The sequence below is a fragment of the Astyanax mexicanus genome, chromosome 8 (assembly GCF_023375975.1).
Source record: "Astyanax mexicanus isolate ESR-SI-001 chromosome 8, AstMex3_surface, whole genome shotgun sequence".
Classification (NCBI taxonomy): domain Eukaryota; kingdom Metazoa; phylum Chordata; class Actinopteri; order Characiformes; family Acestrorhamphidae; genus Astyanax; species Astyanax mexicanus.
Genome location: NC_064415.1, coordinates 14,766,272 through 15,016,745, shown reverse-complemented (window position 1 = coordinate 15,016,745; position 250,474 = coordinate 14,766,272). Strand labels below are relative to the sequence as shown.

The 250,474-nt window shown below is 39.6% G+C and overlaps 1 protein-coding gene and 1 long non-coding RNA gene across 2 annotated transcripts; both read left to right on the top strand.

Annotated features, from left to right (window-relative positions):
- The first annotated feature begins 10,917 nt into the window (after window positions 1-10,917).
- Window positions 10,918-221,219, top strand: dnah2 (dynein, axonemal, heavy chain 2). The gene is made up of 88 exons (XM_049482490.1): window positions 10,918-11,102; window positions 18,606-18,792; window positions 18,977-19,053; window positions 20,823-20,993; window positions 21,378-21,606; window positions 26,060-26,170; window positions 26,599-26,837; window positions 27,797-27,988; window positions 32,720-32,877; window positions 52,256-52,343; window positions 56,754-56,959; window positions 59,184-59,313; window positions 61,104-61,286; window positions 64,466-64,680; window positions 65,010-65,156; window positions 67,444-67,600; window positions 74,948-75,187; window positions 75,499-75,687; window positions 77,130-77,277; window positions 80,442-80,634; window positions 82,253-82,453; window positions 85,099-85,255; window positions 85,542-85,716; window positions 91,124-91,287; window positions 91,379-91,540; window positions 93,248-93,351; window positions 94,747-94,903; window positions 97,314-97,396; window positions 116,916-117,096; window positions 119,496-119,634; window positions 121,374-121,591; window positions 122,209-122,304; window positions 122,644-122,769; window positions 124,056-124,166; window positions 124,441-124,629; window positions 126,227-126,330; window positions 130,628-130,817; window positions 130,923-131,103; window positions 131,788-131,915; window positions 137,471-137,623; window positions 139,886-140,011; window positions 142,754-142,972; window positions 147,640-147,757; window positions 156,968-157,104; window positions 158,719-158,856; window positions 159,027-159,185; window positions 159,856-160,008; window positions 160,905-160,996; window positions 162,425-162,623; window positions 164,767-164,991; window positions 165,476-165,580; window positions 168,226-168,414; window positions 168,619-168,704; window positions 168,831-168,961; window positions 169,133-169,282; window positions 171,186-171,353; window positions 172,200-172,360; window positions 172,479-172,618; window positions 176,813-176,945; window positions 181,896-182,035; window positions 182,211-182,421; window positions 183,050-183,166; window positions 183,893-184,034; window positions 184,417-184,586; window positions 184,800-184,916; window positions 186,447-186,611; window positions 187,557-187,682; window positions 187,815-187,963; window positions 188,297-188,363; window positions 189,786-189,936; window positions 190,043-190,191; window positions 191,627-191,760; window positions 192,054-192,198; window positions 192,448-192,647; window positions 194,895-195,021; window positions 195,634-195,820; window positions 197,939-198,087; window positions 198,803-198,986; window positions 199,988-200,178; window positions 201,893-202,084; window positions 204,142-204,326; window positions 206,829-207,063; window positions 208,241-208,392; window positions 208,559-208,673; window positions 213,478-213,654; window positions 215,956-216,030; window positions 219,987-220,137; window positions 220,623-221,219. The coding sequence occupies exons 2-88, from the start codon at window positions 18,639-18,641 to the stop codon at window positions 220,775-220,777; spliced, it is 13,533 nt and encodes a 4,510-aa protein (XP_049338447.1). The 5' UTR covers window positions 10,918-11,102; window positions 18,606-18,638; the 3' UTR covers window positions 220,778-221,219.
- Window positions 221,220-230,369: 9,150 nt separating this feature from the next.
- LOC111194400 (uncharacterized) lies at window positions 230,370-231,195 on the top strand. Its single transcript, XR_007440120.1, has 2 exons — window positions 230,370-230,461; window positions 230,664-231,195. It is a non-coding gene; the product is annotated as an uncharacterized LOC111194400 (long non-coding RNA).
- The last annotated feature ends 19,279 nt before the right edge of the window (window positions 231,196-250,474 follow it).

The following is a 250,474-nucleotide window of genomic DNA, read 5'->3' as shown; positions in this document are numbered from 1 at the left end:
AACCTTACTCCAGCTGTCTACTCTGACATTGGAACAACATGCTCATTCTTACATTTTATGAAAAAAAAGAAAAGAAAACATATATTACTATATATAACAACGATACTATAAAACAACATACTTCATAAGGTAGAACCACAACATACTAATAAGGGTAGTTAAAATAACAGTTAAAATTACAATAATTGGGGTCCAGCTCCGAGGGGTCCAGCTCCGAGTGGTCCAGTGGTCTAAAGCACTGCCACTATGTTCGGGAGATTGCTCAGGAGTTTGAATCCCGGTCATGTAGCTGGCCATCAGTTGCCGGAGCTCCGAGAGAGCCTTATTGGCTTTGCTCTCTCTGGGTGGGTAGATGGCGCTCTCTCTCCCCACATCACTCCAGAGGGTGATATCGCTCAGCACAAGGCTGCGTCTGTGAGCTGATGTATTGGAACCGAGTTGCTGCGCTTTTGTCCGAGCGAGCTGTGATTAGCAATGCTGTATCAGCAGCAGCTCAAAAAGAGGTGGTGGCTGACTTCATATGTATTGGAGGAGGCATGTGCTAGTCTTCACCCTCCTGGTGTGTTTGGGCATCACTAGTGATAGGGGAAGTCCTAATGAGTGGGTTGGGTAGTTGGTCTTGTAATGGAAAAGTAAATAAATAAAAATAACAATACTTGATGCATACAAGATTTTCTTATTAAAAATATAAGAGGAAAAAGTGTGACAAACAGGGTGACTTATTTTTTATGCAGGGATTTTCAAGTATATTGTGCTTTTGGTTTGCTTCTGTTTTTTTTTTTTATAGCAACACGTGCTGCAATGAAATATTTTTTTAAGATTCACTTACCTTTTTTTCACTTGAAGAACAATTTTGAAAACCTCAGTTTTCAGTGACCAAAATTGCATTTTAATGTGGACAGGGTGCCAAAACAAAGAAGAAAATATCTCAACATGTGTTTAGGGGGTATTGGGGTTCTACATACAGTTGTTGTCTACAATTTACATAACATAACATACATAACATGACTCTTTATTGCAATTTTGGCATTGTCCTTTTCTAGGGAACGCCATTGTCCTGTTGGAACACCCAAATGTGATCCAGCTGTTGGTTTACGCTCTTTATGCTAAAGAATTATGTGGTGGCCCTCAGAATATATCTTCAGCATTTTATCCACTTTGTTTAATGTAAATCCACAGATGTCACATAATGCTACCACCACCATGCCTAATAGCTCAGCATAGATCAGCAGTCTTGGGGTCCCTTAGTCCCATCAGACCCTCATCAGGCATTTTCTATATGATTTAAATACCACATTCACACCTTTTCTTAATAGTATGTATAGATGATTAGTATTGATAGTATGTAGGATGTGCTTGAAGAAGCATACTGTGTGGTAATTTATCAAAATACTCATAGCATATCATACCATCCACCCACACCTACTGAACAATAGAACAATATACTTTTAATAGGGTATTACTCTTTTCCTTTCACTCGCCAAGTCATTATCCAAGACATCCAGAGCCAAATAGATCAGGAGCTGCAGGAGGTCAGGCTCTAAGCTGGCAAGCTGGTCCCCACCCTGGGAGCAGTCTCCTGGGGAGAGAGATCGCTCGGCTGGCCTGTTATTGATGGCACCAGCTTAATGCTAATGACGCTAATGACTCGGAACCGCTGTCAACAGCACAGACAGACGATAAACCTTTTAATCTTTTAATGCCTCCCCAGATCAATGGAAGCAGCGGACTCGTGACACCTTTGCCCATTTGGAGTTGTTAGAGATCACATTTTCAAACGGGTATTTTTTTTTGTTGTTGTTGTCGTTCATGTTATTAAGGGTTTTTTATTTATTTCTTTTTTGTTCTTTATATATTTATTTATTCCTTATTTCTACAAATGGTGACATTTAATCAATACTAAATGGACATGCCAAGTTTCATGGGACAATAATAGTATCTTTTCCCATGCCACATGCCTTAAAAAGCTAAAGAATGATGCACTTCCCTGCAGGATATACAGTGCCCCCCAAAAGTATTGGAACAGAGAGGCCAATACATTTATTTTTTATGTAGACTGCCAACATTTGGGATTGACATTAAAAGATGAATATAAAGCAAAATAGCAGCATTTCAGCCTTTATTTTCAGGTATTTACACCTGAATCTGACAAACAGTTCAAAAGATAGCACCTTCTGTCTGAACCCACCCATTTTTCTTATGAACAAAGTATTGGAACAGGTCAATGTAACGTAAATTAAAGTTAATAAGACTCTTCGCTTGCAGTAACTGCAACTAACCGTGTATGTGACTCACTGAAATCACTCTTTTGTGATGCTTTTTTCAGGCTGAAGTGGGTTTTAGGTCATTATCTTGCTGCATGATGAAGGATCTAACAGTCAGTTTGGTTTCACTTTTTTTTTTTAATTGTTAGACAAAATGTTTCTGTAGACGTCTGAGGTCATTGTACATCAATAAAAAAAATTTACAGAGCCCATCCCAGAACGAAGCCAATCCAAGCTCAAGCCATGACACTACCTCCACTGTGTTTTACAGATAAGCTTTATGTTTGGGATTATGAGCAGATCCTTATTTCCCCCAATTTTAGCCTTTCCATCACACTGGTAAAGGTTCATCTTTGTCTCATATTCCTTGGTCTGCTGGTTTGCCATCTGTTACTTAGTACACCAGTGATGACTTTTTTTTTTTTTTTTTAGGACATTCCATGCTGGCTGTGATTGATTTTTCATCTTCTCTCAGCTTCACAAATTCAATTTTTTACCCATAGACAGCTCTCTGGTTTTCATGTTGGTTACTCCTTTAACTATACATATTCAGTCTCCACAGGTAAAACCCAAATCTGAAACTGAGCGTATTCATTTATCGCTATTTATTTTTTATATTGTTTGAATAATTAATGTATCAGGACACCCCTGGGCAGCAAAACACACATAAAAGTCACATGTTCCAATACTTTTGCTCACAAGAAAATCTGGTGGGTTTAGAAAAAATGAAAAAATTCTTCTGAACTGTGTATCAGATACAGGTGTAACTACCTGGAAATAAAAGCTGAAATGTTGATATTTCGCCTCATATTCAACTTTTAATGTCAAAGAAATAAAGATATTAGCCTCTCTTTTCTAATACTTTTGGAGGCCACTGTATGTGTGGGTCCTCCTGCATTGAATGTGAATGTGATTACTGTCTCTTGTCTGTTTGCATGGATAGTTCTAGTCAAACACTGCCAGTCACAATTATTACCACCCATTCACTACATTGTTCACTCTGGGTGATGGTGATGGTGCCTTCCATGATGTATTATTGGTAGAGGTGTGACTCTCATCCATCTGGTGGCCACTATCAGGACTCTGTTAAGCTTGAAAATGTATCACGCTTTACCATGACATACTGGCCTGTGTTCAGCCTCACTCACAAGATACCTCATAACTTACACAGATGCTGTCTTCCCCAAACCGTCTGCTGTGGTCCCATTTCATGATTAATCCACATACTGCTTTCCCATGACTTTTGCCATCCCAGTGTATTGTTGTAAACAAACAAGATGTAAATGTGAGGGCTACAGGCACTGCAGTTCTTACAGTGAGTTATGGCCCTGTGCGGGATTTTAATTTGTGTGTGAATAAAGCTGCTTGCAAGATAAGATGCTTTTGATAGTGAAAGGATTACTCTTGCCAACTTCAAAAAGTACCATATTAATTTAGAGCACCCCGAATTTGGTGATATTAAACCACAGCACACTATCCTCAGCTGACCCTCCAGAACATTTATGGAGGCTATCAAGCTGGAGATGGCAGGTCGTAATGCTAAATCTGCAGGCATCCGAAAAAAATAGCACTAATTAAGGGCCGTTAGCAAGCAGCGGACACATTCCCTCTCAAAGCCTGTCCTTACCTACCCTTCACTCCCTCCGCAAAGGTCTGCTAGCCTTTGCCATACGTAAGCAGAACCTGTTAGTTTTCCCTCTCTTCAAATGAATTATTGAGAAATAAAAACGAACAAGTGAAAAAAAGACCTGCGCTCTGCCATTAATCTTAAAAAAAGTCGGTGTCCCTGAGCCACCATGTTTTATTAAAAGGTTTGAGGCTTTTTTTTTTATTATTTGATTTCTGTAGGACGGGCTTCAGTGCCTGTCTCGACACACAGATTCTTCACATGACATTATTATTCCTGCAGGCAAGCGATGTTTGTCACTAGATGAAAGAAAAAAAAACCCTGATAAACTCTCTTCCACGCAGGGAAGTGTAAATGCATCCTGTGTTTGCACGCTTGAAGAACATTCAGGACAAAGCCTGGAGACAAGTCTGTTCCCAGGTAATGCATAACGTCCCTCAGCAAGCTCCAACATCCCTGAGGTACCTCAGCAGCACCCTGCTGCAGTACTCCAAACCATCCCTACAGCAGCTTTCACTAATACACAGTATAAACCATGAGCACACTGTGTATTTGTTGAAGGCACATGTCTGTGTAATTTATTATTATGAAGGTAGATGCTACTCATTCAGTTTGTGAAAATCTAGTGGAGACATAAGGGATGGGTAGCATGCTACTAAGTATAGGTGTGTGTGTGTGTGCGTGAGTAAAGGAAGATGAGGCAAAGCACACATATAGGAGCTGAGCTGGAGAGCCTGGGGCTGTTCAGTGAGAGCGCATCAGTCCTGCTCATTTCTGCAGTAGCACCCCTGCTGACTCACCTTTCCATCCTATCCCACTCACACAGAGCTCTAAACCACCTCTCAGGCACACATGCACACACGCCACCCATCAGACCCGGCCACTTCCCCTACATCTGCACTGACTGCACATCGTTATCACGTTATTTATTCTCTTCTAACATTCTAATTCTAATGCCAGTTGTAGCGCCAAGCAAATCAACTCTCGGCTTTCCGGACCACCGCCAGTGGGGTGACTGAAAAACACTTTATTTTTTAAGGGCCCATGTCCTGTATATCTTTTCCTTTTCTCACATTTTATGGACTTGGATTGGACATTAAATTGATGTATTAACTCAGTATTAATAAACGTGACAAAACTAACATAAGTCCAATAAACAGGCATGCATGGTTACCATTGTTTCTAATTATATTATGTAAAATGCTTTTTTTATATACAGAATATGGACCCTGTGGTTTTATATTTACAGGTTTACAGTTAACATCATACTACCTTACAAGATACTACATGTTGTTACATACCATCTAAAGGTCTACATTAGGAATCCTAGGACATATGGGCCTGCATCTGTAGCTCATCTTTAGGTAACATCAACCATTAAAACAGAAGATATAAAGGGGATTTCTGTATTTTTGTGAGCGCCGCATGTAATTATATCAATGAAAGAGGTCAATAGAGAATGGCCAGACTGATTTAAGTTGAGAAAAATGCTACAGAAACTCAGATATTAAACCTCATTATACATCTCAGAATGCGCAATAGCACATCTAAATATGAAACAGCTGCAATAGAAAAAAGCCACATCAGACTCTGCTTCTGCCAGCTAACAGAAAGCTAAGTCTGCAGTGGGTATATGCTCACCAAAAAGTAAAAATAGAAGATGGGAAAAACATAACCTGGCCAGGTAAGTCCTGATCTAATTTTGACTAAGGCATGCTGGATTTGGTGCCAACAGATGATATTTTAGTGATTTTAGCTAATAACAATTACATATATTTAGAAATATATATTCTGTTATATTTAAAAAAAAAATACAAATACTTGCACGTTCTTCTTAAACAAGCTTCACTAAAAACAACACACACTGCCTGGCCACAAAAAAAAGGTCCCACACTCTATTTCTATTTCGTTGGACCACCTTTAGCTCTGTTTGCAGTATGCATTCGCTGTTGTATTGTTTCGATAGGCTTCTGCAATGTTACAAGATTTATTTCAATCCAGTGTTAAATACATTTCAAATACATGGTCAGACTCTACCTGGTAGAGTCTGACCACTGCATAAAGCCTTCTCCAGCACATCCCAAAGATTCTCAATGAGGTTAAGGTCTGGACTCTGTGGTCAACAATCCATGTGTGAAAATGATGATCTCATGCTCCCTTTATCACTCTTTCACAATTCCAGCTCCATGAATCCTGACATTGTCATCTTGGAATATATCCGTGCCATCAGGGAAGAAAAAATCTATTGATGGAATAACCTGGTCTATATTAAGTATATTTAGGTAGTGAGCTGACCTCATTCTTTCAGCACATACTGTTGCTGAACCTAGACCTGCAGACTAACTGCAGCATCAACCCCACATAGTTTACCTACTTAAATTAAAGTGGAGACTTTTTTTTTGGCCAGGCAGAGTATAAACCATGTTAATCTGTGCCCTGGTCTCCCTATTATATAAATTTCCATATTAAAATATAAGACTTCACATTTATTTTTCCCTTCTCACTCAGTTCACAACTCCCTGGGAAAGTCATTTTTCTAATTAGAACAAATTTGAATTCAAACGGCGTATAACATTACTGTTGATCTATTAAGTAAACTGTACAAAGAGAATGTTGTAAGAATGTTGTCGGCCTAACAAATGAGATTTGACTTGCAGAAATGTGAAAAGAGCCCCAGGGGTCCTCTTTCTATCCAAATATTCTGGGGGAGAGAGAGAAAGTGAGTGTGTGTGTGTGTGTGTGGCTTTAATTGAGAGGAATGCCTTATGGGGTGAAGGCTGACTGTCTGAGTGACATTATCAGAGCCTAGTGCACTCACTCCATCTACAGGGCTTAGGAGGTTTAATGTTTAATCTCCAATTTTTTAAATAAAAGATTGTAGAATCCGGCCATGAACTTCAACTCCCACCACGGCCTTTCGACAGAGTTCAGCTCCTCAGAAAAAGACACTGCAGATTGCACCTATAGACTTGTGTGTTGTTGCAATTGCTGTACTTGTACACTGAAGAAGCTCTCAAAAATTCTCAGGGGTCAACTGCCTGGAACAGTCCTACTGGTGCCTGGCCATTTGTAGTCCATTTCTTTTTAAAAGCTGAAGATGGAAAAGTGGTTAAAATGACAGACTGAAATGTTAGATCTGAAAATAGATATGCTTGGAACTTGAACTCCAGTGGACTCAGACAGAAATTATTCAAGAGATTCTAAGGCTGGCATTGATTCACCATCTATCCACCCATTCCTCTGATCACCCAGTCTTTTAATATTATCATTTTAACCCTGTAAAACATGTCATATTTGAGTTTTTGAAACATCATGGTTATATTCAAATTTTAACGCAAAATAATACCTAAATTATATATACACATATTACAACAATGATACAATAATAATACAACAGATATTTAAGTTAACGCATCTGGCTTTACATCGATTTTTTTTTTTTCAGAACGATCTCGATTACAAACAAATTTTCAATGCTGGAAAAAGTACACTGCTCAAAAAAATAAAGGGAACACTCAAATAACACATCCTAGATCTGAATGAATGAAATATTCTCATTGAATACTTTGTTCTGTAAAAAGTTGAATGTGCTGACAACAAAATCACACAAAAATCATCAATGGAAATCAAATTTATTAACCAATGGAGGCCTGGATTTGGAGCCACACACAAAATTAAAGTGAAAAAACACACTACAGGCTGATCCAACTTTAATGTAATGTCCTTAAAACAAGTCAAAATGAGGCTCAGTATTGTGTGTGGCCTACACGTGCCTGTATGACCTCCCTACAACGCCTGGGCATGCTCCTGATGAGGTGGCGGATGGTCTCCTGAGGGATCTCCTCCCAGACCTGGACTAAAGCATCCGCCAACTCCTGGACAGTCTGTGGTGCAACATGACGTTGGTGGATGGAGCGAGACATGATGTCCCAGATGTGCTCAATCGGATTCAGGTCTGTGAAAGCACCACCAACATTCAAAACTGACCAAAACATCAGCCAGACAGCATAGGTTCTGAGAAGTGGTCTGTGGTCCCCACCTGCAGAACCACTCCTTTATTGAGTGTGTCTTGCTAATTGCCAATAATTTCCACCTGTTGTCTATTCCATTTGCACAACAGCAGGTGAAATTGATTGTCAATCAGTGTTGCTTCCTAAGTGGACAGTTTAATTTCACAGAAGTTTGATTTACTTGGAGTTATATTGTGTTATTTGAGTGTTCCCTTTATTTTTTTGAGCAGTGTACATTAAAAGAGTAATTATCCTTTTTTGTGCCTTGTTCCATTTGAACTCGGATATCGGATTTTCGTCAGGATAGCCTGCAGTTCAACAGTCAGGGTTCATACACTTTTTGACCAATAAATTTCCGTGACATTTTTATGACTTTTCATGTCTTAAAGGCAAATTTTAATGAACATACGATCTTTAAAACATAAGTGCAGACATGGACAACAAAAAAACAAAAATCAATAAAAACTATAATGATAAAAAAATACATTTTATTAAGCAATGTTGACACAATCTTCGATAATAAATTTGTCAGACCCTGAGAGCTTCATTGTGTAGGGCTAGTAACATTACTGAACTAATTCTGAGCTAATGTACTTGTTGGCTCAAAATAGCTTTTTCAGTTGAGAAATGAAAACACATATTTGTAGATTGCAAATTTCTATGACTACCGAAGCATTCTGGGTATTTTTAATTTTACAAAACTTATTCATGCCTGCAAATTGCTATTTTTAAATTCCATGACCTTTTCAGGTTTGTCATGGCCATACGAACCCTGACAGTAGTAAAAGCAGTGGTATTATACAGTTTATCATCATATCTATCTATTAGTGTCTCATTAAATGAGTCGTACACACAGTACTGTCCAACTTCTTTCTGTGGAAATGTTTCTTTTTGGATGCATAAAATACCAAATAATGTGTTTTTATCAACTGATATAGCCAGCAGTACTAACCTTGGATAACACTTATAACAATTATAGCTGATATATGAATTTGATATTTGAACTGGACTGCAGTCAACCTAGGTGTGATATCAATTTCAGCTCTGAAGTAAATGGAATGCACCATGTCTTTGCGTATGCTAATTGTGATGGATAATGTATTAATATTGAAAAGGTCAAATTAAAACCTTTTAAAGCTTTAAAGCACATGATTTTCTGACAATCATTTGATGCCTAGGGCTCTAAGCACATTTGTTGAACAGCGTTCAAAGCAGAACTGGGTCTGATTAACAATATTCAGAAGAACAGAAAGCGAGAGAGAGCCATTCCTCACTAAGCTAGCTCTCATCAGCTGTACGCCTCAGTGCTTAGGATCATCAGCTGGGCATCTACAGTCAGTCATGCACAGCAAAAACAAGGACTTTGTCAAAAACAATATCCCTACAGATATGACGTGATTAGCATAGCATATGATTAATCAATAAACTCACCGTGTTTCTATTTCAGTGCAAAAACAGCCTCTAGTCAGTAAACAGGATTGGACTTACTCATACAATAATAACAATGATTTCTCTTAAATATAAAAATTCTGTGTTTAGGTTAAAATTGCATTGTGGAGAAAAAAATTTAAATTTCTAACTACTCAAAGGCTTTTGTTCTTATCTTTCCTTTTGTTGTCCAGTAACTTTAATACCTGGGTTATTATCAGAATACTATGACTTTTGGCCCATAACTAAAAAATAATTTAATTCATTTGACAGCTTAAAGAGCCACTAAACCCTAAACCATATTTTTACATTAGTAGCTGAAATGTGTTCCTTTGAACTAAATAAATATACCAGTGCTGTTTTTTTTTTTTTTTTTACATTTCCTAACTCTTCAATAATCAATAATACCACCCCTCTGCTGACATCCAACTGTCTGCGTCTCACTGCTGTCAGAGGCACACTGCTGCTGCAGCTTAGCCAATCAGCTTCTCTCCTGCCCCACCCCTAAACCATCACCCATCACCCAGTGCCCCTGCCAAACTACCCCTCCCATTTTTTAGCCTTTTTCAAATTTAAACTTAGAATAAAGTCAGCAAAAAAACAGGTAGTGTAGTACCCTTTTAAGCTTTACCTCAGATATGTATGGAGACAATATGATAAATATGAAGTGAAATTAATATAATTAATTGCTGAACATTTAGCAAGTGTCTTCAGTTATTTGAAAGAAACAGGGTGGACTGGGAATTTTTGGGCATGTTTAATAACTTGATATTTTATGGTAAATTAAAAATGGATTGCCTAAATATTAAACATTGCATATTTAAAACTTCAAATATATACATTTAAAATAGTTATTTAACCACTTTAAAATATTTAGTTTAACCTGACAGCACTTAAAAATGGCATGGCAAAAAACCCACCCCTCACATCAGAAAAAAATAATGTATAAAATGTACAAAAGGTACACGTGGAGGTTAAATACAACCTCTGCATATACAAGTTAAATATGTAGAGGTTAAACACAGAGGTTTAACATTTAGAGGTCATATGTAGAGGTTAACATGTCTTTATATGTGTAATAATGTGTTCACTCAGAGTAAATCTTGAAAAAAATTGTTATTACAGTGTTTGCATGGAATTTACACAGACAGATAAAGTTGCATAAAGATAACAGTGGCATAGTTATCCAAAAGCAGTGTGTAAAACTGGTGGAGGAGAACATGCCAAAATGCACGAAAACTGTGTTTATAAACCAGGATTATTCCACCAAATATTGATTTCTTAACTTTATGAATATGAACTTGTTTACTTTTTGGGAGAAATGTTGTGACAAGTTTATTTATGTTCGTTTTACTCAAACATATACCTATAATTAGCAAAATCAGAGCTGTAGATAGATAGATTATATGAAGTTGAAGTTATCAGATCTGTGTTTAGGTTAACATTTTATTACTAGGCGTGAAAGACAGCCAGTATTGTTCCTTTCTTTTCTTATTCAGACAGTAATTTTACCTCCATAACAAAGGAATGGGTGTCTAATGTCAACAGCTCCCCGGAGCCCGGGTGCTTTGTTTCTATAGCAACGCGTCCACTCGCACACAGACACAGAGGTTAGCGTTAGCCTCCAAACTAACTTAGGTTATATACGGGCTTAAAAGTGGCGTCACTTACAGCATTTTACACATTTATTCAGAACACAAGTCTTACTACAGTACATACATGTAGGCATAGATATTGGGACGCGAAAGGAGATACAGTTTACCAACTTTAAAGGTAAGACAATCCTCCACATTGCTAGTGAAAGAGTTTACTAGCTTAGCTGAGTAAAGCTAACGCTAGCTAGGTTAACTAGTTAACTAGCTAGCTACCCAGTTAATTCAACAACCTTAAATATCACTTAGCTAGACTAATAAACTGAGGCTAACTAGCTAACTATTTGTGGTGTTAAGGTTGTCTGGATTAAATAAATTATGTGGCTTAGTTAAGTCACTTGTAAAAATAAATATTTATAATTATTTTGCCTAGCTTTTTTCTACCTTGACATTTCTACAACGACAGGGTGGACACATTACTCTTTACCTCGGCTTGCGTTAAGTATGGAGGAAATATTCTGTGAAATAAATGTTATTAATTGCAAGTGTAGTGAGGTAAAATAAATAAATAAAATATTTGTCTTATTATAATATTATGCAGTTTATGCAAGCTCTATTTCCATGTAAGCTTAATCACAATTACCTGCAATTTTCTTGAAAGTGAGTGTGAATGTATTATTGTATTGGTTATTGTGATGAGAACCATAACTGATAATGATAAAAGGAATGTAGACCTAGACAATATGGCCAAAATTCATATGACAATGTGTACAGCTCTGGACTATATATATATTGTCATTTAGAGCATTTGTTTGCAGAAAATGAGAAATGGTTGAAATAACAAAAAGATGCAGATCTTTCAGACCTCAAATAATGCAAAGAAATCAAGTTAATATTTATAAAGTTTTAAGAGTTCAGAAATCAATATTTGGTGGAAAATTCAAGCAGTTCAGTTTGGTTTGATGGCTTGTGATCATCCATTGTCCTCTTGATTATATTCCAGAGGTTTTCAATGTGGTTAAATCAAAGAAACTCATCATTTAAAGTGTTTTTATTTTTTTCCCCAGAGCTCTATATAATTCTGAAATTGTTCTGAATAATATAAAGGCCGCAGAAAAACTGCCAACCTGGCCACAGCTGTCTGTACCTACACACGTCTTTAAAATTAATTTGTCAGTTAATGTAATGTAATTTGGGCTATTTGAGCTCTGTGGTTATGGTTTTAGCGCTCCTAGTCTTGTTAAAGACTGTAAGTGAGTGGCAAGCCGGTTCAATAAAGGAGCTGTTGAGCATTCAGCATGAGTCTCACGGGTCTTCCTTCCTCTTCCACGCCACATTTGGTGTCAGAAGTGACCCTGCTGGAAGATATTGAGCTGCTGGCAGGGGAAATCGAACGGCTGAGGAGGAAGACAGCGGACCAACGGACTAGAGGCAAGGCTCTCCAGCAGAGTGGACTCGGACCTGACGGCGCCAGCGGGCTGTTCGGAGGTCGTGGCCGTGGAGAGGACGACGCGAGCACGGCGGCGCTGGCTCCCAGAGCGGATGGCGCAACACATCGGCGCTGACTCCCAGAGCGGATGGCGCGAGGACGGCGGCGCTGGCTCACGGAGCGGATGGCGCAAGGACAGCGGCGCCGACTCGCGGAACGGACGGCGCGATGATGGCGGCGCAAGCCTCCGTGATGGCGGGCTTGACGGCTCAACCCCGCCTTACCCCCTACAACGGCAGCGCTGACTGGACAGCCTTCGAAGCTCAGCTTGAGATCGTGGCGGGCGGTGCAGGCTGGACGGACGCCGAGACGGCAGCCAACCTCTGCCTGGCGCTGCGGGGCGACACGCTGAGGGTACTGATCGAGCTCCCCGCCGAGTGCCGCTGCGAGCTGCCTGAACTGACGCGGGCGCTGAGAACACGTTTCAGCCGCCAACCGTCGGAGGCGGCTGCCAAAATGCTAGTGGCGGACAGACGCCGACAGCAGGGAGAGACACTGGGCGTGCTGGCATCGGAGATGGCCCTGCTAACCCGCCAAGCTTACCCAACGTTTCCGCGAGCGGCCCAGAGGAGGCTCGCATTGGATCACTTTCTGCGCGCCCTCGAGCCGAGCGAGCTGCGCAAACACGTGAGGCTGGCCGACCCGCAGACCCTGGAGTCCGCGGTGGAGGTGGCGGAGCGGTCCGAACTCATCCTCTCAAGCCACCCTGGACCGTGGGGGGCGTCGCCGGTTGCCCGTGATTCGCAGAGGTGGGGTCGGAGCCGGTCTGATGCCCAACTGGAGTGCTGGCGCTGCGGGGGGCGTGGCCACAAGCGAGCGCACTGCAGCCGGCCGGGAAACGGAGCCGGGACCACCCAGTGAGGGTTACGGTGGCCCCAGGAACACTATGCTTACCCTCGGGATCTGATTCCGGAACTGCCGGACTCAGCGGCTATTTCCTGAAATGCACATTGAATGGAGTGACGGTGAACGCGCTGGTGGACACAGGCTCGTCAGTCTCACTGATACGGCCCGAGCTAGCGACGGAGGTAGCGGCCGAGTTTGTGACTGACAACAACCAGCGCATCGCTCTTCAGTCACCGGGGATCCTATAGGTCTCATAGGATTAACGGAGTTGACGATTGATGTCGGCAAGAGGCCCTTTCAACAACAGTTCTGGGTAGGACGCATCAACGACCCGTGCATTCTGGGCAAGGACCTGCTCTCACGCGTCGGAGCTATCATTGACTGTGCACGGGGCTCGGTGCTGGTGACTGGACTCCCCGTAGAGATACGCGACGAGTTAGGGGTAAGTGAACTGGTGGGAGGGAATGTGTGTGATTCGGTGCGTGATACGGTAGAGGGTCCGCTGGATGCGGGGTTGGGTGTAGATCCGATAGAGGAGATGCTGGAACGCAGTTGTGTGGGTTTATCTGGTCCCCAACAACTCCGTTTGCGCAAACTGATCGGCCGTTTTCGCACGAGTTTCGCTGTGTCTGAGCGCGAGTGTACTAAAACTAGCCTTGCGGTTCATTCGATAAACACGGGTGACGCCCAGCCCATCAGGCTGAGGCTGCACCGTCTGGCGTTAGCAAAGCGCGTAGCACCAGAGCAGTTAGTCCGCGAGATGGTGAGTACGGGCATTATTGAGCCTTCGAGCAGCCCGTGGTCGGCCCCGGTGGTCCTTGCGAAAAAGAAGGATGGAAATTGGCGCTTTTGCGTGGATTATCGGCGACTTAACGCTGTCACGAAGCTTGACTCCTACCCGCTCCCCAGGATCGACGATACGCTGGACCAGCTGTCTGGCTCAGCATGGTTCAGCTCGTTAGACCTGAGGAGCGGATATTGGCAGGTGCCCCTCGCGGCGGGGGATAGGGAGAAAACCGCTTTCTCGCTATGGCATTTCACGGTGCTTCCATTCGGATTGTGTAACTCGCCGGCTACTTTTGAGCGTCTTATGGAGCGTGTTTTATGCGGGGTTCCGCGGTCGTGCTGCGTCGTTTATTTGGATGATGTCTTGGCGCACGGAACCGACTTCGACTCCGCACTGTCTTACCTTGAAATGGTGCCCGGCGCGATTCAGGCGGCTAACCTGAAGCTCAATCCGGCAAAGTGTAATCTGCTAAGGCAGCGCGTGAGCTTCCTGGGCCACGTAGTGAGCGGTGCTGGCGTGGAAACCGATCCCAAAAAGACAGAGGCGGTCCGTGAGTGGCCCACACCGCGAGACGCTAAAATAGTTTGCAGCTTCGTGGGGCTCGCCTCGTATTACAGGCGGTTTATTAGGGGGTTCGCGGACGTGGCAGCGCCGCTTCATGCTCTGACTAAGCCTAGTGTGAAATTCCGCTGGTCTGACGAGGCGGAGCGGGCATTCAAGGAGCTAAAAAGCCGCCTGTGCAATGCTCCGATTCTAGCGTATCCGAAGGTGTCTGAGAGTTTCATTGTGGATACTGATGTGAGCGACCACGGCCTCGGAGCAGTCCTGTCGCAGGTTCAGGACGGCTCCGAGCGCGTAATAGCGTACTATAGCCGCCGCCTGGACAAGGCGGAGCGCAACTATTGCGTAACGCGCCGGGAACTACTCGCAGTGGTCGAAAGCCTTAAACATTTCCGAGCGTACGTGTATGGGGTGCCCTTTCTGCTGCGCACCGACCACGCCTCGGTACAGTGGCTCATGCGTTTCCGCGAGCCCGAGGGCCAACTCGCGCGCTGGTTATCTAGACTCCAGGAGTTTCGTTTTGAGGTACTGCACCGCCCGGGCCGTGGCCACAGTAACGCGGATGCTTTGTCGCGCCGGCCGTGTGTGGCCGCCAACTGCAAACATTGTGCTCGTGCTGAGGAGAAATCTGCTGAGACTGCACGCTGCGCTGCAATCTCCGGGGATGTTACTGGCGCTGTTGGGGTGGCTCAGGTGTCCGTAGAGCAGCTCCGCGATGCGCAACGGGCGGATCGCGAATTATCGTGGGCAGTACACGCGCTCAGTGCGAACGTCACACCGTCGTGGGGGGTGCCGCTGGGCCCGATTGCTAAGGCGTTGCGCTCCAACTGGGCTAGTTTTAGTTTGTCCGACGGCGTGCTGTGCCATACCTGGGAGGATCCGGCGAACGGGCGGCGCGTTTTTCAGGTGGTGGTACCGCGGGCGCTTAGGGGATCGGTCCTACGGGGAGTTCATGGGTCACCTGGGGCTGGACACTTTGGTGTCACCAAGACTCTGAAGCGCCTGAGGCAACGCTTCTATTGGCCTGGGTGTAGAACCGACGTGGAACTCTTCGTGCACTGCTGTGACATGTGCGCTGCCAAGAAGGGCCCCTCGAGGGCGCCCCGCGCCCCACTTCACCCTTACCAGTGCGGCAGCCCGATGGAGCGGGTGGCCGTGGACGTGCTGGGCCCCTTTCCGGTGACGGACTCTGGAAATCGCTTTGTTCTGGTGGCGATGGACTATTTCACGAAGTGGCCAGAGGACTACGCGGTGCCGGACCAAGGGGCGGTCACTACTGCGGATATCCTGGTGCGGGAGTTCTTTTGAAGATTCGGGGTTCCGGAAGAACTGCACATCGACCAGGGGAGAAATTTCGAGTCGGAGGTCATGGCGGAGGTCTGCCGCATCCTGGGAATCCATAAGACCAGGACGACGCCCCTTCATCCGCAGAGTGACGGACTGGTGGAACGTTTTAACCGCACGCTGGCGGCGCAGTTGGCCATGGTGTCGGATAAGAACCAGCGTGACTGGGACAGGCACCTGCCGGTAGTGCTGCTGGCCTGTCGCTCCGCTGTGCAGGAAACGATGGGATTCACGCCGGCTCTGCTTATGTTCGGGCGCGAACTGAGGACACCGGTCTCCCTGGCTTTTGGGGCGCCTCCTGACGGGGGCGGGTACGCTTCGGACACGCCCACTTTTGTCTCGGACCTTATGTCTTCGCTGGAATTAGCACACCGTCTAGCGCGCTCCAACCAGTCTGCTGCCGGACAGAAGCAGAAGCGTGCGTACGACACGCGCTGCTTTGGGGACCCGTTGGCGGTGGGGGCGAAGCTCCAGTCGGCCTGGGTGGGTCCGTGCTTGGTGCTGTCCAGGCTGGGGGAGGTGGTGTATAACATCCGGTGGGGCAGACGCACTATGATTGTGCACCGTGATAGGCTGGCCCCCTATAGGCCGAGACTGTCGGACACTGTGGACGGTGGTGCGGAGCCTGCCGGCCTTGCACTCGTGCCTGACCTGAACTCTGGCTCTTCGGAGCCGCTGGCAGGCGGTGCCGTGCCCGGCCCCTCCAGGCTGCCATGGGCACGGAGGCCGCCCGCCCGCCTTAATGACTTTGTTTGCGACTGATTGTAAAAAAAAAAAAAAAAAAAAAGTTCTGTTGTACACGGGGTTTGTGTTGGGTTGGTGGGGTCGCCGGGACGGCTGACCCTTGTGAGGGGGGCTATGTGGCGGCTCTGGGTTGTGTCTGTGGCTGCCTGCAGGCATGTTTCTGTTCTCCTGTGTGCGAGGATGACAGGGGTGGGGCATCTCCAATGGGAGGGGTTATGCAGAGAGGGTGGGCACCACTCTGGATCTGCCATCTGGGAGACACACAGCTGGGTTGGTGGCCTTTGGGCTATTTGAGCTCTGTGGTTATGGTTTTAGCTCTCCTAGTATTGTTAAAGACTGTAAGTGAGTGGCAAGCTGGTTCAATAAAGGAGCATTCAGCATGAGTCTCACGGGTCTTCCTTCCTCTTCCATGCCACAATATGTTTTGATATAAAACACTATTACAATATGTATTAAAATTGAATCGTGTTCAACTCTATCTGAAGGGAAAAATACTAACTAACTACCTAACACACCACACAGTGTGCTTGAGACTGTTACTTTCCCACGAGAATATTACATTTGATTAAAATTTCACCAGCGAGCAGAAGTCATATACAAAAGGCTCTGCTGCCTCCTAGCTCACTGCATGGGTTTGTACTGCTCAGTAGCATTGATCAGTCAATTAAAGTAAAGCATAGAGACTCACATAAACTTACTGCAAGTGTTCACAAGCAATGCATTTCAAAGCTGTCATGGCTTATACTGGCAATACTTTGCCTACAATAATCCCCCACTGTCAGCCGTGTTGGTTTTGTCACTCCAGCACTCACTTCATCTCAGCCTGAGGCACTGAGCTTCACAGGCCCATATTAATGTTATTGATCAATGTCAACTTCTCCACCTCCCGATTCTGATCTAAAGGGAGTTTGAAGTTCCACAGCTTATAGTAAATGTTCTTTCATTACAGCCTTTCTCTCTCTCCCTGTCTCTTCCTATCTCTCTTTCTGCCTTTAGCTTTTCCGACAATAACTTCTCTGCTGCTTTATTACATTCAGTTTTCAGGTAACTGACAACTGGTGAACTGAATCAAAGCTTCAGTAATCTAACTGATGACACTAGTGTTGACAACTGAAAGTTGAAATGGAGGGAGTCGCATCAAATAAATTGTTTATGAACCAGATATTTTTGCTTTGCACTCTCTTCGCTAGTTTTATATACTTTACTTAACCACTTTTACTGATATGAGAGATGTAGACTAACCTCATGACTGACCCCAAGCATGCCCTGAGCATCTGGTCTTTGTTTTTTATGTGTTTCTGTCTGTTGTATTTTTTCTTGTATAAAATTTCTTCCATTCATTACCTGCAATACATTTATTTGCGGGGCTCTCACACTGATTAGATCTGATTGAAATAACAAAACATTGTTGATAAGTAAGTGTTGAGGTACAAACTGCAGTTAGCCAGGACTTTGTAATTAGAAGAACTGTTTAAACCAAATTAAGCCTGAAATGAAATCATTATAATCAGTTCAAATCAGGATGTGGAAAGCCCCTAGTGAGATTGTGATTAACTAACACTGACCCCACACTTAGAGATACATTCAGTTAAGGATTCTGCAATGTGAAACTGAGTATTGATTAGTTTTGTTCTTTCTGTTACTGGAAAGTTGGGAGGATTCATAATTTCATATTGTCATATTGTTGGTGCTTTCATTACTGAGACATTGCCTAAGCTGAATTCTCAATTTCCAAAAGTTTATATCGCTCCTAGATGTTGTGGAAACATTCAAGCCCACTGGAATTCTTAGCCATTTCTTAGCTGAAATGTGCAAAGATAAGAAATTAATTTGGACTGTACTAGTGTATATGTATATTGACAATTAACTTTCTTAACATACTTAACTAATCATTTATTTATTTTCCTTTGTAGCAGTTCTTCTTTCCACAGCATCATTATTTTGCCATGGCCGATCCAGAGACACCTCGTAGTGGACGGTCATCCTCAAGTAAGTCTAAGCGCTCCAGCTCAAGAAAAGAAAAGTCAAAAAACAAAAGTGCGGTGGCCTCCCCAGCACCCATTGAGTCCAATCTGGAGGTGGCAGAATCAGAGCCTGCAGGTAAGAGCATAAAGAAACATTTTTTGATGATAATTTGGTTTGTAAATATTGCATTAATTAAAATTGCTCATTCGTTAATTATGTCTACTCATGCAATTCTTTTTAATGACTCATTCATTAACATGCTGTGTGTGTGCTGTGTGTTGTATTGTGTTGTGTTGCACATGCATGAATGTGTGTTTAGTAGGAGATCTTCAAAAGGACACTGACCCGAATGCTTCAGCAGTGTCAAAGGAAATAGATTCACACACCACAGGCCTGGTAATTCACTCAGTTTTGCTAAATTAGAGGCTTTTAAACACAGTCACTGATGAATTACCTCACACTGATTGTGATTCTTATCTGATTGTAATCTGCAATTCATAATTTCTCTCGCCGAAGGTTTTTCGAGCCCGGAGTCTGGGCGCACTAATCAGTGCTTTTATATCTGTGTTATTGAGTTCTTCTGGTGATGTGAGAGAGTTGTTGATTCATTTTCCAGCACACACTGTAGCCTTTAAGGCTCTGCCTGGACTGTCTTCATTTTCTATGCCTCATTGATCACACAAATTCAACAAATGCCCACAGGTCGGCCAATGAAAATAACGCTTTGTGCCTCCCCCCCACCAGCTGCTCTTAGTCAGAGTCAGACTAAGTGTAGAATTGTGGTCTGCATCACATGCTCATGCATACACATTACCGAGTGTGGTCTTTTTTTTTTACTCACTGCTACTTAAATAGTAAAGATAACCTCTGCTTACAAATGATGTTATTCCTGAGGAAGCAGCAGCAGCAGGGAAGAAGAATATCAGGGAAAGCATAGGGCGATAGGGAGGAGCTGGGTCAGTGAACCTGCTGAAACTTTGTCCTTTGCATCAATGGAACTGATAGAATTAATTATAGCCCTCTGGCCGGAAAAAGAGCAATGGCATTTACATGCAGTGACCCTGCGGCCTCTGCTGGGAGTCCCTGTAGAAACGGCAGCTGGCGGGCAGAGACAACTGGATAAGATCATTCTGCCATCCATTAAAGCAGAGCATTCTCATAGACAAAGGTCAATACTGTTAGATGAAGTGTAATTACTGTGCTTGTAAAAAAAAAACATGAAAGAGTAGAACTGTTTTAAAGTTAAATCACTTTACTGATTAATAGGGTAAATGTCACTTTGTTATTTAAAAAGAAAAGAAAAAAAAAAGGAAAGGTGTGTATTGACATTTACCAAAGTACCAAAGTATTTCCTTGAATACAACCCCAAATCAGAAAACATTGGGCCAAAATTGAATTTTTCTATAGTTACTTTTATTTCATAAGGAGCAGAATATATTTCAATTTATTGTTTGTGGACCACTTAATTTCATTTGTTAATATACATCAATTTCTGCATTTTAGGCCTCATAATCACAATAAAGCATTTACCACTGTGTAATGGTCCATACCAGATGCCTCTAAGTTGAAACCGTTTCAAGACATGATTAACATATGGCTTTTGTTTTGTACATTAGCATTTTAATTAGCATTTGTGAGCAGAATTTCCTATTGTAGTGTCCATGTTGTTCTATCAGCTATTATTGAATGATGGTTAGTGGATGTTCAGCTTAGGCTTGTACCCTTACCCTTCATGCAGTGAAAATCTGATCAATGACTTGAATTGTTTAAAGATGTTAAGCACTGTATAGGGATAAATATGCAAATACCTTCTTTCTTTGAGAAACAATGTTTTTAAACAATTAAATATTTTTTATTTACCTGCCCATCTTTCATGACTACTGCTTTATAGCAAATCGTGATTTGAATCACCTGATGTCATCACATCTCGTCTGACTTTAGAATGTGTTTCAGGAGAAAATATTCAGCAATGTGTTTGTTAACAAAAGATCTTGTTTTTTTAAGATCTTGGGTTTATACTATCTGCAGTGAAATAAATGTCAAAGTAAATGTAAGAACCACTGTCTACAGATAAACATGTTTCCATTGCTATATTGGCCAAGAGCACACTAGTCATAATTGCTTAAAAATAATAATATCTATAACTTTTCTCCTCACTTTTGCAGAGGGATTGGTTTAAAAGGTGTGTGGCTTTAACGGATATCTCTGAGGCTTCCTGGTCAGAAGAAAACAACAGAGCCCTGGACAAGTTCATCACAGACAGCACAATCAAGATTCTCATTATCTACCTCGACCCTTTCACTGGCCTGCGTGTGCAGCACACCATGCCAAGTCAGGTACTGCCAGCTCTATTCTGGGAAGCAGTGACATTTGGTGTTGGATCATGGCAGCAGTCGTACATCATAAGTGACTGGTGATACTGCAAATTATTCATGAGCTGTAAATCAAAGTTTTGGTGTTATTTTTTGGAAAGTTTTTGAAAATGATTTTATATAATGATGGAATCTGAAGCAGTCAGTGATTAAAGGAGTTTTTTTTCCACTGTTCGGTTGCAGTGCAGCTGGCATTTTAGTTTTTTTTAGTTTTAAAACGCCCACAAAGCAATCAATCATTCCTGTTTCAAGACTTCTGGTGATCCATTAGTGCTCTGAAATCTGAAATATTATCTCTCTCTCTTTTTCTATCCCTCTTTTACAACCCTCTCTCTCTCTCCCTCACAGGTGGTGGAGCAGCTGGCCTACTTCATACGTGAGGAGGAGACTGTGATTATGGAGGAGAGTTTTGAGAGCTCTGTGCAGTTTGGCATAGTGAGAGGAGGGGATATGGAAAGCCTGCTGAGGCTAATGATGGGGATTCATGCGTCACAAGTCGCTCTCAGCACGGCCTGGCCAGAGAGCATCAAGAACAACTACTCTACACACATGAACCGCTTCCTCACCAACCTCACAGGTACAAGTCGCAGTGCTGTCTGGTATTTTGGAGATCATTGCTATTGCTCTGGGGCTATACAAACCAGGTAGCACAAGGTAGAGGTTAGATCGGGCTCAAAAAATCCGACCCGACCCAGCCCGATCCCGTGCACGTTCTACCCGAGCCCGACCAAACCCGAACCATAAACTGTCATTATGAGCCCGAGCCCGACCCGCCCCGCCCCGCCCCGCCCCATAAACTGTCTGTTTTCGGGTTGTGTGAATGAGCCAAATATGATCAGAATTATGTTAATTAACACTGTAACATAGAAGCATAGAACTATTATTTAATTAAAATGATTTTTATGAACAGCTACACACAGTGCTGCAAGTCAAACGCGGAGGAGTTCACGTGCGAGAGAGAGAGAGAGAGAGAGACACAGAGAGAGACAGAGAGAGAGAGAGAGAGATTTGCGTGTTCTTGTATGAGCTACTCACAGGACAGAATCGGCACAACACCCCCCGCTGTACAACTGTGGGAGTGAAAACAGCGCTTATAAATAAATTAGTTTAGTTTCACTTTCAGTTTTCGTTATTTGGTTCGTTTTCGTTAACAATAATAATTGGTTACTTGGTAACATTGTGATTATCACACCAGAGCTTTATTTAAAAATAAAAATATAATTAAAAAACAGATGCCTACATCTCAGACTATTTTCTGGAGCCCGACCCGACCCGGCCCGAGGAATGTGGTGGTAAATCTCGGCTCGAACGACCCGATTTCAGGTCAGGCAGAGAAAGGGAAAGTTTAGAAGCACACACAGGAGAACATTATTTTATTTTACAAAATAAAAATTAGACAATTATTATGAGATCATATAATTGGCTTCACTTTGTTTGAGTACATCAAATGCTCAATCACTCTTGGTGATGCTAGTCAACACTGGCATAGTATACAGGTGCCCTATGACAACAGTTTGAAATGATGTGGCTGATGGCTTTTAGAGTCTTGGAAGGAGCATTCTGGCCCATTTTAACCTTTGCTTCATAATACTGGTACCATTGTGTGACATGGGTGCACCTACCTAATGGGTGGGAATTGGCAAGAATTGTGAAAAATCCTCATAGAAATATTTCTTTATCAAACTTTTCAAAGACGATGTGTCTTAAATCTTTGCCTTGTTTAGTCCCAAAAACTTTCAATCATTATGTGTTAAAACAAGTAAATCTCATTCATAGCAATACAGAGTATGACATATGTGGAATTACATACAATTTTACCTTCATATAAAATGTTTTTATACAAAACGCAGCTGCTTGACACTAAAACTAAACACACACGTAATTGCACCATAAAACAATAGCTGCTACTGGGACTCATATACACCAAACAGTCATAACATTAATGCCTTTCTTTGTTTCTACACTCATCCATTTTAACAGATACACACATTATATAGGAGCATTAATTCTATAAATATTTTTCTTTGCATAGTTTGTTGTCGTCCTTTATCTTGCTCTTAATTTTTGTTATTTTTAAGTGTTATGTTTTTATTTTTGTTTTTATTTATTAGCAATGCTAACTGTTTTATGAACTGAATGAAATGCTTGTTTTGATAACATATGGATGGCACTGTGCTGGTTAGATTAGTAGGTTCTGTGGTTTAATATGATATGTGAATTATGGTCTTTAGATATTGAACTCAGAACACAGACAAACATACAAACTCAGCAGTAATGACTGGAGCGTGTTAGCTTGGATGTTAACTCTTTTCTGAGATTAATTCTTTACTGATTTATCTTGAGCTGCGCAGTTTTGTGATAATGCTTCCTCCATATGTAAGGATTTGGTCAAAGCAAAAACACTGTTGTTTTTAGTGTTTTCAGAAAGTTTGCTGGTGCATTCCCAGGCTTCTCACCAGTTCATATCTTGTAAGTTTACAATAATAGTCTTGGAGAGTCTTGACTGTAAGCATTTTGGTTTTCCCCTGCCTAAACACTCATGACCCAGGTCATTAAGGCTTAAATTATTAGCTGAATAACTTAATGGGCTGTGTTAGATAGGTAATCTCAGAAATTAGCAGAACATGGGGTCCTCAGCACTGGGAATTTCAGCCACTGTTATAGAGCAATCATACTAAAACTAGCGTCTGCCATACTAATTACCGCAAAGAAGTAATAATGCTATTGGGCATTATTGTTAAATAATAATACAGCTAAAAGGCAGTTGGCTGAGTTGCTCGGGTCAGCGTCATGGTAAAATGTGTTCATGCGGGGAGTAAAAAAGAAACGTCTGCCAACCATTTCACTTCTTGTTATTTCACTGGCCTCTCTTGGGAGTCCATATGCAGCACATTTCTGCACTGGAGTTTATTCACTGAAGAAAATGATCCATATGAAAAAACATCCTGCAGTTCAGGTTCTGCTGAGAACTTTTTTTCCAACAGCCTCTGAAGCGTAGGCAGCAAGACTGCAGTCCATTGATCTTTCTCTGAATTCACATTGACTTTACTGGACTTAGAATTGCTCTTTCACATTGCTGCCAGAGGGCTGGTCTTATCTCACTTGCCGGGGTAGATGGAGCAAGGCTCATATTCATATTTCATAAACACCTTGAGACGGCTGATCTGGAGTCAGATTCTCTGTGTGTGTGTGCCGATCTTAATCGCTGTGCGCTGAGAAAGCAAGTCTGATCCAGAGCCAGCGATCCCACTATGAAGAAGTTTATGAATGCAGGCCCAAGGCTCCCTGCGCCGCCAGCTATTCAAAGGTAATCACCCAGCACTTTGTTCCGCTGTGATGGTTCAATTATCAGACTAATCACGCCAATCAGCACACCCACGTCACCTTTTACTCACCCTGGGTAAACAGAAATCACAGCCCACCAATCAGACACCATTCTTACCTGGGCAAAAAGCACTGTAGCTCAGCTGCCTGCCTAATCAGAGAACCGTTTTAGTAATTTTTACAGTTCTCCTTAATCTCGTTTTTCTCCCTTTAATACGCCTTTCTGCAGCTCGTGTTCAATTCAATAAGCCCTCAGTCCAAGAAATACATTTCAAGGCTACAGAAAAGTTGTGTAGGGAAAAAAGGCAGTCAAATCAGCCCTGGAGGGTAAACAGTGTGGAGCAAGATTCTTTGATTTTTGTTTTAACTTACTAAAGCAATAACAATGAAGTCACAAAGTGGACTCCAATGGCCGCTGATGATGTATTCAAGTTGTTAAACAGAGTGAACTAAAATGATTTAGCTTTAAAGCGGATGATCAGTATATACCCAAAGGTATATTGATTACAGTCATCATATCCGAGCCCAAAAGTAACAGTATAGCCCTGTGCATTCTTACGCAGTGAGGTAACGGTCTCAATTCATGCACCAAATCTCTCCCATTCACTGAAACAGAGGAGGAATTTAGGGCAACATATACTGAGTAAATATAGACACTGTAAACCCACTCCTACACTAGCAAAAGCACAAAAGCACCATGCTCTACTATTACTCATAACCCTCACTCCTCCACACTATTAGATACACACGTGTGCGCACACTCTCCTACGTACGCAAGTCTTACTGTTGGTGCCTGCGAGCTGACTCATTTACTTGCCTCGCTGCTCTATGTTGTGTTGTCTCATTTTTTCTCTCTCTTGTATTTCCTCTTCACTTGCCTTTGTTCTCCCTGTATGGGCCAATCGAACGCTGTCATTGTGTTCCTCTGCTCTGCTCTTATTTATTTCTCTTGTTCATAACCACCCTCGCAGAATGAGCCAGCAGGCCTGGTCCTTGCACTGATACTCCAACCTTGTTTCCTTTAATCTTTTCTTCTCGAAGTATGCCTTGCACTTTCTTTGCCCCTTTTTTCTTCTCCATGCCTCTGAGTTCTGTGTTGTTGTTTTTTTTGGGTTTTGTTTTTTATCTACCTTTTTTTTTTTAATGTTCAAGTGGCACAGTAGGCAATGCAGAGATGTCCAGTAGAGAAACAGGAAGGAAGCAAGCACTGAAAGAAAATGGAATGAAAGGAAGGAAGCAGCTATGATAAGCTCTTTTTGGTGACAGAATGCTTGCCACAAGAAAAAAGGAGCAAAAATCAAAATAAGCTTTTATTGCTTCTCCCTTATTTTTTCATATCATTACATTTCCCTTGGCTGCAAACCTGTTGTAGTATCAAATCGATTTGCTCAGTAATGCGGTAAATGATGAGGTGTAATATGAACGGCGATGTGATAATGTGCTGCATTTATTAGGCTGTATTGTACTGTGTTAATGCGCAGAGCAGTGTGTGGTCTCTTGGAACACATTGCCCATACACTTTTCAATTATTGGGCTGTGACGCTCATTTGAGTTAATATTTTTGTGTTGTTGTAGTTGTTGTTGTTTTGACAGCCTGTACATTTCCTGCTGGGGTTTTTTTTTCAGTTTTTTTTGTAGTTATTGTTGATATGAGTTTACTTGGCTGTAATGCATTGTGCTGCCGTATTGTGTGCCATTCTCCACAGATACCAGGTATAAACTTGTGGGGAAAACTGTGCTCTACATCCCAGTGGAAGCCCTGCAGCATAGCCCAGAGGTGGCTGCCAGGGACAAAGAGCTGGTGAAGAGAATGGAGGGTAAGAGCCATTGAGGGACAATGGAGGATTGGGGGCTTTTTTTAAAGATCCAGCTTAGTGTCGCTAAGACCATTGGCGTTATTAGTGATATTTTGTAAATTAGTAAAATGATGATGTTTTTGGATTGCCCCACAAGGGCAGACTCCTGGGTTAAAGAGTTGCTTTGGGATTTTTGAGAAACGGTTAAAAGCTATTGAAACCAGTTTCAATTAAAGTGTAAGGTGAAAGGAGGTCAGGCTGAGAGAATTGCTTCAGGCTGTTTAATCCTTAAGAGGTCTGAAATGTATTCTTTATGTATCTCAGCAATCTTGTAAACCTATTAGTTATGCCAGGGAGTCTATAATGCACAGAGGATGGGTGTTTTGCACAGTGTACATTTAGACATTTTCACATTTCCCTGCTGATTTTTTGCTCTTTGTCTCTCTCAGTGGTGATGATCCATTGGACGCGTCAGATAAAAGAGGTATTGAATGCCCAGGAGACGGTGGAGATTGGGGACAGCTCCGGTCCTCTGGAGGAGATCGACTTCTGGAAGAGCAGGTGTTCTGACCTTTCTGGCATCAGTCAGCAGCTCCAAAAACCTGGAGTCCTCCACATTCAGGCCATCCTGCAGCTTGCCAAGTCCTCTTATGTACCTCCATTCTGCAGACTGGCCAAGCAGATCCAGGTACAGAACAGTGTGTGTGTGTGTGTGTGTATGTGAGAGAGAGAGACTACTTGTGTGAATATGTGTGTGTGTTAAGAGTATGAGAGAGAGAGAGGAAGCTGGGAGAGTGAACGGGTCTATGCACAGGGGTAATGGTCTGAACAAGAACATTCCCTTGCTGTTGATGATTTATAGGCGGCTCCTGAACAAGTTCTCCTCACCCCTCGGAAATGAGGCCATATCACATTCGAGCATTACTATGATGAGTTGGCAAGGCTGCTCATTTAAATGGGGAGGCGGACCATGTCCGGCGGCTCTGTCTGAACGAATAGTGTTAGACCTGATTTTGCCCTTTCTCCTGAGTAGTCTCCTGTATATTGTGGTTTATATTGTAGTGAATAAGGTTCGGTTTTGTCTGGGTTTGGGTTGGTCCTAGCTCATCGCTAAAGGGCAACTTCCAGACAGACCTTAAGCCCCAAGCTTAATGCAGCTCTGACCCTTAGAGCTAGAGCGGCTGAAGGCCTCTGTTTCATAAACTCTCTTAAGGCACTGGAAAATCAATATTGTCAGACTGAAATAATGAGACATTCAGAGCTGATTGACCCACCGTTCCACTTAATCGCTGCTCTTAATGTTAGAGCTGTAAGGGGAGAGTCAGCAGTATGCTGGATCACAGCCCTGTGACAGCAGAGCTAAGCTGGGGGTTTGTAAAATACTCTTGTGAATGGTGCAGCTCACATGCCGCTCAGTTTAAATTGACTATTGAACTGGGTTTAGTTGAGATAATGTAAGCCAAGAGACTAAGTGAAGTGAATTTAGGTGTAGTTAAGCCTTTCCTACTGAGCACTATTAACTACACCGCACTGAAGTGAATTGAATGTGACATTGAAAGGAATTTAATTAAGCCATGTTAAGCTGATTTCAGTTGAACAGATCGAACTCTACTAAAATTACTACTGAAGTTCTGTCTCTTCCTGCAGGATGGTACTCAGCAGGCCCAGTCTAACCTATCTTTCCTGTCCTTGCTGAGGGAGCCTTGTGAGGAGCTGGCCCTCCTCAAACCTCGCGAGGTAGAACCCAAGCTGGCACACATCATCAACGTGATCCGTGTCATCTGGGTCAACTCCGTCTACTACAACACCCGCGAGAGACTCACCACACTCTTCCGCAAGGTACAACTAGGCCCTCATTACAGGCAGGCCAGGCCCTGCCTCTCTGCCGTAGCAAACTTGATATTCACCTCAGGTCTCCTCAAATCAAATGCAATTCTCATAGTGCCTCTCAGCCGACCACCAGTCACTTCTGTTTTCTAAAAGGATTGCAAACACTCATCTTTTGGTGAAGGCTTTTCAGATCCACTCCCTCTTCTAAGCTTCTCTGCTCCCAATCAGCTCGGTTGCATCGTCTCCCTGGGAAACACACAAACCTGCACAGTCGACCAGCGGCTGGCTGCCTGGTTGACCCCCCTCTCTCTGTTCTCAGCACTTCAAAGCCTGCTGTGCTCCAGGGCTCTGCTGTACAGATAAGCCATCAGCCGAGGCTGTGTAGCTCATGTAGCACGTGTGCTTTAGATCAGGGGTTGAGCGCCCTGCGTCTGTGCGCTACAGGCTCCTAAACACCATTCGCTCGCAGCCTCGCTCGCTTTTCATTTCCATCTCCAGCTCCTCAAGAGTGGAGGGAAAAACGTTTAACCTCTCATAATTACGCTCTGACCCTTCCTCTGCTGGAATCACACACTTTCCTTGCTGTCGCATTTCACTCTCTCTCTTTTCTCCCTACTTTCATTTCTTTTCTCTCTTTCATTCTCTCCTCCTTTGATAATACATCAAGGCGAGTTGGTCTGCTACAAAAACATTTGGTCTAATTGTTTCCTGAGGGGCAATGGAAGGAACGCCAGCGTAAAGCCCACATTGAGCCCACAGACAGCCGCTGTTCAAAGAGCTTTATCATCCTGCCTGGCTCGGCAATAAGTCCAGAGCCCTGTCTTTAGCCTGTCTTTTCTGGTCACACTGCAGTTTGTTCTGTGAGTCGGCAAAGCTAACAGGTTGGAGAAGACAGAATCGTAACTGATTACGTAAGTGGATGCTGTATGTCCCCGTTGGGGGAAAAACACAGGAATCCTGCCCTGTGATAATAAATGTCATGCCTACTTTGACTGTAAACCATATCATAACCCTCCAGGGCTGAAATTATATCTCGGATTTTAGATGCCTGCAGAGAATTCTGGCCACTGATGTGTAAAGCTGTACAACACCAAACTGAAGATGGTTGGGATAATATTAAAAAGGCCATTTAAAAGAAAACACAGTTTGTTACATTTATTCAGTTTTTAATAATTTATTTAAGGCCAATTGTGCTTTCTTCCATGCGGGGCTTCTGATGGCAAGCAACATGATCCATGGGTGCCATAGCATGGCTGATCCTGTGATCTGACCCCAGTTCCCCAAGTTGGGAAATGTAAAGAAAAGTAAATAATTTTGTGCCCTTGGCATCAAGGTTAGAGAAGCAAGATTAGGATCATGACATTGCTGATTTGACCCCCTGCACTGGCAAGACAATAGTAAAAGTTCAGGAGATCAGTAGTATACTGTTTTTCTTTACTTGCCACATTCTAAACTGTGTATGTGTGCGGGAGGGCAGTAATCAATTGAAACATTGGTAAAGTCCACATAAATTTGAAATCAAACATGCAGTGTAATCACGTCATTATCGTCACAGCTTTTATGTTCGGTTCCAATTGCTCACTGGGTGCCAAGGTGGGCTCCCACTGCTCTGGGTGAATGTTTACTGCTACGGATGGTAGGATAAATGTGGAGTTTGAACTGGGTTGTACTGCTGTGCAGTGGCTGTAAACTGTGTCTTTAATTTTAATCTAGCTTCCTCCCTTTGTCTGCCTAATATTTCCATTTATTGCCTCATTTTCCAATCATGATATTATTAGCCCAGGTTGTAATGCACTGGCTGGAAATTGAGGCTAGCCTACACCTAACTAGAACCATGACAAAAATGTTCACAAAAAAAGGCTGACAGATTTTTCCATTTAGCTCATCAGACTCTCTCGGGCACTGTCTCACCATTGTTCATGTCCACAGCTCTCCTAGCTTTATTCTCTGTTTTTCTTTTTCACACTCTCGAATGCTCCACTTACCTGTTTTAAACATAGCGCTTTGTGCTGTTCATTTTCAAGCTGCTTATGTGTCGAGAATCTTCAGCTTTGTTCAAAATCATTCTGAATGGGTGTCAGGAGGTCAAGTGTATTTCTACTAGAAGCAGTCTTATTCTTGCGAGCCTCCGTTTCCATCAATTCCTTGCTGAAAAATTGAATTTCCATTAGGCGGAATGAAAGATTCCAAAGATTGATGTGATCTCTCTCTGTGGACTTTTATGCTGTTATTCTTATAAAAATTATAGCTAGTGTGATTTTTCTCACTGCTCGCCTACAGTGGCATTATGACGCTTGAGGCTTAGCGTTGTCTGCCAGGCTCCGTAGATGATCAGTGACCTGGATCTCTTTACCTGGTTCACAGACTTGGCTTACTTTCACAAAGTAAATTATCCTTATACTCTGATTTAGAGCTGGTTTCCGACACCCACGTTCCAGCTCTCAACCTTAACAGCGAGAGGAACAGCGAATCTGGTGTTAGATTGAGGTGGAGGGGTGATTTCCATCGACACCCATACACTTTGCTCCATGGTCTTAATGTTTTCACTGGCTGTGTGCAGTTGCATGTTAGCAGTGGCGTGTTTAATGGAAGTGAAATGGCCCCAGTTATTCCTGTGCCAGCCCAGTGAGGTTTTAACTGCACTCACATAAAGTAATGGAAGAAAACTGATGCTCCCTTAGGATTAAGTTGGGTTGTCCTGTGTGTGCTCAGCTATAAATAATAAAAGATGGAGAAAATGAATGATCGAGAGAGAACGATAATGTGAAGCAGAGTCTGCTTCAGCTTAGATGTATAGCTAATAATTTCTCATTAGAGGGCATTTTTAGAGGGTTTTTGCCTGTATGCCTATGCCTATGCCTCTGCGTGCCTATATGTGTATGAGTATGTCTACATATATCTACACATATCATGTCTCCTTGCTTCTCTATCTCCACCCCCATCAGCCCCTGAGGGCTTCAGCATTTCTTTATTTCTTTTTGGTTTGCTTTTCTATGTGTTTTTTTTTTGAGCTGCTGAAGCCAGTGTGGGGTTTAATATCATTTTCCAATCAGCCACTGCTAGAGGGCAAGGACTTTTGACTCTGTTGTGCTGTTCCGCTTAATGCACACTCAGAGGGGGAACGGAACAAAATGCAGCACAGATACATACAGCCTTTAGTAATCATTTGTAATAATTGTTACCAGTATTCATGGGACGATGTCCTCCTTGTTATTTTGTATGGGAGATGCAGGGCTGTACAAGCTGTCGCCTCCTCCCCGCGTCTCCGTCTCATCCCTGATATTCAACACCATCTGCCGACTTTCTTAAAGTGCTCAGCCTGTCTTCTGTATTCATCTTCTACATCCAACAAACCATGCACACATCCCACTGCCGTACCTCTCCTCCTAAAGGGAAAAAAACCCACAAAAGTAGAAAAAAGAAAGTGACAGGGTGGTGTGTTTTTTTCAGGTTCTGAAAGTGAATACTGAACTTCTTGATGCACAGATCTTCAGAGACTCAGGATAAGAGTCTGATTATTCAAGGACTTAGAAGGCTCTCGAGAGTAAAGCTCAGGGACATATGTTGTCTTCATTTTTAGCATCCCTTTCTTCATGTTTTAAAGAAGAAGAGGGAAAAATATTATTAACTGCTAAGCTGTTTAATGCTTTAGAACCGTCAACCCTTTGGAAAAATGAGAATTCCAAGTCATTTACATATCAATTAATTTTTTGTGGTTCTGAAATCAAGCTGTAGAACATATCATTTTCTTTCCCCAGCATGCGCTCGCACACACACTCTCCCTCTCCCTTTTAGCTGAGGCGCCTCGGTGCAGCCCTCGCTGTTTTCTCTCTGTCAGGATTAACCCACTGATCAGACAAATGAAAGTGAATCTGTCATTTCACATCCTCCACTTTATACATCATCTTTAATAACTATACTTTCTTCTTTCTTTCTTTTTCTTTCCTCTCTTTTACTTGTTTTCTCCCTCCTTTCCCTTTTTTCAAACCCACCTGCATCTTTGAATGTCAGGGACAGCTGAGTGACGTTAGGCATTTAAAGCTGAGGCTGTTATGAAAGAAAAAGCGAGGCCTGTTTGATTCATAGCATACACCTGTACCCTTAGTTAATCTACACCTCAATGTAGAGAGGGAATGTTTCCAAGGCCTGCATGGCACACATCTGGAACAACTCAGTTTCTGCACTCTTCAGGTGATTAAAATCTCATTCGTTTTCAGTATTTCTCTTCATATCTCTGTATAATATGCGCATTCCTAAAATCTGGGAGCTGTTAAGCTCGTTTGATGATTCAGATTTATTACAGATGCATACAAAAGCTGCATCTACTTATAAAATGGTGGAGCTTTGTATGTGCCCCAGTGCTCCAACCCAGCCGTACTGTCTAAAAGTGTTCTCTGGGTCTGTTGGGTTTGATGTATAGTTTGTGTTTTTGTTGTTTTTGTTATTGTGCTAGCCGCTTATTGAAGCAAAGAACCCAGAAAGCTAACATTGCAGATAGGAGGTTAGAAAACACAAATTCAAACCATGCCCTTTCCAAAAATCCACCTTAAATTATCTGTAGTTTTTTAAAGTAATTATTTATCATCAGACCAGACCATTGTTTTATATAATTTCTAATTAAGCCGTCGACCTGTGGCCAAATTTAATATTCCATTATATATTGAATTACTCCCTTGTCAAATGTAATTGTTGTGAGGTCCGAGATGCTGTGAGTGTGTCTTTGTCTGTGTTTGTTTGTAGATGAGTAATGAGATCATCCGGCTGTGCTGCAGAGAGATCTCGGTGGACAGGATCTTCCAGGGCTATGTGATTTCCAGTAAACAGACCCTCAATGACTGCATCCAGTGCTGTGTGTCCTGGAAGGAGCGCTACCTTCATGCTTCACAGCTACATCACAAGTAATATACACCACATTCAGCCATGAGTTTATATAATTTGCTTTTTTATGTTACATGGTTTTCCCAAAATCTTTAAAGCTGCCATATTTCCACAATGGCGAGCTACAAAATGATTCTATCCATGCCACATTTCACGTGTTTAAAATTGCTTGTCAGTCATTTTATTTTTGTCAGTAGCAGCTTGTATATCTTGTACAAAATAATTGAAATATTATTTCAATATAAGTGACAATGTGATCAACATTTTCGGCTACTAGATATTGCCACAGTGATTAAATAATTCAAATCATTTTGGTTTTAAATGTAGTATTTAAAGCTCCACTAGGTAGGATTGAGATTTTGTGCTCGTGGGCTCCCCCTACAGTTGCAGAGTGTAATAAATGTTTCAGGCTGATTTGTTTCTCTTTCTCGTTTTCTGGCTTTCACAGACATATTCAGTCTCTTCCAAATTCTGCCAGAGTGTCTGTATGTTAGTTTGTAAAGAATGAACCAGTAGTCCTTGTAGAACTGTTAGAACTAAAGGTTGGAAAGCAGGTCGCAGTTCTCGCGAGCGTTGGTTGCGGCCGCCTCGGAAAACTTACAGAATCTGGTTTGAGCACAGAGGAGCTCCGGCACAGACACGATAGCACCGCTATTCCTTCTACTACACCTCAATGCATAATATTTTTCATTATTTAAAAATAAGTGGAAATTATAGCAAATTATTAAATTGTTGCTGCCATGCCAAACCTTGTATTTTTTTCTGTTTGCCATTTTTTTTACATAGTATAGTTCTTTAGTTTTTAGTTTAGGTTTTAGTGTTGAAGCAACAACAAAATAAAGAACATAAATTAGACAATAACTGAAATATTGCATAACTAAACACTATGCTGTCTGTTTGCTGTCTGAGGGAGTTTTTTTTCCTTGCCTCCACACTCACTGGGGGTTCTGTATTTTTTATGCTTAATGTTTTGCCTGATTCTTTGTCCTGTGATCACATTTCTGTAAAGCTGCTTTATGACAACATCAGTTGTAAAAAGCACTATAAAAATAAGTTTGATTCGATAATCTCCTTTTGGACTTGAACAACAAAGCTACATAGAGAATACATTTATTCACATTCATACAGCATGTCACAGTTATTATGTAGTTATTTCTTAGCTATATTCACTTTAATGGAAACATTTTACAGTCTATTGAAATACAGAATCATACCAGAGTATTTTTAAACATATATTTTCACCAAGATTGCTTGGTGCGACTACTGCTCTCATATGCCACCCTGCTCTATTATACTCATGTCATTATACCATATTATGCTCTATTATACACCTTTCTACTGCTGCTAGCAATTTATGGCTGCAACCCCTGCTGTCACTAACGCTACCCTGGTGTGCTTTGTTCCATATGTTAATCTTTCTCCTGCCAGACTCCTCTTCAAGCCCATCGCACATCTCACTCATGTTCACTCAACCCTACTCAATATCCTCTTCTTATCTTCCTTAATCTACCATTATTTACTGCAGGCTGTGCTCTCACTTATTCTCAGCTTTATGGTCCTCTCTGTTCCCTTCATTTTCTACCTTGGTTAGGCCCACTTAACCTGCCCTCTGGCTTTAGCCACTCGGCACAATGCCCCACTCTCTAAGAATGGAACTGATACCTCCTCGCAGCGAAATCAGAGTGCCAAAGCCTGGCCGTGATTGCAGCCCACTGCCAAAAAGAACAGCACTTTGCAGTGCAATGACAGAGTATTTGCTTCAAAGTGATAGCGAGTGACTAGCGAATGACAGGGCCTTGCTGTCGCAGCATCCATTTGAGAGCAGCTCATAGTGCTGTCTTGTCGAGTTCTTTATTGCGTTTTGGTTTAGGCTGACATTTCTCTCCTTTGTGTGCTAAAGCTCTGCAATAATGTCTCGTCACTTTTGATACAGAATGTGCTGACAATGTCTGTGAGTGCATCAGTGGAAATTATGGCAGAGCTCTAGTCTCTGGCTTTGTGATGTTTATAGATGCTACTGAATGTTTGCTGTAGAAAATAAAGATAAATAACAATGCTGAAACATTCATTCATTCTGATATACTGGCATTGTGTTTTACTTCAGCTGTAGTGTACTACGTAACAGATTTGTCTTTTCACATATTGAATTTGACATTGTAAACAATTTGCAGCTGAGTAAATTAAAATATTTTTTTTGTTTTGTTGGCCAGTTGATTCTCTTTGTTAATTTATGGTGTGTTTTTCACCTGTTTCGTGTCCATTGCTGCTGTTAATGAAATCATCATTGAAAAGCAGCTACAGATTCATACCACCTTTTACACTGATGCATGATGAAAGAGTGAAACAGGAAAAAAAACCTATGGATGAGGTCATAGGTGGGTTGATGGAGTCAGAATGGTCTGTACAGACAGTAAAGAAAGTTAGAGGAAGCTACCCTAAGTACAAGGCAGATGTTCTGCTTCACCTTAAATGATGCTACAGTATGATCCTTGGTTACATAATATTGAGGAAAGCCCTCATTATTGCATCATTGCTTGGGCAAACATGGCAAAACAGATTTTTTAAACCATGTCTGAAATAGTGAAAGTTTAGTTAAAGTTTAGGCATAATTTGGTTTTTCTTATAATCTACAGCATTCTCTTAGCAACCACCATAGCAACCACCTAGCAACATCATAGCAATCATTTAGCAACACCATATCAATTGAGACGTTTTGTTGGACAAATGACTTGTTTAAACAACATGCACTACGTGAAGACATCACAGCGATCCCTATGTCTAAGCGATTCAGTTCTTTCATCTATCCATTAGGGGTGTCACGATTCTCTAAATCTTCGATTCAATTTTATTTCCGATTTAAGGGTCACGATTCGATTCGATTCTCGATTTTCGTTTTTTTTTTACAGCAGAGAGGCCTATGCCAGTTTTAGATTAGTCTATGGTCAGTCATTGGTTTGATTCATCAAATTTACAATATCTTATTTTAAAAGGTGGACTTGATATAAGTGATATAAGTAAATAATTTAATTAAGATATATATGTAATGCCATCTAGTGTTTTTTTGGTAGCAGCAGTGTGCACTATTAAAACAGCAATTGTGCAACATAAAATAAAAAAATAAAAAATACAGGAACAGTCATGTACAAAATAAAAGAACAATTAGAGCCTTAACAAACTGAACTCTATCCTACTAGAACAGTTAAACATGAAAAATAAGACTCGGTTCCTGAGAATGACAAGTTTTTTTCTTTAACAAAGAAATATTATTAACTTTATCTGAAAGAAAGATATGCGTGGCGTGTGCTGCGCCATTTGCGTAGCGCGCTGCACCATTGGGTAGCTTAGAGAGAGGGATCGTCGATCATCTTTTTGACTTTGATGCTCGAGACCATGATATAATTTTGATCGATTTAGAAGAAATATCGAAATCGTGACACACCTACTATCCATCCATCTTCTGATCAGGTCATTGTTGCTGTGCGTCCAGAGGATACCCTGAATCATCATGGGAAGAAAGAAAACCCCCCTGAGCAAGGCACTATTCACTCTCTGTTTCTGTCCAGTGCTAAAGTAAACATGTTTGGACAGCTAATGGGACAGCAATAGTTGGTCATTTCTTTTTTATTTGATTACCTATGCTTTTATAGAATGCTGCTGTTTAAACAAAGTATAGTGCTTCAGCAGCTATGGAGCTTTTCAGGGTCAAACAATCGAGTGTTTTTGACTGGCCAAGGTTGTCTGACCTGAACCCCACCGAGCATGCATTTCACTCACCAGATACAAGGCTGAAGGCTAAAGGCCCTGGAACAAGCTGAACACAGAACTGAAAATAGCCCCATTACAGGCCTGGCAGAGCATCCCCATGGATGATACTCAACATCTGGGAATGGCTGTACGTTAGCTGTTAGTAAATTTTAGCAACCAATTTCTAAACATGAGAATTTGACTATGGTATAATACAATAAAATCATGGTATAGAATATATATCCTTATTTTTCTTTTGCTTCTTTTTCTGCCAGATTTTCAATTCAGAGGAGTATCTCATCTGCATTTAGCAAAATATTGAAACCATTCCAACTTCAAATTATTCAGTCTTATTGTAGGATGCGAGAAAATGGAGTGCAAATGTTTTTTGGCCCTTCAAATGGAATTATGATACAAACACACCAACCACTTGGCAACACCTAAGCAACCACCTGAGACACCATAACAATTATCTGACATAACATAGCAACTGTCCAGCAAATACCCAGCAACATCCTACAACCATTAAACATCATGATGCTGCCTAAAATTCTGTTGAAATTACCTACACACACCATAGCATTCATCTAGCATCCACATATCAACATAGTACATATCAACATAGTAACAACATGGCAACACAATATTAACCATCTGAGATACCATAGTAGCTACTTAGTAACAGCATTTGAACCAACTGGGACTTCACAGTAACCACTTAGCAACATCTGTGAATCCATAGCAAACACCTAACAACACGATTGCAGCCATCTATGTATTAACCACTTAGCAACATTATAGCAACAACATAGCAAACAGCTAGAGCTTACCAAAGCAACCACGTTGCAACAGCATTGCAACCAGCTGGAAACCAACAACACTCTGGAAACCAATTAGAGTAATGTTTTCCTCAGGAAATGCACTTTTCTAGATAATAATTATGCTACTTTGCTTCATGAAATGAAATGAAATTAAAATAAATAAAAATTAGTTTTTAAGAGCCACAAACTCCTATTTAATTCATACAACATAGATGTAAAAACATTTTAATTAAAGCTGGCTTAACCTTAACAATTATTGTTCAGAAATTATTTAAAATATTCTGTAATTCATTCTACTTTCTATAAGTAATGTACAACCGTATGATCAATTCATCCACCAGACGTGCTCTGCACTACTGTTTCAATTCACTTTGAGCTTCATCAAGGTCAGGGTAAGCTAAACATCTCATTAAGCTCCAAATGAAGGAAAAAAACACAGTATGACATCATTTGCCATTTTTCAAAGCTGACCGTGAAACAATAGGGAAAGAAAGTATTTTTCTTGGCAAAGCCCCCTGAAAAGAAAATAGATTTTTAGTCTGTGTATGTACTGTACATTTACAGACTTGAAAGAATCATGGCTTTTAGAATACATGCCTTGGATAATTATTGCACTGTAAAAACAGAGTTCCTGCAGATCCTGCAGTATAGATTTAAAAATGAATGGCAGAAATTGTTTATAGGATTAAATTCTTAGATTCTGCCTGAAGATTTTAAAACAGACTGATTAAAAAATGTATGATGAGTTTGGTCTTGGTTTTTAATTGTAAATCATTGATGCTTTTATAGAGATTTCCCAGAGTCAAGAAAAGGTTTTAGTAGTTGTACTGGTAAGGTAACGCTACTCTGTTCATTACATACCACTGAATACTGTGTTTAATACCATATACAGTTGAATTTTAAAATGATGACAGTAACTCCAAATGAAGATTTTTGTACTTAATGCAACACAGAAGGTAGTCTGTTCTACAGGGAGAACGTAATTTCTCCTCCAGACCGTAAAGCAGACATTGAGCTCTGTCCTGCATATGCTGGGTGATGGATAGTAGGCATTAGGCATCCTGAATTCGCAGAATAATGGCTTGTCAGCGTGTTTCAGCCACAGGTTAAAGCCTGGGTCTCGATTCAGAAAGAAGTGGCATGTTCAGCCAAGCCACCACTTGTTTGTCAGTAGGTTTGCTGATCTGGGCTCTAAGCTGCTGTGAGGGAGGGTGCCTCCTGAGTGGTGTTTAATTATAGCAGGGTCGGTTTTTCGCATTTGAGCTTGGGCCTGCTTGCCCCTCTCAGCAGCACTCTGCAGGCCTACAGCTTCAATCCTACACAGGAGCAACCAACCCCATCCACCCAATTATATATATATATATATATATATATATATAGCCAGTGCTTAGTTCCAGTCCAAAAGCCTGGAAGGGGCATGAATAGGGCTGTGCTGATGTTCTGACAGGAGTCCCACTCTCCAAAATCTTCACCAGCTTCTACAATACCACAGTTTAAAAGTTTGAAATCATTGTTTATTGATTGTACATATACAATGGCATGCACAATTTAGACACCACAGTATGAAAATGTTTCTTTGTATATTTAATAAAGATTTACTGAACTCCAGAAAGAATAAAAATTTAAATAAAACTAAAAACCTAAAGTAATATGAGTGATTTGTATAAATTTAGAGGAGAGAAAGATTTGTGCTCTCAACTTTTACCAGGGTCTCACACCATAAGCAGATTGTTAGGGCCAATGTTCTGTCTATTTTTACTTTTAAACCAGACCAGTAGATTCAGATTTAAAGCTTAATAAGCATTGACTCTTCAAAGCAGCTGCCTAGCTCTTAATCAATTAAAATAATTGATGCTGTTACAGTCCCAACTCTAGTGTGCTCTAGAATCAATTGTGTGGTATTTGATCGTGTAGAGATTCATATTATTAAATATGAAATTTATCCAGACTAAAGCAATCATAATATAACAGTTTAAAACTCCCAAAACAAAAAAACTGGTAGCATTCCTTTTCCTTCAGTCACGTTTAGAGACATGTTTAGAGAGAGAACCAGACAAAGAAGCCATGTTCACATTACAAGCCTCATTAATCCATTCAGATATTTGATGGTTTATAAAGCTGTCAGTAATGCGAATAAATCTGTCTCTGCAACCACAAGCATGCACACATTTTATCAGTAATTAAACAGTGATTTAACATTTTTTTTAATTGTAAAAATTACCTTCAGTTTTGAGTATTGTGGTCTCTCCACATTCATTCCAATTTTAGCATGGTCTTGTGTGACTGGAAATATCTGCCCAGCAGCATTACTAAAATGGCTTTTGAATAAACAGACGTTCCTGTAAGAACTTCAACCTTGACCACCAACAGCACTAAGCACAAGCTTACAATAGAAAAAAAAATGCATGAAATATTGTCCACTTATCAGATGCATATCCAATCTGAGACCACAGACAAAAGTGTGATGTGAAAAAATTGGATTTGATCTGTCCAAACATCCCTAAAAGCAAAAGAGACATACACATGCAAAACTGGTGCCTTAGTTTGTGCTATAATTAAGAAATCAAGGTTGAGATGACGCCTAGAAATCCATGATAAATTTCAGATTTTTTTTGTAGTGTTACTGAAAGGGCTAATCAGAGTCCCTGTTTGACTGCAAAAGAGATTTAGAAAGATTTATTAGACACTAATGAGGTGCACTGTTCTACTGTGCAGCCACACTTGCACAAATATGACCTTTTGCATCCTCAGCTTAAAACTGAGGATCTCAATTTTTAAAGGAACACATGAAAACAAGCCGGGAGCATCTTGGATTAGGTTAAAATGTCATGTTTGGATTCAATAAGCATTGGTTTGTTTAAAAAAATCTGAATTCCATGAAAACCCTGAGATGTTTTCGATTGTAGCCAGTGGCACAAGGAACATTTTACTTGCAGAGTGAAAAATGTTAAGTAAATACCTGTAGATTCTAAAAGCAAGCCTCATATAGTGTATGTAAAAAAGCTGGAGCTGTAAAGAGAGGGGATCCTGCTGCAGGATAATGATTTTAAAACCCAAATCAAAATCAGCAATGGACTATTTCAAGAACCTGACAGTCCTCTGACATGAAAAACACTGCCTTTTTGTGAGGGCAAAATGCATGAAACAAGAATTGAAAGACTCTTAGCTGAAAAATAAGCATTATTTCTTGCCAAAGAGAGTGTTAATACTGTATATAAAATAGCAAATGTCTGGGCACATTATTTAGTATATGTAGCAAATATTACTACTTAAAGGGGACATGAAACATTTCAGTTTGTACAAGTTTTCTAAGGTATTAAATATAATGGAATTTATTTGGGGGGGATTTTTTTATATAAAATGTTTACACACTAAATTATAATATATTTATGTTTGTTACGTTTGAGCTAGGGCGCCGCCATGTTGCCCGTGCAGCACTGGTGACGTCACGAGGTTGGTTGGTTTAAGATCCCAGGCATATAGCTAGAGGAAAAGAGCGTATTGTTTGTCGAGATTATGGATGAAGATGAAGCTGAACTAGGCTAACATGGAGCATTTGCTCAGAGATCTTTCCTGTATAAACCTGAGCAGAACTTTTCAGATGCTTTTCTGAGAGCGAGACGTTTTGGGAGTGTTTATTCTCTCTCTACGTGGAGCCGTGCAGAACCCTGCAGCGCGTCCACAGCAGGTACTACCATCCAGTTAACCAGCTATTTTATATACATTTAGCTATTTAACATGCAAAGTCCAGAGTTCATTAAGACTGAATGAAACGTACATGATTTAAGTGGATATTGAAACATCCAGGCGCTGTTTGGTTGATAAACCGTTCAGTTTAGAAGTTAGAATGCTTACTGGGTACTTAGCTTCATCTAGTTAGTGTTAGCTAGTTAGCTAGCGTTGGCTAGCTAGAATAAGATAGCTAGCTAAGTAGCTAACGCTAGCTATGTTATCTTTAAATTGTCATTTTATCTAGATTTTCGGTAATGGTACCTCTCGCTGCTCTGCTGGGTGGGCGTGTTGTTTGGCTGGTGCGGCTCACAGCTGCTGCTCTCATAGTAACGTTACCATCAGTCGGACGGTCTGTACATTCCAGCTGATCAGAGGAAAAATAAAAAACGGAGGAAAAAAGCCTCGGACTTCAGCTTATTTATCCGGCGCTAATGCTCCTGACTCAAACCCCTCTCCTTTACATAGTCCTGGTCTAGAAAGTGCTCGCCACTACCACTAACCCCTAGCGTTGCAGCTAACTGGAGGATTCTCACGCTTCAGCGCTGCGAGCCCCGCTGAAGGTATGAAAGTGAAAGTAAATATTTCTCATTCCTCACCCTATTAAAATTCACTACTCCCAGTATTACTACACACAGGGGCAATACAAAAGTGCCCCCCGCTCTGCATTGAGTTTTGGTTTGGATTTTATTATTTATTGAGGAGCTAAATTACGGTATTCTCATAGATTATAGTAGTGAGGCGTGCGAGAACCAACCTCGTGACGTCACTTTCAGCGCTGGGACAAGATGGCGCTGCCCTTACTTAAAAAAATGACATTTAGATTGCTTATTATTTTAATTCCGCTTCACTGACAACTGTTAAACTTATAAAATTTGTTAGAGTGAAAATACATCATGTGAATTAAGCGAAATACTTGAAGTGTTTCATGTCCCCTTTAATGCTTGGCTAAATTGCTCTTTGCAGTGAATAACTTGCATACCATACACTCAGTGTAATAGCGAGTTTCAGATTTAAACACATAGCAGCCCTCTGAGGAGAGATTAGATTTTGTATGCTCTGCGATGTATTGGCTGTGAAAGTGAGTTGCCTGGGTAAAGGTGACAGCTTTATAAATTGATAAAGCTCAGTCTGAACAAGCCTAAGTACTAAGCAGAGAAAAACACCTTGTTCAGTTCTCTTGTAGATATGACAGAGAAACTGTCACCTCCAAAACACGCACAGTTCATACCTCAGTCTCGCAGAGTTCAGTGGTAGGGCACGGTCTGAGAGGGGTTGGGTGGAGAGATGGAGCATGCGAGACCCTCTTTTAGCTATTATGTGCTGGCTGCAGGGGAGTTTTGTGTGTGTGTGTGTGTTTGTCTGTGTGTGTGTTTGGTGTCTAGCTGTGTTTTTTTGCTTATTGTATGCTTGAATGTGGCTTTTGGCCCAATCCCATTTTACCACTTGGCACTACTACTTACCCCTACCACCCTGTTTTGCACATGCATGCCAAGGGGTAGGGTTGTCCCGATTCTTGATAGGCTGCAGGGGTAGGGGGAAGAGATTTTTCAGAGACACACTTCAAACCGAGGGGTATTAGAATCACAGGTAAGATGAGGAACAATCGACCAAGTATTTTCCTTGTTAAAAGTAATAATTAGCACCATATTACTATAATTTAATGTATAGTTTCATCATTTTATGGCCAAACTCTTCATGACAAGCATAACAAATATCGTTTATCTTAGTAGCTAGATAACTTGCCTGTTCCACCTTAAATTGTACAACAAATAACAGGGGCTGCAGCATTTAAGGCGGAATAGAAAAATGAAATAAAATAAAAGCTACTCAAAGCTAATTTCAGCTCCCAATCACAGAGAAATAATAATAAAAATAATATAATAATATAATATAATTCTATATATATATTATATATAATAATAATAATTTCTGCACCACCTCCCCCCTTTCTGAAGATATATGGCCTAAAATTAACTAGTTAACCAGGAGTTAGGTTTTTAAACTTTTCCCAATTCTTAAAGGGAGGGTTTTACCCCTTCTAACTCTGTTCCAAGGGGAAGGTTTACCCTCGAAAAGAAAGGGTAGGGGTAGGTGGTAGGGCCAAGGAGTGAAATGGGATTAATTGGGCCTTAGTGTGCATCTATTGCTTTTTAGCTGATTTCTATTAAGTCGCTAAAATAATTATTGTGAGAAGGCTATTCATATAAAAAACACTGCAACAATTTCCCACCATGCTTTAAACCACTTGACCTCTCAGCTGCAGGTTTAGATTTTTATCATCAAAAATCTTTCCCAGATCTTCACAGACCAAAAATCTAATTTAAAAAAACAGTAAACAGGTAAATAAGTGTGACAATCAATGTTCTATAGGCCCTCCTCAGGTCTTAATGACTCCCTCCCACAACTTTGTCACACTGTCTTAACATTTTAATGAAATGATGTAGATCTAAATGATCTGCTTCCCACACATTCTTCACTCCTCTCCACTGATTCCCTGTTGTGTTCTTCTTTACACATTTCCCAGCATTTCACAGCATTTCACAGTCTTCTTAAGTTCTGAGTGCTGCCGTAGAATCAATAGAACTTCATTATTCCTCAGCCTGCTCCATCAGCTAATGAGCTGTATGGAAAAAAGGGATATGTTCCTTTAAATACATCCAATATGGTTGAAAAACATCAGTATATAAACATCTTGATATTTTATAAAACATACCTTTGTGTGTGTGTGTGTGTGTGTTTGTGTGTTTGTGTGCTCTGAGAAGCATGTGCACACTGGGACCTGTTTAAGTGTCTCATGCTGTTAGCGTCAGTGCGCTATTACCGGCACAAGCACAAAGAACAGAAAAAACCCCAACAAATCAGCCACCACCTTCAGCTCTTACTGCAATATGGCAGGTGCTGTGCGCCTAAGTGCGGAATCCCCACCATAGAGCTCTGTGCAAAATGCATTAAGGCAGAATATCGATCAAAGCAGGGCCGTGGTTAGATCAGCAGGGATAACCATGAATCAAAAGGTGCATGTGTGTGTGTGTGTGTTTTCCTTCCTTAGTGTTTTACCGTGGTGGGACTTGTGGGCCTTGTGTGTAAGCAGAGATCAGTTTATTTGGTTTACTCAACCCCCAGCGGATCAGTCGATATGTGATGTGTGTGTTTGTGCGTCAGATTGTTTGAACATGTATATTTCTGTGAATATGTATGTGTGTGTGTGTGTGTGTGTGTACGTAAGTGTGTATTCTTGACCATGGCATTCTGACACATGATTAATGAGGTGTTATCTGCAGCCTGCCCTCTCTCCTCTGTCCTCTTGGTGGCCTCTCTATCGTTCCCTCCTTCACTCTGCCTTTCTCCCTTATTACTCTACAACCTTTGTCTCTCTCTCTCTGACCTCACTTTTGACTCTTCTCTCCTCTTTTTTAAGTCCATTTCAACCAATCTCAATTTCTTTGTTCTCGTTTGTCCTATCTTTACCTTTCTTTGCACCATGTGCTACAGCTGGGCAATTAATCAAAAACTGAAAATTCTGAATCTTTATCTAAATTAATCCAGTGTGTGTTCAGTACTGCATGTATAGTCACATGCTGTTTATTCTGCCTTATTGATAACTCATAAGCACTGAACCTGAACCTATTTATCAACTAAACGTTTTTGGGTTCAGCTAAAAAAGTGAAAAGACAGAATAATTCATACCGAACAGAGACTCACTAATTTGAAGTAATATTACAGTGTTTCCTCTAACATTAGGATTTGTTTCAGAAGTGGCTGTAGACCCACTCCTCCCTGCCATCATTGCATTTTAAATTCAGTCCAGGGAAGGAGAAAGGGAGCTGCCAGAAATCCAGCAAATGACACGTTTAAGTTCTTTTTTACGTTACACTTGCACAAATTAAACAGAATAAAGCATTCAGCATTAGTAGAATTAGCTGAGTTAGCTACCTTTGGCTTACCATTTCTTTGTTTACCAAAAAAAACCTGCTGCCTTTCTCTTTAAATTTAATTAGCATGTGACTTGAGTATCTCTGCTGAGATAGATTTATGATAAGAATAGCTCTACTGAGGTACATATGTGACTAGAGTAGCACTGCTGAAGTGAATTTTTAAATAGAATAGCACTAAAATTGTTTTGTAATTGTCTTTTCCTTGAAGCAAGACAAAAATAATTTTTTGGCTGTTTAATTTCTTTATTGTAATAAAAAGAGGCAAATTGAATGAAAATCTGTGAAAAAGACATGTTTGGTATTTGTTAATCAAATATTTTAATTAATTCCTTTGGAAAAAGAGATAAGGGGGAGTGCTCTCTTTTTACTTGCATATTTTGCTCTTTTATGCCCTGTTTTTCTCTTTGTCTTTTCTTACCTATTTTTAATGTCTTATCTCTCTTTTTCTTACTTTTTACCTTTGTCTATCTTTTTCTCCCCTTTCCTTTTTTATCCCCTCCTCCCCCCTCTCTCTCTCTTTCATACACACACACATTTTACCTATTTTTTAAGCCCCAGTTCACACCTATTTCTAATTATATTCTCTTCTTCTCTGCCCCCTCTCTCTCCATCTCTCTCTCTATTCTTGATCTTATTTAATTATAGAGTCAATCATGTTAGATTTCCCAGACAATGCCTTTAAAAGGTTGCTCAGTAAAGAGCATGGTCGGACTCGGTGGAAGACTTAATGAAGTTTAACCCTCTCGTCAGGCCCCCGGCTCTGCCTCAGCAAATGATGGACTGAAGCTGAATCTTCAGAGGATTTCTAATGACCTCATAAAATACCACTGATGGTTGTAATGATTGCCATGGTACCACCTGCTTCCCAGCTTACAAAGAGAGATATTTTAGTATGGTCATGCACAAAAGTATTGGGACACCTGCTCATCCAACGTTTCTCTCAAAATCAAGGGTATTAAAAGAGTTCATCCTGCTTTTGTTGAAGTAAATGACTCTACTATCTAGTACTACTTTGCTGTACAGAATTTTGTTGTATTCAGTGACAAAAGTGTTTAAGAGGTTAGGAGTATTTGAGTGATCACCACCCCACCTCACCCCCAACTCCACAACTCATCCCAGCAGTAATACAAGAATTACACTGCTCCACAGCTAAATTCTACATAAAAAAACACTATATACTTCTGTTTTTTCCCACCTCGTCATGAATTGTTGCTTGTTTTTTTTTTTACTGTTGCTGTTCAAACACAGCTGTTGTTCTTTTCAAACTCCCATGCCATTGTTAATTTTCTCAGCCCAGCAGTGAGTGTTTTCTAGAATACAGTTGTTTTAACTCTTTACCCTCATGTTCTAGTCATCATGATCACTGAGAAAATGCTTTGTTATGTTACTCTATATATTAAAGCAGAATTTAACCTCTGTCTTTATTGCTGTTAACCCATTTGTGCTGTGAACACAAAAACTGTTGACTGGTTTCTGAGTAAAATTCTGAGGACTTTATAAAAACGAACTCAGTAAAGTCGGGAGAAACTGAGCAGGAAAGGTAAGGATTCTGGCAAATGATTCCAAAGTAGAGGCGACCTCCTGACCTGCCTGACAGGCCAATATTTCATACCCTGTGACAGGTGCCATTGTAACAAGATAATTAATGCCATTCACTTCGCCTCACCTGTCAGTGGTTTTAATGTTATGGCTGATTGATATTGATTAAAAGATAATAGGTCTGCTGAACTTCAACTCAGTAGAGAACTTTACCATCACGTAATAATTCAAGTTTACACATATATAAGACTGGCTATTGATTTTATCATTTATTGTGATTTCAGGGTCCTATGAAATTATGTTTGCTTTATTTTTGTAATTTTTTTAGATTTCTTGGTCTTTTTTGTCTTCACATGAAGTGTTTATTTCTGCCTCAATTCCATAACTTATTTGTGTTTTCCACATCACAGAAATCCCACTATATCCCTCCTATCTGTCTCTGTCTCTTTTCCCAAGGTGAAGAAATATTTTGATGTCCTGCTGGTCAGAAAGGGATATGAGGTCTAAGATTTTTTTATGTGCATCGTTGTAATCAAGTTTTATCATAGCTTGTGCGATGCTGTAACTTGTTCAAAAGGACGCGACCTCAGAGCACGGGAGAGCTGAATAGAATAAACACAAACATGGCTTATCGCTCGTCTGTAATCGCCGGTACTGCCGAGACATGACATTCACCTACGTGTCCTCCCGTGTGTTTGGACAGCGCATTCATCACTGGAGAGCTACAGCGCTACTGCTGGCCTTATTGGATCATCTCTCTCTCGTTTTCTCTCTGTCTCTCACTCTGTCTCTCTCTCTCTCTCTCTCTCTCTCTCTCTCAGCTGTCTCTCCTTTACCCTCTCTTTCAACCTTGCTCAATGTTTTTCATTCTGCCCCTCTTGTTTTTCCTCAGTCTTCATTTTAGGAGTTCCCATTACCGTCATTATTCATTCTTGGAGCATCTCTCGCTCCCCCCTCTCTCTGTGGTTTCTCCACTGTGTGTGTGTTGTGTGGCAGACGTGCAGTGGTGCATTGTTGCTCCTCTTGCAGGCGACTCAATAAGCATGCCTTAATTAGCTTGCAAATTGGATGGATTTACACTTCCCCATGTGCCAAAGCATTTTTATTGGCCAGTTTATTGCCCAGGTTAAGGGTCCAGCCATCACACTGACCACTATTTACAGGAGAAATGAAGTCTACTGTACAGTCCTCCACTGCTCTGGCCCATTCAGTGATGCAGGCTGTGTCATGATTAGAGGAAAAAAGAATAAGGGTGAGATATAACACGCATCCTGTGAGCCCTGCATCACTAAATGATTCAGAAAGACTGATTACGGGTGCCTATCTAGCAGCAATCCGCTTTTGATGTGTTTTTGAAGCACATTCATTTATTTCTGTTTTTCAATTTCAGCCCTCACACTGGAATATTATCTCCGCATGGTAATCATATGCTGAAAATCTGAATTTTCTAGTAATCCCAGGCAACAATTTTCATTTAATAATACATATTACAATTTCTCCCATTTTTCCAAACACGGCTTGGCTGTGAAAGTAAAAAGAGAACTGTATTTTAAAGCACAAAGTAGCTCCCTCTCTGCATTTCCCCTGCCTTAGAACTAACCCGCATACATGTACCTATATTGTTCTCTGCTCACACTGTTCTCTAAGTAACACATGAAAGGAATAAGAGCAAATCGCTGGGAAACGCATCATTCAAAATGATGAATGTTGTGCTGCATCTCGACATCAGCTTCTAATCAGAGCGTGTGCTGAAATAAAGCTGTCTGAGCTTCAAAGAGCTGTGAGCAAGAGAAATGGCCAGTTAGGGCCTCTGGTTCCATGCAAAAACTCCTTCCTCGCTCTACCCATAATCCTCTAACCCTCTGCCCTCCATGAAGGCCCTGTTCCCCCCCAGAGACACATGAGTGAGAGTCACACTATTCGTCTACACTGCGACATGTCAGCCTCGCTGCCTCCCACAGACTAGCTTTTCTCTCTGTCTCTCGTTCACTCTCTCTCTTTATCTGTCCCTTTGTTTTTAGCTCTCTCTTTCTTTTATTTACTCTCTCTATCTCTTTGTCTTTATTTCTCCCTCTCTTTGTCAGTTTTCATCTGTGGTCCGGTTGCTTTATTGACATGACAAATGTACTTTTGTATTGTCAACGCGTTACAATCATACAGTATAGATATGAATCAAATAAAACGCATAAAATGTGATTAAGATAAACTAGCGGTTTGTTTGTAGTAGAAAGAATAGAAAAGGCCTAATGTTGTGCCAAAATTGCTGAAACTCCCCCTCCGCTTGAATACTCTTTAAAGTTGTGTCAGTGTTTGGCATTCCTCAATTCACAGTGTCACGTGTTTACAAGGAGTACACCATGTAGGGCATTACCATCCACAGTGGACAGCAGAGTGAATGGTAATGAATGTGATCAGTGGAATCTGGCTAGAATTGTCCCTATGAGACAAGAGGCTTTGGCAGGAATCACAGAAACCACATTCAATGCAGGTGGCCCCACATGCATATCCCACAGGTCAGTGCAGCATTCTTTAGCCTCCATGGGATTTGACAAATGTGACGAGACAAAATACCATTTTTTGTCCTAAGACTTATGGCATGTTGTTGTAAATAGGCTTGTTAAACGGAATCTGGCACATCAAAAACAATTTAACCCTCTTGTTATGTTACAGGTCAAACTGATCCGTTTTGAAGTTTGTTGATCTAGGAAAAATAGTTAAATGTATTTTTCAGTAAGAATGCCTTAATTAGTGTAATCAACATATAAAATGAAAATGGTTCATCTCACATATTTGCAACCACCTAAAAAACAAAAACAAAAACTAAAACACAATTACAATGTTATGTTTTTAATGTAAAGTAATAAAATAGTGAAACATTTTAAAATGTTCGAACATGTATTTTTTTTATGTTAGAGGCAAAAAAAAACCCCACCATTGCACTAAATAAGTCAGAGGTGACCAGGTAACAAGGGGGGCGGAGCTACAGATCACGTTGATCATGTTGCAGAACACAGGTGAGAACACTCAGAGACAGGGAAAACACAGAGCATGCGCATGAACACAAACACAAACACAGGAACACAAGCACAGGCGGGAAACACAGGGAAACAGGGCAAGGACGTGAAAAATATTGATAGAATAATTAGCAAAGGAGATGACACAGGAACACCATTGCTGTTCCTGACAAATGAATATAACAGCAGGGTTAAAATGCTCAATAAGTGCATTATATAGCATTTCAGAGTCTTATTGGGTTGCTCAGTGTGTTACTTTGTGTGCAAAGGTGTTCAGTTATGAATCTCTAACTCTTCATCTTCCTAGTTTATGAATGAGCGAATGTGCTTCTGCATATGTTATTTACGTTTAGCTTCACAGTGAATCTGCAGGGGTATCTAATGAATCTGGCCTGCAGTATTGCAGACTGTTAGGTATTTGATAAAGGGACATATTACCATTCTGCTGTGTCTTGCCGCAGCAATGCACATACATAAACATATAGTCACAGACTGCTCATAAAAATGCAATACATCGTTTAGGAGTAACATTCTTTGCAGCAGTTTCAGTGGGGGGGTCCCCTGCTGATGCAGCTCGCTATCTGGTAACTGATACGTTCAGAGGGGAATTTTAAAATGTTTTAAATCTGAACAGGTCTCTCTGATGTTCTGACATCCCTCGCTGTGAAGAAGAAAGTGCACTTTCAACTTCAGCTGCCTTACAGTGGCCATATATTCTTCTTTTTATGTAGCACCATAAACCTGATGTGTCTCTACTTTATGTGAGACAGCAGAAATGCTCTATATATCGTTTATGTTAAAGAAAAAATTGTGTCTCCAAAACTGCAACTTTATATAAGAAGGAAATATTTTAGTCAATATCACAGGATTTATTCCATGCAATTTTGGACTGTTTCCAGGGCCCTGCATAAGTTTAAAAAAAAAAAACAAACAAACAAAAACAATTCACACATACATGTTTAACATCAGGATTACATGTTTAATTGTAATGTAAGTATCTAAATTTGTCATGTTCAATACAGCTTTAAATTCAGAGGTTATCCCATTCTATCCCATTTGTTGCTCACTGATTACCTAAGTAAGTTATACATAAAAAGGGTTGAGGATGATAGTTTCCCTTTTAAATGGGTGATACTCTAAATTGGGTGTGCTTTACGTCCCTCAACATTTAAAGATTTTCAATGAATGGAAACCACAACATTCATTTTAAAGTCATCATCCCTGCTGGGTATCGAAATTCGATACCCAAAAAGGCACCGACTGAGTACTAAATGGTCCAAAAAAATCTGTTTTTTAATATTTTACATGTAATGCATGTAAACACGCCAAATGCAGAGATTGTGCGCTGTGTGTTAAAAACCAACCGCAATGTAATTTAATTTGCATGAAGCACTATGGGTAGGAAAAATATGTGTAGTTTAAGCACAAGCAATGATGATCATGCTCAATTTTTGTTTCAACAAGATCCAAACAGATGGAGTCTCTTATGGTGACAGTAAGAAAATGAGGTTTCCCATTTCAGCTGTAAATGATTCCATTATAATTTTTTTTTAATTTTTGGTTACAGTTTAGAACAATGTATCGAAAAAATATTGTTTGGGTATCGAATTTAAAGTATCGTATTGGTAAAATTTTTAAACGATACCCAGACCAAGTCTTCATCAGTCAGGAACGATGTGTCTTTGCATTATGATGTGAAACAACATAAAGTATTTTCTAGTGGTTGACAGCAAACACATTTGCACGTTCCTATTGGCCCTCATTACATTTTAAGGTAACATGTACTGTAATAAATGACTTTGTGCTGTTAAAATAGCCATGTTTGTCAATTTTAACTAAGTATATATTTTTTCTCAAAGGATATTATCCCGTCTCAGAGAATCAATCAAATACAAAATTCTGAAAAATTAGGGTTTATTTTTGTTCAAATTGGTCATTTTACTGCCTGCACTACCCGGCCAGAATTTCCAGAGGCATTGTTTTTTGGCCCAAACTAATTATAACATAATAAATGTTCCAGTGCACAGAGTGTGCTGTTCTGACACTGACCTTTCTTTTGGAACATCATAATCCTGGGTTTGGCCAAATTTTCTGGGTACATGTCTTTTTTGCATGTGCTCTCACCCTTCTGTCTGTGTGTGTGTGTGTGGCCCAAGCCTCCTATTGTTTTGTGAAACAGCCCTGCTAAATGCCCTGCTCTCTTTCTCCCTCACTCTTTCACTGTCTCACCCCCTCCTTCCCCAGCACAGCACAGCCCGGCTAAAGGTGTTTGTCTCCTCTATGGTGAGGATTACCTTTCCATCAGGAAAAGAATGAAGTGTGAAAAGCAATCTGAGAAACGCCAGCCTGACTGATATAGAACTTTGGCGGATGCAATTATGCCAATGACAGATCATTTCTGACCTTATCCTTCGCTGCTATGGATGGAGGTTTGCTGTTGCTGTTGTTTTGTTTTTCTACTTTGCACTGTTGAAGCCTGGCCTTGCAATGAGCAATGGCATGGCAAAAAGTTAACCACCTTTTTTCCTACAGTGAGAGCCAAGTATTTATTCCCCTTCTGCCCCCACTTTATCAGTCTCTATCTCTCTCTCTCTCTCTCCTTCTTTGGGTCAGGTGTTCCTCAGAAGGCTGGGTGCTTGACCAGATCAGCATCTTCGCTTTGGTGGACGCCTTTGTGCAGAGATGCAAAGATCTGCTGGAGGTGAGCGAATACGCCTTTCACAAAGACATGCTAAGCTCAGCTAAGGCCACATTCAGTAACAGGGCAGGACTTTGTATGCTTTATAAAAGGTCAATGATTAATGGCGTAATATGGTCCTTTCATATTTTATCTATAATCCTGCTTCAAATCTGTACGTGTTGTAAAATGCAGTATTAATCTATAAATGTCTAATGTACATGTAAGAGTAGTTAACGTTTAACAGCATTGACTTAATGTCAAATACTTCATGGACTGTAAAAAATGGATATGACTGCAGCAAAATTAGTTTCACTTTGCAGAAAGCAAAACTACAGGCAGTCAAAAACCATCTCTCGTATATTTGCTCAAAGATATCATTTATTGCATACAGCATTTTAACACAGCAACACAGTAAAGTCAACACAATTACCACCAAGCTTACATGCATTTATGTACACTATATAGACACAAGCATTGAGACACTTTTGTTTTTATTGTTTCTTTTGAAATCACTGTAATTATCTTGGAGTTTATCAGAAATATGGAAATTCTCAGAGCAATGGTCTAAATTTTATGTCCAGATCTTTGGGGACACCCCTCTAATAAATGCCTTCTGCTTTAACTATATGTTGCACCCATTGCTGACACAGATGTGCAAATGCACACACACACACACACACACAACTTGACCCTGTAGAGAAGTACACTATTGCCTATATATTAGAGCTTTCTGGAGCAGAAAAACATGAACCTATTGGCCTAACCTACATATCTAATGCCAGGCAATACCGAAGTGGTTTAAAAATAAATTAGCTTATACATGAACAAGGCCAATAATCATAAGAATTAACAGGAAAATAGACAGTAGCAATTCAGTAACATTACTGTTTAGCAGTCCACAGTGACAAATACTTTAAAAAACATGTTTAATTAATTTAATTGATGATTCAAGGAGATTTTATTGTCATTCGCATCACATGTGGTACATGAGGTGGAACGAAGTTGTAATCTCATGATCAAGTTTACACCCAGGAGCAATTGTTAAAATAGATAAATATAGATGAAATGAAATAAAATAAAGAACACAATAAAATAGAATAGAACAAAATAGACATCAAGATAAATACAGCAAAAAATAGGGAGAGTAGGCAGGTGGCAGAAACATGAAGTCCAGAGTGCAAGTTTGCTATAGCAGCATAATAGTGTGAGTTGAATAGGTTTCAGGAAAAGCTAACACTGATCATCTGCACAGTGCTAGATGCTAACATCAGAAAAAAAACATCTGTCAGCCAAGAACAGAAAGCTGCAGCTGCAGTGTGCACAGACTCACAAAATCCGGACAGTTAACAGTTAAATTACATAGCCTAGTCTTGATTTAAAGGGTAGCCTCAGAATTAATTACCCACAGTACAAATCCTTTAACCCAACTTGCCTTGTGTCATCAATCCAGTGGTGCTGAAGGTGCTTTAATGGTGTGGGGAATGTTTTCTTGTCCCACATTTGGCTGTTAATACCAGTCTCGTATCATCTGAATGCCACAGAATACTTGAGTATTATTGCTGACCATGTGCATCCCTTCATGGCTGCATCCAATGCATGTCTACTGTGTTATCGTACACAAAGTCACAAAACAAAAGTCATCTCAAAATGGTTTTATGAACATGACAATGGGTTCATTGTACTTTTCACAGTGGCTTTCTCAGTCATTAGATTTGAATCTAGTAGAACTGATAATCTGTAGAAACTTTGTGATGCAAATCTCATATGCTGTTTTCAGCATCTTGTGGAATCCATGCCCTAACGACTTTTATTGCATTATCTTGCATTAAGTTGTAGCTTCACGCATCCATGCTGCATGTGTAAACTGAAATGAATTGTGATGACTGAAAGACAGTGTTCTCGTCTGACCAGTGGGAACATGAATGCAAATGCATCAGCTCTGTCAGTTCATTAGGCTGCTGAATGACAGAAGCCACAAGTAATTACCAAGAAGTTAACACTGCAACGTTCTGTATTCTGCATGTGAAACGGCACATATCACTGTCACATTAACACACACAAACCCTCCCACACACACACACATACCCACCCACACCCTCTCACGTGCCCTGGGATATGTTCTCATCATACAGTTCATTAGAGGGTCATTGTTATCAGCATTCACTTCTCTCTTGTCTATCTAACCTAAACTAATGAGAATAGGCAGTGAATGTTATTAACCCTTTATTGCCAGAACCATTAAATAACTGCTCATTCTAGTTCTTTAAAATGTGAATTGAAAGTGTTTGCATGAGACTTTTCCCAATTATTTGAGAAAAATAAGTAAAAGTTTCTGTGCATAGCGAATCAACCGGAGTCAGGAAATAAACACATTTGTATTATATGTAAAAAATATGTATTTATATATATATATATATATATATATATATATAGTTAATATTAATTTGCTATTTTGTATTATATATATATATATATATATATATATATATATATATATATATATATATATATATATATATTATAGAAAATATTTAATTTATCTTACTGATATTGCAGATATTTTGAATACAGTTTATGGACACCCCATCTGACACAGATGTGCAAATGTTCACACAGCTTGTCTATCCCTTGTGTATGAGTATGGGGTAATGGATAGGGGCAGTGGTGGCTCAGCTTTCAGAGCACTAGTCCATCAATGACATTGATACCTGCGTTTGGAAAGCTTCCCGTGTTGGGCCCTTGAGCAGGACCCTTAACCCTCACTGCTTCCTGGTTGCCACAGCCATGGCTCCCCACTGCTTCAGGCACTTGTGCTCAGTAAGCGGTTGTTCAGTTCACAGCTGTGGTAAATGCAGAGGCCACATTCCATCTGTTTTCCCATCATCAGTGTGACGAATATGGTTGTATAGAATGGTTGTATAGAAAAGTTCATAGAATAGCATCTGACTCTCTGGAGCAGATACACATAAACTTACTGGCACCATGCCTAATAGCAGGCATGGGTTAGAGGTATAAAACCCCCAAGCACTGAATTGCAGAGCAGTGCAACTGTATTGTCTGGAATGATGGTGCTCCATCCAATTCATTTGGGATGATTTAGGGATGAGATGATGTAATGATCATCCAACACCATGAATTCACTTATGCTCTTGTCACTGAATGCAATCAGATCATATAATACCAATGCACTAAAATCTTGAAGAAAGTCTTCTACCCTGCATGGTCCAGTCAGTTACTCCAATAAAAGCAGGATAAAGTGGATAAACTCTTTTTTTAATACGCTTAATTTCAGATGATTAAATGAATGATCAGGTTGCTTTTAAGCCATATAAGATGTGGTCTGTTCATTAGGCAGCTTCCTAGGTAGTCATTTCTAATTAGATGTTTTGTAGAAATCCATGAGCAATGTAACCATAATATAATAAATTGTTTGTACAAGCCATTTAAAAGTACAATAAAATTCATACAATAGAAAATCTATACGCAGCCAGCTTATTTATTATGACATTTTATAAAACGCTGCCTCCAGCCGGTCCCGGTCCCCAGCCCAGTAATCGCACTCATTCCTGGGAACAAAATAATCTGAATTAGTAACAGCGTTTCATGAAGAACACCATCATAATTTTATAAACTATTTACACATTAAATCACTCAGTTACAGGTTAATCTAGAGTTATTCCATCTAACAGTTAAACCTCTTACACTAAATGACCACCTCAGGCAGGGTTAGCTTAGTTTGGTACTCCGAAATCTGGCTATTACGTTTAGCTTTACCGGAAATCTGCTAAAGCGCTAAGCCAATGATAGCTTCACCCGATGAGGTCTTACTTTAAGTTAAGTACATGCAAAAACAACACTAGTTTGATAAACACATGCAGCATTGAGTGAAAACACAGAAGAAAATTGCTTACATTTGTACAGAAACTACTCTCCATCCGCCATGTTTTTAAAACTCAGCAGTAAAACTTTGAGCTGGGAAATTGCATCATGGGATTGCCTTCACAGAGAAGGATACATGTTGAATCGGGGGAAAATATGGATCATATGCTGCCTACAGAATGGGACAGTCTTTTTCTGCCTAGTTGGGCATCTGCCTTCAGAATTGAACGCAGCTTTAATGAATGTGTCAAGTATAATTCACTTCATGGGTTTTTTGGGTTTTATGGCCTAAATGCATATAGCTTTAGCATAATAAATTATGTTATCTAGTGTTAAATAAACATAATTATTTACACAACCTCTATTTTTTTATAGTTTTTTTGCATATCATATTGTCATTACAACACATTGCTGGTTTTGTCTTTACATGAATTCCAGTCTTTTTGATCTCACTGAGCTAATATGTTAGACAGTCTCAGACATTAGCTCTTAAATATCTGGCATATATGTCTCTCCTTCTCTTTCTCGCTCTCTTTTTCCTTTTCATCTTAGGTGTGCGAGTGTCAGCAGCAGTTTGCCCGTCGCAAGGAAGGCGAGCAGATGCCGTTGCCATGCTTTGCAGGGCGCCAGGGGCCGGAGGTCACCAGGAACCTGCTGGAGATTGAGGCCACCTTCGACAAGAGTCTGCAAGTCCTGCGCTCGGTGCGCAAGGGCATACTAGATGTCAGAAACACCTCCTGGCATGATAGCTATAACAGGTAGGACGTGTGCATGTGAGTGTGTGTGTGTGTGTGCATGTGAGTGTGTGTGTGTTTGATGTAATGTATAAATCAGACCCTTTGCCTGTTTTTGTGGTAAATTACCTCAGTTAGCTGCATGTTAGAATATGTGTGGCTCCCCCTTTGGCCTGTGAATGGTAGTGTCCTTGTCTGGTTTGCCTTCTATCGTGTTTCCTTTTCCCCACTGCTTTAAAGGGGCATTAGTCAAGATTCCTTCCATTCCAGGCCATGAGCACAACAAACATCTCTAAAATCACTTTTTATAGATAGATTATTGTGTAATCATACTCCCCACATACTCTATAATGAAATGGTGTTGAAAAGCAGTATTACCGTAATGAAGAGATGTGGATGGAGTAATATAGTGTTGATGAGACAGGGTGGAGTAATGGGGCATTGAGAAGATGAGGATGGAAAATGGAGTGTTGAGATGGTAGTGAAATAATGCAGTGTTGAGGAGATGGAGGTTAAGTAATGAGGTGTTCAGGGTATTGGTGAAGTAATGGGATGTTAAGGATATTGAGGTGGGCTAATGGGTGTTGAGAAGATGGTAGAGATGAAGGAGATTAGGGGATGGAGGTGAAGTAATGGGGTGCTGAGAAATTAGGGGAATGAAGGTGAAGTAATGGGATGTTTAGAAGATGGAGGTGAAGTGATGGGGTGTTGATAAAAATGGAGGATGAAGGTGAAGTAATGGGATGTTAAGGAGATTGAGGTGGATTAATGGATGTTAAGAAGATGGTGGAGATGAAGGAAATTGGGTAATGGAGGTGTAATAATGGGATATTTAGGAGATTGGGGTTTTTAATGGGTGTTGAGAAGATGGTGGAGATGAAGGAGATTGGGTGATGGAGGTGAAGTAATGGGGCACTGAGGAGATAAACAAAGGGGAAAGTAAATAATGGCAGATAGTGATGGAATAAGGGTATGTTGAGAAGATGGGGTTGACTAATGAGTTGTTGATAAGTTAGGGTGGAGTAATGCACTCAGTGAGGAGATGTAAGTGGAGTAATAGGGCTTTGAGAAGATGGAGGTAGAGTTATGGATTGTTGAGAAAGTAGGGTGGAGTAATGTGGCTCTGGAGAGTCTGCCATTATGTCCTGACTGGATATAGTTGTAAATATAGAAAAGATCCAGGACGGGAGCTGTTTTTTAAACATATTTCCTCAGGCATCTAATGCACATTTGGCGATGCCATCACTCTAAAACTTTTTTTTATTATGTTTCTCGTATTTTACAGTTTGGAGGGAAATTCAACAAATACGTGTTTAAATTTGCATTGAGATTTGCATATATATTGTAAGGCTGCATATATCTGCCCATTAACAACGCATGTTCCATTTAAATGTGTGACCCATTGGCAGTAGATGTGGATAGTTAGTATGTATGTGTCTCTCTGACTGGTTTTGCTGTGCAGGGCAGAGCGGCGCTGCTCCCTGTGGGCCTGACTTGCCCTGTTTGTCATTCAGAACTGTTTGTGACAGCAGGCAATTTGGCTGCTCATCTGATTACGATCATGAGCAATGGATGGAGTGTGTAGACGCTGGTGCATATGTATGTAGGGGTTGGGTCTAGCTTGTGCGTGTGTGTGTGTGTTTCTGTGTGTGTGAGGGACTGGATCGTCCTTTGGCCTCCAGAGACCGCTGCCCCAGGCGCTGTTGGACCTCGGAAAAGCGGCCGGTGCATTCGTTTGCGTGTGATGGACAAGATGATGGATTGGGGTCGAGGGAGGTCGTAGGGTTGGGATGTTCTTGCCAAGACAAACAGCTGTGCTTGTGTCTGAGGCAGGTGTTTCAAAGCGCGGCAGCACATTGAGAGCAGCCAGATCAATAGCAGGCTGCGTTAGCGGCTGTGTATGTATACGCGTGTGTCCTGGTGTTTGAATCTGGGCTTTGTTTGATGCTTTTGATTAGCAGTTGGAGAGTTTGTTTGTAGCGAACGCTGTCAAGTTATGTCCGTCTCAGCTTCTTTCCTTTACACTGTCCTTGGTTTGTTGTCTGTGTGTGCTGTGACTTTGTTTTGCTTCTCACCATGGATGAATGACAGATTATTCCTCAGAAAAAGGACCACACACTTCATTGTCCTGTTTTCCTTCTTGTTGTTTGGTGTCCACCCCCCTCCTGTGCTGTATACTCCATGACCTCTTCATTTGTTTATGTGTATGTGTGTGTGTGTATGTGTGTCTGTGTGTCTGTGTTCAAAGATTTCGGGCAGAAGTAAAGGACCTTGAGGTGATGATGCAGAATTTGATCAACACGGCTTTCAAAACGGTCAATTCAGTGGAGGAAGGGGTCCAGCTGCTCGATGTCTTCCAGCACCTGTCGGCTCGAGAGGTCTATTTTTCTCTTTTTTCATACACCTGGCTTCTCTTTCTCTCTCTTTCACTTCTTGTCTCTCTTTCTCTCTGTCTCTTATATATGTTCAATAAATAAGTAAACAATATCTAATCAACATTTACGACTCAGCCTACACATCTTTAGTCTGAAGTTTGCTTCTTTATTTTCAAATGGGACCTGCTAACAAATGCTGGACAAAGACTATCACCAACTCCATATAAACAAGCCCTTAAACATTTCTTAACCTCATCAAAGCACATCCAGATCTACATGTGTATGCACAGACAAATCAGTGTGGTATAAAACATGGCATGACTTATTTATGTTTATGCAAAAAAAAACTTCTCTGCATAGATAAACAGTGGAACCAATGACTGGAAAAAACATGGACCGCTTCTGCTGGCTGGTTGCACTATGACATGTACCTGTGCACTTATGTTGTCCATATATTTTATTGACAACACATCCCATTTGCCATTCTGTGTTATTTACTAACATGTATTTCCATTTTCAGCATCTAATTCTAACATTGTCTGTAGTGGAAGTTACAGTATATGAGCTTCTCTTTTACTCTTTAACCATACATTTACTGAACAAACTGGGTAGTTTATGGGAAAATCAAATAGCCTCAGAAATCATCCAGTGTGTCTACTTTACTAGAGCCTTATAACCTCATGAGTTTTACCCACACTAAATGGTAAGAGCATGCATTAGGACATTCGATTGGATGTTTTACATTTAGCTCCTTCAACTGATGCAGCTCTTCTTTTTTTGAAGGTGGTGGATTTAAGTTCTGTTCTCAGGTCTCGCAAGGCATCAGCTTTTTGTGTTGTTTTGGAAGCTAGTTAGCTATGCTTTGAATTTTTCTAAATAACATTAAATAGCCTGTTGGAATGTTAAGTTAGCATAGTTAGCTAGGGTTGAACTCTTTTGAGGAACCATTCATTTTTAACTTAATTGTTTTTTAAAGCTTAGTGATGCAGCTTTTCATTAGATTTTTTCAGCAAATAATGCTGAGATGTGATCGGTCACAGCCTAAGCTCATCGTTTTAGCCACATTAACACTGCATCTTCTGTTGTAAAATAAGATGCATAGGTCCGATAACGTGCCTTAGCTGGTTGACTGGAAAGTCATGTAAATCAATTTTTTTGCCAAACTATTTAGTTACAGCAACAATTTTCAAACAAAGTGTAATTTGTCATTTGACCCACCACAAAATACATTGATTTCTGGACAAGCCGAGAGATACAGAACCATTAAACCCATTAAAAGTGAGAAAAGCATGTAGACTGTTGTGGCTGAGTAATATTTCATTTCTGATTTTAACTGTAAACACATTAGTCCTTTGACGGCACACCTATTTTCCACATCTCTTTTTTGGAATATAAAGGAAGCCTTAGTTTGAGATGTTTTGATGCAGTGCAGCATGGGACAATGTCCCTTTCCTTTAAGAGACCGTCTTACTCCAGCTCTTCTCTCCACTTATCTCTTATTCACCCAGACCCTTTCAGCTAGAGCAGAGCAGGTGTTACTACCCCATCCGCACAATCACACACACACACAACACCCTCGGTTAGAGCACTGAGCCCTTTGTTATCTTCAGCATATGTTGTTAGGATCAATTTACCTCAGCCTAAAGTAATTATCATGGTTTAACTTGCACTCCATTTTCTTGTTTTTTTCCTGTCCTTCTTGCATTATCTTTTTACCCCTCTGTGTATTTGTTTTTCTCCTTCTCTCTATCTCTGTCTCTCTCTCTCTCTCTCTCTCTCTCTCTTTTTCCCAGGCTATTAAGCGGACTCTAAGCAGAAAGACGGTGGATGTGTACGCTATGTTGAGTAAGGAGGTGTACCTGGTAAATAAGGAGCTGAGCCAGAAGACATTGAACAAGCCTCCGCACATGCCCCAGAATGCAGGCCAGGCGCACTGGGCCCGAGCAATGCAACGTCGCATACAGGGACAGATGCAGGTTTGTGTCCTTGTCTTCATCTTTGGGTCATTTGTGCTTTTGAATGCTAACTTGTGTTTAATAAATATGAACAGTGGGTTTGTTAAAGCAATAGCAGGTTAACAATATCATGCTTACACTGCTGATTCCTTAATTTAATGTAACTGTTGATTAATGTTTTAACAAAAATTAAGATTATCAAGGGGTAATCAGTTACGCTTAATCTGTTATGTGATGTTGCGTGATTTTTGGTGGGATTCAGTTGGGGCAGGGAGACAGAATTCAACACAAAACCTTAAAATAAATCTCAAAAACTTGTCATCATTCTACAAACCAATCAGCATCAAGTATAGTTAGATGCAGGCCACTGTAGGTGATGACAACAGGTAGCGCTTTTCCACCAAAAGAACTCTAGTTCCTGAACCAGTTTCGTTCGGGTTTATAAGAACAGTGGTGCTTTTCAGCGAATCAGTCCACGTTTCCTCCAGTTTTAGTGGAAACATCAAAACATCACATCATACGTCATTAACAGAGGACATGGCACGGTAGTGGTGAACAGAAGCGGTCATGGTTTGCACTGAAGAACCTAGTATTGTTTGGTTCGCACTGCGTTCGGTCAATAAACTGCAGTGTGCAACAAAAACTAATCAGACTAAATGTACACAATGTAACAAACACATCAACCCTGGTTTGGACCTTGGTCTGGACTTCAAGGTGTGAAAACACCCTTAGGTGGGCTTTTCTTTCACAGCATTAATACATACGTTAGTTTAAAAAAAGACAAGGTGTCAGACAGACAGGCTGTATTTGTGTTTGTGTGTGCACACATATGTGCAGGTGTCTGAAATCCTGTGTGGTGATCCTTTGCGGTCACAGGGTTGGTCAAGTACAACAAAGTGTAGTGTAAGTCTTGGAAGCATCTCGCTGTGAGTGATTTAGAAAGCAGGACTGGAAGCAGATGGATCAATCAGTCATAGACCCGTCCGACATCTGAAGAAGTGCTTTATGGCCGCTTATTTCAGTCTTAAATGTCAGCTCTTTGAAGCCGTGCATCAGAGAGTCCGAGTGAGGATGTCCCCTCGCAGTATAAGCCCCCGCTATAGGCAATAAGCAGACTACAGGAGCTTATTAGCAGGGCCGTCCCCAGCATGTACGCAGACTCCATCAGCCCGGCTCTGTAGGGCTTTAGGTACAAATGAATTCGATTACTGCCTATCCCCTCCACTGGTCTGAGACCGGCCAGTGTCACCATGCAGCTTAACTGCTCTGAAAAGCCCTGTGAGGTGTGAGCTGCCAGGCTCAGCGGGGTCCGGGGCCAGTCTGTAGGGGGAGAGGCAGAGGGCACCGAGAGCGACCCTAAAGCTGGAGCGCAGCCAGACACCTTTCAGTCTCACAGGCCCTAACGCTATTAAACCCAGCTGCTCCAATACACCTCCCCATCCACCACATGGAGCCCTCCTACCTCCTACTCCTCCCTCGCTTTCTCTCTGATTCTCTCTTGCTCTCTTGCTCTTTTTCCACTCATCTTTCTTTCTTTTTCTATCCCTGTCTGTTATTCCACTCTTTTCTTTTGCTTTCTTTATTCTCCCTAGTTACTTTATTTCTTTCTTACTCTCTCTTTCACTGTTGTTTTCCTTTTCTCATTTACTGTCATTCCCTTTTTATATTTTTTCTCTGTTTCACTCACATCTCTCTTTCTCTCTCAATTTTCTTTTGTTTCTTTTTACATTTCTTTCTTTTCTATTCTTTTCTTATACTATCTTATTTCCATTATTCTTTTTCCTAAACTTTTTTCAATCTTTCTCTCTTTCTTCTCTCATTCTCTCCCTCTTTGTCCCTCCTTGTGTCTTCTGCTATTTTTTCTTTCTCTTTCAATTTTTCTGTCTTTTTTCCCTCTACATTGTTCTGTTTTTTTAACACACTTTTTTATTGTCTATTCACATTCTTTTTCTTTTTTTCCTGGTTTCATTCATAATTGTCTTCCTTTTTATTCTCCTCTTACGCTCACCCTCTCTCTTTCTCTCTTTCTTTATTTTGCTCTATTTCTTGCCCTTTTTACAGATATTTATATTTCTTGATTTCCTTTACTCTAGTTGTATTTATTTAATTTAATTTTTATGTACTTTTTATCTTTTTTTTCTCTATTTGCTTTCTTTTGTTTTGTCATGTCTCTCTCTCTCTCTCTCTGTTTCCTCTGTTTTACATTATTTTCCATTTTCCTTTGCTCTTTCTTTTGCTCTCTCCCTCCCTCCCATTTCACTCACTCAGCATCTCTCTCTGTCCTTCCCTCAACCCCCCCTCCCTCCACTCTGCCTCTCCGCTGTGTTTAAATTCAGTTTTCCGCCTTCGTTAAGAACACAATTAAGACCAGGAGAGAGCCTTAATTGCACACAGATTTGATTTGCTTGCATTTTCTGCACATTACAGAGGCTGGTGAAAAAAAGCTTCCTCAGAAACAAACAGAAGGTACGAGCCAGGGCGTAATGCTGGCCGTATGAGGAGCTAAGCCCGGGGAGATTCTGAGTCTCGTGCAGTTTATAAGCTTACCTTATATGTTTGGGCAAGGTGAAGTGAAGTGTGTTTTTGTTGGGTGCGCTTATGTGTGTGGGTTAGACTCTGTATTGTGTTTGATTTCGCTACGTGATGGGGTGTTTTTTATTTTGTTGTTTGGGACCTTGGACATCTTTGTCTCACTAAGTTTCCTGTGCAAATGTTAAGTCATTTGTAAACCTACTCATTATGATTCAGTGCCGGATAAGCATTACTCACTCTTCTGTATACAGTATAATTATGAATTATACAGAAATGTATTGTAATATATATAATACATACAGACAGCCATGGCCTGAAGTTAAAGAAGGGGCTGAAAGAATCACCTAAGCTAACCCCCAACTGTTCCACTGGTGCTGTAGCTGGAGAAGCCCACTGCTCTGGGCATGTGTGTGTTAACTGTGCCCCTAATGATAGATAGATAGATTGAAAGATAGATGGACAGATGGATGGACATATTGCAGTATTCTTTACCTTCTGTAGGCCTTCTGTAGGATTTGGTAAAAGTAATGGGACATAATGCTAGTTTCTGTCCAATGACTTTTGAAATGTCAGTGTATTGATTGTGTGGTTCTTTTTCTTCTTTTTTCTATGTATTTGTTTGTACAGGTTTATAATATACATATGAATGTTTGTGCTCTCCACTTTAGGTCCTAGAGAATGCCCACTTTTTGCCTCAGATCGAAAATGACAAGAAAGTGCGTGAGGCATGTATGCAGTTGCTGCAGAAGCTGGACGAGCTGGTCAGGAGGATGTACAGTGAGTGGAGCCAGAGCCTAGACCGGGGGAGCCTGAAAAACCTCAACCAGCCTTTAATGATCCGCTGCAAGGAAAAAGCAGGCATGCTGGACATCAACTTCGACAAGTATGTCCCGAATCCACACATAAGTACACACGCCCTCAGACCCAGGCAGCCTCCATTATGTCTATATAGCTGGAAGCATTTAGAGCTTGCATATAAAAAAGCCAAATTCCTCTTAGGTTCAGTTGTTCTGCACAATGACAATGTTGTCTTGGGCCGTATGTGAGTTTAGGGTTTAATCAGGGGGTTATGGCTTCAGACATCATCAGCTGTGGTTCGTGTTACGTTCACTTATTCCTGCACAAACATTCACTCCCTAACCTAAACACAAACACACGTGTTGGGTCCAGGTTCATTTGTATGAGGCTGACAGGTTTGTGTTGCTTTTGTAGGAACCTGCTGAAGATGTTTAATGAGATGTATTACTGGGAGAGGCTGCAGTTCGAGATCCCGCACCATGTATCAGAGGCTTATCAGCGCAGGGAGGACCTGCGCACCATGAGGGAGAACGTACTGCTAGTGGTCCGAGACTACAACAGGTCTGTATAATTGCAGCGCACTTGCACACATGCAGAATTCTATCGTGCTCTAGTGGGGAAAAAAATATATATTAATTATAACACAGGTAAGTCCAACCCTGCAATGTGATTGGCTGAAAGGCGTTCTATGAGTGCCATTATCAGCTGGTAATGCACTAGCAATGATGCAGCGCTTACAAGCCAAACAGCCCAGCTACAAACAGAGCAGTAATGAAACTACTTTAACTCACGCAGTGTTTATAATTAAATAGATCATACTTTCTCGTCCTCTTTAACTCAAAATCTTTTAATAAACAGCGATAATGGAACTGTGGTGTAATCTCAATAATACACATGAGGTTCATGCTTTAACGTGTCATATTAACACTGCTGTGCTGTGCTGATCTACGGTCAATATTACACGTTATAGCATGAACCTTGAGTGTATTATTGCTTAATCATGGTATATTCTCCACAAATGCTTTAAATGAAACAATACCAAATTAACATTAAACACATAAATATAACAGCTAAATGTTGCTGTTGTTTAGAATGAAGATATATACAGTACTATTCGAAGGGGTTTAGGGACCTAAGCAAATTAATTTAGATTTAATTAGTGTATCTCTGCACTAAGAGTGTTTTTGCTTGTAAAAACAACAGATCGCATTAGAACAGATGGAGAATGGCGTCCCCAAAGTCATTGAGCTGCCACAACACCAAGGGAAGCTGCCTGACGACGTCCAGGACACGGGCACCTTGGAAACAGGAGACTGTGTCATTACCCTTTGAGCCTGATACTATTAAATGTCTAACAATAGAATCGCCAGTTATAAAAAGACCCTGAGTAGTGGTCCTCAGTGCTGGAGCAGGCAAAGGCTTTGAACCTTGAAAACCCATTTCAATTAAATTTAAACTGAGGCAAAATGGAAAACTGTTCTGTGGTCAGATAAATCAAAAATTGAGAGTTTAACTGAGCTTTAACCCAGAGAAGACGTGGCGTTTGGATGGCGTTAACATATGGCTTCTTTATTGCATGATGCAGCTTTAAGTTGCATTTTTGGACTGCACTTATTTCTGTAAGTGCTTCTGTTTCATATAATGATATTATGTACTGTAGATAGTAGGACATTTGAAATATTTGTCTTTGCTGTTGAACTTTCTTATGTTGTTCCACAATTTCTAGACTCTATAAAATGCTTTTTGTATACCCAGCAATTTGAATTACTTGCAAATTGTTTCCATTGCTGCATTTGTTGGTCTGTCCCAACTTGTTTGAAATGTGTTGCTGTCTTCACGATGAGTTAAGGTTTTTCATGAAATGGTAGAATGTCTTGGATGGAAACCTGGCTAGTGGTACAAGATTAAGCAAATTCCCAAATTACTGTGATATTGCATAGTCATTTCCTCTCAGGAAACAACACCAATAACACATTGCACAGCTAAAACCTGAAACCAGAGACAGACTGAATCTCTCAACTGCTCTCTCAAATTGTGGTTTTACCATGTGCCCCAGTCAGAGCACCTCAGCCAACTAATTAAAGTAAACTGCATCTTTCATTTAGCCTTCCACATTATCAGCCACACGGGGAATACTGCCATAACCTGTAGAATTATAATAATCAAACAAACACTCTGCATATCTTTATCCTTCAACAAGATGTCCGTTTGTAATCTGGATACATTACACCAAATAGGTAGACAGGGTTTTACTACAGGCACAATCGAGCTCTGCAAGTTTCATAAGCCTTACACAAACACTCGCTCTCGCATGAAATGAAATGGTCTTGCATACTCACAATCTCGTCCTCAGGGATAAAACAATTCACACTCGTGTTCCAGACCCACTCAGCACTGTATAATAACATCCTACCTTGCTCACATAAGCTTTTCACCACACACACACACTGCCGTACGCACACGCTTACATACACTCACACACAACAACGGCACTTCAGACTCAAGTACCCATTGTAGTGCTTGGAGAGACCCAGTGAATCATCAGCACCGGTATTGTCACCACATTTAATGCATTGTAGAGATGCCAGCTGGAAGTAAACACTTAAACCCAACAAAAGCCAAATAAGCATTTCCCCTTGGACTGCATTCTCTCAAAAAATACATTCAGCAGAACCTATTAACCAAACATTAAATCACTGTTGTCATAATGTGTATGAAATAGCATTGCATTTATTTAGTACTGCGCTAAAAGTGACCTCTCTGCTAATGCATGGAAACCACTAATTGCAAATAATCAGTACAGATATTCATTTACATTGACATGTACGCCATTTGCATAATCTCTCAGGATCATCTCAGCCCTTTCCGCAGATGAAGTGGGCCTGTTTCGAGAGCGGATTCGCTTCCTAGATAAGAAGCTCCAGCCGGGCCTGTCCAAATTGCTGTGGTCCTCTCATGGAGCTTCCAACTTCTTCATCAGCGAGTGCAGACTGCACGCCAGCAAGGTTAGCCTTCAGAAACCCACACACACACACAGACACCAAACTGTCTTCCATACACCTCAACATGTGGTACTGTTATCATTTGTGCTCCAAAGTTGAAGAGAGACAAGGACAACTGAATTCTGGACCTCCATTTGCGTTGACCATACTTCACCCACAAGTGTGTTTTTTTTATTGAGGTTGGAAAGAGTTTTTTGAACATTGCAAATCCTTTAAAAACTCATCCTCACTGAAATTGAAGCTTTTTAAATTAGAATTTTTCAAGGTGGAGATATTTTACAATTTCATTTTTTTCAGTATTGTGTTGTCTTTATGAAAATGCTGACATCATAAGCATACACCTCTCTCTACATAGTGAACTATGAAGGGCATGAAACTACAATGCCTGCACACAGATAGAACTTACACTAGAATTTGCATTTCCACAGATGCACAATGCAGATGTAAATACTGATGTATTACATATATTTAATACTCTGCTTAGATTTAGATTCTGTAGTTTTTTATTTTGATTTAGATTTAGTTTAGATTTAGATTCTGTAGTATTCCTAGTGGTGTGCTGATGTCTCCCTTTATGGGCTACTGTCACCTCATAAAGGGCTGCCATGCAATCTGCTTGAACAGAAACATTTAAAACTTTTAAAATATCTAGATATGTGTAGATGTACACAGTTCTAGAAAAAAATAAGAGACCGCTTAAAAAATATGAGTTCCTCTGATTTTACCAAATTGAAAACCTCTATAATATAATCAAGAGGAAGATGGATGATCATAAGCCATCAAACCAAGCTGAACTGCTTGAATTTTTGAATCAGGAGTGGCATAAAGTTATCCAAAAGCAGTGTGTAAGACTGGTGGAGGAGAACATGCCAAGTTGCATGAAAATGTGATTAAAAACCATGGTTATTCCACCAAATATTGATTTTTGAACTCTTTAAAACTTTATAAATTTGAACTGTTTTTTTTTTTTTTGCGTTATTTGAGATCTAAAAGCTCTGCATGTTTTCAGCCATTTTTCATTTTCTGCAAATAGATGCTCTAAATGAAAATATTTTTATTTAGAATTTGGGAGAAATGTTGTCTGTAGTTTATAGAATAAATCAACAATGTTCAGTTTACTCAAATATATACCTATAAAAAGCAAAATCAAAGAAACTGATTCCGAAACTGAAGTGGTCTCTTATTTTGTTCCAGAGCTGTTTATGTGGCAAATTAATAATTGGTCATTTAGATGCCTGTCTGTCTGGGAGAAGCTTTTATCTAGTAAAATCCTTGGTTCAATGGCAGCATCAGGTAAAGTGGTAGGAGTTGAACCAACAACCTTTTGTTTGTTGAAATAGCTAACTTACTATTAGACGTCCTTCCACCAATAGGGAAAATTAGAATGCTGTGTCAAGAAATTCTTATTCTATCGGTTTTGAATTCTTTGAGTTTTTTTTTTGTAACTTATATAAATTAGGTTAAATGTGATTTCCTAAAAAAACAGCTAAGTTCCACAGCTGTCTGTATATATCACACAGCTCCTGGGGTTGTGGGTTGGATCCTAACTCTGATTTCTGTTCAACACTAGCTTAAGTCTTTGGTGTGCCATGTTAGTTCCTCCACATAATACTCTAGATGCCCCCAAAAAGCACATAATGAGTAAAAGGCTATGTAAAATTGTGTTTAGGTGGTTAGGTGTTTTCAGCTGGCTGAAATGTAAATGTAACTGTGCATGGTTGTGTACCTATGTGCTACACGTTATTAGAGGCTTCCATTGGGCACAGACAAAAGGACTTGGACTGCTCTCTGACCAGCTATTCTGATGAGAATATATATTAGCTTTTCTTAGTTTGTTTTTGTGAACTGAATTCATTTCTGAGGATGTGCACAACCTAGACTCCAAACAAACTTAGGATACATGAGGCAGCTGCCATGCATACACGCACACTAAGCAACAGCAAGTATATCTCTAGCCTATGATAGACTGCACCCTGACAAGGGAGTATTCCTGCCTTGCACCCAATGATTCCATGTCGGCCCTGGGCCCGCTGTGGCCCTGACCCGGAAGAAGTGGAAAAGAAGATGAATGGATGGAAGGATTTTTGACAACATCTTGTAAATCTTGTCCCCACAACAGCTGCTGCAAACAACCACATCTTTGGGTATTTAGAAGTGCACAGTCACCAATCCGCAGGGTTGTGGACCTGGGTGGAGATGTGGTTTGAGCAGCATGCTGTTCAGCAGACTGTAGAAAGCTGCAGTGGAATTAGTGGTCATATAACTGCCTAGTGGCATTTTATTATATGAACCCCTCAAAGCCAGCTTTAAGTTTAATAGGTTGTAAAGCAGAGTCTTAAAGCGAGTCAAAGAGATCTCAGAATAGTATTAAACAGCAAACAGGAATATGCTAGAATGATGGTGTATTAAGATCACTGGTAAAACCCTAAGTCTTTTTAATAAAAGGATGCTCTGCAGAAAAGAATGCTCTGCATTCAAACCACTGTGTGGATCTGAAAGCCAGCACGAATCACCGCACAATGAAATGATGTCTGCAGTCTCAAGGCATTCATATGAAAGACTAGGAGCAGAGCATTTACCTCTCCTGAAGTTTGAAAATGTCAAGGTACGTCTGACAAATCGTCTGTGTAGGAGGCAGGTACGAAAACAAACTGATGGATGACAACTAGTTTATACGAGTGAGAATGTGCATTTAGTGGAAAGGGAGAGGAAAAGGAAAAGGGAAGAAGTTCAGTTAGAAAGGTAACCGAGGTGTTTTGCAGCCTGTGGCTTCCTTGCAGAACATTTTAAACAGTGTTGTTCTGAGGTTATATGCTAAAAAAATAATATTGTTTTCTACAAGTATGACGTTCTATCCACTTTATTTTTAATGGCTACAGGAGGGGCCGGCACTTTGGTTAACTTTCTGCAAGAACTTTGTGCTATGTGCCAGAGAAGCTATTTATCCTACTGAGACCTGGCAATCTCCAGCTTGTCTTGTGAGCCCTTGGTTGAGGAGTGTGGCTAACAGAGCACAGGAACTTACTGTTTAAAATACAGGCCAACACAATTTTTAATTTTAATGGCAACAAAGGGGCCAACAATTAATTGTAATACAAAAAAAATGGTTCCTAATAATGAAATTGTTTCTTTAAAGTAAAATAAACTTAACCTCGATTTTGTAAGATGTACAAGATGTACAGTATTTTTTCTTCTTTCATAGGGGGGGTATTCAGTGTCCTCTGTGTTGGACAACAGTTTCCATACTTTAACAATAAGAGGGATGAATGAGACAGAGGAAGTTGTATTCAGATTTGTGGAGTAGGTTTTTGGAAATATTTTAAAGCATGCAATATTTTAAACCACTTCAAGGAGCTAATCTCTAAATAAATATAAGTAACATTAAATAGCCTGTTAAAATGTTGGGTTAACATATCTAGCTATATTTTTGTCAGTGTCCACAGCAGTAGATTATTTCGAATTGTATTTACTATAAATGGGATTAGACCATTTTAATAACCTTTTAATTTACCGTAAAATGAGTGGACACTCTACCACAAATTCGTAAGACACAAACTCTTGAAAATGGGCGTGATGAAAAGAAGTTACTTCAGAACTTCAGGCAGTCGTTATTCTAATTCCACTATCCATCTTTACATATCATTAATGCGTCTGTAATATTTCTGAACTTCACGCCACAATGCGTACGCAGTGTCATTGGCCGTGCCATCAAAAAGAGCAGAAACATATTAAGAGGAGATGAATGCCTGTTCTGGCTGGCTGTCCATCACTCAGCCTCTATATGAGGGAGCAATATATTATAAACTGGCAGTGGCCTGCAGTGATGTGGTAAACACACACACACACACACGCACAGGCATAGATGCACAGAAGCAGAGCAGGAGAGCCCCATCCTCTGTAATAAATGCCACACAGGCACGGCTCAGCATAAACAACCTCAGCATTCACAATGAGAGCCAGCCAGCCAGCCTTGGTGCAGTGCCACCACTATGGCCTGGCTGCTCTCTCTTGCTCTCTCACTCTCTCACTCTGTCTCTGTGTCAGTAAGAGGGAGAGCAAAAGCTGGGGGGGAAGATCAGGTTCACGTCAAAGTCAATGTCAGACATCGGTGGAGCCCAAAGTCAAGAGCTGGCAGCAGCTTTAGTGGCAGAGAAGCGAGGATAGCAGGAGCGGAGTACTGTTTCAACATATTTGAGCTGACACGCTGGAGAAGACATTTGGAAACCGACATGGTCACACAGACACACTCAGACTTTCACACAGATTCTCACTCTTATTTGTATAAACACACTTGTGGACACTTGTTTTTATACGTTTTAGGATGTAAGGCCAAACAGACCTCCTGTAAATGCCTTCCTATTAGTGAATAGACGTTTTGCAAGGAATTTATATATTTTCCCCTCTAAATTTAAAGATACATTTATGTTCTTTCCTACACAGAACCACCATTAAAAGAACCTACATACCAACAACTGCCTTTGAACATTTACATTCAAGATTACTAAATCCCCATTGCAAGTTAGGTGAATTATCAACATTTACAAACTCTCTACCATTTGCAATAACCCAATCAAACAATAGTAATTAAAATACTTTGCATTAATAGCACAAATGTAACATGTGCTTTCTCCAAATTCAACACGAAAAAGGAATGACCCACACTCTTCTTTTAGGACTTCTTATGAAACCAAGCTTTGCTAGACTTTAAGGTGTGCTTGGGATAGGTAACTGTCCTGTTGGATGCCCAAGCTTTAGTTTTTTTAAAGGACGCTTGGCCTTTTCATTCAGAATATGAAAAAATGGCACCCTGTCTAAAGCATGCAAGTGGCTCAATAAAGCCCTGGAACTAAATTTGCTTCCTCTGGCACTGCAAGCCTGCAGTCTATGCAGGGAAATATGGATTTGGTCATGTATCTAGGAGAAAACCTTGTGTCTTGTGTGAAGAAGGCATTGAAGGACAATGATCCCAAGCAGAGTCCACCAAGGCTTGGTTTCAGAAGAAGTCCTGGAAGATCCTAGCTTGGACGTCACAGACCATTAAGAAGTTAGTTTTTGGATTTGAAAGCAGTTGCAGCAGGTAAATGCAAGCCCATGAGGTAAATGAGCTGAAATTCAGTGGGCATAAGCATCTACTAAGTACTGAAGAGGCTTGTAATTAAGCAATTCTTAGGCACATTGTTGTTTTGAGATATTTAAATTGGTTTTGTTTGATTCGATCGTTTATGTATTTATCATGTGCATGTAGCTAATAAAAATGAAATTTAAGGTGTGAATTCAGTGTTGATAACTGCAAAATATAAATATAAATAAATACAAATATAAATAAAATATTTGCGTATAGTTTTGCCGTACTGTACCCTGAGTGTACATTTGTATAATGATAAATATGAATAAATAACTAAATAAGTGTTTTAAACCTAAATTATAAATCATTATAAATCTTTTATAGGGCATTATCATAGATATTAAGCCGTGTACATGTAATCTGTTTTTTGGAAGAAAAAAAAACTTATGTGAGGGGGATTTTAGGGGCCTTTTTAATGAATTGGATAATTGGTTCCTATCACCACCGATATGAATAATGCTTAGTCAGTAAGTATCTCTAAAAAGCAGGATTTTACATCAAACAACTGTAAAAGACTGTGTTTACCTCATTAAGATTTAATTATGCAGATATAAAATTATGGGATTTCCCTTTAAGCAACTAAATTAGCAACTATTTTTGATGGTCCAGACACCCAATTTTACCCATAAAAAGCTGTTTTTCTTATAAATTCAGACATTTTTGTCCATATAACGTACAAAAACAAACACTTTTATACACATATACACACACTACACAACACACGTTCTGCTTCTCCCTTTGAGGCTTATTCTATGCGGCGTTCTTTATCCTATGAAAGCCATGAAATCCAGATATAGGAGCTTGTGAGTGAGCAGTGAGTGAGAGGGAGATTACTCTCTGTATGATATGGGCCCGGCATCAGGGAAAAAAACCCTCCAAAAACCTCTGAACGTCGTCTCAGTAACGCCAGTGCTCCACGCGCTGAATGGGTAGCTGCAGCATGGGGAAAGTCTGATGCTTTAGGGATAAGGCCTGTCTGCTTTGATTCCAGGCTCAGCATGTGTGTGAGTGGAGGAGCTGGAAATGATATGCTTCCTGTGTAATGTGCTCAGTTAAATAAAGGAGACACGCTCTGCAGATAAATCCTCTAGGAAAGCTCCTGTAGAGAATTTCAATGTGGAGTCTGTCTTTCCTTCCCCACTCGCTCACCTGTTACTTTACAACCTCTCTCCTGCTCATCTCTTCTTTTTCCTTTTATTTTTTCTCATTCATTTATTTTCTCATATTCTCTTCTCTTATATTAACTATCTTCTTTTCTAACCTCTTTTTTATATATTTTTCTCTTCTGTTCTCTTCTTAAGTTTAATTATCTCTTCTTGTCTTCTATTTAATACAGTATTCTCTTTTCTTCTTTTCTCAACTTGACTCAGGTTTTCTTTTTTTCTTTTTGGCTCTTTTCTCCACTTCTCTTCTATTGTCTCCTCTTTCTATCTCTTCTCTTCTCTTTTTGACTTTTACCTTTGCTTTTATTAACTCTTACTCTCTTCTCGTCTCAATTTTTCATTTTCTGATCTTATTACTCCTTGTTTTAACATTTTAAATGCATTGTCCTTTCCCTGTCTCTTTGCTTTCAACTCTTTTCTTTTGTTCTCTTCTTAACTTTTCTATTTTTCAATTTCATTGCTGTTCTCTACTCTCCTCTGCTCTTCCCTCCTTTCCAATAATAATTTTCTCTTCTCTTCTCTTCTCTTCTCTTCTCTTCTCTTCTCTTTCTTTTCTTCTCTTCTCTTCTCTTCTCTTCTCTTTCTTTACTATGTATCTAAACCTATGAATCTTGTTTTCACCAGATTTGCAAAAGACTTATATTATAGCACTTCTCATCTTCTCATCTCTTCTCATCTCTGTTTCTTTATCTTATTTTTTTAACTCTTTTAAGCTTGTGTCTTCTCCCTTCTTATTTTCTCGCTTCTCACTTCTCTTCTCACTTCCCTCTTCTCTTCTCTTCTCTTCTCTTCTTTTTTTTCTTTTCTTTTCTATATTTGCAAAAGACTTAGCTTTAGAAAATGCGGCATCTTATCTCATTTTAATGTCCACATATTTTAAAAAAAAGAATGGGTTTTATAATATACTGTATTTAATATACAGGCAATGTATTCTAAAATACATTTTTGTGTGTAAACTTGCAGTTTAAAGATAGTTAAAATACATGTCCATATATATATATACATATTTAGTCTATATTGGAATGATGAGGGTATGTTAACTTCTATATATCCACTCCACAGGTGCAGCTAATAGTGGATGAATATAAGGCTGCTAATCTAGCTATCTCTAAGCACTGTGGGGAGATTAGCGAGCTGCTGCTGGTGCGTTTGGATGGAAGGACGGTCTACAGAGATTTGGAGTTTGAGGAAGATCAGCAGGCCCATCGACTGAGCCAGCTGCTCCGGATCAAAACTTCATACCAACACATCGTCAACACCATGAGCAGAGTTTATGAAACCTTCCACAATGATGGGCCAGAGGTGTGTGTGTGTGTGTGTGTGTGTGTGTGTTAGCATTATTTTAGGGAAACAACTTTGATCATGTAAGCAACTTTGTGTGCGTCATGGTTGTAAGCAGGTGAGTGTATGTGCAATTATGTGTTTGTTTGCAGGTGGCTTTAAGTGCATACTAAGAGCAGGTGCTGGGCCAGTCCTAGCATGAGTGTCAGTATTTGTTTGTGTGTGTGTGTGTGTGTGTGTGTGTGTCAGCCATGGTTTAGCATGGTGCAGGTTTTTGCATTAAAAGCAGGTGCTTGACATTGTGTCTGTGTGTGTGTGTGTGTGTGTTTCAGGTGCAGCAGCACTGGGTGTCGTACACTGAGAAGATGGATCTTATGCTAGAAGAAGCTTTGCGTCTAAACGTTAAATGGTCCCTACTGGAGCTCTCTAAAGCAATCAGTGGAGACAGCAAAAGTCCCCCCGATCCTTTATTCAAAGTACAGGTGGTTCTAAGACAGTATGGGCCAGGGTCAACTGCTCAGGTACACATGCAACACTCAAATATGTACACGCTGTGTATAAATATATATATATATATATATATATATATATATATATATATATATATATATAATGCAAATTAATTACGCCACCATATCTCAATCCCACCCAGCTATTAACTATTATCAACTCTGATCCAGACCATAGAAACCAACTACAGGTGTGAAAACACGCTTTTATACTCACAAATCAAGTTCTAATTCTGAAATCCTTACAACCAAACTAAAATGTTTAGGAATAAGTAAAAAATAGTTTCCTCTATCCAATTTGTCATGCATTTTTAATTCCAGCACCCCACGTTGGTTTTATCTTCCCTTAAACTTACAAGTATATACTAGTATTTTAATTGAGACCACTAATATAAATATAATTGCATTTTAGATTTCTTACATAAATTTTTTTATTTACATTTAAATATCCTCTATAAAAACTTTTGTGTTAAGAAAAACAAGTGCGATTAATTGCAGTTAATTACAGAATATTGTTGGGATTAATCAAATTAATTTTTTTAATCGATTGACACCACTAATATATATATATATATATATATATATGTCATCTTTATTATAATGCTGTAAGGTGCTTTCACATGGTAATTCTGACTCAGTCAGCCGCACACAAACACACACATACACACACACACACATTTCATGGTATATCTGAGTGTATCGCTGGTTGCAGACATAAACACTCCTCCTCATTTTTCCATGCCATATTTCTCAGCCACACTTACACAGATAAGCAAGCTTTCCTGAAAAGGTGGCCAGTGCTATGTTTACTTGACCATAACCCTGGTATTTAAAGGTCTGAGATGCATGCAAAGCCTCCATGCCCCTGGGGGTCAAAAAGCTGCTTTACTTACAAAACACAGAGAGCAAATAATGTCCTTGTCTCATATGTACAGATCTGCTGGCCGTGTAGTTTACATACACAGTTCGGACATTGCTATACATCAGCAAGAGGGCACAGGGAACACACCAGTCCCAATAAATCACACTGCCAGACAAGGCTGCTGCTGTTCCGTGCTGCAACGGCCCACATCAGCACTAACTGCACCATGCACACATGAGTGGAAATGTCAAACTCCGTATACCTCTCCCTCTAGGCCTGGATGTGTGTATTTGGTCAGAAAATAACATAGAAGAAATGCTTAGTCAGCGAAAGGAAGGGGGGTCGCGGGGGGAAGGAGAGAAAGAGTGAGTTTTCATCTGACTTCCTGGTCATTATTGACGTTATTTTAGGGTCAGTGGTTTGTTTTGGGCAGGGTTGACATGGGAGTGCCTGAGGCAGAACGCTCACAGAGCCGCGGGGAAATACATTACTGCAAGACTGCGCTGCTGGCTCACATAAAAGAGTACTTTAAAAATTGCAGCCTGCTAAGTGTGTGTATATGTGTGTGTGTGTGTGTGTGTGTCGTCTCCAGGTGGAGTTTTCCCCCACTCTGCAAAAACTAGCACAGATAGTGAACAGCATCAACTCTCAGCTCATCAGCACTATCTCGGTGTTCCAGCGGCTGCCCGACCTGCTCACGCGCAAGCGCTCTCAGAGGAAACCTGTCCACAACATCATCGGTACCCACACACACACACACACACACACACTCTTCCTTCATTCATGTCCATACTTCCCCTCCTCCTTGCTTCCATCCTTCCCCTATTTCTCTAGTCATCTCTCCTTTTCTGTATCCATCTAAGGCTTCATGAATGTAAATGCTCTTTAGTATAATCATTTTCTATATACTCTACCTTCCCTCTCCAGCTCATGCTTTAACCCTTTCATTCGTTCAGTTTTTACATCCCATACTTATACAATCCTAACTCATCTCCATGCCTCTCCTCTCTTTAACTCCATTTAAAAGTCAAAGGTTTGAAGGTGTTGCCTTGAAGTATATCACAGCATAGAAGGAAAATGCCTACTATAGTGCCATTCCAGACTTCCTTTTTTCCTTCTTTTCCTTACTAGTACTTGTATTGAACTGTATTACAGAGTTGTACTTTACACTGACAAAATGCAGTCAGCCACATGAAAAAAGCAATATGTACATTGGTAATGAATCATTACTCTAATGGTCAGCTTGAGATAGCCCACACCTGTAATAGTTATGAGGTGTTTTCTTGTACATTTGAGTGAAGCCTGATATTGGGAGTCAGATGAATGGGACATTCTTTTTCTCTCAAGTTGTACACCTGGAATACATCTCAGAAGGCAATACCACCCGCAGTGGACAGTGCAGTGAGTGGTAATGATCATTAACAATATAGAATAGAATCTAGCTAGAATTTTCCATATGAACAGACAGGTGACTCTGGCAGAATTCACATCTGTTTGTTAAGAAGACTTAGCTAATCAGCCAATCGTGTGTCAGCAGAGAATGTCCAGACTGGTTGGATCTGACAGAAAGGCTACAGTAACTTAGATAACCACTCTCTTTGACTATGCTGAGCAGAAAAGCATCTCAAAATGCACAACACGTCCAACCCCGAGGTGGTTCAGCTAAAGTACGTGTCCACAAGACCATGCCAGGTTCCACTTCTCCCAGCCAAGAACAGAAAGCTGAAGTATTGATCCCACGAAGTGTTGTTAAAGAGTTTATCCACCCTCAGTATCAGCGAGTCTCCAGCTTACTCAGCATGTTAAAAATGATGTTAGGAAATTGTGTGATATTAAGTGAGTGTCAGCATTTAAATTCAGTGTGAATGCAGAGAAAAATTCAAAACATCCAGCATAGGAATAAGCTGTAGTGCATCTAACTGTGCAGATATAGATTCAGCACAAACGCAGAGCTATCTGCCCGAAAGCTACAGAAAGGGAAGTAAATGGATTGCTGCAATTCTCAGAAACAACTGAAATCCAGGCCTGACGCTTTATCTTCTGTTCAGCGAGCTTACACTGAGCATCTGTGATCAACAAATCCTCAAAGACCCCAGCACATTTGTCAAGAAGCTCATTAAACTAACATTCCCAGCTTCATATAGTTGTCCTAATAGTGCGGGATGGCCATCTTTCAGGACCATTGGGACAGAATCTTTAGAGTGTTTTGGAGTTCGAGAGAATATAGCAGCACTTACAGTTGTAGTTCTCTGGCTTTGTCTACCTACTTAAAACAGGCCTGTAATATTACTAAAGGGCAGATTTAGCTAGTTGCAGAGTAAGAATAGTTAACTTACATTTTTAATCATACAATTTTTAATTTCAACAAATTTCACCTTATGAGTGCAAGTATGAGTAGCAACAAGCAATAAAACTGCTTCTGTGTCTTCTGGCTTTGATTGGTATTTTGTCCCTGGCATCTTAATCAGTTGCATAGATGGATATAACCACCCTCAACACCACCCCCACCCCCCAACTTGAGAGGTGGTGTATTGGAACTGTGTGTATTTGGAATACTGTGATAAATTCTTTCATTTTTGTTTACGCAGTACTCTAAACTCCTCAAAACTGCCTTAATTTGGCTTACTAAAGGTACTGCTTCATTCTTCCATATAATGAAAATTGGTTGTCAAATTCATCATTGTTTTAGTGGGCAACATATCATGATAATTTTGTTTCGTAAGATTACCTGTTAAGGGTAATCTTAAGGTTGGTGTTCCATCTAGAACGTTTGGGATGAGAACATCTAGCACTTCCTCGTTGGTCCCATATGATTACAAATCATGTTTAACATTCCCTCCCCCTTATATCACTTCAGCTGTACTCATGCATTTGTTGACAAGCTGGGAGGTATAGAACCCGCGCTGTATGTGAAAGAAGTGTGGAGACTGATGCAATCGAGTAATATAACAGGATTTTATGCAAACATAACTTACAGCCCCACTCGGTCCTTGCAAGCAGTCTTATGAATTATCAACCAAAGTTGGTAGCTTTGATAGTGTAGTAGCCAGCATTCCGTGACAGTGATAAATATGCCATTCTCCCATGTTACAAGTCAGTGGAGCATCAACATGATAGAAAAACAAATTTAAAGCACTTAGGATTCCTTTCATAATAACTATTTTATCAGTTTATTGTTCAGTAAGGCCTTAGTCATTTTTGCTTACCTTATTATCATTAATTATTGTGTTTCTTATTCAGGAGAGCCCATTAATGTGAATGAGTCAGTGTGTTTACTTTGTTTAGAACATTATTTTTATGTCATTTATGTAGGATATTTATTTTTTGTTATATTTTAGATTCAATTTGTAAATATTTATACATATATTTATCATATCATAATTAAATAATTTGCATCAAATGGTCTTCAAATGACAATACAGTCGTTTATCACAATTATTTTGAGGGCAGTTTATCATTCAAACAAATACAGTTATCATTACAGGCCTAGCTGTTATTTTAAAGTACAGTTGCTACATAATGTTGCTTGAATGCATTGTAAGGTGTGCCGCGGTTAAAGTGTGTAGCGACATAACAGCTAATTGTCTGTATCATTTCAACCTTTCAACTCAGTTTCACAGTAGTCCCAAAATAAAGACAGTTAAGTCTTCGAATGAGTTAGAGAGGTTAAAACCTAAACTTGCACAGCCAAAGCTAACTTCCTTGCATGATTTAGCAAACAAGATTTTGCACAGAAAAAAGTCTGAAGCATATCTTATGTCATATAAGCAGTGAGTAAATCCAGCGTGAGTGAAAGCTAGTTTATATTTAGCGTGGGCCTTTTGTTTCCATGCTCTGGATTTCAGTTGAAGTCTGCTGAGTGAAGGTTTGTTCTCTTTGTTTCTGTGTGTGTCTTCTATTATAGAGCAGGATGAAGAGATCTGTAAGATCCAGGCTGCGATAGCTGCAGGTATGACTGCAAACGCAAGTCACCTGCAGGCCTACCTGAAGACCTGGGACAAGCACCGTGAGATATGGGAGATAAACAAAGACTCCTTCATCCGACGCTACCAGCACCTCAACCCTCCTGTGTCGTCGTTCGATTCTGACATAGCCAGGTCTCTCCTTTTTTTATTTTTCTCCCTATTCTTCCTGTTTCTTTTTCTAGTCCTTTTTCTTTTTTAATCTTTTCGTTTAACTTTTAGGATTCTAAAGTTGTCTAAAGCATAAAAAAGTCATGTTTAATTCCATTATTTATTTATATATATATATAAATATATATAAAATAACATTAAATACTACTGTGTGATTCCTGTATTTACTTCAAAGGGTTATCTAGTTAGTGAGGGATATTGCCCAGCGTGTTTACGGCATAGCAAAGTGAATTAATGAGTGTGGGTCGGCAGCATCCGGCCAAAATTGTCCATGCAAACCGACAAGCAGTTTTGGCAGAAATCACATCCACGTTTAATGCAGGTGCCACATGTATGGAATGCCACATTCTTTAGCTTACATGGCTCATTATTTAAATATCTCTTTTTCCATTTTAATATAGTTATAAAATATGTTTAAATATTGAGACAGCATGTTTGGTTGTTTTCCCTTCTTAGTAACTATGCTGCATTCAGTGCAGGCTGAATAAGAATATCAGAATTGCTACAAATTTCACACAATCCAGCTACTACAGTATTATTAAAAATAATAATAAACAAAGTGTAATTATTGCTTCAAAAATTAAGCTAGGAGGCTATAAAATAGAAAAAATCATCCTGCAACAATCCAGAAACCTTAGAAATAAGAATACGAATTATTTAAAGAATGTGGTCCTGTTTAGATTATCTGTTCAAATTATATGATAATAGATTATTACCTGGAATTATGCTTACATTTAATTTACATTCTCTATATACAGCTATGACAAGACGCTACTGTCAAGAAGTGAAATATGTCTTGTGCAAAATGTTTTTTTTTTTACTTTGTGCAAAGCAAAGCTAATAATAATGTCTTCTAATCATAATACAATACAATGTGGCTTCTAATTAAATATAAACATGGTAACAAGTCTAATATTCAGACGTTCAACTCAAATGATACCATGCTTTTATTATCACTAATAATATTGGCGACTTCCAAAGGTTAACCCGTTTCTCTCGCACCTCTGATCGACTACATGGTAATGCTATTCTTAACTGCGGACCTACAACCAAGGTCTAGATCATTTGCTGCCCTTTTGCCCTATTGATATGAGTTAATAACACTTACATGAGGTTAGGAGTAGGTGGATGCCCTATAGATTTTTATGCACACTTTACCATGTAAGCAGGGTTGGTGAATATATTAGCACACTAAGCACATCAAGGAAGGTATGGATATTTGTCTGCTGAAAAGTGCAGGCTTAATGAGCGTGCTCAGGCATTAATTACCTCACGCTGTATTGAATCCGTGTTGCCTGTGCTGATGTACTTCTTTACCCTTTAAAACTGATCGGTATGATGAAAGATTGAGTTTACTCATCCCTTACATTGATGCGTTCTGCCTCGTCACAGGCAAACAGGCTTCGTACACAAACGACTACATTTTCATAAAGAGTCTTTTTTTCTTCTGCGTGTTTTAATGCTGTTGTCACACATTTGCAGCTTAGACACATTCACACTTACAAATTGCCCATGAGTTTTCTTTTTTTTTTCCCTCAACCTTCTCTATCTGTTTCTCTCCCTTCCATATCTCTCTCTGCAGGTACTCTGAGGTGGCAAATAATGTGCAGAAGGAGGAGACGGTGCTGAGTGTGCAGTTTGTGTTGCTGGACTGCTCGCCTCTGAAATTCTCTCTGGTGCAGCACTGTAATGAGTGGCAGGGCAAGTTCACACAGCTGCTCAGCCTTATGGCCAGCACCAGACTCAAAGAGCTGCACTCCTTCCTGCAGGACAATGCACATAGGTGTGTGTGCGTGTGTGTTTGTGTGTTTTGTGCTTAGCATTCAAAGATCATTATAAATGATTCATCTATTGAACGTTTGATTAATTATGTAATTGTTCTGCTGTTTCTGTATGATGAATGATAGTTTTCTGTTTCTGTTGCTATACAATAGAAGCCTTAGCACCCCCTAATGCTTCCTTTAGTGTATTGAAATTTATCAAAATGACTGTGTTTATCACATAGACTGTGTATAGCTAGACCGAGCATTGTCTCTCAAAAGTGAAGCCACCACAATTTGGGCGCCCCCTGCTGTTCGGTTGCAGAAAGCTGTGTAACTCCACCCATCCCCATAGATTTTAATGGCAAAACAGACAACTTTCAATCACGTTTTTTTTTTTCCAAAATACTGTAATTATACCTCCATTATTTAAATGCAGCAGCTAGTGTAACCTCTGCTTATATTGTAACATTTTTATATCCCCACAGAATTCGTTTTTTAAAAAGTTATTCAGCTCTATTCAAAAAGGTGTGGTTATTGTAAAAAGGCTGGGTTACACCTAGCCGGGGTGGGACCAATGACTGTATGGGTGGGACCATAAACTGTATATAGCTGTATAGTTACTATGTGAGCTCTGTGGAGACAGTCCTCAGGGGCGGGGTTATTTAAATGAGTAGGCTGTCTCTCCACAGTCTTTCTTCCTCCTCTGGTCTCTACTGCGCAGACTCTGGTTTCAGGATCGCCAACATGGCGGAAGATTTTGGCTTCATTTTCATTGAATGAATAGGAACGGCGACACGGCGTCCATCTTTTTTACAGTCTATGGTTTATTACATGAATGTTATATTGTACAGAAATAGTGCTGCCTTAACTGATAACAGCTGACCAGAAGGTCACCAGTTCAATGCCCAGAACAGACAGGCACAAAGAGGTAGAGGTACACTAGAGAAAGACATTGAACCCCCAGATGCTTCCCAGACACTGTAGCTTAGGCCACCCACCAGTCTGAGCATTTACCGTAAGCAGTGCTCACTGTTTACCTAGTCTGGCTGTGTGTAATCATACATACACTGCAATGATGGGTTAAAGGTGGATATCCAAATTGTCTGTGTGCAGCACAAACTGTGGTTGAGTGGTTCTTCCTTCGTTTTCTCCCTTCTTTCTTCATAGGCACCCACACTAAAAAAAGTCTGAATGGTGATATTTGCACTTGGGACAGTCTGGGAATAAGGGTTTGATCCCCGCTCTGGTCCCTGTATGTGAGGAGTTTGGTGTATTCTTCCCATATTTATACATGTTTCCTCCAGGTGCCCTGGTTTCCTCTCACCTCTGAAATTACACGCAGCAGGTGTGAATTGACTATGCTAAATTGCCCCTAGATGCAAAGGTGTAAGTGAATGCCTGTCTGTGGTGCCCTGCGATTGACTGGCACTCTGCCCAGGGGGTATGCCTGCCTTGAGCCCAAAATAATTCTGGATGGACTCCTGTAGTGCTGGGTGCTGTGTGCTCGAATCAGTATCACAATTAAATGAAATGAACATTTTACCACAATTACTATTAATAAATGATTATTTTATATTTTGTATAGTAGTTGTGTAGTAGCTCTGTATATGGATTCTCCTGCACATTGTATTGCACATTGTATTGTATTTAGGTCCAGTGTCTTAACAATCCATGGCAGGAAGCAGGTTGACCTCAGGTCTCCCCACTGGGAATCAGAGCTTGGGGGGAAAGAGTGAATCTTTCAAAATTGACCTGCACACCTTTAAGTTTGTACAGATTAGCCACCAGTCTTTTAAATGATCTACAGAATTACAGGTTGTTACAGATTTTTTGTAGACAGGGGTTTGAATGGGCTTTGTCCAGGGTTCCATACAAGCTATCAATGCCACTGAGTTATTTTGTTAAAGGGGAAATATTATGCAAAACCTATCCATTAGTTTAAAATCATAAATCAGTTGATAGATTTTGGTTTTATGAATCATATTCTTTTGTGAGCTATGTGGATAGCTCCCCTATTCTGACGGAAAAATAAGGAAATTTACATAGAACCACCCAGCATAGCACCAACCCCCAGGAGAGCCACCCACCCATTAGATTAGTTGAAAATCCGCCAATTTTGTCTGCTTTTTTTTTACGAGCATCGTGCATAAGACGCAGAGCACTGTGGCTACAGTCAAAGGAGGAAAGTCACACATTACGTGGTTGGCGACAGCTTATTTGCATAAAAGTGTCAGAGCACTTAAATGGCATCGTGCATAAAACGCTGAGCGATGTGGCTACAGTCAAAGGAGGAAAGTCACACTTTATGTGGTTAGCAAAAGCTTATTTGCATAAAAATGTCAGAGCCCTTAAATGGCTCATCCTTATTTTTAAAGGGGACTAAAATTAGCAAGGATAGAGCTGGTGAGATCGTTATGTGAGAATGATGTTGTGTAATATAAACTTCATAAACAAGTTCTGTATAACCCATAGACCTATTCTAATTAATTAAAAAATTAGTATAACCTGTCCTCTTTAATAGACGAGCAATGCATTATGTATCTCCATTGTTGTCAATGACCTTTGAACATTGTAGTCTATAGCATCATTTTGAGTCTGCAGGTACTGTATGCCTCAGGTTACATTCCTTTCAGTATGACATTTTGTTGTGTGTATGTTTATCCAGGCTTTCGCAGCCTCCTCAGACTCTGGTAGAGCTTGTGGAGGGTCTGAAGCTCCTGGAGACTCTGCAGGGGGATCTGAATAAAATCGAGAGCCAGATTCCTCCCATCCATGAGCAGTTTGCCATCCTGGAGAAATATGAAGTCTCAGTGGAACGCGAAGTGAGTGTCGCAGAGGACATTAGCGATTCTAAACACGCGCACTCGCTCAGAAATACTGACACACACACTCATGTATTTCAAGCAAGTCTGTCACCGAAGCTGACTTTAGATTTTACTCCCGATTTTCCTCCCCTCTGTGCCTGCCTGCTTCATTACCTCTGTGTTTTCACTTTCACACTCTCTACTTTGCACCTTTTTGTCTCCGTCTCTCTCCCTCTGTGTCTTTTTCTCACTGTCTACCTCCCTCTCTCCTTCTCTCTCTCTCTCTCTCTCTCTCTCTCCCCAGGTTCAGGACTTGCTTGAGGCTCTAAATGGGGAGTGGCAGGGGTTCCAGCAGGTGGTGATTGACAGTGACATCATGCTCAAGAAACACAAGGACAAGTTCAAGAGTGGCCTTTTCTTCTCTGCTGAGGAGTTCAAGAAAAAGATGCAGACCACCATGCAAGACTTCAACAGCACTGGTAAAACACACACACATACACTATAAACCGCCCCAATTTAGAAAAAGTTGGGACTGTATAGAGAATGCATATTTAAAATGCTATTTCATTTCATTGCGGACTGTATATACCCAATATATTTTATGTTTTATCTGGTCAACTTCTGTTCATTTTTTTTAAATTGATAATCACATAACAAGAGATTACTTTAGCAAACATTGGTCAAGCACTAAAATACAGTTACATTCACAAATGACACTTAAAACTTTACATTGCAAAATAAAAGCTTTACGTTAACCATGTCCAGATACAGTGTTGAGTTCTCTGCAGTGTTGTGCGTGAACAAGTTTAAAATAACGCGTTCATTGAACACGCTCATTTTTTTGTGAATGTTGAACTGAACGCAACACATTTTTTAATAAAGAACTTGAACGTGAATTAGTTCACAGAATGTGGCATGAACGGCAGACATCACTGTAAATGAACGTTGGCTAGTTAATAACATACTGGCAACGGCGCGGAGAGTGAGGAGCGCGGAGCAACGATGCGGAGATTACGGAGCGCGAGGGCGAGATAGAAAGAGAGAGAGAGAGATACAGAGAGAGAGAGAGACCAATGACGAGAGAGAGAGAAAGCACTGCAATTAAAAAGCCTAGTGGAAGTGATGCACGGAGACAGATTCTCCTTATGAACATTTTCATCACCTGGTAAGAAACCCACAATTGCAGTGTCATGAGCAAATGTCTACAATGAGCAGTTTCAAAAAACGTATAGTGATTTCTAGCTTGCAGTGTGAAAAAAAAGGATTTATTGGAATATCTCACGAAAAAAGTAAAATGAACTGAACTTTGAACTAGTTCAGAATTTAAATTGTGAACTTTGAACGTGAACTGTTCACTTTCTCAACTAGTTCAGAAAAGCTGTGAAATGTCACAACACTGGTTCTCTGGGCTCTGAGGCACCTGGGATGAACCATCACATAATGCAAACATTGATTATAGTAAGATAAATCAGTATTCAGTCTTATTGAAATTGAACTAGATGCTGTGTGCTGCTTACCAAAAATAAAAAAAAGGATTATCCAGGCTGTTATCAGTGATTGACGTCCAAAAGCTGGGGTCTAGCATACTTTTGGATTGTGACGGGACACTTTAATAAAAAAAATAATGCAGAAAGGAACGTTAAGATCTTGATTTCAAAAAAAAAAAAAAACAGTCTTTTCCAGAGGTGTCCATGCATTTTTCTACAAGAGAATGTAAAACCACATGCTGCACATGATATTGCAGAAACTTTTGAGTATCATTGTTGCAAACATACCCTGAAATATCGTCATAATATTTGCAACTCTTTTGCTTTTTGAGTGAATTTGCACAATACTGTATGTTAATACATTTGCATATCCTGCTTTTTTTGTTGTTCCTGACTTGTGGATATTCATGTTTTTCCATGGCGATCCCTCAGAATTAGAACACTTTTGTCCTGAAAAGGTATGAAAAGAATTCTCAGATTATCACACACACATAAACACACACACAGAGACAGGCATATGTGGGCCTTGATCGTGATAGGGCCCTCTTGTGCTAATCCCTGTATCCAGCACACATGAAAACACACAGAGTGTGGGCAGATGAGAGACAGGAGTTTTTGCTGTGTGTGTGTGTGAGTGTGTGTGTGTTTGAGGAAGGATACTGAGGTTATCTGCGCTGAGCTGAGAGGCACATACAGCAGGTTGGTGGTCAGCGCTGGCTACACTCCCCCCGCTGTGAGCTCCATATCTCTGCAGGGTTTTTGCAGCTCTAGGTCAGCCCTCTACATCTCTACATGGGCCCCGCTGCAGGCTTTCCATCCCCGAAGTCCGCAGGGAGCCAAAACAGTGGAGGTGGAAAGAGAGAGAGAGAGAGAGAGAGAGAAAGAGAGAGAGACAGAGAGCCATTCACCCCCCACACAGCCAAAAGAGCACGCCACAGCCAATTAAGTGTGTTGTAATCCTTCAGGTGCTGCGACAGCTCGCCAGCACCAGGGTGAGAAGCAGCCCTGCCGACAGGCCGTCCTTGGCGCATTCTCTCTCTTTGTCTCTGTCTGTCTCACTTTCTCTCTGTCTATCTGTCTCTCTCTCTCTTTTCCACTATTTCTCTCTCTCTCTCTTTGTCTTTCGCTCTTCTTCCTTCTCACTCTCACAAATTTGTGTGTTTTTCTCCGGTCCTCTCCACGTATGCTGTTTTCCTACCTCATCACGCATTCTGGGTGCACCTTTGTCTCCACCCCTCCTTCCCCTCCTCCACTACTACCTCCTCCCCCCTTTCCTTCCCCATTGTTTATCTGCTATTTATTCTCCGCTTCTATTAAAAATGAGATTGAAAAGTTCCTCCTTTTTCTCTGTCGCTTGTGTTTGCTGCCACCTCTCCTCCTCAGGACTCGCAACAAAGTCATGCTGTGCCAAAGAGTATCAAAGAGGACAAAGCTCCCGTCCTACTTTCCCTTCCCTTGTTCCTATCATCCTTCTATTTCATTTCTTCTTTCCCCTCGCTTCCCAGCCTTCTCCACTCCTCATCCTCACCTGCTTCCATCTTTTGTTTGCCAGTGTGTGGTTGTAGAAACATCTGTGAAGTCTTTAAAGTTTTTTTTTTTTTTTTTTACTTTATTTTGCTCACTCTTCTTACGTACTCTCGCACACTCTCGCGCTCTCGTCTGTACATTCATACTGACGAAAAAAAAACAAAAGTGAAAGATTTTTCCTCGCCTCTCTCATCTCTGATGAAGTTTGATGTTTAGAAACTATTCCGATTAGTAGAAGCCACACACCGCGCCGCACAGTGTAAGCAATAAGTGAAGGCGCTTGACATTCGCCCGCATTATTTCCCACAACTCCCCGTTCTTCCGTACGTGGGCTGGAACCTCAACTTGTTGAGGACGACTGGATTGTTTGGATTGTTCTGGAAAACAATGGCCGACTCCGGCAGGTTAATGAGGCCAGGAAGCCGCTTTGTGCCGAGTGAGATTAGTATTCCAGACTGAGGCACAGTCTCAAAAATATCACACTCATTCAAAGCTAGCACTCACTGCACAGCACACTTGTTCTCAAGGTGCCCCAATCCAAATCACAATCTAAACTTTCCTATAGATTACCTTAAATCATTTTCCTGCTCAGCCGGAATATATAAACTGGATCTTAAATATACTCTGGGTCTGGGCAGATCGTTGTTCTTCCATGCATGATGGCAGAAGGATTGGAACTGGTAGCAGCAACAGGGATGACGGGATGGGAGTTTGACTGTTTTTTTCAAACTCATTATAAACCCAGTCACACAGATGGCACGAACGAGGAGTGCTAGGAAAGAACCCACAGGAGCACTTATTCAAATGGGAAAGAAGCTACAGTAGAGTGTGCATGTGTGCATGCATAAAAAGTGAGTGAATGTGTGTGTTTGCGTGCTGGTGTTATAGGGAGGGTTCAGGAGATCAGATATCTCGTAAATCAAAGCTGTCGCACAGGCCATGAGAGTTCAGACCAGTAAAGGGAGCTGGGTCTGAGCCAGAACTCCCCTTCAACACACACACACACACACACACACATTTTTTTATGCAGTGTTTGGACCCAGGTCATACATGCTATGTTACACAGTATCATATATATATATATATATATATATATATATATATATATATATATATATATATATATATATACATATATGTCAAGAACAAATGGCAAACAGTGACTAAAGCTTCCAAAATCATGCTCTTCCTGGAGTTCTACCACCTGACTTGATAAACTGAACCCCCCAAATCAGAGCTCAAAAATTACCTCACACTTACACTGCATCATGAAGGTCACTCAGGCTTTCCTTTTTAACACAATACCTTGCCCCGCTTGTGTCAGAATAAAAGGCCTTTGTAGTCGGCCGTGCCGCATGACATTTGTGGAAATCAGAATTTATGGACAAAAGTTCTTCAGAGGATTGAATACTTTTAAATTAGACCTAATTTTCAACTTGTTAACATTTGAAAGGTCTTAGACATAAAATCATGAAAGACTGGTTTATGTAAAATGCTGTATAACTCATTTATTGTTTTATTAATAGTTTATTGGTCTGCATGTACCTGTATGGTTGGAAGGACACACCACTTTCTCATTTTAGTAGTCATAAATACAAAACAAATGAGCTTAATTAATTGATGTAAATGTATTTATGCAGTTGTGTATTACAAATATTATGGATGCAAAATGCTATTGACTATAGAGTGGCAGGCAAAATTTGAACAAAAATATATATAAACTTAAAAAATACCTTACTCTTACGTCGATAAGCAAGTTAAAGGTGATCTGATTTACATTCCTTTGGATCCGTTTTTTTAGTTACAAAATAACAAAAAAAAGTATCAAAAAAAAGTCAGAAGAATGGCCTGTACACTAAAGGACAAAAGTGTTGGGACACCTGCTCATTCATGGTTTCTTCTGAAAAAAAAGTTACTAAAGAGGACAGCCTGGATAACTGTCTCTACCCTCCAGGAAAGGCCTTCTTCCAGATTTTGCCTCACTTCTGTGAGGATTTGCTTGCATTCAGCAATAAGAGCATCAGTGGGATGAGGATGTTGAAAGACCACCAACCCAACTCAACCCCAGCTCATCCCAGAAGTATCAAATGGAGCACTATCATTACAGAAAATAATTATCTGCTCTGGAAAGTGCTATTCTATTGGCAGTTCTTACCTATGGCATTTAAGTCAAAGACAGTATTTATGGTATTTAATTGAATATGTTCTGGCTGCAACCCAAACCTAAACCCTGACCGATCCATACTCATGCTTAACAGTTGACAGGTGTTTATTTCATAAAATACTGCACCTTTTTGGCTCAGTGCAGTCAAAAATATATGTTTTAAAATCATCAATCTACATAATCAGGCATCTTATATACTTATATATAGATAAATGTTGCTTTAAACACAGCTGACACTGAATTTGGTGCTGGGGAAAGGTTTTCTTCTGATGACTTTTCCATGAGGGTCATATTTTTGTCAGAAGAACATGTGCACTACCACTCCAGAGTCTGCTAAATCTTCTCTGAGTTTTTTTTTGCAGTCAAACATGGGGTTTCTACCAATCCTACAAGGAAAGTATTATTCGTTCTGACATTGACTTTTTTTATTATAAATATTAATGAGAGTTTTCACTTGCTCTGTCACATTACACTTGTGTTTTTTTGCTAAACCGAGATCTCCTCAGTCCGGCTATGGAATAACATCAGAAAATCAGAAAAAAAAATTCTCATTTCTCACCCCCAGACTGTCCAATAAGAGCAATTTTACAGCCTTCAGCGTCTCACTGCAGGGCCCACAGTTATCTATTAATGCTAATGTGTGTGTGTGTGTGTGTGTGTGTGTGTGTGTGTGTGTGTGTGTGTGTGTGTGGTGTTTTGCATGTGCAGGTCCCTTTGGCAGTAATGTAAGCTCAGAGGCAGCCCTTGAGCAAATCTCTGTGCTCAGAGCCCAGCTTGAGTCCCTAAAGGAGGAAGAAGGCACAATACGACATGGCCTTAGTATCTTCAAGACTGAACAGCCCACTTCCAAAGACATGCAGAATCTGGAGAAGGTGTGTATCAATTATGGTTGTCATGCAAACTTCTAAATGCAGTGGCAGCACAATACAAATTGTGTGTGTGTGTGTGTGTGTGTGTGTGTAGGATATAGATTACCTGCTGCAGGTGTGGGAGATCTCTCAACAGTGGGATACTCATTGGGATGAATGGAAGGCTGGTCAGTTTGCCTCTCTACAGACAGAGAACATGGAAAGCACAGCACAAACCATGTACAAGAATCTCAACAAACTCAGCAGAGAACTAAAGGCAAGTATCTGTTCAGTTCTGACACAATCTCTAAATACATTTTTACTGAAACGTGTTGGTTGGTTGTCATTACACATCCTGATTCATATGTGTTTTAATCTGCCAATAAAAACTCAGATCAGAGTCTCTGTTTTGGGGTGCTTTAAAGCAACATTATGTAGCAGTTTAGCTTAAAATGACAGCTGGCTACCATTAATTATATGGTATACTAGCTTCATTCAATTACATTTACTGTATACAGAAAAAAGGCACCAAAATTCAAATCTGTCCATTCACATTCATGCAGTGTTTCCACAATTTGGATAGGTATCTAATCTAGGACTACGTTTGAAAGTGGCACAACAGTTTTAAAAGATTGGTGTGACATCTACATACATCTGTACAATAAAAATCATATCGGTGTAACATTTTTAGAGTACTGGTGGCTGTAATCAGCCCTTGTTACTGCTTAAGCTTGTTATGTTGGTAGGTGACTGTGAGGGAGATGCAAATCTGTGCAGGAAAAGAGAATTTACAGAGGTAACGGTACACAAACAGCCTTTCTTCTTTAGCACTAGTGCAAGTAGCAATGCTCAGTCACTACCAAAGGCCAATTTAACTTGAGTTCATTTTGCTGTTCCAGTGTATTTTCATAGTGTATGGGACCATACTGTACTGCACTAAGCACACTTTTACACAAATTTGCTAGTGTTACACAATCACTGTTAGTGTAAACTTAACACTAATTAATACTTGTGTTATACCCCCCATGTTGTGTTGGATTGGTATTAGCAGTTAGCAGTTATGTGACACTTGGGTTAGCAGGGCCTAGATATAATAGTAGAATAGATAGATCTGGATGACAGGATAAACAAAAGACACGATAATGGACAAGGGTGTCACACTGCAAATTAAGGATAAGGATTGCTCACTGGCAAATTTCTTCTGTACCACTATTTTACAGCACTACCATGAAATTCAGCTTCTGCTTCAAACCTATCAATAGCAGTGAACGCATACACATTCACACTAGTGATTAGCACAGTGAGAACACACACCTTTGTGCCTGGGGAGTATTTTAGTATTTGTTATGTACACTACCGCTGGTCCTATGAATTGATCCAGTGATTTTCTTGTCCCAGAAATCCTGCTTCTCTAATCTAATTCTCCCAGAAGTAGATTCTATATGTGTTTCTTACCTTGAGGGCTAATTAGTCTTTACATTTAGTTATACTGTATTAACCTTTCTCACTGCAGCTTCATAACCTCTCCTCCATTCCCAGCCACACCCCCCCAGCCGCACACACACATATACTGGCACATAGACATACTGATTCCTTAAGCCACTGGGCCGGAATACCTTCTATCCCCATCCTCTCACACACACACACTCCACGCTCCACACTCAGTATAACTCCTGATAGACATTCTTTTGTTTAGCTAATTATCCTCTAAAGCTAATTTAGTTTCACTTCTCAGTAACTTCGGTGTCATTAGGCTGTCATTAGCTTTAAGCAGATTAGAAACACCTGCTTGATCGAGGCCCCCTGGGTGCACTTTTCAACTGACTGGGGATCAGTGGATCATGGCACAATGCTCAGCTCTTAATGATTTACCCTGCAGTGGGATAGTGATGATTAAAGTGTGTGAAGAGGCTGATGGTGCTGTGTGAATGAGGTTTTGATGGACTGTTTTATAGCCGAGTCTGCTGTTGCTGTGTCATTGTAGGACAAACAATGGGAGATAGTGGAGTTCTCCAAGAACAGGATCGAGCAATTCAAGAGAACCATTCCCATGATATTGGACCTGAGGGATCCGGCCATGAGGGACAGGTAAGGAACAAAGACACCTATCCAACCAGATGTTAGCAACACCAGTCACTTCTTCTTACCAATGATGGAGGTTCATGATTTCAGTTATGTTACCTTTTACTTGCTGCATGTGCAGAAATACATTTTTGTCTCTTTTTGCAAGCAAGGATAGAAAATTCTGGTTCTGGACTGCTGGAAAACAGCACAGTGTGGTGATTTTTCTCCTCAGACACACCTACTAAACCTATTGATTAGCTAATGAGTTTAGTCAGGTCTATGGGGCCGAAGATCATTATCCCTGCCTGTAGCTTCTGTTCACAAATCTATTAAAAGAGCACTTGAATAAAAGCTGTGGCTGACTCCTGACTGAAGTGAGCTGCACTCAGATCAGTGAATCACTTCACCTCATCTCATATAGCTCCCATCACTCTCTCTGCCCCTGCTCCTCTCCCACCGAGCCCACAGAGTCCTATCTGGCGTGCTCCTGTGAAGACATTACTAAACGTCTTCCCATTGAGACTGTTACCCTTTTCCCCCGGACCCTGTCATACTTCCTGTCAGCTCCCAGATTGGCTGTGGCATTCCCAAAACAACAGCCCATCCGGCCCAATCAGGCCTGTTTTGACAGCCCCAGCAGAGACAGCCCAGACGGCCACAGATCCCACTCTAATAGCAAGCGGCTAATCACCACTGATGTAACCCTCTGCAAGATACTTCCTAGCATCCTACGCTAACCTGCTGTGCACACAAGGGAAATGGAGGAAAATAAACATAAGATTACAAGCTTCGGATGTTGTGGAGCGCGAGATTGAGGGAGAAAGAGAGAGAGAAACAAGCGCTCTGTTAAGACGAGCCTGTCCCAGATGGCCCAGGCTGAACCTCAAGGGTGTGAAATGTTGGCTGAACGGCAGCTTAATATTGAGAACATGCCGGCGCTGTGATCGCGGTGGATCAGAGTAAGGGTGGAAAAGGCATGGCAGACTGGTAGTCAGTCGTGGAATATTTTCTTCTTTTAACGGAGATAAGCCAGATGTGCCAAAGACTGCAGCTTGTCCCAGGGGGGGTGAGAGAACTGTAACATTTATGAGCTGTCATAGGCTAACACACACGTCAATTGTAGAATGGGAGCAGGACACTCGACCGACGCTAAAACTGACACTGACATCTCTTTACACGCCAGATCTGGTGCAGCCTCGGATGACTGAGCATCGAGGTGGATCTTACGGATGTCTTTCCAAGGTCCTGAAATTAACTCGGGGCGATTAATTGTTTCAACTCAAGCATTAAATCAGTGTTTTGCATTTAAATATCCAGGTATGCCCTTCAATTATCAGGGGTCACGGAAGGTCACTTGAAGGTCAGGCTCTTTCCAGCCCAATAGTTTGAGTCATTTTAGAGTTTTTTTTTTTTTTTCAGGCACTGGAATCAGATCAAGCAGGAGATGCAGCGCTCCTTCGACCACAACAGTGCAGAGTTCACCCTGGAGAAGATTGTGGCTCTGGGTCTGGAGCAACACGCTGAGCGCATCTGTGAAATCTCTGGAGCTGCCAGGAAAGAGCTCTCCATAGAACAGGTACAGGAACAGAACACACAGCCTGGAGCTTCCTTTTCCAGTATCTCTCTCTCTACTCTTCATCTTTATGGCTTTTTCCATAGTCAATTCTCTCATGTCGCCCACCCTTCTACACTTCTGTTCCCTGTGTCCACCTTTCTAGAGGCATTTTCACTCTATTCACACTCGTATTTTTATCCTGTTCACTCTCTGTTTACTCACACACCCTTTGATGTTTAAGTTAAGCCTCCACACTTTTAGCTCCTGCCCTGGGGTCTCCTCCCCTCCCTGAGAAGAAGTCCTGCAAGGTCCTTTAAATCTTTAAATGGGCGGAGGAATAGCAAGGTCAGGATTAGGAGGATGAGGCCATGGCAGAAAGGTCAAAGATGGCATCCTGAGAGTAACAAAATACACTCACTTGAGAATTCTTTAAGCTCACAGAGGGACCTTGTATGTGTGTGCTGCCCTTGCACAGCGAAGGTTTGAATTAAACGTGGAGTTGAAAGGTTATGGGGGGAAAGGGGTGAGGGTCTATCAGAGTACTGTAGAAATATTAGGGTCAGAGTCACTATTGGATTGAGGTGTTCAAAGCAAAACAATGATTTGTCAGTGAGGGCAGCGCATGATGAAAGCTGCGTTGTTACTGGTGGAGGCGGCTCTCGGGGGGCTCCAGTGGAAGGTCCTGTGTGGCGGCTGCAGGGGGAAATGAGCCCCGCGCTTAATTTCCTGTACATCAGCTCTCGCCGGCCTTGCGGAGGAGAGCCCTTGCCTGTCAGCCAGGATACTGTGGGAGTCTCTCTCTCTTTCTCTTTCTCTCTCTCACCCAGTGTGCCTTGGGATTCTCAGACGCGCCGCTCTGTGCTCACAGAGGTTACAAAAACACTGTTTTAGCGGCTGAGCGGCGGCGGGAGAGCAGACCTGTTTGAAGAGCCTGGAGCCCCCAAAGCACAGCACAGTTCACTTAGAAGTCACTAGTTAGAAAGAGTGAGAGAGAAACGAAATAGAAGGCGACACCAGTGCGTTTTTTCACAAGGCCGGCGTTTCTTCCCTCTGACGCTATGTGAAGGTTGGACTGGCGACGCTCAGATCAATGCTTTACCCTGCCTGCGAAGACCCCCCGAGACTAAAGACTGCCCGTCCAGCTCAGACCCATCACTGTGTTCCCAGAGGTGGACTGTTCCTGCTAACTGGGCTTTTTACACTTAAGGTTGAACAAATATGTCACAAAACAATACAATCATACCTAAATATTTAAATTGTTATTAAACCCCCAGCATTGATGTGAAGCAGTGGATCTGTGTTCTCTGGGATTATGGTGCTCCATCCAATGCTTTTGCTATACCCTTGATTGTAGAAGGTGTTCTTTTTCATATAGTGTATCATTGTATTGTATAAGTGATCGTAGTTAAGTTTAAATCTGTCAGTTGTTTTTGTTGTTCCTAAATGCAGTGATGAATGAACCAATAGAAAAGCTCCAAAATTATTTGTATTCAAATTGTTGGATTAAGACATTGAGTAATTACTTGTTTAATTACACAAGTGTCAAACTGATACAAGTACCTGTACTCTGTAATGCATGTGACAGTAAATACCTCAGCAGTTACATTGTTATTACATTATAACTACAGTTATTTGAATGTATTTTACATTAACTTAACTTGTTAAACAATAAGGCATTTTTTTCTTTATTCTGTAAAGTTACTATTTTAAAGATATGAGCGTTTTCATGCCAGTTGGTTGTTAGCTTCATATGCACACTCCCAAATTTCCTTCGGGATAAATAAAGTATCTATCTATCTATCTATCTATCTATCTATCTATCTATCTATCTATCTATCTATCTATCTATCTATCTATCTATCTATCTATCTATCTATCTATCTATCACTGTGTCGGAAAGATATTGAGACACATACTCATTAATTTTTTCTTCTAAAATCAAAAGTAAATAAAAAAAGAGTTCATTTGCGTTTTATTTGAAGAATCGGTGCCTTCTGACCAGGAAATACTTTCCTCTGTTAGACAAGCTGTGTGTGTGTGTGTGTCAGCAATGGGTTCATAAGAATCAGTGCTGACCTTGTGCATCCTTTAATGGCCACAATTTGCCCAACTTCCAGTGGCTGATAACACAAAATCTGCTGGGATTGCATGACTGTTAAATTAACATGAAGCAGAATCTCACAGGATTGTTTCCAGTGTCCTGTGTAAGAAAGTTTAGTCTGAGAGCAGTGGGGGGGGGGGGGGGGGGGGACTTTCACAGTAACAGCATAGTGTTCAGCCTAAAGTCCTGAGTTAATATTTATGTGGCAGTATTTCTATTTTGATTCTTTAGCAGCACAAATGACACAAAATTGATGGGGGATCCTCAGAGATGTATAGCAGAAGTAACCATAACGCTGCTAATGCATGCCTTTGTTTATTTTTTCCATAGTCTCTGGAAGGAATTGCAAAGACATGGGAGGAGACATCATTGGACATCGCTCCTTACAAAGACAAAGGTCACTACAGACTGAGGTAAGCATTGGCATAGTTGAGGGTCACGCAGTCTAAGGTCAAGAGGTCGCAGACACTCAGGTGCTCCAGAGAGGCTGCTGAGAGAATTAATGAGATGATTAGAGCTCTCTGAGCCTCTATTCAGTTACAGTGAGAGAAGCCATGTCTCTCCTTAGGGGCCCTATTTAGGGGCGGTCATGCTTTAAAGTGCAATTAAGATAAATTGCTGCTCTGCATGTTATCACCATCTATTTCTTCAGCTTAGATTTAAGGCTGCCAGACAGAGAAAGCCCCATAGTAGACAGTTAACATCAGATGATATGCATTTTTTTATCATTGGTTTTTAATGGCATTGTTAATGATGTGTCATTATTCTGAGGGTCTGCTCCCAAAGACGTGACACAGCAGCAGCCAGTTCTTAGCGGGAATGTGGAGAAGCAGGACAGCGTCTCAGAGCAGAAGTAGCAAATGTCACAATCTGTGTTTTTCTGGTAAACAACTCCAGTTTATTTTTGGTGCCTGTACGAGAGAATGACTCCTGATGCCGTGTGTCTCCACGGTGGCCTTTCTGACCTCCTGTTTTTGAAAAACGCAGCAAAAATAAAAGACCACTTACACACAAACACAGAAACACACACAGAGGCGAACCTACTCTGCTGAGCGGTGCGCCCGTCCAAATCAATCATTCTGCACTGTAGGCCCTCTTTGAATGGCTGACCTCCCTTAGCACGCGCATGCAACAGCCCAACGATCGCCTCCTGGCGCCATGGCCCAAAAGATTCGATTTGTGGCGTAATTCTCTTTTAAAAAATCCAACAATCACAAACACTGTTAGGGGACACAGTATGGAAGCTGCTTGTGTGCACCCACACACACACACAAACCCACCCACACACGTACAAACCAGGCCACAGCAGACAGTTTGTCTTGTGTAGTCGGTCGTTACAGCCCTGGCCCTTCAGCAGCATTCCACCTCTTAATTGGAGAGTTGTCCTAATTGACTTTGCCTAATTGATGTATTGAATTATTTTTACCACCGCCTAATTGAACCATAACTTTCATGTGTTCCCAGTCGAAGGGTAATTGGCGGGAGTTTTTTCGTGCACAGAGAGGGAAGCTGGCCGTCCGCAGAGAGGCCGTTACTGGCTTCATCAGACGCACCGTTATGGTGCCTTAATGTGAATATATTAGCACCAAAGCAAGCTAGAAGCATAGAAAACACCATTTCTCAATATGATGGAATAGTGCGCTGCAGGAGAGTGCTGCTACATGCAAGAGTGCAGTAATTCATGTGGTATTATGATATTAGTCTGGTTGGCATACCCAGTAGCCCCTGGGTATGCAAGAGAGAGAGAGTTTGAGAGAGAGAGAGGGAGAGCAAGAGAGAAAAGGAGATGCGGACACAGCGACAGAAAGGGAATAGGGAAAATTCATAGAGGGAATTTTAGGATTTCAGCAAGCAGGCCATGCTGCATGGTTACGCGGCTTTAAAGGGTTTTCCTAGAGTCCAGTACTGCTGCATATAGCACACAGAGAGCAGAATAAAATGCTTATGCATTCAAGTAGAGCTTGGAGAGCCCCTGCAAAACATCATTAACATCAATCTCCGTAGAACGCACCCCAGAAACACATCGCCCAAATTCCACAGCCAAACAAGTCAAGAGTCTATTACACAACGTAAACTCCTCTATCTCTAAATAAATAGATTCTCCGGGACAGGGGGCAAAATTTTCTATTTGAAAGAGCTCAGATGGTGGTATTAGCATTTTGGTGTTTGATTGAGACCATCGGGGAGTTTCATACAGCATGCATTACCGTCAATTATTCAAACAAGCCTGAGAGAACTCAAGAATAGAGAGATTCGCACAGTGCATGGAAGCCAAACAAACACTCTAATCTAATGGAATCATTTGTACCACCAAACCCCATCCCTGGGGTTACAAGTTTGCTAGAAATGGCTCTAGGCACATCTATATTCAGCTGTAGGCTTTGTGATTGGGAGTTTGCGTGTGTGTGGGGGTGCATTAGCATGTTTGTATGTGCATGAGCTGAAAATAAAATCGACTGTGTTGTTTCTTTTTTTGTAACAGTTACTCAGATCCCTTTTCAAATTGTATAACTCTACTCTGAGTATCTATATGCATATAAGCTTTAGACTTTATTACAGTTCTCACCCTTTTAAATAATCTCTGGCTATGGCATGCAGTCACATAAGTTTTTTTATTAATTGTTTGCATATTTGTATTAATCTTGAAGTTTATAAAAAAAGTAGTTTATCGTTGCATGTGGGGCAGCATGTGCTTTTGCATAGGCTTATATATATATATATATATATATATATACACTGACCGGTCACTTCATTAACACTGGCTCCTTGTTCATATGGTCATTGTTCATTTCATGAACCACACAGAAGTGTCACTACTGGACTGAGAATAGTCCACCAACCAAAAATATCCAGCAAACTGCGCCCACAGGGCATCACCCTATGACCACTGGTGAAGGACTAGAGGATAACCGACACAAACTGTGCAGCAGATGAGGTCCTTTCTCTGCCTTTATATCCACAATGTGCAACTGCAGTATGTAGTACAGAGTCTCAAATAGAAAGAGAGACAGTGCGTGAACACAGTGTTTAAAAACTCCAGCAGCACTGCTGTGTTTGATCTGCTCACTCATATTAGCACAATACACTCAATAACACATGACCACCATGTCAGTGGCACTGCAATGATGTGGCCGGTGGTCAGTGTATACACACTAAATGTTGGCAGCCTAGTACAGATTTGTTTTAAATATGTTTAAAATTATTTTAAATATTTTTTACAGGAGAAAATATATGAGTCTCTTGTGAAAACTACTGCCAGTGATCAATTCTAGACATCTAAATGTGCGTTAGTTAGGATGTCACAAATGACAAAGCTTTCTTCTATAGTAGTATATTCATTCTACACTGTTAAAAAAGACATGCTTTATGTGTTCTTTTGTGAGTTCAGACCATGCCATTCCTATATGATAATATGGGAGTAAAAGGAAAAGACCTTTTTACACAGTTTTTAAACATAAAACATTTATGCAAATGTAGTTAACCCTTCACAGCGAGTCTGGTGCATTTTTTTCAGTTGTATTGTCAGCTGTTTTTTTTTTTTTGGCTATAGCTTTCATTTCTTTTCTTTCCACAAACACAAATGTTTGTTCCGCAACTCTGACATTATACTGGTCTTGCTGAACAGATCTCAGCATCGATTGATCACTCTGACTTCAATGCATTTGATAATACAGAACATCAAACTTGAACTTAAACCTGAAATTATGCAGTGGCAATCTTTTGGTGTAAAAGACTATGAATTATTATTATCTACATGCTGTAAAAAGGACTTTAAGAGTGTGGGGAAGAACTCTGAGAACGTTGGGCCGGAGTTTAAGTGATTTCTGATTTTAGCTTAACGACCAGAAAGATTATGGAAAATTAAGGAAATTATGGCTGATAGAGCAATGAGTTTTTTGGAGGAGTGACAGGGGAGCGGTGGGCTTCAAACGTGTTATCATGGACACATAAGGTAGAGATGAAATTTAAAGGAAGGAGGGAAATATTCAGGAATAATCCTTCTCCCCCAAAAAATCCCTGGAAATGTTATAACTCCTTTGAGTACAGGCAAATATCTTCTTATTATAATCTTTATGTTTACAGTAATTGTTAAATCTGGTATAGCCATGTTGTAGCTATGTGTTCTGTGTGTGCTATCCTCCTTATTATCTTAGATATGATGGACATGATGGACTATAATATTGCTGACTTGTTTTAAAATGAAGCTTATTAAAATTGCATATTGACATCAGTATCAGCCACATCAGGTATTAATTATCAGTTGTCATTACTGGCAGGGCGAATCCATATCATTGCATCTGTCGAATAAATCTGTGTGTGTGTGTGTGTGTGTGTGTGTATCTTAATATGTGACGTGTAGGGCGTGCTGATATGCCAGGCCCTGAAGGCTGTGTCTCTTTTCTCTGAGCTGTCATCCTCCCGCAGTCACATCACCCTCTCACGCCCACCTGAGAGAAGCTAAGAGAGAGAGAGAGAGATGGAGGGAGTGAGAGAGCAAGAGAGGGAGGGACAGAGAGGGGTGTTGTCACACTGACAGGTAGGGAGATGGAGAAAGAAAAAAGGGAGAGGAGAAGGGATAGAAAAGGGTAAAAAAGAGAGAGGGAGAGCTGGCGCCCGGGAGCTTAAAGAAGTCCCTGTGACACGCCAATCTCCTCTCCTATTTATAGCGGCTCAGATCTTGCAGCGCTGCGAGCGGACGCTCATTCGCTCTCTCTCCTTTTTCCCATGAATCTCTCAGCTTGTTAACACACATAGATCTCGTGTAGGAAAAGAGAGATTCCGTCAGGGCTATTCTTTCTTCTGCTTCCTCATTTACTCCCTCGCTCTCGCGCGCTGTCTCTGGCATATTGAGTAAACACATGCACTCATTATTTACTGGAATGCCTCCTCATCTCCTCCATAGCCAAACAAGTAGACATGCTTTCTAATTTTCTCTAGCCCTCCTCCCCCTTTCTCTCCCTCGCTCACTCTTGCTCCCTCTCTCCTACTATTTCTGCTGCCATAGAATAACCACTTATGATTCCCTTAAGGACAGTTCCTAAAAGAACAATTTTAAAATAATTTTCCTAGTTTAGTTGCAATAAATAGGTTTGATATAGAATGTATGCGCTGTAAAGTTGCAACATGTTGCGACTGGACTTCCATTTCAAACATACAGTACCAGTTATGGACCGTGTTAAACCTCTCTCACAAGATAACACCTCATAATTTTTTCCGTTGTGGGTCTTTCCGAGCCATCCTCTGAAGTAACACTTCATGATCAATTTATATACGTCTACCCCATGACTTTTTCATACCATTGCATATCTGCCAATTCAACTGACAGATTAGCTATTTAACCTCATCCAATAACATTAATGGTTAAAGGGTATTTTAACTTTGATCCAAGGATCATTAGTTTGAATCCTGGATTGTGCTGCTTGCATAGGCTATCAGAGCTGGGGTGATGCACTTTTCTACGAGGGTGCTGGCTACTCAGCAGTGTAAAAAAGAGGCCGTGGCTGACTTCACCTGTGTTGGAGGTGGTGTGTAGGTGTGCTAACCTTCACTGCTAGTGATAGGGAGAGTTCATACGAATCCAAATTGGAGAGAAAACGGGGTAAAATTGATAAAATGCATTAGAAATCCTGAAATGCCTTGTGAAAGAAGCATTATATAGTGTGTAGTATGGGCAAAACAAAGGAAATTTGCATATTTCAGTCTTAAAGGCTTAGTACCAGCAACACTCTGTTTATTCTTAAAGCAGGGGTTCCCAGACTGCCCACTGCCATGGCCAACTGAATACACAAGCTTTTTCAGCCTCCAGTTCTTAAGTGTTGTTAATTTCCCCTGAATAAACTGCTCTTTAATGGAGCCATCTGACGCTCCCATGCACTGTAGCTCCATGTATAACATGGTTAAAAGATTAACCTGAATAAAACCAAATGTATTTCTTTTTTTGGGTATGAGAGCTTCTGCGGTTGGCCAGGTTGCTCAAAGCATCACCATATTTCAAACCTCTGCCATATTAATAGGGAACAGTGTATTGTGCAGCACTAGTTATTTCAGTTTAGTTTAGGTGTTATTAGGTTTTATAATGATCTCTGCATTGATTTATTCCTGTCACACGTTGTAGCTGTGCATATGACTATTTAACCTGCATGGACTTTTACATTAACACTGAGCATGTGTCCTATACTTGCCATACTGCTCTTACATTAGCCATAGTTCCTCATTATCTCACTCTCCCATTGTTTTTGTTATTTTACATGATGCTTTTAACCAGAGCAACTTACAAAGTTCTTCCTATTAAAGAAGTAGGCCAATGTAGTGTTAGGAGTCTTGCCCAATGACTCTTATTGGTGTATCACAGTATAGACACACAGACCTGAAAACTGAACCCCAGTTTCCCACATGATGTGGTAGCTCATAAGCAGGCGGTGATGTTATCCACTGAGCCACACTAATCATTTGTAATTTGTAATTTATCGTGCTGTCCGGTGTTAACCAGAGAAGGCTGGATTCCCTTTTTGAATCTTGGTTCCTCCAAAGGTTTCTTGCTCTCAGTCTGAGGGATTTTTTATACTTGTTGCTGTTGCCTTCGTGCTTACTCAAAAAAAAGATTGGACCCATTTCTGCATTCTGCATTCTGCATCCAAAGCTGCATTGTGCCAACATTCATTGTAAAAAGCGCTATATAAATAAAATTGAATGGAATTTAACCGTTACAGTAGACTGTATCTTGTTTTGTAATTTTTTGTATCATATTGTACTTTGTCTAGTGTGTTAGTTTGCTGTACAGTTTTGTTTGGTGTTGTTTTAAAGAAACCCAAGTGAGAAAACTCCAAGTGTGCCTATATTGAGAAACCTAAAATAATTCTACCCATTCAAACCCTTTCACAACATTTCTGTTGGTTTGAGGAATGGAATTTGACTTTGGCTATTCCAAAATGTAGATTTTTTTTCTGCTTTTCTACATTTACTTTACTTTAGGGTGGCATGGTGGATTAGTGGTTAGCATGTTTGCCTCCTATCACTATGGTCCTGGGTTCAAGTCCCCATCTGGTTAAAGTTTCTCCCTGTGTCCATGTGGGTTTGCTACTGGAAGTCTGGTTTCCTCCCACAGTCCAAAAAACATGCAGATCAGCTAAATTGGTTACTTAAATTGGCCTTGAATTGCTTTCTCTAAAATTGCTCAGAAATCGTTGCTCTAAACTGCTTTTGAATTGGTTATCCTTAATTGCACTGATATGTGTATGCACTATATATGTGTGTGAATGCATGAATGTGTAATTACTTTTCTGTATACATTGATATGGACTTTTCACTTTTCACTCTATGCTGGGCCAGTGCCTTAGTGCGTGATTCAGACCTCCAGGTGGATGGTGATGTCCGGTTCAGAGTATGCTGTAATTGATTGGCTGCCAGTTCTTGCCAGTGTGTTAAATAAGGCTTGTACATGTTGGTTGTGTGCTGAGTGTCAACGAATTCACGTAGTATATGATTGTGAAGTGTCCTTGCGTGTCTACAAAGAGATTACGTCAGTGTAGTTTTATTTATTCATTCTTTCTTTAATGCTTCAGTGTTTATGGTCATTGTCTTGCTGCATGACCGACCTATTATAGTTAAGCTTTAGTTCAGGGTCAGACACCCTAGTATTCTCTTGTAGAATTTGAAGGTACAATCCAGAATTCATAGGTTCGTCAATAATGGCAAGCTGTCTTGGATCAGAAGCAAGAAAGCAGTGTCAGGTTTGTATACCATGGACCTCATAGGGGATTGGTGAAGGTCAGCCCTTTATAAGGGTTTCGTAACCTTTTTCAGACTGGTGCATTCAATAGCTATTGTCCTGAGGTCCTCATGAATCTCCGTTGTCTGAATCACGGCACACTTGTGTGGTGAAGACCAGTCTTTAATAGGGAAGACCCAGGGTTATGTTCTTGAAATATGTGAAAGGCCCCCTAAATGCATTGCTGTAACTTGTTTAGATCCTATAGAAAAGTATTGCCAATATAATAGGACTCTCTAGAGCAAATGAACATTAACCTATTAATGGGTCACCCATTGAGCTTTGGAGCAGTGGGATGCCAGTGATTCATCAGGTAGTTCAAGGTGAGGTAAATATTATACAACACACATCCATGCAATCAAATTCTCACAGCTTCAGTGCTTCAGAATCTAGTATCTAGTATAGTATAAAGCCTTCTCTGGACAGAGATGAATTATTTTTATTAACCTTGATTAGGCCTGTCATAATAATTAAATTAATATAATTACTGTACAATATGTGGAAATGACATCAATCATTTTTGCTGACCTTGTGTTTGTATATGAGCGACTTCACCAATAGTTTAGTCAGTCATGCAATGACCTGCAATGTCTTTTAAAATATTGTGATTTAAATTCAGTTTATCTTTTGCATAATCATAAAAACAATGGCAGTAAATGGTCTTAAAATTTGACAATAATAACAATAACAATGTTCTTTGCTTTATTTTCCTCAGACAAGATGGATTTGATAAAACAAAATTAAGCTGCATAATCTCTGCTGTTCTATAGCTCTGGAAAAAAAATAAGAGAACACTCCAGTTTTTGAAAAAAGTTTTAAGAGTTCAAAAATCAATATTTGGTGGAATAACCCTAGTTTTTAATCACAGTTTTTTTACATTTTCATGTTTTCCTCCACCAGTCTTACACGCTGCTTTTGGATAACTTTATGCCACTCCTGATGCAAAAATTCAAGCAGTTCCGCTTGCTTTGATGGCTTGTGATCATCCATCTTCCTCTTGATTATATTCCAGAGGTTTTCAATTTGGCAATCAAAGAAACTCATCACTTTTAAGTGGTCTCTTATTTATTTCCAGAACTGTATATGATTCAGACAGTTTGTCATGTGTCAAAGACAGTGTCAAACTTCATGTGTTATACTTAATATGCTGGACTATATACACACCTTGTGCATGTTTTGCTATTCTTATACATAATCTTCTTCATGGCACTTATTACTGGACATGCAGACACAGACCGTTGGGTAGATAAACACTCTCTTGGACTATCTTGGAGATGATAGTCATTAAGGGAGGTTATGTTCTCCCCGTGCTCTGCTTTTATCACATTAGAGAGGCTTGTGTGTGTGTGTGTGTGTGTGTGTGTGTGTGTGTGTGTGCACGCTTGTCTCCCTGTGTGATTTAGTGCTTACAGTGTTTACTCTCCAAATGCAATGTGAGGTCTCAAATTATAACTCAGCCCAGGTCGAGCAGCTCTCTCCGACTTATCGCCATTGATTTGTGTCTTTATTATGTCTGTAGTGAAGACAGGCCAGCGCCACTGCGAAGCACAACACTGCCACCTAGTGCCAGTGCACGTCCCCCGTGTGTCTACCAAGGTGCGCATGCATGTGTGTTTATGAGACACATGGAGATGGATAGATAGAGACAGAGAGAGTGGAGGAGAGAGAAGGAGAGGGATGATTTTAGGTTGCTGTTTCACCGCTGCTGCTGCTGCTGCTGGAGGAAGCTGGAATGTTCTGGCCATCTGCTGCAGATTAGAATTAGACCTGCAGCCCAATTCAATTAGCATCCAAAGCCAAACCCACTGATTGGAGAGAGAGAGAGAGAGAGAGAGAGAGAGAGAGAGAGAGAGAGAGAGACAGAGAGAGAGAGAGAGAGAAGGGTATAAAAGTAGGGTATAAAAGAGGGTGGAGAAAGAATGGGAGAGTAGTGAGGTAGAGAGAGAGAGAAGCAACAGAAAAAAAGAAGGAAAGAAGAGAGAGAGTGAGTAGGGTATACGAGAGGGTGGAGAATGAATGGGAGAGTAGTGAGGTAGAGAAAGAGAAGGAGTAAGGCAGAGAGAGAGGGGGCAAAGAGAAAAACGGAATAGGGCAGTAAGAGTAGGGGACAAGAGACAGAGTGAAAGAGTGATAAAGGAAAGGGGCAAAGACAGAATCAGAGAGAAAGGATAAGAAGAGAGATAGAACAAGAGAGTGGAAGAAGAAATAAAAAACAAGAAAGTGGGCAAAGTGAGAGAAAACGAAAACAGGCCAGAGAGAAAATAAGAGAGAGATGAGGATAGAAATAGAGAAAAAGGGCAGTAAAAAAAGTAAAAGAAAGCAAAGGGTTCCTAAAGGCAGAATGAGAAAGTGTAAAAAAGAGGAAGGGGCAAAGAAAAATATGAGAAAAACAGAAATGAGAAGGGAGAGAAGGAGTTTGAGAGAGAGAGAAAAAATAAAAGGGCAGTAAAAAGAGGTGAAAAGAAAATGTGTGAAGAGAACGAGAGAAGAAATGGAGAGAAAGAGAGCAAAGAGAAAAGGGAGAACAAGAAAAAGAGAAGGAATGGAGAGAAAGAGAGCAAAGAGAAAAGGGAGAACAAGAGAAAGAGAAGGAACGAAGAGAAAGAGAGCAAAGTGTGTACGAGAGAAAAAAGCTCTGGGAAAAAAAGAGTGAAAGAAATATAAATGTTCAAAGAGAAAGTAAAGGAAGACAAAGGAAGGAGAGATAGAACAGAGAGAAAAAGGAAAAAAGAACAGAGAGGGAGAAAGGGCAAGACAAAAGGAAGAAATGGGTGAAAGTACTCATTTCTCACTGATAAACACGCCATCCAGCTGTGGAAGAATGGAAATGACATGGCCTGCCCAATGTGCCTTCCCACACACACCACAGACACCCGCACACTCTCTCTCTCTCACACACACACACACATACACACAAACACAAAAAAACTCTTACACAACAACCCTATTGAAATCAGTTATTGAATTGTGCTCATGATGAAAAGAACCACTATGCTGTGTAAACGTGGAGGTTTTGTCATTCATGGCTGTGTTCTCCATTAGTCTAAACTCAGCCCTGCCAGCCATTTGGTACTGATTACTCTGCAGCCTTTGAAATGTGTTGTGGTGTGTCTCTTGAGTTGTGTATGCTGGGGATGATGCACTGATCTACCCTTTTTTCTCCTCATACTCTTTCTGATCTCATGGGAGTATTAGTTATATTACTCTAATATTTCATTGCACCACCTTTAGCTTTGATTGTGTCACAAGATGATCGAGTCTGACCGCTGCACAAAGCAGCACTTCTCCAGCACATCCCAAAGATTCTCAATGGGGTTAAGTTCTGGACTCTGTGGTGAACAATCCATGTGTGAAAATTCTATAAACTACGGACAACATTTCTCCCAAATTCCAAATCAAAATATTGTCATTTAGAGAATTTATTTGCAGAAAATTAGAAATGGCTAAAATAACAAAAAAGATGCAGGGCTTTCAGACCTCAAATAATGAAAGAAAACAAGTTCATATTCATAAAGTTTTAAGAGTTCAGAAATCAATATTTGGTGCAATAATCCTGGTTTTTCTTTGCATCTTGGCATGTTCTCCTCCACCAGTCTTACACACTGCTTTTGGATAACTTTATGCCACTCCTGATGCAAAAATTGGTAAAATCAAAGAAAGTCATTATTTTTAAGTGTTTGTTTTTTTCAGAGCTATATGCTCCTAGACCAAATACTGTACATATTGGTTTGTGGGCATGTGGTGTGAATTTGTACCGTGTTATGTAAGTTTTTATGCCTGTACAAATGCATTTAGGCCAGTCTTTATCTATTCTGACTCTCTGACTCCTGTTCACATGCAGCTGGTTACGCTTGCCATTCCTATTGTTTCTGTTTTGAGGGTCCTCATTGTTTTAGGGACATACTTGTTTGCTTTACAGACAGAAGCAGGTTGCTATGTTTATAAATGTAAAGCACCAATATCTGATCTGAGCAAAAAATGATTAATGAAAGTATTGAAATAATTAATAAATTGATTAATAAAGATCATAATATGATAGCCTAAGTCATCATCCCTAAAACAATTGACAATGTTGTGGTCTGGATTTCGGGGTAATCATTGAGCTCTAGTAGTTTGCTTTGCTTTTCTTACAGATAAACGCTGTATTTGCTGTTTATCTGATGGGATCACTTCTCGTGGTCTACTAGGTTCCCTTTTCTTTGGTTCTATTAATCATTTTTTGAACTCCAATTTAGCAAACCTTTGAATTTTCACTTCCTTATGCAAGCAGATTAATTAAAATGTTCGTGGACACCACTTGTAATATATTTAATAAATTCCTTTAGCTACTTTAACTGATAAACATGAACCTACTGGAACCATGCCTATGGACAGACATGGGCTAGAAGAATATACTGCTACCAGCATTGAACTGTGGAGCAGTAGTACTGTCTTTTTTGGAATGATGCTGCTCCATTCAGTTCTTTTGAAATTAGTTAGGGGTAGAAGTCATCCAACATTCTGACCTCTGAGCACTCTTGTCTCTAAGAGCAATCAGATTCTCACAGCAATGCAGAATCCAGAATCTAGTAGAAAGCCTTTCTTGGACAGTTTATTTTTGTATCTGGTTTAGATTAAGAGTTCCACAATGGATCCACATGCAGTGTGTGTGTGTGCTGCACATGCTCCAGGGGCCTGGGTTTGATTCTTCTAGTCTTCGATTCTTCGATCCGTTCACTGCCTACGGGGAGTTTCTGCTCATATCTCTTTGAGCTCCTTGTGCGTGCCATGGTTTCCTCCCGCCTCCACATAAGCTCAAATTGCCCTATAGTTTTAAGTCTGAGAGTGAAGAGGTCAATGTGGAGTCTTGGGATAGACTGGGCCCTGTCCAGGGGGTATTCTCGTTCTGTGCCTAATGATTCACGAGAGGCTCTGGGACCGGCAAATTCCTCAACAGTCAGTCTATTTAATGAGGTTAGTTTCTATATACATATATAAACCCGAAGTATCAATATTTTGTGTGGCCACCGTTATTTTCCAGAATTGCCTTTGCACTCTTGGGCATGGATTTCTGTAGAACTTCACAGGGTGCCAATAAAATCCTCTTTCTCTCCACCATGATGACATTTCAGAGCTGGTAGATGTTAGAGGATGCCCCACAGGACATTCCTTATCAGATTAGTAAATTTCTACTGAATTTAAGAAAGGGAGAGAGGCAGTGAGATGGAGAAACTGTGTGTGTGTTAAAAAAAAATAGTTGTATTTAGTGCATATAAATCAGGTTGTGTGTGTGTGTATATGTGTGTGTTCTTGGGATGTGTTTAGAGCTACTATAGTGCAGTGAGCTCTTTGTCAGTCTCCTCTGCATGTCTCTCACCTTCTGCTCCTCTGAGACGAGCCTTCAATCAACACACACACAAACACATTCAAACGCACACTCTCAAACACACACTCAAACACACACACACATTCACAATCGGTGCGTTCCACAAACATGCCCTCAGGCGCAGAGTTACACACATGTGATCACTCAGGCAGTATGCATAATCACACGCATACACTTATACACACACACGCACATACACATGCACACAAACACACATAATTTGCAGATGTAGTGATGAATAGGAGTTTCAGTGAGCTGTAGTCTTCTGGAGAGCAGTAATGAGAGCAGTGCTCTGTGTCCTGCTGTGTGTGTGTGTGTGTGTGTGTGTGTGTGTGAGGGACCATATACAGCTCGCTCTCTCAGTCTGCTACTGAAGCACATTGCCTCTCTTGCCTGCATTGCTTACCATACGCCACTGTGGGAGGTACTCGAAAGCGGGTATGAAAGAAGCAGGCTGGAATTGAATGCAGATATTGCAGTGCAGTGCAGCTGAAGGTTAAACGAATTTCCTCTACTATTCATCATAAAGAGTTTTTAAAGCAACAGTTCTTCTCCACACAAACGTAAAACACCCTGTTCTCGTGCAATGAGACGGCATCGGCTGATAAAAATGTGTGTAATATGGATTACCCTTACATATTCTTTTCAGTGTGAATGGGACCAAGTAACTATTTGTGTGTGTACGTGCTATTTATTTAACAGATGTCTTTTAGAATCAGTGTACTATATATTTTTAAATGTATGTTCTAATGCTTTATATTTATTATTTATATTTATTCTACTGCTGTTACTTAAAGCACACTGCGGACTGGTGGTAAAACTAGAGAAGCATATGTTGGTAGCTTGCCATCTATTCATTTATCCATTTCTATATTAGATTCTTTCAGAGTTCCTGAACCTACCTGGATTGACGCAAGGCAGGGATACCCCCTGGACAGGGCACCAGTCAGTGTATGCGTACTACACATGATTATTTTTACTTACATTCACCCAGGGGGCAATTTGAAATAGTAAATTATTCTACTGTGATTTTTGGGTGGTTGCAAAAGCACCCGAGCACCAGCCCACCAAACTTCTCATAAACTGTGACCAGAGAAAGAATTGAACCACACTACATGCAGCACTACCCTATTTTAGTAGTTATTTTACTTAACCCTTCTGTTATCATCAAATTTACTAACACCCTTTGTCTTTGGGGTCAGTTTGACCCTAGTAATTTAAACCTCCAGAAAAAAAGTTTATAATTTAACACATGGGTAAGGGCATAAAGAAGAAAGGAGGTTTTGTTGAACCTTATGAAGTTGATAATGAAGCGGGCTAAGCGCTGCCACTATGATCAGGATATTGCAGGTTCGAATCCTGTTCATGTAGCTTGCTATCGGCTACCGGAGCTCTAAGACAGCACAATTGGCCTTGCTCTCTCTCTGGGTGGGTAGATGGCACTCTCTTCCCACATCACTCCAAAGGGTGATGTCGATCAGCACAAGGCATCTGTGAGCTGATGTGTCGGAACCGAATCGCTGGGCTTTCCTCAGAGCTGCATCAGCAGCATTTAAAAAAAAGCGGTGGTTGTCTTCACATGTGTCGGAGGAAGCATGTGCTAGTCTTTTCCCCTTCTGATGTTGGGGCATCACTAATGATAGGGGGAGTCCTAATGACTGGGTTGGGTAATTAGCCTTGGAAATTGGAAAGAAAATGGGATACAAATTAAAAATAAAATTATAAAAAGGAAACAACTGCAAATGAAGGGCACGGTATCTGGCTTACAGAAACCTTAGATGATGATGCTTCTTTCAGTCCATTGATGCACCCCCCTCAAGGTCAGTCAACTGGGTGGGTTGCAAAGGCATGTCTATCAGGCAACAATCTCTCACTAAGAAGTACACTACACAAAGTAGCCTCTAAGAGCTATTAAGGATGCACTGTTATAGCCTCTTTTTCGGCAAAACCCAGTGTTTTGGCATGTCGAGTTTTGCAGAACAGCAGACTGTTCTGTATGTTGCAAAAAAAGTTGTTTGCATTAACATTATAAAGAGTAAAACGGACTCCGTAACTGTGTTTGTAAATTAGAATTTTATGCAGTGTGTGTTTGTGTTTGTAGAGAAGCTGCCTGAGGCACTAGTTTTAGCCTCTTTTTATATATTCGCTGGAGGTCAAGTGAACCACATCTCTCCATCTCTATACCCCTCTTCCACCCCCTCCCTCTCTCTCTCTCTCTCTCTTCCTTTTTCTCTCCAGCCCAGGGGATTCTCTCCTGCCTTTCTCCATACTCGTTTTCCCTCGCCTTTGCTCTCTTTTTCCCCTTCGGATGCTGGAAAATCACACCCGCTCCTTCACCACCGTGACAACCTGCGCCTGCTTTTCCTGCTCCCCTTTCTCTCTCCTGAGCACTGTCAGAGAGGGAGTAAGGGAGTGTACGCATTTGGTGTGTTTTTGTGTGTGTGTGTGTGTGTTTGTGTGAATATGTAGAGCACTGTTTACCAACTCTGGTCCTGAAGGCCCGCCTATGCTGCACAGTTGTGTGTTTTTTCCTGCTCCAACTCACCTGAGTCATATCATTAGCTAATGATTAAGCCCTTCATGAGCTGAATCAGGTATGTTGCAGCAGGGAAATCAGGCGAGCCTCCAGGGCTAGTGTTTGGAAACTTTGCTGATGTTCATTGCTTCTTATTCCTGCTCTTGGAGCATCCATTCCCTGCACGTTTTATGCACACCTGAATCAAGCCAGCAGTTACTTTGCATATTTTACCTTATTTGCCTCTTAACATATAATGACAGCATAATTAGAGACTGCACAGTTGTGACTGGATTTTTGTAGGGATGTCATCTTAATAATAGACTTTCAGAGATATGTTTTAAATGCAACAACAAATGAAGACTGCCCAAGTTTTATTTTTTGGTGGCTTTTCTAGTCAGAAATACACTGATATGCCAAAAGTCAAGAGACTGGAATTGTGTCTTCTGATTTTGCCATGTCCCATGTTGCAAAGCCAGAGAATGTTGCAGTAACCTGTGGAATATGTATCTGGGGTCTCCTGGATTTCCTGGTCTCCTGGTACAGTAGATTTGATTTCTGCCAGAGTTGGCTGTCTCTTCACAGCCAATAATGATCATTACCCACTGCACTGTCCACTGTGGACAACTTCAGAAATGGAATGCCCCATTCATCTGGCATCACCTACCAGGCCAATACTCCAATAATGTGTTGCCTTACCACACTCACAAGATAACACCTAATAATTTATACAGGTGTGGTTGTTTCCAAGCCATTCCTTGAGATAACCATTGAGGTTTACTGCATGGGTGCTCTCAATCAGCAGTGGTTAGTTCTCACCAACTGTGATCCAAAAAGGGTTTTCCAATGACTTTAGAAAACAAGGTAATCATAGTTCCTTTCCCTTACATTATATATAAATGAAACACTATCCATGTCCACCATGTTGTCAAATTTATAACCAGTGTCAGTACAGAGCAGAGGCAGACTGCTTCCTTATTCCAGTCCAAGTGTGTCTCAGACCACCTTCAGTGAGCATATAACACAGAACCAAAGCACATTTTTCTTGTAGAAACCCAGTTTGTCCAGTAGGTGGAATGTTTCAGCAGTAAAAGTGCAGTTCACTTAAGTTCCACAACAGTTTAGCTACTCCATGTAATGAACAGAAAGAAGGTAATGCAGTCAAAAATAGCTGTGTTTGCTGTATTGCTGTGAATAGAGGCACCGTAATCGGCACCAAAATCATCGGTCATGCTGTGAAGTGCTGTTTTATACAATGCCAGATCACCTTTGGTCTTCACAACAGGCTATTTGACAGCTCACAGTTACATTCATAAAGTCCTGTAATCAGTTCCTCTACCTTTTCTGAATGTGAATACACTCTCTGGTTTGGTTTTCCAACAGGAATACTCAATTCTCAGTATGACCCTGCCTCTTATAATATAGCAGAACATGTTTTAAAAGCTGGAGATGCAAAGACAATTTGGAGAAGACAAATTGGATGTAAAATTCAACCGACGTGGATCCCGCAACATTCTGGTTCACAAACCTAGTTTTGAATCAGTTGGTTCCAGAAACAGGAACATTCGTTTGCAGTGGGAACCGAGGAATACTTGGTTCTTCATCACAAACCATGATGACATCTGTGGGCGTTTCTGTTTGTACAGATATGTCATTGTAATTAGCGAGCAAAGGTCCTAAACTTCTGGGCGCCTCTTTTTTGAGAGGTGTTTTGTGCTGTCCATGCTTTCTACAGTCATTATGCCCAAACCAATAGAAGAGCTACTGTGGTAGAGGGTCATGGGAGTAATGTATTCATCTAATACAAAGTTTGCAGCCACATGAACTGGCCTCCAGATTTTTTCCCAAATATCAGTCCAATTAAGCATCTATGGAAGATCAATTGCATGTAGGGCATAAGATTTTGGTTAATTGATGTATACAGTATTTCTATGCATTATAAATCATATATATAGTATATCAGTTAAAGTAAACTTCTGCTACTAAAACCAAAGCTCTAAAACTTAGTATCGTTATGTGACACTAGTGCTGGTATCCTGGTACAGATTCTGTATTGTCTAACACAGTGTCACTCTAGAAGCAGAACTGAGATGATTTAAAGTAGCAGCCCTGTCCTGCATAGCCCAAATAGTCGTTGTCATCATGAGCCTGAGAACAGATGCATCTTTGTGTGTGTGTGTGTGTGTGTGTGTGTGTGTGTGTGTGTGTGTGGGAATACCTGCCATCAGTTTGTTCTCCAGCACAGCCATCTCATACACAGGCTCCAATTACAGTGCAGGGGGGTGGATGAGGGGAAGAGAGAAAGGCAGAGAGAGTGATGAAAGAGAGGTCGCTCTCCACACACCTGCGGCTTCTTCAGAGCGGGTCTTATATACCTACAGACAGACAGACAAAGAGAAAGGAGCCAGACCATCACTAGACCTTAGAGATGTATATTGATCTGAGAGCAAAAACATCCTGTGTGTAAATGAAAAAAGGTATATTGTGTGTGTGTGTGCGTGCATATATGTATGTGTGTGTGTGGTGTGTGCATGTGCATCAGGTGCCAGAAGCCGTGTCTACACTTTGCAGTAAAGCTGGCTCTGCTGTTGGCATGGCGACGGTTGCGGCGGCGTGAGGCTGCTGCGATGGTAACGCAGTATGCTGAGGAGGGGGTTGAGGGCCACTGCTGTTCACTTTGTCCTTTCCTTTTGTTTGCTGCATCTTTCCTGCTGCTCCACTGCCTCGGACTGTGTGTGTGTGTGTGTGTGATGGAGAGAGAGAGAGAGAAGGAGAGAGAGAGAGAGAGAACAAAAATGGGTGAATTGACAGTGGAGATAGAATGTAATTTCACTGTCACCATGAAGGTTTTGTTTTCCGTGGTGGTCAGTTTTGTAAGTTTGTAAGACTGTGTGTGTGTTGTTTTTACATGTTCCAGATAGCTACAATTAGGCCTGTCCTGATAATTACATAATCGATTTATCCTACAGTATATAGACATTCATTCGTTTAAATATAAAGACACCCAATCATTTATTCTTGTCCTCAATATTGATCATTATACTTCTCTCAGCAAGGAAAGCCTAAAGTTAATGAGCAGTTATGGCATAAATGGTCTTAAAATGACAATAATATTGTTTATAGCACTTGTTTCTTATCCAAACAATGGCATAGAGTCCTAGAGTTGTTACCACCATGTGGGAAAAGGGTAATTAAATAAAGAACTACAAAGAAATGTGTACAGTACACGTAAAACCAATGAGGTGGTATTGGTGTAGTGATTGCCATTGTATGTCCAAATGTCTGTGAACATCACTTTTAATGAAGGCATTCAGCTACTTGACATTGTGCCCATTGCTGACACAGATGTGTAGAATGTGATTACACAGCTTGTCTAGTCCCTGTAGATAAGAATCGCCAATAGAATAGGTCTCACTGTAACAGATAAACATGAACCTGTTCTGACCATGCCTATTGCAAAGTACTGGTGGAACTGTATTTCCTGAAATGATGATTCATTCATTCAGTACTTTTGGAGTGAGACTGGTGGAGGAGAACATGCCAAGATATGAACATGAACTTGTTTTTTTTTTTTTTGCATTACTTGAGGTCTGAAAGCTCTGCATATATTTTTTATTTCAGCCATTTTCTGCAAAAAAGTGCTCTAAATGACAATATTGTTTGTGGTTTATAGAATAAAACAACAACGATCATTTTACTGAAACATAAACCTATAAATAGCAATATCAGAAACTGATTTATAAACTGAATCTGAGAGCTGTGTATATACAAAATAGTAACCATACAGGAAAAGCAATATAACATTTTAAAAGTATGCTACTCATTGTAAAGAGATTTTATTCCAAGTAATTTAGATCACTCTTATTATTAACAAATCTGGTAATTAAAGCCTTGTCAATAAAAACATATATTATCAATTTGTCCTTTTCAGTTATTCCTTCTATATGCATAATTTATATTAATTTTGGCTCTTTATTCTTGTATGTACAAATGGTAAATAAATGATTTCTCCCAAAAGAATTCAATGATTGAAATATGTATATTAATTAGACGGGGTTGGAACTGATGAGAATATGAAACTCTATATCCTGATAGTACTTAAAAACAAAACTGTGTGTGTTTGTGGTTTTCTAATGAAACTTGTTGATTCACCATAATTAGCTCCTGTGGTTTTTCTCCTGTATTTAATAACTGCACACAGAATGTTTGTATTCATTAATTTTCTAATTGTATGTGTGTGTTTATGTGTGTGTGTGTGTGCGTGTGTGTGTTTGCTCTCTTCAGAGGTACGGAGGAAGTGTTCCAGGCTCTGGAGGATAACCAGGTGACCCTGTCTACTATGAAAGCCTCACGCTTTGTCAGGGCTTTTGAGAAAGAGGTGGACCGCTGGGAGCGCTGCTTGTCGCTAGTGCTGGAGGTCATAGAGATGATCCTTACTGTCCAGAGACAGTGGATGTACCTGGAGGTATACACACACACAAACTCACACACAAACTCACACACACACACACACACACACACACACACACACACACACACACACACACACACAGTACAAACAAACACTTATTCACAGATTGATGCTTTTGAACTAGAACAGTCTCAAATCTACAGTGGAATACAAAGTAATTACTTTCTGTTTCTGTGAGAGATTCAGTAAATAGAAGATAACCTGATCTCCTAAAGGCATGAAGTTAATTAATTTCAACATTTAAAGCAGTATTAGTGATTTCTACAATTAATAAAGTCAAGATTAATTAGCTTGTTGGGGCTGGGTCTCAGTATCATCATCGGGAAAGGCCAGGAGATGCATAATACGAAGCTTTATAAATACTTTATACTGACTTCTTAAACCTTCTCACAATTAGTAACAGCCAGAGGCTCCTCTAATCAGCTGCTTAGTGGTCTGAACATTAACATAACTGATGAACACAAAGCAGGAGAGGGGCCATGAGAAGCAAAGCCTTTTTTTAGGTGGCCACTTATGTGGTAAAAAATGGCAGGCAGCAGAAATGGTAAAGGTCAAGATGAGGTCAAGTTGAGACGACTGAAAAGCCAATCAAAACAACTTTTTGACTGCAAAAGACCATCAGGATATTCAGGGTGTTTTTATAGTTGTCTTAAATAAATGATTCTGTACCAAAGACTAATTCATGGTGCATTTGGTTGAGGGGCTAATTTTCAGTGATTTGTTTTCACAGGAAAACATACTGTATTTTTTGCACTATAAGGTGAACTTAAAATGCTTTAATTTTCCCAAAAATCGTCAGTGCGCCTTTTAGTCTTGTGCGCCTTCTGTATAAGTTTTACCAGTCGATTGTAAGGAGCAGTAAAGCCACTCCGCTTAGTATTATTGGCCTGTAGCCTGCTGCTTACCCCAGCTAGCACTGCTGGAGAAGCATTAGCATTAGCCGCTAACCGTGCTAGCTATTTCATCGTTCAGAGAGGAGTATATTGGACTATAGCCTGCACACTTGCGTTTACAGTGTTAAAACAAGCTATGTGGGACGAACATCTAGATAATCTAGCCCTGGCTTACCGGAACACTCTGGATTCCTCAGTGTAGCTCTGTTGGGCGACATTGGCACTAGTGGTTAGCCGCTATTGATAATGCTAATGCTCCATCGCTAGTTCAGGTGAAATACGGGAATCTAAGCTTACTGTAAATAAATGGAAGCACTTTACTCGCCCAAATAAACAGTTTTCAGGAGAGAAATCTGTGTAGATTTACATCCAGCGCTCGTTTGACTTTAAAAGAAGTCTTTTTTTATTACAGTTTTGTTTAATTAGCTTAGCTTTACTTAACCTAGTTAGCTAGCCCACCACTACCTTAGAAGTTCCTTATAATGTCTCTTAAAATGTGCCTTTTAATCCGATGTGCCTTATAGTGAAGAAAAATACGGTAAGATCTCCATCCCAAAGTAGATTACCCACAACACTGTGGATGGTAATGATTGTGTCCGGCAGCATCTGGCTAGAACTGTCTGTGCAAACAGACAAGAAACTCTGGCAGAAATCACATCTATCTTCAATGCAGGAGACCCCACACATAAGTTCTACAGGCTAATGCAGCGTTTTTTAGCTTTTAGCTGGACATGGAGAAAGTGATGTTCTAATCAATTTTAGCATTTCTGTGTATTTTGAGCAGGGGGGACTTTTTCGTGCTGCTATATGCATGACTTAACGGAAAGCTCTTTTTTTTTTAGATGTTCACATAAACAATTTTTAAGTTGTTTATTAATTATTACTAACGTATACAAGCCTGTGTAAACACACATCATTCTGTAAATGATTTACACATTTGAACTCCCATATTCTAGTTCTATACAGTAGAGCTTGTGTTTGGCCTAAATTATGTACTGTTTTTCCCCATGTCGCTGTGCCTTTTTTTTTTACGCACTGCAGCAGCATGTTTGTTGTAAATGTGATCAGGTGGTTAACCAAGCATTCCCAAACAGACACACGCACACATCTGCAAGCCTTCCCTGATTCACCATAAGCTCACGCATGCAGACTTCAGTAGAATCACACTCATTCGTTAGCTGTAATGAAGCCCACTTTGATACAGAGACACCGCAGCACGTTTGTACTGCCGAGGGTTCAGTGGGCTAGCCTTGACCCCCGGTATCTCTGCAGTGATACATAAACATAAATACACACTCTCAGATGATTGCACAAATACACACCACGGCATGAGCACGCCGAGCCATCTGTTCTCTTAACAGTGATGAAGAGAGTACACAGCGGCTGTCAGAGTAGATCTCCTGTGTGTCTGTGTGTGTGTGTGTGTGTGTGTGTGTATGAGTTTGTATACACACCTGTGATTTCTTTTGCTATTTATTTTTAACTCCCTCCTCCTCTCAGATCATCTTCCTAGGGGAGGACATTCGTAAGCAGCTGCCCCACGAGTCCACTGAGTTTGATGACATCAACTCCAGCTGGAAGACTATCATGGACCGACTGAACAAGGACAACAATGCGCTGAGAGGAACGCACCACCCAGGTACAAAGGACGGGGGTTCAGTTGGGCCTGGTTCACAGGTGCTTACAAATGAAAGAGAAAAGCAAAAATAGAGGCCAACATCTCAACACAGCCACTTCTCAGACTTATACATCAATTTTTCCTCAATTTACAAGGCCAATTACTCAATCCTCTCATTAGGACTCCCCCTATCACTAGTAATGCCCCAACACCAGGAGGGTAAAGACCAGCATATGCCTCTTCTGATACAGGTGAAGTCAGCCACCATCTCGTTTAGAACTGCTGATGATGCAGCATTGCTGAGTAGCATCACAGTGTGCTCAGAGAAAAGTGCAGCGACTCAGTTCTGATACATCAGCTCACAGATGCCTTGTGCTGATCAACATCACCCTTTGGAGTGATGAGGGGAAAGAGCGCCATCTATGGACCAAGAGAGAGAGCAAAGCCAATTGTGCTCTCTCAGGGCTCCGATAGCTGATGGCAAGCTACATAAACAGGATTTAATTGGGTTTCGCACAGACATACACCTAAACGCACCAAAATGCACACCAATAAACCACACAAGCACACTTGTCATCTCCTCTGATTGGGCAGAGCTGTCTGGCACTGGAGCAAGAAAGTAAATATAGCGGGAGGATTCTGTGTTTCAGCATGTATATCTGTGCAGCGTGAAGCTGCTTTAACACTGAACACTGAAGTGCTTAGCTTTCAAACACAGTATTTTCAATGGGACATGCAGTGCAGATGTACACATAGTAAACAAAGTCAAGAGGCTGCAAGCAGTGAACGCAGCACACGCATGTAAACAGCATGGAGCAGAGAGAGAGAGTTTGTTCATAGCTGTGGTAATTAGCATTATCTGGCTAATATATCAGATTAAACTGCGCCTTGTCAGCAGTTTAGCTCAAATAAAAAGAGTATATTTGATAGCTGGGTCAGATTGAGACCAGATTATGTTCTCACTACACGCGAACCACTCCAGAGTTTGTTTAAGACCATGGACTGAGACCACCTCCTCTAGCAGGTCTCGGTCCAGTTGTTTTGATCTGCACTCGAGTGTGATTACTGTTTTCACACCTGCTCAATCAAACTGCAATAAGGGCACAAACAAGCCAGTGGTTTGTGGTTTAAACTGCAGAACGAAAAACACATGGTCATGGGTTGCCAGGTCTGTATAGAACCCTAATTAGGAATTGCCAGTTTAGTACAGAACCCTTACTGGGGGGATTCTAGCAATAGTTCTCAGGTCTGAGGAGACACATGCGAGATCATACAGGAGCATGCAGTTCTGTATTTTACTGCATCTGATAAATTATACATAATTCATAATCAGAGCAAAAACTGATTGCCATCTATTACAAGATGCTAACTTAAAATAGTGTATTTAAATTCACCTGCAGTTTCAGTCAAATAAAATATTTTGAATCATATATTCTAACTTTGAAATAAAAAAATATATTATTAATATCTTGTCTCGGTGCCAGACCCCTATGATTTATATTGTATTTCCTACGATTGTAAAATATTAGAAAATATTTTTGTGTTTTTTGTTGGGGAGTGATTCCAAACTCCAAAGTTGTACTCAGTAGTGTATATATTCTGCATGAATATGTGCTAATATCTGTGATAACTGATAAAGGAAAGGGGAAAAGAAAATTCCACTGGGATTTCTGGGAATTCAGGGCACAGCAATGTATTCTTGAATAATGTAGGGGAGCTAAGGAGAGCACAGGGCATGAACTCACTCTTCTGTGTTCTAGGTCTACTGGAGAAGCTGTCTGAAATGAACAGTAAGCTGGAGGAGATCCAGAAATCTTTAGACATGTACCTGGAGACTAAGAGACAGATATTCCCACGGTTCTACTTCCTGTCCAACGATGACCTGCTGGAGATACTGGGCCAGTCACGCAACCCGGACGCGGTGCAGCCTCACCTCAAGAAATGCTTCGACAACATCAAGAGCCTTCGCATCAACAAGGTACACACTCCTACACACACACACACCAGCGCAGGCCTTCAAATGAGTGTATATAAAGCAGAACTGAACTGAGTCGTAACCTTATGGTCGGACTCTGAAGACTGCTTAAGGTCATGTAAGGTCAGAAAAAGCCTGGTGTAGGTCTGTGGCTTTTTGTTAGGAGTTCAGTATATAAGGGCAGAGTCAATACTGCACATAAATCTTTTTAGCTGGACGGCCAAAGCTGGTCTTTTGGTCATGTGGGGTCTGGTCTGGGTCAGGGCTGGAGATGCACTTTCAGCTATAGCTCTTATAAACTCAGATATATTTAGAGTCTGTATATCTGGGCTGGGTTATATGACTAATAACTCTTATTTAACTATGTTTTGGAGAAGTTATGATATTTTATATGATACGTTATAATGGAACTATAACAAAGTATGATCTTAGATGATCAGTATTTTTTTGTAACACCAATAATAAAATATAGGCTTTATTTAAATAGTAAATAGCTAACTGTGTTTCTAAGTACTGATAAGTATTTATCGTGCTTCACCTTTAATTACGATATTTCTATGATAAAATGTGCTTAATTTGTGCGTGTATGTTTGTGTGTGTTTGTGTGTTTTTGTCTGTAGGTGAGAAATAACAAGTCTGAGGCTGCTGGGATGTTTTCAGCTGATGGGGAGTTTGTGGAGTTCACTCATCCTGTTCTTCTAGAGGGGCCTGTGGAGGTGAGTTAACAACAGTGGCACATTCCATATACTCTTACCTGGGTCAACAATGCATTTTTTATGTATTGTTTTTATGTATTGCGGGTCAACCCGAGTAGGATGGGTTCCTCGGACTGAGTCTTGGTTCCTTCCAAGGTTTCTTCCTCTTAAAGGGAGTTTTTCCTTGCCACTGTGTCACCATAAAATTGGTATCTCTGTGGTGCTGCTCATAAGAGGCGTGGACCTGTTTTTCCTGTAAAGCGGCTTTGTGACAACCTTTGTTGTAAAAAGCGCTATATAAATAAAATTGAATTGAATTGAATTGAATTTTTGGTTCTTATGTGTGTTCTTGTGGGGTAGGCATGGTTATGTGATGTTGAGAGGACCATGCGCTGGACTTTAAAGGATACTCTGAGGAACTGCCGCACAGCACTCAAGAAAATGACTGGAAAAAGAGACAAGTGGGTTAAAGATTGGCCTGGACAGGTGAGTGACTCCTGTATTATTGTGTGTGTAATGAAGGGAAGAGTGGCATGTGGGGGGTGAGCGATATGACAAAAAAAAAAAAAGCATATCTCAATGCTAAATGGAAATGTTGATATAAGATAATATGTATAGAATATAATAAAAACCTTGATGAAGTATAATGTTAAGGTACAGAGCCCTCCGAAAGTGATGGAACATTGAGGACAATCTTTTTATTCCTGCTGTAGATAAATATAAAAAAAGATAAATATGGGACATAAAGATCATTCTCATTTACATTAATTTACTTTATCTATATTGTATAGCTTATATGTTCCAGTACTTTTGCTCACTAGAAAAATAGGGTTTAAATAAATTGGTGCTATCTTCTGAACTGTGTGTCAGATACAGATGCAAATACCTAAAAATAAAAGCTGAATTGTTTGTGTTTCATCTCGTATTAGTCTGTAAAAATGTAAAACCCAAATGTATTCAGTCTACAGCAGAAATAAAGGGACTGAACTCACGGTTCCAAAACTTTTGGAGGGGACTATATCACTGTTTATTTGTAACACCAACAAGACAGAATGCTGCATAATTAAGTAGGAAGTGTCTATCAGTGTAATGTATGTATTTTTTAATCAGTTGCACGCTTGATGGTATTTCACTGACTCAGCAAACTGCACTGTATTCTGTTGTTAAAAATGGTGAAATAAAACTTTCATTCTGCTTCTTTAATTATTATTAAAAAAAAATGAGTTTCTTTGATTTTACCAAATTAAAAAACTCTGGAATATAATCGAGAAGAAGATAGATGACAACAAGCCATCAAACGAAGCTGAACTGCTGAATTTTGCACCAGAAGTGGCAAAATTTTTCACAAGTAGTGTGTAAGACTAGCGGAGGAGGACAGGCCAAGCTGCATGGAAACTGTGATTAAAAACCAGGGTTATTCTAACAAATATTGATTTCTGAACTCTTAAAACTTTATGAATATGAACTTGTTTTCTTTGTATTATTTGAGGTCTGAAAGCTCTGCATCTTTTTTGTTATTTTTAGCCATTTCTCATTCTTCAAATAAATGCTCTAAATGACAATATTTTTATTTGGACTTTGGGAGAAAGGCTGTCTGTAGTTTATAAAATAAAACAACAATGTTCATTTTACTCAAACATATACCTATAAATAGCAAAATCTGAGAAACTGATTCAGAAACTGAAGTGGTCTCTTAATTTTTTCCAGGGCTGTACTTTGCACATACCTGGACTTTGTTTGTATATTGTATAAGGTGTTCTGTTTTTGTGCAGATGTTGATAACAGCCAGTCAGATCCAGTGGACCACAGACGTCACCAAATGCCTGATTACAGGCAAAGAGAGTGCAGACAAATCCGCACTCAAATCCATGAAGAAGAAACAGGTGAGATGAAGAAGCTTTCCCCCTCTGAGCAGAGCTTACTGTCCTACAAACACACTGATTTATTTTCACAGGGAGTAAACACTCTGATTGTTTGTCATCTTGATTGTTGATTTTCGGGCTCATGGTCATTGAAATTTCATCATGGGTTGCAATCAGTGTATATCAAAACACATCACTGCACTCATGGAGTAACCACACTGCCATAACATGTCACGTAGAGTAGTGATGTGTCAGCCGGTAGAAATGTAAGCTTTTTGTCATGCCTTTGTGGCAGGTGTCCATGCTGCACCGCTACTCTGATGCCATCAGGGGAAACCTGTCCAAGATCCTGCGCCTCAAGATCGTCGCCTTGGTTACAGTGGAGGTCCACGCACGTGATGTCATTGACAAATTGGCCAAAGCGGGCTGCTGTGATGTCAATGCCTTCGACTGGCTCTGCCAGCTACGCCTCTACTGGGAAAAGGTGAGCGAGGGAACAAGCTACTGGACTGAAGTTCAGAGACTGAACATTTATGATGTGGCTTCAGTGAAGATGCTGGTCTGTGGTGTAACATATGCAGTTAATTATATAGTCAGCATAAGTCTGTCGTGTTTTAACCACCACAAAACAGTAACTTCAAGAAACTAAGATTTGAACCATTTCATTAATCCATTTAGAATTTTTTTAAAGATGTTAAAAAATATAAAGACAAGTACCTGGTCATGTGATTAGTATCTGGATTGTATGCTGATAAGATTTTAACCACATTCATTTACACTTACATGTAAATATGCACATTAGCTTGTTGAGCTCAAATACTACTGGGGTTTATGCTTGAGCAATCTGATCTGTATGTACTAAATATGCCTTGGGCACCAGTCAACAAATAATTTTGTAAATGGTAAAAGTGTTAAACAAACCAACCAGAATATGTTTTATACTTTATATTCTTCTAAGTACCACACTTCTCTTTTTTTTTCGATTACAGATTTGCACAATCTAGGTGTTTTCTACAAAAGTTTGTTTGATACTGTATGTTTATATATATATGTATATATGTGTATATATATGTGTGTGTGTATACAACATATTTTTCACACTATAAGGCTTACCGGATTATAGGGCACACTATTAATAAACGGCTATTTTTTGGTCTATTTTCATACATTACGTGACACTAGTAAAGAATAGGGGTGTCACCATGTTTTCCTTTTAAATGAACAGCTAAGCTAAGTAAATAAAACTGTAATTCTTAAAAAATTAAATGAGTGCTGGACATTAATTTACACAAATTTATCTTCTGTTTATTTGAGTAAAGCTCTTCAGTTTTTTTACAGTAAGCTTAGATTTCCACTAGCTGTGGTTAGCAGCAAATGACAACCGACGACTGAGGAACCCTGAGTGTTCTGGTGAGCCAGAACGCTATCAGCTAGCAGTTTGTCCCACATAGCTTGTTTTAACATGGTAAACATGCAGACTACAGTCCAATATACTCCCCTCTGAACAGCGAAAGAGCTAGCGCTTAGCACGGTTAGCGGCTAATGCTAATACTGCTGGAGAACTGAATTGAAACTCTTGTATAACGCTGCACTTCAGTGGAGTGGCTTTACTGCTTCTTACAAGCTGACTGGTACAATTCCTACATAAGGTGCCCTGATGATTTTTGGGAAAATTAAAGGATTTTAAATGTGCCTTATAGTGCCAAAATATGTTTTTTTTGCCTTCATTTATTCATTTTTTTTAACTGTGGATGGAAGCTTTCTCATTTTATTAAGCTCATATTGTTGAGCTTTATGATTCTCATCCAGTGTGAGATATTAGTGCATATTATATTTGTGTGCTGACTGATTACTACAATGACGTGAGAGAAAATATGCTTTAAATGACTCAAAATGACCATGCCATTAAAGCTATACTGCTACAGAAGCTATTCTAAACTGAATTAACTTGAACTGAGCTGAACTAAATGAGAACAGATTGGAATATGACATTATTAAAGAGATGATTCAGAGATAAATGACTAATTAAAGCTGCAATTATCTGTCTGTGTGTTTGTTTGTTTGTCTTCCTTTACCTGCAGGATGTGGATGATTGCATTATCAGACAGACCAACACTCACTTCCAGTACGGTTACGAGTACCTGGGCAACTCTGGCCGCCTGGTCATCACCCCTCTAACTGACAGGTACGGTAGCCATAGCAACATAGCTGTCCTTACCTATAAAAGGTAATAGCGTCTGGCCTGGAAGCCAAAGCTTATTGGATTCCCTGGAGTCGAACGGTCTCCCTGCGCTGGTGTTAAGCTTTCTTGCCGCACTGCTGCCGTTGCAAGCAGATGTGTTTCCCTGCAGCATTTCTGCGCATTTACATCTTTCCTCCCAACACCCCGGCTGTTCACGTCCATGCAAATCTACAGCTATCACTGGCATAAAAACAGCATGTTGCGTATGATATCATTGTTCCTGAGCAAACTAGCTCCCACCACATATTTTTTTACGTGAGTCGAATGGATCTAGCTGCATATGAGATACATTCACCCTCTTGGGGTGTTATAATACACACTTCGCCAGATGTAGCCTGGAGTTATCAGAAAGATTACCGGGAGTGAGAGTGTAATATTCCCTCATGTTATTGAAGATAATTCTCCCACTGTTGCCAGTGATCCAGTCTGCTGACATGATAATGGGTAATATTAACACCACTGTAATAATCATTAGAATAATGACACCTTTCTAGTAATCATCATCCTCATCATTTGTTAAATGCATCAGGGCTTTATATGTGTAACTGTACAGCTCAGCTGCAGAGAGACGTTCCTGAGCTCATCATCAAAGTCAGGCTTGGATATAGCAGCGGCAGACCGGCTGATGTCTTCATTAGCATTATAGAATGAACAGGGATCACTGGAGAGTTGACAGTCACGAGGAAGCAAATCCGCAGCATCAGCGTTAGGGTGATAATCAGCACACTGACCTAAGAGAGAAAGAGAGAGAGAGAGAGATCACAAGTGTGCCAATATGATTTGATATTTGATTGGATTTGATTTGATTGCCTTTGATTTAAGAGAAAGTGCGTGAGACAGGAAAAGAAAGAGATGCAGACAGAAAGATAGACAGACAGAGAGAGAGAAAGAAAGAGAAAGACGCTCACACAATAATCTTAAGCAAGCTTGGGTTCGAGGCTTCCACGTGCAAGCATTACAAGACTCCTCCCCTCCCCGCTATCAATTATTCATGCAGTCTGCATGGGAAGTGAGAGTCAAGAGTCAATAGCTGATTTTATATTGCATCCTTTAGAACCAGCAGAATAGCGCTGCAGACACACAGCTGCAAAACGATCTTCCATGAAATGAAAGAAAACATCTAATCCTGGCTTATGCTGATGAGCACATGACATCCTAAACCCACTCAAGGACATGGAGAATGGGTTTACGGGTGTCTTTCTTTCCTCTTCTGTGTGTCTGCATGTGTGAATGAGTGTGTATGTGTGTGTACGGGTGTGTGTGTGTGAGGCTGTCTACACTTAACACTCAAATTTGGGTCTGTTTGAGTGTGTTTTTGAGTGTGCTTGTCTGTCACTATGTGTGCTTGAGCATCTGTGCTTTGTTGAACTTGTTGCCTCTCTCTCTCTATGGATGTCTTTGTCTGCTCTGAATTTTCACCTGCCAGAAGTTTACTGAATAGCCAAAGGCAAAGGACACCCCTCTGTATTATAGAGTTCAGGTATCATTGCTAACAGGTGCATACAATCAAGCACATAACCTTGCATTCTCCATGGACAAGTAAAATGCGTCATATCAAACATGTCTTAGGATGCCACGTTTTCTGCAGGAGAGTTTGTAAAAATGTTGTTCTCTTAGAAAAACTGTAAATTTTAAAATATTATTTTAAAAGGTTAGCGTCTAGGTCTGTGTATACATTAAACTGCCTATTGTCTGTAGCATCTACACAGCAGGGTTTTAAATTGTATCTGTTTGCAACATCAGCATGATAACTATGCATGAGACGCTTCTTTAAAGGTCACCTTCCGCGAAAATCCGATTTTTCTTGTTTTTTGTGGAATACAGTAGGTCTCTCCGAGTTGAATGTGTACACCTGCACATTAAACTGTTTTGCAGCCCCCATTGTCTGCAGGAGCTAAGCAAAGAAATCCCCCCCCCCCCTCCGAAAAACGGGTGAATTTTGAATTATCTTTCTGCCTACGTAGGCAGAAACTCACAGACCAGCCCACCTTGGCTCGAGAAACTCCCAGAGGCGGAGCTGAAGCGACGCAACATCACCGCTCATCAGTTAGGAGGTGGGAGGCAGTGAGCGGCAGAGCGGTGGAGGGGCGTCGCAGTGCTCCTAGCCAATCAGAGGAGAGATATTTGCATGCTGTTTGCATGTATGAATATTCATGAGCAAAGCTGGAATCCGGTCATTTTGGACACACCCCTAAAACAGTCCATTAAAAAAGAGCTATACAGAGACACCTGAGCACTTTTTTTTTACAAAAACGGCTCACATGTCATTCATTCATACTAGAGACCACAACTAGACATTTTAAAATGAAAGAAAAAACGACGGAAGGTGACCTTTAAATGGGTTTCTCTAACCGAGCCGCTGCATGCAAGGCTGAGATCACTATGCACGGTTCCAATTTTCTGAGGGAGGCATCAATGTTTGTTAGTAACCAGGTTTACTGGAGGCCCGGTTTGGTACAAGCCAGGTTCTGTGGTGGCCACTGACTACTAGACTATACTGTCAACTATAGAGTTTGTTGAAAGAGAAATAAAAGTCACGTCACTATATGATTTTTAATAAATCCAAATGATAATGTTAACAAAGTCAACAGAATTACAAAAATAAGATTTACAGCTTAATTTGTCATTTATTTTTACTTTTATTTTATTACACACACTATAAACCCAAGATATTTCATGTTTTGTCTGGTCAAATAATTTGTTAATATACATTCTTGCTTTCCTTGCATTTTATGCCCCCCTGGAAATGGAAACATGTATTGTATTGTGATTAGATGAATCAGATATTTTTAAAGAAATAGTAACAGTGGGCTTCAGACTAAAGAAAATGGTGGCCAGATATCTTTTGTGTTGTGAGAAAGAGTGACAACAATACAAAGTGGTAAATGCTTTACCATCCACACTTTTTTTTTGGAATGGCTTGCAGACTTATATATTAACAAAGTACTATAAGATGCTCTTAAAATCCTTCAGTTTTCCCAAATCCAGTGTACCTTATGTATGAATTTTACCAGTCAGGTTGTAAGGAGCAGTAAAGTCACTTCGCTAAAGTGCAGCGTTATACAGGAGTTTCAGTGCTGTTTATCCAGCACCAAGACTGAAGCAGCATTAGCATTAGCCGCTAACCACAGCGCTACCTCTTTCACTGTTCTTTTGCCTGCGTGTTTACTGTGTTAAAACAAGCTACGTGGGATGAACTGTTAGCTGATAGCGCACTGGCTTACCAAGACACTCAGGGTTCCTCAGTGTAGCACTGTCGCACGGCATTTACTAGCGCTAAGCACTGCTAAATGCGGCTAGCGCTGCTGCTAACCATGCTGTTGAAAATATTGGAAATCTGAGCTTACAGTAAATAAACAAAAGTGATTTACTCTCCCAAATAAACAGTTTTTAGGAGAGTAATCTGTGTAGATCAACATACAGCGCTCAATTAACTTTGAAAGAATTTTTTTTTTTTTTTAAGAATTATTATTATTTATTTTTTTTACTTTGTTGTTTAAATTACGTCTTATAATCCGGTGTGCCTTATGTATGAAAATTGAAAAAAAAATAGATGTTCATTGATAGTACACCTTAAATTATGGTGCGCCTTATAGTCTGTAAAATACAGTAAATGTAGTTGACCAGACAAATTGTGAAATGTATTGGGCTCATACTGTCTGCAATAAAATGAAAGCAAAGTAGATGTATTAAAAACACTGCATTTTTATATGAATGTACAGTATGTTGTTACTGCCAGAAACAAACCTTGAATCTCAATTTCTATTCATTTTGTATGTTTACTTTTTTAATTTTATTTACAATGTTACTGTAGGTCTTACAACCTGTTTATCATAAAACTCTTCGCAATAACGCTAAAACTACGCGCAGGGCTGTTTCCTTGTCTTGTTTTGTAAAACTGCAACAGTATGGACCACATATTTGAAGGTACTGTTTTACAGCACTAATGTTTTTATTGCATCAGTACCTGCTGGATATTGTCATCATGCATATTTGTATTTACAAAGAAAAAAATCTCAGATTACACTGTTTTTTGATGCAGAAGCCCAGCAGCTAATTTGTGTATTGGTTGATATTGTTTGCATGTGCACACATCTGGTTGCTATGCTACAGAGCATGATGAAGTGGAACGGATTCTTAAAGCATTTTTATTGTTTCATGCATAAGTAGGCAATTCAATGCTCTTTGTTATGCATGGAAACAATGAGTCACTGAGTAAAGCAAGTGATCGCTTTTACAGGTGCTACATGACTCTGACCACCGCCCTGCATCTGCACCGCGGAGGCTCCCCCAAAGGCCCGGCCGGAACGGGCAAGACTGAGACAGTGAAAGACCTGGGTAAAGGTCTGGGCATGTACGTCATTGTGGTCAACTGCTCCGATGGCCTGGACTACAAATCCATGGGCCGCATGTACTCTGGCCTTGCTCAGGTATGTTATTAATATGTTATAATATGTTAAATACCCTTTATAAGCATTTTGTGAACAGAGAGGTGACATAAAGGATTGTGTATGTTTGTGTGTGTGCATTTCCAGACAGGTGCATGGGGTTGCTTTGATGAATTTAACCGCATAAACATTGAGGTGCTGTCAGTAGTGGCCCAGCAGATCCTGTCTATCCTCTCAGCACTGTCTGCAGGACTGACCAACTTCATCTTTGAAGGCAGAGACATCTGCTTGGTCTCGTCCTGTGGCATCTTCATCACTATGAATCCTGGTGTGTATTGATCAGGAGAAAGTGGTGCTAAAAAATCTGAGCTGGATTTGTTCAGTCAGTTTCTATAGCATAGACATACACATACATGTAAAGCTTAGTTCATATTGCAAGTAAAGCCTTTAAGTTTTAACTTTACACTGCTGAGCAGATCAGATTTATTTTGTAATTCAAACGTGTTACCATCATAGAAATAAATGATGAAAAATAATGAAAAATCTAAACCCCAGTCTTAATGTCAAGAACCTGCATGAAGCTTTAGCTGAGACGAAAGTGGTGCACATGGATCATTCCTTCTGTAAACATAATCTTAATAAAAGGGGTATAAGAAGGAAGCTTAATTAGTTTTAGAAACAAGTAATGTGGACTGATGCAGTCAAGATAGAAATTTTGCTCACAATCAGCAAAGAAGCATTTGAACAAAGGAAAGAAACATCTTGCCAACTGTGAAGCATAAGGCTGGATCTATCAGGCTTTGTGGTTGTGTTGCCACCAGTGGCATTGGCAGTATAGCACGGGTGGGTGGAATAGTAGGTGCCACAAAATCCAGCAAATACCAGCAAATCCTGGATGCAAATGTCAAACCATCTGTTAAAATGCTGAAGCTGAAAGAAGAACAGTTTTTATGATCCAAAATGTACTTTAAAATGTTTTACATATGCATACTAATGTGTGTATCTCCTTTAGGTTATGCTGGTCGTACTGAGTTGCCTGATAATCTGAAGTCCATGTTCAGGCCCATCTCTATGGTAGTGCCTGATTCCACTCTGATTGCTGAGATCACACTTTTCGGAGAAGGCTTCAATAATTGCAAGGTGACGTTTTTGCGTGTTCTTTCTTTTAGTACACAAACATACCTGTGGACTGAACATTACCCAGAATATTGGTATAATATACTTTAAATATAACACTAACCTTCAGAAAATCTCCAGACTGCTTTGGTACTAATACAAATCGGTTTATTTTTGAGACAGATATTAATTAGTTACAGAGAGTGATGGGCTGAAATACTGTAGGTTTAAGGGGTCAAAAGCAATATCAGCTGTATGTATAGTATGTAAGTTTTATCTGCCTCTGTGTTGGATAATATTATGGCCTATACATTGTTACGGGATGCTCACGTATTGTAAATTAAATTGACCTTATAAATGATGTAACCTACATACCTACCTACCATATTTAATAATCCTAGAAAAGGACTGCAGGACAACAGCAGTCATACAAAAATCCATAGCCACCATGCCCAATGGTGTCTATTCAGCAGATTGAAAGACTAACTTCTCTAGAGTGCTGAAGCCCCATCAAATACATCTGGGATATAACTGAGTGGAATTTTTTATGTGTCTAATCATCCATTGTCAGAACCTGACCTTACTAATTACTAAATTACCTCAAATCCTCACAGCACTGTTCCAAATTCTTTGAACTAGAGAAAACCAACTCTCTATTATTACTCTGGCCTTCAAACCCTTTTGATAACAAAGCACATTAAAAATGTGATGAAATAAAAATTGTATTTAGGAACCATTGCTACACTAATAATAAGACACTGCTATCATATAATTAAAATGATATTAAGTTACACTTACATTTTCTAAACATATTGGTCAAATAGTATCTATAAATCTGTAATACTATACTATGCAATACGTATGTTTGCAGGACTTAACACTGAAAGCTCAATAAAAGTGTGGAGTAAATGATTAAATAATAATAATACTCATCACTCTAAAAAACAGAGGTACGATATGAGTACTTTTTTGTACTCGAAGGTCCATTCTTTATAATTGTACCCTCAATGGTACAATATTGGTCTTTACAGGGTCAAATTTGTTCCCTTTGAAGTACAAAGTGATTCTTAACAGCAATAAGTACAGATTTGTACCATTTAACCAACTGAAAGGTAAAGTCAGTATTCTGTATCACTGTATTAATAAACATTATATATTTTAATTGCACATTTTTCATTTGAAAGTCAGACAATTTTGGTTCATCAAGTTCTTGACACATATTTAGTTGATAATAATGTTTATAATCTTTGTAATCTTTACTGGCACAAAAATATGGGTACAAAAAAGGACTTTCACTGAAAGGTACTTTTTTGTACCTCAACATAAGGTACAGCCCCAGCGACAAGCTTTGTACTCTTTTAAGTACAAATCTGTACTTACTTTTCTTAGTGTGATAAGAACAAGTAAATTTAAGAGAATAAATGTATATTTAATAAAACATTGAAGAAACATTTTTTTGCTTTTATAAGTATACTAAATTATGTACTTTAGGTACATAGGTATTATATTAAAATGTGTGGTTTGTTCACAAGGGAAATCATCTCTGGAAGAGCAGGTGTCTACAGAATTATTGTATGTACAGTGTAAGTGCTTTAATACAAGTACACTCATTTCACAGCCCCTCATTCGCTGTGCCTAGATTACACTTATCTAAAAAAGGAGGCCTTCATTTCCTCACAGGAGATGAGTAAAAAGAGCAGTTTAAGGCAGTATAATAACCATATTCACTCTTCATGATTGTTATTGTTGTAATATTTCACTCCTCACTGAACTCTAATGTGTCTTTTACCCTTCAAGGATTTTTTTTAACTAGATCGTTTAGATATTCCAAATGACTTTTATAGGAAGAGAGGAATCCATCACGAAGGTTGATGGGATGACCATAAGTGCAAAAAAAAAACAGACTAATTAAATTTCTGGCACTATTTACTGAATCCTCGTTTTATAGGGAGTCGGGTCAGTATGAGCTATTGTCCATTATGCCTTTTAGGAGAGGCCTGGAGATCAGGAATAGGATTAGATCATTATCAGAGAGAGAGAGATGGGCAGCAGGTTAGTGTTTGCTATTAAGCTCAGCTTTGGAGCTGGAGGGGATTGGATCAGATAGGCAAACACAGATGAGCCCGGGCCTGTACACACACTCACATACACACCCGTGCACACACTCACACACACACATAAACAGACACACTCCAGGAGACTGATCTCACTGTTGGATTACCACTAACGCATAGCAGACATGCCCTGTGTGTATGTGTGTTAGTGTGTGTGTACATGTGTGTATGTGTGTTTGTGGGCGAAAAAAAAAAACCTGACTGGCATAGCTGAACAACTCGATGTGTGTACCCCCAGCCCCTAAAACACACTCCAGGCTTGGTAGGCGTAAAATCCCTCCAAAATATCCACTGAGAGCTCCTGGCTGCTCCAGCAAACATGGCCCTAATGGAAAAGCCTTATTTGTTGGTGCTGTACACAAGCCCAGTTCTCTGGCAGAGAGAGAGAGAGAGGCGCTGGAGATTGGACTTGGAATGACAAATAATAGAGCTGAGATTAAGAGCGGCAGGAAGAGGAGCAGCATCAAGCCTTTCGCCAAAGCCCTGAATGTCAATGTTAGATTTCATTTGGCCAGCACACATGCTCTATCTCTCTATCTCTCACCTCACACACTGCCTCTCTCCCTGTCTCCTTAAACAATCGATAGGCCCTGTATCATTATGGGCTATTGAGAGCACTATTACCTCTGCAAATGGGAGGAAATGGACATATCAATGTTGTGTCGTGTCAGATGGAGTGGAAGTTAGCCTGACTGTTGCACCAGGGAGAGAAATAGAGAGAGTGAGAGGGGAATAGAGAGAGAGGTATAGAAAGAGAGAGAGAGAGAGAGAGAGAGAGAGAGAGTAAGAGAATGATGGATATTAAGGTGGAGAGAAAATGGGAGGGGATGAGAGTGAAGAAAACTCTGTGAGAAGGACAGAGGAAGATTGAGGGAGAGAGAGAGAGCACTTTTGGCCCGTTGCAGCGAAGTGTGGAAGTCTGGTGTTATGAGCCGTAACAGACAGTGGGGTATCTGTCTCCCCAGAGCCATGAGGCTGTGCTACCTATCATGGCTGTGCTGTGTGTGTGTGTGTGTGTGTTGTGTGTGTGTGTGTGTGTGTGTGTGTGTGTGTGTGTGTGTGTGTGTGTGTGTGTGTGTGTGTGTGTGTGTGTGTGTGTGTGTGTGTGTGCATGAAGGATTGTGTCTCCCTGCGGAGCTATGTTGTTGAGCAGTGTGGAAAACGAGCTGACATGGTAACCAAGGCTCAGTACACGGACATTCTTTCACACACACACACACACACACACACACACACACACACACACATAGTCTATGTGCACTTGTTCACCTTACACAGTCAAGTAATAGGGAGTTGAATGGGGTAAAATATGTGACACAAACAAAGTCACATTCACATACGCAGTAAGTAGATATATTAGCTGGTGTGTTTGAGTGTGTGAGTGTGTGTGTGTCACTGCTGTAGGCTCTCTATGTGAGGTATAAGCCACACTCTGATTAACATGGTCATTTTAGCTCAGTATGTATGACTCCACCTCACTGCCTGCAGCTTTCCTTCATTATTACATCATGTTGTGTTCTTGTGAACGCACACAGACAAACAGGTTCGTTTTTTATACCGGGATGAGGGGTCATAAACACACTGAAACTGAGCTCAAATATTTAAATAGCTCAAATTTACATCCAGTTTTTAAAATTATTATTATATTATAATAATATTATTATACACTGTTGTATTATTATACACACCAGTTATACACTACATACTGTAAGTATAAAAGTATTGGGACACCTACTCATTCATTGTTTCTGAAGTCTTCTGAAATCATTAAAAAAAGTTTATACCTTCTTTTGTTAATGTAACTGTATTTACTGTCCATAGAAGGCTTTCTACTAGATTTTGAAGAATTGGTGTGAACATTATTTGATTAAATTCAGCGCCAAGAGTATTAGTAAGGACAGGGTGTTGGATCCTCATCACTCCACCTCATTCCCAAACTCCCCAAACCATCCCAAAAGTTTTGGATGGAGCTCCAAATTCAAGGTTTCTCTGTTTTTTTTATGGCTATTTTAGTGTACAAAGCATCTCATCTTCTCTCAGCCAAGAACAGAAAGCTGAGGCTGCAATAGATGCAGGTTTATCAATGCAAATCACGGCCTGGTGAATGTCTTGTGTGTTAAGTCCAGGCTGGTGGAGGTGGTGGGATGGTGTGGGGCAATCACTGCTTGATGTTTTACAGCCTATTTATGGTATTTATTTATGCTGGCAATTTGTATCCCTTCATAACCACCAGTTACCACTCTCCTAATGGCTAGCTCCAGCATGGTGATACACCATGTCCTAAAACAATAGTCAGTTTAAACTGGCTTCATTAATGTGAACATTATTGGCCTGTTTACACCTCATGTTAGTATGCAGTATCGGTGATTAAAACACCCAAAAACATTGTGATTGGATAATAGTCAGATAATACTAGTGGTAATGACAAGTGTTAACAGTCAAGGAGTCCAGTCAAAGTATATCCAGCTACTCTCCAGATACAGAATGCATGTTAATTCCAAGTGTAAATAGTCCCAATGAATCGAGCGGGTGTTGTTCAGTGGCCTTTGTTCGGTAGGGAGCTTGAAGGAGACGAGGAGAGCGGACGCACTTGCAAGTATTTATTGAAATGAATAATAATAGAAAAGAATGAATGAATAAACAGACAAAGAAACAAAACTGAAACAAAAAGAAACTTGGATAACATAGATAACAGTGAAACACGTGACCTGACTGATGGTAGAATGTACAACCCTGGACACGGGGAACAGGTACAAAGGGACTATTTATACACAGGAAACGGGAAGCACCTGGGACCGGATAACAAGGGGGCGTAGCTATAAATGAACACGTAAGCACACAGAAGACAGGGGCTTAGTCCTGGGATACACACAGGGCACCTGCAGAGGGTAAATAAACACAGGGACAGACCACAGAGATGCAAAAACAGGAAGAGACTGTGACAGCCTTTGTAGTTATTATATTTTAATAGTAAAATATGTGCGGCAACTTTGGGAGTTTATAAAATGGGAGAATCACTGTATGAAACTGTATAAAAATTTAGACCAGAATCACAAAAGGAATTTTTCCAACATATTTCTGATTTCATGCCAAATAGATTCAAAGCTGGTTTGAGAGCTAACGTTGTCCCTGTCCTGTATTTGTCTGTCTAGATGTAAACAGCTTTCGCTTCTTTTCAGAAGTCAAGACCTTTTGTCCTAGAAATATATAAAAACGCACACATGCAGTGTGTTCTCCTACGATTTCCATTCCCATATTTCCATATCTTTGTGCTCATTCGTCATTGACATTCAACCGTGTGTTCTCTCCTGACTCGTACTGTCTCACTGTGACTACTGTTGATTCCCATTCTTTGTTGATGAAAAACTGATGCAATAAATGTCCATTTTGAATGTTCAGTCTTTCTGTCTCTCTCTCCCTCTCTTTGTGCTGCTCTGTTACTCTCTCTCTCTTTCTATGTTTCAGGTTTTGGCTAAGAAGGTGTTCACGCTGTACTGTTTAGCAGTGCAGCAGTTGTCAAAGCAGGATCACTATGACTTTGGCCTGCGTGCGCTCACCTCCCTGCTCCGCTACGCCGGCAAGAAGCGCAGAGTCCGTCCTGACATTGCAGATGAAGAGGTTATACACACACAAACACACACACACACAAAATCAACTTGACCCCAGACAGCAAGGCATCACCTCAAGTTCACTTTGCCAGAGCCCTGCACAGAAACACTCTCAGGCCTAGCGCAGCTCTAAGTCCCAGATGATATGTTATCAGAAGTGGTCTGTTTGCATGGGTGTACGTGTGTGTTCAGCAATGAGGAGACCGCTGACAGGTATGTAACACTAAAACCTGTGCAGCACACCCCGTCGGGAAAGCTGGCTGTGATAAAAAATGTATCAAAGGGGACAAAAACTTGAAAAGGAAACTTAAAAAGGACTCGTCTTCTCTATCTGACTGAAAACTCTCCCTCTCCCTCGCTTTCTGGTGTTGATATCCTTGCCTGTGTTAATGAAAAAAGAGCCCCTCGTTTATTTAAAATTTCATGCTGGAATATGGTCTGTATGTAGGAGTTAAAGCAAAGTTATGTAATATTTTTACCTTAATAGCAGCTTCAGCATCATATCATTGCTCCAATTACTTTTGGCTGGGCACATCTCCTACTCCACTGTGTAACTTTGGTTAGGCAGACAGGAGAACAGCTAGAGATATACTTGCTGTTAACTATGCATTTATGTACACATGATGGCTGCCTCAGGTAGCAGAAATGACTGGTGGAAAAAAAGGATGTGACCAATAGGGAACCTGAAAAAACAATAGGAAACCTGAAAAAACAAATATAAACAAATTGATCGATACATCAATGCCTTTTTTGGTCATTGTTCACTGTTCTGCACTCTAAGGGAAGTATCCTGTAACATCAGTAGCTCAAACTCAAGATATATATATTTGTATAAAATTTCCTTCTTTATCTTTCAGTAATGATTCTGTATCTCTCAGCTTGTAAAATTTACATGAGCAAAAACTGACTGAAATTCTAAGATTGATCAGTGTTCCTAATTACAAAGCTAACAGAGGAAAACGTAGCTACAAATAGAAGGGACATATAGGAAGAAGAGGTATCAAAGTCTAGGTTCACATTACAAGCCACATTGCTCAAATCCAATTTTTTGCTCAGTTCAGATTTGGTTATCTTGACGATTTACATTCAGAAATGTAAGTGACCTGTATTTGTGTGTAATGTGAACGAATCTGTCCCTCAAATGCCTCACATGCAAAAAGATACATTAATTCTGATTGGACTGTTCACATTCATGTTGCATGTCCATGGATCGGACACATATCTGATTTAGGACCACATATGAAAGTGACTCAAATCTGATTTGAGTCACTTCAGCCTGGTAATGTTAACATAGCCTTACCGTAATTATAATATGTCTGTATTGTCTTAATCCGTATTCACAGTATCAGTATCAAGTTACATTTTAGAGTTTATTCATTCATGATACACTGCAAAAAGAACAACTTACAGATCTGACAGCTTGTTTTGACTTTTCCAAGAGACAAATGTTACTCATTATATTTTCATTTAAACCTTCAAACTGTTTTTTCTTCTGGCAGTCAAGCTGCTGCACATTTTAATTGATTATTTGTATCAAAACAACTGAACAAAATTACCTACTATTATGCTAATTATCTTTTTGGTAGTACCAGTACCACCCATTAGCACAACCCCTTGTTACACACAAGCACATCATATCGCATCAAAGAAATGATCTTTTATATTAAATACATTAGCACTGGACATACTTTTTTATTTGGATATATTTTTTTAGTCGTTTTTATTAAAGGTTTTTACATCATGTTTGTCATATTTGGAATATAATAATAGCCCTAAACTTCTTAAAGACAACTCTTTCCTTTGAGATCCTTGTTTTAGATTCTTCAAATTAGCACCTCCTGCTTAGAGAATGTGCACAAAATAAATGTAGAAAACGGACAAAAGCACTATCTGTATCCATATCTCTATGTTAAGATTGAGCATTAAGCCATTACACTGTACTGCATATATTTTAAATAAGATAATCTTTTGTTTTGAAATACTCTTTCAGACAGTCAAAAGGATCTATCCATCCATCCATCTATCCATCCATCCATCAAACATTTAGATTACTGTTGTCAAAGTTGCAATGCAACTAATTTGAAAACTGAGTGTTTTAATTTTTATATTAATTTATATATTATACAAACTTTGTAATGAATTAATATATTATATTAATTCATTACAAAGTTTGTTGAACCTGAACGGTTTAACATGTTTAACTGCTTTCATTGTAGGTTTGGTCAGTTCTGCACCAGTGTTTATGTTGACCCTTTTATATCTTTGACCACAGATTCTGCTCATGTCCATGAAGGACATGAACATTGCCAAACTGACCTCCACCGACCTCCCGCTGTTCAACGGGATCATCCAGGACCTGTTCCCAGCTGTGGAGACGCCCACCATCGACTACGGCAAGGTAGGATGCATTCCTCTCACCAAGCGCTGAGGCTGCTTACAGTGAGTTTCACCACATCATCTCAACCAGCACGAGGGGGGGGCAGCTCACACCCCAGCACGCATGGAGTCAGCGTGCTACAAGTGTGCACAAGCGCTCATGAGAGAGTATAAGAAGTGGAGGAATTGCTCTCTGTGTGAAGTGTGTGTGTGAAGTGTGTGTGTGTGTGTGTTATTTCTCTGTGTGATGAGGTGTTTACCAAGCAGCAACCAAAAGCTCACAGAAGCTGAATCAAGCCACGTCTTTTGCATCCAGGTTTCACAGAGCATCAAAAGAAAATGCTGTCCAAACAGTTCCACTTTACTAATTACACAGCAAATGACTCGAATCTGAGTCACTGACTCAGTCTGTCTGTTCTGCGCTAGCTTCAAAAACGCTTCATCAAATGCTTCAGCTTGCGTTCGGTGAGGCAGCGCAGTGTGTATGTGTGTGTGTGTGTGTGTGTGTGCTGCGGCAGGCTTTTGTGAGTCAGATATGCAGCATAATGCAGACGCTTTGCTTGGCACGCGTCTCATCACCTACGCGTCTGGAGTCTGGACAGCCAGCAGCTGCCGTGTGTATCAGCTGCACTGAGCCGAGTTGGAGGAACAGCACACACACACACACACTTCTTTACTTGTACACACATTTGCCTTCACACAAACACACAAACATACACAAATGGGCTTACTAAACACCTGTTTATGCATTCACATTTACACATATTGACCAATATATGCGCACACAGACCTATATATATATATATATATATATATATATGCACACACTCCATCTTTTGGTTCCAATGTCTTTCCCCTACACTGCCTCCCTCTCAAGCTCATTTCACTTGGAGAGTGTTTCCACAGCACTTTCATATCAAGCAAACAGCTCCACCCTCAGCTCTTAATGCTAATGTGTTCCGGCTAAGATGCTTCTGATCTGTTCTTTTCTGCTGCCTCTCTACCAAGTTAATGAGGCAAGAGAGATATAAGAACGAGGGATTGAATTAAAAGAGAGAGTTTAGCGAGAGCGCTTTAGTGCCTCACTTGTGATTTGGCTGTGAAGTGTGAGTGTGTGTGTGTCTTACTCAGGGGGGTGCTGGGAGTGTTTATGGTTATTAAGTTGGAGACGTTGTTCTTGCCAGTTCATTTGTACTTGGCAATCGACTGGGGACTCAAACCCACCAACATTCTGATACACCAAAGTGCTGTTCCGCTACCCTCTTAAGAGTCATTGGGATTCTTCCAGAACACGCTGCTTTTAGCTGCTTGTCAGCCATCTTTTGTCTATTTTGTTGCCATTTTGTTAATCATTATAATAATTGTTATATTTTTTCGCCTATTTAGTCACTGGCTCTACCAAGTGTTGAGTGTGCCCTCTGATAATACATATTGGCGCTACTTGTGCGTCCGTTTGCTCTGGGAAAAGGAAATGACTGAGACTGGATACCTGGAGGTGCACCACAAAATGTATTTGTACAGAGACCTCTGGGGACCACTTCCACTCACAAAGAGTTAAAAAAGGAGTATTCCACAGAAACATACATTTATAGACAAACCCCACCTCAAGGTCACGGAGGAAGGCACCCTAGACAGTTTCCCAAAAACTGGTTCTGGCTGGTCTTGATCAGAAGTCATCTGTGACAATTAGTTTTTTTCTTACACATACAGTCGTACCCAATTCTCTTTCTCTTGCCTAACAACAGGCTGGTCTTCCTTCTAGGTGCTAACCGCCAGATCTTACAGGTAACGGACAGTTTAAACCGAGAAGAATTTTAGAAAACTCAGCGAGTTTGTGGCTACTGTCTCAGCTGGCTTCCTCCACTCTGCTCGTAACATGCAAACACCTTCGCTTTAGCTGGGACAAGCTTTATGTCAAGTCATGTTGCCTAACATATTATCACACCTTTATTCATAATGCATTTGATTATACCTCATTAGCTTGATTAATATTGGGATTATAGTAATGTGGTTAATTATACTTTATAAGCTTGATTAGTATTGATTATAGTAAATTTTTAAAGCATATTTCCCATATTTTTGGTATGCAGCTATTGGCAATTCCCACCCACTACTAGAGTCACCCACTAGCACACAATGCTACGAGTACTGGGAACGTGAAAGCTAGCACATGCTTCCTATGCTTCCTATATCCATTTTGTCACTGGATAGCTGAACACACTTGCAAGAGAACACTAATTGGCAACATTTAACATTGAAATATACAGTATATTAAGCAGGTTAAAGGTTAGTTAAATAGTGATTTAATAACTGGTTTGATTTTCTATTATCAACAGTCAGAATTGAGTTCAGTTGTTTTTTATATGTTGTTACTCAATATGGACAAAAGTGTTGAAAAGTATTGTGTGATCATTTGTAATTTCCTCAGAATTCAAGGGTTTGAAAAAGGGAGTTAATCCTGTCTCTACTGTCCATAGAAGGCTTTCTACAGGATTTTGTAGCCTTAATGTGAGGATTGGATTACACAGCTGTGTGTCAGCAAAGAGTGCAACTTAATGTGGATGAATTAATAATTCATTAGAAGAAATGTCCACATATTGTGAATGAACGTTTCTGTAAAAATAAATCTAATATATTACTATTCTTTTTTTGCTGATACTAATATGTTAATGTAATCTTGTTATTGGCTATCTTTGTCTGCAGCTAACCCTAATGTGTGTTTCTGTTGTTTTTTTATCCACCACCTCATTCTCTTTCTCTGTAGCTAAAAGAAACAATAGAAGAAGAGCTTCATCAGAGTGGTCTGCAGGTCACTCCGTTCACTGTGACTAAAGTCATCCAACTGTACGAGACCAAGAACTCCCGCCACTCCTCCATGATCGTAGGCAAGACGGGCAGCAGCAAGTCAGTCACCTGGCAGATCTTACAAAAAGCTCTGAGTGCCATGCACCGCAAGGGCGAGCCTGGCTTCAATCTCGTCCACGTGAGTCCTCCTCCTCCTCCTCCTCCTCGTCTCTGTACCCAGACTGTACCTTGAAGCTTCATTGGCCATTTTATGATACAGGATGTCTAGCGCCTATGGCTGGCCTGTATTGTCACAACAACTCAGGCCTTTTCGGTGCTTCCACCTACACACCTCACCCTGTATTAACTCCTTTACTGCTATACGCCAACCTGTGCAGACAAGGTGCTGTGAAGGAGTCATATCTAACAATAACTTTATCAAAGCAGACAAAATACAACCCACACAAATGCATACCAGTACAAAGAAAAGCATCGATGATCTGCCCAGTTTCATTAATATAACAGATAGAGTGAATGTACGGTCTATAATTTACTTTTTAACCTTTACCATTTTTTAAACCTTGAGCTACAAAACCAATCAATCTATACAATCAATGAACGTGACTGACGCAGATAGTAATTACATTGACACTGACCAGACAGCTCCCATATTTTAGCACTCAACATACCCATTATTCCATTAGCATTGTTCACAATTATGCTAGTATAAAACTGGCATTGCAATCTCATTATCTCAAACATGTGCAGATTTAATGGCAAGGAGGAAGCCTCTGATCTGACATGAAGCTGTTTCTGAAGCAGTTGTTGTCTCTGAGGCTACGCGAAGGCATTCATTAGTATGAAAATGAGGAGCCGTTACGGAGCGTGCTAACACAACGCCGCCTCACATCCCTGACACTGAAACAACCCAGTCATACAAAGGCACTTTCCTCAGGGATCAAGGTGCTCTTCCGATTACTTAACATGGAACAAAAAGCACTCCACAGACTTACAGCGAACTCGTGGGTGTTTCAAGAAGACAGAGCTTCATACACTAGCAAACGATAATTGGTAGCACTCACTACCCATTCTCGTTACAATATGTTGCATGTTTAGGAGGGGGGAGCGCTGCGTGACTCAACGCGGCTAATTTGACGCTAACCCACTCAGCTGGTGCTCCAGGTTTCTGAAGCAGCGTCTCTCTCTCCAGCGTCTTTGATTTTTCCATCCCTTCCCCTTCATCCTCCGTCACCTTCTTCCCACTGGGCAAAAAACAGTTAGAGCTTTGTTCATTCGCTGCCACTTTTTACTTTTTTCACCACTGTGACGTGATTCATTTAGCAGGCACCTCAAGCATTATTTCAGATTGTGAAGTCAAGCATATATCCAGCTAATATCAGAGTTGAAATAAGGTTGAGCTCTTATGTGGCTCAGTCTGCTGGTGGTAAGGTGCATGCAGTGTTCTTTTTCTCTTGTTCTCTTTTTAATGATGTTGTTAGCATTTGAAGTCAGTATGTATGTGTTTGGTTTTGTACGTTTTCAGCGATACAAATCAGGTTAGCAAAGGGCTAAAGTACAGGACTGATGTCAGAAACATAATAATGCTGCTGACTTTGTAAATTGATTCAAGTTTCTCTGTTTAAAGCTAAAAGAGCACATTTCCTTATGTAGTTTTTCTAAAAGGATCATTTTAGGGTGCTGGGAGGTCCAGCGGTCTAAAGCGCTGCCAGTATGATCAGGACATATCTGGTTCCAATCCTGGTCATGCAGCTTGTCATCAACTGCCAGAGCCCTGAGAGAGCACAATTGGCCTTGCTCTCTTTGGGTAGTTAGATTGCACTCTTTCCTCTTATCACTCCAAAGGGTGATGTCGGTCAGCACAAGGCATCTGTGAGCTAATGTATAGGAACCGATTCGCCAAGCTTTCCTGGCTACTCAATAATGCTACATCAGGAGCAATTTGATAAAAAAAAAAAAAGGCGGTGGCTGACTTCTTTACATGTGTTGGAGTAGGCTTGTGTTAGTCTTCACTCTCCTTGTGTTGTGGCATTACTTGTGATAGTGTATATACAACGGAATGGGTGGGACAATTGGCCTAGTTAAAGTGGGATTAAAATGGGAAAAAATTAGGAACAAAATAAAAAAAGGACCAATTTTCTTTTTTTAAATCTGACAGTGATTAATGCAGTAATCTATTTCAGTATACCTGCTCAAATTTAGGCTCATTTTAGGCGTATGGACTGCAAAAAACACATAAAATTAGATTTTTGAAGATCATATTCAAACCACATTTGTAAAGATGTGCCTGGATAGTCAGGATACTCTGACCACTCAAATTAAACAGATTTCAGACAGTCTTTTGCGTCATTGCAACATGGATAACAACACCCATTTTAAATCCAGAGTGACAGAAGTGTTGGGGTCCAACAGTGAGGCTACGTAGTTACTGATGCCTAAGTTGTTACCACAGCAACACAAGCAGATAGAGCTGTGAAGTGTGGAGGCAGAGTTTAGCTCTGATCACTACAGGCACGATTTGAGAAACAAATCCGATTGGCCTGCTCACTAAATATGCCCTAATAGCGTCCCTAAAACAGACAGAATCCTGTGTCAGTGTTCACTGTTTGTGTTGACCCTGTAGGTTCATGCAGTGTTCTAACTGTGGTAGATACTGTAACTTCAGATATATCTGAAGAACATCAGGTCATATCTTAGTGTGTTTTTGCTTTTACTGACAGTCATTTCCACACAGAAATGAACAATATGAGTTTCTACACATCTTAATCGCAGTAAAATCATGTGCTACATTAGTGAGCTGTAGCAATTCTCAAACACATGCTGGTTTCTCTGATTGGGAAAATCTCACCCCTGCCTGAACTGGAGATTTTTAATTGGTTCTACGTCTGAATTAAATTAACTTTTAGATTAAGATCATCCTTTATCACTGTTGCACAGCAGTACAACAAAATTTAGCCTCCACGTTTAACCTATCTGTGATAGTGAACACACATAAGCACACACAGCCTAGTGTCTAAGAGCAGTGGGCAGCCACTTCACTGTCTGGCTCAAGGGCACTTTAACTTGGACTATTGAGAAAGGAGTAAGTACTTGCCACCACTTCCTGTCAGCCCAGGGGAGTGAACAGGCAACTCTTTAGTCCAAAGTCTGATCCTCTAAGTTACAGGTCAGACTTCTCACATGCAAAAGTCATGGAAAGGCCACACTTGTGTTAAGTGTTAAGATGTTAGAGTATGGGTGAATTATATATTTGCCTGTGTAATGGGAATGCATCTAATGGGAAAGCATTACCCCCAAAAGTGGACAGTGGAGAGTGTGGTAATGATGACTGGAAACATCAGTCTAGGATTGGATGGAGCACCATCATTCCAGAGACTACAGATGTACTGATCCACAACTCATTGCTGGGGGATTTATATAGCCTTCCAGTCCACATATGACATTAGACATGGTGCGAAAATGTAAATGATCATCTGCTCCAGAGAGTCCTGTTCTATTGGCATTTGTGCCCCAGCGTCTATAGGTGCAACTTGAAGTATCTGAATGCATTTAATAGAAGGGGTGTCCACAAACATTGGGACTTATAGTGTATATAAAGAACATACACTGCCTGGCCAAAAAAAGGTTACTACCAAAAAAAAGACTGCCTTTAGCTTTGACTCTGGCACACATTCACTGTGGCATTGTTTCAATAAGCTTCTACAATGTCACAAGATTTATTTGAATCCAGTGTTGCATTAAATGTTCACCAAGATCTTGCAGCAGCATTGATGATGGAAGAGTCCGACCACTACACAAAGTCTTCTCCAGCACATCCCAAAGATTCTCAATGAGGTTAAGATCTGGACCCTGTGGTGAACTCTCTCAATCCATGTGTGAAAATGATGATCTCATGCTCCCTAAATCACTCTTTCACAATTCCAGCACCATGAATCCTGACATTGTCATCTTGGAATATGCTCGTACCATCAGGGGGAAAAAATCCATTGATGGAATAACCTGGTCTATATTCAGTATATTCAGGTAGTCAGCTGACCTAGACCCAGGTGTGACTGTACATCCTGGCATTGTACAAAACCAAACAAATGCTTACTGTATGTGTATGTTTATGTATATTTATGTAAGGCCCAGGTAAGGAGAGAACATCATCCAATCCACAGGCTGTTCCACCATTAAATCCTCTCTCCTTCGCTCTCTTTCTCTTTATCTTGCTCTCTCTTCTCTTCATCTGCACTTTCTATGAATTCTCTTCCACCTCGTGTCATTGTTTGTGTCTGATGCTCTGTGGGTTTGGCTCCCTGTGGGAGTCTGTGTCTAAATCTCTGTAGGTAAGGTCTCTGTGTGTTCTCTCTGTGGGACGAGTGTAATTCTGTACGGTTTGGGGGTCCATCTTGTTCACCGCTCCCTCTGTGGCTCAAACTGCCTTGTCTTTTCACATCCTCTCTCTCTCTCTCTCTCTCTCTCTCTCTTCCTCCCTCTCTCTCAGTGCCTGTCTTCTCTCCTTCTTTCATATCTGACTCAACACCTCTCTCTTTGCATAATCTATTTCTGGTATCTGTCTCTCTCCCACCATGCAAACATCACCTCCCCCTGTTTCCTCATTATCTCTCCTCTGCAACTCCGCATGCTCTGACTCACACACACTCGTACACACACACACACACTCACACACCCTTCTTCCAGTGTCTCCAGCACATCACTCTAACTTGTAAAAGTCTCCCTCCAGCAGACACTCCCTCTCTGACATCTGAACTCAATTTCTTTTTCCGGCCCCCGCCTCGCTCTCACCCACCTTTCCACGACACCGCTCCACTCTTGACCTCTGACCTTTGGCATGTGATCCCCCAGGAGTACCCTCTGAACCCCAAAGCAGTGAGTCTTGGAGAGCTGTATGGAGAGTATGACCTCTCCACCAACGAGTGGACCGACGGCGTTCTCTCCTCTCTGATGAGAATCGCCTGTGCAGGTATTGGACGCCATATATATAACTAGCTGCATTTACAGGCACGCTGATAGTTTAATATTAGTCTGATTCCTTTTAATTACTGTTAAAGCATTTTATCACAGGACATCTGTAATGTACATGATTGATGTGTATGGGGGAGAGGGGCTGTGCCAATCTGATGCTCTGGTGTCTGTATCGATCTGATACTTGCCAGAGTCACTGGATTAAATATTAGAAGGAAAATAAAAGCACAATCCAATATGATTTAATAACCTACACAATAATAAATACTATTACAATAATAACCTATACAATAATAAATGTATTAATGCATTTATGTCAGTGTTCTAGAACATTTGTTTAATAGTTTGAATGTGATGTTATTTAGATTTAGCCATGTTAAGAAAAGGTTGCAGTATCAGTTTCGTATTGGATATGAAAAAGTGGAATCACGCCACCCCTCAGTCAGTACGCTGCTCCCAAAATACCTGATACAACTAATTAACTAGCCCTTATTGAGTTGAAGGTGTTGTGTTTGTGCAGGAATTCACTGCAGTATATTGCAAGTCAGGGGTTCCTTCAGGGCCATGCTATAAAGTAGTAACCTTGAATTTAAATTAATTTAAGAGAGATTGGGGAGGATATGTCTATCCAACATTTTCATTTTACACAGAAACATGTTTAGGCTGTCAGTTCAGTGGCAGGCAATGGAAACTTTGCAATGAATTTTGTAATGTAAATTGTAAATTTTGTAAATGTAAAAATATAGACACTTTTAGTAATGATAACTTGAAAATGAGCAGATTTAACAAAAGGTTAAATCTAAGAATGGCATAATAGCACTTCTTCATGTCCAAAACTGATATCAATACTGTATCCTTGAGTATCTGTTAATACTGATATTGGATACTTTTCTTTCCCTCTATAAAAATAAGCTGTTACAAATACAGCTCTGGAAAGAAATTAAGAGACCACTTCAGTTTCTGAATCAGTTTCTCTGATTTTGCAATTTATAGGTATATGTTTAAGTAAAATAAACATTGTTGTTTTATTCTACAAACTATGGACAACATTTCTCCCAAATAGAGTGTATAGAATGTATTTGCAGGAAATGTTTTCAGACCTCAAATAATGCAAAGAAAACAAGTTCATATTCACAAAGTTTTAAAGTTTAGAAATCAATATTTGGTAGAATAACCCTGGTTTTTAATCACAGTTTTCATGCATCTTGGCATGTTCTCCTCCACCAATCTTACACACTGCTTTAACTTTATGCTGCTTTACTCCTGGTGCAAAAAATCAAGCAGTTCAGCTTGGTTTGATGGCTTGTGATCATCCATCTTCCTCTTGATTATATTCCAGAGGTTTTCAATTTGGTAAAATCAAAGAAACTAATCATTTTTAGGTGGTCACTTGTTTTTTTCCAGAGCTGTATATATGTTATTCTGAATTAATTTTGCTTAACATGAACATATGTCTCAAAGCTTAACCCACACACGTAGGCTTCGGTTCTAGGGGTACTTTTTTATCCAGTATTGAAATGAAACTGATGCATAGTATCTGATCAGCACACAACTAGTTAAACCTACAGGTTGTTTAATAAAATAAAAGTCAAGTGCACTGGAATCTTCACTGGAGCATGGAGTCTCTCAAAACAAGTGACATGTTTGATTTGTAAGGGACGAAAATCTCTGAAATACTCGTATTACTTAGAGCACCCCACCTGGGATAAGTAAAGATAATCCCATCAGGATTTGGTTTAAGACTGCTACAGTCTAACTATGATGCAGTCGTGTAGAGAGCACAGTTTGATTGTCGTGACCAGATCTCTGCACTGACTCATGGGACATTCTGGAGTTTTCTTGAGTACAACACATCTGCTGACAGCTGTATGACACCTAAACAAGTATGAGTGACAAAGGGCAAAAAGACTCACATTTTCACGAAGACTCTGAGACGTTCCTCAAGCTGCAGGTTTTGTTAGAAACTGACATCATGAGATGTTTAGATGGAAGACTGATATTTTTAAATGGCAGGAAAATCGTACCTCGGTTAACGTCATGAAGAGGCCATTTGTTGTTGTGGTTGTCATACAATGATGGCTTTCATATAAACAGACTAAGTTTCTCAGACTAGAAACTTAACATAGTTACGTAAACCTAAATATAGTGCACAGTGTTGCATCAGGTTAGGTCTGTTTATATGAGGCTTTTAATGGAGACCATTGCCAGCGTTGTTTACAGAGATCAGGTCCAAGCTCTTAACAAGCAAGTCAGTGAGGCATCAGTCACAATAAAAACACTATAACACCTTTATTAATCTGCTCTTTCTCCAACATGCAATATCAACCAGATAACCAATTTAAAACATTTTAACAAAGTGATAGAAAGCATTAAATGAGCAGAGAGAAGGAATAAACCAGATTTAATAAGACCGAGAATAGATAAAGTCATACCTCCATTAGATTAGTTCAACTAAAAAAGTAATTAGAAACGAAATCAAAAAGGCAATCTAAAACAATAAGCACTAATGAAACTCTAACAAGGCTAATGAAAGAAAAGGGGACTGTAAGTGTTGTATGGTTTTTAAAAATTTAAATGGGAGAGAGCCTGAGGAACATTTAACAAGAATGAGCTCAGAATTTTGTAACCATAAAAAAATAAAAGACTCCCGACAGCATCTCCTGCAAAACACAGGCTTACATCATTGCATAGGTTTTGGATTATTAAAATATACTGTTGAATAATACTATTACTAGTAAATTGAATTTCTATAGCTGTTCCAAAACTGCTGTTGGTTTAAAGACTGCTTTACTTGACAAAAGGCTGAACAACCAAAACAGTAGTAGCAGAAGACTCATCAACCTTATTAGCAATTTTATTTACTTGTATATGAAATAAAGCACGCAAAGCCATAATTCCTAAATCTATTGCATTATTGCGGAGGCAACTGGCTCTCAAGAAATAATTCATATAAAAATGAAAATGTTTTTTATTGCTCTTCACAATTAGCAGTTTAACCATCCTCCTTCTCCTCCTCCACACCAATTAGGGCTTGACTAACCTAAATCTCTCACTCCAACATAAATGTGAAGGTTGGCAGCCCTGCCTTCTTTTAGTTGTAGCAATAGTTTTACCATCTACATGAGTTTTTTGTTTTACTTACATATGATAAAAGTGATGTAATCAGGCAAAGAGCCTGTAATAAGTATGAAGTAATAAATGCAGCTACATCTGCAGCTGACTTTGTTGTTTATTGTGTTAATACTGTATATTTCAGGTCTAATTTTAAGCATATTTTGTTGTTGTTTCATTGGAATATGGGGATCTGTAGGGTGTGGCTTGATTAATAATACTCACATCTTTCTAAATGACTTCTGGAACCAACTTTTTAAATGCTGGCCATGCCTTTCCTCATCGCTCACCATCGGTGTGTAGACATTCCCTCCAGTCGGTCTCTCCAGTGCATTCACTTCTAAATTGTAATCTGTTTATATTGGCATATACTTGCTGAAGGCTTTAAGAGTAAATTATCACATCCTATGCGAAGTTTATTTAAGTCTGCTTGAATAAAAGTATGTATATAGGTATATAAAGTAATTTCATTGGTTCAGGTGAACATTGCTGCTTTGAGTTGCATGTTAGCCAATTTTAGTTGCATTTTTGGTCAAACAAGGTTTTGTGAGGATATTCCTGTTGAAAAAACACAGTTTTGTGGAAGCACTGCTCATGATTAAATTAGCACTTTAAAGAAACCATTAGCTTTATTCTCGCTATGGTTCTTCCAGTATTGCTTCACTGACTGCTAAAATAACAGAATTTAAAATTATGTACAGCTTTGCAAATAGCACTTGTAAGCAGACCTAGATAAAAATACCTGTTTCTAAAGGAGCATTTTACGATCTTCAGCACACTGAAAATGAGGCTGTCAGCAGTAACTTTGAAGAAGGATGCAGGAGGTGCTTCCAGGGCACAGGTGGAAGATTTAAAACAGTGTGACTGTTTAAGAAGCTTCATTTCATTTGTTTTGGTAAATTTGTACTTAGAGGCAGATGCCTTTAGGAGATAATTTGTCCACAGGGAGGAGTTTAAAAGGGGATCGATAATAAACTAAGGCTTTTTGCTTTTTTTTAGTAATTTTTTTACTCTTAGAAAAGTGTGCTTCCCTCTCCGTGCATACTAACACACTGAGGGTTTATCTGTAGACACAGGACCTGTGAGTGCTGCTGCAGTTTGACAGGGGAAATGCTGACACTGCAGCTGATTTTTCTGCTAAAGGACTGAAGGCAGCGATGGAATAATAGGATGTTTAATTAGAGTAGATGGCTGTGACAGCAGGGAAGGATAGGTAGCTATAATTGACAGAGAGATATATGCAGTATGCCTTTAAAAATAATGGTGTCTAAATAGTGCTCGGGTTAATGTACAGTTCTAGGTCAAATGTTTCGTTAGCATAGAACCTCTTAATTATATGCAGGTTTTGAGTAGTGGTCCTCAAACTGGTTCTCAGTGATCCTCATAGATCAGTTTTTTGCTCTGCTTAATGTTATGCAAGGCAAGTCATGGTGCATGTGAAGTTAGCTAGTTGAAGAGATTATAGATTGGTAAGCTTTTTTTTATTTCAGCTTTTAGCCTAGCACCCACAAAGTACTTGTTTACTTCCCCTGGTTTGTGTGGATGTTAAAAGTCAGTTTAGTAGGGATTTAGCCTAGGATCAATTCGCTTCCTCAGCTTTGGTTTGTATGCTTGCTGAGACTGTAGGCATTTTTGTAGTTAGTTTGCTCTGGTCTAAATCAATTAATGAGTTTGTAAACTTAGGCTGTGACTGAAATGGCTCCCTATTTACACAGGAAATTTGGCAGTGTTAAATCAACACTTATTAGTGTTAAACTTTACACTCTTAGTGTTAATTTAACACTAACAGTGTTGATTTAACACTGCCAAATTTCCTGTGTACTTATTAGGGCACTATTGAGTACGTCGGCCATTTTGTGTTCCAATCATAAGGGGAAATTCGAGCACTATAAAATCCCATAATGCATCATGATTTAAAGTAAACATCACTGCTTACTAAGCAGGCTAAATGTGTCCCAGAATGCATTGCGAGTGTCACTACTAAGCAACAGACAGCCAAACAAACAAAGCGGACAACTTGCAATCAAGGTTGCCAGATTGTTACAATTGGATTCAGATACAATCAAGTCACTGAGTAAAACATGTTTAAAATCCACCATGAAATCCATGCTGAAAAAGTGCTGCCCAAACAGCTGATGTTCAGCAAATCAAAAATATTATTGGGTTTATTCCAATAATAAAATAATACCTTAAATATCTTAAATATCACCAATTACAAAAATATATATATTTAAACAATTTTATCTGCATGTGTGTATTGTGTATTTTGTGCATTGTATGATAGGACACAGAAACCAAATAAACATAATTACAGTATATAAAAAAATCGCAAGCAATGAAAGAAAGAAATACTCATACATCATAACCAACTCAAACACTGCTTATTCAAATTTCCATCAGCAGGACTAAAAGCTCTGTCTCTGCAAGGGTAGCTATCTGACTACAACAGTTCAATTTCCAAACTCTTAACACTTGGTAGTTTTTCCTCCCTTCAAAGCACAGTGTTTCCTCCAGACATTTTTAGACATCACTTAACATTTAGCATAAAGCCACGCAATCTGTCAACACTGCTAGCCGGTGTACGCTGCTCATTTCAGGTGTTTCTCCATGTAGTTCATTAATGTGAGGATTAAGTTTGTAAAAATATTAAACGTAACAGTTAGAGATTACTTCATCTGCTGTGTTCGAATTCACTCCTGTTTTCTCTGCTACTTAGTGAACTAAATAGTGTCTCCCTACATGGTGTAACACTAATGAGAAGTAGAGAGCCATTTCGGTCACTGAGTTAGAGTGTTCTCTGCTTATTGGTCAGACATGTCTGGGGTGGAAGCAAAAATTAATACAATACAGGAAGAACGCTCTGTGTTCTGGACTATTTTATTTATTCATAGCTGAAGTAATTATCTGGGTGACATACCGAGTTTAACTACACCTGCAAAATGCAGTTTAGATCTGACCTGCTGAGCACACCTGATAGTCATGTCAGTGTAAAGCCATTTAAGCTGACAGTGCTTTTTTATTTTTAGCAGAGCATGTGGTTGAATTTTGGTCAACCTTCTCTGGCAAAGTTTCCTAAGTCCTAACAGCTGCTCAGAACTTTAGATCCCTTCATGTGACACCCTAACTCCTTTTCACCCTTCTACTTTCAGCAGAACAAGGATTATGGGAAATGGAGTTCCATTACCCTAACATTTTTTGTCAGTGTTCTCTCTTTGATCACCTAGCAGCTTAAGGAATCAGGAGAGGGGGGAGGGGCAGGGGGGGCAACCGTGAGCTTGTGTGTGTTTGTGTGATGTGTGTTTGTGTGTGTGTGTGTGTGTGTGGCATGTGCCTGTGTGTCATCAGCTCTTGCGATATGTTGCGCTGTGGGTGACACATGCGCGTGGGCTGAGCGGTACTTACTGACACACTGCTGGTGTGCATTCTGTTCTCCTTAAAGCTCAACCCCACAGCAAATCACGCACACACACACTCACACACACACACTCACACACAGACAAAAGAACACAGCCTGGCAAAGTGCCATTCTCTCTTTGCGGTCTCAGGCCTGGAATGCGTCCCTTGACACTATACTTTTTCAGTTCAACTCGACACGACTCCGTCAGAGCCACTAATTGTGTTCTCCTCTGTGAGACTCTTTAGAGTCGCTCTCAGACCACCATCGTCATCATGTCCCTTTTCTACTCCTTTCTCTTTTTCTACAGTTTGCTTTTAATGCTGGACCGGGTCAGCGTGTTGATTGGATGAAATGTCACTTTTGACACTTTTTTTTTTCCAGTGCACTCTGTTTTTGCCAACGCACTTCTCACTCCCTTTCACTCTCCAGAATCATCTTCTGTCCTGCTGTGTGCAGAATTGTAGGCCAAAGTCTCTCTCTCTTTCTATTAATCTCTCTCTCTTTCACTCTCCACTTTTTCCTCTCACTCTGTTGCAGATTGGAGAAACTGCAGTACTCAAGGGTAGTGTGTGTGTGTGTGTGTGTGTACTGTATAACTCAGCTCCTATGTGGCTGTCATAGCCAAAGAGATGGCCTTTTTCCTGCTGCCTGTGTTACTCCCTCTGCTGCAGCAATCCAGCTACTGTATGAACCACCTTACTTACCCGTCTCCATCTCTCTCTCTCTCTCACACACTCTGTCTCTCTCTATCTCTGTTTAATTTCCTTTTCTTTCTTTCTGTTATCTCTTCTGATTTTCTCAAAATGCCTTTAGTTAGTCTTTCTTTGTCTTTATCTGTCACTCTGTCGCTCTCATTTTTTTCTTTTTTCAGTTTTCCTATTTTATTTCTCATGTCACGCTAGCCAGACACGGGGTAGACACAGATGCAGATACTCAACACAAAGTTTATTAACTTTGGTAAGGTCAACAACAAGAGGGCAGCGAGAATAAAAAACATACCAGAGAGAATAGTGAAGCAAGCCTGGGTCATACCAAAACAGCAAAAGAAGACTAAAAAAGAAGACTAAAAAAAATACAGAAAAAGGTCAGCAACTAAACAGACAATAAACTGGGCAAGGCAATAACATGGAAGTCGGTAAAACAAAAAGGATCATCCGAAAAAAGGCAAAAAATACAAAATAAACATGTTGAACAAGATCAAGTAAACTAGAATCAGTACAGAGGGGGATATATACACAGGAGGACAGGTAAGAACAATCAGAAGCTAGGAGAGCGGGAACACCATAGCATCACATGATCAGTGGAGTCAGGAAAGTCTGGTGTGATTGCATGCTGGGAAGTGGACTTTTGTATAGCAAGTTTAGAGTTCAAAGCAATATTTAAAAAAATATTTCCTATCTCACTCCCCATGTGTCTCTATCTCCCATTCTCTTACTTTTCATTACTTTTTTGTATTTTTTTCTCCTCATTTCTCTTTCTCTCTTTTTTCTCTTTCTCTGTATTTCTTCCTTTATCTTTCTGCTCTTTTGTTGTCATCAGTTTATCTAGCTCTTTATATCTTTCTCTCTTTTCTATTCATCTTCTATTCTTTTCTCGGTCCTTTAGTGCCAAAATCAGTAAATCTGTGCTGTTGTCACTCTCTCTCTCTCGCCGGTGCATGAGTTTGTGTTCAGTCCGAAGGCAGTGTCTGTGGAGGAACTCTTTGGCCAGTTTGACCTGGGCTACAGCGAGTGGGCCGATGGTGTTCTTTCCGCCACTATGCGCCAAGCCTGCACAGGTTACCATGCTGCCGTGTGGAACAGTGACATATTTGTTTGTTTTTGCTACCCGCCAATCACACGCTGAGGCCAGTCGCTGGACTGCGTTTGCCTGTCTGAGTGCTTCTCATTTCCTTTGCTCATTTTTTTTCTGTTGCAAATTATGTTTTCTGCTTTTTTTTCAGGAGCAGTTAAACTGAGTGACTTTTTATATTTTGATTTTCAGGGCTTTTGTTGGAGTCTTGTTACCGTGTGGGTTTTGGTGTGATGGAATTTTGTGTTTGAATGGTGTAATCAGGGATTGCAGGGGCTCCATATGTTTGGTATCTGTTGCTATTCATCTCTGTTTGTTTATTTCCCCTCCTCGCTGCTTGGAGAGGGAAGCTCACCCAGCGGAGAAATGACAGTTGCTTTTGCTGTGTGTGACAGGTTTGATGTTATGTGCTTACCCAGTCAGTCAGCCTGTGTGTGTGTGTGTATGAGAGAGTGAGAAAGAGAGAGAGAATGTGGATGTGTGTGTGTCTGCGTGTTTTTGTGTACGTGTTTGTGAGCGAGAGAGAAAGAGAGACAGTGTACGTGTGTGTAAGACAGATGGCCTGTGCTGTGTTGTGGTTATTGTTGTGGGCTTAGTAAATGAGACACACATGGTCAGATGAAGGGAGAGGAGGAAAAAAAGATAAATGATCACTTAGAGCATTTGCTACAAAAGCCTGCGAGTCTGTATAAATAGAAAGAGACAAGGAAATAGATAGAGAGTCAAAGAGAGCAAGGCATGTTTGCAAATCTGTTTGTCTGTGCTTGTGAAGGAGAAATGCAGAGGAAGCGAGAAGCAGTGAATAAGTCAGGATGCGCACTGTAAGTGTGTGTGTGAGACAGTCTGTGTGTTTGTTTTATTGCCTAACTGCCTCTTCCATCTCTCTGTCTCTCCTGTTGCTGAGCTCAGATGAGAAGCCAGATGAGAAATGGATTGTGTTCGATGGACCAGTGGATACTTTGTGGATTGAAAGCATGAACTCAGTGATGGACGACAATAAAGTTCTTACGCTTATCAACGGAGAGAGAATCGCCATGCCTGAACAGGTACAGCCTCTGGCCAGAGGAGCTTACATCTACACTAGACCCTGATCTGCTGAAATGTAACACTATGCCCCGTTAAAAAATCACTGTGTGCTTGTACGTTTCACGTATCATTATGAGTCAGTTTTACCAAGAACCAAATTTTGAATGGAAAGTCCCAGCTTACTGATGATAGCTCTATTAAACACACTGGCTGAGCGCTTTATTAGAAAGAGATTAGGAAGACAGGAAGGACTTTATTAGAAAAGAGACTTTTCTGGAGCACTTTTATGCTGCACATTTTTCATTGTATGACATCCCAAATTTGTTCCATTTGATTCAGAGCACTGAACCTCTTGTGATCATGTTCATGCGACCAGTATCAGAGGATTTTGCTTTGTGGCATAGGACATTATTTAGCTGGAAACAACTGTTAAAAGATGGGTAAAGTAAAAAGGAAATCTCCTTATGATATACAGCCCTGGACAAAAATGAAGAGACCACTTCAGTTTCTGAATCAGTTTCTCTGATTTTACTATTTATAGGTATATGTTTGAGTAAAATAAACTCTGTTGTTTTATTCTATAAACTACGGACAACATTTTTTCCAAATTCCAAATAAAAATATTGCCATTTAGACTTTTTAATTGTAGAAAATGAGAAATGGCTGAACTTGTTATAAAACAAGTTCTTTTATAAAGTTTTAAGAATTCAGAAATCAATATTTGGTGGAATAACCCTGGTTTTTAATGTTCTCCTCCACCAGTCTTACACACTGCTTTTGGATAACTTTATGCCTTTACTCCTGGTGCACAAATTCAAGCAGTTTAGCTTGGTTTGATGGCTTGTGATCATCCATCTTCCTCTTGATTATATTTCAGAGGTTTTCAATTTGGTAAAATCAAAGAAACTCATCATTTTTAAGTGGTCTCTTATTTCTTTATACAGAGCTGTATGTATATGTATAAAGCAGGCAAGCAGGTGTTATCTTTAGATTGTCAAAAGTATTGGGTATTAAAAATAGTTTGTCCTGCTTTTGTTTGAGCAACTCTCTGTACTGTCCAGATAAAACTTTTTACTAGGCTTTGAGGATTTGATTGCATTTATTGAATTAGCATTGATTAAGTTTAGAACACTGAATGATCACCTGATCTCACATCGCTCCAGAGCACCATCTTTCCACAAAAAAAAAACGGTTCCACTGCTCCACAGCTCAGTGCATCAAGGGGAATTGGGCGTAGTGCTAATAGGTTCATGTTTATAACGCTCTGTGTTGTGTGTGCACATCTTTGTTAGCTATGCTAACAAATCTATGCACAATCTATGGATTTTAGATCCGTCATCCGCATATCTCAGTAATATTCACATGGCATGAAGCCTGAATCTCTGTTTTGATCAATAACCCTCTCAGAAATTGTCCAGAATCAATATTTAACAGAAAGGAATAGTTCAATAAAATATCAAATTAACCTGCTTCATCAGTTACCCATAAATCATTTAGTAGACCAAGACATATTTAGTATCTGTGTTTGTGCTTTTTGTTAGTTTTCCACTAAAAGATACAGCACTAACAGCATGTTCCTGCACAAATTGCAAAGATTTCTCTTTCCTGACCTTGATTTCCCTATGTGTGTGTAGGTGTCCTTGTTGTTTGAGGTGGAAGATCTAGCTGTGGCGTCTCCAGCGACAGTATCCCGCTGTGGGATGGTGTATAATGACTACTCAGACCTGGGCTGGAAGCCCTACGTTCAGTCCTGGATCGACAAGCGGCAGAAGGTTCCCCACACTACACAGGCCATTAAATGACTGATGCTACCATTAGTTCCTCCATTAGTTTGTCCTCTGTATGGATGAGTGATGGCGAAATGAGCACTCATCTTCTTCTGTAACCTTTTCCTGTTTCTCTCGCTTTCTCTCTCACTTTCCATCCCACTGTCTATTTATAGATGGAGGTAGATCACCTGAAGCGGCTGTTTGACAGATACATAAAGAAAACAATAAGCTTTAAGAGGACTCACTGTAAGGAGCTGGTACCCATCACTGAGCTGAACGGAGTCATTTCTCTCTGCAGACTCTACGATTCATTGGCCAGTCCTGAGAATGGGGTCAGAACATTGCACTTACACTACCTGCCCACAGTAGCTTTCCCAAAAAACTGTTTTTAAATTTAAATTACTTATTCAATTTATTCATAAAATTGTATGGAGGTCTACTCTAGTTAAACCTCTCGTATTCACTTATAGCATTAGAGCCATGCTGGTTACTATAAGCAGGCTTCATACAGTCATAAAAAATCTGGAAAAGTCATGTAACATGAAAATAGCAATTTCCAGGCCTTGATAAGTTTCGGAAAAATAAAAATACCTAGAAAGTTTTGGAAAAGTCATGGAAATTTGATCTACAAATCCTCGTGTTTCAGTTTATCAATGGAGAAAATCTATTTTGAGCTAACAAATACTTCATCTCAGAGTTAATTCAGTAATTTAGCCCTACACAATGGAGCTCTCAGGATCTGACACACATTTTATTATTCAATATTGTGTGTTAACATTTTATCTGATTCATTTTAGGCGTACTATAATCAATTTTAATTATAGTTTAAGTTGATTTTTTGTTATTGTCCATGTCTGCAGTGATGTTTTAAAAATCATATGGTCATGAAAATTTGCCTTAAAGGCATGGACAAGTCATAAAAAAATAATGAAAATGTTTTGGTTAAAAAGTGTATGAACCCTGTAGAAGTTCCTATAGATTTTTTTTAATCTTCCTATTTAGGTAAACCCAGCAGACAATGAGAACTATGGCAGGATGGTAGAACTTTGGTTCATCTTCAGCTTGATCTGGTCTATCTGTGCTTCTGTGGATGAGGACGGACGCAAGAAGATCGACAACTTCTTGCGAGAAATGGAGGGCACATTTCCTAACAAGGTGTTTCAGATAATCACACAACAATGCATTCCCTAACATGACGCACCTATTCATCTTCATATAGTAGTAGTGCATTTACACAGTTGTACTAGCTATGGATCTGACTTACAACAGCTGTATGCATTCATTGGGACATTTGGTCATATAGTTTATCTTTACTGATCTTTTTTTTTTTTTAAAGTTACTTTATTAGTTACTTTCAGCAGCTGCCAACAACAGTTCAGCCTGAGTGCTAATTTTAGCCTATTAGCTTGTTATCTCGCTAGCCTGTTGTTATTTTGGCGTGCTTGTGGCCAACAGCAGCCATTATACATTCCAGCAATTAGGCGACAACTGTGTTCCTTTATCCTGATTACTGGCCCTCTAACTTTGGTTCTTTTTCAGCAAAAACATGAGCAGAAACTGTGTTAAAGCGGAGTACTGTGCATTTATTGTAGCCTGCTTGGTCATGACACAAAAATAACACGACTGGCCGCAGTAAAACAACAAAAATGAGCGTGAGAGAAAGAACTTATTGTGCTGCAGCAAGACCTAGGCGACTACACACCCTCACTACAATTCCCAGAATACATTACGTTTCTCAGCATTAACCACCCTACTTTACCAACAAGTGTAAACGTCTTTCTTGTGCATCCTTTTAACACGTCCAACAAAAAAGTAACGCACAGTGACATGGATAAGTAACTTTAATCTGATTACTGGATTGGAAATACTAACATGTTAGATTGCTTGTTACTTAACAAACGGTAAGATTAGAGTAATGCGTTACTAAGTAAGTATGCAGGGTCATCTTTACTTGACTGTGTCTTGCATGTATGTATGTAGTATAATACAGTATTCACAGTTCTCAGAAATCCCTGAAGTAAACATTGTCTTTGTATATTATTCCTTATCAGGACACAATCTATGAATATTACGTGGACACTAAGAACAAAACGTGGGCATCATTCGAGGACAAGCTGCCCAAAGGCTGGCGATATCCCTCCAAGTGAGTAGGTTCTGTGTGTGAATGCAGTGCCAACCACCCGCACATTCCCTTAGAGGCCTTCTGGCTGGGACCTGGCCAGCCTTCTGCTCTATTCATATACTCTATTTCATCATTTCTTATTCTTTATCACTCACTCTATCTTTATCTCTCTCCCTTTATGTCTCTCACTCCCCCATTTTTCACGTCTTTCTGTCTTTTCCCCTTCACCGCCCTCTGTCCTTTTGGCTCTTCGCTCTCTGGCCAACTCTTTGTCCGCTGTCCATTTTTTTTAAAAGAACTGGGTCTTTTTTTATCTCTGCACTTATTCTTGCTGTCTTATTATATCTTTCAATTTTCAGTCTCTCAATCTAGACTTTTTCACCTCCATTGCCCTGGTCTGCTTTAGTCCACTTTCTTTTTGAGAGACCCATTTTCTCTTGGCACCATTTCTCCCTCCTTTTCCCTCATTTTTGGCACCTATTTTCTTGACTTTCCGTACTCTCTTAAATTTCGTCCCTCTCAGATGTCCCACTTGTTCATGTACTCTCCCTGTCTATTCCTTTAAATTATGCTTGGACTTTCCATTGCCCCATGTCACCCAATCTAAGTGGTCCAGGCTCCCTTTATCTAGTGCCTTCGCCAAGTTAGAAATCAGTATGGCAAAAATTAAATTAGACAAAGAAAAAACAAGAAAAACTTGAACAAAATAAATGTTCTAAATGACAATATTTTTTTTTGGGGGGGGGGGGATTTGGGAGAAATGTAGTTTATAGAATAAAACAACAATGTTTGTTTTACTCAAACTTATGCCTATAAATAGCTAAATCGGAGAAACTGATTCAGACACTGAAGTGGTCTCTTAATTTTTAGAGCTATATATATATATATATATATATATATATGTATATATATATATATATATATATTTCAGTGTCTGAATCAGTTTCTCCGATTTAGCATATATATATATATAAACTATAACCATAAGTACCACACCAATCACCTGCTAATGCAGTAACTGTTTTTTAGGATGCAATGCAATTTTCTTGTTCCTCTAGGTGCTTTAAAATCTTTACAGATGCTCATTTTTGAACATCATTGTTTGAGATAATCTTTTGTAAACTAAATATATCTCTATTTTTTATTATAAAAAAACTGTATGTGATTCATGCTAGAAATAGCTAGCATCATTAATCTGTCCACATAACATAATTTAAAATGTTGCCTTTGTTGTATTTGTGTTTGTCTGTTTTGTTTTTGTTAGATAAGCATTATTAATTCTCTTGATAAACAAGGCTTTCTGCTTTCTTGCTCTGTCATTAAAGCCAAGCTACTTTAACTGTACTTGCAGTTCTTTGGATGTTCTCCTGGTATCTATTGATAGATGGGTTGTCTCTGTGCTCATCTCTCTGTTATTCAGCCGTCTCTCTCTCTGCTGTCTCTCTGCAGTGCTCCATTCTACAAGATCATGGTTCCCACTGTGGACACAGTGCGCTATCATTTCCTGGTGAATTCTCTGGTGTGTGGCCAGTACCCGGTGCTGCTGACCGGTCCTGTGGGCACTGGGAAGACTTCAGTGGCTCAGAGTGTCCTACAGGGCCTGGATCCAGCCAAGTGGACCATGCTCACCATCAACATGTCCTCTCAGGTACCAGCTGACAGGACAAATGTTTCAAAGCACCTCTGTTTTAGACAGGCTAAAAGATTAACTGCTCATTTATTCATTCTTTTGTCATTTATCAAATTAGTAACTGATAACACAGAGATCAGCTAGTTATACTGTGAAAAAGCTATACTGTGAACATGTACTCATTGGAGAATTTCTAATGCTTACTGTGAGTTCTGTGCAACTTCAATGGAGCTAAAAGCTTAAAAGTACGTGACTACAAAATTAATAAATAATAATTAAATGTTAAATGTGTCCAGCCTGACCAGCCATGCTTTAGATGGAAATGAAGAATTACGTTATAATAAATCGGCATCCCTGTATTGCAAAAATGTGGTGAAAAATCTTAAGGCAGATATGTGTCTAAATGGTTGTAGACACTTTTTCTAGTAAATGCATTTAGCTGCTTATAAGTTGCATCGTTCTTGTCGCAATCAAAGGCTTCGTTCACATTACAAGCCACATTTCTTAAATCAGATTTTTGCTCCGATCTTGACTGTTCACATTCCCAAATGTAAGTAACCTGTATCTGTGTGTAATGTGAACAAATCTGTCCCTGAAACACCTCACATGCGCACATTGATACGTGTATAAACATCGCCTTTTTCAGCAACAACAAAAAAACTCGTATTTGAGAGACGACTCGTAGCTTTATAAAGGGAAATGGAGGACTTAGCAGCTCAAATGTGGAGCATCTTTTGCTGGAGTGGAGAAACAGCAAACAGCTGGTCAGGCTGCTCAGGTCGAGGAGGTGAAAAAAGACCAGACGGTTTGCTTTTGCTGTTTTTGCAGCTATAGCTGCACAACTGCACCAAGAGATGTGTCCGTACAAGAGAGAAGCACGTAGCGCATGCATTAGAAGAAAAAAGACGCATGAATTCCGATTTGACCGTTCGCATTTATGACGCATGTCCATGGATTGGATATGTATCAGATTTAGGACCAAATGTAAAAGTGAATGAATGAAATCTAATTTAAAAAAAAATGGCATGTTCACACATGCATTAAAATATCAGAATTGAGCCACGCTAAGCAAAAAAATCAGATTTGAGTCACTTCAGCCTGGTAATGTGAACGTAACCAAATTCTCACAGCAATTCTTCAAACTCTAGTTTAAAGCCTTCTCTGGATTACAGAGAGACTGACACTTGACTATTACATACATACATTTTTAATACCCTTGATTTTGGAAGAATACATGGGATACATAAGCCCCAAAACTTTTGTGCATATAGTGTAGCTTAATAAACTTTGTAAAAAGGTAACTGAACAAAATTCTTTCACATTTAGTAGTGAAAATGGTATTTAATGGTATTAAAAAGCGCACAAAAGGTACGTATGTGCCAGTCGGAGGGAAGAAGATGCTGGCTTTCCTGGATGATCTGAACATGCCCGCAGTGGACGACTTTGGCTCTCAGACTCCTCTTGAGCTGATTCGGCTCTGGATTGATTACGGCTTCTGGTACGACCGGCAAATGAAAATGGTATTAATGAAGGATATTTAAAAATATAACATCTAAATTTGGTATATATGTGTATACTGTTGATATTGTATGTAAGAAATAAATTAATAAATTGTATTAAAGATGCCACATATTCCAAAAATACCACACAAACCACATAAACTCCAAGACCGACCATATCGTCCTCTATATCAGGACTTTTCCTGTCTCCAATCACACATCAAACACACTCAGTCTGACGCACTCAGATACTCAGTTTTAAGCTGTGTCATTTTGACTCCGAGATGGACCTGTAGATCCGGCTAGCAGCGTATGTAAAATTGGGCTCCTCCGCACTCAAACCTGTATTACTGTCCTCCACTCCAGAAGGTGCAATTAGCTGAGTCAGCTGCTGTTTTCATCCTGAGCTGAAATGAACAGCACTTACTGCGGCCTGCAAGCTGGAAGCACTCCCTATCATCACTACCATCTTCATCAGTCTGAGCTATTATCATCATTCATCATCATTATAAAGCCTACCCTTATGCGCATTTTCTCTGCTCAGCTCCTGGTGCTCTCTCACTTATTCTCCTATTTGTTCCTTTTAAAATCATGTTTTTGTTGTTGTTGTTGTTGCTGCTTTTCACATTCTCCTGTTTTTCTCTCGTGCCTTACTTTCTCAGACCACCTCAAACAATGTTCAGGCCATTATAGAGTCTCGAGTGGAGAAGCGCACAAAAGGTACGTACGTGCCAGTCGGAGGGAAGAAGATGCTGGCTTTCCTGGATGATCTGAACATGCCCGCAGTGGACGACTTTGGCTCTCAGCCTCCTCTGGAGCTGCTTCGGCTCTGGATTGATTACGGCTTCTGGTACGACCGGCAGAAGCAGACCCTAAAGTGTGTCAAGGTAAGAGAGTACAGACTGTACCTCAGTGGATGTAGATCCACTTTATGGACCAATTTATTGGAACACCTAGATTAATATCTAATTGTCCCTCCACCCTTTGCTGTTATATAGCATCAGGTTTGGAACTCTGCCGATGGGGCATCAGCACAATGGTAGTATCCTATAACATTACCATGCTGGAATTCAGTGAGATCTTTTGTGGCAGTGGGACTGAATAAAACACATTTATACCTTTGTCCAATGAATGTATGCTTATGTATAAATTGCTTAATCTTTGTTCATCTGTTTGCTCTTAAAGTTACATTTCTTTTAAAGAAAAATATCTCCATCATCTTTAAGCTGTTAAATATTTGGTTGAAGATGAAGTGGAAAGCTGGCACAGCAATGGAATTCAGCTGAGGATCCTCCAGACTTGGACTGCGAAGGATTGTTATGAAATAAGTGTCCTAATTCACATGTGTTCTTTTTCTCCTTGCTTTCTTAGGACATGTTCCTGCTTGCTTCAATGGGGCCTCCTGGTGGAGGGAGGACTCACATATCAGGCCGCCTGCAGAGTCGCTTCAATCTCATCAACATGACGTTCCCTGCGGTGAGTGGGCCACAGCATGAAGCTCCACACTGATCTCCAGAGAGAGCGCCAATTCAATATCTGTTCCACTGCAATCTAAGGAGTTTGTTCTTGCATAAAAAGAAAGGGCTTGTCCATTTGTTCCCATTCATCCAAAAACCGTGCCCATTTCCCCCATTAATCCAAATGTAAGAGACATTAACATGTGTAAAATGTATTGTAATTGAGTCCTAGTGTCCTAGCCCCTGCTGCTCCTTTGTTGCCATCTTGTTCTTCTCATTATCATTCTCCATGTCGCCCGCTCTGGCAGAATTACAATGAAGATGATGATAATGATAAGAGTAGCAACACTGGAGGCTCTCTGATTTGGCAGAATGCATAAAAAGCCTCCTGCCCGACTGATTGGTGCTCAGTGCTGATTTTCCTCTTGCAATCTGAATCCCTGCAATCTGCCCCCCCTGCCCACTCCTACCCTCAAACAACATGTCCTGTTTAACATGTATTTCCATCTACACTTCTCCAGATTGTCCCTCTGGCTTAGTGATCCCCATTTTATCTTGCTACCTGTTTTTTAGTTATTTCACATTATGTAGGGATACTGAGTTGCAGCTGTTTAGGTACGCCCGATTTGTTCCTACACTCGTAGGTCATTATATCAGGTACAAACTACAGTATATACAGCATGTGCATTTTGTAATCATTGTGGCTTGTTTGACCTTATTGTTTAGGTGTTTGTCTTCAGACTACAGTAATCACAACATTTGAAGTATGGTTTAAAAATGTAATTTACAAAATGCATTGACTGTTTATACATTAGGAAAATATGCTGTTAAGATGTTAAATATTCTGCCTGTTTTCTGTCTAAAAGCATGAGTGCATAGTGTTTTTTAAACAAAATAAATGAGTTTTTATTGTAAACCCAAGGTAATTTATTTGTATTCAAACTTTTACACACAAGATATGTTTTGGTGTGACCATGCCCGCAAATAGTTTCATTTGCCACACTGATGGTTTGGGGATTTAAAGTACAATTTAAGACATATGAATTAGATTTACATTCCTTATGTTTGGGCATTTCAAACGATTGCATAATGGGCGTGTCTTCCCTCTACCGTTAATTATTTAACTAAAGCAGATTTTTTTCAGGGTAATAGCCATAACCTGTACTAGATTACTGTACTAGAATTTTTGGGCCAAATTCTCCCTACCTGATGCCAGTGGTCAAGATACAATCTGTAACAAGATCCCTGAGTTTTGTTTTTTTCAGTATTTCAATGCATTTTTAAGTTCTAAATGATGCAATCTCTTTTATGTCATTTTTGTCACTGTATCTGATTCTACTCTCCTGAAAATGAGGGCGCTTCAAATAATTATTTGAAAAATGCCTTATTTTAGCAACATGTGGTTTCACAACAAAACTATGATATTTGGAAAACGGTACTAGGGCACCTTCTTATCTTATTTCCCAAAATCATCCCAAATAGTATGGATTGAGCACCATCATTCCAGAAAACACAGTTGTTGAACTGTGATCTCTGGAATGTTGGTGCTCAATCAATACTATATGCTTTATAGTTCAGTGCTTGGGAGGCTTTATCTCCTTCTCCTCTGTCCCATTTCTGGCTTTAGATTTAGTGCAAGTAGGTTCATTCTAGTACTATTCTATTGGCAACACTTTTTAAAAGACACTAGAGAGCAATGTGTGAAACTTAAAATAGCATTTAATAAATACATTCATTAAAAGGAGTATCCACAAACATATGGACATGCAGGGTATGTTTGTAATAGGGGTGTATGTGTGTGATGAATCTTTCAGTTAATAAAGGAAGTTAATAAAGCTTCTGTAGACCTTTCAGGTGCTCTTTAAACATGGTTATTTGTAGAACCAAAAGTTGTTCTTCTGTGACAATATTCCAAAAACCTTTTGTAGCAGCTACAGCTCTGGAAAAAAAGAGACCACTTCAATTTCTAAATCAGTTTCTCTGATTTTGCTATTTATAGGTATATGTTTGAGTAAAATAAACATTGTTGTTTTATTCTATAAACTACGGACAACATTTGTCCCAAATTCCAAATAAAATATTGTCATTTAAAGCATTTATTTGTAGAAAATGAAAGTGCAAAGAGCCTTTAGACCTCAAATAATGCAAAGAAAACAAGTTCATATTCATAAAGGTTTAAGAATTCAGAAATCAATATTTGGTGGTCACAGTTTTCATGCATCTTGGCATGTTTTACCCCACCAGTCTTACACACTGCTTTTGGATAACTTAATGCCAGCAGTTCAGCTTGGTTTGATGGTTTGTGATCATCCATCTTCTGATTATATTCCAGATGTTTTCAATTTGGTAAACTCATAATTTTAAGTGGTCTCTTATTTTTTTCAGAGCTGTATGTCGCTGAAGAGTGAATGCTGAAAATAGGCTTAACACTAAACATACTATTTGTTTTGATGGAGGTCCATTTCTATTAATGGATAAGGTAGAGAATAGCTGGCAAACTATAGAACAACAGATGGTCCACTTATCAATTATATACGTGTGGCACAGCTACTGTATATGGCAAGTGTTCTGATAAAATGACCAGTGGGTATAGGTACGCTGGCAGTCAGTGGCAGTGTCTGTTTTCAGCACTCACCTTTTTTTTCTCCACTTGTCTTTCTGTAGGAGTCTCAGATAAAGCATATCTTTGGTACAATGATAAACCAGAAACTACAGGAGTTTCAGGAGGAGGTGAAGCCCATAGGAAGCGTTCTGACTCAGGCAACGCTGGAGCTGTACTATGCCATTAGCGCCCGCTTTTTACCCACTCCTGCCAAAATACACTACCTCTTCAACCTCAGAGACATCTCCAAGGTATAGGATACATACACACACAAACACACTCAGTACAAATACAGGCAGCCATCAATTTATTTGAATTATTTCACGAGTATAGAGTTGGTCAGTTTCAGCTTTCTTCTTTGATTTTGGTGCACTGTGGTCCTTTCTCTTCTCTATCTGTTGAACCTTTTTTGTCATTCTCTTTCTTTTATTCCGCCTCCCACTCTTTCTCTGCAGGTGTTCCAAGGTCTACTACGCTCTCACAGGGACTTCCATGACACCAAACAGAGCATCACACGCCTTTGGATTCATGAGTGCTTCAGGTGATTATGGCAGGATGACACCCGCACCCGCACATGCACACATACACTATGCACAAAAAACACAAATGCACACACAAGCACTTGTGTGGGAGCACTAAGCTGACTTCTCTTTGTATCTGGGTGAAGGGTTTTCTCAGACCGGCTGGTGGACCAGGCAGATACGGAGGCGTTTGTGGCACTGTTGGCTGAGAAACTGGGCTCCCTCTTTGATCTCACCTACCATAACATCTGTCCCAATAAACAGCAACCTATATTTGGTATATTTGGAAAGCGCTTATGTTTAAATAATTGAATCATTATAATGTATTTAGTATTTCTATATATTATTCTATATATTAAAGTTATATTGCAAAATATCTGCAGTACATCATGTTCAATTCTATGTCAATATTGTTAATCTTATTTTAGTTGTGTTTCCTGAATTTTAGGAGACTTTCTGAAAGAGCCACATGTGTATGAGGACTTGCTGGACTTTAAAGCTCTGAAGGGCTTCATGGAGTCCCAGCTGGAGGACTACAACCTCACACCTGGAGTTGTTCCAATGAGCCTGGTGCTTTTCAGAGATGCTATTGAGCACGGTCAGCTCACAGCTGTGACACATTTTCCATCATCCAGAACACAAATGCACACGTATTCTGCAGTCCAGTACATGCTTGCAGTGCAGCATCTTTTTAATTTTCACTCAGATTTTAACATTAAAAAATGTGCTTTATATTTTATAATACAGTATAACAGACCTCACTTATCATTACCTTCCGCTTGATTTGATACTGCCTTGAATATGTATAAAACAATGTAAATCTCACTGATCACATACTTTTATACATTCTTTACTTTGGCATGAATGTTAAACTGTACGTCCACTAAAGGGAAGCTCAGAATTTCTCATTTTTTACATTTATAACAGCAATAGACATATGGTAATGGTGGAAATGGCAGTGTAACCAAAGTTGTAAGGTTTTTTTTAAGCGTATTAATTTAGTGCTAGTATAAAAAGTAAAGCACTGGATATGATGGCTGGTTAAACAGTGCATTTCTTTAATCATTTTGTTTCTAAGCAGCCATAATTGAAGAGTAAAGATATGGAGCCCTATCGTACACCCTGTGCAAGGCATGTTTCAATGCTTATTTCTATCTTACACCCCCTCAACAGTCTATTTTCACTCCTTTTCACTGCCTACACTGTTAAAATAGCATCAGAGTTTAGGAATAAATCTACGCTGATGGGCGTGGTGGTCTGGAAAATTTCTGGCTTGTTTCTATTTTGACGGCAGAAAACACAGGTGCTCCACTGACTGAAATGAACCTAGACAGTCTATAATCCATTCAGTCTGTACAGTCTATAGTCCATTCCTATAGGTGCCCCTAGTGCGTGTACACACCCACTCGTTAACCACACAGATGCAAAAAGGAATATCCCTCAACAGTATACAGAATAAAGAATAAAATAACATTTCTGTTCCCTTAAATAAGCTTCTGTAGTATCTTTAGAGCATGCACGCGCAGATCAGTATCCTCTGCTGTGACGCATAAAGCATTGCACTGTTAAGATACGAACATGCCAAAGTCAGAGCTCACCTGTCTCTTAAAGGGAAAGGCAAGTGGCACACTGATTGGTTTATTTCACGTTATGCCCAAAACACAACCATGATTAATTAAGAAACTTTTTTTACATTTAAAGCAAGTCCTCACAAAACCAAAGACACAAGTGCCTGAAAGAAAAGTGACTCACAGTCAAAAAAACTAGTTCCATGTTAACTGCTTTGTTACCTTCTGAGAATGCTCCTCACTGTGTCAGGATGTGAATAATATACTATAATATAATATAATACTATACTATAATGGTGCCTAAAGAATATGCACTGCTGGAACACTGCTGTAAAAACAAAGGATTAGAGCTAGTTCCAGTCTTCATTAAAATACGCATGAATAGACCCCCTACTACTGATCAATGAAACACAGTCCCCAACCTACAAGCAAGAACCTGAACCTTAGCTATGTTATGAATTACATTAAAAGTATAACAATATGGAGCCAAACTACACTGCAGCTTCCTCACAGCAGTGCAAAATAATCTTAGAATCCCCTGCTACTATGAGTAATTACTCCTCCCCTCTATAGCGAATGCAATTACATTACTAAACCCATAGGAGGGTAAACAATTATGCATCCTCTCCCACAACACACACACACACACACTCAAATTATTGTGCCACTGAATCAAGCTGTATATCAGACACTACAATATAACATTCGACACATCGCATACTCAGCTCAGTGCGTACAATTAGCATACAATTAAACAAATCACATGCACTTAACATATTGACACAACACTTTAATATGCGGCACTGATTGATTAGGAAATTAGTCACAGTGTATGTTAACGAGTTCTTGTGTTTTTGTACTAATTATTTGTGCTAGCATGTTTTCGGACAAATGTGTGGCCATATGTGTATTAATGTCTCTTTTCTCCTTCAGTGACGCGGGTGGTGCGTGTGATCAGTCAGCCGAGGGGCAATATGCTTTTGGTGGGGATTGGAGGTTCCGGTAGGCAGAGTCTCTCCAGACTGGCAGCCTACATCTGTGAATACATGGTTTTTCAGGTGGAAGTTACCAAGCAGTACCGCAAGCAGGAGTTTAGAGAGGGTACGTTTCAGTCTTTTATCCAATATGAGTGAAGAAAAAGGTGGTGGAAAAAATGTATTTTCAGCATAACACCCAGCTCTAGTACAGAGACAAATAACAACTCCTATACACAATTGTACACTTTATTACTTTAATACAGAGTACATACAGTTGTATTTACCTAGTAATTCTGTTGTGTGTATGGTGTTAGGGTTAAGGTTTCATGCTACTTAGACAAAAGATGATTACTAGTCTTTGTTACTTACTGATTAATTACTATACTATACTAGTGTATACTTTTAATTACCTTACAGTAGCACAATACACTTTAATTGATTTTTTTAATTAATGTATTACTATTTATTATTTAGAGAATGAGTTCTATTTACTGCATTGTCCATTAAAAACAAACAAGTAAGTAGCATAATAAAAAATGGCAATACAATGCAATAACATTCTCCAGATGAATGGCATACATATAAAAATATGTGATAATGTAATAATTAAATAAATTGTGCTGCAATGAGTTTTCTGTGCATAATTTATGACTTATTTTCACTTATAAAAGCAATAAAACATCAAACAAATCCAGCCCACTGTGTTACCTAAGAGTGTACATCACACATCTCACACATCTGTATTTTTTTTTTTTTGACGAGTTGCGCCACAATGTTTTTGCTCATGCTTTGGTTGCAAGTTTGTGAAGATAATTCATATATAATAAATAGGCTAAATATCTTCCTGCACTATGCAGTTTCTTTCTTGTTTTGTTTTCCTGAATATACATTTTTGCATAACTTTCAGAGCTGATTAAGGTTCCTTTGTCATTTTTTTAACACATCAGTGTAATTGCTGTTCCTCATACAGACATTAAGAAGCTGTATAGGCTGACTGGAGTGGACAACAAGCCCACTGTCTTCCTGTTTAATGACACTCAGATCATAGACGAGTCCTTCTTGGAGGACATCAACAACATCCTCAGCTCAGGAGAGGTGCCCAACCTGTACAAGTCGGATGAGTTCGAGGAGGTTTGTCTGCTACTGATTAGATGTACATAAGTGTATGTGTGTGTGTGTGTGAGTGTGTGTGTGTATGAACGAGTAAGAGAGAGATCATTAACAGTCTTGTTATATTTCATGTGGGCAGGTCCAGAGTGCTCTCTCTGACTCCGCCAGGAAGGAAAATGTTCTTGAGACTGCAGACGCCATGTTTAACTACCTGATTGAGCGTGTGAGAAACAACCTCCACATAGTGCTGTGCATGAGTCCCGTAGGAGAGCCTTTCAGGTACTTACCTCTCACCAACACCTAACTAATGTATTCAGGCAATACTTTAACCCATTAAAATGCCTTGTCCTGTATACGGGCTGCAAGTGTATGTGATACAAAATCCTTTTTTCTGCAGTAAAGTAACTTATTTACATTCTAACAATTTGAGAGTTTGAAAGGACATTTGGAGAATCTGCCTGTTTTCTCTCTACTCCACTTAATAATTCCAGATCAGTAACAGGAATCAAACTCAAAATCTGTATGTTTGAAAATAGATGTAAAAACTATACAACCATAACCAAATTAAAGGTTTGGAGGACATGAACTGTTTGATTTGTATTCAGGAAAATATGGATTTTAAAATGAAGTTTAAGAAATTTTATGATTTTATGATTATATCTTATTAGCAGATTTACCTAAATATCTACAATAGCTTGAATAGAAATCCTCAATATTTAGTGGTGTAATGTCAAGCAGACAATTGACAAAAATCCTGGTCTGTTAAGGGGTTAAACTACAAAATAGACCGAAATCATTATGTACATTGCTCTGTAAAAGTGTAATATATGTGTAGTCATTTTATTATTTTATTAAATTACCGTTATACCAGTGACATAAAATACTCAAAAAATCATAATAATATTGTTTATTGCAATTATTATCATCAAAATTACCGTGATATTATCGTGATATCGTCAAAAAAACTGGTTGTCGGGCTTCGAGTGGTCCAGCGGACTAAGGCACTGCTACTATGATCAGGAGATCGCTGGTTTGAATCCTGTTCATTGCAGCTTGCCTTCAGCTGCTGGAGCCCTGAGAGAGCACAATTGGCCTTGCTCTCTCTCTGGGTTGGTAGATGACGCTCTTTCCCCTCATCACTCCAAAGGGTGATGTCAATCAGCACAAGGCTGCGTCTGTGAGCTGATGTATCAGAACCGTGTCGCTGCGCTTTTCCCAGAGTGCGCTGTGATGCTATTCGGCAATGCTGCATCAGCAACAGTTTGAAAAGAGGCGGAGTCTGACTTCACATGTATCGGAGGAGGCATGAGCTAGTCTTCACCCTCCTGCTGTTGGGGCATCACTAGTAATAAAGAGAAAACTAATGTGAATGGGTTGGGTAATTTGCCTTGTATATTGAGGAAAAATGTGATTAAAAATTAGAAATGCATTTTTTTAAATGCTTGTCGTAACATGCCTACAATTCACTGCAGCCAGATTGGAACCAGAAATTTCACTTTTTATCAAATGTTTGAGATATTTTTTTTTAGGATGTTTCGATATAAATAAGTATGCCAAACTAAAGTTACTATAAACATATTAATAATAAACAGTGTTATCTTAAGGAGATGTTTCTTTGTGGTGCAGCTTGCTAATGGCCATTTTTCACCAAAATGCTATTGTGCTAGGAGCGGAATGTGCTACAAGCATTTAGGCTCCAATATTAATCAATGTAGTCTTTCCCACTGGGTGAGCACGGCATGCAGCACACTGCAGTTACGCACAACTGAAGCTCAGAAACACTATGCGGTTCCATTCGTGATGTGTACAGCACACAACGTTCTAGCAGTTTTTAGCAGCATAGACATAAAAAAATCAGTATTGGAATGTACTGATTATATTGACTAATAAACATATCAACAGACAGCTAGAATACAATGTTGCAATTCTAAACTCATAGTGTTCTAACAATGTTTATTTAATGTTTATACAATGTTTATTTTCCTTGTTTCTTTTGTGTAGAGGATGCCAAAAGATGCTCTGCTCCAATAAACTAAGAATTGTAACTCAAAAAACAGCACCATTAACTAAGAAAACGCATTGTTAACAGAGATCTCATTTGTGTTGCTTTTGGTGTGAAATAATAAGCACCACAGAATGTTCTGGGCAGAGCACTCCTGCCTCTTGTTGTTTGGGTGTGAAATGGGATTAATCACTGGCCATGTCCTGGCAAAATCAGTGGTTTAACTTAAGTGCAAAAGAACAGTCAGTAGGAGGTCATCTGTTTTGGTGATGAAAAGGAACTAGCTGTTGATTTTCTCATCCAACAACATAAAGCTGTCCAGTGCCTATATTTTATCTGTATTTCAAATGAATGTGGTGACGCTTCAGGACAGTTTAGGCACATTCTAATCTTCACGACCCAACTCATAGTGGAACAATAATTGGAAATGCAAAGCTGGTGAGAAATAATGAGTGTAAATATTTATAATATTATGTATAATAAAACCACCTAAGGTGGTTTGTAAATCATTCTTGTGGCCAGATCTTCAGCATGTGCTTTTAACAGTAGTTTGGATATTAAGGGCATTTTTACACTAGCCTTTTTTCTGGACCAAGAGCTTTTTTTTAACAGGTTTGCTTTTGACCATTGAAGCAATACAGGGGACCAATCTTGGGTCCTTTTGAAATCGGTGGTCTGGGGTTTGCTTCAAAAGGACTTGGGTGCAGGTGTGGATTAAAATCTTGTTCGTTGATAAAGGTTGCTTGCTTGGAGGAGTTCCTGCATAGTAAAAAAAGCCACAAATCCCAAAAACAGTGTGTTTATATCTAAGAAATTAATAAAAATTTAAAAAACAGCAAACGGTCATAGCTTTTGTGAAAATGTATACAAAGAGCTTGTGTGGAAACAAAACCAGCAACAATGAGATTCTCCTCCAAACGAGCCAAGAATTGGTAATATACAGACAATATTTTTGTGACAAGTGTGAAAACATCTTTTCACACTTTTTCCTGACCCGGGACTGGTTGCTCTGTAAATTCAGTATGTTTGATCAAGTGTGAAAGATGTAGAGTACCAGTTACTTAAATCAGTGGTCTAAGGTTTGCTTTAAGCGGACTCTGTTCCAGTGTTCAATCTTACACCCAAGATAACACCTCACAACAAAGGTGTGGCCATTCCCAAACTGTCCCCTGAGGTAACACCTCATGCTCATGTACACTCAGTACATACTGAAAGGATTTTTGTCTGTGTAAATGTGGAAATATCAGTGAGACAGTTACACTTTTAGCAGGGGGTTATGTGCTTTTGACAGTGGTGCTCTTTATAAGCTTTATGACCACAGGAACCTGGTTTTCAACACTGGTTGAAAAGACCAGGTCCTGTCACAATGTGCTAATTAGCCTAGCACTTACTGCACAGCATCTAGCACATCACAGAGCCCCACCTGTGATGATGATAACAGTAAAAAACGTTTTGAGCTGTTGGGAGTTTGGTCATGGCTGTAGCTCTCTCATGGAAAGCTAAATTTAGAGAGAGAGAGAGAGAGAGAGACTTTGGAGAGAGCCCTGTGGCCATGTTATTATTTCATTTGTTCTAGGATTTCACAGCACAAAAAAACTCACTCGCTCTGACCGGTTCCTCAGAGACGGCTAGACCTAGCCTTTCAAAAATGAGAGCAATTTTACTGAGCCAGGCATAGAACAACTTCTAGCTCACCTGTCACCCTGAGATCTTCATCAGTAGTCAGTGTGAGTGCCATGACCTTCTTTTCTGATCTTCTCACTACTGACTGTCTTAACCTGGAGTTTATCATCATCAACGGCTCGCATTTTCTCTCGCGCTCACTCACTCACTCACTCACTGCCTCGCTTTCTCTCGCTCTGATGATGCATCTGATAGTTGAGTAGCATACAAATTGTTCTCTAATCAGCCTTTTGCATCCCTTGTCAGTGGAACGAGGTGCTGTGTGTCAGGTGACCCTTGGGCCATACCTAATTAATGCATCTGAATCAAGCTGTGGGCGCACTCTGATTGGCCTTACTTGTAATTGGTGGATTTATTGTCATGGTGGCGCTTTAATGGCCACCATTGGCCCAAAGGGAAGCGTAATTGTCCCTGACAAATCAGCATACGCCCACCTGATGACCTGTGAGTGGAGCTGTGGAGCTCATGGGTAGCTACGTTATGTGTGTGTGTGTGTGTGTGTGTGTGAGAGAGAGAGAGAGAGAGAGAGAGAGAGTGTGTGTGTGTGTGTGTGTGTGTGTGAGTGAGTGAGTGAAAGAAGATGAGTTAAAAAGAGCTAGCCTGACAGCTGTATTAAAAATCATCTCTGACATCTCAGCTTACGTACTGTGGCACTTCTCATCAGCACTGGATACAGTATGCATAGTCTACAGTGTTATGCCCCAGTTTCAGGAGTTTTACTCTACCTTTTTACTCTATGTGTGTGTGTGTGTGTATGTGTGTGTATGTGTGTGTGTGTGTGTGTGTAGGAATCGTATTCGTCAGTACCCAGCACTGGTGAACTGCACCACCTTGGACTGGTTCTCCGAGTGGCCGCAGGATGCTTTGCTTGAGGTGGCCGAGAGGTACCTTGATGGCCTTATACTGGGGAATGTTGAAAAGGTGAGAAACACACACACACACACACAAACACACACACACTCAAACAATAACTGTCAGAACCACTAGAAGTGCTTTGTGAAGCTGAAATGCACACAATTTGTATTTTGATTGGAGCATCTTTTGTTCCAGGCTGAATAGGGAGGTTAATTGGTTTGCTGCATGTTGTGGTCCTTCAGGGCCAGCTCAAACTGAGTGCCTTGTGAATTCTAACATCCGTCTTGTTGCAGATTGCAGAGTAAGGATTTGTGTCTCCCCTCTATACTGTTATGTAAAGCCATTTCCTTAAACCTAGAATTTTTAGATCTAAAAACATGCTTTTATGAGCAGATTTTAATCAAATGGCTTAAAAAAGCCTTTGCTGCAGAATCAGGTAGGCTGTGTAACAGTATGTGCGCAGGGAAGGACATCAAGTATAGACCCCATACTTGTCAGAGTAACAATACTTAACATTGATTTAAAATCCCCCCAAACCATTTAAAATTGTGTCTTTCATTTATTTTAACTTTTGATTAATTACAGACAGAATTATCCATCGTATTCCATAATAGTGTTGTCTTGTCTGATCACCTTATTACATTGGTACCACTTTAAAATAAGGCTCCTTTATTAAGGGTTTATAAATGGTTTTTAAATGAGTCAATAAATAATCATTAATTACATTATAAATACTTTAAAACCATTAATCGGTAGAGTCAACAAATAACTAAAAAGGGAAACAGAGGCCTGTCATTTGCCGAATAGTAATTCCACATTCATTAATACTGTTAATCTTTGTTTTTTTCCATCAGACAGCATTAACATATATTTGAACAACTCTATTACATTAACTATCCAGATTAATGATTTATCCAGTAATCATAATGTGCTGTATACTAACATATTTCATTAGTTTAATTTCAATAGTAAACTGACTTCCTATATTATTTTATTAGATATGTTAATGCTGACTGATGGAAAAGGCAAAGTAAGATAAGCATCCAGGCCACTGTTGCCTGTTGCCCTTTCTATCGTGTTTCTATACATGTGTTGTAACCGCTTATTAATGGTTTTACAACCTAGTTAATAACCATTAATAAACTCCTTTATACAGGAGCCTTATTTTAAAATGCTTTCATTACATTTAATTTAGGGCACAAGCCTAAGCTAAACACCTTTAGATGACACTGCATCAAAAAAACATTCATGAACCTTCATGTAACAATAGCTGATGGAACCACATCTGCAAGGGATTACATGGGCAAACAATGTGAAGCAGTACAATATAGTCATATTCACAAAAGGGATGGGCAATTATACTTTGGAAATGTGTATTACATTAATTTGAATCAGTATTCTAAGCATGCTCGCAGTCCTGATATGTCCCATCTTGTATTTTGTTTTGGAATTTGTTGCAGGCTTAAAATGCAGAAATTGATAAATATAAACAAATAAAATAAAGTTGACCTGGTAAAACATGTAATATCTTGGATTCATGACATCTACAATGAAATAAGTCAAAATCAATGTAAAAAAAAAAGCACTGCATTATTTATTTGCATGTATTGCATTACATGTGTCTATTTAGATTTAGTCTTCAGCAGAGAACTACATTCTGTTCTATGCCATTTTGTTCCACACCTGGAACCCATCCATTCAGTAGAGCCCAAGGCTCAGACTACTTCTATGTACTGATAATATCTCCTTACTGAGAAGAAAGTAGCTATCATTTTTCCACTTTCCCAACAGTACAATGCCAGTCAAGGATCAGGCACCCAATTCAGTGCAAGGTTTTCATAACCTTGAATGCTTGACATTGCTTATAAAGTGTAGTTCAGTACGTCTCAGTCATGGTCAAGTACAGCTACATTGCACATATTATGTGTTTCCTTTTCTAACATGTACCTGATTCAACTTCTTATTACTAAGAATCCCCTCAGCTTGAGTGGGTATTTCTAGAACATACTGCAAAATACAAAACAAAATCAGAGAGTATCAGTTATCAAGTATTAGATACAAAAAAGATATAATAGTAACTTGCCTGGAAAAATGCCTGCATAAGGAAAGTCAGAGGAAACTAAGTAAAAAAAAAATGTTGTTCAACAATAATTAAAAGTAGAGATGGATGATATGGTCCTAAAATAATATCACGATATTTCATATTTCATTTGCGATAACAGAACTCTTTGCGATATGACAAAAACACATAATTAAAAACAGTATTTCAAGAATACACTACTGTAACAAAACAAATTTTAATTTATTATTGCATACAATGTGATATGGCACACCCCTAACTGAGAGATTAAAAAATACAAGAATTTCATCAGATTTATAACAGACGTCAATGATCCAGAATGTCATGATACTAATAATGTACTCCAAATAACTCCAAATATCCAGGATTAAAGTAAAATGAATGATACTGGACAGATATGATCTGTCCAGGGAACAGTTTATATATAATAGGAAATTAGAACAGTTTTTTTTTTTTTTTTTGCTAAAAATAGTACTTTTACGATATTCACAATATTGGAAAAATGTTGGTAATATTAATGCCTACTATCTAATATGACACATAATAGACACCCCTAATGAAAAGACATAGAGAGTAGCCTCCTAACAACTTTACAAGACCCAGAGGACCATCAGGAGACATACAAAATTCAAAGCTTTCATGGTTGAAAAGAATGAGAAAATCAATCTGAAATATTAACAGGTGCCTCTGCTTTCTGCTCTTATCCACTGTGAGAAGATATCTCAATACTGTCAGCCTGAGAAAATGTGAAACTGATCAAAAAAGCCCTTGCTGAGAAAAGGAAGCAAACAAAATAGAGGAATATTTAATCAAATCAAACTGCTGAACCTGCTGGAGTTCTCAGAACAATGGACAGATTACTCCAGAGTCCAGATCTCAACATCACTTTTTCTGAGACTGATGAGGCTTCCGTGCAATTTTCTGTTAGATTTGTTCTTTGTAAACTTTTCTAAGAGTTTCTGCTTGTGCCTGACCCTGGGAAATGAATAACCTATGCTTAAAGCTGCATTATTTTTGGGAATTGGCATTTTTGGCTCCTGGGCTCCCCCTACAGTCTGGAAGCATAATTAATGTTTTCAGATACACCATCAACTTCTGGACAAGCTGGACCTCACACAAACTGAAGGAAGTATGTGGACTGTCACAGTGGCATAATGTTACAAGACTATTACATGAATATGACTTCACTGCTGTTGCGAGTGTTGTTCTGTCCACTTCACCAAAGTTAAAGAGTGCATGTAGCAGCATGTTCAGCATGTTCAGCTCAGAGTAGCAACAACAGGCATGTTACTGTTTCTTGTAGAAATTAGTGGAGCATCAGCAGGATTTGAAGCTGCTATTTTTAAGAAAATAATGCTGCATATTATTACTGTAATGTTTTTTTTTTTTTTTTTTTTGGACAGGAAATTAGATTCATGATGTACGGCCTCTGAGTTCTACAGAGTATTGCATGAAACTGTATGCTTCTAAAACAAACCAATTGAGGCTCTGCATGTGTTAGAACATGCTAATGTCTGTTAGTTACAGCATCCCGGATGGCTCCTCTTGCAACTGCTTGAGAAAAAGTCAAGAGTGCACAAAGCTTCATCATGGGGCTCCAAGTGGCTTAGCAGGTGGCTAAGATGATTACACTATGGCCTGATTGCCGTTATATTAAAACCCGGGTCAAGCTGCTCCTTCAACAGCAACCGGAGCACAAGATAACAGAGTTGGCCATGCTGTCTCTGGGGTGGGTGGTGCTCAGCTGAGCCTCTCAAGTGGGCCCACATTAATTTTACCTGGGTCCCATCATGTCCAGTGTAGAACCTAACGGGCCCCAACTCTGAAATCCATACGTGGAGCCTTCTTTGTTGATCAATACAAAACAAAATGGACATTAAAACAAAAATATGAAAGATATATCTTTGAATAAGATATATCTCACATAACTTATTTCATAAAGTCTTGGTGCTGTATAAATAAAGCAGATTGTTAATATTAGTTGCAACTGCTGCGCCTAGTTGTTCCCCTCTCTAGCTTGTGAGCACACTGTCCCTTGCACTTATTTCAGACCCAACAGAACGGCTGAGTCGCTGAATCACTTGCATTTTAGTTGCAACAATGCAATGTAATATGACAATGACTCAGTCAGGGATATTGATTTCTCAGCTGGCCTGCTGAGCAGTCCAACATTTTCTGTGAAAGAAAATACTAATTAAATAATGTTTATATTATATAAAACACACAGGGTTCAGTTCAGGTCATCCTCCAATGAGTTCTGACAGAGATCAAATCTAGTCTGGGTTCCATCTTTGAGCTTCATAGATAACTGGTTTAATAATGTGTAAAATTGTTAAACTTATAACATTCAAGCAAACAGCATGTTCTTTTCTTCTTTTATTTAAGGTTGGTAAATGCAAAGTCACCTATGGTCAAAGTCCATATTTGAACGCATCCGATTCAAAACCCTAACTCTGGCCTACAAGGCAAAAAACGGACCAGCTCCTTCATACTTGATGGCAATGGTCAAAGCCATTGCTCTTAGAGCTCTTAGATCTTATCAAGAGCTCTTAGATCTTCCAGTACAGCTCGGCTTGAACCTCCATCCCTCAAAACACACGGAAAACAGACATCCAGACTCTTTTCTGTGCTGGCACCAAGGTGGTGGAATGAACTTCCACTGGTTGTCAGAACAGCAGAGTCACTCACGGTCTTCAAACTTTGAAGACCGTTTAGTTTAGAAAAAATATTTTCGAAGAGTTCCTAAACTAATCCAAGGGTTCCTAGGGTTCTAAACATGATCAAGCTCTTGATCCTAGTCTACAAACTAGCTTTGGATATTTAAAGTAACATCGAAGCCCTGTTGTAAGTCGCTCTGGATAAGGGCACCTGCTAAATACCTTTAATGGAAATGAACTGCATTATTAAACCAAATGCATGGTTTTGTTGACCTACAGATCCAGACCAAAGTGGCTCGTATCTTTGTGACCATGCACCAGTCTGTGGCTCAGTTCTCCCAGAGGATGAAGCTTGAGCTGAAGAGGCACAACTACGTCACACCCACCAATTACCTGGAGCTGGTGTCTGGATATAAGAAGTACTTTTCAAACTTCTCTTTACATACTTACTTACTATAACCTTACTGCCCCACCCTCTCATTCTTTTCATTGTGTTTTTTTTTACCTTAGTGTCTTTTTTATTTGACATAAGCTCAGTGCCAAGATCCCATCTCCCTTCTCCCATCTTCTCTCATCATTCTCCCTGTCTGTTAGGTTATTGGCTGAGAAGCGTGCTGAGCTTGGTGAGCAGGTGTCGAAGCTCAGGAACGGCTTATTTAAGATTGATGACACACGCAGTAAAGTGGAGGCCATGTCTGTGGAACTAGAAGATGCCAAGAAGAAAGTGGCCGAAATCCAGAAGCAGTGCGAAGAGTACCTGGTCGTCATTGTGCAGCAGAAGAGAGAGGCAGATGAACAGCAGATGGTGATTGCCTGGCAATACATACATACATACATACATACATATACATATATATGTACATACAACTATATATATACACTCACACACACTATATATGGAACCCCCTTCTAGTGAATTCAACTACATTAGGTTTTCACACAGTTAGTTTAGCTTCGGTAGTATTGCCCATCGAATATAATAGGGCATCATGTCTAAAGTCAGGTGTGGGTTTGAGGGGTTGAAGAACCTCTCTGTTGTCTGTTTTACTGCGCTGTTAGCCAATCAGTATGAATTGCATGTATGAATATTCATGAACAAAAGCCGAAATCCTATAGTTTTTCCCACCCCCACTCCTCCACTGGACTAAAGCACTGTTATACCGGAGAACTTTTTTATTTTATTTTATGGAATGAGACTTTTAAAAACAGGAATAACAATAAGCAGGTGTCCCAATAGAGTTATTCATAATATTCATAAGGAAAAAAAGTATATAAATAAACATATACGCACATGTCTGTTTATTAGCATTGTATACAAAGCAATAAGATGATGCCAGCAGTTATGAACTTAACAAGAATTAGTAGAGTTGTGGTTGATTGTGATGTATTTTTGGTGTTTTTGACTGTATGTGTGTGTGTGTGTGTGTGTGTAGGCTGTGAGTGCACACAGTGAGAAGATTGGAGCAGAGGAGATCAAATGCAAGGCGATGGCTGAAAATGCTCAGAGAGACCTGGATGAAGCCCTACCAGCACTAGAGGAGGCCATGAAGGTCAGCCAGATTTTAACATTATTCCTTATACTCTCTCATAACTTGTAGACTTGTATTTAGGCTAGTTCAGTTATCAGTTATCCACATTTTTTTACTGTAGGTAGTATTTGTGTATTATTAATGCCACTCTAAAACCTGTTATATGGCAACTTAACAGAAAAGGGAAAATTTTATTTATTTCAAAAAGTGAAGAAAAACAGGATATACAAGGTTTTGCATGACAACAGCAAATTATACAGTGCTGTGCAAAGGTTTCAGGCACTTAATTAGAATTAAATTTAAAAAAGAATTAAAACTAAAACACATATTTATTTGCTCAGTAAAACAATAATATTTGAATAAATACAATTATCAAAACATTAATACAAATTACAAAGCTCTTGTCATGGGACTCTAGTCTTATTTATAATTAGGGCATCCAACAATCAGTTTGGCAAATCAATGCCTATTCATGGCTGGGGGCATCCAAGAAATATCAGGAACTAAAATGAACTGATAAATAAAGCAGATACATTTTTATTTATGTTAACCTGCACCTGCTCCTATGTGATATGATATTTTTACAAGCAAAAACTCTCTTATTGCTGAGATAAACAGTTTTACATAATATGCTTAGATGACTAAAAAATCTGCACAGTGCATAAAGGGAGAAAAGATGTGCAATTTGTTCTGCAAGGCATTTAGGGTATTTTCATGTTCATGTTGACGTCCTGTCTTGCTGTGCAGGCCCTGGAATCCCTGAATAAGAAGGATATGACTGAGATCAAATCATATGGCCGGCCGCCAGCTCTGGTAGAGACAGTTATGCAGGCAGTCATGATCCTGAGAGGCTGTGAACCCACCTGGGCTGAAGCTAAGAGACAGCTGGGTGAGTGTATACATATGTAATGGTTTGTCATTGGATAATGGGGAGGACAGGGAGCAAGTTGGACTCCAAACCTCTCAGAATCACATGCATTAAAGGACTTAATTAAATCAGTCCATCATATTGATTGGCTGAGACCTGAAATTTTACCCAGAGGAAAGTCTTGATCGTGACTTTAGAGAGAATGATGGTAAAAGTGATGGAGGTAAGTGAATAGTAATGTATAGCGGGGTGGAAAAAAGGGGACGGGGAGGGAATTAATGTGTTGAAAGTACATCTAAAGATTTAAACACAAACTAATAGATTCCAGAGTGTAGTGAGAGGTGATGAAATTTAAACTGAATTATTTTTAATACTCTTTTTTTCATGTGTGTGTATGTGACAGGTGAATCAAACTTCATTAAGCAGCTGGTGCATTTTGATAAGGACAACATATCAGACCGTGTGCTGAAGAAGATTGGCCAGTACTGCACTCAGCCTGACTTCCAACCAGAGATCATTGGTAGAGTCTCTCTGGCTGCCAAGTCTCTCTGCATGTGGGTCAGAGCCATGGAGGTAGGGTACAGTGTCTAAAGCACACACACAAGTGTATATGTATCGTCATCAGTGCAAACTAAGTATTTTTGGCTTGGCTTGTATACCTGCATTTTAGTTTGCTAGCACTTTGTGCATTTTGAATCTTTTGTGTTTGTTTGTGTGTGCATCTCTCTCTCTCTTTCTCTCTCTCTCTCTCTCTCTCTCTCTCACTCTCTCTCTCCTCTATTTAAGGTCTATGGGCGTATCTATCGAGTGGTGGAGCCGAAGCGTGCTCGGCTGCATGGAGCCATGACTCAACTGGCCGAAAAACAGGCTGCCCTGGCCGAGGCCGAAAACAAACGTCGAGAGGTCAGTTTATCATATTCTGATGTGTGTGTCAAACTACAGATGATCCATAGTGAGAGTGTAAAATCAAAGCAGATAAAACATGTATGTGGATGCCTTTAGGCATGAAAAGTCAGTAGCAGTGCCAATAAATACAAGTTTCAGTGGATTGCTATTGGCTATATAAAGGCGTAACTCAGAAAAGCGAATTTACTTGATTGATCCTTGGCCATAGGTGTGATCAGATAAGTCAGATAAGACATGTTTTGTTCCTGATCTGTGCTTCTTAAGTTTACAGTGAGAGATGCTAGATTATCAATACTAACAGAGGACTTTGATTGTTACTAATCTCATTTGCATAAATACATGTCTAAAAATATCACTAATATGAAACGAAATGCATCCAGACATGAATGTTTCATAGAGACAAATCAATATGGTTGCAAACACAGTAGGATTTACATCACAAAAATAAACTTGCTGAAAGAGCAGAAAGATGGCAGTTGTACAAAAATGTTTCAATTTGAAATAAAAATATAAAATAAGATGGATACATTTTGTACTTCTAATCTTAATTCTCTAGTTTCTCAGAAACAGATTAAGGCTAATTCAAGACTAAAAACAATTGCTGATGATCAGTAATAGGCAAGGCTTGGCTTCATCCATTAAGCACACTCAACCACCAGTCTACAGAAGGAAAACAGAATTCAGCCTCTGCATTTAACCCATCCAGGTTGCTTCTCCAATATTTGTATAGAAAAAGCCTGGGAAAGCAGCCATAAGTGATTTTATTGTATAATTTTAAAGCAGCAGGCAATCTTACATAGCCTACATTCAATTAGTTTTACCGGCTTCAGTGTGTGTGAAGTGCTGCTGCATGGTGACATTCAAGTTTATTGGTATAGTGTCTTAGGTCATTGATGCCTTCCAGGTGGCCGTCCAGGCTGGGGTTCGATTCCCTGCCCAAAGAGTCTGTGGGCAAGACTTCTAACACTGAACGCCGACCTCGGTAATGCCCTAGCCTGCATGTGTGCGGAGATGGTGGAGGCAGAAGGGAAACACAGAGCTTTCTTTTATTTTGAAAGTAAACAGAAGCAGACTCAGCGTTTCAGCTGTTCAAATGAAAATACTGTGACTTTTCAGTCTGGCGGTTTCCTGAGGCTCTCGCTCAGCATCTGGCCGTCTCTCTCCGGTCTCCGGCAGCCTACTGAGAAAAGACAAGGGAATCAATAGGCTGCCAGGAACAACACACAGGTCAAAACTGTAGCTTACTCAGACCACTGCTTTCACTGTAACTGGCTCTCTGTTCTGTAGGTGATGCTTCAATGCACACCTACATCCACACAAACGCTGTAAATCTGTTATCTATGAAATTATAAATATTACATCCATCTCAGCATCGGCTCGTACTCATACTCTACATTAATCAAATTGGATTGGGGCCAAAAAATAGGAGAGAGGAAAAGCCTGGCCAACAGCAAGGATTGAGGAGCTCTGACAGAAAATGTATTTGTTGTGTACGTGTGTATACATTTTTTGTGTGTGTATGTTAAGGTGGAAGAAAAACTGAAACAGTTGAAGAACCAGTACGATGAGAAGTTGAATCAGAAGGAGGACTTGAGGAAGAAGTCAGAGGATATGGAGCTTAAACTGGATCGAGCTGGCAAACTGGTGTCTGGACTGGCTGGAGAGAGAGTACGCTGGGAACAGACTGTAGAGGTACACACCTGTACACACACTCCTATACTAATACTCTACCACATGAGATGAAAAAGTTGAGGCTCTGCTGGGCAAAACGTCTGTTACCTTGAAGAGTAAATTGTGAATTGATCTTTAAAAGGTATAAAACATTTAAGCATTTTTTTTGGAACAGTTTCACAGTGAAAAGCTCCATGTAATTAGTTTTTTTGGGAATTGCTCAGTCATTGTCTTAAAATACCAGGAGACACAAACGTCAAAGTTTTGTAAATACAGAAAGAAAAAAAAACCCTGAAAAATCAGTAAATGTCATGAATATTCATGAGGAAGAGATAAAATCCTGTCGTTCCTCCCCACCCATGCCTCCACCAAAATAAAACAGACGGAAACATAAAATGGCTCACAGGGCATTCACCACCACCACTGCAAAATGTATGAAAAAAAAAAAAAAACATAAAATACACCTTTAATTAATTTCATTTTTTGCATGTCACTGTACACTTACACTATAGTCATTTCTAAACATAACCCAGTTTTTTACTGTATACTCCAGTACATTTGACACAAGATTTGGTTCTGCAAGTAGTGGAAAGCCTTCCCTGGAGAGTAGAGACAGTTACTCCAACAAAAGCAGGACGAACCAATGAATCAATTAGCAGTTGTCCCAATCCTTTTTTACATATAGTATATGTAGTGCATATAGTGTATGTAACCTATCAGAACCTCTAACCTAATTCTGACTATGTGGTTTTAAATTAAACACATTTTTTGTGGATTTTTATTCTGCTACACTATTCAGAAATGCCTATAAAACAAGTTCATTACATTCACACATCTGTATAACAAATATCATTATTTCTGAAACCAAAAGTGGTTAATCTGTGTCCTCATCTGTTTATTAAAAGCAGCAGTTGGGCTCTTCTTTATTTTTAAGAGTGTGCTGATTGTGTTTGTATTGGTGAGTAGAGTTTGGAGAAGGACATGGGCTACCTGGTGGGAGACTGTTTGCTGGCTGCTGCATTTCTCTCCTACATGGGTCCATTCCTCTCCAACTACAGAGAAGAGCTGCTCACAAACATCTGGATGAAACAGGTTTTTATTACTTTCTCTTAGTTTTTCTGAACTTTCTGTACTTTTTGTACTTACCTTTCAAGTTTCTCTTCAATGTTGGAGTCTTTCTTTTGCTCTTCAACTCAGTTTTCCTTCTCTTTCTTTGTCCTATAGTTCAGGGATTTGGAGGTTCCATGCTCTCCAGGCTTCAATTTCGCCACGTTCCTCTCCAAGCCCACAGCGGTGCGCGACTGGAACATCCAGGGCCTCCCATCTGACGCTTTCTCCACCGAGAACGGAGTCATCGTCACCCGTGGCAACCGGTCAGCCCTCACCAGACCATTCTTCTTACTCTGTTTTGACAGACAGCCAGTCCCATAGTGCTAATTAGAATAATGATGATATCTCATGAATAAGGATGACTAATGAATAGTGATAGAGGAGTAATTAGCTAAAGATAATATTAAGCTCTGCAATAGGAATGACCATTTATAGTCCGTTGCTGCTTTCCTATTATTGAGACAAGAACTCACAGACTGAGTATTTCTGAGATTATGGATTATTATGAATTATTTGTGGATAATGTGACAGGCTTTTGCAGTAATCGCTAATAGCTAATGCCTACGCCACTCTCTTTTCTCTGTGTCCTTACCCAGATGGCCGTTAATGGTGGACCCTCAAGGACAAGCACTAAAGTGGATTAAGAACATGGAGTCTAAAAGAGTGAATAATAATACACACACACAGACATAATCACACGCATACACACACAATATCCCCAAACCCGTCCTCTCATCCAATTTTGTACAGCGAATTATTATCTTGAGCTGAGCGAAAAGTTGGAGGTCTGTATAGAAACTGGATGGAAAGCATGAAAATTTAGCCACATTAGACAGGATTACAGCTCCATCCGTATTGAGAAAGAATAACCCACATTCTCCAACCACTTTATCAACAGTGCATCACATAAGCCTGCGCTCCTGTTTTAGCACAAGTCGTGACACCGCATGTGTGTGTACAACCCCCGGACTACTGTTTTCTCTCTACCCTGTTTCCTTTAATTAGTGCAGAACAAATGAACGACGCAGAAATCTCTGGCGGGTTAAAAACCAGCGTCATTTCTGTCACTCATGCATTCTCCTCACCTGCTTTCTGTTCCTCTGCCCTTCTCCCTCTCTCTCTGTTCATCCTCAGATGCTTCTATTAATACCCCCTCTCTCTCTCTCTCTCTGTCTCTCTCTCTTACACTCCTCTTTTGTGGTGCAGCAGCTCTGTTGTTCATTTCCTCTATTGAGGGGAGATGGAGCCTCTTTTTCACCCCCTCCATGTTCAGGCTTTTTGAAAGCGAGAGCAAAACATGGCAGATTTTTTTTGATGGAGTATTTAGAGAGAGCAAAAAATGGTACTCTGGTGAATTCATCCTGACAATAACACAGGTTCAAAAGCAGCCCTTTTTACACTCTGCTTTTACACTTTTAAACATTTTTTACACAAGCACTTACGCATAGCCATATGACTTTGACCTGACCACCAGGTCAGTTGTGCTTTTCTACATCTCCAGGGTCTCAGCTTAGACTCATTGACTATATATTTCTTCACTCCACTCAGTATATCTCTCTTTATGTCTCTCTCTCTCTCTCTCTCTCTCTCTCTCTCTCATTCGCTCTTGCTCTCTAGCACTCTCACACTCCTTCTCTCTTTCTCTGTATTTGTAGCTGCCTTTACCTTGATCTGTATTTTCTCGCTCCCTCCCTCCCTCCCTCTCTCTCCCTTTCTGCTTTCTCTCTCTGACCTTTTCCTCCTCTCTGCAGGTCCTTTCATGCTTTCATGTCTTGCTGGGGTGGCCAGTGCCATTCACACACTACAGCTAAATGCTGACATTTAGGAACAATCACGAAATGTCTACCACTGACAGCACTGAAGCTTTCTCCTCCTTCTCTGCTCCCCTTTCTCTTTCCCTGTCCATTATTTGCTTTCTTTCTCTATATCTATCTATATGCTTTGCTCTCATTTTTCCTTGCCCTCTGTTCTGCTTGTCTCTTATTTAAGTCATTCTTGTCTATCTGGTTATCTTTCTTCGCTTTTTCTTTCATGACCTCCACTTTCTGATGTCTTTTTGTTCCTGTTTTACTCTTTTTTTCACAGGGTTTAAAGGTGATCGACCTGCAGATGCCAGATTTCCTGCGGATTTTGGAGAACGCAGTTCAGTTTGGCTCCCCGGTTCTTTTGCAGAACGTGCAAGAAGAACTGGATCCCTCACTCGCTCCTATACTCAACAAGTCCTTCACACACATTGGTCAGTCCCACACACACACACACACACACACACACATTCTGAATTAACCTCTGTCATATTTGGAAGGATCAAGCTAATTTACTTGTGTTTTGTTATGTGTATACAGGTGGTAGGGTCTTGCTGAAGCTTGGGGATAAAGAAGTTGAATACAACCCAGACTTCCAATTCTACATCACCACTAAACTATCCAATCCGCACTACACCCCGGAGATCTCCACCAAAACCACTATCGTTAACTTCGCTGTAAAAGAGCAGGTACGTATGGCTGTATTATTAAACTAAATGTAGTATATGTTTTTAAAGTTAGAAGGATTTTTTTTCACCAATGATTTCTCTCCCCAAATGGAGTCATTTCCAGTTTCCACTCACTTGCTAAAACCCACCTCCTATCACATGATGATTACATTAGTTGTTTACCAGTTCAGTCCTCTAGATCTTTAGGAAGTGTGAGCAAGAGGAGAACAAAAAGAACAGCACCTTCTCCTTGCACCCTCCTTCATGGTTAAGGTGCCCTTGATCGAGACACCTAACCCCAACTGCTCCCTGGGTACTGAGGAGGCTGTCCACCACTCTGCGGTTGTATTCTCATTGCCCCTAATCACTAGTGTTTGTTTGTGTGTGTGTTTGTGTGTCTATGTTCACTATCACAGATGGGGTAAATGTAGAGGTTGAATCTCATTGTACTTCTGTACAGTGGCTGTAAATAATGCAAAATAATGTAAAATAATTCTACCCTAAAACCCTCTAATGGTGTGGATGTTTATTGCTGACTGTTTACCAGCAAAGGAAGCTTGACCTTAAACTAAGCTATGTAATGGTGTTCTAATACCTGCTGTACACTAAAAATACAATGATTGGAATTTACTTAAGGTTTATTTATACTCCTTTTACATACAAAATTGAATATGTTAGTTTCAAACAATGTAACAATCACTGCCCTCATACTTATATGGGTTCCTTACATTATCAGTGTTGTGCAAAGGAGAGTCTGACACCAACAAATAAGGAAATTGTGAAACTACAAAATGACTAACTAGACTGTAAATGGTGTTAAAATATGTCATAAAAAATTGTTCTGTCAGAGTTTCTTCTTTATTATGTCAATATTTTGAGTGACTAACTGACTACACCACCACAATTTCCAGTGCTACTGCATCACTTTGTACATTTTTGAAAGTCTTAATTCTGTTCAAAAGCCCTTAAAAAAAGCAAATACAACCCAAATGTAATAGAGTATTTACCGGTACACAGACTCTGAGTAAAGACTGTGCCCGCATCTGTATTTAACGTTGATTGTCCTTTACTTTAACACATTTAGAGGGTTAAAGAGACACTTGTGGTAAACTGTGGAGCAATGGATCTGTGTTCTTGAATAATAGTGTTCTATCCTGTACTTTTGGATGAGTTGGTGAGTTGTTGATGAAGTGGCATGATGACAAATCATCCATCTATCCATTCTATTGTCAATACCCACTTTATCCGCTGGAGCCTATCCCAGCCGGTATCGGGCGGAAGATAGGTATACACCCTGAACAGGCCGCCAATCATCCCGGAAATGTTACTTTTGTTACTGAATGCAGTCAAATCCTCACAGCAAGTTGACGAGTGTCTTTTACTGCTCTACCACAAGATAATATCAGCCTATACATTTCCTAATGTGTTGATGTGTATTGTGTGTGTGTGTGTTTAGGGACTAGAGGCTCAGCTGCTGGGTATAGTGGTGCGTAGGGAGCGTCCTGAGCTGGAGGAACAGAAAGACTCTTTGGTGATCAACATTGCCTCGGGCAAGAGGAAACTGCAGGAGCTAGAGGACGAGATTCTCCGGTGGGCTGCAAACACACACACACACACACACAAACACACACACACACACACACGCACACTCTCACCACACTTCATTAAACACGTGCCCAAATACCCCATAGCACTACATTAACACCTTTTATTCAAGTGACATTTAGCAAAAAATGTGACATTAACACATTTGCTAAATCCATCAGTCAGCTTTATCCTGCAGCAGCATATTTGCGCTTAACAAATCCCTCCTGAATTACACCCATCTCTTACCTGTGTGTGTGTGTTTGTGTGTGTGTGCGTGTGTGTGTGGTTGTGAGCAGCTTGCTGAACGAGGCGACCGGCTCTCTGCTGGATGACGTGCAGCTGGTGAACACACTGCAAACCTCCAAAATCACGGCCACCGAAGTGTCAGACCAACTGGAGACCAGCGAACAGACAGAGATCAAAATCGATACTGCCAGAGAGGTGAGAGAAAGAGAGAGAGAGACAGGAAGAGGGAGAGAAAGAAAGGAAGGATGGTACTGAAAGGCTTGCCACATTGGATTAAAGATTGAGGGCCTGAAAAGGGTATAAGGATGAAAGGATTTGAAGATGAGGCCATCGATAGCAGTGAAGTAAAAGATAAAGGTATAGACATTTAAACTGTGTGTGTGTGTGTGTGTGTGTATGCGTGTTTGTGTGTGCCTGTGTGTGTGTGGGCTTGTTTTTCTTCAGGCCTATCGTCCTTGTGCGCAGAGGGCCTCCATCTTGTTCTTCGTATTAAATGATATGGGCCGTATAGACCCCATGTACCAGTTCTCCCTGGATGCCTACATAGACCTGTTCAACCTGAGCATCGAGAAGAGCCAGCGCAGCCACAAACTGGAGGAGAGGATCATCAACCTCAACGACTACCATACTTACGCAGTCTACAGGTTACACATTCTTACCATGCACGTAACACTTAAAAAAGTACACAGAAATGTGAAAATTCCAGTATATCATTGTTAGCTTAAGGGGATGCTTGGAAATGCCCACACCTGTATAAGTGTGTATAAATGTGAGGTGTTATTATATAAGTGAGGCTGAGCATGTTTCTTGGCAGGTGTATGAATTATCAGTTTGAGTGAGGCCTGATTGTGGGTGCCAGATGGATGAGACATTCCATTTCTTTTTTTTTTTTTATAATTTTATTTCTAATTTTTCCCATTTTCTCCCCAATTTACACGGCCAATTACCCAACCCACTCATTAGGACCCCCCCCTATCACTAGTGATGCCCCAACACACCAGGAGGGTGAAGACTAACACATGCTTCCTCCGATACATGTGAAGTCAGCCACCGCTTCTTTTCGAGCTGCTGCTGATGCAGCATTACCGAGCAGCCAGAGCGCTTGGAGGAAAACGCAGCTCGGCTCCGGTACATCAGCTCACAGACACCCTGTGCTGCAGACATCACCATAGGAGTGATGTGGGGAGAGAGCGCTATCTACCCACCCAGAGGGAGCAGGGCCAATTTTGCTCCCTCCAACGCCGGCAGCTTGATGGCAAAGCTGCATGAGCTGGGGTTCGAACCTGCGACCTCCTGCTCATAGTGGCAGCGCTTTAGACCGCTGGACCACTCGGCGCCCGAGACATTCCATTTCTGAAGTTTTTCTGGTATTTAACATTCCTCAATCCACAGTGTCATATTTGTACCAGGAATACGTCATAGAAGGCAGTACAGTGATGTGCTGGTAGTTATTGTGACATGCGGTGTAGGGCTACAATAGACAAGGACCTCCAGAAGTAACATGGCAAAATGCATAGGATTTACACCTTACACGTACATTTGATGACAAGCTAAAAGATATTAAACCCTGCATTTGAAGTAAATAAAACATGTGAACTGACTCAGTAGAATAATATTATAGAATTTCACATGATTCTCACAAACATTGCCTCGTCCTCTTTACTGAAGTAGCATAATGCAGTTAGTAGCATGCAGAGCTCAGATAAGCAATAATAGATATGCCTAATACAGTACATGTCAGTTTGGCATTACAAGGACTTTATACCTGTTATATTAAGGTTGAATTATAACATACTGCTCCTTGCTGGTTAGAAATCCCATTTTCTCTTGTATCTTATTATCATTTTGTGCTTAATTGTCATTTTTAGTGGATGTAAAATCAAATAAGGGTAGTCTCAGATATTTGCACAGTATTATATACAGCTCTGGAAAAATATGAGACCACTTAAAAATGATACATTTCTTTGATTTTACCAAATTGAAACCTCTGGAATATAATCAAGAGGAAGATGGATGATCACAAGCCATCAAACCAAACTGAACTGCTTGGATGTTTGCATTAGCAGTGGCATAAAGATATCCAAAAGCAGTTTGTAAGACTGGTGGAGGAGAACATGCCAAGATACATGAAAACTTTGCTTTAAAACCAAATATTGATATTCCACCAAATATTGATTTCTGAAGTCTTAAAACTTTATGAATATGAACTTTTTTTCTTTGCGTTATTTACTTTGTTATTTCAGTTATTTCTTATTTTCTGTAAATAAATGCTCTAAATGACAATATTTTTATTTGGAATTTGGGAGAAATAGTTTATAGAATGTCTGTAGTTTATAGAATAAAACAACAAGTTCATTTTACTCAAACATAAACCTATAAATAGCAAAATTAGAGAAACTGAGTCATAAACTGAAGTGGTCTCTTATTTTTTCCCAAAAATGTATATGTGTCTTCCTATATGTAATATAAATTAAACATAAGCAGTCCTAAACCTGCCCCTTTCAGTAACTTCAGTATCAAAAAACGAAACGTTGCCCTTTCAATAAAAAAAAACTGGGTTATCATATTCAAAGTCAGAAAAAAACATGTAGGGCATTTCCCTGCAGGGAACAAAGAGCTGCCCAACAAAACTCATACCAGGAAATGAGATCACACCTTGTAATATATTAAAACATAAGGTTACAGGTATGCAATCACAACATAATCACTGATGTGTATTAATGCGGGTGATGGAGTAAATGAAAGCCGGCTGCTGCTTCAAAATGTCATTTGTTCTCTTCTCCAGAGCTCTGACCTTGAGCATGACTTTCATGTGAAGCTGATGTGAAACACACCAAACTGAATGGTGGCAGACAGTGATAGTTATTAAATTTTGACGATACTGTTTGCAGGTACACATGCCGGGGGCTGTTTGAGCGCCACAAGCTGCTGTTCAGTTTCCACATGTGTGCTAAGATCCTCGAAGTGGCTGGAAAGCTCAACATGGATGAGTACAGCTTCTTTCTTCGAGGAGGGCTGGTGAGCACTTGTTGATCTTTCTTTTCTTTTATGTTTTATTTATTTTCATTTGATGTTATTTCAGTTAACCTTGCGCTCTCTGACTTGCCCATTTGGAGAGGCCTTGGGAAGAAGTGCGTATCACTTATATCCCTTGTAGCATCAAGTGAGTAACTGCGGCTTATTGCTCTCTGCTGACCCTGGGCATGCAGGCTAAAAAGACATAATACGCTTCTGTTCGTCAGTCTGGCAGCATAACCCAGAGAAGCCCGCTCCGAGCAACTACTTCACATTAGGAGCAGCTCAGGTCTTGTAAAAACTAACGTGTAGCTCTTTTGGGAAACATTATTTCTCCGCACCTGCAAACACGGACTGTAAATAGTGTGCTTGGCTGTTTGTACTCTCAAGGCTCAGATGTTGTTCAAGGTTTCAGATATTTTAAATCCGTCTGCTTTGCTGGGTAGGAATTTAGACGCTTGTTATATTGTATATTAGAGTATTTTTGCCAGCCATTGTTACATCGTACATACCTTATATACTCATATCTTATGGTTTGGTGTTGTTGTATGCATGTCTATATTGTGTATGTCTGTGTGTGTGTTTGTGGTGTGTGTGTGTGTGTGTGTGTTATAGGTCTTGGATAAAGAAGGGCAGATGGATAACCCATGCACTAGTTGGCTCGCTGACTCTAACTGGGACAACATTACTGAATTGGACAAGCTGGCTAATTTCCACGGGCTCATGTCCTCCTTTGAGAAGTACCCCAAGGACTGGCACCAGTGGTACACTAGTTCGGAACCAGAGAATGCCCCTCTACCTGGTAATTAGGGGATAAAAATTGTTAATATATCAAAGTATTGCAATAATTAGTTTTGCAATGCTGTATTAAATTTCAAAACTAAAAAAAATATATCAGTTTAAGTATGTTAAGATCTGTGACAGATAGTGGTTTGGTTAGTGTTGTTTCTTAACCCCGCCCACCAGAGAGTAGTTTTCAGATTAATTGAAACAGAGGATTAGTTGGCAAGGTTTAACCCAGTGTCTACAGAAAACTGTGGTTCCATTTCCTTCCATTCTGTAGAAATGATTATACAGATGTGGAGATTTCCAAAATGACTGTATTTTTCAGACTATAAAGCACATTTAAAATCCTTTAATTATCCCAAAAATCGACAGTGTGCCTTATAATCTGGTGCGCCTTATGTAAGAATTCTACTAGTCATGTATTAAGGAGAGGTAAAGTCACTCCGCAGAGATACAGAGTTATAAAAGTGAGTTTTCAGTGAAGTTTCTCCCACATTAAGGCTGGGTGCTGGAGCATTAACATTAGCCGCTAACTGCAGCGCTAGCCCTTTCACCATTCAGAAGCGAGTATATTGGATTGTAGTCTGTGTGTTTGCCGTGTTAAAATGAGCTACGTGGGATGAACCACTAGCTGGTAGTGCCCTGGGTTCCTCAGTCTAGTGCTTCTAGGCAGCATTTACGTTCCACTAGTGCTGCGGTTAGTGGCTAATGCTAATGCTGCTGCACCCGGCATTCACTGAAAACTCACCCTAGACAAAATATTGGAAATCTAAGCTTATTATAAATAAACAGAAACACTTTACCCACCCAAATAAACGGTTTTCAGAAGAGAAATCTGTGTAGATTAATATCCAGCACTCGTTTGCCTTTAAAAGAAAACATTTTTTTTAAAGAATTACAGTTATGTTTATATGGAGCTTTCCCATTAAAAGGGAAACATGGCAACACTCTTGCTCACTTTGATCTAGGCATTCTTACTAGTGCCACTTAATGCGCCTTATAATCCAGTGCGCCTTATCTATGAAAATAGACCAGAAAATAAACGTTCATTGAAAATGCGCCTGATAATTCGAAAAATAAGGTGTCCATGATCCTTGACCAAACTCTGGGATTTTTATATATTATACCCATATAGTTAAAAGTTTAAAGATTGACTGCAGTTTTTTGGACCATAATTATTTAGGATGTTTATTGTACAATAATTCAGCTAATCACCCTAAAACAATGGAGCAACTGGAAAGTCTGGTCAGCTCACTGTAAAACATAGTAAAAACATGCTTGCTAGACACATTTGCATTGACAGACTGCAGTAACATCTGTATTATCAGTATTGTAAGAGCCAATATCTCTACAACATTTAAAGGCAATATATCGTGCAGCATATTCACCGAAACACAGTGTGAGTATATGTGTCTGTGAATATGACTGGACTCATTGCACTTTAACTTTGTCAGTGTAATCTTGGGACAGGCACTTGATTTGTAAATCTTATTAAACCTTCTTATTCACATTTTTGTCCCTTTGATTAATTTCTGTCTTGTGAACGTTATTTGAATTGAGGATGAATATGTATTTGCCCCTCTTTGTCTTTTGCGCCTACTCTCTCTCACTCTCTCTGTCTCTCTCGCTCTCTCTGTGAGAATGTATTACTGTCTAACGCTCTTCCTACAGTGCTAGTCTGTCATTTCCCTTCCTTTATTTTATTACTCTAATTACATTACTCAAAGTTCCACTCAATATTAATACAATCTGCGCTAGAATTTGCAGCCGTGATTCTTTTTTTCCCTTCGCACTGTGAAAATCCATTGTTTGTTTAACCCGTTTATGTAATTATGAATCGCTCTGTTGTTTTAAAAGTAAGCTCTCGAGGGGCCCCGCTTCTAAAAAGGGTCTGTAAAAAAGATAATATTTGCCTGTCACTTAATCTCCTGTTTGAATTCCCCCCGTTCCACTCACCTTTCTCGCTTATCCTTATCTCCTTCTCCTTCTTTTCTGAACCCATCTTCATTCTTTACTCTTTAACTTATTCTTCTCCGCACTTTTTGCCCTTCACAAATTAAATACTGTGTCAATTTGCAAACATACTTTCTGTTTTCTCTCCACCTCACCCTTCCCATCCTGTCTGTTCACATAGGTGAGTGGGAGACTGTATGTAACGAGCTGCAGAAGATGTTGATAGTGCGTTCTCTGAGGCAGGACCGTGTCTCTTTCTGCGTCAACTCCTTCATCATCAATAACCTGGGATCGCGCTTTGTAGAGCCTCCTGTGCTCGACATGAAGGCCGTGAGTGATAGGCGCACACACGCATAAGAGCCGTAAGGGTCAACACCTACTTGACAGGACATAAACCACTATTCCCTGCTCGACACTTCAGTCCCTCCCACCTTGCACAAATTTACACAAAGCACTTGTAGTCTGCATCCAACGGTGCCTCTGGACCGCATCATTAAAGTTGAATTAAAAACACCAGCTGGGTATCTTCATTTGGAGGTGTCCCATTATGAGCATAGGCAGGGGTTCTCTACCTGTCAGAGACGTCTTTACCATGTCTGACAGGGAGATAATGCCTGAGCATGCCTGAGCTTTCATCTAGCTTCAGTGATCCTGAACACATCTCAAATCATCTCAAATCACGTTAATGCTGTTTTCTTTATTCAATTTTAAAAAGCTGAGGAATATGACTCAGTATTCGTGACAGACTTTTTGCAATGATTTGTAATGCAGATTTTACTGTTACACTACATTTTTCCTGGCAACATATACTAGCAGTATTCAAATGAGCTTGTTAAGTGTAATTTTTCTATTTATCCGGTCTTTGCCTCTCTCATCGTCTGTCTGTAACCCGGAGCCGGGCTATTTATATGCAAGAGACAGCTTCGCAACTTTTTTTTTTGGACAGAACAGAAAAGTGATTTCTGCCTGTGTGAATGTGTGACTATGTGTGGGTGTGATATATTTAAATGTATGTATATAAATATACTTTTAATGACTTTTTCAGGTAGTGGAGGACTCCACCACTAAGACACCCCTGATCTTCGTGCTGTCTCCTGGTGTAGACCCTACAGGTGCTCTGGTGCAGCTGGCAGAGGCATCAGGCATGGGCCCCAGCTTCCACGCTCTCTCTCTGGGACAGGGGCAGGCCCCCATTGCCACTCGCATGATCAAAGAGGGAGTAAAGAATGGTGAAGCTCCTTCTAATATTTCAGTCTGTTTTCTACTTTTCAGCAGTTAAGATGTTACTTTTAGATATACACTGCCTGACCAACAAAAAAATCGCCTCCAGGATTTAACTAAGCAGATGATGTGGGGTTCGATGCTGCAGTTGGTCAGGTCTAGGTTCAGCAACAGTATGTGCTGAAAGAATGAGGTCAGCTGACTACCTGAATATACTGAATACAGACCAGTTTATTCCATCAATGGATTTTTTTCTTCCCTGATGTTCAGGAAGCATGATATCATTATTTTCACACATGGATTGAGAGAGTTCACCACACAGTCCAGATCTTAATCTCATTGAGAATCTTTGGGGTGTGCTGGAGAAGGCTTTGTGCAGTGGTCAGAATCTACCATCATCAATGCTGCTGCAAGATCTTGGAGAAAAATTAATGCAGCACTGGATTGAAATAAATGCAGAAGCTTGTAGAAACAATGCCACAGCGAATGCATGCAGCAATCAAAGCTAAAGGCGATGCAATTAAATATTAGAGTGTGTGACCCTTTTTTGGCCATGCAGTGTATATACAGTATAAAATATCAGTGGACAACAACAAAGCAGGTATTATTTGCATGGTGGATCATTCTCAGCACTGCAGTGATACTGGCATAATGGTGGGTTGTTAGTGTGTGTTGTGCTGTTACAAGTGGATAAAACACAACAGTGCTGCTGGAGTTCTTAAACACTGTGTCATCACACTGTCCACTCACCTGTTGGTCACTTTCACCTAGCTGGTCCACCTTGTAGATGTGAAATCAGAGACAGGAGCTCATCTGCAACCTCTACATCTTCTTATTTCTCTCTGTCTCTCTGTAGCTACTTTATCAGCCTATAGACATTTTTGCCACGTATGCATGCTGAAAAAAAACACAAACAAAGATTGTTTTAAATATGCATTCCTTCTTTGCTCTACCTTATCTCTCTTCCTGTCTGTGTAAATGCGTGCGTGTGTGTGTTTGTATATGGCAGGTCATTGGGTTTTCCTAGCTAACTGCCACCTGTCCTTGTCGTGGATGCCTCAGCTGGATAAGCTGGTGGAGCAGCTCCAGGTGGAGGATTCTCACCCAGACTTCAGACTGTGGCTCAGTTCCTCCCCTCACCCAGAATTCCCTATCGCCATACTGCAGGCTGGCATCAAAATGACCACAGAGCCACCCAAGGTACACACACACACACACACACACGCATGCAGATATCCATTCAGTCAAAACTAATTTCTACCTTGTGCAAATGTGGATTTGTTAGTTAGCACAGACAGTGTTTTTTTTTTTGTATTTTTAAAAGCATGTGAATGGTCAAATATTAGTGGTAAAATTAGAGAATATGGGTAAAATAATCAATTTAGCAAGGGCCAAATTCTTTTTTTTTAAAGTTACATTTAAAGCCTGTACAACATTTCAAAATGTTTGGAGCACTAAAACGTTCACCACTTTATAATTTTGCCATTGATTCTCACATTACTTAAAAGATGGTTGGCACAGAGGCTACCAAGTGCTGAGGGTTTTCCTGTGTTTCTTCTGTGCATTGTGAAGAGTACATGGTCCTTACTGTTCCAATACCCTCTTTTCTTCAGTCATGCATTTTTTAATGTGTGCAGCATGTGTTTTTTTACTGTCTTGTTGAAAATGCACAAATGTCCCTGGACAAGATGTGGTTTTAAGGCAGTTCACAATGTACTTTTCTGCTTGAATGCTGCCATCACAGAATGGTACTTACAGATCCTGGCTTTTAGACATTTCTTGCTGATAACAATCTGCATGGTCCTTTTTTCTATGGTCTGGAGAACACAGTATTAATTTATTTTAAGGAAGATCTGCAAAACTGTTTGTATGGTCCTAAATTCGTACAAGCACAGTAAGATAAATACAAGTCTTCTGTTTTCACATGCAGTGAAGTTTAACATGGAGTTTGTGAATGTAACTCTGTATTGTAATGCTTTACTGTGCTTTGCCAAGTAATCCCTTATTCATGTGGTTCTATCAGCTATTGTTGAATGATGGCTTTTGATACAGTGCCATCTGAGGGATCAGAGAATTCTCCCAAATCAATTAATGACATTATGCATAGAAGAGGAGAAATATGCAAATCCCTCTAAATCTTTCCTCAAGAAGCATTATTTTCAAGATTTGTTAACATTTTTCACACATTTGTTGACAAACTGGAAATCCTCTATCCATCTTAGCTTTTTAAAGGCCTTTTGTGGTTACTTCTTTTTTTATATCAAATCGTGATACAATCACCTGTTGACATCATCTGTTTGAAATCTATTTTTTTTTTTGCATCATACAAATAGCCCTACAGTGAACCCATATTTTTGGAATATGTTGCAGCCCTGAAATGCAGAAATGGTTGTACAGTATATTAATAAAGTAAATAAAAAATTAACATTGTGGATTCATACTCTCTGCAAAGAATTATAGTCAAAATAAATGTTAGAAACAGTTTTGTTTGCCTTTTTCATACTGCCACACCATTTTCTGGTTCAGAGTTGATTAAATTTATGCTTTAGATATCTGGAAACATGTTCTATCCACAATAACATGGTGTGCAATAACCTAAATCAGATTTCCCTGGCACATACACACATACACCGAGAACACTCACAAACACACATGCATGTTTTCATTTCTTTTTGTACATCCACCTCCACACTCAGGAAATGGTCTTTCTCTATTGATCCATTGGATTTGTTTTCTGTCAGATGTTTGGCCTTTTAAAAAAATTGCTCAAAAGTCTTTTTTTGCGCTTATTGATCACAGAATTCAATAGACGTCAAGAGAACCGGTCCTACATGCCACTCTGCTTTGTGTAAGGCCAAAAGTAACACTCAAACATGGGCAAGCAGCCACACATCTCTCTTCTTTCTCCTTGCAGGGGGTGAAGTCCAATATGAAACGTCTGTACCAGCTGGTGACCGAGTCACAGTTCTCGCGCTGCTCACGGCCCGTCGTCTACCGCAAGCTGCTCTTCTCCCTCTGCTTCTTCCACAGCATCCTGCTCGAGCGCAAGAAGTTCCTCCAGCTCGGCTGGAACATCGTCTACAGCTTCAATGACTCTGACTTTGAGGTAGATATATATTTACTGCACTTTTAAAAATAAAAGAATAGAACAGGTTCTATGAGCAATTCAATGTACATTTTTGTTTCAATAAAGAACTATTTAAACCTTTAACCAGGTGAAGAACCATTACATTGACTTCTATAAACTAATGGGAAAATAATATTCTATGACATCAATGAAATAATCCTTTGGGGCACTGCTATGTAATAGTAAAGCATTATAATAAAAGAGTTAGGCTCATATGTGGCTACCCCAAATCTTTCCTCTGGAAGATTTACACCCAATAATCCAGGGTTTGGCAATAGGTGGCCCTCGGGCCAGATATGGCCCGCAAGCATGAAACATCTGGCCAGTGAGGTTGTTTGAACTATAATGAACAATAATGAAAAAACAATATTAATAAAATGCTTCTCTGGCGAGCTTTTGTTTACATTCCTTCCCTATTTCTCTGTGAGGATTTGACTGCATTCAGCTAGAGTTACGGGACATTAGGAGGTCAGGTGCTGATGTTGTATAATTAGTTCTTGATTAGTTCTAGTACCCCTTTTAGTGGACTACTCTGGGAAAGAAAAACTAAGGTGCATGTGCAGCTGCTCCAGAACTACTACTCAAAAGGTTGACACACACTAATCCAATGTTTCTTTTAAATAAGAGGAATAAAAGGGGAATTTGTCTCCTCTTTGCTGCAGTATCAGCCTCAATATGTCTGGAAATACATGATGTTATAAATTGAAATTCTTACTGCTGTGAGAATTTGATTGCAATTAGCTACAGTTACAGAGTATTAGTAAGATCACAAACTGCTCAATCACTTCAGACAACGAAACAAAGTGGTCTCTACTAGTCCACTTAGCAAGGGGCTTTGTTACTCCTCAAACTTACCACACTGTTTAAGGTGATCTAAGGCAGGGGTGTAGCTTCCCCAGAACTACTGTCCAAAGGGTTGACACGCACTAATACAATTTCTCTTAAACAAGAGGAATAATAAAATAATAGTATTGTCATGTCTAGAATAATAGCTTAATTCTACAGATTGAAACACAGATGTGCTTATATTCAGCTACAGTTACAGAGTTCCCAAGCTACTCCCCCAAAAGGACGACATACACTAATCCAACATTTCTTCTAAATAAGAATAATAATAATAAGATAATAGCCTAAGCATCAGTCTTAGAATGCTACAAATTGACACTCTGCTGTGATGATTTAATTGTCTTCAGTTACAGTTCTGAAGCATTAGTGGTGACAGGTACTGGTGTTGGATGATTAGTGCTGGAGTAGTAGTACCTCAGGAGGGGTGTACCCCTTTAGTTGGCAGCACTGTGCAGGGTTACCTGAAGCATGCAAAGCTGCTTCAGAACTGCTGTCCAGATAGTTGACACCCAATAATTCAAAAAGTGTTTCTAAACAAGTGTAATGATTGGAGAATTGATTTCCTCTTTTCTGCAGTGCGAACAGCCTTAGCACTTCTAGGAAAGCTTTATGCTACAAATTGAAACATTACTGTGAGAATTTGATTGTGTTCAGCCATAAACAATGAGCATTAGTGAGATCAGGTACTGAGGTTGAATGATTAGTTCTGGATCATAGTCTTACTTACTTACATACTTATTACTTTCAATTATTGGGCCCCAGTGTTGGGAGGTGAACGTGCTAACCACTAAGCCTCCGTGTCGCAGTGTTCTTTATACCAAATGTACTGAATGGCACTCCATTGCTCAATTGCATGGATTTGAAAGGTTTGTATCCCTCAGGCTAACTGACCACACTAGGCAAAGTGATCATAGGCTCATGTGTGGCTGCTTCACTGCTCCAGAGTGTCCCATTCTCTTAAAGTGCTTTACAGTATACATAATACAGCACAAGCACCATGTGGGCAGTTAAAGTCCTTTGACCAGTGTCCAGAATGGAAGCATCTCAATAATGACGCTAGGTTCCCAGACTAGAAGGGCTTTCCTGATTCTTTTGAACATGCAGTGTATAAGAAAAGAGATTATGAGGATGTCTAACGAGTCTCCCTCTCTATTTCTGTCACGTCTCTCTCTTCACTCTCTCTGTCTCAGGTGAGCGAGAACTTAATGAGTCTGTATTTGGATGAGTACGAGGAGATCCCCTGGGACGCTTTGAAGTACCTCATTGCCGGGGTCAACTACGGAGGTCATGTTACGGATGACTGGGACCGCCGCCTCCTCACTACATACATCAATGACTACTTTTGTGAGGGCGCTGTCAACACTCCCTTCTTTAAGTGAGTTTCACACATACGCGTGCTCTCGTCGGAGGCGCGCACACACGCAAGCAGAAGACATTAACATTTGTCACACTGCAATAACCTTCACCCCTTTTTAATAGTGGAGGTACTCTTTTGAACCCTGCTGAAGAGCAAGAGCCCCACCCTGTGGACCAGAATAGAACCACATAGAGACCCACACACTCATACATATGTGATTTTAGGTACATATTACACACTCACACACACACTTGCATACTCACTCCTTTGCATTTCATTTTGTACTGAGTTTTTTTTGCTGAAATTCATCATTTCAATACCTTTAGCCTCACCCACACTCACACACAACCATCTGACACAATACCAATACCATTTTCTTGGAAAGACTCCACAAGTGTTCTGCCATCTACTGCAGTGTTTTCCAGACCTTATCCTGAAGAAGTCCTGCAGTACACGGTTTAGAGTTTTTTTCCTCGCTCTAACACACCAATTCTAACTTCATAAAGTCATGTTAATTAGCTGATAAGTTGAGTTAAGTGTGATAGAGCAGGAGGAAAACACTGCAGTGTGGGGCAGGGGTACTTCTCGATCAGGGTACAGGATACTGCTCTGGTTTTATTCAGTTCAGCCGCTGAAATAAGACAAAGAACAACAGCTCCCCCATGTGGAGAGCTTGTAAATGACAGTGGGTGTAAAATAACCCGGTGTCTGGGTGTAGATTCAGTGGGTAATTGAGGGTAGTTGGATAACCATAGACATTAAACTGGGTAAAAGACGATTTAGGTTATTTATACTCCTGTTTATGTACATTTTTAATGTTGAAGGAAAACAACAGCAGCTTTTTAGTACTGTCTGACATCTGTCAATGGGACGAATGAACACGTTTCACAGCAAGTAAACAGTCCATTCTTGTAGGTGCTTTGTCAAAAGGAGCATATATAGTAAAAAATAATAGTCTGAGCCACTATGATCCAAAAAAGAACAAATTGTGATACATGACTCATCATAAAGAACATATTTAAAACATCAGGTAGGTATTTTAATATCCCTGATAGATTTAAAAATGCAGAACAGAGAAGGGAACCATGTTGAAACATGTATGTGGAAATGTAACATCTGCAAGAATTTTGGAAAATAAATAACTGACATAGTTTCTACCATATTTCACAAAACAATTCCTCTATGCCCGGAGATCTGATACCAGAAACACCGGCCTTAAAAACACAAGAGAGCAATCTGCTTAACCTCTGCTTGTTACACATGAAACATCTGGAAAGTGTTAATTACCCTTCTTTAAATATGTTGATAAATGGAAAGATTTCCTCCTGTTTAGCAATTGAAAGACTTACATATACAATCTAATAAAAAAAGTCATATTTTCCAAAACATTTGGGATTCATTTATTATATTTATAGAATTAAAACCTGATCTCCTAACTAGTCCTAAGTGGTCAGTTATTCTTAAAAGTTGTCCGAAGTGAGGGGTCACGGGCACGTAATGCTTATTTATGTAAGACTTTATGTTATTGAGATTTAAAGGATCTAAAAAGTATCTGCATTTAAGGTCTTGGTGCTTCAGCTTTAGAGATCTTAAGAAGTCTATACCTCCATATTTCAGAACCGTTTTTGAGTGCAGCAAGCACAACATTAGGTGGTACTAATGTTATGGCTGATGAGTGTGTAATTTGTTAAGTTAAAAACAGGAGCTAAAAGTAAAACTAAATATTAAAATTAATATTTTAAAATGAATAAATCCTTTGGGCCCTCTTTCATGTTTTGGCTTTCATGGCAGGGTTTCGACCTGGCATTTTTGAACAGGATAATGCTCACCCACAGCAAGGTTTTCCCAAGAATCTCTTCACCAGATTTCAATGCTTCATTGTCTTTCCCAGTTGCCAGATTTATAACCAATCTAGCATTTTTTTGGACCAACTAAGATGCCAGCTTCAGCAACTAATATATGTGCAGGATCTACAGCCCCAGCTGTAACATCTGTGGGTATATGTCACTCAGATTTCCATACACAACCTGTATGGCTCCATGCCCAACCGTGCCTCAACTTGCATCCTTGTATACAGTCCTCAGAAATGATCACAGTGCATACAATATCATCAGGCACCCTCATTCTTCTTTTATAGGTTACATTTACTATCCTTAGTGTGGAGTTCAATGTGTTACACTCACAGACTCTCAATATATCAACAGGTACTTGATTGGTAAGAGGGAATTAAGCTGAATTCCATTTGTACAGGTCTTTAGTGGAAACCAAGGACGTTCTCAGCAGACTCGACTACGCTGCTTAGAAAATAAAAGTCAAGGATGATGTAAGGATGTGGAAATCGGACAAATACCATTCATTTGACTTACACTTAATATGAGTGTAATCTTTTACTGGACCTTATGAGACTACTGTTGTAGTCGAGGTGTAATTCAGTTCTAAATCATCTGTATGTGTGTGTGTGTGTGTGTGTGTGTGTGTCTGTATATGTGTGTGTGTGTGTGTGTGCGCAATGCCCTCTAGACTGTCCTCTCTGCCTACCTATTACATCCCTCGTGACGGGTCTCAGGACACATATCGTGAGTATATCAGGCAGTTACCACCGGTGGAGCACCCAGAGGTCTTTGGGCAGCACCCGAATGCAGACATTGCCAGCCAGATCTCAGAAACACGCACTCTCTTCGACACACTCCTATCTCTCCAGCCCCAAGTTACTAGCACTACAGCTACAGGGGCAGGACCCAGTCGTGAGGACAAGGTGTGTATGTTGAATAATTAAATCCTTGTTGTGATATAGCTGCTTAACTTAATTATTATTGTAATTACTGAATAACTCATTGGGCCCTACCTTACACCCTGCGCAAGGTGTGCCGTGATGCTTATTGCTATCTTACACCCCGCCAGCAGTCTGTTTTCACGCTTTGCACCTGCATGTTTAATTTGCAAAGATACTTCTGAATATACCTATGCTGATGGACATGTTGGTCTGGAAGTGATGTGGTGTGATATCTGGTGTATTGTTATCTTGGCAGGAAAACACAGGTGCACCACTGAGTGATTTAAGCCCTGACAACAGTCACCCATCAGTTTTCAACGTGCATACTCCCCCACTTGTTACACACATACATGGATGCACAGATCCAACTTTTACATCAATAATAAACAGGATACAAAATAAAATAACAGCACTGTTCCTGTAAATAACCTTTACAGCATAAACAAGCAGTTTAATTTCCTTTGCTGACCCAAAACACACTTAATTAATTAAGGCCCTAAATCAAGCTGTAGAACCCATTATACAGCGTTGGAAAATATTAAGAGACCACTTCAGTTTCTGAATCAGTTTCTCTGATTTTGCTATTTAAAGGTACATGTTTGAGTAAAATGAACATTGTTGTTTTATTCTAAAAACTAGGGACAACATTTCTCCCAAATTCCAAATAAAAATATTGTGATTTAGAGCATTTATTTGCAGAAAATGAGAAATGGCTAAAATAATAATATGCAAAGAAAACAAGTTCATATTCATAAAGTTTTAAGAGTTTGTTGGAATAACCCTGTTTTTAATCACAGTTTTCATGCATCTTGGCATGTTCTCCTCCACCAGTCTTTCACACTGCTTTTGGATAACATTATGCCACTCCTGGTGCAAAAATTATTTTGTTTGATGGTTGTGATCATTCACCTTCCTCTTGATTATATTCCAGAGAATTTCAATTTTGTAAAATCAAAGAAACTTATCATTTTTAAGTGGTCTCTTATTTTTTTCCAGAGCGATATTATGAACTGCATAAGCTTTAAGTGTAATAACTGAATAATAAATATGCAGGTGTAGGAGGTTAAAAAGCTTTGGTTTTATTGGGCTTGACCTCCATGTGACTTGAAAAGCAGTGCTATACAGTTGTGTGTGTGTGTGTGTGTGTGTGTGTGTGCAGGTTTTAGAAATCTCTGCTGATGTGCGTCAGAAGGTCCCAGAACTGGTGGACTATGAGAGCACGCAGAAACTCCTGCAGGACGACCCGTCTCCTCTTAATGTAGTGCTGCTGCAGGAGATTCAGAGATACAATGCTCTACTACACACCATCAGGTCTGTGTGTGTGTGTGTGTGTGTTAAAGGAAAGTCTGAAAAAGAGAATTGTGAGCCCTTTTATAAGCTCTCTTAGATATAATGTGATGCATAAAATTGTACACTGACTGACGATAGTATGTATTATTGTATTTTGTTTTGTGTGTGTGTGTGTGTGTGTGTTCAGGACATCTCTGACAGAGTTGGAGAAGGGTATTAAAGGTCTAGTAGTGATGTCCAGCAGTCTAGAGGAGATGTTCCAGTGTATCCATGATGCTCGTGTGCCCCCCCTGTGGGAGAAGGTAAGACACTTTTATAATATGGGCTAAACTTTAGTACATTATTTTGCTAGTTCGGATCATGCCATCAGCATATGATGATTTGGGAAGAGACTGAAGAGAAGGCAGAGAACTCATAGGAAGCCAGTCTCTCTATTTTAACACCACACTAGCCAAAAGATTAAAACGAAATGAAATGAATAATACTAATATATAAATAAGTGTGTTTGTGCAATATTATATTGCAATATTTGAATACATTTTACATGACATTTAATGCGATAGCAGTAGCAGATTCTTAATGGCTGCTAAACAATTATTCCCATTCTTACTACATTTGTCACACCCTCGCTCTGTTTCCCTGTGTTTCTGCATTTCCCAGTGTGTTTTCCCAGTTATTTTCCGTAGTTATTTTCCCAGTTATTTTCCGTATTTTCCGTCACGTGTCTGTAATTTGTAACTCCGCCCCTCGTTACCTGTCTCCCCAGGTGTCCATTGTTTCCTGTATAAATAGTCCCCTTTTGTCTGTGTTTATTCGTCGGTCTTTGCACCAACTCCTGTCGTTTGTCTTTCCACGTCTTTCTTGTTTATTCCCGCGCTCCTTGGTTCCCCCGCTTTGTGTTTATCTTTGTTTATCTTTTTGTTTGTTCCTGCCTTGTTAGTTATTTTTCTATCTAGTCTAGTTTCTTGTTATTTCTAGTTTATTTTCTTGTATATATATCCCTGCCCTCTTTAGTTTGTTTTAGTTTTATGTATTAGTTCTCTCCTTGTTTAGCCTCCCTGTTTATGTTATTGTTAACCCCTCATTTGTTTTGGTTTATTTCTTTGTTCCGTATTTACTTGTTTGTTTTGTTATTTGTTTATTCGTTTATTTGTTTATTTGTTATTTATATATATTTATTAAATCTCCGTTACCTGCACTTGCGTCCGCCTCCTCGACTCCCTGCCTGGTCTAATCTGACAACATTGATTTAAATTCAAAATATGCTGCACATCATCCAATTACACAGGACACTCACTAGAATTAAATATGTTGTTGGTTATTAATTTTTATTCACTGACTATATTACAGTTTGCTCTGAATTCTGTATAATAATATCACAATAACACAATTTATTTATATATGTGTTTCATATTTTCCTGTTATCTACTCCTAATTGGAAGTATTGTGAACCAGTTATTTAGTGATGTACAAGATTAAAATTCAATATTTTTGTACTTTCTATATCTTTAGCATAGCAGTTGTGGAAGTAAGTAAAATAGTGAACGTTTGAGCACTGGAAGAACATCCTTACATATCCTTATTCTGTAATAGATTGAGTGGTCAATAGAATGGTTGCACAGCTGAATATGTATAATGATGGATCAATATACGATAGAGACGTATGTTTCAGCTTTAGTTTTCGGTGGGTATCGGCACATGCACAGTTGAGGGGTGTTCACTTTTGCACAATTTGGAGATGGAGTTGTCAATATCTTAAACATATCTTAAACTGCGGGAGGAGTTACATGAATAACTCCCGGCCGTAAAAATACAAATAATTCCATGAGCTCCCTTTGGTGGACAATTATAATTGTTTATTTGTTGGCAGATACAAAAACAGCTTTGAAAGTAGAGAAGCATGTGAACTGAAGCATTAAAGTAATTTTACAGGATTTTACACTAATATGACAGAATTACACAGCAATATGCAAAAATACGCATTCTCATTATGACCGGTAATCAGTGGAGCATAAAAATTACTGTTTTTAGGGCACTTTTCAGTGCAGCATATGCAAAAGTGGGACTAAAATAAGTTCTTATTTTTTATTAAATTGTAATTTAGTAAAAATGGCTCTAATTATTTTTGAGCAGATTCCAGGAACCTAACTAGCAGACCTGTGGAACGATGTTCTAGACAGTCAGTGCGTCATGCAGGCACACACTCAGTGGCTGTGATAAATCATTGTGTGGAGAGCGTGGAGCGGTAAGCTGTGAGGGCAGTGCCCTGTGCTTAGTGGAGAGGAGCTGGAGTGGAGTAAATGAATGGTGGAGTGCTGGAAGGTCACACTGCTGGAGTAGAGGCCAATGCACTGCAGCGCTGAGGATCAGAAGATGATTTTATCCCTGTTCCCCTCTCTCTCTTTTTCTCTCTCTCTCTCTCTCTTTCTCTCTCTCTCTCTCTTAAACTCACACACACACTTAGTCACTTTAGAGCACTTATGTACACTGACTTACATGGGCAAACGAACACAGACTCCCTGTTAAAATATTCCCCTCATTCATCATTAGTATACTGCTGCCCTCTTTATAGCGAGAGGGCACTGCTCGTCTTGGTCAAGGAGGTTGTTATCCGTATGTGTGTGTGTGTGTGTGTGCGCAGAGGTTGTCAAGTGCAGCCTGTTTATGTCTGCGTGCATATGATGAAATCATATTCATTATTTTGAGACAGTCTTGTAATATGCAGGAAAAACATTTTAGTATCGGCAGAAGACATCAAAGCTATTACTTATAGAATGTCTCTCGCTCTTTCCCTCTCTCCCTCTCTTAGAAGTCCAGCTCAGCTCTACTTCTGCCCTGTTTTTTCTCGTCTCTCATTACTCTCCCTCTCTCTCTCTCTCTCTTTCTCTTTCTGCCGGTCTGTGTCTCTGCCTCATCCGTCTATGGTCTTAACTTTGATCTGATCATAGCAGAAACAGGTAACAGAGGGTAACATTCAGCTCTTTTCTTTAATTCTACTCTTTTTGCTCATGACTCATACATCCCTGCTAACATTTATAGCCCTCCATCTTCTGTACCCCCTCTGCTTCCTGTTCCTTTCCACACTTTGTGATGTATGAGTGATTGTAGATTCACGTATTCACCGTTCATTATTTATCTTTACTGGCCATTAGAGGTGACAATTGTAATACCAAAAAAAAAAAAAAAAACACTGGGGCAAAAGCCCCTCAAATCCATTAGACTGGAAAAGGTTAGAAGGTCATGTCTAAGGCTTTGGGACTCCAGCAGACTACAGTGAGAGCTATTATTCTCAAATAATAATAATATAAAACAATGGTGAACCTTCCCAGGAGTGACTGGCCTACCGAAATTACTTGAAAAGGGCATGAACAACTCATCCAGAAGGTCACAAAATAACTCAGAACAACATGTAAAGAACTGCAGGCCTCATTGTCTCAGTTAAGTTCGGTATTGACGATTCAGTAATAAGAAAAAGACTGTGTAAAAATTTACTTCCTGGAATGGAGTTCCTAGGCAAAAACTACCGCTGACCAAAAAGAACACAAAGGCCTGCCAACAAACATATTGATGGTCCCAGGAAAATATTTTTTGGCTGTCAGGACAAAAGGACCTTTTTGGAAGGTGTGTGTCCTGTTATATCTGGCATTAAAGGTCACCTTCCGTCGTTTTTTCTTTCATTTTAAAATGTCTAGTTGTGGTCTCTAGTATGAATGAATGACATGTGAGCCGTTTTTGTAAAAAAAAAGTGCTCAGGTGTCTCTGTATAGCTCTTTTTTAATGGACTGTTTTAGGGGTGTGTCCAAAATGACCGGATTCCAGCTTTGCTCATGAATATTCATACATGCAAACAGCATGCAAATATCTCTCCTCTGATTGGCTAGGAGCACTGCGACGCCCCTCCACCGCTCTGCCGCTCACTGCCTCCCACCTCCTAACTGATGAGCGGTGATGTTGCGTCGCTTCAGCTCCGCCTCTGGGAGTTTCTCGAGCCAAGGTGGGCTGGTCTGTGAGTTTCTGCCTACGTAGGCAGAAAGATAATTCAAAATTCACCCGTTTTTCGGAGGGGGGGAGGGGGGATTTCTTTGCTTAGCTCCTGCAGACAATGGGGGCTGCAAAACAGTTTAATGTGCAGGTGTACACATTCAACTCGGAGAGACCTACTGTATTCCACAAAAAACAAGAAAAATCGGATTTTCGCGGAAGGTGACCTTTAATTGGATTGAAACACATAAACTAAATTGCAAATTATTTTTATCATTTATAATTATTTTTATATAAAGTTCCAATACTTTTGCTCACAAGAAACATGGGTAGGTTCAAACAGAAAGTGCTATCTTCTAAACTGTGTATCAGATCCAGATGTAAATACCTGGAAATAAAAGCTAAAATGTTGATATTTTCTCTCATGTTACTTTTTTATATAAAACCCTAATGTTTGCAGTCAACAGCAAAAACAAATGGATTAACTTTTGGAGGGGATTCTATTTAGAACCTTGTTTGTCATGTTTTTCAGTTTGAGCTCGGTCTGTCACCCTTATGAAATACAGAAAAAATATAGAAGCATAACACAGAGCGGGGCTATATTTATTTCTGTCAGTGTCAAAGTGTTTTACAGCATAAATTAGCACGAATTAAACTTAATCAGTCACACGTATCCCAGAACACTGAAGCAGATTTAGCTTTCGAGGTGTTAAACATGCTGAGCAACAACTAGGCTCTGATTAAATTTGAAATTAAATTAAATTCTTTTAAAATCTGAAAATGGCAAACAGTAAAGTCCTTCCTCATTCTGCAGCCCACAGGAAACAATGGCTGTGCACTGAATGACTACTATTCATTTTATTGCATTATTTCTTTAAATGCCAATATATTACATAATGCCTGGATCAAAGCATTCAAGAGCCTCAGCATTGCACTCATTTAAATGAAGCTCATGCCAGACCCTGAATCCCTGCCCTTGGCAAGCACAGCAAGGCTTTGAACACCATAATGTCACATGAAATGAATAACTGTAACAAGGTTGGCAGTCAACCACCTGTGTAAGCTTAGCTCATCATGCATATCTCTCTCTCTCTCTTTCTCTCTCTTCCTCACTCAACCCTTTAGGCGTACCCATCTCTGAAACCCTTGGCATCATGGACGAGGGACCTGTGCCAGCGGGTGGAGCAGTTTGCACACTGGGCGGAGACTGCACATCCTCCAGTGCTCTTCTGGCTGTCTGGCTTCACCTTTCCCACAGGCTTTCTCACAGCTGTGCTACAGTCCTCCGCACGGCAGCACAACGTGAGCAACTTACACACTAAATACATGCATACATACAATATCGATTATATATATTCATTCATACTCTCAAACATTGTTAGACAAAATAGTCAAATAAATCCTAAACTATGATTTAAGATCATGCAAATAATCATTTTGAACCCAATGTAAAAAACAGCAGTTTTAAATGGAGAAAATTGATTTTGAAGGATTTGAGTTGGTAACAAAATGGTTATATGAACAGGTATTTATTGCCACAGTACATGTGGGCTAACACAGTTCTGTTCACACCATAAAACTTTATAGATATGAATGCATGAAATATGTGGACTACCTTTGGCCAAAATCTGATGAACGTTTTGAATCTTATAGCAGTTTAATCCTGTTCTGTCTGTGTGGTCAGCGCTACAAGACATAGCAGCATGTAATGAAAATAGACCAGAAAATAGAAGTTTATTGATGGTGCACCTCATAATCTGGTGTGCCTTATAGTAGAAAAGTACTATACTTTTTTGTGCAGGAAATCTTAATTTCTTTGCTTCTTGATAAGCTTTAATAAACGGAGCTAATCTATAAACAATGCTGATTTTTATACAAATTGTTCACAGACCAACGAAAATAGTGCAACCAGTTCAATTTCCAGCACCATCACTATATGATCTTTAATAATAAATGTGACATATAAAATTACATATTTAACACCAAAACTTTATACATTTTATTTATAAAATGTAATGTTTTCCCCACATAACAATGAGTACTCTTATATTAGGGTCTCCCCATATTAACCCTCAGTATATATTCGATCAGAATATATATTGAGTATATTGAACTCAAGTTATAAATAAGTATATTTACCCCAATATTAAAACCTGATTGATGCCCCAGTTATGATTGATATATACATAAAACTGGTCTTATTATTAGTATAATAATAAGTGATTCTAAATAGTATTGTGAGTTGTGAAAACCACACAACATATTATTATTGCAATTGTTTGCGATTTAACATATTAGCATTTTAAATCCAATTTTAAAATAAAAGGCTTAAAAAAAGGCAGCTGGCTAAATAGATCATTAAGTAATGTATACAGTAATTATGCTAAGACATAGACTGTGGATAGCTGGACAGAGCATCGTCTCTCAAAAGTGAAGCCACCACAGGTCGGGCGCCCCCTGCTGTTCGGTTGCAGAAAGCTTTGTAACCCCACCCATCCCCATAGGTTTCAATGACAAAACAGACAACTTTCAATCACGTTTTTTCCCCAATATACTGTAATTCTACCTCCGTTATTTAAATGCAGCAGCTAGTGTAAGCTCTGGTAATATTGTAAAATTTTTATATCCCCACAGAACTCGTTTTTTAAACCGTTATTCAGCTCTATTCAAAAAGGTGTGCTTATTGTAAAAGGGCTGGGTTGCGACTAGCCGGGGTGGGATCAATGACTGTATGGGTGGGACCATAGACTGTGTATAGCTCTGTGGAGACAGCCCTCAGGGGCGGGGTTATTTAAATGAGTAGGCTGTCTCTCCACAGTTTTTCTCCCTCCTCTGGTCTCTACTGCGCAGACTCGGGTTTCAGTATCGCCAACATGGCGCAAGATTTTAGCTTCATTTTCATTAAATGATTGCGAACCATGACGACGCGTCCATCTTTTTTACAGTCTCTGTGCTAAGACATTTGTATAGGTGCTGCAGGCAGAAGCATGTAAATACACTGTGAGTGTACTTACCTGACTCACATTATTTATTTTAACATTTGCATTTTACAATCCTAATCCTTTTATCCGTTCAAATATTTTATCCCTAATTTGTGTACATGTGGTAACAAGTACAAATACAAACTTTTGTACACACATCAGCGAATATGTGCACATGGGTCAGTGATATAACTCACATTTTTGTTACATTATTTCTTATTAAATATATCTGTAAAGAACTAGAGGGAGAGGGAGATAAATATCACATTATCCGCAGCAACCATTCAACCACAGTTAAAAAGGGTAATTCAGTAATCTAGAATTTTGTGTTCTGCCATTTTATCATTTGTGCATTTTATGTTAAAACCATAACGTTAAAATCATAACGATGAAAACAAAGCAGAACAATTTAAAAAAATGACAGTTATTGCATCATAATAAAGAACCTACGGCTCCGTCATTAACCTACTGTTGTGTTAGCCAGCACCGTGTTTGGAATCTGTGTTTTAGCATCATTTAGCAGGAACAGCACACATTAATGAGAGCTTCTTTAATGTACTCAGGACAGTGACAGGAGTTTGGACGCGTCACTAAGAATGATAAATTGCTCTGTGTTCAACAGGTGTCTGTGGACACACTTTCTTGGGAATTTATTGTGTCTACAGTGGATGACAACAACCTACTCTTTCCTCCCAAGGTAAGTAACCAGTGCCAATATTAGTGTATAAATTCCCTTCCACATCCTGTACACTGTTAATTATCTCTAGATAACTTATAGTCTGTTAGCAACTAATACAGGTAGCTGTTTTTCTTTCTTTTTTTTTATCTTGCCTTAGTTTTCAGCACAGCAGGCAATGATGGAAACTGGGTTTTATTCTAATATGAAGGCCAGTGGTTTTAGTGTAAGCCAATTTTTCAAACCTTAAATATAATAAATAAAACTAAACAAAAATATTATTAATAAGTAAAAAAAGTTTTTTTTTTCCTGAGGCCAGTGTGTCTGATTGCATCTCAGCAGTGTTGCTGCAATAAAGGTTTTGGTTGGTAAATTGCTGCTATGTTAAAACTGTTGGTTGCTAAGGTGTTATTAGGTAATTGACAAAGTGTTGCTATGGTACAGAATTCAGTTGTTATGGTGATATTTGGTGGCTGCTAAGTTGTCGCTATGGTATAGGTGTTAGTTGCTAAGCTGTTACTAGGTAATTGGAAAAGTGTTGCTGTTGGCATAGAATTTGGTTGCTAAGGTGTGGTTAGGTGAATGCCAAGTTGTTGCTATGGTATATGTGTTGTTTGCTAAAGTGGTTGCTAAGATAGGTTGTTGTCTATATTGTGAAAATGTAATGTCCACAAACAGGTGAAACCATAATGGTAAATAATAAACTCGAAAATAACAATATAGCTTGTTGAACTGCTGTCAATGTCTATATTATTTAGTAAAAATACACTCTACCTACACTTTACATCGTCCTGTAATCTTGGTCATTTGTGGACCAAGGGGTTTGAATAATTGAATATGATTGATGATGGGAAAATATGCAAACATCTAGAATAGTAATATTTTGAGGTCATACATTGTTATCATTGCAGGGTTTAAGCTGCCCTGCAGTATAAAGAAGCACACAATGGTGATTAAAGCTCTTTATAAAAGCTTATATAATAGTGATTTAGAGTGGCAAGAAAAAGTACTGGTATGTGAACCTTTTGTAAGGGCATGGTTTTCTGCATACATTTATCATAAAAATATATCTGATCATTATCCAGGTCAAGGATATTGACAAATATAATGTGCCTAAAATAATAACACAAAAAGAAATGTAGGATTGTTCATGTCTTCATTGTGAACAACTATAAAAGTTATTGTGGAAAAAGTAAATAAACTCCTGTGTTAATTACCTCAATAAAGCTAATTACAGTCAAGTGTTTGTATACCTGGAGTCTTGTTAGTTTGGAGGTGTGGACTACAGCTAATTAAAAAAAAAAAAACACTCAGACTCACAAACACATATATATGTGAGCCATGCCATGGCAAAAAGGACAGTGGATTTATGATCACATTTTTTGAATGATCAAATGATCATATTCAAATTTACATGATATTTGAAAAAGGTTATGAAGGGATTTCAGCGACAGTTTGGGACAGACTTTTTATGCCCTGTTAAAATGACCCAAGAACAGAACAGAGACTCTTTACTTAAGAACAGCCCCAAGTGATTGACAAAGATTATATAGACACAGATATATATACATATATATATATATATATATATATATATATATATATATATATATATATATATATATATATATATATATATATATATGTATATATATATCTGTGTTCACAAGTCTACAATCTGTAAAATTGTTTTTGGAGGACCCTATGAAGGAAGCTCTGCTTAATAAAAGAACATTTGCTGCATGCGTGAAGTGTGAAATAACTACTGGATAAATGAAAATGGACAGTTAACACGATGATTGAATTATTGCTGTACTTCATATTGCAAAAAAGGCACTGCTCATCACCATGAAAACACCATCCCAACCATAAAGTATGCTGGAGGGAGCATCATGATTTGGGCCTGATTTGCTGCATCAACCATTTATTGATTCCATGATTGATTGAAGAATGAGTATAAATAAAGTTATAGCGAGCTAATATTTTTTTTGAGAATTAATTTAGACCCATAATATTAAAGATTGAAGATTGAATCATATTTTATGACAACTTTTTGCGTAAAACCATGAAATTTTAAAAGGTTCACACACCTTTTCTTGCCACTGTATGGCTGTATCACAAGAGACTCCAGAAGATTTCTCATCTGAGGAAGAATTCAATACCAATCCCAGTAGTGAGCATCTAACAAAGAGAGATGAAAAGACATGCCATAGAATCTGTAAACAAGCCAGCTGGGGATCTGCCGGCAGAATATGAGGGTGTCTGTCATCCAAAAGTAAAGGTTTGACACATTCAACATGACAGTGATCTGAAGAAAAGAAGTAAATCAACTGAAATCAAGCAAGTGACTCAAATAGAAGACATTCAGATCTTAATCCTTTTAATATGCAGTGGCATGATGTTAAGCAAAACATTTTAGAAAGACAGCTCATATACATGAAATACAACTGGGTCTGGTTTAAGTGGGCCAAAATACCTTCTAAGCACAGGACTGATCAGCAGATGCAGAAAGCATTTAGCAAAGTTATGGTTTAGAATAAATGACTTTATGGTGCTACTATTGCTATTTTTTATTAAATGTTTTTGACTTTTAAATTGTGTAAAAACAGACATTTGACATTTTTTTTGTAGTTGTGAAAATTCAGTATGTCAGAAATCCTAATATGTCTAAGTAAACTAAAATGTAGACTTGCCAGAGCTGAATACCAGTACTGCATTTCTAGGCTGTATATAAAGGGTCCTTCACTTTGAAACAGCCTTCTAAAGCCAGGCGGACACTGTGAGATTTATTTAATCGGATGCGTTATGAAACTAGACTGAAGTAGATATTACCAAAGATATTGTTTTTTTTCTTTTATATATGCCTTCATATAAAATCTAATCATTCTTTGCCACTGTACCATTGATTCTATTCTATATTTTTTTTAAGACATGTTAAAGCATTTCTATTAGTCTTTTTATCTTAAAGTTCATCACGTAATGTAAAAACTGCCAAAAAGCCAAAGATGGAGGTGTAAAGACAATATGTAAATTTTTCTTTTACACCCTACACTGGCAGGGGTGTGGAAGAGGATCACCATCTATTTAAAACCCTTTTTGATTTTTATTATTATTATTATTATTATTATTATTATTATTATTATTATTATTATAGATCACAGCAGTGTTAGTGGGACATTTTTGCAATTCTTGCTTTTAAGCTGAAAAAACCTGAAACGGTAAAGATCAGAATGTAACCTCATAAATAGCCTGACCTAGATCTAGACTATTTTACTGCTCTGTGTTCATTTGAATACTGTGGGTGGTGCACTTCTTTACGTCATCACTTTCCACTACAGCTGATCATTTAAACTTCAGCTTCTTTTCTCTCAGGTGTAAAACCAGGTAACAGAATCTGGGACAGCAAGAGTTCTATCTAATATCCAAATAATTATACACAAGATTGATGAGTAAATATACATTATAATCATTCATAAAAACAAAATGTTTTTATTGCATATACCATGTTGTTGTTCTTTTTTTTCTCAACAGGTTTTTGCATAGTTTAATGATTTCTATGCTTTGACTCTAGGAATTGTGTGTATTGTTTCTCAGTTCTAATAATACTAGAGCTCAAAGTATCTAAAATTTAGGATTTATTCATATAGTCTTAGATGCTCCAAATAAATGACTAAGCACATTTTAATCTGAAACTAGACTGAAGTAGATATTACCAAAGATATTGTTTTTTTTCTTTTATATATGCCTTCATATAAAATCTAATCATTCTTTGCCACTGTACAATTGATTCTATTTTTGACCCCAAACTGCAGCAGAGCACACTGAGCATTGGCTATGTTATTTTTGACATTATATTAATGTCTTATATTATGCACACTAATGTATTGTTCATATATAAATATTACTGTTCTTTAATTTTGTTTGTAAATCTGTGGAATATTATACTGCGTGTCACATGATGTGTCTCTGTTGTACAGGATGGTGTGTTTATTCGGGGGCTGTATTTGGAGGGAGCTGGCTGGGATAAGAAGAACTCGTGTCTGGTGGAGGCAGAGCCCATGCAGCTGGTTTGCCCCATGCCCACCATCCATTTCAGACCTGTGGAGAACCGCAAGAAAGTGGCCAAGAGTATGCACACACACACACTCACACACACAAGCAATGTTCTGATATTTAAAAAACATACCACTAGTGGGAAAAAAAATCATTTTAAAATTAATTCAGTAAAAAAAAAGCATACTAATCCATTATTAATACATCCTGTAACTGTCAGTACAGAATTTTTCCCCATAACCCTTTATATTAGGTTGTAATTTAATGATGCAACTATAAATTTGCCACAGACATGTTCTCTTACTTAAATTAGGTGTTATTTATTTTAAGAATTAAATTTTAGATTGATACTTGAAGAATCCACTGTGTGGCTGTAATCTACAAAAAGCCCTTCATCAACAGACAGTTTACATTAAATATTAAAATGATTAAATAATTAAAGATGAATGACATCAAGTGAAATAAAGGTATCATTGCAGGAAACATACTGTCCTTCTTTTATAAGATTTTAATGTTTATCTTGTTGTTCTGTGTGTGTGTGTGTGTGTATATGTGTTTAGATATGTACTCTTGCCCCTGCTACTACTTCCCGGTTCGTTCAGGAGGGGCGGGTCGTCCTTCCTTTGTGGTAGGAGTGGATCTAAAATCAGGAGCCGTGTCTTATGAGCACTGGATCAAGAGGGGAACAGCACTACTGATGAGTCTGGACAACTAGAGAAGCAACTCCTACATTTAGATATTAACTTTTTTTCATATTCACCTTATACCAAATCTACAATATTGCATTTTTTCTGATTTGTTTTTCTAATTTGAATCTACGTGTTTTCTGTTTTCTAATTTGATCTAATTTTCATTTACATTTTCTTCCACTTAAAGTTAAGAAGGTTTTCTTCTTCCTGTGAAGTTGTTGGTGTTTATTTTGTTTAACATTGTTAGTATGCACAGCTTAAATTAATGCTGATAGCACTGTAAAGCAGAGTTTGATGCTTATTTTCATACTTACATATCTTTAAATGAGATTGCATATTTTTACACTTTCAAAGAAAACGTTTAAATCACCTGTAAATAGTTCTATGCCAGCAGCTACATGAAATATAAAATGCTATTAAAAGAAATGGAATACGGATTTAATTAAACAATTCTCACTGAATTCTTAACATGTTTTACATTTATTGCATCAAGAACACACACTTTAAAGACAAAACAATTCGAACACCTGCTCCTTCATTGTTTCTTTTGAAATCAAGAGTATTTGGACTGCTTGTCTGTACTGTTCATACTTGTAACAGCTTTCTACTATGATTTGTAGCAATGCTCTGAAGATTTGATTGCATTCAGCGACAAGAGCATTTGGGTAGTCGTGATGTTGGATAAGCCCATTCCCAGCTCATTCCAAAAGCATTGGATAGGTGCAATGTAGAGTAGCTGAATGCATTTATCAGAAGTGGTGTCCACAAACATCTGGAAACATATTGTAGATAACAGCTGTCTCCTAAAATATGTCCTCCATTTAATGTAAACTGTGTAGACACTGATAGAGAGAGAAACTCTGAAGTTCTCAGGACAGTCTTCAGCCTCTACACGGGTTGGGATAAATTCTTGAAAGAAGGAGGAAAACAAGAGCGAGTGCAGCAAAAGTGAAACTGAAGAATAGTTCTGAGGAAAGGAGAGGGAGACGGGGGGGCTTTGGTTCAAGGCTGCATTCACAGGGCTCCACGTCTGAAAGAGCGAGACTTCCTCAGGACTGTAAGGGGCTCTTTACTGGGCTCCACGTCTCAGGCAGTGTGTACCGCTAACTGGTTGTTGGGGCGCTCATAGCAACATGTTGAATTCAAATTTAAATTGGGCCTCCAAGGCTCTATTGTAGTTGCTCAAAGTACTTCAGATTTTTTTTCTTTTTCTCTCGTTTTTTTAATGGATGCAAGGGGAATAAGGGAGGCAACGACATCTTTTAAGCCCCCGATTGGAGGATGAAGTCTCCTAGGATTATTCATTACAGTTGTTGAATGTTCCCACCTCAGATCCATTCAGGACACACACCAAAATGTGGGAGAGAAGTGTGTAAGAGACAGAACCAAACATGGTTTTCCATTGTTGGTCTCCAGTTATGCAAACTATTTGTTCCTATTACCTACAGCCAGTGTGTAAAGATCAACTTCAATGATACTCGTAGAAACATACCTGATATTTAGTATCACTATGTTTGTAAAAATTGATCCAGGCATCTATTCACACAAATGTTCAAACACTTTACCACACATTTAAAAAATATATAACAATGTATATAGTTATTTAAATAGGCTGGATTAAAGGTTTATTAAAAGATAAAAATGTGTAAATAAAGCATTTACCACTTTATCAACACTTAAAAGTTATTTTTCCAGAGGAAAAAGCGATTAATTTTTTTTTTAGATATTATTCTTTTTATTCATTTATTTTTACCTCTACTGTCAAACCTTTTAAAATTATGCCTAAAACATGTCAAAGATGGCATTACTATGGGAAAATAAGAAGCATTTAACTGGAAGCATGCTTTACTGTAACCTGTTTAACAACATTGTGAGAGGAAAGTGTAATTTAAAAATTTACCCAGCATTAGTGCATCACTCTATTATTTAATCAGTTAGTCATTTTAGTCATTTTTTGTTTGAAAAAGGCAAAAAAATGGAAGGGGTAGTTTGGGAGGGGCACTAGGTGATGTATGGGTTTAAAGGCGGGGCAGGAGGGAGAGCTGATTGGCTGAGCTGCAGCAGCAGCAGTGTGCCTCTGATGGTGGTGAGACCCAGATGGTTGGACATCACAAGGGGGGGGACGGTATTATTGATTGACTGATCTGCATATTGTGATGTGTTTGCGTACCAAAGTACACAGACACATCATCCTTGCCTATAGCACAGCTGAACCTGTGAGGGCACTGCAGAGGCAGAAATTATGGTTCTTAAATGTTTATTAAAATTGTAATTAGGATTGGTATGTTTCATTACTTCAAAGGAACACATTTCAGCTATTAATGGAAAACATATGGTTACTCATGGGCCCAATGGTAATAGCTTTCTGAACCTGGGTGTTGATCACACATCCTTGTTATAAATGACTCAGCACTCTAGTAACCACTGGGCCAGCATTTCACTTCTTTAAGAACTTTTGAAGTTCTTATTTCACAAGTAACAACACTTTGTTTTACATGAGAAAGGTGAGAATGAGTTTGTTGTACTCTATACAGCTATGCTGCTCAGGATTTTCAGAAAAATCCCTTTTTACTGTAGCGGTCAGAAGGGTGTTCTCAGACTCTTTTGGGGACAGTTTTTGCTGGGCTGGGAATTCCTGGAAGAGGAAGGGGGATCAGAACAGTGAAAGTGAAAGTGAAATGGAGTGAATGTACTCAGAGAGATCTCAAAATAACAGATGAGGGATGCTCTCAGTCAGTCTGTAGGCCATATCTTGGCTTCTACATAACTTTGCTACTCTGTCTGCCAGGAGCTTTCCAGCAGCACTAAGCCGAGAAGGCAAAGCTTCCCGTATCCAGACCGACTGGAGACCCTTCCTGGAATTCTGCTCAGATAATCACTAGCTAACGGCCATGACAGCCAATCAGTAAATCAAGCCATAATACTTCATCACCCGCCATGATTTACGCTCCAACAAGTGGGGAAACTTCACCGGAGCGGGATTTACTGCGTCACTGAGTGTTATTCCAGCTGCCCGCCCGGGAAAGAATGGAGCAATCCTGGAATTTTGGGAAGTCGGTGTACTTGTGTGTCTGTGTGAGTGTGTGTGTATGCGAGTGTGTGTGTGTGTGTCCCCTAGAGAAGAAGAAGGAGAAGAGAGGCGGGGCAGCCTGAGAGCCGTCCACCGAAAATAACCTGCATGAGAGAGAGAGAGAGAGAGAGAGAGAGAGAGAGAGAGAGAGAGAGAGAGAGAGAGAGGAAGAGAAAAAGAGTGAGAAAGAGAGAGAGAGGGCGGGAAATAGTAAGAGAGAGAGCAGGAGGAGGAAGCGGGGCTCTCTCCACTCCAACATCAAGGGGAAAGAGAGAGCGAGAGGGAGTGAGAGTGTGTGTATAGATGCGTGTGCGTGTACAAGCGTGAGCGCGCGCTCGCTCGCGATGCAATATGGAATTAAAACTGCGCAATTCCCAAACCTGAGCCCTGCATGGCACATCTCGCGCGAGGTAGGGAATAGAGCCACCACGGACCTGGGCGCGTGCACGAGCACGGATTTCTTCCTCTCATAGCCTAAAAACTGCTGTGGACTCTCTCCTTCTCCACCTACCTCCTCCTTCTCCTCCTGTTGGGTTAGCTAACCCAGCTAATTCCCGCAAAACACAGGCACACTGCGGCTCCAGCGTGCAGCAGCTAGCCTCCACACTGGGTATGAGAGAGGGGCTTCTGGAAAAGACTAGAAGAACAAGAAGAAGAAAAAGAAGACGAGAAGAAGAGGGAGGAGGAGAAGGCGGAGGAGAGGGGCTGGTGATGACTGTCTGTTTGTGGTCACGTTTTTTACCCCTGCACACATATAGCCTAAAACTAGCAGCTAGCTAACTACATCACCCCGACTAGTTAACGTTACAGCACGGCTGCTTATTTTCCCCCATAAGCTGCATATGCAACATTTCGTATGCAGCGCCACGCATGTAGCGTAAAGATGCACGCTGGATTGGGGAGAGTGACTTTACAGGCGGACAGGATTGGAGCTGGGTGTCATTCACAGCGAGGAGGGAAACTGCGCAGTTGTTTTTTTTTAAGCATTTATTTATTTTTTTCTTCTACGATGAGGAGAAGCAAGCCACCTCCCATCTCTAAGCGCTGTGCATTCGCAGGTAAGTCACTGATTAATTGTGTTGAGCCACTTTAATTAGGCTTGGGCTTGGACTGAAGCTTGCTGTAGGAGGCTGTTCTGAATGGAGGTGACATGTCTGTCCCTCAGTGCTGCTTGATAGCTGAATACGCAGCTCATTAGAGTTAAGTAACCTTAGCTAGGTTAGCTAGAGCTGCTTGAATAGCTTTAATGGTTCCTTTACGTTTAAATTCTCTCATACTGTAACGTGTTCTTGTCTTTTTCCTAGGCTCATATGTAAGAGTATTGATATAGTAACTAGCTGTGTTTGTGAGTGTATGTTTTAAGTGTTCATGGAAAGTGTCTAGCAAGTAGTCTTAACTAGGTTATCCGAATAGCTGGATAGCTCTAGGTTAGCTAGTTTAGGTGTGTATCTAACGTAGCTGCTAAAGTTGATCTCCCCTGCTGCCTGTTAGTAATAGGAAAACTGATGAGATCATAGTTGCTCTTAACTGGAAGCCAGTGGGAGTTGTGATGTTGCAATCTATTTTTCTCTCTTTCTCTCGTTTACTCATACACACTCATACACAAACCTTCTAGAATCAGCTAAGCAGTAGCCCACCCTTTATATAACTACAACAATTCAGCCAAAAAACGAAAAACTATTGGAACAAATGGCCTCAGGCCCATCCCTATATTTTTCTCATATAGCTATTTAGCTAAATAATGAACTGTTAGGTAATATCAGCCATTGACTGGAGCTCGGACCTTCACACAGCGCCCCGTTTCTCCCCTGAATGTCATGTGGCGAAGTTGTGGCGGGTTCAGAGATTTTCCAGGAAGAAGGTTTGAATTTTTTTCTAAGCCATGTTTTTTCTCTTCCTCTCTTCTGCTCTCTGCCTGCCTGCGCGTCACCGCCCCCTTCCATACCCGCCTCTCGCCGCCGGGGGGCGCCGCAGCACCGCGCCCAGCCTCTCACTTCATACCAGTGACTCCATGATTGAGTGTGCAGCAGCAGCAGGGTTTAAACAGAGCGGAGAGGAAAACTAGCTATTTCTGTATCTCTATTAGTGTATTAAATCAGGGTGTTTTTTGTAGCATAAACAGTCACAGCTCATCTTCTTTAGCTATTTCCTGCCGTGCCCCTCTGAGCGCATTCATTCATACAGGAAAAAATAGCCACCAAACTGTCACTTGGGCGGAACCTGGTGGTCCCCGTGCTGCCTGAACGAAATGTACGTCTTCAGTTAGGAAACCCAACCCAAATATGCTGCTAGGCAGCGTATATTACTTTTACATTACATCTTAAATCTTTAAATTTATAGTGTATATTTAATTATTCCAATTAGAAATGTACACATGTTGCAGTTTCTCCAGGCAACCAGAATGTAGCTAACTACTGAACCTGTAAAAAAAAAAGCTAACTAGCTTAACTAACTAATTAGCTGCTAATGCTAAACAAGTAGGTTCAATATCTACACCTTCCTTAAACAACCACCTTTATTTTAGGAACTAATTTTTCAAGAAACACAAAAAAAAAAACAAATTTTACAACCTTCTTAACTTTTAGTGGAAGTCAATATAAAGTGTTAATTTTAGGTTCTTTTAGAGAATTTCTATTGGTCCATTTATCAATAAATTTTGACACAATTACTGTGTTCAAATTATGTCGTAAACTAAAAATCAACATCAATTTTACAGACTATAAGGCACATTTTAAGTGACAATAGTAAGGAACAAGGGTATCACCATGTTTCCCTTCTAATTCAGCAGGTCACGTTGAAACAAAACAAAACTGTAATTATTTTTAAGTCAAACGATTCCTGGATGTTGATTTGGGTAAGAAATGTGCTCAATTGTTCATTTAACGTTACAGTAAGCTTAGACTTCCATTATTTTCAACCGTTTTACTGCTCCTTACAACCAGACCGGTAAAATTCATACATAAGGTGCACCGGATTTTAATGCGCACTAGGGATTTTTAGGAAAATTAAAAGATTTTAAGTGCACCTTATAATGTGAAAAATGTGGAAATACTTATTTTTCATTGGACAATGACAATATGACAATTGTTGTAGCTATTTAACAATTAGCAATGGTTTAAGATGATAGTTTATCATACAGTTGAACCAATCAGAAACAATCCAAATTTAACATTGTGAAAAATATTGATTGAAAAGAGAGTTAACATTAACATTTTAACAGCCAGCTAGCTTCATGGACTTAGCTATTTTACTGACTAAAATGCAGACTAAAAATCTCATCAATTACTGATTCGTTCACTAAAGAAAGCCAGTAAAAGTCACATTTATTTGGACTGAGTCGCAACATGAGGAGAGGATTTAGCCAAAAGTTTTAGGTGATGTTATGTAACTTTGGTTGGGTTGAAAAATACAAACAAATTAGGTTTTACAAGCAGAGGCCTTTAGAAAAAAGGTAAGCTCTGCTTTAGTTGGCATGTTTAGCTTGTTAGTTAGGTCACACACCATAGCATGGACTCCTAGTTACCATAGCAATTTTTAGCCTAGCCTAGCCTAACATGACTTAGCACTATAGCAATGTTGTAGCACTCATTATTTTTGTAGTTAGTGAAAAGTTAACTGTGGCAGCACTTGTTCTGGTTGGAAATCTCAGTTTCCTGAGTGTAGCCCATTCCTGCCAGTTGGAAATTGCAGGTGAAATGCTGTGTTATCATTTTGATATGTTAAGTCATTATTTTGAGATACTAGGCCATTATCCTGAGATGATAACTTTTTATTTAGGACACTTTCATTATCTTGAGTTTTTTTTATTATTTTTGAGAGTGTTTAAAATAGTTATTTCTTCTTACTATACTGTGATTCTTTAAACTTTTTTAATTAAAGAAAAAAAACTGACATTTTTAGGTGGTGGGAATGGGATTCCATAGACTAGCTTTATCTCTTAGCCATTTTTAGGCCTTGCTTTTTAAAGTACTGTATTTTTTTTCGCACTGTAAGTCGCCCCAATTCTAAGGTGCAATAAACGCCTATATTTATACATAAGGCGCACTGAAATGTAAGGTGCATTTAATGCGACACTAGTTACTTGTAGTAGGAACAGGGGTGTCATCACAGTGTTCAGCAATGTACTGGCTGATAATACTCACTTCTGAACCGCCAATAAGCTAACGCTTAGCGTGGTTAGCGGCTAATGCTAGTACTGCTCTAGCAGTGCTAGCCAGGATTAGCAGCAGGCTACAGGCTAATACTCACCTCTGAACGGCTAAAGAGCTAGTGCTTTGCGCGGTTAGCATCTAAGGCTAACTGCTGGAGAACTAAACTGAAACTACTGTATAACCCTGTACTTCAGCAAATTGGCTTTACTTTTCCTTAAAACCTAGGGAAAAGGCAATAGCTCAGCCAGATAATCTCAGGCTCGGCCAGTCTGAAGTTTTGCTGTTCGTATTTGTGTAATGTATAGCATAGAATGTGTGTAGAATTGTAACTCCGTTAACTGTTAATTCACAGTATTTTTAATGTGGGTGACTGTAAAAAGTAAAGTATATTTCAGGTTGAGAGGCGATGCACAGCATATTATAAAAAAGATTTCCGTTTCATTTTAACTGATTTTTGGACAATAATCTACACACATGAATCTGCTGTAAACAGTTTATTTGGGTGAATACAACCCTTTTGATTGAATTTACAGCCAGCTTAGATTTCCAGTGTTTGTTTGTTTGGAGGTGGCCGAAATGATACAAAATTACCTAATTTACTCTCATTATTCAGCTGCCAAGCTTTCATATGTGGACTGTGTGGTAGCCTGTAAGTTTGCATACAAAAAAAGGATCCTTTCCATGATGGATGTCTTTAAAAAATATATAATGCGGTTAAAAACTCACTTAAAAAAGTCAGTTAAAACGTAGAAGTCAAAGTCGTCTATAGGCTTTAATTAGTAGCCTGTGTGAATTGGAGTCACAGTATGAGAAATGACTCATATAATGCACTGAGCATACTCATTTACTGAAAAGTTAAATGAAAAGAGAGTGACTGTTGAAAATCAGTATTAAACCAGCAGAAAGTGTGTATGTGTTATATGGCAACCAGAATCTTGTTTTTCATTTATAATGAAAATTAATTATAATGAATTTATAGTTATAAATTATAATGAATTGATAATTTCACATACTGTCCTCCTAGTTTTGATAACAGTGTTGCTTATAGCACAATCAAAAAGTGCTTAGACATTATTCTAACCTGAACACCAAGAATATTATAGTAGACTCCAGTGTATTAATAATTTTACTGTGTTTGCAATATGTACGTATGTGGTCAGTTTATCATTAATTAATATTTAGTTAAGCACTATTAATCTTTTCATAGTCATTTTTTTTAATTATATAATGTCTTGGAAATAATTGCAATAAACAGTATTATTGTCATTTTAGGATCGTTTTGCACATTGACACATTGATTAATGTATATAATGTTTTAAAATACCATTACACTTTTTTGAAGAGCAAAAGAGATTTACTGATGTCACTAGGGCAATTCCTAGTGACTGTAAAATGTTGCAGAATGTTTTTAATGTTTTAATATTATTTATTTATTATTATTTATTTTTTTTATAACACCTATTAGTCTTGAGTAACATGTCCTCGTCTGTCACAGGCTGCTCTGTTTGTATGAAGTACATTAGCCATTGTGCAGCTTGCTAAAATATTGGTGAATGTCATACTAATTTAAACAAACACACAGGTAAAGTTGGTAATATCAAGGTCAGGAAATATTATAAAAAATATTTTTATTAAATATTATTAAGGTTATGTCCATATATTGTATAATAAGTTAAAAAACTAAAAACAATAAAATTAAAACACCTAAATTGTGTTTTTTGTATAAAAAAAATATAAATGCAGGTTGTGTGGCATGTACATGATTTATTTAATTAGATCAACATTATCATTAGTTATGGTAACTGTATTAGTTTTGTTATGGTGTTTAAGCATGTTGGCTTGTTCTGAACAAAGCTGTTTAAGGCTGGTCAGCATCCACTAGATGGTGCCACCTGCACTGGTATTCTGGTTCAATTATTCCTTTGTGTTTCAGCAGCCCCTCTCTTAGTAACTGCATAAGTTAGATAGACAAACATTTCTTTACACTTTTAAGTAATGTACAGTCCATGTTAGGGCCAGTGGTTTTCTTAAATGCTATAATTATAGGCTATATGTTATGGTAGTGGCATTCATCTTCTTTAAGTTGCACCCACTGCTGTCAAAGATATATTTAGAAGCACAGCTTGTCTAGCCTTGTAAAGGCGTATTGCCAATTGAACAGATTAACTGAACCTATTACTCAGAAAAAAACAACAGTGTAAATTTTGCAAACCTATCAACAGCAAGTTCTCATTTATAAAAGAGAATAACCCTGAAACTAATGTATCGTTTCCTTCTTTTCACAGTGGACGGCTGTTCAACGTGGTTAAAATGTGGTTGGCCCACCTGAGAGTCGCTCTGGTTGGAAAGCCCTTTCAGACCCCAGAAGCAGGACTGCATCCTGCCAGTCAAACTGTGAAAGTGCTGAAAGCCTGCTGTAAGAGGGGGGAATTGTGGGCACCAGAGATGCTCCAGCTCAGTCAAGATGAAGGTCAGGGAGAAGCTTACAGGTGGGTTTATAATCTTGTGTTACTTTAGTAGTAAATGCTTATTAAGTTCCTCAAATTCATAGTTGGTCGTGGTCCATAGATTAATTCAAGAGCTGACTAGAGACAGAGCTAACATATTTGTGTGTGTGGTCAAATACTAAATCTCCCCCTATCACTGAAAACACCAGGGCTAATATGACTCTTTACACTGTCTTCACACTAGAAGGCGACAGAGGAATGAACAACACATCAGATACAGATACAGACACTGACAAAACAGATGTTTTTGACGTCATAGAACAGCCAACCAAGTCCTGATCCGTTTTTGCCTTTGTAAACATTGCTTGAAACTCATTAGCTCTCAAATTTACAATCTTTCATTTACTCTGCTCCCTGTATGCTTTTGCTGTTTTTCTTTCTCTGCTCCATCGAAGTGCTCATAGGTGAGGGAAGCTAAAGTTTGCAGTCCTTTGTGGACGTAAACAGACAAGGATGCACCAAGACAGACTTCAAAAATAAATTGCGTTTTTATAGTGAGTGTATTACAGCTGATCGTTATACAAGATTTCATGTTCTTCTCTGAGCATGGTCAGCTGTTCTCCAGTCATTTTATGAATTCAAAGTCCTGTACCATAATTCACGTACTCTTATTTGTGAAATTATTGCTGAATCGTAGTCCATCCATTTTGAACTGAGTGTGACCTGACAACACTAACATATTTGTGTTCGTTTATAAACCTAGAAGTGTTTTTTTGCATGTGTATGAGTGTGTTTCTTTTCATCTGTTTCGTTCGTGGGAATAAGTAGCATTAATGCTACTTTTGTAAAGGGGCTTTTGACACTACTAAAGAAACATAATTACGCACCCTAAACTGTACGCATACCTACACTAAATTAAACACTTCTGTATGCATAGTTTAGAAGCAATTTTTCTCATCCTGCCCCTGAATTACTTCTGTTCTGTATATTTTGGTACTTTCCACACTCTGACACACCTGAGTCAACTAATCAGCTAATAAATAAACCCTGCCAGATTTAAAGTGGGTGTGGGTGGGAGCGTGAGTGAGAAAACTGTGTAAGTAACCAGTGTGGAGCAAAATGAAGCCTCCACAAAATGTTTTAAATGTTTATTTTTGTTTAGAAAAAGCATATTTCATATGATGTTCATGAACAGTGTTCCCAGAAGGCCTCATAAAACTAAAAAAACTAACAGGAGGCTAAAACTATGCAGATACATGTGAACTGGGCCTAAGTTTTGAGTTTTTAGGTCCCTCCATATTTAAATAGATAAGAGATGGCTTTATATAACTGTAAATAATTGCCCTGTGGCATTTCTAAGATGGCCAATAGCTAAAAAGGTTCAAAGAGCATTAAAAGTTTATTGTTGTGCATGAAGTGCAATTTTATTTTATTCTTCATTGAAACAATAGAAGCTGTATAAAATACCTCCAGCAAGTTTTGTGTGCTGTATTGCCATCTGTAGGAATTATACACTTTATCATATGCAGTGCCTCCCAGCCCTGGTCTTGTGGAGTAATCCATGTCTGCACAGGTATCATCTGTACTCTCCCCACACCTGATCCAACTCATCAGCTCATTACCAAGATCTTCCTGATTAAAGGTGGGCGTGTTCGAGCAGGGAGAGCAATAAAACCTGCAGGCTGAGGGGTATTCCAGGACTTGGTTGGGAATCTGTGTACTTTATAGAAGGCTCACTGCATGAGACTGGCTGAGCCTCAGGCATGTTGAAGCATGTTTTGCAGGACAGATGGTGCAGAGAGCTTTCTTAGATAAACTGGATGAGAGTTTATACAGTACACTATATGGCCACATTTCCTTAGCCCCCCTTCTAATAAAAGCACACATTAGAGGTTGCTTGTCTAGTAAAGTTTACTTGTCCACTAGTTATTCAAAAAAGCAGAAGACTAGTCAGCTAGTCATAACGTTCATAGCAAAACCAAAGGCAGAAAGAAATGTAGAAGGATCCAATTTTTAGCATTTTCTTTTTATTAATGACAGTGTTGATAGACATTGTACAAAAATAATGGATGCTGTTGGATCAAATTTCAAATATGAACTAAACACAATCTCTAAAATAAATTATACAAATTCAGCACTTCTTTTTTCTGTTCAAAAGAGAAAATAAATATACTTACAAAGCAATACTGCATAGGACGTTACTTTGTACCCTGACAATGGATCAGTTTAACATGATTAAATGTGATAGAAACGTCATAATTCTTTTCCCTTTGCAGTCAACATATATACTTTTTTTTTAAATGCTTTTTTTTATTTCTAATTGTTTTCCCATTTTCTCCCCAATTTACACGGTCAACTACCCAACCCCCTCACTAGAACTCCCCCTATCACTACAACACTAGGAGGGTAAAGACTAGCACATGCCTCATGTGAGCACATGTGAAGTCAGCCACCGCCTCTTTTTAAACTGCTGCTGATGCAGCATTGCTGAGTAGAATCACAGCAGACTAGGAGGAAAACGCAGCGAGTCGGTTCTGATACATCAGCTCACAGACGCCTTGTGCTGCAGACATCACCTTTTAAGTTGTGATGAGGGGCGAGAGTGCCATCTACCCACCCAGGCTCCAGTAGCGATGGCAAGCTACATGAGCAGGATTCAAACAGGCAATCACTTGATCATAGTGGCACCGCTTAGCTCGTTGGACCACTCGGAGCCCCCGTCCTGTCCTGGTCAGTGGGTCATTTATCCACACCTTGACCCTTGTTGCTGAATGCAATCAAATCCTAACCGCAGTGCTCTAAATCTAGTAGAATTCTGTCTTTTATTCTCCAACAAAACAGCTTAAACTGGATGAACAGATGTATTAATACTTTTAATATGTAGTGCATAGTCCTAAGGCATGTAAATGGTGTGTATGCCTATATGTGTATGTGTGTTGGCGTCAGAAAGAGAGTTATAGTCATGTTTCTGGTAAGTCCATGGCGTCATTCTTCTGTGAATACGGTATCAATCTTCATGACAAGCCTGTCAGTTATGTCCCGTCTTAATACCAGCTGGATGTCACCTTCAAAAACACATACACACACACTTACACACACACACACACACATGGATACATAAAAATGGTAATACAAACAAGAGCCTTGAATGTGCACTACATAAAACAGATTGGCAGCAATTTTAGGGTTTCATGTACTTGTCGGCCACTGGTACATGAAAGTTTTCACAGATCAGCCGTAACATTAAAACCACCCACCCGATATTATTTAGGTCCTCCTCGTGCCGCCCCAGAGCTCTAACCCGTCAAAGCATGGGCACCGCAAGACCTGTGAATGTGTCCTGTGGTACCTGAATTCAAGATTTTTGCAGCAGATTTTTTATGACCTGGTCAGATGGGCTAGCCCTGGCTTCCCATATGCATCGGTGAGGCCTTTTAGAGGTGTGGGTTTTTCAAGGCGTCCCCTGACGTAAAACGTGATAACTTCATGATCAATGTATGTATCGCTATCCCACGACTTTTGGGATGTCGATGTAGAACCATTTTGGAGTGTACTGAAATTGTTCTAGTGTTTTGCCATTTTTGTTGGCAATTATTCTTGAAACAAGCAGAATAACCTTCCTCTGGAATAAGAGACATTTAATACATAAAATTGATTAAAATAGAGAATGTCTAGATACACTGTAATAACTGAGATTATGATTCATATACCAGTCTAAAAAATGTAAAATATTTGTTAATATTGGGGACCAAGGTGATTTGAATTGATTAAGATATATATATTTTTTTTGTTTGGTTATGTCTGAACGTAACTTTTATTTTAAATCGCTAATACATTTCCTGCGATTATAGTTCTGCATTCATGTTTTAGTATTATTTCGTTACCACTTTAAAATAAGACTATAAATTAGATTAAATTAGAATAAATTAGATTTATAAAGGGTTTATAAATGGTTTACAATTCGTTTATTAATGGTTACTAATAAGGTTGTAAATGCCTTACAAATTATTAATGTTCAGTTATAACACATACGTAGAAAGGGCAACAATGACCTGTTGTTTGTCAAACAGTGAACCCACAGCCATCGGGTTGTTGCCCTTTCAAAGAATGTGTTATAACTGATTATTAATGATTTTTAAGGCATTTACAACCTAATTAGTTACCATTAATAAGCCAATTGTAAACCATTTATAAACCCTTTATAAAGGTAGTCTTATTTTAAAGTGGTACCATTATTTCTTAACAGTTATTACATCACTGTTGGCAGTTTATTGTCACTCCCTCTCTCTTCTCTCTCCGTTGAGAGCTGCTCGGGCCGCACACGGCTCTATTGAGCTGTTCTGAAAGTGCAGCAGCAGAAGAGGCTGTTAGCTGAGTCAGCCGTAGTAGGAGGCCGTAGGAGGAGAGGAGGAGGAACAGGAACTGAGGAGGAAGAGTGTGTCCCTCACACTCCTCCTCACAGCGAGGAGCTAGAACATTGTGGTACAGAGAGGGAGGAGAGGGGGAGGAGGGTAATGAAGGAAGTGAGGCAGGATGGATTCATCCACTTAGCCCACCTGCTCTGCGTGAGTTTATGTGTGTGTGTTATCCCTGAGATAGAGGAAGAGAGAGAAAGAGAGAGAGCGATGGCAAGTCATTGTGAGGAAAACAAAAGAGTGCTTATGAGATATGATGAAAGCACAAGGTACAATCAGACAGAGAGAAACGGTAGGCTACATCTCTGACTAACATTATGGATCTGTCATGCTAGGTGGGTTATATAACTGTTGGTGGACCAGTGTGGGTCACCCCAGTCACTTGTATGAGAGATGCTGGTTGGCTGTCTGAAACTATTACAAAAGAAATTTAATAAAAAACAAAACATCCATCACAGTTTGAATGAAAAACAAATTCTACTTCTTCTACTTTCCCTATTATTTATATGTATGCATATTTATTATATGTTGTATTATTTTTTATTTCACATACTGTTTAATTATTTCTTATTGCTCTTTTTATTTTTATTCTTAGTTAATAACAGCTCTTTTGGGTGGAACTTAAGGTCTTAAGATCACAATTTCGTTTCAATCATATGTATTACAAGTTATGTGGTGTGGTAGATAACAAAGATAAATAAAAAAGCTGAGGCTAGTAAACAAAACTGTAATAAAAATAAGACTTACTTTTAAACTCAAACGAGCACTAGATATAAATCTACACCGATTTCTCTCCTGAAAACTGTCTATTTGGGTGAGTAAAGTGCTTTTGTTTATTTTGCAAGATGCACTGATTAATGTTATATAATATATATATATATATATATATATATATATATATATATATATATATATATATATATATATATATATATATATATATATATAATGTCACATACTTTTATATATTATATACCCAAACCCCCCATCCATCTTGCACACTACTTTGCATTAGACATTGTACCAGTAGGTTTATGTTTATATTCTAGTTGCAGTGTATGCATTTGTCACTGAATGCATTCATTAGAAGAACTGTCCACAAACATTTGAACATAGTGTACAAGGGCATGTGTAAGGGCGTTTTCACACCAACACTATTTGGTCCGATTAAACTCTGGTCCGTTTGTAAGTTTAGTGTGGCTCGATTGAGCAGGTGTGAAAACAGTAATCACACTCGGCTACGGATCAAAAGAACCAGACCGAGACCACCTATAGGAAATGGGCTCGGTCCGGTACCAAATGAACTTCGGTGTGGTTCACTTGTGGTGAGAACCTGATCCGGTCTTGATCCGACCCAGCTATCAAATATAGTTCATTTATTTGAGCTAAACTGCTGATAAGGCTAATTTTAACTGATATATTAGCCAGATAACACTTATTACCACAGAACAAACACTGTGTCCATGCACGTACAGTCTGTGCTGCGTTTACTACTCACACCCGCGTGACTCGGTTTACAATGTGTACATCTTCAAACTGTGTTTGAAAGCGCAGCGTTTAGTGTTAAATCACAGATATTCACGCAGGAACACAGAATCTTCTCACTATATTTACTTTTTACCTTTATTTATATTTACTCCCACGGCAGACAGCTCTGACCAATCAGAGGACACAGCCTGCTCACGTTGTTTATTGATGCGCATTTTGGTGCATTTAGGTTTGTGCCTGTGTGAAATCAAACCAAACAAAGGGAGAAACGATCCAAACGATTCGGACCAGAGAAACAAACTACAGGTGTGAAAATGTCCTAAGCTGAAAAATGTGATATATCATATAAATGTTATATTATTTTACAGTACATATAATTATGACAGCCCTGCTTTAAACTTCAAACACCTTGGACTCTTACTCCTTCTGTAAGTTTAATTTTTTGTCTCAGTCCCTTGTAGTAGTGCATTTAAGTAAACTCCACTCTTAATACTGGACTTGACAGTGGGGTAATATCTAGGTGGCACAGTAGGATAATTCTCAGATGTGTTATTTCAATAAAAATAGAGTCTTTCACTGCTGGAGCCATTTGAATAACTTAATTTAAATTTTTTCACATTTCATGGCTGTGTGTTTGTGTGTGTGTGTGTTCATACACAGAGGAAGTGGCTTCCTCAGGCTGCTCAGGTTAGATAAGAGAGACTGAAGGATGGACAGAGGGCGGATGATCAGCAGCAGGAGGAGGGCACAGGTGCGAGCTGGTATGTGGTGAAGCGACAGGAAGATGAACCATCACAAAAGAGGTGAAATGGAGGGTTAAGTAGGGTGTGTGTGTGTGTGTGTGTGAGAGAGAGAGAGAGAGAGATACAGACATAAAAAGAAATAGAGCGAGAGATTGTATGTAAACTTGTGCATAGGTGCTATGCATCATGGCTAGGTTATAAAGTATGGACAAGAGCAGAGATGTTCACAAATCACAAAATCCATGTCCAGATCAAGTCACAAGTCTTTAGACTAGAGAGTCCAAGTCAACTCACGAGACTTAGATTAGTTAAGACTAGATTTGTCAGGTCATCAGACTTTTTGAGTGTGTTTGTTTGATTCTGTGAGTTTAATTTTGCTTCTCATATACTTTCCACATTGCCACTTTTGTAATTATATTCTCCACTATGCTGCTTTGTTTACACTTAGTGCCTCTTATCAATATCACACTTGTACTTGTGGTTGTTGATATGCTATGAAAAATAGCAGTGTGTCCCAAGTTAATGAAATGAAATAACTTTCACCCACTGTGCTTTAAATACAGCCGGGAATCATTAGAGATGAGTTTCTTGTCAGGTTTAAAATCTTTATGTATCCAATTTAAGCATGACTCGAGCTCAAGCCGCTAACTCGAGTGCCTATTGGTTAGGAGGGCTATGTATTGGCAATATTCTTTCAATATGATATACATTACATTAGAGGTTGATACAGTAGTGATAGTCAGTGATTAAACACAACAAAAATAAACTAATGTCAGTGTCATCAATATTTTGTCATTAATGTGCACCATTCATAAAAAAAAAAAAACTAAAAATCAGTGTTTTTGGGAGTCAGAAAAGTATTGCTAAACATAGTATTGTGACACTTCAATGTATCAGTATTTTTTACCACCCAATGTTGTCTGTATTTTATTACTTTTGTTATAAGTTGCACAATAAATTGCACAATTTTTTTATATATATTGCTAAATATGAACCACAATCCCTCTCGTCATACTTTAGAGGTGAAATGACAAAATGACGTTATCAAAGGCCAAAAACATTCAGCCTTATTTCGTCCCTTCCCCCTTTTTAACGAAGGGATGGCCTCTCTCTCTCTGTCTCTCTCTCTGTCTCTCTCTGTCTCTCTCTCTGTCTCTCTCCCTGGTTTGGGTCATTGCCCTCAGCTCTTTGTTGCACCAGGCTTTTGTGTGTGAGGGGCCCTAGTAGGGAGAGAGGGGATGAATATAGAGAGATGGTGCATAAGCTGGGTTGGGATGTGAAGTGTGTGTGTGAGAGAGAGAGCATTCACAGTATATACAAACATGCTGGAGGATCTAGCAGCGTCCCGGCTCCAATGCCAAGATCCGCAGTGTGTTTAGGTTGTGTGGACAAACACTGAACAGCCTGACACAGTAATTACACACTATGCATTCTCTCTCTCACACTCACACAAACACACACACACACACACACACACACATACACACACATGCGCTGTCCCCTGCCTCACCCCTGTGCAGGCAGACATTACCCAGATGCTGCTTTGCTCAGTGAAATCAATCATGACCTGCCATCTCTCTCTCTCTCCCCCTCTCTCTTTCTTTCTCTCTCTCTATTTTTCTGTCTCTCTCTGTGTCCATAAGAACTCATTAACCTCTGGTCGGTCTGTGAGTTGAATAACTGATCAGTGGGGGAGTGTCACGTCACGTAATAAGCCATTTTAAGCTGTGTGTGTGTATGGATGTGTGTGCATTTTGGGTGCAGGGGGTGCAGCAGAGGGGCCTGTCTGGGAGCTTTTTGTACTCTAATACAAAAGCCAAATATCAGCGTCCATTTGTATATGTCTCAGAGAGTGAGAGGAAAAAAGTATTGTGTGTGTGTGTGTGTGTGTGTGTGTGTGTGTGTGTGTGGAATATAATTAGGAGTGCCTTCAGTAGCCAAGTAGAAAAACACCCCCTTATTGTTATATAATGACAATAGCATTCACACACATTCAATTACAGAACCTCTCTGCTCATTATAGTGTGTGTGTGTAAGTAAGAGATCATAAGTCAGCCTCACTGGGCCTGTAACCCTCAGGCACATTACCAAAAACATGTTTCTTAAAGCCAGATCTGTAAATCTGGAGTGTGCTGTCTGTATTTAAAGATCTACACAAAGTCCTGTTTGCTAGGAATGTCAAACATGATTAGGGTGTTTTTAAGCATATTGAATATATCATAAATAAGTAAATATTAAAAATAAAGAGTGTAATTACGGTAGTTTGGATAAAACTAAATGAAATGTCTTCGTGTCATTGGGGAACATATGTATCGTGGAAAATGTCTGTATATATCATGATAAGCCCTATCCGGATGGGATTAGTTTCTCAGGGGAACGTCTGTAAAAAATATTTTAAACTTCTACTCAGTGATACAACTCTTGCCTCTGGAATGCAATTAAAAAAACAGGAGGACCAGTGATTTTTTTTAAGCTTTCTCCATCATGTGACATCGTGTTCAGTAGCTCCTTCATTTCCACTCGCTGTTGTGTTTACATGGATGTTTGTTAAAACGCCTGCCCAAAGTGTAATTACGGTGCGTGAAAGTGGACGAATAGCTATTTTATTAAACCAAGGTGACTAATCTCAAGAGATGTGCGTCTGGATGGGACTTAAATTACCAGACCGGAGGACCACAGAGTTCAGTGAAAAACAGCAGGTAATTCAACCTGTAATTTTCTCAGAGGACGACTGACCCCCTGAGAAACGAATCCCGTCCGGATAAGGCTATAGACTATTTTTACTATATCGCTCAGCTCTAGGAGGGACATCATCCACAATCCAGGGTCAAGGATGCAGGACCTGTTTTTGGTGGGATACACACACAAGAGTGCGTCCACTTGTTAAGGAAAGAGAAAAATAAGTATCATTAGTACAAACATCATACTTATACATTAAACAGCAGGACATATGCTAACAAACCAGCACAGGACTTATTCCTGTCATCAACTACCGGCGAGTAATCTAGCACAGAACCTGAAAATCTGTTAACCCGTCCACGCCCTGCTGAGATCAGAGCTGATGACTCAATTTAGAGTCTGTTAAGAGTCTGCTCACAGCCTCTGCATCTCAAAGTGTCCAAACGCAGCAGATCATGTAGTTACTCACAATATTGGCATATCATTTGTTGATATTGGCATATCATTATTGGCATAGTTTTGTTAGTTTGAAGTGATATTAAAATGTGAAAGTGTTTAAGAAATATTTATAAATTGTAGTTTTGTAATTGTATTTTCTTTGAAAGGCAAGACAAAACTATATTTATGCTACTTAATTCATACAATGGTGACAAAAGTGACAAATTGATCAAAACCAATGAAAAAACATTTTTTCTATTCAGATATTTTTGCCAAATGTTTGGAATTTTAATTCATCCCTACTTAGAATGAATGAAAAAGAAATAGAGCATCTGATTGGTTCCTCTGCTGAGTTTATTGGTAGTTTTTGGTGTTTGGTAAAACCCCTTACTGCTGTGGATATCTGCATCATTTCTCTGATTGTCATCCAATGAAAACAAGCTATGCTCACCATCTTTTATTCTGATCTGTACACTTGTTTAGCACCCTCATTTTGGTGTCTACAGTATGTCTACTAGTTGTGGCATGCTTGGTGATTTTTTTTATATTTATAACAAACATTACAGTAGTCTGTTAAACTTAAGGAAGGACTGTTCAGAATAAATATGGTTTATATCTGATGACAGAGACAGTAATGGTTCACATTTGCGTTGGACAGAGATGGGGAATTGGTATACACCCTTAATCCAGCTGTGCATTAAACAAACAAATACATACTAGTAAGTGAACACAGTGGAAAGTGAGCACACATGTCCAGTGGGGTGGGCAGCTTTTGCTTTGGTGTTGTGGGAGTGGGGATTGTTAAGGGCCTTGCTCAGAGACCCAGCGGTGGTGTCATCAATATCCCAGTGCTTTAACCACTGAGCTACCAAGCCCCCCAATGTGAACAGCAAAAAAAAAAAAGCAACCAGATTTTGGCAGTCAATCGAATTTTGGCTGATTTGTAACATTTAAGAAATGATACTAGCTCCCATGACTATTGACAAGTCATTAAATTTTTGGGCCATTACTTTACTTGTATTAAAAGTACCCCATCTGTGTGTGTGTGTGTGTGTGTGTGTGTGTTAAGTGAAATCACTTATCTCGATAAATATCCTCCATGTGCTCTTAAGCAAATATATCATCCAGGCCGCCTTTCATTACAGATTCTACACAAACCCCAGCGCCGGCGTGTGATCTGACTCCATATTTAGGAGGTAATTAATGTAGAAGTTAATTAGCTGCTGAGAGTGAGCGAGTGGCCCAAAGCTCAAAGGAAGCGCTGTCATTACTTTTAATTACCTGCTGTTAATTTTGATGGTCTTAAAAATGGCTGGATATGAATGGAAACTCTCACAGACAAGCACACACACACACACATTCATACACACACACACATTCATACACATACACGCATTCATACACATACCACACAGATGAATGCACACATATGTACATATGTCTTTGTCTTTGTCTTGTATAGACAGTGTGCTGGATTGCAGTAGACTCACTTTCATGAACACACATACACACACACACATACACTAACACACACTTGATGTGACAGTAGCGGCAGTGCTGTGTGTGTGTGTGTGTGTTTGTGAGTGTGTGTGTGTGTTGTGAGGAGTCTATTCTGAAGTGGCTTTGTTGTCTCAGCCATACTGAGAGACTGCTACTCATCTCCACTCCAACACCACAGCACCAAGAACAAACATCCCTCTCTCTCCCTCCTTTAATCTGTTTCTCTTTATCTCTTTATTCTTTATTCTTTCTTTTTTTATTTTTCTCATCCTTCTCACTTTCACATATATCTCTCTCTTTCTCACTTAATTCCCCCTCTTCTTCTATTGCATTCCTCTTCTTTTGTCTTGTGTACATTCTTTTTTTCTTTCTTGTCCACCTTTCTCTCTTTTCTTTTTCTCACTTATCCCTCTCTTCTCTTCTCAATGCTCAGGTATTTCATATTTTTTCCCCTTTGTTTGTATTTCATTACCTTTCATCCATTCCTCTTTTTCTGTAGCTTTTTGTTTTCTTTTTCTCTCTCTCTCTCTCTCTCTCTCTCTCTCTCTCTCTCTCTCTCCCTCCCCTGTTTTCATGTTTCTCACTTTTTATCTTTCCCTCTCTTTATTTAATTTTTCTTTTGTCACCTTCCTTTCTGTCACTTTCATTCCCCTCCCTCTTGTCATACCTCTCTTTCCCTATTTTTTTCTCCGGCTCTCATCTCTGCTCTTCTATTTTTACTTCTAATTTCATTTCATCTTTCCTCACTCCTTCTGTTTTTTATTATTATATTCTTTTTGCTCTCATGTTACTAACAGTAAACAGTCTCTTCATCACACTTCTCTTGTCTCATTTTCAATCCCTCTTTTTCTATTTTTTTATGTTAATTCTGTTCTAATTTTTGCTAATAGTACTTTAACTCCTCTCTCTCGCCATATCTCACTCTTTCTTTAGCTTTTAGTATATATATCTATTCATGTTTGGCTCAGATAAGACTCTGTAACAGGCTTAGAGCTAAAACCCGTACAAGAGATTTTCACAGTCTCTTTACTCTTCAGATCTTCTCTGTACGTTATATTCCCTTTGTGTTTGTGTGTGTGTGCGCATGTGTGTGTGTGTGCGTGTGTGTGTATGTGTGTGTGTGCGCGCGTGCGTGTGTGTGTGTGTTTTAGAGATGATTCAACCCGAGACACAGAAATGATAAGTTAATTGACACACTTGCTTATTGAGCGTGTTGGATGTGAGGATGAGAGGATTACTGGCGTTCAGGCGTTCAGTGGGGGGCATCTCTCCAGACTGTACTGGCACTGTAATTTCTGATGCAACACTGTCACAATCCATCCTGACCAGACTGTAAACACGATCACACGTCACTCTGTTCTGATGTTTTTCAGCTTTCGGAACACAAACATGTCCACTAGTGTGTTATTCACTGTAAACAACGTAGCGAAGAACTACACGATTAATTGATTATATTTATTTATTGATTCAGTGTGTGATTCAGAAGTGCAGCAGTTATTACACACTTTTTCTCAAAGTTTTTGAGGATAAAAACACGATAAAACCTTTAAGCTCAATTCCATTGTGGTTCATTGTGGACATAAAACAAACAATATAAGTCCAACATAAGTTGGCAGAAGACAAGCTGTGTGTGTGTGTGTGTTTGTATTTGTATATCTTTGCTAGTAAGGGGTGCAACTTAAAGTAGCTGAGTTCAGTCATTTTGGACATATAGGGTATGTCAGACTATGCTCAATGAAATCTGATGTATGACCAACACAACTTTTTTAATGGACATTTGTAGTGTTGACGAGTAAGAGCTGTAATATTGACCACCCCTAGTGTAGATACACTTCTTATATATACAGCTCTGGAAACAAGAGGTAAACGCATGGCCTCCATCCACATGGCTGGGCACATGCTTGTAAACGCACCTCAGTTCAGTTACAGCTGAATTCACGTTTTTAATCCCAGAAAAACACTCGTATTTACAGTACCTTTTAAAAGCCATTAAAATGCCTTTTATGTGTGTGTGCGCGTGTGTGTGTGCAGGTTTTGGGGGTTAATGTTCACAGGCCTGTTAAAAAACAAGTCCCAGGTTTAGCCATGCATCTCCTTGCAGGTGTGTGTGTATGTGTGTGTGTGTGCGCGTACACATGTGCTTGAATGTTTTCTTCACAGGCCACCTCTAGGCCAGGAGCAGCTTCAGTTGCCATGGCGAACATGGAATCCAAAAAGCCCCCAGAAGCTGTTCAGGCATCCGATTGGTGGAGAGTCCTGCATGGGTTGGTGATGCTTGCTGTCAGCCGGCCAATAGGGCACAGACTGAGCTGGGGCTGTTGCTAAGGGGAGTTTCTTGGAAAGGAGTCAGCTGGGCTTTCTCTTGCTCTCTCTCTCTCTCTCTCTCTCTCTCTCTCTCTCTCTCTTTCTCTCTCTCTTATTGCCCTCATTGACTCCGTCTCCCCCTCCCTCTCTCTCCTTAGCTTTTCTCCCTCTCTCTCTCTCTTTTTTTGCACTTCTACACGTGCAGAGGGGGAAAGAGCACATGTTGAAAAATTCACTGAATATTTTATGCTGCTCTTTGGTGAACACACATCTCTGGCATTGTGTTTGTGTGCGCACTCTGAAGTGTGTATGGTGTGCTTTTTGTAGGTTGTGTGCAAGTGTGATATATGTGCACAGGGAGGGATCCTTTACTGAGTGCTCTATGTGTTCGAGATTTCAAGTGAATGTGAGGCCAGAAATCAAGGTTTAAGCCTGCCTGCGTGCGCGTGTGCGTGCGTGAGCCTGTGCATTGGGGGTGTGCAAGGTGTCACGTAGGCAAAGGCCCCTCACTCCATTCTCCTGAGCCCCAGTTCCCCTCTTTCAGCTTGTGTCCTCAAATACAGTCCTCTTCAGCAGACACACAAACACACACCAGTGCACTCATGCAAATACACTCAAGCACTTGTGCATATTCATAGGGCTTTAGAATGGAATACTGTATTTATCCTGTCGTAGCTGAAGGGTGAATGTTCAGGTCATGGTAGGGACAAACAGTGAATCTCAAGCAGTGCTGTTTCCTCCATAAAAATATGTCATAAAAACAGGGTTCTAAAACAGGCTAATTCCAAAATCCCAGAACTGTTATGTAACAGTCTTGGCTTGTTTTTAAACACAACATTTACATAAATAAGGGTACACAGAGGTAGCCAGGTGTGCACTGATCAGAGCTGGGCATTATGGTGACATTTTATCATATTGTAATACATTTTCTTAAATCAAAAATAGGATTTTAAGCATATCAAGTATATCATCAGGGCTTAAACAACACTTAAATTGTGTAGTGTTGTATGTGAGCCTGTTTCAGAAAGCACAACACTTTTAAACCACTTCATTGGACTCATCCTCACTCCTGTGTTTCATTATTATCATTAGGGTTCAAGCACCGAAGGTGCGTAGAACCCTATTGTTTTTGCTAAGATTTTTCTTCTTCTTATTATTATTATTATTCTTTTTCTCCTGAAAAAACAGTTGTGCAGCCTAAACCGTAAGTCATAGAGAAATGAAACTTGGTAGGTAGATGTAGGATCAGTGCATCTCGGTGGACAACCACCGATTGGTCAAGTGGTGGCGCTATAAACAAGGAAATTCATTTTTCACAATTTTCTCAATAACTCAAAAACCATAAGACCTACATTCAAAATTCTTTTTTGTTGGATTCCTTGGGTCAATACCAACAACTTTCCAATTTGGACCATGCACTTCCGTCTATATAGATTTTTTGCTAATTTGCATAATATGCAAAACCTACTTTTGCAAACTAGTCCTAGGAATTTTGACCAATCCTGGCATGTTTGGTATCAAAACACTCGTGAGAGCATGCGCTTCAATATTCATTAAGAAAAAGTTGAAATATGTAAACAATATGGCCGCCATATGCAAATTAGTCCTTCCGGATATATGCCCCATTCACTTCAAGAGGTAAATTTGGAGCACTGTTTCTCAGCAACCGTGCAACCTAGCAAGTTGAAACTTTGCTTGCAGAATCTATCATACAGCCTCTAAAGGATGTTCAAAGGGCAACTTAATCAATCAACATGGCTGAACACCATCAGCCAATCAGCATTCAGCAGACATTTTGGCAGGCGGAATGTTGCCCAATCTGGATGATATTTGGCAGTTATGTTCAGGTGGAGACACTGTAGTGACCTGCAAAGTGCTGAAACAATCCGCCCACTGGGGGGCGCTGTTCCAAAAAAACGAGTATATGTCAATCATGCTGTACTATTTTGACATCTAATTGTTTTTGCCATATTTAGTACAGTGGCTCTGACAAATTTCTCAATACAACTATGTTTAAAAAGTGCTTTGTTCATTCATAATTGCTAATTGTTTGAAAATAGCTATATTGAAACTACTCTCTGGATATTTGGCCTATCACCTCCATTTCAGTCTTGCTGCACACTGTAGAGTCTCTAGGTAAATGTTCATTAAAAACATTTGTGAAAATTTCACATACAATACTCTCCAGGCATCAAGCAATCTGTGCGTCCTTGGAATTTCTAACCTAAATTGCTGTAACTCTGCAGTATTTGCTGTAATCTCACAATGTTAAAGACCTCTGTACAATATCACTCTGATGAAGCGCCATTTAATACAGAACTAGATTAAGAATAACTTGACATTACATGTCATATCAGAACATTCACTCCTTTGTGCCTCTTCTCAACATTAATAACAGGTGAAAGACTTTTGATCATTTCTAAATGTGACAGAATGTCTCCAATTGTGTAAGACCTTCTTACACATCACCATCCTATGCTCTAGTAGGCACCATTGTGCTAGTTGGTGCTTGATGAAGCGCCATTTAATTCAGAACTAGATTTATAATAACTTCGTAATTACATGTCATATCAGAACATTCACTCCTTTGTGTTAATTTAAACTTGTTTGGTCAAACATTTCAGCTTGTTCTGCAAAGGTTCAAAGGTCAATCTGAATACCACTTTGTGAACATTCTGGTTGAAGCCACCTGATCAATACCAATAACATGTAGACACCTTTTGACTAGTTCTAACTCACTTAATGAATATCCTACAAAGTTCACTAGATTTACATGTGAATTTAAGCACTGATCAGGTTGAAAGGCCTCTGCTCAACATTAATAACAGGTGAAAAACTTGATAATTTCTAAATGTGACAGGGCATCTCCAATCATATTAGACCTTCTTACACATCACCATTCAATGCTCCAGTAGGCACCATTGTGCAAGTTGGTGCTTGAACCCGATGATTGCCGCTTGCGGCTATATTTTTTTGCTTTATATTTATATTCATCTCACTTTTGTACAGAGAGAAAATAAAGATGAATAAATAATACATTTATGGACCATCAAGAAGTTAAATTATGCTTTGAAAAGGGACAGAGCAGAGAGTGGGGTGGGACAATGTGTACACTGTGCTGAGATCCATAGCTGAGTCTCCACTCCAAGAATCTACTGGTAATATTATGGTACCAGATACCATATGACCACTTCAGAGGTCTGTGGCTCGATGGGTCAGGACTGTTTTGGCAACATAATATTTGGCAAGTTATTTTAATGTAATGGCTGATCTCTCGCTCTCTCTGTAATGCAGTATAATGCAGTAGATGCAGCTCTTCTGTTCTAATGGGACTTCCTCCTCCCCAGTCAGTCTCTGCTAATAGTATCCTCAGCTCACCACAGCCGAGCAGAAATACACACACATTAACATAAAACCAACCCTGTATAAATCTGTATGTTTATGTGCTTCCTTTCAGCCCTGACAGATATGCAGGTGATCTCACTGACTGACTCAGTCATTGCAGACATGGAAAACCTTTTCTTGGAACCTGTACACACCTGGATCTAGTATGCAGTTGATCTGCTGGATCAGGTGTGGTTCACTGTGGTTAGAACAGGATTTTCTTCAGGGAGAGGGCTGGGCTTCTGTGGGATTCAGTCTGGAGAGCTAGAGCGTGTTTAGAGCAAAACATAAGCATGTGAAAGCCTCAGTGGCTGAAGTCTGGTCTATAGTTAGTCAGGCTAGCATTACCCAGTAGGCTATTGTTACTGTAGCTTATTACTGCTGTTATATTAATAGCAAGCATATGCAGTGTTTAAAGAAGAGGGCTGCTGTTATGCTGCTAAATGTTCGTAAACAGAAGGTGGTACACCTTGATATATCAAATTTGTCTGCTACAGAAAACACCTAATAATTGTCTCTTTATACACTAAAATTAACCTTTTTTCAGAAAAAGAAATTAAACAAAAGATAATGAATGTACCATAATCTGTAATCTGTACTCAGTATAGGCTCATATTTTTTTCGCACTATAAGGCACACTGGATTATAAGGTGCACTCTCAATAAACGTCTATTTTTCTGGTCTATTATCATACATATGGCGCAACGAATTTTAGGGCACATTATGCGACTGGTAAGAAACAGGGATGTTGCCACGTTTTCCTTCTAAATTAAGTTTAGTAAACAAAACTGTAATTCTTAAACATATATATTTTCTTTCAAAGTGAAACAAGTGCTGAATGTTAATCTACACAGATTTCTCTCCCGAAAACTGTTTATTTTGGTAAGTAAAGTTCTTCCGTTTATTTACAGTAAGCTTAGATTTGCAGATTTCCACTAGGGCTAGCCATGGTTTGCGGCTAATGCCAACCGACAGCACTACACTGAGGAACCCTGAGTGTTACGGCAAGCCAGGGTGATACCAGTCAGCAGTTAGTCCCACGTAGCTTGTTTTAATATGGTAAACAGGCAGGCTACAGGCCTATAATACTCACCCCTGAACGCAGTTAGCGGCTAATGCTAATGCTGCTTCAGCCTCGGAGCCTCGGGCTAAACTAAAACTCTTGTAAAATGCTGTACTTCAGTGGAGTGGCTTTACTGCTCCTTACAACCTAACTGGTAAAATTCATGCATAAAGCGCACTGGATTATAAGGCGCACTGTTGATTTTTGGGAAAACTAAAGTATTTTAAGTGCACCTTATAGTGTAAAAAATACAGTAATTTTAAACTTCCTCCAGTCGAGGGCAAAAAAAATTATATTTAGAAAAACAACTGAAATCACATTTCAGTCACATTACCAGCAGTTATGAAATATACATGATTTGTATCTAAAATCAATGTATTTTCTGACATAAGAGTCTTTTAACTCATTTTTCAATACGTAATCTCTCTGTGATTGGTTAAGCTGTCAGTAGGCTCAAGCCTATATTCACAGTTACTCTGAGCTACAGCTACAGAGTGATTAATATGATGAATATCTGAACGGTGTGAATTTTCATCATGCCTGTATCATTCTACTCACCACCAGTTGCTTAGTAACAGCAGTGGTCACTTTAAATTGATCATATTAAGAGCATGCATATTCCAGTTAGCGTTGGAATTATTACATTTACTTCTATTTTGTTTCAGAATATCTGTATAAAAGCAATATTACCAAATGGACAAAATGTATAATTACAAAAACATTTTCTGACCACTTCTGTTTTATTTGCCATTATTATTATTTTTTATTTTTTTTAGGTTGCAGACATTTGTTCCAAGAGATAGCGCCAGCATTGCACTCAGTAATTGTAAACAGATACTGTTATTTATATTTGTACATCAAACAGACGGCTGATGTTAATGATGTACAGCATGTTATTTTGTCAGGCGGTCCGCAGCCTAGATCTGAAAGAAACATGCTGCTTGACTCACTGACTCTCTAATAAGACAGATAAGATAATTTATTTGATGTTGTAACTTCGAATTAAGTGACACAGACACCCAACACATTGATTTGATGGATTTATTGATGAAAGGAAGTGAGGAATAAAACAAAATAAAGCACTAACACACATTAAACATTGCCACTGCTCAACAACACAAAAAACATAAGAAAAATGTATTGTTATGTACTCATAATATAAAAAAAAACACCTTTACCAGAGCTGACTCAGATTTCATTTGTTCACATGCAGAGTAAATGAGCTCACTCAAATTCAAATTAGCTTTGCTAAAATTAGCTTTACAAAATTGTGCACTTGCTCTCATATATATTTTGTTTTTATGTTTTAAGAGCGGCATGCATACTGTGAGCATTTTCTGATTGGGTGTTTTGATTGGCTAAAAGCACCATATTAAACCCTTTATAGATTTAAGCCAACCCATTTCCCACTTTGTAGTTGTGTTTAAAGAGGAAATCATGTAGTAATCTGCAATATCTGGAAATGTTAAGTGTAAAATTCATCACACAGGAAGTGATGTAAAAACTGTAGGCTTGGTCACTGATTTTTTGATCAGCCCAGTGGACATTTAATTTAATTATTTTATTATATGTTTGAGCACCGAACCCATCCTATACTACTTTAGAAATAACCAGTGACCCTGCAGCTACACAATCACAACCCAAATTCTTTCTTTTTTTTATTTTTTATTATTTGCCCATATTAGTAAATGGGTTAACAAGGTAGCACAACATAGTCTAGTTAACAGATTAATTACTTATATACTGTACGTATTAATGCTAGTATAGTAGTGTTTGTGTGATATACTACACTGCCCCCCCCCCCCCATTTTTCACTTTATTTTTGCTAGCTTTTTAGGTCTAGTGAATAATCTGAAGTGGTGCAAAACCCTGTGAATCTAAATGGTTCAAAAGTAAGCAGTAAATTGAAAACACGTGTACTAATGCAAATGTGTACTAATGTGTTAAAAATGTAATGTTAGGTGGCCTGTAGCAACGGAAATAAACTGAGCTTTGTAAATGGATGCAAAACAAGCAGTATTACTAGACTGCAGCATTTACA

What these genes read in the sequence shown, in the direction of transcription:
- dnah2 (XM_049482490.1), top strand. Translation starts at nt 18,639, where the DNA reads ATGGCCGATCCAGAGACACCTCGTAGTGGACGGTCATCCTCAAGTAAG. An exon ending in CAGAGATGCTATTGAGCACG is followed by an intron (nt 169,283 to 171,185) that starts GTCAGCTCACAG and finishes TTTCTCCTTCAG; the next exon opens with TGACGCGGGTGGTGCGTGTG. An exon ending in ACTTCGCTGTAAAAGAGCAG is followed by an intron (nt 190,192 to 191,626) that starts GTACGTATGGCT and finishes GTGTGTGTTTAG; the next exon opens with GGACTAGAGGCTCAGCTGCT.